General features: G+C 36.5%; 1 protein-coding gene across 5 annotated transcripts; it reads right to left on the bottom strand.

The window, feature by feature from the left end:
* Positions 1-152,560: 152,560 nt before the first annotated feature.
* MACROH2A1 (macroH2A.1 histone) lies at positions 152,561-255,890 on the bottom strand. 5 transcript variants are annotated; one of them, XM_074213517.1, is made up of 9 exons: positions 255,758-255,890; positions 237,792-237,993; positions 194,199-194,302; positions 192,468-192,665; positions 185,293-185,403; positions 176,284-176,383; positions 168,630-168,719; positions 165,673-165,847; positions 152,561-153,344 (listed from the first exon to the last, which is right to left on the bottom strand). In XM_074213517.1, exons 2-9 carry the CDS (start codon positions 237,961-237,963, stop codon positions 153,179-153,181), a joined length of 1,116 nt encoding a protein of 371 aa, XP_074069618.1. In that variant the 5' UTR covers positions 237,964-237,993; positions 255,758-255,890; the 3' UTR covers positions 152,561-153,178. The 5 variants fall into 5 exon arrangements, with proteins under 5 accessions (XP_074069618.1, XP_074069619.1, XP_074069617.1 ...); XM_074213518.1 differs by lacking the exon at positions 176,284-176,383 and adding an exon at positions 174,190-174,280 and having other exon boundaries at positions 194,199-194,305; positions 255,758-255,887; XM_074213516.1 differs by having other exon boundaries at positions 185,293-185,400; positions 194,199-194,305; positions 255,758-255,887.
* Between the last annotated feature and the right edge of the window lie 32,468 nt (positions 255,891-288,358).

The raw sequence follows: 288,358 nt of genomic DNA, 5'->3' as shown, positions 1-288,358 counted from the left end.
TTATTTCATTTTATTTTGTGTTTTTTTTTCTTTTTTTTCGGTTTTTGCAGGGCAGTGGGGTTTGGGTGGCTTGCATGTCACACAGCTGGGTGATTGCTGGGTGTACGGGGCTGGATGTGGGCTTGCATGCTCATGCCTCCAGGGCTGGTGCTGCCACCTGGCCATACCTACAATTATTACTATTATTTTTTTTAATTTTAATTTTTTTTCTCTCCCCTTTACTTTATCGCTCAAGTGAGTCTATATATTTTGGGGGGAGGGGGTATTTTGTTTACTCTTAAACAAGAATATTTTATTAATGTATAAAAAATTGTACAAAATGAGAATAAGTAAATATTAAATGTTAAAAAATAAAAATAAAAAATAAATGAAGATATACCTCATGATGGTTTTCACAAGTGTGAGATACAATCCATCTTCCTACTCTTTGATTGGTTGATCACATACCTTTTAGGGTCAGTCCTAGGGTACGGTCAGTGTCCTAGTAGCTGTAGCATCCACGTTGGAGACCAGTGATTTAGAATTTATTGTCCTAACACCTGTGTAGTATTTCTATGCTGTGGACTATTCACCACTATGGAAGAGTGCTAAATTAACATGCTTATTTTCCCAAGATTTGAGGTTGAACTTGAGTCATAGTTTCAGGATTAAAAAAATCAAGAGAACTCATATTACTCCATGTTTTATTCACATTTTGTATGCTATTAGATTTTTCATACCCTTAAATTTCTAGTTCAAAAGGACCATTCTAATATCATTGCCTCAACCTAGAGCCCTGAGCATAGGCTGTCCAAGGAACCAATCTCATCTCTTGCTTATAAAAATCTATGCACTAACAAAACCAATGTAGCTAAATGTAAATGTTTCCATTTACCTCCAGGTAACTGGAGGAAAGTCTCATTTTCAAAATATATAAAGAAGTGGTTTTAATTGGTAGGAATAAGATTGATTCTATTAATATTTCATCAGAAGATATGAACTGTCACTTTTTTACCGAAGAAATCCAAGCTATGCTGTCCATGTGGAAAAAAATAAAGAAATACAAATTAAGAAATTAGTTCTATCTCATATCCACCAGTGGCAAAGATGACAAAGGAAACTTCTTCAGCTTTCCTTTTGCTAACTCGACATTTCTTAGCATGAGTTCCACTCTTTACTCATCTCTTCCATTCTGATGGAAAGTATCCCTGTTCTTTCTCAAGATTAATCCCTCTCCTCTCCTTGAGCCATTGCTACCATCCTCTCATATCTCCCTGAGACCTTATTCTAGTAGCCCTCATGTATTTCATTTTTTAAAAAAAAATTATTATTTCTGTTGTTATTTCAATCATGTCTGACTCTTCATGACTCCATATGGAATTTTCTTGGCAAAGTTATAGGAGTGGTTTGCCATTTTCTTCTCTTGGTCTTTTACAAATGAGTAAATTGAGGCAAGCAGAGTTAAATGACTTATCCAGGGTTAGTAAATGTCTGGGGCCACATTTGAACTCAGGAAGTATGTCTATTGAATTATGAATCAAACTTCCCAAAAATCCATGCTTGAAATGCATTCATACTCAGTTCTTTATCTGGAGGTGGACTTCCTTTAAGAAGTACATTGGAATTGCCTTGGATTGTTGTATTGATCAGAATAACTAAGTTATTTCCCAGCCGATCATTGAACAATATTGCTGTTACTATATACAATGTTCTCTTGATTCTACCCACTTCACTTTGGGTAGGTTCATATACGCTCTCCCTCATTTCTGCTTTCCCTCCCCCTCCCCCCCATTCAATCAGTGCCAGTTCTTGAATTTATTTCCACGTGATCTTTTCACCATTTCTTCTTACAAACTATCCCCCAGTTCAGGTCCTGATCACCTTTATTTCAATGATCTCTTTATTGATCTCCCTGTGTCCAAACTGTCTTTTCTCTAATCCATCCTCCATATTGCTACCAAAATGATCTTCCTAAGGCAAAGATCCAAATATGTGACTTTCCTGCTTACCCATATGATAAAATAGACATTTCTTGACTTGACATTTTAGACCCTACACAATCTGGGGCTTCCCTCCATTTTCAGCATTATTTCATACTACTCTTCTTCAGGTGTACTCTCTTCATGGCTCTGCTTCTCAGAACCCTCATCTTTCCTCAAGGCTCAAATGCCATTTCCTTTATGAAGACTCCCCAGTTCAGACTCCCTCACAGTTGCTAATGCCCCTTTCCTTCTCATTTTTCTTTATATTATACCTTTTTGTGTACATATTATATCTCTCCATGAGAATGCAAATTTCTTGAGGGCAAGGATCATTTCATTCTTGTCTTTGTGTTCCCAGTGATTAACACTGTGCCTTACACATAGTAGTACATGATGATAAATATCTGTTGAATTGAATCCAGACTTCCCGCCAAGATGGTGGAGAGAAGCGGCACTGTGCTAAGGTCTCCTGGTTTTCCGTCAGAACTAATAGGAAATGAGCCTCTTAACAGAAGTAAAATCCACAAAATCCAGAAAGAGCAAAGGAGAAGAACATCTACCAACAAGGTCTATCTCAAGGAAACATGGGTGAACTAGGGGCAGAGAGTCAGTGCATTGGTGGTGGAGTGAGATCCAGACTAACCTCAGAGCAGCCGTGGAAGCTATTGGCTTTGTGATTGGGCAGGAGAACTCCAGCAAGGTTGGAGGGAGAGTTCCAGCACAGTGGACAAGAGAGCTCCAATGTGGCTAGTCATCAATCTGGTCAGCTCTGCTGGTCTAGAACTCGTATTTTAAGTGGAGACCCCTGTGTTACCAGCTGAGCACCCCCATCCTTGTGAGAGAAAGGGACTCTTCTTCCAGCCAAGATGGCAGAGAGAAGATATGCTCCTTGTTCCTCTCAAAAATAATATGAAAGAAACCTCTTATAAACTCAATCGACAAAACCCAGAAAGAGAAGCTAGGAAAAGAACACTTATCAACGAGGTCTGTCTCAGGGGACCATGGATGTACCTGGAACAGAGACCAGAGGGCAACTGTAGGGACAGCAACAGGGCGGGGTGGGGGGAGCCAGAGGACCAGCCTCAGACACAAAGGCTTTGGTGAGTAGCAGATCCAAGAACCAACTTTAGCTGTGGAATCTTTGGCTGGGGAGAGAGGAGTTCTGGTGAACCCCAGTCATTTGGAGGGTGAATTCCAATACAGAGAACTGCAGAACACACCTGTAAAATGACCAGCTAGGCAAGGGACCTGAGTTCCATACTTTCAGCAGAGCCCTCTTCCCAGAATGAAAGTCTGCCCCTCCAGCCTCCCCCGGCCCCAGGCTCAGGTGTGGGCAACAGAGTTCACTCAAATGAAAGGGACTTTTCTGTGACTCAGATAGAATGATTTAAAAACAATACCTCATTTCAAAGGGGGACAGTGGGAGAATGGAGGAGATTGAATGGGGTAAATCTCGTGACATTAAGAGGTACAAAAGACCTATTGTAATAGAGAGGAAGAAGGGAGGAGGTGAGAACTACCTGAATCTTCTTCTCATCAGACTTGGCTTAAAGGTAACTTATACACACTCAGTTAAGAAACTTATCTTACCTTTCAAGTATTAAAAAGGGAAAAGAGGAGGGGGGATGGGGAGGGAGATAAAAGGAGGAACTAACAAAAGGAAGGGAAGAAGGGGAAAAGGGAAAGGGGAAGGAACTCATTGAAGGTGGTGGTATTCAGAAACAAAATATTGGGGAAAATAGATAAAGGGAAAAAAGGGGAAAATTCAAACAGAGGGAAGATAGCATGGAGGGCAATAAAGAGTTAGTAATTATAACTTTGAATGTGAATGGGATGAACTCTCCCTTAAAACATAAGCAAATAGGGGTGGCTAGGTGGTGCAGTGGATAAAGCACTGGCCCAGGAGTCAGGAGTACCTGGATTCAAATCCAGTCTCAAACACTTAATAATTACCTAGCTATATGGCCTTGGGCAAGCCACTTAACCCCATTTGCCTTGCAAAAACCTAAAAACAAAAACAAAAACAAAAAAACAAGCAAATAGAAGAGTAGATTAAAAAACAGAATCCTACAATATCCTGCCTACAAGAAACTCATTTGAAACAGAGAGATACATATAGAGTAAAGGTAAAAATTTGGAGCAAAATATATTTTGCTTTAGCTGAAGTGAAAAAAGCAGGGGTAGCAATCCTTATCTCAGACAAAGCAGATGCAAAAATAGTGTTAAAAGAGATAAGGAAGGAAATTATATCTTCCTAAAAGGTACTATAGACAATAAAGTAATTTCAATACTAAATATGTATGCACCCAATCATATAGCAACCAAACTCTTAGAGGAGAAATTGAAAGAGCTACAGGAAGACATAGGCCACAAAACTCTACTAGTGACAGACCTCAACCTCCCACTCTCAGATTTGAATAATTCTAATCATAAAATAAATAAGAAGGAAGTTGAGGAGGCAAATAAATTGTTAGAAAACCTAGGGGTGACTAGGTGGCACAGTATAGGGTGGCTAGGTAGTGCAGTGGATAGAGAGCACTGGTCCTAAAGTCAGTAATACCTGAGTTCAAATCTGATCTCAGACACTTAATAATTACCTAGCTGTGTGACTCTGGGCAAGCCACTTAACCCCACTGCCTTGCAAAAAAGAAAAAAAAAGAAAAGAAAAACCTAGACATGATAGACTTATGGAAGAAATTGAATGAGGATAGAAAGGAAAGAATTAATTATTTCATCATTGATAATGACAATAATGAAACAACATACCAAAACCTATGGGATACACTCAAGGATGCTGTCAGGGGATATATTACATCTTTAAATGCTTACATGAATAAATTAGAGAAAGGTGGAAATTGATGAACTGAATATGCAACTAAAAAATTAGAGAAAAAACAAATTAAAAGCCCTGAATTAAATACCAAATTATAAATTCTAAAAATTAAAGGAGAAATTAATAAAATCAAAAGAATGAAAACTATTGAACTAATAAATAAAACCAAGAGCTGGTTTTATGAAAAAAAACAATAAAACTGATAAACCTCTGGTCAATTTGATTTAAAAAAGAAAGAGGAAAACCAAATTGTTAGTATCATAAATGAAAAAGGTGAACTCACCACCAATGAGGAGGAAATTACAGTTTTGCCCAACTCTATGCCAATAAATTTGACAATCTAAGTGACAATCTAAGTGAAATGGACATATATTAACAAAGATATAAATTGTCCAGATTGAATGAAGAGGAAATTAAAGACCTAAATAACCCTATCTCAGAAAATTTAATTCAACAAGCCTTTATTGAACTCCCTAAAAAAAAAAATCTCCAGGGCCAGATGAATTCACAAGTGAATCAAACATTTAAGGAACAATTAGTTCCAATTCTATATAAGCTCTTTGGAAAAAATAGGTGAAGATGGAACTCTGCCTAACTCTTTCTATGACACCAATATGGTGCTGATACCTAAACCAGGAAGAGTTAAAATAGAGAAAGAAAATTATAGACCTATCTCCCTGATGAATATAGATGCAAAACTCTTAAAATAAAATCTTAGCAAACTGATTACAACAAGTTATCACTAGGATAATACACTATGACCCAGTAGGATTTATCCTAGGAATGCAGGGTTGGTTCAATATTAGGAAAACTGTTAGTTTAAATAATTGTATCAATAACAAACCTCTCAGAAATCATATGATTATATCAATAGATGCTGAAAATCCTTTTGACAAAATACAGCACCCATTCTGACTAAAAACACTAGAGAGTGTAGGAATAAATGGATTGCTCCTTAGACTAATAAGTAGTATCTATCTGAAAGCATCAAAAACATTATATGCAATGGGGATAGGCTAGAGGTATTCCCAACAAGATCAGGGGTGAAACAAGGATGCCCATTATCACCACTACTATTCAATATTGTATTAGAAATGTTAGCTTCAGGGGTGGCTAGGTGGTGTAGTGGATAAAGCACTGGCCCTGGAGTCAGGAGTATATGGGTTCAAATCCAGTCTCAGTCACTTAATAATTACCTAGCTGTGTGGCCTTGGGCAAGCCACTTAACCCCGTTTGCCTTGAAAAAAAACCTATATAAAAAAAGAAATGTTAGCTTCAGCAATAAGAGAAGAAAAAGAAATTGAAGGAATTAGAATTGAAAAGGAAGAGAAGAAACTCTCACTCTTTGCAGATTACATGAGAATCTCAAACATCATCTAAAAATCTACTAGAAATAATTAGCAACTTTAGTAAAGTCACAGGATATAAAATAAACCCCCATAAATCCTCAACATTTCTATATATGACTAGCAAGATACAGCAGAAAGAGCTAGAAAGAAAAACCCCAATCAAAGTAACCTCAGAGAATATAAAATACCTGGGAGTCTATACCTGTGAAGGCAGACTCAAAAACCTTTTGAAAACAATTACAAAACACTTCTCACACAAATAAAATCAGATTGAAATAACTGGGCAAGCATCAACTGCTCATGGATATGTTGAAATAATATAATAAAAAGAACAATTCTACCAAAACTAAGTTACTTGTTTAGTGCCCTACCAATCAAAATTCCAAAACATTACTTTAATGGGTTAGAAAAAAATGTAAGTAAATTCATATGGAGAAATAAAAAGTCAAAAATTCCCTGGGATTCAATGAAAAAGTGAAAAAGATGGAGGCTTAGCCTTACCAGATCTAAAATTATATTATAAAACATCAGTCATAAAAACTGTCTGGTATTGACTAAAAAAATAAAGTGGTGGATCAGTGGAATAGACTAGGAGGAATAGCAGGAAATAATTACAGTAATGTGCTGTTTGATAAACTCAAAGAGTCCAGGCTATTGGGATAAAAACTCTCTTTGATAAAAACTGTTGGTAAAATTCAAAGGTAGTATGGAAGCAACTTGGATTAGATCAACACCTCACACTCTACACCAAGATAAGATCAAAATGGACACAGGATTTAGACATAAAAAACAATATTATAAGCAAACTAGAAGATGAAGGAGTAGTATACCTGTCAGATCTGTGGAAAGGGAAGCAGTTTATGACCAACGAAGAGATGGAGAACATCATTAAAAACAAGCTAGATAATTTGGATTACATTAAATTAAAAAGCTTTTGCTTTTTAGTAAATGTAATAAATTGAAAAATAATTTTTACAACTAGTATTTCTGACAAAAAGACTCATTTCTAAAATATACAAAGAACTCAGTCAAATTTTCAAAAACAACAAGCCATTCCCTAATTGACAAATGGTCAGATGATATGCAAAGGCAATTTATAGACAAGGAAATCAAAGCAATCCATATTCATGTGAAAAATTGTTCTAAATCACTACTTATTAGAGAAATGCAAGTTAAAGCATCTCTGAGATACCACCTCATACCATTCATACTGGCCAATATGACCAGAAAGGACAATGATCAATGTTGGAAGGGATGTGGGAAATCTGGGATACTAATGCATTGTTGGTGGAGCTGTGAACTCATCCAACCTTTCTGGAGAGCAATTTGGAATAATGCCCAAAGGGCAACAAAACTGTGCATACCCTTTGATCCAGCAATACCACTACTGGGTCTATACCCTGAAGAGATTATGAAAAAGGGTAAAAATATTACTTGTACAAAAATATTAATAGCAACCCTGCTTGTGGTGGCAAAGAAATGGAAATTAAGTGAATGTCCTTCAGCTGGGGAATGGCTTAACAAACTGTGGTATATGTATGTCATGGAACACTATTGTTCTATTAGAAACCAGGAGGGATGGGAATTCAGGGGACCCTGGAGGGATTTGCATGAACTGATGCTGAGTGAGATGAGCAGAATCAGAAAAACAATGTACACTCTAACAGCAACATGGAGGTGATGATCAACCTTGATGGACTTGCTCATTCCATCAGTGCAACAATCAGGGACAATTTTGGTCTGTCTGCATTGGAGAATACTATCTGTGTCCAGAGAAAGAATTGTGGAGTTTGAACAAAGAACAAAGACCTTCAATTTAGGGGAAAAATCCATTATCTCATTATGTAATTTTGCTGTCTCTTATGCTTTATTTTTCTTTATTAAGGATATGATTTCTCTCTCACACATTCACCTTGGATCAGTGTATACCATGGAAACATTGTAAAGACTAACAGACTACCTTCTGTGGGGTGAGGGGGGAAGGAAGGAAGAATAGGGGGAAAATTGTAAAACTTAAAATAAATAAGGTCTTTCTTAAAAAAAAAAAAAGGGACTCTTCCCAGAACAAACACAATAACAACTTCCCCACACTACCACCCCCCCACCCCCACCCCCCCAGGCTTAGGTGTGTGCAGCAGATCTTTCTCAGTACTGAGTGAATAAGAAGATATAGCCTGAGGACAGCCCACATTGTTCAAGGATAATTCAGACCCTGCTGGTCCCCACCACCACCACTACCAGGCCTGGGGAGTGAACCACAAATCAAGGTCACAGACACTTCAGAGAAAGCCTCTAGCATCCCCTATTGGCTGGCCCATTTGGAATTACTAAGCCTGGTTTCCAAAACCAAAGGTACCCAGAGAGAGCTAGAACTTCTGAGGCGAATATGAATTGGTCTCCAGCTCAGGAAGACTTCATAGAACAGAGCAGGAAGGAGTTTAAAAATCAATTGGAAAAATTGTGAAAGAAACCCAAGAGAAAATTAACACCTTAAAAGAGAAAATTAACATCTTGCAACAAGGAAAAGAATAAGTGCAAAAAGAATTGAATTCAGTTATCATCCTATTTATTAAACTTCTGAAAAGTTGTCTATGTCTGATACCTCCACTTCCTCATCACCTAATCACTTCATAATCTTTCATAACTTTAATTTCCTTTTCCTTTATTTTACTACAAGTATTCTTAATCTGGTGCCAATACCCTTGTTTTTTTAGAGAACTATTTCAACATAATTAGTTTTCTTTGTGATCGTTTGTATTTCATTTAATGCATTTAAAACACTATTCTGTAAAGGGATCTATAGGCTTCCCCTGACTAGGTGTCTCTGACACAAAAATCTTTTAGAAATCCTTACAGTACAGTAACTATTTTCTCAAAGACTACCAATGACTTCCCAAATACTAGTTTACCATTTTTCACTCCTCATTTCTATTCTGTATCATTTGACTCATGCTGGCTATTCTTTCTTCCTTTGGCTTAAGGGATGCCACACTTTTCTAATTCTCTTTATATCTCCCTAGAAGATATTTGAAGACAATGTATTATAACATCTGACCTCTGGGGGCATGATTCATTATCACAATTAAATTAAATATGCTTTCAAGATTTATACTTTTGAGGGCTTTGGGGACAGAGCCAAGATAATGGTGTGAAGCTAACATGCTCTCGGAGCTTTTCCCTACCAAAGATAAATGAAGCTTCTATTCTGACATTCAAGCTACATATCTCACCAAGAAAAAGAGAAGATTCAAAGAAGTTTTCAATGGTAGACATCGCATAGGATCTTCAGTGGGGGTCTTTCTCTTTGGGGGAAAGGAGGCAGTGAAGTCCAGGAGGCAGGAGAGCAGGAAAGCTAGTAGGAGGCTTTTGGTCACAGTGTAATCCAAGTCCTGACAACTTGATAATGGCAGAGGTCCCAGCAAGCTAGATAGCAAGCCATCAGGGAGGATTCCAACCCCAAACAGTGTCTGGGAACACTGGGGCAAAAGACAGGGCTTGGATCAGGAACAAACCACTGCTAAGTCAGAACCTGGACATAAAGGAGGAAACAAACCTCTGCAAAGGCAAGACCTGGACTGCATAGGCAACATCTTGGTCAACAATAAATCAGAGATCAGACACCAGTCCCTGCAAAAAAACAAACAAACAAACAAAAAAAACTTGGATCTATGCAATCTATTCTTCAGGAGCAGAGCTATAACAACAAAGATGAGCAAAAAAAAGTTAAAAGAGCACTCAGTATGGAACACTACTTCATAGACAAAGATAATTACAATGCCATGTCTAAAGAAGAAATCAGTGAAAAATCACTCACAGGGAAGTATCAAAACAATCTATAAGTTGGACTCAAATGCAAAAGCTTGTTGAAGAGCTTTAAAAAGAATTTAAAAACCAAAGAAGAAAGGAAAAAGAAAAATGGAGAAAAAGAGAGTCATGCAGGAAAATTATGAAAAATTTACCTGAGAAGTCAACACCTTTAAAAAGGAAATACAAAAAGTAATTGAAGAAAATAAAACCCTAAAAATTAGAATTGAACAAATAGAAACCAATTAATCTACAAAACTACAAGATTCCATCAAACAAATTAAAAAGGCTGAAAATATTGAAGAAAATGATGTATGCCTTTTGTGGAAAACAAATGACCTGGAAAATAGAGCCAGAATAGACAATCTATGAATCTTTCAACTACCAGAAAGCCTAGATCAAAAACAGAATTTGGAAAACATCATGCAGGAAATTACAAGGGAAAACTGTCTGAACATACAAAACCCCTCTAGGAAGAGACCCCCAGGATAAAAAGTGCAAGGATTCTTATAGCCAATATCTAGAAATCTCAAATAAAGGAAAGAATATTGCAAACAGCAAAAAGAAAACAATTCAAATACAAAGGAAATACAATCAGACTCACACAGGTCCTATCAACCTCAACATTGAAGGATCAGAAGATCTGGAATACCATATATCAGAGAACAAAGGACCTGGCATTACAACCCAGAATATATTGCCCTGAAAAATTCAGCATATACTGTCAGGGAAAAAGATGGATATTCAATGAAATAGAGCACTTCCAGAATTTCCTAACATAAAGACCAGAACTGAACAGAGAATTTAATTGCCAAATACACAATTCAAGAGTTGCAACAAAAAGGTAAATGAAAAGGGAAAGGAAATATGTATACAACATCAAAATGTATACAGCCCTAAAGGGAAAGATATAATACTTCTAATTCTTGAGAACTTTATTTCTCAGGATAATTGAAAGGTCAAATATAATTGGTCAAAATATAAAATATTGGTCAAATATAATTGAAGAGATTGGACATAATGGATATGGGTATAGTTGGGTCTTGTTGAAGAGATCCAAGATGACATCAATATGTCTGAGACAAAAAGCCTTGATGAAAAGCAGGGATATTAACTTCAAATTTAAGTGTCTCATTATCATTTGAACTGTTTTAACTCTGTTGTGCTGGCAAAAGCTTAGCACTTTGTGTAATGAAAGCATCATAAGCTTAATGGTCCTGAGTCAGTATCTCTGTAACAACCATTTGTAAAGTTCTCAGGTGAGACCTCCAGAGCTTCCCAGTACTTAAATATCTTTAAGATTCTTGCAGTTAATTAGATCAGGTTTTGGCTTAATCTTACTGCACTTAACAAGGAGTTAAGTACCCTGGGTTGGGGATGGGGGTAAAGTATGAAAAAAAATAGAACTGGGGGGGAGGGGCACAAATAGTACAAGAAATAATTTGACTTTGGATGATACTTTGTCTCATGAGGAGGATTGTGTGTCCATGGAGGGTACTTGAAAAGAGCATAAAGTTAAAAAATGATTATAATTATAATTTGAGATAATTTGAGATAATGCTGCTTATCATGCAATTAAGCAATCAATCTATGATGATGCTTTGATAACAATATGAGCTTATCAAGCAATCAAACAATCAAACTGTGATACCTGATTAATAGTGACTGATAAATAATACCAAGTGAAGAAGCACAAAGATTTGTAATTTTAGAGGAAAAGAAGGAAGAGTGTGAACACAGAGTAAATTCTATTCAATAGATTTGGCCCTTAGAAGGAAGAAAATACATTCCATTTGGGTTTAAAAATCTGTCCTCATCTACAGTGAAGGGGAGGACAGGGAAAGGGAAAGATAAGGGAAGAAGGGAAAGAAAAAGTATAAGTGAAAATAAACTGAAAGTTAAATTTTAAAAGAAAAGTCAAAGGAAAATGAGAATAAAATTTTGGTGAAGAAGAATAAGAGGAAAAGAAAGAGAAAAACATAAATAGAGAAAGATAGCATGGAGGGAAATGCAGAATTAGTCAATCTTAACTATAAATATAAATGGTATGAACTGTCCTATAAAATGGAAATGAATAGCAGAATGGATTAAAAACCAGAATTTGTTGTTTACATGGAACACATTTGAAGCAGAGAGATACAAACAGGGTAAAGGTAAAAGTCTATAGCAGCTAAAATAAAAAAAATCAGGGGTAGTGATCCTAATCTCAGATAAAGTAAAAAGCAAAAATTGATCTCATTAAAAGGGTTAAGGAAGGAAACTACATCTTCTTAAAAAAACACCATAGGTAATGAAACTATATCATTACTAAACATGTATAGCATCCAAATTCCTAGAGGAAAAGCTGAGTAAATTATAAGGAGACATAGACAGCAAAACGTTAATAATTGGGGACCTCCCTTTCTCAGAACTAGTTAAATCTAACCATAAAATGAACAAGAAGGAAGTTAAAAAGGTGAAATCTTAGAAAACTTAGATGTGATAGACATCTGGAGAAAACTTAATGGAGATAGGAAAGTATACTTTTTTCTCAGCAGTACATGGCACCTATACCAAAATTGACCATGAATCAGGATACAAAAACCTTATAATCAAATGCAGAATGGCAGAAATAAATACATATTTTCAGACCATGATGCAATAAAAATTATATGCAATAAAGGGTCATGGAAAGATAAAGTAAAAACTAATTGGAAATTACCTAACTTTATGTTAAATAATGGTTGCATCAAACAGTAAATAATAGAAATAATCAATAATTATATCCAAGAAAATGATACTAATAACACATCAGTCAAGGCAATTTTGAAGGGAAACTTTATGTCTCTAAATGACTATATGAATAAAATAGAGAAAGAGATCAATGAATTGGGTATGCAACTAAAAAAACTAGAAAAAGAACAAATTAAAGATCCCCAATTAAATACCAAATTATAAATTCTGAAAATCAAGGAGGAGATTAATAAAATTGAAAGCAAGAAAACCAATGATCTCATAAATAAAACTGAGTTGGTTTTATGAAAAAAAAGTCAAAACTCTGGCTAATCTGATTTTTTAAAATAAGAAAGAAAACCCAATTACTAATATCAAAAATGAAAAGGATGAACTAACCAATGAGGAAGAAATTAAAGAGATAATTCAGAACTACTTTGCAGAATTGCATACCAATAAATTAGAGAACTTGAGTGAAATGGATGAATATCTACAAAAATACTAACTACCCAGATTAACAGAAGAGGAAACATATTACTTAAATAACCCCATTTCAGAAAAGGAAATTGAAGAAACCAACAATAAATTCCCTAAGAAAAACTCTCCAGGTCTAGTTGGATTTACAAGTGAATTCTACCAAACATTTAAGGAACAAGTCATTCCTATTCTACATAAACATTTTAAAAAAATAATAGAAGGAGTTCTGTCAAACTCCGTTTATGACCCCAACACGGTGCTGATACCTAAACCGGGAAGAACCAAGAAAGACATAGAAAATTATAGACCAATCTCTCTAGTGAGTATTGATGCAAAAATCTTAAATAAAATTTTAGCAATGCAACTACAGCAAGTTATTACTAGGATAATATACCATGATCAGGTAGGCAGGGACAGTTCAATATTAGGAAAACACTCAACATAACAATATTAGGAAAACACTTGAGACAAAACCAGAAACTGTATAAACACATTTATAAAGCACTTCTCACCCAAATAAAATCAGATCTTACTAATTGGGAAAATGTCAATTGTTCATGGTTACATTGAGCTAATATAATAAAAATGACAATTCTACCCAAATTAAATTACTTATTCAGTGCCATACCAATCAAATGACCAAATAACTCTTTTATCAGGCTAGAAAAAAAAATAGTAACAAAATTTATCTGGAACAACAAAAGGTCAAGAATAACAAGAGAACTGACGGGAAAAAATGTAAAGGAAGGTGACCTAGCTCTATCTAAAACTATAGTATAAAGCAGCAGTCATCAAAACTGTCTGGTACTGGTTAAGAAATAGAGTCATAGCTCAAGGGATTAGGATAGCTTCAAAAGAACCTGCAGTAAATGACTTCAGCAGTCCACTGTTTGACAAACCCAAAGACATCAACTTCTTGGAGAAGAACTCACTATTTGACAAATATTGTAGGGAAAACTGGAAAACATTATGGCAAAAACTAGGCAGAGACTCATATCTCACACCCTATATCAAAATAAGGTCAAAATGGGTTACAGGATTTAGACATAAAGGACGACCCCAGAAATAGACTGAAAAACACTCTATCAGATCTATGAAGAGGGGGCAAATTTAAGACCAAATAAGAAGCAGAGTACATTATAAACTGCAAAATGCATGATTTTGACTATATAAAGTTAAAAAGGTTTTGCACTAATAAAATTAATGCTGCCAAAATTAGAAGCTGGGAAACAATCTTCACAATTAGGAGTTCTGGTAAAGGTCTCATTTCTAAAATATATAGAGAATTGCATCAAATTTATATGGTTGCATGTCATTCCCCAATTGATAAATGTCAAAGGATATGAAGAGACAGTTTTCAAAATGAAGAAATTAAAGTTATATATATATATATATATATATATATATAAAATCATATGAAAAAATGCTCCAAATCATTATTGATTAAAGAAATGCAAATTAAAACAACAATGATCAGTTATCACCTCATACCTAACAGATTGACTAAGATGATTAAAAGGGAAAATGATCAATATTGGAGAGGTTCTGGGAGGACTGGGACATTGATGCATTTCTGACTAAGTTGTGAACTGATCCAACCATTCTGGAAGAGCAATATGGAACTGTACCCAAGAGCACTAAAAATGTTTGTTTCCTTTGACCCAACAATTCAAATTCCTATATCCAGAAGAAATCATAAAAAATGGGAAAAGTCCCACATGTTCCAAAATATTCATAGTAGCTTTTTTTTTTATAATGGCAAAGAATTGGAAATTAAGGAAATGCCCATCAATTGGGGAATGACTAAACAAGTTATGGTACATGAATGCTATGGAATATTATTGTTCTATAAGAAACCATAAATGACTGGATTCTAGAGTAGAATGACTTATAGGATCTGATAGAATCAAGACAATGTTGTACACATTAACAATACAGCACTGTGAGATGATCAGCCTTGATGGATGCAGCTCCTCTCAGCAGTTCAGAGAGCTAGGACAACTCTATTAGATTGGCTATGGACAATGTTATCCCCATCTAGAAGAAGAAAAACACAATAAAACAAAACAAAAAAAAACAACCAAAAAAACTCCATCAGAATCTGAGGAACACGTTATAAAAAATTATCTCTTTTCCTTAATCCTAATTTCTCATACGGAAAATGACTAATCTATCAAAAATATGTATATACAGTGCTAACTTGACTGCTGCTGAGGGGAGGGGAGTGGGAAGGGAGGGTGGAAGGAAATTTTATAGCTTAAAAATATATTTGTGCATATGGATAGAAAAAAGAAAAAGAAAAAAGATTTATGCTTTTTAGTCTTCTATAGTAGATCTTCATCTTTTCCCCATGTCCTTAATGTTGGTTTTCTCCTAGAACCTTTTTTCTCTCTTATTTTTCTTTCTTGGCACTCAAGTCCAAGGTAATGAGTTATGAAAATCGTGGTTCAAGTTTTCATTCAGTAACTCATCCTTTATTCAGAGACAGAAAAAAATTAAACAAGGTATCTAATTTAAAAAGAAAAGCAAGTTAATACAAAAAATAAAATCAACAGTCATTTTTAGCTCCATGCCTAATTCTCATATATAAAGGGAGTGCATGTGGCACTGAAAAATTGTCCTTGATATGTATGAGAAAATGGGGACAGGAAAGAATATTCATTCTGCCATATCTTTTCATCTTCATTTTGACAGTACATCTGTTGGAGTCAGTCACCTTCAGGTTTCAGAATCAGTAGGATTCTTCTAGGGTCCTTAATGATGACTTCAGACACATCTACATGGTCCCCTCTTTTTTCTCTGTTTTATGCCACATTTCTTTCATCTGCATCATGGTAAGATGTCATCTCTATCTAAGGCCCCCCAGTTATTCTTAACAGTTAGTATACAGGGTTCAGAGAAGGCTGGTGCCCCCTCTTCCATTTGATAATGGGGCTATGCATGTCTCTTTTCTTTAAATTCAATTCTCACTTCTGATGCTGTTCTCTTGTTCATGCAATACTCTAGAGAATTTTCTTTTACTTATTTTTGGTTTTTGGAAGGCAATGAGTTAAGTGACTTGCACAAGGTACACAGTGAAATAATTATTAAGCACCTGAGGCTGGATTTGAGTTTAAGTCCTCCTGACTCCAGGGCCAGTGCTCTATCCACTGTGCCCTAGCTGCCTCCATGCTAGGGGGGTTTATTGTCCTCGAGTTACATTGACTATTGATGCACTGAAGTCGAATATCTGTCATTGGGGCATCTTTGGCTAATTACCACCTTTCCATCCATGAAACCCAGATCTACATCTCTAGTGAACTTTAAATAGTTAAGCTCAAAGGTTTGAGCTTGGCTATTCATCTCCTCCTTTAGCCTTTTCTTCATTATGACTTCACCGTTTTGTCTAAAGTAACACCTATCTTATGTTCAGAAACCTGGGATTATCACTGACTCTTTTCTCTTCTTCATTTCTTATATCCAATTATTTTTTAAAATCCTACTGATTATCTCTACAATAACTATCCAATCTACCTTCTTCTAGAGCTCATTAATTCCTGCCTGATTTTTTTGTAATAATAAACTAATGACTCTTTAGCGAGTCTAATTCTTCTGCATCCAATACATCCTCAGTGTAGCTGTCAGACTAATCTTTCTTCTAGAGAGATCTAATTATGGCACACCTCTGTTTAAAAATATTCAGTGGCTTCCTATTGCCCATCAAAAATTCCTCATTGTGGTATATTCACAATCTGGTATAATTTAAGCTTTTAAAAATTTTATCACATAGCCCACACTGTGCCAGGTGGCACAATGAATAGAGCACTGGACTTGGAATCAGGAAGACTCATCATTCTTCAGACACTTATTAGCTATATGACCCTAGGCAAGTCACTTAACAGTCTTTTGTCTCAGTTCTTCATCTGTAAAATGATTTGGAGAAGGAAAAGACACCACATCAGTATCTTTGCCAAGAAAATTCCAAAAGAGTAGCAAAAGAAATCACTTAACAACAGCCATCACCACATTTCACCCTTTGTATGTCATAAATATTTAGTCGAATTAGTCTATTGCCCATTCCCAAATTAGCATACCTCTGTGTCCTTGATCACACTATTCCCTTTGTAGAACTCCTACTCATCCTTTAAAACCAGGTTCTTCCAACAAGATTCATATCTGAACCTTTACACTGTGAACCTTAAACAGCAATTTGTTTTGCAACCCTCTAATATATTTATAAAGTAACATTTTATATATTAATGAGCTAATTATGTGTCCTATTAATATAATCTCTCCCCAAGGAAAGGGATCTATTCCATACCTTGTATTTCCCCTGTTCCAAGCACAGCACTCTATATATAATCAACATAGCTACTGAATTATTTATTTATTTATTTAGCTTGCCTTTTAGGGACAATTCTAATCTCACTTCTCTAGGATAGCCCTTCACATATTTGAATTTAGCTATCTTTTCCATTTAAGTCTATTTCATTTCTTTAGGCTAAATAATCCTAGTTTCTTCCACTTGACCTCTGTGGCATGGTTTATTGACACTTCTCAATCTTTGTTGTCAGTTACTTAGGATCTACTGTATGTACAGCATTACTGGAGAGAAGGAAGGAATAGATATATCTTCCTTTAGGAAATTCATACTTAAAATGAAGAGACAAGGTGCACATGCCCTCACATATTGAATAGAACAAAGCAAAAATGGGAATTGAATTTATAAGCAGAAAAAGGATCATATGATAGCCAAAATAGAGACATCTAGGTAATTTAAGTGATTAGAGCCCTGAACTTGGAGTCAGTGATACCTGAGTATTAAGATAACAGAAGTCTTTCTTATAGGTAACATATAGGATCTGAGATATCAGGTTATGACCAAAGAGCCAAGAGCACATCTCATCTCTGTGTGTCTCATTCCCTCCCCACACCCCCCATCCAGAGAAGAAGAATAGTATGGCTCAAGTATGAGTTTTGTCAAGTTACCAGGGACCTGATCACTGGGTATTTACCAACCTGGACAAAGAAATCCCTGATGCCATGCCCTGTTCCCTGCAATTTGGAGACAAAACAAACTGCTCCTGCTTTCCATCATCACAGGAACCTGGAAAATGAACTAGTCACTAGTCATTTTCCCCCCAAGGCTAGTAGATTTTACTTTATGCCCATCAACAAGTATTTCTGAGTCTGCTAAGAGGGAAAGAAAACTCCCTGCCACCATCCATAGGGGCAGCCACAGGACACAGAGGAAAGAGTACAAGGCTTCAGTCAGAAAGACCTGAGTTCAAAGCCAGCCTCAAATGCTTTCTCATTGTTTGACCCTGGGTAAGTCACTTTACCTCTACTTACCTTAGTTTCCTTAATTATAAAATGTAGATAATAATAATATCTACCTCCCAGGATTATAATGAGAATCAAGTGGTAAAGTGTTATTTGTACAATGCCTGCTTAATAATTACTTTTCCCCCCTTCCTCCCTTATTCTAAAATAAGCATACATTCCATAGATGAAGATGTTCACTTAGGTTTAAGGGTATGAGCAAGATTCAAACTCAGAGACAACACTGAGAGCCTTAGAGGTCATCTAATCCAACCCACAATGTTTCATACTTAATAACTTGAGTTTTGTTTTTAGATGATTTGGCACAAAACCTGTCCTGCTCCACTACAGGGCTTCTAAATGATCAGAAATTTTACAGATAAAGTAGCTTTTAAGGGCTGCTTATAATTTATATATATATAAAATGAAGATTTTACAAGCAAGGTAATTGTGTTAGCAAAAATATAAATATGATGTAGAGGCAGAGGGATGGGGAAGGAAACTCTAGTCCTGTCCACACCTTCCCTCAGGGAAGGACAGTTACTTAGGAGTCCAAAACAAGATGAGATTTGAATTTTTTCACATACATGCTTGCATGAACACATATTACATATAAATATTTGAATCCAAAATAAGAAGAGTGTAGTTAATGAAAAGCACTCTCAATTCTCCAACAGTGCAAATCACAGCCTTTCTAGTGAATGATCTCCAAGAATTGTGGTTGAAAAACCTGACCCCCCCCAAAAAAAGAAAAACCTGACAACCTGACCCTGCCTTATTGCCAGCCCTCTGGTAAGGCATTTTTCCCAAGCTGGTCCTCAGGAAGCAGACACAGTTCTTCCCCAGGCCCACACTTGTAGCTTTGCTGCTTTGTAATGACTGACAGAGTTTTTGATTCATTGACATAGCCTTTGAACAGGTTGCTTCACATCTGGACTAAGTGCTATAGCTTCACAAATGTTCTCACCGATTCCAATCTCAGTCTTCTCAATCTGTCCTCCATGCAGTTGTCAAAGAAATATATTTTAGAAAAAAAGAAGAAAAAAAGCCCAGATCTTACCACATCACTCCCTAACTCAAAAATCTTTAGCAGCTTCCTAGAACTGAATATGAAATCCTCATCATGACATTTAAAGCATTACACAATCTGGCTTCAGACTAGTTTTTTAGTCTAAGTTCATATTACCATTCTTCATGCCCTCTGCATTCTAGACAAACTGGTCTGTTAACTATTCCCTGTCTATTACATCAATCTTTCATTTCCTTTCTTTGGTATATCCTGGTCTAACTTGCATTCCTTCATCTTAGGAGATCTGTTCCGATTTCCCCCAATTTTAGGGGCCCTCTACCTCTTGAAATGACCTTGTGTTTTGCATTGTGATGTTTGTCCTTCATTCTCAAAGAAGACCCTGACCTCAGGGAGATGATGCCATGACAAGAACATGAATTGGATTTGAGGGGGGGAGGTGTTCTATGTCACCAGCCTCACTTTCTCCTCCAGAGCCATCTGGTCTAGTGGCCAGATATGAACCAGGATGACTGGAGATAGCCCAGTATACAAAATAATCAGGGTTAAGTGACTTGCCCAAGGTCACACAGCTAAAAAGAGTCAAATGTCTGAGGCTAGATTCAAATGTCCATCCTCCTGACTCTTCTGTTGCTTTGCATACACTTTGCCTATATTTATACAAATACACGCTGTATCCCACCACTAGAATGTAAGTTCTATAAGGACATAGATGATTTCATTTCATCATTTCTTTTCTTTTTAATCTCCAAAACAGATCTGACCACATAAATATGAAACTGAAAGATTTAAATATGAAAAATGAACAGTATTTAGTACATTACAGGTAGTTAATAAATGTTTGTTGAAATAAAAATCTCAATTCACCTATTTACCTTGGTAAATCATGAAAGTAACATTTTAGTCCTATAATTCTATAATATTATTTTGTTATTGTATAATTTTGTATTCCCCATAAGAGCTAACATTATATTAGAGTACTGAATTTAGAGTGAGAAAGACTTGAAAATTAGCTTCTGACATTTAATTGTTGTATGATCATGGGCAAGTCATTTAACTGAAATATTTACCTATTCAATTGTATCTGTGGTTTCCAGATATTGTATTTGTCGGTGGAGGAATATCCTATGTTGACCCAATATAGATCTTTGATATGCCATGTATGCAGTGTCTTACATGTGTATAGTACTTTTAAGCTACAGGGCACATTCTTGGAGGTTTTTTCCCCCTATATCCTCTAAAAGAAGCTACCTTCTTTTAGATGGGCATTATTATCTCATTTCATATATGGGGATATTAAATCCAAGAAAGTTCAAGTGTCCTGTCCAAGATCATAGAACCAGTAAGTTAGAGAAGCCAGTTCTATTAATTCCCATTTGGGTTTTTCCTACTCTCTCAGAAGACTTCTCTCCTCTTTCCCTTCCCCCAATATATTAGTTCAATAGCTAATTTGGACATCTGATTTCCTTTTCTGATAAACAAATCAAATATTTGGGGATCTTTCTGAAGATACCTTGTAATTATTGGAAGAGGGGACTCAATATCTGAAAGCAGGGGAGGGGGTTGAGCTCTCTTTGAGACAACATCTGAGTGCCATTCATACCTTATTTCCTGCCCTTCAATGAGTCACAGATTCATGCATTACAATACCTGACAGTGGAGCAGAATATTAAGAGGAAACTGGCAGGAATCTGAAAGTTACTCATGTAATTAAAGGGAAATGTCATCTGGTGACCAGACTTAGGTATGAGTAGGGACTTGGAGTCCCCAGCACTGGATGTGTATTTGGTGGAAGGTGAGGGGGAGGATGGATAATGAAAGGGATTCCTAGAGAAATAAGCCTTGCTGACATTTAGTGCATGAATTGGTTACAGGTGAACAATCTACAGGCAATCAGTACCCTATGGACCAAACCTATATGATTCTCCCATCCTTTATTCAATATCCAACTGCAGTCATCCTTAGGCTCAAAAATGGTGCCAAGCAAGGTCAAAAGATACCTTGAAGATCTGTAGTATAATTCAATTTAACAATTTAAATTTTAAAAAATTATTAATTGACTCATGTGCAAAATACTGTGCTGAGAGCAGGAAATAGAGAGAAAAATAAAACAGTGCCCACCTTTAAAGAGTTTATATACAACTTTTAGATACAACACATAAAACAATAGGCAACTTGAGAAGAGAAATGAAAGATGCCTGTGTTGGAATTCAGAAGTTTTGACCTCTAACTCCAACTTTGTAACTGAGTACTGAGGGTTCCTGGTCTTGGACAAGAGGATATATCTAGACCCTTTTGAGGACTATCCAGAATGAGACTTTCAGTCTTGAGGTTAAGTGGCTCAGTGTATGAACCTCGAAATAGTCTGATACACCTTTCACAGGATCTTTTCTATTTTCATCTCCCATAACAAGGAACTTGTGCATGAGTTTTCTTTTTATCTCTAGAAGGGAAAAAAAGAATAATAATAATATATATTTCCCCTAAAATAATACCAAGTCTAATATTAATTTTTACTCCAAAAGATGCATTAGGGCTTATTTTCAGGAATGTCATATTTTCTGTTCATATAAAAAAACTACATTTATTCATGTACAAAATCTACATTTATTCAAATACAATTATGTCATCTTCTTCTGGAACATCATCATAACTCTCCAAACCCCAAATTCTGGCTTGAATTTCTTGCAACTCCATTTCCTGTAGAACTATTGGTCCCAATCTCTCATATCCAGCTACATAGTTCTCCTTAAATGAGCACTTCTTGTCTGTGTAACCTGCTCATAATGCATTGGCAACACAGCTGTCAGTGAGTTTATCCCATGAATTCTTTACCCAAGTCACAAACCCTTGCAGGCTGGGCTTCACAGCTTCCATGCTGATTTCTCTACATTCTGTTTTCAATGGTGTCATTGATTTTCTTGCACAAATGATCCTTGAATGGTTTATCTATCGCAATATTAAGAGTTTGGAGTTAGGCAGCCATTTCTATGGGGATCATTATTTGATCTATTCTTTTCTCTGTAAGGAAGCCCTTCATATCTTTAGTTTGGTGAGTGTTGGCTGAATCCCAGACTAGCAGACCTCTTTGGTCACCTTGAAATACACGTGGCAGGATTAAACTGACATCTTGCTGTTACACTTGTGTACACCAGGCCTTTTTTGATTTCAAGAACATAAATGTCTGAAACACATCCAATCTTATTTTTCTTGCTCTTAGTGTTGATTAGAGATGAGGCTTTCTTTCCATTCACATATTATCAAGTACATATGCTATTCATGCATTGTGTCTATACTCTGGCAATAAATTTTGAGTTCATCTGTTTATATAGAATTTTACCTCTAGTCCAAAGGCTCCTGCTTAGATATTTACAAATACTTAATTTTAAATTATATTATAATTTTTGAGTTATTGATGTCAATAATATTATGTTTATATTTAATTATATATTAATGTTATAATTTTATCATTCAGTGCATCCATTGTGTGTTGCAGTGGACACATTTAATGTGTCTGACAGTTTGATGATTTTTAACTGGGGTTTATTTGGAGGGTAGGGTTTATATTATGAGCATACTGAAAAAAAAAATCACACTTAGGGCTTATTTTCTGGTTCAGTCTTTTTTTTCCTCCAGGGAAATATGGTAGATGTAGAGCTAGAAGGGTCTATAGAAATTATCCAAGCTTACCCTCTTTTCACAAATGGAAAACTGAGACCCAGAGGGATTAAATGACTTGTCCAATAAATCAGCAATCATTTATTAAGTACCTATGTGCCAGATGATACATTAAGCACTTAGGCTTCAAAGACAAGAATGAAATAGTCCTTGCCCCCAAAGAGTTTGCATTTTGTTGGATGAAACAGCATCTATGTATACATACATCTATGCAAAAATATGCAAATTCAATAAAAATATTTTGATGGGGAAAGCATTAGCACTTGGGGAATTGGAAGAATTTTTTTTTGTAAATAGCAATTTTTAAGCTGTAGTCCATGAATTTGTTTTTAAGTAACTACATTTCAAAATACTGGTTTCTTCTGTAATCATATTCATTTTTCTTACTTATTTATTTTCCAGTTACAAGCAAAGATAGTTTTCAACACTCATGCTTTTGCAAGTTTTTGAGCTCCACATTTTTCCATCCTTCTCTTCCCAATCCCTTTCCCATGGCAGCAAACAATCTGATATAGGTTGTACATGTAAAATCACTTTTAATATATTAAACATATTAATGTTGGTTAAAGTATGAAAGAAGAACTAGAACTAAGACAGGGAAATAGAAAGAAAGAAAAATATTTAAAAATTTTTTTTAAAAAGTGAACATAGTATGCTTTGCCCTGTATTATATCCCTGGTTTTATGTTTGTTTTGCTTTGTTTTTCTCTCTGGATGTGGATGGCATTTTCCTTAACAGGTCACTCATCACTGAACTGCTGAGGGGAGTTGCATCAATCTCAGTCGACCATCTCACAATGTTGCTGTTAGAGTGTATGATGTTCTCCTGGTTCTACTCAATTCACTTAGCATCATTTCAAATCCTATGCATTTTAAAATATTATTCTAAGAAGGGCTCCACAGGCTTTATTAGAATGCTATAGGAGCACATAATGCAAAAGGTTAGAGGAGACACTTGAGCTAAACTTTGAAGGAAATTGGGATTCTAAGAGGTAGAGGTGAGAAGACAGCTTACAGAAAGACTTAGTGTTGGAGATGGAATGTCATGTGTGAGGCATTAAAAAGCAAGTCAAGATGGCATCCTTGCTTTCCTTTTTTTGTAAAGGAAAATTCTGGTCTTTGTGGGGTTTCAGATATGGTTCCTTCTGTGGGAGAGGGTCATAGGGGTTTCCAGAATGGTGTTTGATGCAGAGCAAGATATTATCTCTTACCTTCAATTCCTGTACTTGAGGATCTTTGAGCATTGGGTAGAGCCCTGTGACAACTGTTGAGAATGTAAAGACCCAAATCCATCACAAGGAGGGCATCCCTCTTATTTGGGAGAGGCTCAGCTTTGCAGGAGAGTAGTTGACAGATTGCTGCACCTTGTCTGACTACAACATCCACAAAGAATCCACTCTCGATATGGTCCTGCATTCTTAGGAGTGTCTGTTAATTATTATGTTACAGAAGCATAAATTGTCAGTGATAGCATTGTTGTACACTTAGTACTTCTTTAATGTCTTAATATTAAATTTTCAGATTCAGAAAGATTTGTGGTTCAGTAATAGCTAAGCCAGGTGTTAATAGAGGTTTTTGTTGCACATTGAATAAAAAATTGACTGAAGGAATTGAAAAGTTAGGACTAGAAAGTTTCCCCTCCTAGAGGTTGGCTAAAAAAAAGGGAAATATGAGGATCTATCTATGATTCCATAGGCTGTGGAATCTTTTGAACTCAAGGGGACTTAATATAAAGTTATAATGCAGGGAAGGGAATGGTTTTCTGAACTGATTTTAGAAGTAGAAGCAAGAGAGAGATGTGCATCCCCAGGTAATCCTGCCTCTAAACTACCTGGAGATTGATCTTGGGCTATTTGATCTCTTGAGTCAAAGGTCATTAGGTGATAGGGCATTTTTTTTTGTTTTTGAAGGCATTAGGGTTAAGTGACTTGCCCAAGGTCACACAGCTAGGTAATTATTAAGTGTCTGATTTGAATTCAGGTCCTCCTGACTCCAAGGCTAGTGCTCTATCCACTGCACCATCTAGCTGCCCCTGATAATGCATATTAATAGAACTTTTTCTTCTTGGAATTTTATATATTAAAGCTAACTCTGATTCCACGAGGGAGAGGGAATAAACTTCCATAACACAAAGATTCTAACAAAGGAGGAATCACCTTATTTATTACTATAGCTATGTATAAATATATATATATATATACATATATATATGTATATATATATATATACACTATATTTAACTCTTTGTTTTTGGGAGAAAGGTCAACACTGTCAATTGCATAATTGTAAGAAGCAAATGTCTCTTATACAAATCTTAAGAAAGGTCATAGAAACCACAAACCAGACACTATGAAATGAGCCTGGCAGTTATGGTTTCATGGACCCTACAACACGCCAGCAAGAGAGAAGAATGACTGATGCCTATCCCTTCTATTCCATTGAAATCCTGAGGACGACTTGCTGGGGCAAACTTATAGATGAATGCTGACAAGGATCATAAATGAATGGATTGTGATTGTGTCATTAGAAGTCATCCCCACAAAGATGTGGATCCACTCAGATCCACTTGATAGACATTTAATACAAATAAATTGTTGAGAGGATGTGTGATCTAGCAAATAAAGAGCTGATCTCTTAAGGCAGTAAGGATTGTGTCCAAGCCTAGATTTTGATATATATTATCAGAATTGCTTTAGACAAGTCACTTGTGTCAGTGTCTCTAAGGTGAAAAATTGTAGAGAAAATACTGACTTTCATTGTTAAAGGAAATTTCATTATGTAGTTTTCTGTGTCCATGAAATCACAGGTGCAGTACCTATCAGAATTTCTGTGTTGCTTGTAGAACTTTGTGTGTGCATGTGTGTGTGTGTGTGTGTGTGTCTGTATGTGTGTATGTATGTGTGTGTGTGTGTGTGTGTGTGTGTGTGTGTGTGTATGGGGGGGTGGGCACAGGAAGGAAGAAGGGACTAGAAAATTCTCCCAGGAGCTTTGGAAGAGGTCAGAAATTGGGATATCTTTGTCTTAAGTAATGCTGATGTCACATTCCCTTCAACTCAAGCTCCAAACACCATCCTAGAAATGTAAGGGTAGCTTTTCAAGAAGGGAGGGTAGCACTACTGTATATCAGTGAGCAATGCAGAGGGAAGTATCTGGATTAAGACGTTTGCATGGTGGAGGCGAGATGGGGGAGGGGGACACGTGCATTAACATGATCCATCTGTATTCTTGACTTCATCAGGAGTTGCATCCCCATGTGAACAACATTTTCGCAAGTATGGATTTTACAGCATGAGAGACAAGGTGAAAGAATGTGGTGACAGCCTGGGCTCCAATTTATAAATCTCAATCTGGTTTCATCCTCCTATGTTCATTGATTTCAAATAACAACTGTAGAGCCCTTATTGTGTACTGAAGAGATAAAAGAGTTGAAAGACAAATAGAACCTAGTTCCTGCCTTCATTCAATATTTTTCAGTCTAGGAGATCAAGTTTCTAAGATGGTCACCATTACCTAATGGTGGTAGGTAAAATCTCAGAGAAATAAAATTTCATGTCTGATCTTAAAAAAAAATATTTATTTACTCTATAATCATTAAGCACTTGTTCTAGTGGGCATTATGCTAGATCCTGGGGATGTAAGAAATAAGAGCAAAAAGTCTCTGCCCTCAAAGAGTTGCATACTCACTACTGAGCATGGTGGGGACATTGTGTACACAGATATGTCAATATAAAATATTTCCAATGGAGGTGAGACCCTAACAATTGTAAAATCAAGAAAGAACTCATGTAGAAGTAGCATTTGTGCTAAGCCTTAGATGATAATATATATGAGAAAGGAGCACATTCCAAGTACAAGATTGGCAGAGGCACAGTGAAAGGCACAATGTTTTGTTTCAGGAATAACAAATAGTCCAAACTGGCAGGAATCTAGAGTAGGCAAAGTGCAGTCATGACAACAACTGAGTTTACATAGCACTTTAAAGTGTACAAGTTGCTTTATATATCTTATCTTGAACATGGAGTATGCTTGAAATAAATGTCTGTTTAATTGGTAAAAGATAAGACATGTAAATATGATAGAAGGAAGTGACTACTCCATATGAATTATAGGAATGATAAATATGAAAAGTGTTCAAAGGAAGGAGAGACCACTTCTAGCTTGGGAGGATCAGAGAAAGCTTCATAGAAGAGGGGTCATCTGAGCTGGGCCTTGTAGGATAGGTGAGATCTCAGCAATATTCAGAGATTAGGTGGGGTGGGGGAATAGAACATTCTAGGAAGAAAAAAATAACATGAATAGTGGTTCCTTGGAAGATTTAATAGCAGACTAGTTTGTCTGGAATGCAGGATTTATGAAAGAGAGTAGCATGAAATAAGACTGGAAAGGTAATTCAGGGCCAGATGTAGCAGGCCTTGAATATAGGCCAAGAAGTCAGAACTTTAAACTGTGAGCAATGTGGAGCCAGTGAGATAATGCCTTAGATCACAGGCACCTTAGTTTCTTTTTTGACCATTAAAACTGAAAGTTTGAGATGACCACAAAGTTCTTTGGTCTAAAGCATCCTTAGATACCTAGCTCTTAGTATTTAAGAGAATAGGTACATGTGGCTTGTTTACCAGATGGTTTAGACATAGGAGTATAAACAGTTTGACTTTGGGGTCTCAATGTGCATCCAGGATTTTGAATGAGAGTTATTCAATGATAATCAGGGATTCCTTGTAGACAAACAGCTGTCCTAGAGGGCTTATGTGTTCTGTCACAGAATAGTGATTTCTTTGCAGGAGCAGCTACTACCCTGGTTTATTGCATTTTCTAAAAAGAAAATCACATACTAGTGATTTAAAGATGATTCAGCAGATAACAATTTAATACCTTCTATGTACTAATAAATAGTATTAATAGAGTACTAAGCATGAAAGGGAGATGATTAAGTCAGGCTCCCTGCCCTTATATGATTACATGTTATGAAGTCTAATAAAAAAGGATGAATGATTTATAAATTATAAAATGAATTGATGACTCTGATTTCCATTCCCTTTCCCTTTGCTCTTTCTCAAGAATCTCATGACCTTCTTTTAAAGTTTGTACTCTTTTCCCCAAACTTCCTCCAATATATGGTTTTATTGGGTTTTATTGCTCATAGTAATTGCTAATATAAAAACATAACTTTTAAGATGTAGAAAATGATATGTATATATCCATATCTATACACATTTATATGTATACACATATATGCATATATATTTATATATATGTAAATCCTGTGTGTTCTTCACATACATCCTAAGAGATGTATATTATTTTTAACTCCATATTAATGATAGGGAAACATGTTGAATGAGATTAAGTAACTTGCCCAGGGTCCCACAGCTGGCAAGTTTCTATTGTAGCATTTATATCCAGTTCTTCCCAGTACCAATCTCATGCTCTGTCTTCAACATCATGCTTCCTCTTCAAGGTGACTGTTATATACTGGTTAGATGGAAACAACTCACCTTTGACTTAATAGTAATTCCTGACAGGATAACACATTTAGGCAAATATGCTCAGGTGCCAGGTTTTTTCGATTCAAAGTTATCATTACTAGCAATAACCCAGATTCAAAATGTTTCTATTTGAATTCAAGGTTTCCATTAAGAAATTGTAAAATGCCCACAGAAACAGTATTATCCTTTTCTTCATGAGCAGCTGTACTACTAATTTGGAGCCTTGAGAAGTTATGAAGGAAGCTAGCTCTTGGAGCAGGCTAGCTGTGCAGGAGTACTGGAACAAAGCCATCTCAATGACTTCCCTTAGCCCGGGGTATCCTTCATGCTCTTTCACCAGAACTGTCAGTCAATCTCCACAGTGAGCACCATACATCACTGATGTGTGTATTATTTATTTGGCTAACAGGCTTCCTTAAAGAGGACGACATTTACATGATATAAAAAGTCCATTAACTAAATTTAAATGTCTCTAGAGATGGTGCCTCTAATCTCTCTACTTGGCATTTGACATTGAAGGGATTTGAAATGCAAAGGACATTCTTTGCTGGTTCCTTATAGTTTGGTTGGGGTTAGAAAGAAGGGGTTTTTTGGTGATACAGTCACCATCTAGAAGGGCAGGTCCTGGGTGAGTTTCTCTAGGCCAGGAGGCTGAAGTTTGTATCCTTTAAATCCAATATGCCAAAGCTAAACACTTTGCAAATAAGTCAGTTTTTTTCGGGGAACTGCCCAAGTGTAAAGATAATTTTAAGGGATGGAAAAATAATAAAGGTAATTTAAAAGGAAGGAAAAACAACCAAACACTGATTGAGTTCCAAAAAGGAGGATTCAAAATAACTTATTTAATAAAATAGTTTTACTATTTTGGAACTCAATGAAAGTAGTTTTTATTTTAAAACCAAGTTCATGGGTTTTAAACTATCATTTAAGTGTGAGTATTTTTAATTGATTTGCTTTTAAAACTCATCATTTAAAAATTTAATACAAGTTTTATTTTATATTAAGTTCCCTGTTTTTTATTCTTGGAACAATAACGTTAGAGCTTGAAGGGAATCCTTGGAAATGTTCTAGTCTAGTCCTGACATTTTATAGATTTAAAAAGGGTGGTTAATAGTGAAATAGTGGCATAATCCAGGGAAGCAGTCCCATTACTTCTTGTATACTCATCCTATGGCTCTCTTCATGCTTATGACTGGAACTCATAGTTCTATACTTTTTCCTGAAACAAACTTTTCTCTGTGGTTGGACTGTTTTTGTTAGTTCATTTGTAAGTGGACCAGTTGTCACATAGAAGCCTGAATGTATCCATCTTGGTGCTCATGATAGGTCTAGTCCAAAATAGTTTAAATGATCTAGTCAAAGTAGACCTGAGATGTGCTAGAGAGAAGTCTAAGAGAAATCAGAGACAGAGTATGTCTGCATTGTACTCTCTGAGTAAGAATACCATCCTTTGAGGTCCAGATCCAGAGCTATCTCCTCTGAGAAACCCTTTTGGATTACTAAACCCCATAATTCTCTCAACTCCTTCAGCACCTTAAAACTTGGACGTTAGCATACTCCATATCAATGTTCTAAACCCTATGTTGGCACTACAGTTGTCTATCCCATCCACAATTTAGATATGTTACCACACTTGACACATACACAGGTCAACAGATAACATGGAACATAAGACCAAATACTTAATCCAGATTTTACAATAAGCTATTGTAAATATATCATAAAAGAAAAAGAAAAAATTCAGACTTCTCTGATACAAGGGGAGGGTCAAAAATTTTTTAATGGATTTTTCAGATCATGAGGGCACTGTGACCCATAATCCTCACAAAGTGAAAAGATAACTGAACTTTAAAATGATATCTTGAGCAAGATTTTCTCTTCTGCTTTAGACCTCAGTTTCTCAGCTATAGAATGAGAGAGTTGGACTAGATGGATTCTTTCTATCTCAAAAAGTATATAATCAATATACTTATGTGTATATTTAAATATACTTATAAAGGAAGTATGTAGTAGTAAATAGAAACAAATTAAGGGAAAGGCCATCAATTGGGGAATGACTAAAAAAATTCTTGCATATTAATGTGATGGAATACTATTTTTCTGAGAGAAATCATGAGGGATGGGACTTCAAAAAAGTCTGGAAAAACTTACATGAACTCTGAATGAAGTAAGCAGACAACAATATTGTGTGATGATCAATCATGATGAACTTGCTTAACTAAGCAGTACAATTATCAAAGACAATTCTAAAGGTCTTGTGATAGAAATCACTATCCACATACAGAGAAGGAGCTATAGAATCTGAATATAGATCAAAGCTTACTATTTTTAATTTTTAAAATTTGTTTTATGTATTATGTTTTTCCTCTCATGATTTTTTCTCTTTTTGATTTAATTCTTTCACAACATGATTAATATGGATATATGTTTAATATAGTTTATATGCATAACCTATATTATATTATTTTCTATCAGGGGAAGGGAGGATGGAAAAGGGGAGAGAAAATAATGTGAAACCCAAAACCTTACCAACAAATAATTGTAGAAAACTATCTTTGCATATAGTTAAAAATAAATAAAATATAAAACCCACAAATTAACATAGATTAGCTTTTATAACAAGTTATGTTCTTTGAAGATATAGCAAGAACAGAAATACAAATATTTCCTTCTTCCCCAACAACCCTAACACTGGAAGCAGGGATGGGAGGGAAGACAAACTCTCTTCTATGTCACCTTAATCCTTGGAGGAAAAAGACTCAGACTTAATATATTTTCTACATTGCCTTGGTCTTACAAAATTCATTTTCAAATGAGGCTTAACATCTCAAAGTGTTCATGCTTCAGCCACTACTCTCTTTGTAGTCTCCAAAAGTCACTCTTTAGTTTTTTGAACCTCAATGCTGAACTGGCTAGCTACAAAAACAACTCCATTCCTGGGCCTCCTACTGGCTAATGCTTACAAGACTACAAGCTGACCTTACACAGAAAAGGCCCTAGATTTCTCTCCTTACAGCTTTGTTTCTCTTTGCTCACTGAAATGTAGCCAGGAAGGAATGAGTTGAGCCAAGAAGGACAGATCTAGGTTGACTTGTGCCTTTTGAATGCATTTCAGTTCCAGACCCATAGCTCCTTTTCCACAAACAGTTAGTGGACCAGAATTATAGAATGTCTGGGTGAGAATTGCATCAGATGTGAACTCTGCACATGCTCATAAAGACTGGGCTTGTTGACCAGTCATCTAACAGACCTCTGTTAGATATATTTTACTCCATCCACAATGAGGTTCATCTGGTTTGGAAGCATCTGACCATTGAAAATTCTCTTGACAGATGGAAATTGGGGTAGAATCATTTGAGGATCATCAAAGGATCCATCTTCTTTCCAAGATGGAAGAAACTGTGAGTCTCCCAAGCTCTTCCAAGCTCTTGATTCCTGATAGGCTGTGGGTGAGGAGAGGCCCCACTGGTGGGCTTCATACCAGCACTGACCTTTAAAGAAGCCCAGAATTTCTTCAGTGTTCTCTTTTCAGCTCTGAACTCATCAGTACAAACAATCTGTGCTGACTTGGAAAGTTGAGGGCGAGTCCCACGTTCCATAGGGCTGGGACTGAGAGCACAGAATTATGTAATGATCGCCAGCCAACTTTTATAAGTCATAACCAATTTCCCAGTCTTTCATTACACTGTACAGATGCTCTGCATTATAGCTCACTTTTGTCTCAAAGGCAGTAAGTAGGCAGATAGCAAAGTCTGGCTTACTATTATATGTTTTGCAAATCATCTGTGCAGAGCATGCCGCCAGCAGACAGTTCATTTACACTGCAAATGGTATGATTTGTAAAGTAATAAATTTGCCATCTCTCTGCCAGGAATAAAGCAGAGCAAAGAATCTGAGCCAAACCCCTCAAAAACATACAAGCTAGTAATAGACTGGATGTGGTAGAGACAGAAGAAGGAGAGGGCACACTCTTTCAGATTCTGCCTTTGGTGTCTCTCTGGCATCATTTAAATTCTGCAAATTAGGCCATGGGCCATAAATCCACTCTCACCATCTGGGTGAGTTCGCTCCATGGGCACGGATACATTATTAGCATGTATAATCTACCCCCACCATGAAATATTTGTCACTTCCTGGGCAGTTCTAGAAAGGTGCATTAAAGAGGTAGGTTTGAATGATGTTGCTTCATGGATTTCAGAACCAGAGCAAAGGAAAATAACCTCTCTCTCTCTCTCTCTCTCTCTCTCTCTCTCTCTCTCTCTCTCTCTCTCTCTTGCTCTCTGACTCTCTCGCTCTCTCGCTCTCTCTCTCGCTCTTGCTCTCATCCTTGTACTTGGTTGAGCTTAGGGATAAGATTGGAATAGGGTGGTTTTTTTTTTCCATTATGGGTGGAATGAAGAGAAGTGGTAGGTGCTTGAAAAGCAGCTTCATTCTTACATGTACTGTTGAAGGTCAAGGTCAAAATTAGACTGAATTAAAATGAATATTGACCAGCTAATTTATAGTAGCAGTCCTACTGAGGTTTCTAAAGTATCAAATTAGTCTTCTAACTATGTAATCTCACTTTGGTAATACACAGGGAATATGGAAATGTATAAAATGTATATTTGTTAGGTCACCATGTAATACACACCTGGGAGGGGTTTTCTTATATTGATTCACTGTATGCCTGGGGTAAGTACTCTCTGGGACTCTCAATTCCCTATCTTTAAAATCAGGGAGTTGGACTAGGAGACTTTCAAAATTTTTAAAGCTCTAGTTTTGGAGTTTTATGACCGAAATTCAAATTCCTTTATTACCCTGGGGGGGGGGTAGAAAGGAGATTGATATGATGCATCACATATCACATATGCTTTTAGGCTGTTACAGTTAAGAGTGTCTATGACTTAAAATTTCTAACTTCATAATATACTTCTTCAGCACAAACTGCAGTGCCTACACAGAACAGAGAGGATGTCTATGATGGTGCATGATATTCAGGTTCTTGTGAAGCACTACTTGCCCAGGATGACATTTTTCATTTTACTGTTTTAACTTCATGTTTGGAGGTGCTTCTGATTTATGAATTTCAATCTGTAGAAGTGAAGTTAAGCAATTTTTCAAATCATCATTATCATTGTCATTGTTATTAAATGTAAATATGAAAACAAACCTTATTTTGAAAGAGTCCTTTCCTGAGTGGAGACATTTGTATTAATTATAGGCTATTAGATTCTTTTTTGTTCTTAATATTCTTTTCATGATAAGGATTTTTGAAGTTGTTTTTGAAGCAGAGCATTTCATAACCTTAGTATATAACTTATTCTAAAATTTCAAGATTTTTTCCCTTTTCTTTTAAACATTTACAAAATACCCATGTCCTCTACCTCTCAAGACAAAGGTAGCTTCTTTCAAGGTCAATCTTAGTACACTTATAAGTTCTCAAATTAAACATTCTTCTATATCCTGAGGTACTTATCAGAAGGCAACTCATCATAGATGTTGCCTTTTCAATGGGTGACATTGGCACTTGAGGGTCTTGAAGCCAAGGATGAGTTGTCCTAAAAGGCCAATCACTGTGGCCAGCTAGCTTTCCCAAATCTTCAAGATAAAATTTTAAAATGGAGTCTTGCCTGGAAAGAAGCTATGTCATTACCGAGAATTTTTCTCCAAATAGATATGAACAATCTAGCCTCTTGTTGCCAAAGATCCATCCTCTGATCTTCACATAGATATAGGTACTTATGGACATACAGAAAGCCCAGAAAATTTATAGGATGAGAAGAGCATTTGGAAAAATTCAAGGGGAACCTTCTCAGCTGTCTTGCTTTCTGCCTTCACTAGTCTTCTGAGATCTGGTCAGAAATAACTTCACAATCAACCACTTAACAAACATTTAGTACCCACCTCCTATGAACCAGACTCTAATTTTGGCAGGAAGATACAAAGATGAAAATTTGATAGCTCCTGTCTTTGAGGACCTTGCATGCACATATATAGGTCGACATTAAACACATAGAAAACTGACATAAGGTAACCAGGGAGATGATAGCATCTGTAGAGAATAGAAAAGACTTCAAATTGAAGGTGATGCAAAGGGATTACAAAAGGTCAAGGAGAAGGGTGCATTCCAGGTATGAGATAGTCAGAAAAAAGGCAGAGACAGAAAATGGAGAGACATTGTGAGGAACAGCAAGAAAGGTCTCCTTTAAAGTCTTATGCCTTTTTTGTATCCCTGTTGTTTAACACAGTACTGAACTCCAGAAGGTGCTGAGCAGATATTTAATTATTGATTGATTGTGTGAAATAAACTGGTGGTTTGTATAAATAAACTAGGATAGTCAGGCAGTCAATAATGAACTCACATGGAGCTCATAGCTTAGCAACATAAAAACCACTATGTATAGACAAGCTATATTCATGATAAATTTTGAAAAAGATCATCAGAGGGAGTAAGATGGATTGGAAAAGTCTTCCTTATCAAAGATAGGATTTTTGCTTTGACTTGAATAATCTCGAGAAGATGAGGAAGCAGAGATGAGGAAGAAGATCATTTCAGGTTGGAGAGGACAGTTAGAGGAAATGCTTGAATTCAAACAGTGATTTCTCTTGATAAACAACCCGGAGGACAGGGTTACTGGATCACAGAATTCATAACAAAGGAAGTAGGACAGGTGGAATGTAAAATCTAAGAAGACAAGAAAGATTGGGGAGGGGAGGGGCAGACTATGAAGAGTTTTGAACACCAGAGATCCTGAAGGCAATAGGGAGCTACTAAGGATTATGGAGGAGGGGAAGATCTCACTTTAGGAAAGTTACTTGGGTAACTTTGTAGAGAAGGATGGGGAAGATGAGGTAATGAAGCCAAGTCAAAGGTTATTGTAATAGTCTAGATATTGAGGTCCTGACCCAAAGTGGTAGCCATGTGAGTAGAGCTAAGGAGACAGATACAAAACATGCTGTAAAGGTAGAAACTGATGAGATTTATAGAGTGAGAGAAACTCAAGATGACACTGGGGTTGTAAATGTGGGAAACTGGAAGTATAGTGATACCCTTAAAAGAAATAAGAAAGTTTGAAAGAGGGATGGCTTTAGGGGGAAATATATCTTGTATTCTTTATTAAAACTCACTCCTTGTTGTGAGCTCCGTATTGAGCTGATCTATTTTAGTGGTAGGGAGGTAACATTTACTGTATAGAAAGCATTACTATATTAGAATGCATTTAATGCCACATGTTGGGAATTGTTCAAAAGAGCCCAATCACCTCTCCAATCCTTGAAATTGTCTCCATAGAAGCTAGGACGCTATTTTATCTTTCCCTTAATATTAATTATGGGCTAGTCATTTCCTAGGGTCAGCTAAGTGTTTCTATGGAGAGAGAACTGGTCTTGGAGTCAGCAAGATTTGGATTCAAATCCAGACTCAGGTATTTACTTATATGACCTTGGGCAAGTTACTGAATCACTGTTAACTTTAGTTACCTCTGTAAAACAGGGATCATAACAATGTCTGTCTTCTCGAGTTGTTTGAATGTAAAGTCAGATCATATTTGTAAAATACTTTGCAAAATCTTAAAGTGTTTTATAAATCAATGTTGGCAATTATTAGTAGTACTCCTCTATAGATGTCCTTTCCCAATCCTCTATGGTCTCTTATTATCTATTGAATAAAGTTCAAGTTCCTTTCCCTGGCATTCAAGGCCCTTCACAATCTGGGGTCATTCTCTCTTTCCAGTCTGACTCCATACTCTAGCTTTTCACACAGTCTGCTCTCAGTATACTGGACTGCTTCCTCTCCTCAAACATGCCCTGTGCTTTCAATTCAATTCAATAAGCATGCATTAAATATTTATTATTTTGAGGCACATAGCAGGTACTCCTGTGCCTTTCTTCAAACTCTTTCCATGCTTGGAATATCCTCCATCCTCTTTCTATGTGTTAAAGTTAGAAAGACATTCTTTTTTTTTAGATTTTTGCAAGGCAAACTGGGTTAAGTGGCTTGCCCAAGGCCACACAGCTAGGTAATCATTAAGTGTCTGAGACCAGATTTGAACCCAGGTACTCCTGACTCCAGGGCCTGTGCTTTATCCACTACGGCACCTAGCCACCCCGAAAGACATTCTTTAAGAGCAACTAAATGCCACCTCCGCCATAAATATTTTCTGCTCCTGCAGTGAGAAATGAATTAGATTCAATGCAGTATTTTGTTTTAAGTCTACTTCATTTTTCTTATTATACTATACATCACAGTTAACTGTTTTCATAGCATATCCTCTAATGGACCATATACCCTCTCTCTTATGTAAGTTTTACATCTTTCCTGATAGTACATCCTTCTCTAGTAACAGTTGATATTTAATAAAGGCTCACTGAATTTTATCAGAATAATTTAAATTATTTAAAACTTTGGTTTGTAGCCCTAACCAACAGCTGAGAGATGGCCAGGCTGCTCTCCTCTAGGAACAGAAATTCAGTTCAATGAAATGAGGTAGCTCAAGATCTGCCTGCCATGAAGCCCCCTGAGAAAATGATTGACTCATGCTTCTTCCCTGGGTGTTGGGTAATCTGTGATTCATGCTTATAAGGAAGGCAAGAATAATGAATCATATTGATTTAATAAAGCCTGTGAGCATTCTCACTGAAATGGCCAATAAATTGCATGCCAGCAGCTCGAATTGCTTGTTTGGTTAGCTTCAAGCTCTGCCAACCTCAAATACTTAGAAGTCGCAAAACTAAACAACCTGGCTGAAAAGCGTTATTTTCCTTATTTTAGCTAATAGTACTAGGCGCCTTTTTCTGGCATCTGCCTTGTGGTGTACCAAGTGAGACAGCATTTCCTTCTCCTTTTGGCAAAGGAAAGCAAATATTTTGCATTCATAATGTTCCAGAATTCAGATGGTGATTAAAAAATGATAAGACCTCCTAGTATTCACCTTTTGCCCTTGAAATAAGAAAATTCAACTATTTAGGAAGTCAGAACCATAGGACCTCTGCCCCAGGACTCAAATTATTTATATAATGCCTGTGATAACACCTTGAGCAGAATTATAATGAGCAGTTAACCATGAACCATCTTCTTTTCTCTCTGTTTCAGGGATAAAGTTCTCCCAACAGGTTAGACCCATGTTTACAGAGATATAAACAAGGGAAGGTGATATTATCAGTTGAACCAAAGAATGAATGGAAATGGATTCTTTCAAATCACTCACTGATTATTGAAAGGATTCCCTTTAAAGTCAGTCCTCTTTCTTATGATTCTGTAATGATTTTGCCTGTTTTTAAGTTTCAGGCATATTGACTGTACAGAAGGGGAAAATGCGTTCACAAGAAGAAAAATGATGAGTCTATGAAAAATTTAATTATTGTTTTCAGTTCCCTGCTTTGGAGACCTATTATTCTTGTAGATAATTCAGCAACTAGAAGTGTAAGAGATAGAGAATGTCTCTTTAGGATCTTTTGTAATACTAGTCACTCTTTTCTACATTACAAACTGGTATCTATCATTCATTCATTCATTCATTCAGTAAGCCTACATGCACATGCTGGGCAGTAAGAATACAAAGTCAAAAACAAAATACCCTCTGTCCTAAAGGAATTTCTATTCTATTGTGTGGAAACAATGTGCACATAGATAACTATATAAAAAGCAAATACAAAGAAATATTTTGAATGGAGAGAAAGGCAAGGGCTAAAATTTTCATAGACCACTAATGGAAGCTATAAGTACCATCATCACAAAAACTGCAGCAAACATTTCCTCACTTTCTGCCATATGTAGGATATTACAAAGTTCACTAAGCACCAGGGGTATTCAAAAAGTTATTAGAGTTAAGATTAGCTCATACCAATGTGCTTGAGGAGATTTCACAGACCCAAAAGATAACTAACTACATTCCAGAGATGTTACAAGAATCTAGGTCAATCTTTCTCTTTTGATTCTCACTCTCATCCATGCTTTCCCATCATGACATTAGGATTTGGCAGAGTCCACAGAAAGGAGCAAGGCTCTAACTTCTCATGCAAACACTCAAGTTAACAAAATAATTAATAGAAAACAAGATGAAGTTTTTAACCTGACCAAAAAAAAAAATGTAAAGGTATTTACTGACTGAGCTTGCAGCTGTGTATAAGAGGTCAAGTTTATTGACACAATAGAATAGCTTCAAAGAAGCAACTGTATTTCCAACAGTCTTTCAGGCCATACTTTCTTGTTGGTGATATGAGAGATATTAACAGTCCAAATAGAAAACTAGTAAAAGGGTCTTTTGTCTTCTTCAAATGACTGAAATTTAATCATTGCAAAAGAAACTTAAATGGAAAATTTATATGAGAGTTTCATATCAGTGCTTTTTGTAAATAAGACAGAGTTAAAAATTAGAAGACCCTTGACTTGATCTCCTTAAAGACACCTACACTTGTCCTGCTAACCTAAATTTTGGGAAGGGATGGGAAAATATAGTGATCTTTTTTGGATTGAGTTTTTGTTTTAACATGATGCCATTATTCCACCACAATATTATAGCTGTTGTTCTGTACTGCACTCTTAAAACTCTGCAGTTTCACATTCATTGGTTTCTATTGTCTCCCTATGCACTAAATCTACCTGTCTTTTCACTGTGCTGAGATAGACAACATCAAACAACACATAGCTGCATATAAGAATTACAAGGTTTAGAACTCAAATAGATGTTCAAGATCACCTAAGCCAATGTCAGATTTTTAAAGATGGAGTAAATGAGACCTAGAAAGAGGAATCTACCTGTCCAAAGTTGTGCCACAATATCTTTAATCAATTTATATATTTAAATTTCTGAACTTGTCATGAAATTTCAGATGCTGAAAAACTAACCCCTGCATTCACATTCCCCCATATGGATACTGCACAGTGTTTTACTTTAGATATTTATTTTCCCAAACTGTTTAGACATTATCTTAAACAACACTTCATTTATTTACACATTTGCCTCTTTAAGGTTCTGATAGATTGAAAATCAAGTGTCTGCTGTGATAACAGAAAATCACAGAAAAGCCAATCAAATATGAAGCATATAGAACCATACTTCCAAGTTCTTCTGTTTCTTCCCTCCCTCTACTACAAGAGTTTTCTGCCTATGTAACTCTCATAAAATCCAAAACCATTGCCCTGGAAAGATTGCATAAAGTGTGAGCAAAGCGCAGTCTAATGTCTGTGCAAGTAATAAAAGTGTCCATATTTTCTTCCCCAAGTTTGTAAAAATGCACCAGAGATACAGTGTTGCATAGTACATAGATTTCTGACCTTGGGGGGAAGAAAATCTGAGTTCAAGCTTTACCTGGTATACATACTAACAGTAACACTATAGGCAAGTACTTTTCTGGCCTTGTCACTTGAAATTATATTGAAAAGATATTTTGATCATCACTTGGTAGAGATGTCCAAAGAAATCTTCCAGGAATATTATAACCAAATTTTAAAGCTCCCAAGTCAGAGAAGCGGCTTTAATTAACCAGAAAGTAGTCATATTTTGAGGCCACAGTCAGGATCACACAAGATTTCACAGCTACTCTGTTAAAGGAAATATTCCAAAAGTCAAAAGAGCTAGGTTTGTATCTAAGAATAACCTAACCAGCAAAACTACACATAATCCTTTAAGGGATATTTTAATGAAATATAGACTTTTTAAGAATCTCTGATAAAAAGACCAGAGCTGAAGGGAGAATTTGCTTTTGAAATACAAGGCTAAAGGGGGTTAAAGGGGGCAGCTAGGTGATGCAATGAATAGAGTTGAGAGGACCTGAGTTCAAATCTGTGACCTCAGACACTTAATAATTACCTAGCTGTGTGACCTTAGGCAAATCACTTAACCCCATTGCCTTAAATAAAAATAAATATTTAAAAAAAAATTACAATTAGAAAATAAACAAAAGAGATATAAGGCTAAAAAAGAAACATAAAAAAGGTAAACATGAAAGAGAATTCAATGATATTAAATTGCTTGCATTTCTACATGGGAAGATAATTCACATAACTTCTAAGAACTTTGTCATTATTAGGGCAATTAAAAGATTCAACATAAAGGACATGAAAGTAATTTAACTGTGTTGACATGATATAAAAAAACGGATGGGAAAAAAAGGATGCTTTGAAAGAAATGGAATGGGAAAGGAAGAATAAGGAAAATTTCCTCACATAAAAGGATGCAAGGAAAAGTTTTTTATAATAGAGAGAGGAATACACAGAACTTGAACCTCATTCTTATCTAAATTGCTTCAAAGAGATAAATACACACACACACACACACACACATTCAATTGGATATAAAAAACTATCTTACCCAATATGTGGGGAAGAGATAAGTGAAAGTGTGGTAGAGCTAAGATAAAAAAAGAGAGTAGATAAATAAAAGCAGTGATTAGAAGCAAAATAAACTTTGGAGGAGGTACAGAATAAAAAGAGCAAGGAAGGATAAACAGAAGAAAATTGATGGAGAGAGATGCAAAGTTAGTAATCATAACTATGAATGTGAATGGAATAAATTCACCGATAAAACAGAAGAGAAAAGCAGAATAAATTAGAATTCAATATTATATTGTTTATAGGAAACACGCTTGAAACAGAAAGACATACACAGAATAAAAAATAAGGGATTGGAGCAGAATCTATTATGTTTCAAAAAATATATAGCAATTATGATCTCCAACAAAGCAAATCCAAAAATAGAATTATGTGATAATCATTTTTATTGAAAGATAACAGACATTGAATTAATATCAATTTGGAACTTATATGTGTTAAATAACATAACATTCAAATTCTTGAAGAAAAAGTTAAATGAGTTAAAGAAATAATGAAAGTATAGTAGTGGGAAAACCTTAATTTATCTCCCTCAGATCTAGAAAAATCTAACTATAATTTAAAAAAGAAAGAAATTAAGGGGTTAAGTAGGGGGGGCTAGGTGGCATAGTGGATAAAGCACAGGCCCTGGAGTCAGGAGTGCCTGGGTTCAAAATCTGGTCTCAGACACTTAGTAATTACCTAGCTGTGTGGTCTTGGGCAAGCCACTTAACCCTGTTTGCCTTTCAAAAAAACCTAAAGAAATTAAGGGGTTGAATAGAATTTTAGAAAAGTTAGGGAAGATACTGAATACTGTGGAGAAGTAGAGCTCCTACTCAAGAAATGAAGATAGCAAAAAGACTTGTAAACTCCTCATAAACTAAATACATATATCATGAATACTTTCCTGAAAAGAGAATCAGAAGGAATTAGATATGACAAATATCAAGCATTACAAAAAAAATGAAATTGAGTATATCTTAACAGTCAGTCAACATTCAGGTAAAGATAGGAGTGATTTCAAAATCAGCAGTCTCTGAAAAATTAAGTAATTAAAATACTAGAATAAAGATTAAAGTGGGGGAAAGGATACAAATAAGAATACTACATGTCATCACAATAGCTCTAAAATAAACTATTCAAGAGTATTATCAAAGATAAAAATAAATTGGAACTGGGCAAAAGAAAAGTCTAACTGTTGATTATTAGAAAAGTTTTATGCATGTAAAAAGTCACCTTGAGGAGGTCAAGTGTGCTCAGAGACCACTTCAACCACAAAGAAATATGGCACTTAAATGCAAGGCTAGTTTTGAGTGCATACTATTCTACCAAACATTGTAGAGAATTAAAAATTATGAGTAGTATCACTTTGCAAAAGAGCAAAAGACAGTAGAGGGCAGATCAAGGGAAAATAAGACCATAGAGAACTTGGTGTGACAGTCAGCTAAGCCAAATCATGCAGAAAAACATTTGTATATAAACCCAGAAGGTGGGCTGCAAACAACATAGTTTTCTGGTAGAGATTTATTTTTAACCATTAAACTATTTAGCCATTAATCTATTTAAACCATAAAACCATTTAAACACTAATACTTCCAAACCCCCATTTTTCTCATTGAGGAAATGACATTGAAGAAAATGATGGCAGGGAAGGTAGCTGGCTGAATATGTACAGAAGAAATGGGTTCTAGAGGCAGCACAATTTTTAAGGCACTAATTGATCAATTTATCTTCATTTAAATCCTTGTTCTTGGGTTTTAAAACATCATTTTTGTCAATACAAAACAAGGAAGATGTAATGAAGCAATAATACTACTCTGCCCTCGTATCTGAAGGACTGTAATGAGTTTGGGTTATCAGATTTTAGAAGGTTTTTTTTTTTTGAAAATTTAGAGAGTGAACAGAGAAAATACACTAGTATGATAACAAGTCCATAATCCACTGTATTTGGCAAATCACTCCACTATCTTTGCCAAGAAAATCCTAATATGCTTAAAAAGTATAATTGGCCAAATGGAATAAGAGATACCAAAATCTAATGAGGGAAAACAACTCCTTAATGAAAACCCTATGAAGTAAGTCCTATTAACACCATTTTTTAGAGAAAAAACAGTAACCGGGGCAGCTAGGTGAAGTAGTAGGTAGAGTACTGGCCCTGGAGTCAGGAGGACCTGAGTTCAAATGTGACCTCAGACACTTAATGATTACCTAGCTGTGTGACCTTGGGCAAGTCACTTAACCCCGTTGCCTTAAATGAAATAAAATAAAATAAAATATTTTAAAAAAAAGAAAAAGAAAAAAGTCACTGAAGAAAGGTAAACAGATTCTACTTCTGGGTCAAGATAGCAATTCAAGGCAACCCTCTCCATATTTACCTCTAAAATAGCCATACAATCACAACCCAGAACAAATCCTGTCTAGCCCAAAAAACTTGGAGGAATTTCAGGAAAGATTCATTTAACTCTGGTGTGGGGAGATCAGGGGAATGTAGTCCAGGACAGGAAGGGTCCTAGCGAGCCAGCAGTAAGCCCTACTTCAGCAAATCAGTACAAGATCCTGAGCCCCAGTGTGTTGGTGCAGTCAAATACCAACATAAGTATCACCCACATGCTTTAGCATAGCCAGGGGAACATGTTTTGGTGTAACCCCAGGTAAACAGCCATCCTCCAATTCCTGTGTAGTCCCAGGGAAATGCAGAATCACTTCTTCAAGCCTCAGCACATACCAGACACCAACACTAGGAACCCAGCTCAGCACCAGATGAGCTGCCAGACCCTTACAAACCTCCAGAAGCTACAGCCATCCTGATCCCACCCACTTCATGCAGCATGAGACAAAAGGGTCCCCTAAGGAAACATCAATACACCAGGTAAACAACCAGGACCTGTAGCCATTGGCACAAGAAGCCTGAGATGGTACCCCTTTTACCCTGGAAGTAGAACTCAAACTTAAAAGAAAGGAAAAAATTCCTTCCCCCAAAAAAAGATGAGTAAAAAATTATAAAAAAAAAATCATAGGAAGCAAGATCGAAACACCAAAGGGGAAAACTTATTGATGGTCCAGAAAGAATTCATGGAAGAGCAAAAAAGTAAGAGTTCAAAAATCATATAAGAGAAGTAGTAGAAAAATTGCGGGGAGGGGAACAACTGCTTAAAAAGTAGAAGTAGGGGTGACTAGGTGGCGCAGTGGATAAAGCACGGGCCCTGGAGTCAGGAGTACCTGGATTCAAATCCGGTCTCAGACACTTAACAATTACCCAGCTGTGTGGCCTTGGGCAAGCCACTTAACCCCATTTGCCTTGCAAAAGCATAAAAAAAAAGTAGAAGTAGCAAAACAAAACAAAAACAAACAAAAAAGTAGAATTAGCCAAATGAAAAAAGCTACCATAATGCAATGAGGCAAACAATTCCTCCAAAACCAATTAGCCAAATGAAAAAGAAAGTGCAAAAGCTAATTGATGAAAACAACTCCTAAAAAAGTTAGAATTAGGAAAATGGAAGCTAATGACTCAGATATCAAGAATCCTTCAAATAAATTTAGATGAAAAAATGGAAGAAAATTTTAAATACCTCATGAAAGAAGCTTGTCTAGGGTCATGTTACTGCTGAGTGTCTGAGGATCAATTTGAACTCTAAGACCAGTGCTCTTCCCACTGTCACTTAGCTCTGAAGTTGCCTTCAACTTCAAGAATTTGTGGTTCTATAAATGAAAAGACCACACAATGTACTTTTTAAAAAGCCACAGAAAAGACTATATATATATATATATATATATATATATATACATATATATGTATATATATATGTTTGTATAAAGTATGAAACATTGTTAAGACTGAGTAATTTTCAGTTAAGACTGAATTCAAATCAGTTTAATTTAATTATACATAATTCAATATGATCCCTCTAGGACTATATCTAAAAAGAAGAAAAAAATCACACAGCTTTGCCTTCAAGGAGTTTATACTATAGTCAGTGAGATAAGCCATGTATAGAAATAACTGTTATACAAATTATAAAATGATTACATCCTAGGAAACTTTAGGATAATTGGAGAGATTACTTCTAGCCCAGGTCTCAGGGAATTCCAATAGGATGCCAGCTGGGTGGCTATAATGGACATAATGGACAGAGTGCTGGGCCTGCAGTCAGGAGTACCTAAGTTCAAATGCAGCCTTAGGTACTTCCTAGATGTGTGACTTTGGGTAAGTAAATTAACTTCTGTCTTCCTCAGTTTCCTCAACTGCAAAATGAGAATAATAACTGAACTTAATTCACAAAGTTGTATTAAATGAGATATTTGTAAAATGTTTGGAACACAGTAAATGCTTATTAAATTCTTATTCTGTTCCCTTTCCTATTTTGGAGCTTCTAGACTGTGCCCCTAGAAAACTAAAAGATCTCTAATGTCTATGCTTTTGTAACTCTTGTGTTCATTTTCTAAGTATTGTCTGTCTCCTTTACTATTTGGTATTAAGCTATCACTGCTTTCTTTTCACATCCATTCTCTAACACTTCTCAGTTTTCAACTTCAATCTGCCATGAGCTAGGAATCCAGAAAAACCAAATTTGTTAAAATAATGTTAAACATAAAAGTACGTAAGCTTTGATTAAAAGCCTGATCAGCTTTTTTAGGAAGTGAAATGCATAAATTTAGGCAATGGTTCTTAGTTTTGATTGGTCAATTGGGGGCAGGGGAAAGGGGGATTTTAAAAATTGTTTTAAATTGTATTCTGGATACCTGAGGTGTTACTGATATGACAAAGTCCCTGCTCTTGCAGATTGAAAGTCTAGTGAAACAAGTGAAATAAGATATAAAGAAGAAAAAATGTACAACCAAAACGCAGATTTTGATGTTCATGTTTTATATAGGTTCTGGTTCTAGGATCAGGGACAGGAGTGAAAAATTCAGATTGGAGATAAGGGAGGATTTCTCCCAGCTAGTGGGACTTGACTTGTTTTTTATTTTAAATACCAATAAAAAAGCATCAAACAAACAAATAAAAAAACAACAACACAAAGATTATTAGGGACTTAAAAATAACTATGAATGTGCTGTGACCATGAGCAGAGACAAGTAGGTTTGTTGGGCTGGAAGAAGTCAGAAGTAGGGAAGGGCACTGTCAGTTGCTGGGGAGCCTTGGAACCAACATGAGAACTTCACATCTTATATGGTGAGAGGATTAGCCTGCTATGCTGGAAACATTAATGCAATGGAGCATGAGAGCCTATGTATTAAAGCAATACAGCATGTCCTAATGGAAGATGAGGATGAATGTAATGTTCATGCCTAATTAATAAATGTATGTTTCCCTCTCAGGTTACAAAGCATCATTCCTAGATGCAGTATTTCTAGCTAACTTTAAACAGAATGACCACCGTTATTCCAGTTATGAATATTGAAATACCCTTCTACTGACACTGGGTCTTGGGAAATGACTGGACCATTATATTATCATTGATACATATCTCTTGGAGATTTTTAAACATATGACTTTATTTATTTTCAAGAGTGTATCAATACCTGTTATTTTACTCATGAGAATTAAAAACACTTCATTGTTGAATAACAACATATTTTTGTTAAGTCACTTGGTCATTCCTGGTGATTAGAGTTTGATCTCTCCTGTTTGGGAATTGTCCATTTCTTAAAAACAATAAAAGCAAGGTTGCCCTTGAACAACTAAGGAGTTGTTTCAGAATTCTCAACCCTTTCTCTGCACTGTCACAGTCATTTAATTTTGTAAATGTATTCAGCCATTAATTTTCTTTTACTCAGTTTTAATAGCAGGTTTGTATGTCCAGGCCCATTAAATGAAAGCACAGTGTGTGGGGAGGGGACTCAGTTTTGAGCACCTTTTGGCTCCTTCAGGGGTTTCTCAGATTGTTTGACTCAAGGTTTGTCATTTATCTTGCCTAAGAGCTCTTTAATAAAGAAGTTCCCAACCTTAGTTTGGTTCATTCTATTGTATTGCTTATTTATCTGCCTTCTAGGAGGCTGGTTTCACTCTGTTCTGTCATATGAGATGTAGAATTCCTCCCCAAGTCAGTGGGATGATGGAGAGAGACTCTTAAATGAGATTAAGCCCTTAAGAGTCAAGTCCTTAGGTCTGTGGAGAAAAGTGTCTGTGTGTGTGTATATGTGTGTGTGTGTGTGTGTGTGTGTGTGTGTGTGTGTGTGTGTGTGTGTGTGTGAAGCCTCAACTTTGAATTGGAGTGAAAGTCTAGAAATGATTCAAGGCTCAGATGTAAAAACAGAAGCTAATGAGCAACAAAGAAAAATAGTAAATAAATAACACATGACTTCTATTGAGATAGAAGAGCTAAATCCTGGGTGTGGGGGGGAGTTAAGAGTTCTAAAAATCTGAGTTCAGATTCCAATCCAATTATTTACTCTGTGTGTGAACTTGAACAAACCAATTTACATTGACCTCTTCATGGATAAAATGAGGTCTTGGGTTGGATGACCTCTCATATTCCTTTAGGCTCTATATTCATTACCCTATTTCATTTTGCAAACCTTCAAGCTCTACATAAAATATGATCTTAAGGGAAGCTATGCAGTCTAGCATTCAGTTTTTTTCTTTATTCAGGAAACATTTATGGAGACCCTTTTTGTGCTTAGGTCTCTCCTATGCATTGTAGAGGGTGTCAAAATTTAAAAACAAAAACGAACAAACACCTTAGTTTTTGCTATAGAAACTCACAGAAAAATAAGACTCAAACATGAACAAATTAATATTTGCAGAGACCCTCACAGGCTCATGTTAGAAGGGATGCCATCAAGGCTGTTTAAAGCTCAATATAAAGTAAGTGATATAGAGTAATAGTTCTCTGAGTTCAGCAGAGAGAAAGATCTCTTGGGGGGGGGTAGTCTTGAGCTGGTCCTTGCAGAATAGACAAGACTGTTTGAATGGAAAGGAGAAACCAACAGCTGCTTGTATATACATGTGTGTATATATATATATATATATATATATATATATATATATATATATATATATGGAGCAAGACAAATGGCCAGATCACAGAATGGCCTATCACATGTGGAGCACTCTGACTTGCACCTTGGGAATGTGGTGCTTGGTTCTGTAGATACAGTGGCATCTTCCATTGAATCCCTGCAGGTCTTCATTACTTTTAAATCTGTGGTTTATGAAATGTTGTTTATTAGACATCAAACACAGCAAGTGATCTCCCTGTTATCTCTGTGATGAATCTGGCTTATTCTACTCCCAAATACCCTCACATCAAAAGCTTTTGTAAAGTTGCATAATACTCTGTGTGAGGTGGTACTAGGGAACATCCCTTCTGACCCCAATTTGGGGTCTGAGTCTTGGAGAGGCAGATAAAAATGATTTGGAGCTTAGGGCTCCTCAGAAGAGCAGGGTCACACCTTTTAAAAGAATTTCTTCTATTGCAACAGAGCTTCCCTGTACATATTCCACAGAAATAGCCTCCTTCCCATTGAGGAAGGGAAGTATATCCCAAGTTTTTTTTTTTAATTGGATGTCTACCAGCTTTTAGAGCTGAACTCTCCCAATCTATTTGAGGAGGTGGTAGAAATTTTACCCTTCTATTAGTTATACAGCCTCCCATTTGCACATTGTTTAACTACTTCTGACTCAATGGAGTTGTAGGACATTGTAGTCATTTTTGGTAGCTTGATTTAATTCTATGCCAGAAAGAAAAGTAAAAAAAAAAACAACCTTTTTCCTTCCTTAAACTGATAACACAACTGGTAAGAACATATGATGGTTCTGTTAATTTTTTAAACTTTATATCTAAAAACAAATATATTGGCTAAAGAGTAGGTTAGAAAGATCTGTGTTCAAATCCTGATTTAGACACATCCTTGTGTCACCCATGACAAGTCACATAACCTCTTTGTGCCTTAGATATTTCTCTAATATTTATGTACTAAACTAAAATGGAAGATCTGGGTTCAAATGAACCTTACTCACTATGTAATCCTGAACAAATCACTTAGCCTGTATGGGTTGAAATTCCTAGAGACAGCACAGTGTAGAATAGGGCACTGAACCTGGAATCAGGAGGAATTGGGTTCAAATGGTACCTCAGACTCATTACATGACTCATTACATTACTCATTACATGACCTAGGAAATTCCCTTAAGTCCTCTATGTTTCACCTCTTTTGCAAAATGGATATGTTGGACTTAAATGGATGCTTAGGTCCCTCCCAGTTCTAAAACTGTCTCTAGAAAGGCACTTTACTCTGCTTCTAACATAATCAAGGGATCCTTGGGCAAATCACTTAATATCATATGCTTTATTTATTTTTATTTTTTTTGTGAGGTAAAGGAGTTAAGTGATTTGCCCAAGGTCACACAGTTAGTAAGTATCAAGTGTCTAAGGTCAAATTTGAACTCAGGTTCTCCTGACTCCAGGACTGGTGCTCTATCTACTGCAACACTTAGCTGCCCCCAGTATCTATTTTAGGGAAATTCACTAAGACCTAGTTTGGGGTATTTAAATTAGTGAAGGAAAAGAATGAAAGATTCAAGAATTTATGCCTACTATGTTCACAACCCTGAGAGGCTGATGTTTTTCATTAACCCTATTTTTACAGTTGAGGTAACTGAGGTAGACAGAAGTGAAGTGATTTGCCCAGGGTCACTCAACTAGTAATCATCTGAGCCTGGATTTGGACTTAGGTCTTCCTGACTCCAATTTTCTATCCATTGTACCTTCTAGATGCCTCTGGTAGAAAGAGTCTCCACCCCAGGAGGTGTCTAACTGCCAAAATTATCTTTCTATATTGTATATCTGAGCACAACTAAATTTTCCAATTTGAATTTAGCCCTGTTACAATGAGAAATGAAATGGTAGGGGATGTGAAAGGGAAATGGCTGGTGCATTGTACACTAGCAGATGGAATACCCTGTTAAATTCTCTTTGCAGAGCTGTGCTGACATTCTTGTCCAGTGATCTCAACCTTGCCAGAATGATATTTATACAGACTGGAAACTAAGTGCATTTAAGATTGTACTTATTTGTAAACAAAATATTTTAAGTAAGCATTAGGTCCCTAAAAGTTTATTTATTTCCTGATATTAGTTCTTGACATGTATTTGTTTAGTTGTTTCCAGCCCAGTCCAGTTACACTATCCCTAAACTGCTACAGATGCAACATTTCATTTTGGGGTCCAGTTTACAGCCGACAATGTAGCTGCCAACCCTGAGAATGTTTAAACTTAAAAATCAAGAGTTAAAAAGTCCACAGCCTTCCCAGAACCATTCAGAATCCAGGGATTATTTTACAAGGGAACTGAGGGACCCATCAAAAAAGGTTCATTGAATGTAGAGTCCTTATGAATGAACCAGGGAAAAAAAGGAAAGAAAGAAAGTGGGTGTCAAAATAGGGAGCCCAGAGAGCTCTCCCTTGAGTCCTCATGCATGACTGTGTTTGTGCTGAACCGTCTGGGGAGTGAAGCATAATTCATGTTGCTGCTAGCCCTTAAAACAGGAAATAATATACCCATTTAATTTAATCACAATTTATATTACATGTGCATATTTCTAAACAAATGTTGTAGATGGAGAGTTTGGTAGCAATAATATTTATGAATTACACTTTTAGTTAGTAAAGGGAATGTATGACCTTGTACATTTGGGTTGACATCTGAATTTGGTATTCTGCGCATTTGACATGGCTGATGGATTCTTATTAACTTTATGTATAAACAGGAAATGCTTCTATGCTGAACATTTATTGATGTGGGTTGTCTCTAATTTTGAATTTCTAAGGTATTAACTCTGACCAGGTTCAGGAAACTAGGCTGACTTCTCTTTTTTGAAGAAGAAAAAAAAGCAAAACCTGGATGATTAATATATTTTTTAAAAATCTGAAAATTCTTTATCAGATGGGAAAAATAGGAATGGAAATGGAAGAAATGAGTGTTTGCTTTCCTGACAAGGAAAGCATGGAAAACCTCTCCAAGGGGTCCTGAGCTAGACATGAGTCTGCAGGTGTCTGTCACTCTTTCCTGGGAAGATCCTCAGCAGGAGTCTGAGCATGAAATGCATAAGCCCCCACTTAGCTTTCACCAGTCCAAGGATTAAATGATTCATGCCTTGGTCATCTCAAGGCCAGTTTCCAACATAGCTTAAAGAGAGGAATTTAATTTTTATTTTTTAGTATTTATTTGGTCCCCTATGTCAGGTTCCTAGAAGCAAGACTAAGGCAGGGGTCTTCTGGAAGGGATTCTAGATCTATAGTTAGGGTTTGAATCCTAACTCTGTGATTTACTAACTATACGACCTTGGACAAATGACTTCATCTTCTTGAGCCTCAGTTCCCTCATCTGCAAATGGAGTTGGACTGGATGGTCTTGAAGGTCTCTCTCATCTATATGATTTGCTCTGGGAGCCAGGTGGATTCAGCCTAAAGAGGTTTGTGCCTGTTATCAGTACACACCTTCTGTTCAAAATCCAATTAGCAGCTGGAACTACAGCACTGAAAAACGAAGCTGGCAGACCTTTTCATCTGACTTTCAGTTTTCAGAGAGGAAAAAGTAACATTTTTATAGTTAAGGGTCAGAGTTCAAATTTAGTTTATATCAAATTACCAAAATATGCTTTTGTTAAGGTTAGATTCTCATGCTCAGAGCTAGTCAAACTATAAGGAAAGCAAACACAGGGAGAGATAATCCCATTAAAGATGAACTATTCACTTGAACCTCAAATATTTGGTAACCATAATAAAGTCACATCTATTAGGGAGATAAAGGCAGAGAAGGAGGGAGCTAAGAGTAGACCTCATTCCTCTGACAAAAGGCCTGGAGGCCTGAGCTAAAAAGCAAAGGCTTTTAAAAATGACTTAACTCATTTATGTCATCTAGTGAAATGAGGAGATAGCTGGGAAGTATTGGAGAATCTACAACTTTGGGAAAATTTGATAAAGGAGGTCATTACAGATTCTCAGAAAAAGGGGCAAGGATGATCTTGTATGGAGGGTGTGGGGCTATATTCTCATTATTGGGCTTATTATCTATAATAGCTCCTGCTACAAATGGAATAGAAAAGAGAAGAAAAAACAGATTTTTCTTGGGAGTTCACTTAAGCAGTGGAGGGCAGAACTAAACAGCTTATATACTCTGCTCAGACAACAAGCTAAAGACCTTGACATGGGAATCGGAATGAGAAGGTTAATGCCTTCTTACTATTCTCAAACAGCTGAGGAAATTGAGATGCAAAACAGATATTTCCCCTGATATGGTACAACCTCCTTGAGGGGAAGGACTTTCATTTTTTATTATTGTTGTCCCAACACCCAGCAAATAACTGGAAAATAGTAAACATTTAATAAATACTTGCTGAGCCATTGACATAAATAAGGAGATAAGGCACAACTAGGTAATACAGTGGCTAGAGAACCAGCCCTGGAGTTAGAAAGACCTGAGTTCAAATGTGACCTCAGATGCTTAATAATTACCTAGCTGTGTGACACTGGTTAAGTCACTTAATCCCATTGCCTTAAATAAAAATTTTTTAAAATAAATAAGATTATTAATCATGTATATTATTGTATTTAATAAATATTCATTGAATGGAATTTGAAAGTGTTTCTTGTTGCAGGCTTTCCATTGTAGTTACTGTTAAAAATGCTATCTATAAGCTGTAGTAGAAATGGTTAAGAAATGGGACTTTATATATTATAAAGAATATTATATTATATAATATATATTATAAGGAATGAGGTGAAAGGCTCTCTAGAGACCTAGAGACTTTTTTTTGGTTTAATCATTGTCTGATTTGTTGTCACCCCATTTGGGGTTTTCTTGGCAAAGATATTAGAGTGGTTTACCATGTCCTTTTCCAACTCTTTTTATAGATGAGAAATTGAAACAAACAGGATTAAAAGATTTGCCAGGGTCACACAGCTAGGTTAGATTTGAACTTAGGAATATAGGTCTTCTTGACTCCAGGCCCAGCACATTTTGCATGGTGCCACTGTGTTGAGACATTAATGCACTGAGAGAAAAGAACATTGAGAGAAAACAGTGAAAGAAAAAGAATGATCAATGCCTGACCTGAGTCTCTCTTCAAAAAGGAGATACTGTGAGGAACTCATCAATGGGAGCAAGGGGCCATAAAGGTACAGTGATCTTCCAGGTTAAAAAACCACGGGGAATAAGCAGATGCATCTTTTTAGAAGGAGAAGATAGTTGAGGATAGTCTGTTTGGAATAGAAATAAGAGTGAAGGCAGGGTCTTTTAATCTTTTTTTTCTTGACCTGGTACATAATATTAAGTTTTAAGATATGTGTTGATTAACTAATTAATTGATACTATTTGTTTTCCAAACAGACATTGTTTCTAAGCATAAATTTATTCAAAAGTCAAATAGGATAGGAAGCATTCCTATACAATGATCATTTCTTCTATTTCATCTGTTTGGGAAAAGAGTTTTTGATTACACTCCCCAGAACCCTAGACTATGTAATGCTTTCACCAGTGACAAATTTTCCCTCCTTTCACTCTAAAAAGGGTGAGCCATTTTTTGAATTACAGATATGCCAAAAGGCACTCTAAATTACCAGACTGCTTATATCTTGGTGACAATGTGGTTGAGTGGGAGTCTGTCATGAGAGTGTTTTTTTCCTCCACTGGGGGATTGGATGTGGAGGCTGAGATTTGAGGTAGTGTCAGGATTCCTTGTCTTCAATATCCAGTTGCAGGTTTTCTTATGCCAAGATTCAGCCTGGAGCACATTTTTGATGACTCTAAACTAATCCCTCTACAAACCCTGGTTTATTCAGAAATGCTGACACAATGATAACTCTGATGATTCAACTGGTGAGGCTCAGCTATTTATGGCTCCCCAATGCCAATAAAAGATCATTCTGATTAAGCAGGTTCAGTTTCTATTTAGAGGGGAGTGGTTGGAAGGTTAGAGGACGGGAGGGACTTGACCCCACCATGGCCTTAAGAGAACATATCACCCTGAGGCAGAAGAATGAGGAGGTTGGGTGCTACTGTGGGAAGGGCAGGCTTCTCAGGTATATTACATCCAGGAAGGCTTAGAAGTTCCTTAGAAACAAAGAAATATTTTCATCCTCCATTTTGTGTGAAGACTAGCAGAATCCCAAAAAGGGAAAGGATCATAGAAGCCATTTTTAGTTCATCCCTCAATTGGAATCTACATCCTCAACAAATGGTTTATCTTATAGTAGTATGCTGGTAAGTGTTTAATAATTTTCTTCTTCTCTGAAGAAGAAAAAAATGGGCCACATACTTTCAAGTTTAATCTGCATCATTAACATTTTCTCCATCGATTTATTAGTCTAGAAATCAATAAAACAATAATTCAAGCCCTAATTTGTATTGTTAACTGATTTCTAGGGTGTAAATGCTTGCACTAAAAATTTAATAATCAATTATCTGGTCCATTCAAGCTGACACTAGCTCAAAGACTTCCAGAGAAAGGGCAACACCACCTCTATGGGTAATCATTCCACTGTGGACAAATCTTTCATGCTTCAATTAGTTTGGCCTTCCAGGGTTACTCTCTCTTCTTTGCTATTCCCTTCAGTTATAATCAGCTTTCCTGTCCTCCCTAAACTTTCTTTCCCCTGGCTAAATATGGGTAATTAATTCAACAGCTATTGGCACAGCTATTGCATTTTGGGTTTATTTATTCTACTAGTTATGAAGTCACCTAAGTATATTATAACCTAACCCATATCTTTCCATCTTATCCACAAAGATAGCAAAAGGAGCTTTGTCAGATGCCTTGCCGAAATCTAGTTGTGCCTTATTTGTGTAATTCTGCTAATCAATGCTACTATAATAAAAAGAAATGAGATTAAGGTGGCAGGATCTATTATTTTATTTGGGTTTGGGGAGAGGAGAGGAACATGACTAGGAGGCAAAGAAAATAGAGAGCTGGACTTGGAGTTAGGAAGACCTGAGTTGAAACCAAGCCTCAGATTCTAGCTAGGTGAGACCCTTGGTAAATCACTTAACCTCTATCTGTCCCTGTTTCCCCAAAATGTAAAATGGGTATAATAATAGTCTACCTCTCAGGGTTGTTGTGAGGATCAATTGAGATAATATTTGTAAAGTGCATGGAACAATACCTGTTACCTCATTTCAGTCTCCCTCAGTGTAGTTAGATTGGGATTGTAGATCAGAGGAGAACTATGGGCATAGTAAACTCTCTCATGTTATGTTTAAGGATAAAATACAGAGATACACATGGACAATAGTATAATTAAATGCATTCAGAACTGATAGAATGACCAGATCTCAAAAATATAAATTAAATAACAACTGTCACTCTATCTCAAATTTTTGTCAGTAACTTGGATAAAGGCAATGATGAAACACATAAAATTTAAAGATGATAAAAAGTTTGGAGGGATAAGTAATGTTGAATGATAGATGTGGATCCAAAACAAAACCACCAGGCTAGAACAATGGACTACATTAAAATTTTAAAAAATGTAATTGGGCTAAATGTAAAATTCTATACTTGGGTTAAAAAAAAATCAATGTGGCAAATATAGGAAAGGAGAAGCATTGTTAAAATATTAATTGCTAATTCCTCAGAAAAAGATTTGAGAATTTTTAGTCTTTAAGCTCAATGTGAGTCAAATGCAATAAGAGAAGTATGATATCCAGAAAAGTGAAGGCAATGCTCTATCCTTTAGGGACCATATTTGGAATGCTGTTTTCAATTCTACATACTGTTCTTTTTTCTTTTTCTTTTTCTTTTTTGCAAGGCAATGGGGTTAAGTGGCTTGCCCAAGGCCACACAGCTAGGTAATTATTAAGTGTCTGAAGCCGGATTTGAGCCCAGGTACTCCTGACTCCAGGGCCTGTGCTTTATCCACTGTGCCACCTAGCTACCCTACATACTGCTTTTTAAGAAGAATGATATTCAGAAGAGGATAATCAGAGTGGTCTGAGTGGACACTGGGTCATATTAATATTAATTGAAACAATGGAAGAGATGATTCAAGTATGTATATTGATAAGAAGAATTTGGAAGAAGAATTAGAAATATTTTGCTTAGATCCTGAGGAGATAACTAAGAGCAACAGATAAAAATGATAGATGATTTTATTTTGCTGAAGGAAAATCTTCACAGTAATTAGAACTATGCAAAAGTAGGAAAATAAGAATCATATAGATTACTATTGAACAGTCCTGGGGTTTCTCAGCTTTTTTTTTTAACCCTCAAATCCTTCCAGTTTTCCATATACTTAAAGTAGGCAGGTTAAAGGCATAGAGATAAAACTGGGGGGTGGGACATAAAAGAGTATCTTTTTTTTCCCTATTTTCTCAGCCACATTCATAATCTTTGATATGCATATATTCTCAAAGAAAGTCTTTGTTTTGAGTTTCACAAATATCCCATTTGGTCCTTTAGTCAACTCAGACAAGGGAGTAGATGAAGCAGAGATAATTAATTTCTTAATTGACAGAAGGACAGACTGAGGCCCAGATTGGGTAAGTGACTTACTGAAAAGCACAGTAAATTAATAACAGATTCAAGGCAAGTGCTCAACTCTCTATAAACTCTATTATAAAGAATCTTAGAATTTCCTTCCCTTTTCAGTCAGCAGATAGATGTTCAATTAAAAATACAATTTTGCAAGCATTTGTGCCAGGTGTAAAGAAGAAAGATGACCTGAGGCAGTTCTTATCCTTAAGGAAATTACGTTCTTGTAAATGTAGTATAGTTAGTGTCAGTAAGACTTGAGTTTGAATCCTACTTCAGACACATATTAGCTGTTACAGCCCTTAGGCAAATCATATAATCATTCTCAACTTTTGTTTTCTCAAATGTTGAGTGGGAATAACATCTTTTAGCTCAGGATTGTTGTGAGGATCAAATGAGGTTTTTCAAAATTTAAAGTACTATGTGTTAATCTTTATTGATTTTATTGTAACAAAGGACACAATATGTACACATACAAATATATGTAGAATCTATACCAGAGAATAAAGAATAGTTGGGAGGGAAAGAACTAGGTTCTGGGAGGTATCAGAAAAGGGTTCATATAGAAGGTGGTACCTGAGCTTAATTTTTAAGGAATTAATAATAATAATAATAATAATATTAATAAACATTTATGTAGCTCTAAAAATGTGCTGGGCACAGTGCTAAGCACTTTACAATTATCTCATTTGATTCTTACAACAACTCTGAGAGGTAAATACCGTAATCACCCCCCTTTTTACAGATGAGGAAACTGAGGCAAACAAAAAAGTCTCACAGGTACTAAATACTTGAGGTTGAATTTGAACTTGTCTTTCAACTCCAGGACTGAAGTCACCTACGTTCAAAAAGATAGAGAAGAGAATGGGGAGTATTCTAGGGATAGAGGACAGTACAGTACAAAGATGCAGAGACAACAGATGTGATGTCTGCAAGAATTAAACCAGTAAGACTAGACTGTAGGAAAAAATGGAAGGTAGTAATATGAAAGAAGACTAGAAAGACAGAAGGAAATAAGTTACGGAGAACTTTAAATGCTAGGTAGAGGAATTTACATTTGATCCTAGAAGTAATAGAGAGTCACTGTAGTTTATTCAGTGTACCAGGGGGACTTTAATATGATCAGATCTGTAATTTAGGAAAATTATTTTAGCAGCTTCCTGGAATGGCAGTGATGGATTGGAGAAGGGAAAGACTTCTGGAAGACCATATAGGAGAAATGGAAGACATAACAATAGGTTAGGAGATGAAGGCTTAGTAGTAATTGAAGAGAAGGGGACAGTTGCAAGAAATACTGGAGATAAGAATGATATGTGAGGTAAATGAGAGTGAAGCATAGAAGACTGACAATGAGGTTGAGATTATAAGAATGTTAGTACTTCAACAAAAACACAGAAGTTTGAAAAGTTAGTGGATTTGAAGAGAGCAATAATGAGTTATATTTTGGACATACTGGATTAGATATACCAACAGAACAGTAAGCTTAACATAATTAATAGATGGTGAGAGAAAGAAAGAGAAAGAATCAAAGAGACAAAAAGACACAGAGACAGAAATAGGCAGATGGAAGCCATCTGCATAGCAATGATAAATGAATCCATGCAAGCTAATGAGATCTTCCAGTGCCAAGGTAGAGAAAGAAAAGAGAAGAATTCCCAGAGCAGATCCTTGGGTAACATCCAAAGTCAGTGTGTTATTAATACATGGATGAAGATTCAGGAAAAAGAGGCAGAGAAGAAACAATTGGACTGATAAGAGGACAACAAAGTCTCAGAACAGCAGAGAGGAAAGAGTATCCAGTAGAATAGGTTGGTCAACAGTATCCTAAGAAGGATGTTTGAGAAGTTATTTCTTTGGCAAGAACAGTTTTGACTGATGTAAGAAGCCAAATTTCAGAAAGTTTAGAAGAGAATAGAAGAGGACCCAGAAGAATTGTATATAGACAGCTTTTCCCAAATATTTTGACCAAATAAGAGAGTAGTGATATATTATCTAGTGGGAATGATAGATCTAATGCAAGTTTTTTTAAGGATTGATGGAGGAAACTTGAGTGTTTTTGTAAGAAGCAAGGAAGGATCCAGATAACAGTGATAATCTGAAGATTAAAGAAAGGGATAAGGATCATAAGGACAGTTTACTGGAGAAGATGAAGAAAAAGGAATCATGGTACATTTAAGAGGTGTAGGCCCTATGAAGAAGGGCCATCTCCTTGATTGAGGGAACAGAATAATAGAGGAAATAGTGTAGGATGATTTTTAAGGAAGTGTGATATAAAGGGAGGAGAATTGATTGCTCTTAGCAAATGACTTTAATTTTCTTGATAAAGTATGAAGTAAGCTCCTCAGTAAAGAGTGGGAGGTTTGAGAAAATGAAAATTTGTAACAGTCATTTTGGTAAATAGTAAAGAGAATCAATTAAGGAGTAAACAAATTTACCTTGCTGCAACAAGATCCCAATTTAAATTAGTTAACATAAATTTATTCTGGATCTAGTCAGCATAGTTTAACTATATTTAACAGCACATGAATAGGAGAATAAGTTTCCATTAGTAAGAGTAATTCAGGGTTAGAGTTTTCAAAACATGAGATTATGATAGGACAAGGGAATGTTGGATTTGAGCATAGTATAGAGTTGAAATAGTTTGCTAAAGGGGAAGGGGGGAGGGTGGCTAGGTGGCGTAGTGGATAAAGCACCGGCCTTGGAGTCAGGAGTACCTGGGTTCAAATTCGGTCTCAGACACTTAATAATTACCTAGCTGTGTGGCCTTGGGCAAGCCACTTAACCCCATTTGCCTTGCAAAAAACCTAAAAAACTAAAAATAAAAATAATAAAAATAAAGGGGAAGGGAGTAGAGTATAGACAGAGCATGAAAAACATTGAAAGTCGAAAGGATTGATGGTTTCAGTGATGAAAAGAAATAATCTTGGAAGATACATTTTAGAGTTCTTGATCATGGAAGTTGAAAATTGGGGGTGGTAGTATAATCAAAAGTGTGATCCCTGTGTGTAGCTAAGGTAGACTGGGAACTGAATAGATTGAGAAACTATTTGAGGAAATTTCAATATGTCTGTTGAAGTCTCTCTGTATGAAGGTGGGATTAGGAGTGAAGAGGGATACTTTAAATTAGACACTTGTCTCTTTGACAAAGGAAGGGAAACTTAAAGGAGATGAGTAATGTCAGTAAAGAGTATTTCAAATTTTTCCTCTGAGTCCAGCATATTGGGAGGCAAGAGAAAAGGTGCAACCAGTTCTGAAAAGGTTGACCAGGGATGCAGTGACTATGGAGGGCAGGGAAAGGTATTCAGATCTTAGTGAAGGCCAGAAAATGGAAGAATTATTAGAAGAGGTTTGGTATGAATAGAAATGTGTTCATTATAGAACAGGAATTCCAGAAGGCATAGTTTACTAGGTGGGCAAATAGGAACTATGACATTCTAGGAGTAGAATTCAAGAGGATGGGGATAAGAGACCCAGTAGGAAACATATTCTACTGAGGGAAAACAACATTTCCATACATATAAACATATATGCACAAATATATGCATATATACATATCTATACATAAAGACAACATATTTACAGAGTAACTATTTTGTATCGGATACTGAGAAAGCTACAAAGATGAATAAAGTACAGTCTCTACCTCCAATGCACAATTTAGATAGATAGATAGATAGATAGATAGATAGATAGATAGATAGATAGATAAAGAGAGAGATGATAGATAGATAATACAAATTAGAATAAGTATAGTATACTTCACTAATATTATCCTTTAAAAGACCTTCAAAGTGAGGAGGTGGCCTGAAGATTCTACCAGAAGTTCAAAAAGTCCTATCAAGCAAGAAGACCTTCACATAAGAGCTCATGACAAATTATACAGGTTTTTAAGACCATCTCCTTTCTTTAGACTGAAGCAACATAGGTCATCATGGAGCAAGGTGTGGGGTGGAAAACTCATACTATAGAAAATGAAAGCTCTTACAAAGATAATTTTAATATACCTTAGTTAAAGCTTATCATGCTTTCTGATCTTCTATAGATAGATCTCTCTGACTTGAAATTGCTACTATTGTTCCCTGAAGCTTCTGTCCCAGTTTTCCCACAAAACACTGTTTCCTAACTTGGATTGGCCTTGAATAATTTGTAAATGTATACCCCACTTCTATTGTCCCAGGAAGAAACAACCCCTGATACCCTTTGACTACTCTAATGGCTAGCACTTCCTTCCCTCCTCTTTTATAGGAAAGGTGACTGATTATTAGTCTAGAATCAGCTTGGTTACCAAGAGACTAAGTTTTTCAATCCCAATAATTCATGGGGAGATGCATCAATGGAATCATGGTTCCTCTAAATGGTGAAACAAGTATGAGAAAGTAATATTGAACTTGTGGGAAGATAGTGGGGTGCCTCATTGAAAAGACCAGATCCTCTTCCCCAAAAATTCCCCAATGGGGCTTAGAAAAGGAACACTATTTTTAAAAGTCATATTTTTACTTCCTCTTCTAGCCCAGGAATCCATGGAGAAACTCAAAGAATTTCTCTCACAGAGATAATAGAATAGACAAAGTGAAAGAGATAGAAAGTGGGGCTCAGATTGTCTCAGTATTAGCTTAAGGTCTTTATCTTTAGTAGCTCATAAAGACAATCTCAGTGGTGAATCAGATTAAGAACAAAAGAAACAATAGTAAATGACTATAGTAATCTACTGTTTGATAAACCCAAAGACTCCAACTTCTGGGATTAAAAACTCACTATCTGATAAAAGTTGCTAGGAAAGCTGGAAAATAGGCATAGCCAAGAAACTAAGCATGGACCAATATCTCACATCCTATACCAAGATAAGATCAAAATGGGCATGTGATTTAGATAAAAAGATGACATTTTAAGTCAATTAGGAGATCAAAGAAGAGTTGATCTGTAAGATCTATGGAGAGGGAAAGAATTTATAACCCAACAAGTAATAGAAAACACTATAAAAAGCAAAATGAATAATTTTGATTAAATTTAAAATGTTTTGCAAAAACAAAACCAACACAACCAAAATTAGAAGGAAAGCAGAAAACTGGGAAACAATTGTTACAGTCAGTATTTCTGATTAAGGCAGATTTTAGAAAAAACTGGAGAGAGATGAATTGATGATGAGTGAAGGAAACAGAAACTGTAGAACAGAGCAGCAGCAATATTGTGTGATGATCAACTATGATAGAATTGGCTCTTTTCAACAATACAGTGATCAAAGACGATTCCAAAAGACTTGTAATGGAAAATACTATCTGTAGCCAGAGAAAGAACTATGGAGTCTGAATACAGCCCAAAGAATATATTTTGACTTTTTAAATATTTTTAGAAATTTTTTCTTTCTCTTGCTTTTTCCCTTTTGTTATGTTTTTTCTTTCACAACATGACTAATGTGAAAATATTTTTATTATAATTGTATATATATAAAACCCATATCATGTCTCTTTCTGTCTTATGGAGGGGGGAGGGAAAGGAGAGAGAAATAAAAATGTGCAACTCAAAATCTCACAAAACATGAATACAGAAAATTATCTTTACATATAATTTGAAAAAATAAAAAATGCAGTTCAAAAAATAAAGAGAATAATCTCAAGGTATTTTAGAAGGGAAGGGCCCTCATGAATGAGAGTGGTCCAGCAAAATGTTGTCAGAGCAATACCTGAAGCTTGATGCTCATGGGTGGTAGAATTCTAGATATACCTTATAGTAAGGGAAGGTACTGTGGCAAAAATGAGCCCTCCTCCTTGCAGCTCATCCTTGCTCCTCCACCCCTGCCCAGACAAAACCAAAAAATGAAGCAATTTCTAAGTCACTTGAAGGAACACCCTAGTTGAGGGTGGGAAGCAAACCCTAACCATACCATTAAGTTGTAGATATTGAACCAAGAGAAAGTTATTCAATCTAGATGTTGAGGTGACTGAGATGAACAAAACATAAAAGACTCTCAATACCATAAGAAAATATCTTGCCTTGAAAAATGGCCTGGGGGGTGGCTAGGTGGCACAGTGGATAGAGCACTGGCCCTGGAGTCAGGAGTACCTGAGTTCAAATTTGGCCTCAGACACCTCACTGCCTTGCAAAAACCTAAAAAATTGCCCTAGGGAATAAACATCAAAGAGGATAGTGACCCCCAAAAATTCTAGGTATAGTCACAGAGAAAAAAAAACTTTGCTGGTCATAGGCATCATAAAAGAATGAAATAAGAAATGCAGTATGGAAACTTACAGAACAATGAATGGCAAGATAAATTGACATCTTAAAACATATGGTGGAAAATCTTACTCAAGAACAAAATGAAAATTAGTATTGGCTAAGCAGAAAACAAAAACTCATTAAGACATTAAGAATATTTCAAAATATTGGAAAAAAACAGAAGAAAATCTAAGAAATATTATATGAGAAACAATTGACCTAGAAAATAGGTGAAGGAAAGTAATATTAAAATTATTGGAATATCTGAAAATCATGACAAAAATCAGCTATCATATTCAAGAAATTATGAAAGAATAAATCATAAAAAAAATTTCCCATATCTCTTAGAATGTTTTTAAAATGAAAACTCAGGGGGATCATATCCAAAATTCACAGTTTCCATGGAAAAAAAAATTCTACAACTGACCAAGAAGAAATTCAAATATCAAGGAGTCACAATAAGGATCACATAAGATTTAATAGTTGTTATAAAGTGGAAGAGAGTTTAGAATGAGATAGAGCAATTCCAAAAGATAAGTGATAAAGGTTTACAACTAAGAATTACCTATTAACCTATCCAGTAAAACTAAGGATAATCCATCAGGGTATGGGGGCTGTATGAAGAGAACTTGAAGAAGACCAGAAGAGCTCTCCTATCCCCAGCTGTAGCCAACTTCACCATGCCCCTCAAGAAAGACAGGGCATTTACCTCCAATAAAGGAGTGAGTCAATACTAATGGTCTTTGTGATTGGGGTTACAATATTAATTTTAAAAATCTCACAAGTAATAATAGAAAAATATTATTCAAAATAATTACAAAATTAATAAAATATTAGAGAGATCAATCTACAAAACCACACAAAATATATAGTTTCAATCACAAGGTGTTTCCTTAAAGAAATAAAGAAAAATTTAAATATCTAGAAGAATATTCAGCACTCATGGCTGAACCATGATAACATCTCAAATTTAGTATTAGTAATGAAAATGATAATACTGCCAAAATTAATTTACAGTTTCAATATTATACCAATGAAATGATTAAAGAATTTGATTATAGAACTTATTAAAATAATTATATTCATTTGGAAAAACAAGATTTAGAGCAGCAAGAGAAATAATGAAGATGTAAGGTATAAAGGACGGATGTTCTTTCAGAACCTCAAACTATTTTATAAAACATTAATCATCAAATCTATCTAATATTATTTTAAAAAATAGAGAAGCTATTCATTGGAAGAGATCAGATAAAGGAAAATCAGTAATAATAGAATTCAATAATTTAATTCTTGATAGGCTAGAAAATATAAATTACTTAGTGCCGTAGGCATGGTTATAAAGCCAGTACCCTCTAGTTCAGGTTCAACGTTGAGAGCAAAAGAGGCATTCATGGGTCACTTAATTTTTAATTACTTAGCCCAAACAATACAAAGATATTGGCACTTCTCTGATGTGGCCCCTTGTTTCCAAATGAGTCTGATCAAAATCTAGCACTCATGGTCTCTGGCACCCACCAAGTCCCAGAGGCATGGATCCCATGTGCTTCTACTTCTTTTGGTTCCAGGTGAGCAAGCTGTCAGAAAAGTTAGGGTCAATCAGCTTTGGTGAGGAGAGGAAACTTATCAGGGAAACTGTTAAGGATACTGGAGTCAAAAGAAGTTGTATATGGGGGTTGTGAGTGTAGGGAGAAAGCTGTGTCACGGTAAGGGGAGTTGCAACATAAAGCAATTGAACTGACATACCCAGGAAAGAAAAACTATTTTCTAAAAAAATGCAAACAAGCAAAAAATTTCTGGGAAAATTGGAAAGGATTCTAGAAGAAATTTTGCTTAGACCAACAACTTGTAGCATATTCTACAATGTTCTCTATTTGAATACATAAGTACAGTATTAAAGATAAAGGATTAATATGAAAGATAGGTCTAACTATTCATCACCTCTAGGTGATGAATTCTTAACCAAATAAGAAAGAGGCAATTATAAAATAATATATAACTTACAAAAAAAATTGCACACACACATAACTTTGGTTCAAAGATACTAAAAGTCTACACAAGCAAAATTAATTCTCTTAAGTAGGATAATGACATACATATATATATACATACATACATATATATATATATATAATTTCCCTTATAAAGGCTTCTTTTTCAAAGTATATGGTGTGTTTGTGTACACAAACACACACACAATCAAAAGTCAATTCTCAGTGATAAGTCATCAAAAGATATGATATAAGACATAAGTAGTTCTCAAAAGCAGAAACACAAACCAATATAATCATATTAAAATTTTTGTTTATTATTCATAATTTTATTAAATGTTTATAATTTATATTAAAATTATTTACAAATTTTATTTTATTATTTATTAAAAATACAACAAATCATTAATAATGGGAAACAAAACTAAAAATAACTCTTGGGTTTCTACTCTAAGCCTGAAAATTGTCATAGGTGACAAGATGGAAATAATCAATATTTGAGGGGTTGTAGGAAAGTATAGCCATTTTGGAAATCAATTTCTAATGGTGAAAATAAAGTGACTAAAATATCCATAACTTTTAACCAGAGGTTCTACTACTAGGTTTAATACCCCAAGAATACCAATGATAAGAAGAAAGTCTGAGATTACAACAAAATATAGCAACATTTTTAGGAAAGCACAAAATTGAAAACAGCATTACTTTGATGAAAAAACAACAAATATGAATACCAAAAGCAGGGAAAGACATGTGAATTGTAGTATAGAGAAATAAGAACAAAAGAATACACACACACACACACACACACACACACACACACACACTCACTCACACAAACACCCCACCACCACCACCACCAACAACAACAACAATACCACCACCAACAACAATAACAACAATGTAAATGGAAAAACCAATTCAGAACAATAAAAAAGTGAATATGGAAAAATTACAAAGTAATAAGCATTAATCCAAAAAAGAGATATGAAAACACTTGAGGTCCATGGGTTTGGTTAATTTCATGGATTTTCAGAATCTTTAAAAATAATTATCTGTTTTGCTAATTCTCTTTTTTCTTCAAAATTTTATTCATTCTATATGAAGGCTCTCAGAAAGGGACAGAGGGACATTGGGGAAATGTTTATGATATAAAAAAGATAGCAATTAAAATTTTTTCTAAAGCAAAATTTATTGATTTAATTGAAAGGAAATATTTTGGGATAAATTCTTTACATAATAATGGAGAATAATAAATATCTTCTCAGGATTCTAAAACTTTAAAATAACATAGACAATGGTAAAAATGACAGGATATCTATCCTCTCATCCAATGACCCTGTCCTCTGTATTTTCAATACCCTCCCTCCGACCTAACCAACTATTGATCACCTCTAGGAAATGAATTCTTAACCAAATAAGAAAGAGGCAATTACAAAACAATATATAACTTACAAATATAAATACAAATAATTATAAAATAATACATATTACAATACAATAATACAAATAATTACAAAATAATACATATCACTATACAATAATACAAATTACAAAATAATATATAACTTACAAATACAAATACAAAATAATATATAACTTACAAAATATTACATACACACATAACTTTGGTTCCAAGATACTAAAAGTCTACACAAATAAAATTAATTTGTTACAAAACCACACAAAATATATAGTTTCAATCACAAGGTGCTCCTTTAAAGAAATGAAGAAAAATTTAAATATCTAAAAGAATATTCAGCACTCATGGCTGAACTATGATAACATCTCAAATTTAGTATTAGTAACGAAAATGATATGTGGTTCCCATCCCCAACCAATTACAAGATATGTTAGGAGCAAATCTGATATCAGCACCCTATTAGTTCAGATTCTATTTGAGAATGAAATGAAACACTAACAAGTTATTGAACAGTTAACAAAAGGAAATTAATTTAGTTTTAACATAAGGATAAACAACAAGAATACAGAGGCATTTCATTTCAAAAGATAATATACTTATCAGGACAGGGTATGATGATTCTCATAGTTTTCAGAGGGTCAAAGGGACCATGACTCCATGGAAGGACATTTTATGTCCTTAGGTGACCAGGAAACAGTATTAAAGGGATGCAGGGACCAGTTAGGTCTCAAGACAGCTTGGTCTCCTTTTAAGCAAAACTAATGCCTGTTGTGGGAAAGAGGGAGGTGGAGAACCCTTGGTCCTATAAACACTTTTTACAAAAATAAAGATGGACTTAAATGACAGGAGAACCAAGAAGTACTCGATGAGTTTAAGCCAATATAATAAAAAGGATACTACCTAAATTAATTTATTTACACAGTGCTGTACCAAACTACCAAAATAATATTTTATAGAACTGGAAAACATAACAACTAAAATCATATGGAAGAACAAAAGGTTTTGATTGTTTGTTTTTTGCAAGGCAAATAGGGTTAAGTGACTTGCCCAAGGTCACACAGCAGCTAGGTAATTATTAAGTGTATAAGGTTGGATTTGAACTCAGGTCCTCCTGAATCCAGGGCCAGTGCTCTAAAGAAACTCAAGGATAATTTTTAAAAAGGTAGGAATAAAGGATATATCAGTACAAGATCTCAAATGATATTGTAAATCATTATTAAATGATTATTATTAAATCATCATTAAATGATTTGGTACTTTTTTAAAAAGTCATCAGTGGAACGATAATGTATACAACATACAGAAGCAAATGTTTGATATTTGATAAACAAAAATATCTTAGTTACTGAAGGGAAAAAACTCAATTTGACAAAAACTTCTGGGAAAATTGGACAACAATGTGGCAGAAAATGGGTTTAAAGAAACACCTCAAACCTTGAAGTGCCTTAAACACCTTAAAAACCTTAAACCTTAAAATAGGATATGTGACCTATATGAATAGCTGGGTCTTAGATCCAACAATTCCACTATTAGATCCATTACTCAAGGAAATCAGAGAGAGAGAAAGGAAAGGGTTGATAAAAATTAGAAACTGAAGGACTGTGAGATGACTAAACAAATTGAGATATTTAGATGTAATAGAATTATAGTGGCATAAGAAATGACAAAATGAATATTTAAATATTTGATAGCAATAGAAGTGAACAGAAATAAGAGAACCATCTCTGCAATGACAAGAAGATTATAGCAAAAAAAACAATTTTAAAAGACTTTAGAAGTCTAGTCAGTGCAATAATAAATCGTAAGTTCAAAAGAATGAAAATAAAACATATTACTTCTTGCCAGAAAAGTCATGAAATTAAAATTAAGAAAAAAAGACTTACATTTTTGGACTTTGGCAAGATTAGAATATGTTTTGCCAGACTATATGCTCTCTAATGACTAGAAAATGCAAATTAAAGAAACTTTGAGGTTTGAGGTTTTACATATAGACTGAGGACTCTATTTTTTCAGTAGTTTTTGATATCATATTGTTCTTGGTTCAATGGGGAGGGGAGATGGCAATGAGATTTAAAGTTGTTTTTTTTAAGTTGTTTAAAAAAATTATTAATAGCATTAAGATGCTATCTGTTTGCTCTAGAGGAATGAGTGAGTGCCTGACCTGGGATCAGAAGACCTGATTCAAATCCTAGTTCTTTCAACTATGAACTTTCAACATGAACTTTGGTAAATCAATTTTGGTCTCTAGATTACAGTCTCTCATTTGCAAAATGGTGAAAAAAGAGAAAGCAGTAGTTAAGACTCAATGATCTCTAAAGACTGTCTACTTCTAAATTACATGAAATTACTGTTGAGCTTTTTAAAGAGATTTTTTATGTCTCAGTGCTGAGCCCCTGAGGTATATGGTAGGACCCTGAAGGCAAATTTTGTCTACTTCTAGTAATGATTGCATTAGTGGAGTGAGGGAGAAAAAAGTAATCACAGAAATAGAGTGCACTAATAATAAGATTGGTTGAGTCTGATTTCACCCAGACTTTTGAAGTTGTCTAAATATGAGGACAGCCTTGTCTTTTATAAGGTTTCCAGGGACCTTTCAGGGGAATGCACTTAAAGATGACAGGCTGATAAAGGGCATCCTTGCCACTGATGTATATTTGAGTTTCCCTTGATAAGATGCCTCAGAGAAGTGAAGAAAAAAATAAAACAAGGTGGAGAGGAGGAGGGTGGGAGAAGGATGAATGTTTCTTTTGGAAAAAGTACTAAAGACAATTGAGCAGTCTGGGAAAAGTTGTAAAGACAGGTCTGCAGCTAAGTGATACAGCAGTTTCATTTGATGAACTTTCTACCATCAAGGTTGTACCCTTGTCACTGAGTTTTAAACTAGTCTGAGTGGACAGAAATGTTTAGGAAGAAAACTATGGCAGAAGGGGAAAAGGACATAAAACATGAGAAAGACAGTGTAAAAATGCAGTTGGCCCAGCTTCCTCTTCAGCACATCCTCCCTCCCCAAGAGGAGTCTGAGCAGTGCAAAAGGAACTCTGCTTAGAACTAGGAAAGGGTGGCAAATATGAATGCTGGTACAGATGGTATTACTTACCTACAGGCAGGAGGCAAATCAGCTTCTGCTGTTTCCCAACTGCCCTGTCATCTGACTTCAGAGAAGAAAATTCTTCCAGGATCCAACTGTCCCCATAAATGTGAAGATGCAGTTTAAATCCTACTGCTCCCATTAAACTTCCTCTGTGACCTACCCCAAACCATGCAGCTTTCTCCATTCTTAATATTTTTTTGGTAGCATTATCATTTGATGATATATCATCTTGTATGGTTAGTCATGAAAAGGGGCAGGCCTATATTTGGATCCTTTAGAAGACTTTGTATGATTCAGCAGCCCTCAGTCTCAGTTTAAAAAAAGATGACAGAAATCTCAATTAGGGAGGATGAGCATGAAATATGGGATAGCAATCATCTGGAAAAGATCATGCAGGGTTCAAGCCATTGGAGTACCAGAAAAGAAAGAAGAAAGAGAAAGCAACTGGCAGCCTGAACAATCCAATTGGAGATTAGATCTGAACAAGATACTAGGGTCAAGAGTAGAAGAAGAAGAAAGAAGAAGAAGGAAGAAGGAAGAAGAAGAAAGAAGAGAAGAAGGAATAGAAAAAGGAAGAAGAAAAAGACAAGAGTAGAAGAAAGAAGGAAAAAGAAGAAAAAAGGAGAGAGAGAGAGAGAGAGAGAGAGAGAGAGAGAGAGAGAGATTGAGATTTAAGCATCTGGCATTAGTCTAATGGAACATGATCCAGCATAGTAAAACAGTTAAGACAACTGATGATGGCTCTAGATGCAGTGGATGACCTTGGAATCTTCGATATCTAACCACAGTAAATGCTTCAGCTGGGTTCATGGCCATTGGAATAAATTGTTCTCCACCCATTCCACCAGTGGAAGACTTCACATGCTTGGGGTGGATACACCCCCACACACACATACACACTCATCTATGAGTTTGAGATTCCCTTGGTTACCCTCAACTTGGTTTAGCCCACTTGCTGAAACAGTTTACCAGGGTGTGGCTGCTCTGCATACTACAGCTTCTTGGAGCCACAGGTGAGAGTTAAGTGGCTCAGGTAGACATCAAAGGTGGAAAGCAGTCCTCATATCAAGGTACTAGACTTCCTTGAACACACCCTACACTGCCAGCCATAATGCTTTTATGATGTCCTGAAAGCTATTTATGGGGTATCTCAACTACTTAGTACTGGTGGATCCACATTGATTTATGATAGGTACATGATCCTAGAGGATTGGGCTGAACACTTCCATTGTGTTCTTAACAGACTATCATCAATCAATGCAGAAGCCAGTGACCGCTTACCTAAAGTTGAAGTCAATCAGTCCCTAGTTGAAGTTCCAAGTGAAGAAGAGGTTTTGAATGCCATTAGGCTCCTTTCAAGTGGCAAAGCACCTGGTACTGATTCTATTCCAGCTGAGATCTTCAATGTCAAGGATCCATTACTCATCCAAAAACTGAAATTTTCCAGGTTATATGGCAAGAAGAGGTTCTTCCCCCTAAGAATTTAAAGATGTCTCCATTGCCCATCTCTATAAAAGTTAAGGGAATGGATTGTCCTGTTAAAATCGCAAGGATATTTCTCTTTTAGTCATTGCTAATAAGATTCTATCCAGAGTCCTTTTCAATAGATTGATCCTTCATCTGAAAGTTGATCAACTTCCAGAGAGCCAGTGTGGCTTCAGAAAAAGTAGAGGTGTTTGCTGCCCGAGAACTCCAGGAAAAATGCCAAGAACAGAACAGAGGTCTGTATACAATATTTACAGATCTGACCAAGGCCTTTGATACCATCAGTCATGAGGGTTTATGGAAAGTTATGTCAAAATTTGGTTGCCTGGAGAAGTTCATCAGTAATATACATCAGGTCAATGATGGTGTGCATGCCCAGATTTTGGATAGTGGACAATGCTCTTGAGATTTCCCAGTCACCAATGGAGTAAAACAAGCACATGTTCTTGCTCTCATACCTTTTAGCATGATGTTATCCATGTTAGCCATGTTATCAAATGCCTTCACTGAGAATGAACATGGCCTCAAGGTCAGCTACAAGGTCAGCCACAATGATGGCAAATTTTTCAAATTGAAAGGGCTACACGCCAAGACCAAAGTGGAGGAAGTATTGGTGCATGATCTTCTGTTTGCAGATGATTGTGCATTCACTGCAGCCTCTAAAGCTGAGATGAAACAATGTATGGATCTATTCTCTGCTGCCTAATTTTGATCTAATTTTGGTCTAACAATTAACACCAAGAAAACACAGGTGCTCCATCAGCCACATCATCCATATGTGGAACCATCGATTACAACAAATGAAGAAGTTTTGAGGACTGTGGACAAGTTCTCTTACTTTGGCAGTGTTCTTTCCAGGGAGGTACACATTGACAGTGAGGTTGACACATGCATTGACAGAGCTAATTCAGTATTTGAGAGCCTCTGAAAGAAAGTATGGGAGAGAAGAGGTATGGAACTGACCACCGAACTGAAGATCTACAGAGCTGTTGTGTTGACCTCATTGCTATATGCCTGTGAAACCTGGACAGTCTACCAGCACCATGTCAGGAAATTGGATTGCTTCCATTTAAATTGTCTTAAGAAGATTCTGAAGATCACCTAGCAGGAGAAGATACCAGACACTGAGGTCCTTTCTTGAACTAAACTGCCTAGCATTCCAACATTACTACAAAGAGGGCAATTATGATGGGCTGGACATGTTGTTAGGATGCCAGACTTATACTTGCCAGAAAGACTCTTTTATGAAGAACTCATCCAGGGCAAGTGCTCACAAGGGGGTCAGAAGAAGCAATACCAGGACCCCCTGAAGGTCTCATTGAAGAACTTTAGAAATGATTGTACAGCATGGGAGATACTGGCACAGGACCAACCAGCATAGCATGCCCTCATCAGTAAGGGTGCTGTGCTCGATGAGGAAGGCAGAATGGAAATAGCTCAAAGGAAACATGACATATGTAAGTTTAGAGTATCCACCCCAGGTATTCACATGGACTATTTGTGCTCAATCTGTGGTACAGAATTCTGAGCTTGTATTGCTCTGATCAGTCACAGTTGGACACACTGGAATTTGTCTCAAACACAGTGATGTCATTTTGGTCTTCTTCAATAATGAAAGACAAGAACCAACCAGCCAGTGGAACCTGGAACCTCAGAAGTCTACCACCTGTAATAGATGACTTAAATATCCACCTTGTGCTAGGTTTGGGGAAATCAAGACATAATTGGTGGAAAGAGTTCATTTGAAATCACTTGTTGGAGAATAGATGATAATCACCAGGAATGAATAGAATTAATTAATTTCATTGTTTTTACTTATTCTATTTTTCACTATCATTTGATCTTCAGTGTTATTATATAAATAATTGTTCCAACTAATTTAGGGACCTTGAGGGCAACTAAAGAGTCTTATTGGGAAGGGAGGGGAGAAATTTAATCTTTTTGCTTAAATTTATCAATTATTTTTATTTTTTAAAAGTAATTAATAAGCATTATATGTCAAGTTAAGTTCTGGATATAAATAGGCACAGAAATTCCTTGTTCTTAATGCTCTCACACTTTGATTGAGGGTATCAAAAATAATAAGGTAATTCAATTTTAAGCATATGAAAAGACTTGAAGTCTTAGGGATTCTATGTCAGGCAGATAACAAGATTCAGAAATATTTAGGGACCATCAGTAGGTCACATGGTAGTGTCCAGGAGCCTGGAAGTCATAGCAATGGAGCAAAGGATAGCTTTTGGAGGACTTTAAGACAAAATGGCAGAGTAAGGTGGGCCCTTTATCCTACTAGAAAGGTTGTGGTTAGTGATTCCCAGTTCATCCAAGAGTTATGAGTAAATGGGTTGCTCTTCCTATCTATCCAATACTATGAGATCTTTGTGGCCTAGAGAGTTGAGGGAGACTGGAAAGGGAAGAACACAGTCTTGTCTCTCACCTAGAGACTTCAAACTCCCTGAGGATAGGGTCTGTGCATGTTCCCCTTTATGTGTTTTCTTCCCCCTTCAGAAGGTAAAATTCTGAAAATAATTTGGCTTTATTTTGTTTGATTTTGTTTGTATCTTCAGTGTTTAATATTGCTTCTGACTCACTTTAGGCACATAAATATTCTTCTCCCTGTCTCTTTATTCTCTCTCTCTCTTTCTCTCTTTCTCTGACTCTCTTTTCTCTTCCTCTCTTCTCTATGTGTAGGAAATATTTAGGGGAAAAATGAATTCAAATATCTAATAGGAAAATGAGGAAAATTAGGGGAAAAAACACCCAAGACAATTATGAACAGAAAATTACTCAGTTAGAAAAGGAGATACAAAATATTTTTAATTTTTTTAACATTTTTTATTTAAAGTTTTGAATTCCAATTTCTATCCTTTCCTTCCTCCCCCCCCTCCACCAGATGATAAGCAATCAGATTTGGGTTATACATGTACAGTTATTAAGCATATGCAATTATGGAAAACATTCATAGTAGTCATTTTCTGAAATCATCCTGCTTGTAGTTTCTAATAGCACCATAATATTCAATTGCAATCATACACCACAATTTGTTTAGCCTTCCTTAATTGATGGGCATTCCTCTGATTTCCAATTCTTAGGCACAAAAAACTTACTTAAGATATTTTTGTACAAATACATATAGATTCTTTTTGCTTTTTTTTGGCTGTCTTTAGGATAGACCTAGCAGTGGTATTGTTGGATTAAAGAGTTTGCACAGTTTTATGGTCCTTTGAGCATAGTTTCAAATTATTCTCCAGAATGCTTGGATCAGTTCACAGTTCCACCAACAATGCATTAGTATCCAAGTTTTCCCAAATTCCCTCCAACATTCAACATTTTCCTTTTTGGTCATTTCAGTTATTTTCAGAGTTTTTTAAAATTTGCATTTCTCTGATCAAAACTGATTAAAGGCATTTTTATATGACTGAAGGAAGTTTTAATTTCTTCCTCTGAAAACTATTTATATCCTTTGACCATTTATTAAATGGGGAATGACATGTATTTTTATAAGTATGATTTAGTTCTCTACATAGTTGAGAAATGAGGGCTTTATCAGAGATATTTATTGCAAAATTTTCCTCCAGTTTTCTGCATTCCTTCTTATTTTGATTATATTGGTATTCTTTCTGCAAAAATTTTTTCATTTTATGTAATCAAAATTATCTATTTTGTAATGCTTCCTCTATCTTTTGTTTCTAAATTCTTCCCTTATCCATAAAGCTGACAGATTAAATTAGTCCATGCTATCTTAAATTGCTTATTGTATCACCCTTTATGTGTAAATCATGGACCCATTTTAACTTTATCTTGGCATATGGTGTGTAAAATGTTGGCCTATACCTAGTTCCTCCCATATTACAGGAGTTTTTTTCCATATAATGAGTTTTTAAAAGATTAGTTCTTTAGTTTTATCACATACTAGACTTCTATGGTCATTTTCTATAATGTAATCTGTACTTAATTTATTCCACTGATTCACTCTATTTTTTAGCCAGTACCAAATTGTTTTTGATAATTACTGCTTTATAATACAGTTTAAGATCTGGTTTGGATAGACTACCTTCTTTCATATTTGTTTTCATTGATTCCCTTGATATTATTGAGCTTTCATTTTTCTAGATAAACCTTATTATTAATTTTTCTAGTTCTATAAAATAATTTTTGATAGTTTGATTAGTATGGCTCTGAATAACAGATTGAATGAGGTAGAATCGTCATTTTTATTCTATTGGCTCAGCCAACCAATGAGCAATTAATATTTACTCAATTGTTTGGACCTGACTATGTAAAAAGTATTTTATAATTGTATTCATATAGTTCCTAAGTGGGTCTTGATGGGTAGAAAGGCTCCCAAGTATTTTATATTGTGTACAATTATTTTAAATGACATTTCTCTTTATATCTCCCACCATTGGACTTTGTTGGTAATATATAGAAGTGCTGATGATGTATCTGAGTTTATTTTATAATCTGCAACATTGCTAAAGTTGATAATTCTTTCAAGTAATATTTTGATTCTCTAGGATTTTCTAGATATAATATCAAATTATGTGACAAGGGCATTATTTTTGTTTCCTCATTGCCTATTCTAATTTCTTTGATTTCTTTTTCTTCTCTTATCACTAAAAAGAGTAATTCTAGTACAGTATTAAACAATAAAGGTGATAATGGGCATCCTTGCTTCACCCCTGATTATAGGAAAGTTTCCAGCTTATCCTCATTACAGATAATCCTTTATGATGGGTTTGGATAAATAATTATCATTTTTAAGTTAAATTTCATTTATTCCTAAGCTTTCTGGTTTTTTAAATAGGAATTGATACTGTCAGAGGCTTTTTTTCTGCATCTATTGAGATAATTGTGTGATTTTTTTTCACTTATATTGTTAGTAATTTGGTCAATTATGCTGATAGTTTTCCTAATATTTAACCAGTCCTGCTTTCCTGTTATAATATATGATCCCATAAAGCTGTAATCTCTTTTCTAGTATTTTGTTGAAATTTTTGCTTTAATATTCATTAGGGAAATTGGTCTATTATTTTCTCTCTGTTTTAGTTCTTCCTGATTTGGCCATTAATATTATATTTGTGTCATAAAAATAAATTTGGTAGGACTCCTTCCTTCTTTGTCTATTTTTCCAAATTATTTATATAGTATTGAGTTTGTTTTTATGTTTGGCAGAATTTGCTTGTGAATTCATCTGATCCTGGAGATTTTTCCTTAGGAAGTTTATTAATAGCTTGCTCAATTTCTTTTTTCTAAAATTGGGTTTTTAAAATATTTCATTTCTTCTCTTGCTAATGTGTAATTCATATTTTTGTAAATATTCATCCATTCATTTAGATTGTTAAATCTGTCAGCATATAACTGAGCAAAATAGGTCCTAATTAATTGCCTTAATTTCCTCTTCACTGGTGGTGAATTTGCCTCTTTCAGGAACAGTTTATGACTAAGGAAGAGTTGGAGAACATCACCAAAAACCAATTAGATTATTTCGATTACATTAAATTAAAAAGCTTTTGCACAGATAAAACCAATGTAATCAAGATGAAAAGAAATGTAGTAAATTGGGAAACAATCTTTACAACTAATGATTCTGACAAAGGAATCATTTCTAAAATATACGGAGAACTGAGTCATATTTTTAAAACAAAAAGCCATTCCTCAATTGACAAATGGTCAAAGGATATGCAAAGGCAATTTACAGATGAGGAGATCAAAGCAATCCATAGCCATATGAAAAAATGCTCTAAATCATTAATTATTAGAGAAATGCAAATTAAAGCTTCTCTGAGGTACCATCTCACACCTCTCAGATTGGCCAGTATGACCAGGAAGGATAATGATCATTGTTGGAAGGGATATGGGAAATCTGGGACACTATTACACTGTTGGTGGAGCTGTGAACTCATCCAACCCTTCTGGAAAGCTATTTGGAACTATGCCCAAAGGGCAACAAAAATGTGCATACCCTTTGACCCAGCAATACCACTACTGGGTCTATACCCTGAAGAGATGAGGAAAAAGGGTAAAAACATTACTTGTACAAAAATATTTATAGCAGCCCTGTTTGTGGTGGCAAAGAATTGGAAATCCAGTCAATGTCCTTCAATTGGGGAATGGCTTAGCAAACTGTGGTATATGTATGGCATGGAACACTATTGTTCTATTAGAAACCAGGAGGGATGGGATTTCAGGGAAACCTGGAGGGATGTGCATGAACTGATGCTGAGTGAGATGAGCAGAACCAGAAAACCATTGTACACCCTAACAGCAACATGGGAGTGATGTTCAACCTTGAAGGACTTGCTCATTCCATCAGTGCAACAACTGGGAACAATTTTGGGCTGTCTGCAAAGGAGAGTACCATCTGTATCCAGATAAGGAGCTGTGGAGTTTGAACAAAGTGCAAGGACTATTCCCTTTAATTTAGGGGCAAAACAGATATCTTATTGTCTGATCTTGTTACCTCTGAGAATTCCCTTCTCTTTAAGGATATTTGGATCAAGGTACAACATGGAAACAAAGTAAAGACTGACAGAATGCTATCTGTGTGTGGGGGGGAAGCAAGATTGGCGGAAAATTGTAAAACTCAAATAATATCTTTAATAAAAATAAAATAAAATAAAATAAATTTAAAAAAATAAAAAAAATTGCCACTTTAATTTTTTTTGGTAAGGCAATGGGGTCAAGTGGCTTGCCCAATGCCACACAGCTAGGTAATTATTAAGTGTCTGAGGCCAGATTTGAACTCAGGTACTCCTAACTCCAGGGCCAGTGCTCTATCCAGTGAGCTACCTAGGCACCCCTGTCCCTTTCATTTTTGATACTAGTAATTTTGTTTTTCTGATTTCCTTTTTTTAAAAAAAATCAAATTAAACAATTTATTTATCTATTTTATTAGGGTTTTTCCTCATAAAACTAGCTTCTAGTTTTATTTATTAGTTCAATGATATTCTTACTTTCAATTTTATTTATCTCTCCTTTGATTTTCAGAATTTCCAATTTAGTGTTCAGTTGGTTTTTATAGTTGCATGCCTAATTCATTAATTTACCTTTTCTCTATTTTTTTGATGTGAACATTTAGAAATATAAGTTTCCCCCTAAGTATGGCATAAAAGTGCCATAAATTTTGGTACATGGTCTCATTATTGTCATTTTCTTTAATAAAATTTTGATTGTTTCTATGATTTGTTTTTTGACTACTTGTTTTAGATTAGATTATTTAAATCCCCAATAAAACTTAATCTCTCCTTTGTCTATTATTGAACATAATTTTATGGTGTTATAATCTGAAAAGACTACATCTACTGTTTCTGCTTTTCTATATTTGGTGATAAGGTTTTTATGTCCTAATACATGTTCAGTTCTTGTGTAGGTGCCATGTATTACTGAATAAAAGGCATATTCCTTTCTATTTCCATTCAATTTTCTCCAGAAATCTATTATATCTTTTACAGAATTTTATTCACTTCCTCAACTTCTTTCTTATTTATGTTCTATTTTTAGTTATCTAGTTCTGAGAGAGTTTTATTATCTGAGTTTTATTATCTATTTCCTCCTTTAAGTAACTCAACTACTTTTTCAGAAATTTAGATGCTAAACCATTTGGTGCATTTTTGTGTAGTATTAATATGACTTCATTGTCTATGGTATCTTTCAGCAAGATATAGTTTCCTTCTTTCTCTCTTTCAATTAGCTCTATCTTTGCATTTGCTTTGTCTGAAATTGTGATTACTATTTCTACTTTCTTTGCTTCAGCTGAAGCATAATAGATTCTGCTTTAGTCTCTCTCTGCTTCAAATGTGTTTCTTGTGAACAACATATTTTAAGACTGGTTTTGAATCTATTTTGCTATCCCCTTCCATTTTATGAGTGAGTTCATACCAGTCACATTTATAGTTATAATAACTATGGATTTCCCTTTAGACTATTTTTCTTGTTTTCCCCTCCTTCCTCTCTTACCCCTTCCCCTTTCCCTCCTCATAAATGTTTTACTTCTGATCACTGCCTTTCTCAGTACACTCTCCTGTTAATCTCCCTCTCTCTTATATTATTCTTATGCCTTTTTACTTCTCCTTACTCTTATTTTTTCAATGAGAGATTTCACATTTCCTTATATTTTTAAAATTTTTTTGATTATATATTATCATATCTTGATGCCTCATAGAATCATTAGTTTCTACTTGTTCAATTTTAATTTTTAAGGAATTATTTTCTTCATTGATCTTTTGTACTTTTTTCCATTTGGCTTTTCTACTTTTTAGGGAATTATTTTTCTCAATAAATTTTAGTATATCTTTTTCTATATTATTGCCTCTTTTTTCATACCTCCCTTGCATTATTCTCATTTCTTTTCCTAATTCTTCTTTTAGCTTTCTAATTTGCTTTTTTAAATGCTTGGAATTCTTTTTGGATCTGAGACCAAATCACATTTTTATTTGAGGCCATTTTAAAACTATTAACCTCTTCCAAGTTTATGCCTTGATCTTCCCTATCATCAAGCTCTTTTTTTATTTGTTTTGGTTTTTGATCATTTTTCTGCCCTTTTTGTGACTTGATGTTTTTATGTGAGATTTGGACTCTGGTTCCATATTATCCCAAGCTTTTTGTTCTGGGGCTCTGGGTCTTACTATTGGCTTTCACTGGACTTTGTAGTTTAGTTGCTTTCTCTGGAGGCTAGATTTATGTTCTGGGTGGGGGAGAAGGGGGTGGGGCCTCTCTGTTGGCTTCCTCTGGACACCTAGGGTGCCCTGCTTCGTGGGTAGGGCTTTGCTACTGGGTTGCTATGATGACACAAACTTTAAAATAGTTGACCCCAAGGGAAGGGTCTCTCTGTTGACCAACACTGGGGAGAGGCTTCACTAATGGTTCAACTGTAGGGTCAAGACCTTGCTGTTGGCTTTCCTGGGGGGAAGGGTCACTGATCTGGGGCTGCTGTGGCTCCTCTGGACCTCATTCCCCTCCTATCCCAGTGAGAAAGACATTTCCTGACACACTAAAAATCTGCTTCCCTGCTCTTAAATAAATTCTGATGTACTTTTTCTGCTTGTTTGTAGGAAAATTAGGAAGGGTTCCTTCTTCACTCTGCTACCTTAGCACCAGAAATTCCTATTTTCCCCCTCCATGCATTCACATATATTTTTCTCTCATGCCTGGAATTTACCCTCTCCTTGTATCTACTTCTCAGAATCCTCATCTCCTTTCCAGGTTAAGTCCTGATGCCATTGACCCAGTTAAGTTTTTCATTCCCAACACTGTCTCCCTGAAGTTATATATTCTCTTCTTACTCAAATGACCTCCACATATTGAATCTCACTGCAAATTCCTTGGGAACAGAAACTATTTTCTTTATGTCTTTGCAACTACAAAGCATTTTATTTGGAGGGAGGGAAGGAGGGTGACAAGAACTGTGATTTTATTGAGTGTGGAAACTCCTAATGAGGAAATTCCTCTAGCAATGTAGATCTGAACTTGATTTGTCACTTAGAGTACTAGAGTGGTGTAAATAATAGACAATTCATACTTATTATTTCAGTTGAGCAAATTATTTGATTTCTCTAGTCTTTAGTTTTTGCATTTGTGAAATGAGGCAACTTAACCACATGATTGTTAAAGTCCTGTCCCACCCTGACTCTCTTTTACTCTACAGATAATGTAAACATAACCATGCAGAAATATATTCTCTATGGGCAACAGGTGGACAACAGTTTCTTTACAGAAAATATGATCACCCTCAGATAAGCCTCTATTAATTTTGCCCAAATGCCATAGAAACTGAAAAAAAAAACCTTGAAAACTACCTGAAACCTCAAACATACTTTGAAGACAACTATTTGGGATGCAGATCTGAGGTTACCTGGTCAAGTGATAAGCATAGTAAACAAAGTAAATGAAACCCAGGAGAAAGTTCTGCTCAGTTTATAGCTCACTATGTAACTTTGGGAAAATAGTCTAATGTGCCTGGGTCTAGCCCCCTCTGAAAATCTAGAGGGTTTAATGGAATGATTTTTGTGGTCCCTTACACCATTAGCAGTTTTGTTACACAAGTATCATGAACTTGTTACACATTTATAACTTGGTCATAGATTCAGAACTGGAAGGGGCTTTAAAGATTTTCTGGTTAAGCAAATAAGGAAACTGTGTCCTAGAAAGGTCACAGGAATTACAGAGGCAAAGCTTGATCTTAGGTTCTTTCTGTTGTATCACATTACTATCTTTTGAGAGTGTCATTTTTTTAAACTTAATTAATCAAAGGGAGTCTTAATAGACCCTAGTGGAAATAAAACTTTTTAAATCTTGATAGGGAAGATTGAGTCATTAAAAGAAATTACTGTAAACTTGATTCCCAGCAAATCTGAACATATACAAAACATAAACAAATCTGAACATATACAAAGAAGAATAGAATTGAAGGTTGTGAATGAAATTTTGGATATTACATAGAATTTGGTTTTAAAACAGTTAAGCTTAGGGAAAAAACTGATAACTTATTGTCTAATCTTGCTATCTCTTATACTTTATGTTTCTTCCTTAAAGATATGATTTCTCTCTCATCACATTCAATTTGGATCAGTGTAAAGACTGGGAAATTGCTTTCTGTTGGGGGAGGGGAGTAAGATTAGGGGGAAAATTGCAAAACTCAAAATAAATAAAATCTTTAAAAAAAACAGTTAAGCAAAGTAGTAACAATTCCCTGCTTATTTATGTCTCCTGAACTTTTTTTGGTATCATTATACTGCTTTCCCCACCCCTTCCCAAAATAAAATGTAGGCTCTCTCTTATAGTAAATAAGTATAACCACACAAAACTAATTTGTATAATGATCATTAATTAAAAATGTATGCTTCATTCATGAAGTGGGAAGTATTTCATTAGTGTTTGGTTGTTGCAATTGTCATTGTTTTGATTAGAGTTATTAAGTTCTCAGAGTTGTTTTACTTTAGCCTTTTGTGGTTATTGTATGAATTGTTAGCCTGATCATGCTTACTTTGATCCTTATCAGTTTTTATAAATCTCTTTCATCACTTTCATCATTTTTGTAGCAACAACATTCTTTTACATTCCCATACCACATGTTCACATATCCTTCAAATGCTGGGCACTCACTTTGTGAGAATGTCTTTTCAAAATCTTTCCAGCAATTGTTATTTTCTGTTTTTGTCATGTTTGCAATCTGGTGCATGTAATGGTGGAGCTGTTGACTTGTTTTAGCTTGCATTTCTCTTAAATTAAAAAAATTATCAGAGTGTGCACTGAAAGCTTTTATTTCTCTTTAGAAAACTTCATCTCTTTGTTTATTGAGAGGGAAATTCTTTTTATTATATATTTGTTTCAATTCTTAGGCATTAGAACATTATCAGAGAAATTTGCTACAAAAATGTTTTCCTACTTAATAGGTTGCCTTCTAATTCTAACTGCATTGATTTTATTTGTCCAAAATCTTCAGTTTTATTTAATCAAAATTATCCATTTCATCTTTTATGTTTCTACCTTTTATTTGCTTAAGAACTATCCCAGGATTATAAAAGGTATTCTGTCCCTTCTTTTGTTGATGTGATGTTTATGCCTAGATCATATATCCGTTTGGAGTATATTGTGGCTTCTGGTGTGAAATGTTGATATAAATCTATTTACTTACAGATTGATTTATAATTTATGACTTTTGAAGTGTTTTTGTTTGTGTCTATTGGTGAATCTTTCCCCAGTATCTGATGTACTTGAATTTACCCTCTGCTATTATATTCCATTCCTTCTGGATGTTGTATAAATGATTTGTTCCACTGTTAAACCTTTTAAATTTTTAACCAGTACCAAATAGTTTTGACAATTCCTGCTTGGTTATCTAATGTGACATCTTGTACTACCAAGCCTTCTTCTTTCCTACTTTTTCTTAATTGCTTTTCTTGAAATTCTTGACCTTTTGTTTCTTCAGATGAATTTGGTTATAATTTTTGTCTTCTATAAAGTAATCCTTTGATAGCTTGCTTGTAATGGCCCTGGATCTGTAAATTAATTTAGGTAGTGTGATTATTTGTATTCATAGCAAATCACGCTATTATTTGGCTCTGACTATGATTTTGAATTGTCTAATATGTCCAGGAAGGTTGATATTTTAAAAAACATTAATAGGTATCATGTTTTGTCCAGTTTATTTCTGTTCATATATATTTCTATTGTTTTAATCATATGACATAATTTTATGCTAATACAGTCCATTATCTTTGTAGTTTTAATAATGTTAAACTAATCTTGCATTGCTGACATAAATCCAATAAAGCCCTATTGAATAATATTTTAATATACTACTGTAGAAACATTGACATTTTATTCAATATTTTGTGTTGAAATTCATTACTAATATTGACTTAAGGTTTTATATCTCTTATATTTATGTATCAAGATCATATTTATCTCATAGAACGAACTTACTAAAATGCTTTCTTTACAAATTTTTTGCAAACAATTTATGTAAAGTACTTATCTAGGATGAACAGTTTAGGTTCAGATCTCAACTACTACTTTTCCCCTCAGGGAATCTAAGGTAATCCTGAGTATCTTGGAGAAGAGGGGTTCATAATATTATAATTGCTTATGAGCCTACATCATTGGTCTTCTCCCATTATCATTTTGACCTATTAATATAAATTAACAAAAGCTCATCGAGATATTTATTGACCAACTATACAAAGAACAGAAATATAACAGCTTTCCTAACTGAGCATACACTCTCTACTACTACCTCAGTCCCTGGGAAGAGTGGAATTAAACTTAAGGAGATAAATATTAATAATTCCCCCCAAGTTTACTAATGGTAAGTCACTCTCTTGCTTGTAGGACATTGTATATCAGCTTCCTGATTGGGTCACTGCTAGATATGGGCAAGTAAGTTGCTCATCAAGGATAGTTCCTCATCAAGGATGGTTCCTCACAGACTCAGTTATTATAACTGTAAATAGAACTATAGGCTCTAGTTCTTGGACTTCTAGGTGGATGTGATTATCTTTTGAAGTTCTGTTCCATCTCAGATATTCATCCACCTAAGATTACTAAAGACTATATCACTAAAGACAGAAACAGAGATAACACTATACATTTATAATCACATAGTAGTCCATGTGAGATGATAAGGAACCTGTAACAGTGCTTTTTACTGTTGCTGCTGTTTCTCCTCCCCTCTACACCAGCAGGTCACATTTCTTTTTCCTCTTCACTCTAAATTTGCCAGGTGAAGGGTACAGAGGGTGAAGGAAAGAAAAGAGGGAGAGAGAGAGAGAGAGAGAGAGAGAGAGAGAGAGAGAGAGAGAGAGAGAGAGAAAGGTTTCATCTATTTGAGCATTTTGTATGCACATTCAATTTTGGTTTAGCAGTCAGTTAAGATTTCTGCCATACACATCTGAGAATATATAACAAACAATAGTTTGAAGAAGCTCTCCCACTGAGACTGGAGTAACTCAGTTCAGCCAAGAAAAAGTCTAAGGTCTTAGTCAAAAGAGAAATTTTCCCAAAGTCTCTGGGATAGCAAACTAGTTTAGTAACATGATGTACACTGCCAGATACTTGCATGTTGGCTTCTTTCTAGAGTCCTTTTCTTCCTCCTAAAGTAAACAGCAACCTGAAGTGAAGTTGGGATCCTAATTGTTATTCCTTAATACTAAAAATCATCTTATGTTAGCTGATTTCAATACTTTTCTTTAACCTAGAATATCTGGATTTTGGCTATGACTTTCAATTTGAGATATTTGAGATATTTTTTTAGGATATGACTATTGAATCCTTTCTATTTTTATGTTGCTCTGTTATTCTAATAGAGTTGAATAGTTTTTTTAAGGATTTCTTGAAAAGTGGTATTCAGGTTTTTTATTTGGTCAGAGTTTTCAGGAAGTCTGATGATTCTCCAATTAGAAGATCCTAAACTATTTCACTTTTCAGTTAATATTCCTAGTGTTTAGCAAAATGCTTAGTCCAGAGAAAGTATATAATAAAAGCTTTTTTTCATTAGTTCATTCTTTCTTGAAACTGAATTTTCTTGACATGAAGAGAAAAAAATTTTAATAATTCAAGGGTCTATGATTTCACCAATGTGAATACCCTTTTAACCAATACAGATTATAATCCTTGACATCTTAGTGGATAGTTATTCAGAATTATTTTGACTAAGAAATTCATAACCATGCAGACAAAATGATGATTATCCTCTTTGGATTAGCCTATTTTCAAAATGGTCAATTAACTTCTTAACTAGTTAATTAACCTTATCCTCTAAAAACAAAATTTCTACCTACATAAAGACAATTTAAGAGCAAAAATGAATTTTTTTACTACAAGTCATCAGACAATAAAATATTTTTCAAAGTTTCTCTCAGTCTTCTTCTCCACTCAAAGGAATTTGTTTTCCCTAAATAAAGGGTGTAAAGGTCCAGATATGTGACCTCCTGTTGTCTGAAATAAGTTTAAGAGATTGTCAGTTCTACCATTTGGCCACCCGACTCAAAAGGGATACAGGTTTATGTGAATTGCAAAAACTTATATATGCAACATGGGAACTGAAAGGTATCACTTTGGGCGGCTAGGTGGCACAGCGTATAGAACACCGGCCCTGGAGTCAGGAGCACCTGAGTTCAAATCCAGCCTCAAATACTTAATAATTGCCTAGCTGTGTAGCCTTGGGCAAGCCATTTAACCCCATTGCCTTTGCAAAAACTAAAAAACAAACAAAAAAACCCACCAACTGTATTTCAGTATATTTGCCTACTCCAATCTCAGTTGATTTCAACATGCTTCCTGCAATTTGCACATAGAATGTATAAATGCAATCAAATATGCAACTTAAAGAAAGGTATCACTTCACAGTAACTATGAAGGGTTTATTTTTCACTTCTGAACTATTGAAGATTAAAAGAAGGGAAGGAATCTAGCATTCTTCACCTTTTATATTGATTTTTTGAGAATTCTGTAATTTATCTCTTAGAGAATAAGATTGAAAATTATGGTTTAAAATGTGTTTGTGGGGTGGAGACAAGATGGCAACAAGAAAAGATCGAGTCTTAGGCGCTCTCTGATAAAACTTCGAAACTAAGGACTCTAACTAAACTTTCTAGAGACAGAACCCACAAAGGGACCCAGAGAGGCAGTTATCCTACTCAAGGTAACCTGGAAAAGAGCAGAAAGGCTCTGCTCCCTGGGGTTGGTGGGGCGGCCAGCCAGAGGGGTGGCCCGCCAGAGTGAAAGAACTTCAGCCTCCTGGAGGCAACCCCAGGGCACTGGGAGCTCCAGCTCCCAGCAGTGGGGGGAATCTCCTGATCTACACCCTGGGGAGCACTGGGCACAAAGTGGGGGAACAGCGGGGGACCTCTGCCAGAGTGAGCACTTGGAGGCTAACCCTCAGGGCACACAGCCAGCAGCTTGGTCTTTAGGCAGCCCAGATCTGGAAACAGAAGCAGGCGGAGCCTGTAAGCAGGAGCCTCCAGGGCATCAGCCCATTGAGCTGAGGGAGGGGAGTGAAGAGAGACTGCAGAGCTCTGTCCTCTGCCTCTGGGGTTCTGACCACATTCAGATCCTGATCCCACTCTAGGCCCCCCCCAATAGAACAGCAGGGGGCCCCCCACCTCAGCCCCCTGGCAGAAGGGGGCGCATATGGTCATTCACAGACCAGGAGGGAGGACAGAGCCTCACACACTGAGACCCTTGTGGGAGTGTCCCAAAAGCTCAGGAAGCACCCCAAAACCAGGCCCAGGCTGGGAAAATGAGCAAGCAGAGAAATAAGAGGAACACCATTGAGAAATATTTTGCAAATGAGCCCAAGAAGGATCAAAATACTCAGTCTGAAGATGAGGAAGCACAAGCTCCTGCATCTAAAGACTCCAAGAAAAACAGAAATTGGGCTCAGGCTATGACAGAGCTCAAAAAAGACTTTGAAAATCAAATGAGGGAGTTAGAAGAAAAACTGGGAAAAGAAATGAGAGAGATGCAGGAAAAACATGAATATGAAGTCAGCAGCTTAGTCAAGAAATCCAAAAAAATGCTGAAGAAAATAGCATGTTAAAAACCATCTTAGGTCAAATGGATAAAAACAGTTCAAAAAGTTATTGAGGAGAAGAATGCTTTAAAAAGCAAAATTGGCCAGATGGAAAAAGAGATAAGAAAACTCTCTGAGGAGAACAAATCCTTCAGACAAAGAATAGAATTCAGGGAGATTGATGAATTTACTAGAAATCAGGAATCAATACTTCAAAACCAAAAAAATGAAAAATTAGAAGAAAATGTGAAATATCTCATTGAAAAAACAACTGATATGGAAAACAGACTTAGGAAAGATAATTTAAAAATTATTGGAATACCTGAAAGTCATGATCAGGAAAAGAGCCTTGACATCATTTTCAAAGAATTACTACAGGAAAATTGCTCTGATATTCTAGAAGCAGAGGGCAAAACAGAAATGGAGAGAATCCACCAATCCTCCCTGAGAAAGAGATCCCAAAAAACCAACCCCTAGGAATATTATAGCCAAGTTCCAGAACTCCCAAGCCAAAGAGAAAATATTACAAGCAGCCAGAAGGACACAGTTCAAATATTGTGGAGCTGCAGTCAGGATCACACAGGACTTAGCAGCAGCTACATTGGAAGCTCGTAGGGCTTGAAATATAATATACAAGAAGGCAAAAGAGCTTAGAATGCAGCCAAGAATGAACTACCAAGCAAGGCTGAACATCCTCTTCCAGGGAAAAAGATGGACTTTCAATGAACCAGGGGAATTTCAAATGTTCCCTTTGGAATGGCCAGAGCTGAGCAGAAGGTTTGATCTTCAGATACAGGACTCAGGTGAAGCATAGAGATTGGAGGAGAGGGGGAAAATATGAGGGACTTAATGATAATGAACTGCATGTATTCCTACATAGAAAAATGACACTGATAATACTCATATAAACCTTCTCAGTTAATAGAGCAGGCAGAAGGAGCTTTTATAGTTGAAGCACAGGAGAAAGCTGAATTTGAAGATAAAATATGGTGTAAAAATGGAGTCAATAGAAAAAAAAGAGAAATGTAATGGGAGAAAGAAAAAGGAGAGGGGGAATAGGCCAAGATATTTCATATAATAAGATTTTTCTTTATTACAATGAGCTATTGCAATGATGAAGGGGAGAAGCAAGGGGGGGTGAGGGAACCTTTGCTCTCATCAGAGGTGGCTAGGAGAGGAAACAGCATATATACTCAATGGGGTATAGACATCTGGAGTAAGAAGGAGGGGAGAGCAGGGGGAAGGGGTGGGGATGTGAATAAAGGAGGAAAGGATGGACCATGGGGGGCGAGTGGTCAGATATAACACATTTTCTTTTTTACTTCTTGCAAGGGGCTGGGATTGGAAGGCCTGTCCAGGACCATAGAGCCAGGTGGATTCTGGGCCTAAGGTGTGCTATGGGGGCTCAGGGCCTCTTGGCCCCAGGACCAGGGATCTGTCTGCTGTGCCACTCAGCTACCCAACAGCAGAGTCAGAGTGAAAGGAGAGAGAAAATATAGTACATGGTAGTGGAGAAATAAGAAAGGAGGGAGTTGTGATCAGCAATGGCAACGGTGGAAAAATATGGAAGTAACTTTTGTGATGGACTTACCATAAAGAATGTGATCCACCCATGACAGAGTTGTTGGTGTTGGTACAAAGACTTAAGCACCTTTTTCACTATTATTATTTGGGGGAGGGTACAGGGCAAATGGGGCTGGGTGGCCTGCCTGGGGCCACATAGCAGGGTGATCTTTGGGTGTCTGAGGCCAGATTTGGACCCGGGTGCTCCTGGCTCAAGGGCCAATGCTCTGTCCACCACCCAGCCACCCCTACTATTATTACTATTTCATTTTATTTGGGGTTTTTTTCCCTTCTTTTTGTTTTTTGCAGGGCAGTGGGGATCAGGTGGCTTGCATGTCACACGGCTGGGTGATTGTTGGGTCTACGGGGCTGGATGTGGGCTCGGGTGCTCGTGGCTCCAGGGCTGGTGCTTCGTCCATTGCGCCACCTAGCCATACCTGCAATTATTACTATTTTTTTAATTTAATTTTTTTTCTCTCCCCTTTACTTTATCGCTCAAGCAAGTCTATATTCATGGGGGAGGGGTATTTTATTTACTCTTAAACAAGAATATTTTATTAATGCAAAAAAATTTGTACAAAATGAGAATAAAAACTAAAATAAAAAATGTGTTTGTAATATATATGTATATACATATCACTAGCTATATATGTAAAAATATCTATATAGATTTTCAACTTATTTCTGTATGTAATACAACTTGTATTCATATATTACTACCAAGAACTGGTAAAAAAAATGGTGGGAGTGGAATCAGGATGGCAGAATAAAAGCTGGGACTCATTTGAACTCTTCCAAATTCCCCTTCAAACAACTCTAAAACAACATTTCAAAATAAATCCTGGAGTGTCAAAACAACAAAAGGATGAGGTGAGATTATTTTTTTTACCCTAAGACAACTTAGAAGGTTGGCCAGAAAGGTCTGTCTCATTGGCTCTAACTCAGCAAGCTAGCACCAGGCCTTGGAAGGCTCCAGAATCAGCAGAGGCACCTTACAAACTCTAAGTCTACAGATGGTAAGGGAATCACAAAAAATTGTCAAAAGATTATAGAGAAACTTTGCAAGCACTGGTGGTAGGATTCTGTTGAATAATCCATATGTGTTTCTGGGTTGCAGGATGAGGAGGAGTACTAGCACATTATAGTTTGCAGCCAAGGGGAGTAGAAACCTTTTTCACAGTTCTAGGGAAGAAAATAATAATTATTGTCACCCACAGACCAAAACATAGAGCAGGAGATCAGTGATTACACCTGTCCTTGGATTACACTACCCTGGAAGAACTAAAAATTTACAGACGACAAATCTAGCTCTGAAAGCAACAGAAAGAATAAACTGAAGATTTGGACAATGTCCCCAGCACTCTGGGAGCAGAGTCCAACTTTAATATTAAGTTAAAATTTTTAAAAAAAGACTGGAAAAATAAGCATCAAGCAAAAAAGAACTTAAACATAGAAAGTCACATGACAAGGAAGATCGAAACACAAAGTAAGAAGAAAACAAAGTCAAAACTTCAAAGAAAAGTGTGAATTGGTAGAATTCCCATTCCACCCCCACCCCCCCAGAATTTCTGGAAGAGCTCAAAAAGAATTGTAAAAAATAAATTAAGAGACGTGGAGAGGGGCGGCTAGGTGGCACAGTGGATAAAGCACCAGCCCTGGAGTCAGGAGTACCTGGGTTCAAATCCGACCTCAGACACTTAATAATTACCTAGCTGTGTGGCCTTGGGCAAGCCACTTAACTCCATTGCCTAGCAAAAAAAAAAAACTAAAAAAAAAGAGAAGTGGAGAAAAAATTAGGAAGATAAATGAAAGTGATGCAAGAAAGGCGTGAAAAATGATCAGATTGGTAAAGGAGGCACAAAAGTCCACTAAAAGAATTCCTTAAAAAGGGGCCAAATGGAAAAAAGACATACAAAAGTTCAATAAAGAAAAGTATTCCTTAAAAAGCAGTATTGACTAAGTCAGAAAGGAGGCACAAAAGCTCTCTAAAGAAAATAATTTCTTAAAAGTTAGAATTGGGCAAGAAGAAGCTAATCATTCCAGGAGACATAAAGAAATAATAAAACAAATAAAAAGAATGAAAAAATTATAAGAAAAATAAAATTATAAGAAGTATTTCATTGGAAAAACAACTGACCTGGAAAATAGATTGAGGAGCAACAATTTAAGAATTATTGAATTACCTGAAAGAGATCAAAAAAAGAGCTTAGACATTTCAAGAAATTATGGAAGAAAACTGCCCCGAAATCCTGGATGATAAAATAGAAATGCAAAGAATCCACTAATCACATCCAAAAAGAGGTGCCAATTTGAAAACTCTCAGGAACCTTACAGTATATTCCAAAGCTTTCAGGTCAATGAGAAAATAGTATAAGTAACCAAGAAGCAACTCAAATAACATGGAGCCACAGTCAGGATAAGATAAGATTTAGCAATTTCTGCATTAAAGGATTGAAGGGTTTACTCTCTGGAGATAAAGAAGCTAAGATTACAACCAAGAATCACCTACTCAGCAAAATTTAGTATAATCCTTGAAGGTGGGGGGATGGACATTTTATGAAGTGGAAAACTTTCAAGCATTCCTGATGAAAAGAACCAGAACTGAATAGTAAATTTGAACTTCAAATACAAGACTGAAGAGATGTACAGAAAGATAAATAAGAAAGTGAAATCATAAGTTTTGATCAAGTTAAACTACTCCTATATGGTCAGATGATACTTGTAATTCCTAAGAACTTTATCATTATTAGGGCAGTTAGAAGGACTATAGATAAACAAAGGGCATGGGGAGGGGGTTAATTATGAAGGGATGATATCTAAAAAAATAAAAATAAAGATCAAGAGGGAGAAAAGGAAGGCACTGGAAGAAGGGGAAGAGAGGTAGAATGGGACAAATTATCCCACTGTTGATTAGATAAATGCAAATTAAAACAACTCTGAAATACCACCTCATACCATCAGACTGGCAAAATTGGCAGAAAAAAATGACAAATGTTAGGAGGGGATGTGGGAAAATTGGGATATTAAAACACTGTTGGTAGGTTTGTGAATTCATCCACCATTCTGAAAAACATTTTGAAACTATGCTCAGAGATATATATATATATATATATATATATATATATATATATATATATATATATATATGTGGGAGGGGTGGGGAGGGGAGGGAAGGGAAGAAGGGAAGGAAGGGAAGAAAGAGAAAGGGAAGGAAAGGGGGAAAGGATCTATATAAAAATAATTATAGCAGCGCCTTTTGTAGTGGCAAAGAATTGGAAAATGATGGAATGTCTATCAATTAGGGAATGACTAAATAAGTTGTTTAGGGTGGTATATGATTATTGTGGAAAACTACTGTTCTTTAAGATATGATGAACAAGATGCAATCAGAAAAACTTGTAAAGACTACTTACATGAACTAATGCTAAGGAAATGAACAGAACCTAAACAGTATACATAGTAACAACAGCATTATATGATGATCAACTATGAATGAGTTAGCTATTCTTAGCAATGCAAAGATCCAAATTCCAAAAGACTTATGATGAACAATGCTATCTACCTTTGCAGAAAGAACTAATGGAATGCATATTTAAGCATACTTTTTAAAAAGATATGTATAGCTAATGCATATCTAAGCATACTTTTTTTAAACTTTATTTTTCTTGGGGTTTTGGGGTCTGTGTTTTCTTTCACAATACAACTAATATAGAAATATGTTTTGCATGATTGCCCATATATAACTTATATAGAATTTTTTGCCTTCTCATTTAGTGGGGAAGAAGAGAGTTTGGAAACCAAATTTCTAAATAACAAATGTTGAAGGGGCAGCTAAGTGGTGCAGTGGATAGAGAACCACCCCTGGAGTCAGGAGGACTTGAGTTCAAATTCAGCCTCAGACACTTAATAATTGCCTAGCTATGTGACCTTGGGCAAGTCACTTAACCTCACTGTGTCAAATGAATAAAAAATTTTTTAAAATAAATGTTAAAAATATTTTACATGTAATTAGGAAAAATCAAGTATTTCATTTTTTTAAAAAAAGAAATTATGTCCTTTGGTATTATATTATCCATCCTATCATATTATCAAGATGAGATAAAGCCCTACTTTAATAGCAGTTCTGGGGAGTAAGACTCACATCTATGTGATAGTTAATCAGATGTATACACAATGAATGATATTCCACCACACAATTAGGGTTTTCTGATCAAAGGTTCTGCTTAGTTGAGAGGCAGAGAAGAATGGTAGAAAGAATCTTGGATTCAGAATTAGTAGATTTGTGTTATAATCCTTGCTCTCATACTCTTTTGTACTAATGAACAGGAAAAAAAACTTCAGTTTTTGAGCCAATGATTCTTCATCTATAAAATGAGGTAATACAAATATTGATCCCAAGAATGTTAAGATAATATATTGTTAAACATAAAATACTGTAGTACCAGGTTTGTTGCTTTTTTTTAATGATCACTTTATGGTTACTCTCTGATACATTTTCTCTGAACTATTTCCTTAACTTGATCTTGTACTTTAAGATTGGGTTCATGAAGGATAGTTGCTATTCTCAGGTCTTGAGGATAACCCTTTAGATGAACACTTCTGACTCTGTATCTCACAGTACTCCAACTAACATGAGTCATTAGTTACAATTAGTTCTTAGTACTAAGTACTAAGGTTATATAATAAAAAAAAAAATAGTAGCTACAAAACATCCCCCCAGTAAACCCAGGGAGAACTCTTTCACAAATACAATGTATCTACAGAAAGAATGGATTGAAACTTTAGTACAATGGTATTGTAGTAACATGAGTAACAAACTCCTGGTACTGAAGGACCTAGAAGACCTTCCTTGTCAAACATGATCCATTGGGTGTAGTGTCTCTGCTGAGTAGATTGCTGGCTTGATTCCCAGAGTATGTTCCTTTTCATAGACAATTCTCTTCCCTGCTGCCTGGGAAGTGATGCTCTTTTCTGAAGTCATCGCAATGATTTGGTTCCTGGGTGGGAAATCCTCCTTCTAGGAGAATGACATCATGGAGCAATTAGAGAGAGAGTGTTGAATTTAAAGTAAAAGATTGTTGTTGTTGTTAAGTTATTTTACAGTCATGTCCAATTCTTCATTACTCTTCTGGGGGTTTCTTTGCAAAGAAACTAGAATGGTTTATTTCTTTCTCCATCTCATTTCACAGGTGAGGAACTGAGGCAAACAGGGTTAAGTGACTTACTCAGGATCACAGCTAATGTCTGGGGCTGGATTTGAACTCAGGAAGGAGAGTTCCACTTCACCACCTAGCTACCAAATCCTAGTTTAGTCACTTACCTGTTTGATCTTAAACAATTCATTTAACTGAGCCTCAATTTTCTTATCTGTAAGATAAAAAATATTAGACTAGATTATCTCTGAGATCCCTTTCATCTCTAAGTCAATGATTTTATAATTCTTGCCAATATTCTTTTATATTTTAAAAAGATTATCTATTGCTAACATTCTTTTTAAAAACTTTTGAATTCCAAATTATCTTCCTCCCTTGAGTCCTTCCTCCACCCATTGAGAAGACAAGCAATATTATAGTCAATTATATATGTGAAATCATATAAAACATTTCTGTTTTAACCATATCACAAAAAAATGAAGGAAAGTAAAGTGAAAAATTATACTTATTTGTACTCAGAGTTCATCAGTTCTCTCCCTGGATATGAATGGCATTTTTCATCTTGAGTCGTTCAAAATTGTCTGGATCATTATATTGATCAGGATAGCTAAGTCTTTCACAACTGAGCATCATTATAATATTGCTATTACTGTGTACAAATTGTTTTTGCTCATTTAATTTTGCCTCAGTTCACATGGGTCTTCCTGGGGCTTTTGGAACCCATCACCCTTGTCATTTCTTAAAACACAATAGTATTTCATCACAATCATATACCACAACTTGGTCAACCAGGCCCTAACTGATGGGTATCTCCTCAATTTCCAATTCTTTGCCACCACAAAAGATTTGTTCTAAACATTTTTGTATATAGAAGTTCTTTTCCTTTTCCTTTGATCTTTTGGGTATATGGACTAATAGTGATATTGTTGTGTCAAAGTGATGTTTTATTTTATAGCCCTTTGGGTTAGTTACAAAGTGTTCTCCAGAACTGCTGGTTCAGTGTGCACACAATTCCACCAATAGTGCATTAGTGTATCTGTTTTTCCACATTCCCTTGAGCATTTGTCACTTTCAATCTTGTCTTAAAAGGCTGGGGATGGAGAGGAGAAAGAGTTAAGGGGAAATGGGTTAAACTTCCATTGGAATCACAAATTTGAGGACTGGAAGGTGTGATAGAGAAAACCCCTAGAGCCCTGCACAGTTCCCATAGCATCATTGGAATTGGAACTTCTTCCCATACAGTTCTCATTTCACTGTACCACATTGCTTTTTCTGTTTCACTCTTAGGATGGGGCCCAAATTGCTAGGAAGAATTTCTTCAAATTTCCTTAGAATGCCTGAAGAATTTAAAATACAGTTAGTGATCCCTTGGAGACCTAATTCTTCCAATAACCATAATAATAGTAGTTCCCATTTCTATAGTTCATTTATAAAGTACTTACCTTGTAATAACCTTATAAAATATTTATTACAACTATTATACTCCCCATTGGAGAGATAAGGATACTGAGACTCAAAGAAATTAAGTGCATTACCCATGGTCATACAGCTAATTAAGGCAAATGAATCTCAGTCTCTCTTTCCCATAAAGCAATGGAAAGATTATGGCTTATCAAAGTAGTACTAGATGTATCCTGAGATTCCAGCTATGAGATTCTATGATTCTATGATGTGTCAAGAGAATAAACCTTCAAGTTGGCTTCTGTCCTTATCAACCAGAAGCATTCATGTAATTTCTCTTGTCCTTGGATAATTTTATTTATTGATTTATATTTGAGTTTGGGGTCTTTCTGTCCAAAGCAAAAGTAACAATGAAGTCACCAAATGTTCCTGAGTTTCTAATTTGTTCATTCATCCAACACCTGTTTGTCTTTTTTTCAGCCCCCAGATCTAGAGTTATTTTTCCAGTTCTAAATTCCCATCATAAGTATTTATAACAAAGATAGGGCATCATCTCCAGAAGGCTCATTAAATGCACTTGTTCTTCGGAAGCTGCTTTCTAACCCTTACTCTTTAAATGCACAGTCACATATTTTGATAATTGGAAGAAGGTACCTTAGCCACCCATTCTCTCTAGTTCATGCTGAAAAACAATTTCCATTTTAACATAATTGACAAGTATTTATCTAAGCACTACTTGAAGACTTCCAAAGAGGAGCTTCTTGAGATAGCCCATTCCACATTTTGCCAGCTCTAATTGTTGGGAAGATTTTCCCAATATGGATCCTAGCTGTGTCTCTTTACCATTTTCACTCATTGCTCCTGGTACTCTCCTCTGGAACTAAAAAGAACAAATGTAATTCTTCTTCATGATATCTTTAAGACCTGAATACACAGGTATCATGCTCTCTGATTCTCCTCTTCTCTGGGCTAAATATCCCCAGTTCCTCCAACAAGTCCTCATATAAACATTCACTTAAAGCTCTTCACCATCCTAGTTACCCTCCTCCTGTGGACATTTACCAGTTGAATAGTGTCTTTCATAAATTGTGGCATTTCAAACTGAAGACAATATTACAGATGTGGTCTGAACAGGTCAAGACATGAGAGACAATCATCTCCTTGTTAGTAGAAACTAAGCTTCTCCAGGCATGTCAAGGAACATAGCTAATGCCACAAAACATGTTGTCTTGTGACTGAAAAGTCAATAAATCAATGAATATTTATTAAATGTAACTATGTGCCAAGGACTGTATTAAAATGTTGGAAATACAAAAAGAGGCAAAAGACAATCTCTGCCTTCCAGGAGATCACAATCTGATGTAGGAGATAACATGCAAACAAATATATATACAAAACAGCTATATGCAGGATAAATAGGAAATCATTAGCAGAAAGAAGGCACTAAAATTACGAGGGGTTGTTAAAGGTCTTCTGTAAAAGTTGAGACTTTACATCTCTGAGCTACCACTTCACACCTTTCAGACTGGCCAATATGACCAGAAAGGGCAATGATCAATATTGGAAGGGATATGGGAAATCTGGAATACTAATGCATTGGTGGTGGAGCTGTGAACTCATCCAACCTTTCTGGAGAGTAATTTGGAATTATGCCCAAAGGGCAACAAAAATGTGCATACCCTTTGATTCAGCAATACAACTACTCGGTCTTCACCCTGAAGAGATAATGAAATGGATGAAAATCCCATATATACAAAAAATTCATAGCACCTCTATTTGTAGTGGCAAAGAATTGAAAAATGAAGGGATGCCCAATATTTGGGGATTGGCTGAACAAATTGTAGTATATGAATGTGATGGAATATTACTGTTCTATAAGTAATTAGGAGGGATGGGATTTCAGAAAAGTCTGGAAGGATTTGCATGAATTGATGCCGAACCAAAAAAAACCCCCACTATATACCTTAACCACAACATGGGGTGATAATCAACCATGATGGACATGCTCACTCCATCAATACAATGATCAGGGACAATTTTAGAAGAACTGTGATTGAGAATACCATCTGTACACAGGAGAAGGAATTGTAACAATTGTAACAAAGTCCAAATATTATTATCTTCAATTAAAAAATTGTCTTATGTATTACATAATTTTGCTCTCTCTAGTATTTTCTTTCTTCCTTATTGATATATTTTTTCTCTCATTACATTCAATTTTGATCTATGCATATCATGGAAACAAATGTAAACACTATATCAGATTGTCTTCTGTTGAGGGGAGGTGGGAGGGAAGGGACAGAGGGAGAAAATAACTTAAAAAATTCTAATATTGATGACTAATCTTTGAATCTAGCCATTCAGTCAGTTCTCAATCCATCTAATTGTCAAATCCACATTTTTCAAGTTTCTGCACAAGAATGAATCAATGAAAAAGTATTTATTAAACAATTATTATGGGGGTGGCCAGGTGGTGCAGTGGATAGAGCACCAGCCCTGGAGTCAGGAGTACCTGAGTTCAATTCCAGCCTCAGACACTTAATAATTACCTAGCTGTGTGGCCTTGGGCAAGCCACTTAACCCCATTGCCTTGTAAAAACTAAAAAGAAAATTATTTTGAGTAAAGCACTAGGCTAAGCATTGATGATACAAACAGAAAAATGGAGATGTCTCTGTTTTGCAGAAGATTACCTTCAAATGGGGGAAACCACACATGTGGGAGTTAGACTGCAAGTTAGATGGAAATTTGCCATGATCCTTAGGGTGTAGTAGCAAAACAGATGGTGGTGCACTATCCTGAATATTGCTTCCACTAATAAAATCTAACCTGAGTTTGAACCATTTGATAATGCTAAAGGACTTTGATGATAAAACCTTTTGGGGGGGGGCATCTTCAGTAGCTATAGTAGATGTGGAAACAGGTTATATACATCACTCACAGAAAGAGATTCCAGGTTGAATATCAAAAAGGGTTACTTCCCAGGTTGATGCTATAGGGCTGGGCTCAAAACAAGACTGATGGGAGAGTGGCAATTGCCATTCCCTGGAACTCTTGAACATGAATGGCAATGGGATAGAGTCTGATGGTGGGAGCTCAGATGATGACTTTCTCATCAGTTATGGCAGTTATGACTGTTACAGATTGAGTAATATGAAATATTTTCATAAGAGGTTTGCAAAAAGCTCTAACGGAAGCTTTCCACAGTTTCTAAAGAAATGAGGAATGGTTGTAGTGGATAGGGAAATAGGTTCAAGCACCGAATGCTAATATTTTAAAAAATATTATCTCACTTGATCATCACAACAACCTGAAAGGTAGATACTACCATTATTATCCTCATTTTACAATTGACGAAACAGAGGTTAAATGACTTGCCAGGAGTCATACAGCTTAGTGGGTGTCTGAACTCACTCTAAACCCAGGACTCTAGCTACTGTGCCACCAGCTGAGCAAGTACAATTATCCCCATCTTACAGAAGGAAAAACTAAAACTCAGAAAGATAACATAACTTACCGAAGATCACACCACTAATCAATGTCAGGGTTAGATCACGAACCCAGATATTTTGACTATAGTTACTGTATTCTTTCCACTGTTATTTACTTCCTCCTCTGGGAAGTAATTCTGTGCAAATAGCATTCTTCCCAAAAGGAAGTCAAGCCAAGATAACAACCGCTTATGTTTACTTGTCCAGGTTTTCAATAGTTCTGGTTGTTCATCCTTAGATCTTCCCATTTAGAACTTTTATTCTTTAATTGTGGAGTTCTACATCCCCATATAGCTAACATTAAATATTATAACAATAAAATTATATGAATAGTAATAACTCAAATTTATATAGGGGTTTAAGATTTACAAAACACTTTCTTGAGAGCAAGGCTCAGTTCAGGTGCCTCCTCCCCTATGAAGCCTCTATTATTCATTCTCAATTGTTTCTGGATCTCTCCCTTACTCAAATCAGTTAGAATTTACTAATTTTTGTATATATTATTTTCCCTAAAAGAATATAAACACTTTTTTGTTACTTATCTCAGTATCACCAATGCCTAATACTTTGCTTCATATCTGATGGCAACTTAACAAATATTTGTGGAATTGAATAATGCCAAATATAATAGGAACTTAATAAATGCTTGTTGGATTGAATATCCCCATGGTATAGACAGTGAAAATATTATCATCCCTTTTGATAATGATGAAACTGAAACTTGGAAAGATTAGATGACTTACCCAAGGTCACATGTATAGTCAGAGGGCAGGCAGAGCAGGGATTAGAACTCAGTTTCTCTGATATTCAATACCATACTGTTTTAGTCATATAGCCTAATTTCTACAAAGATAAAAGTAGGTGGACTCTTGTCTGCTAAAATAATAATAAGAACTGACATTATATCCATGCCTTAGTTTTTTCAAGATACTATATTCACCGTGCTTGTGAGGTAGGTGATAATCTTTCCAGTTTACTCTATCATCTCCATTTTATAGATTAGGAAACTAAATCTGAAAGATTTTAAGTAATTTTCCTAGGGTCACACAACTAGTATCAGACCTGAATAGGAACTCAGTCCACATTCTGCACTGATCATATTTCCCTTTCTAAATGATTATAGGTTAGGTTTGCCTCTAATTCAGTTCAATTCAACATTTATAGAACAGTTATTGTGTATAAGGTTTTGCTTTAGATAATATGGGTACAATAACAAACTTTTTAAAGTGACTTACAAAACCCCACCCTGTTCCTGCCCTCAATGAACTTATATTTCAATAGAGGTTAAGAAGTCTATCTTAGGGGTGGCTAGGTGGTGTAGTAGATAAAGCACTGACCTTGGAGTCAGGAGTGTCTGGGTTCAAATCTGACCTCAGACACTTAATTGCCTAGCTGTGTGGCCTTGGGCAAGCCACTTAACCCCATTTGCCTTGCAAAAACCTTAAAAAAAAAAAAGAAGTCTATCTTGATTAGAACTAATTTTCAGGCACCAGGCACCTGAAATAATTATTTGGAGAATTTTTCATGTCAAATCACTGGTGTCTCTGTTATCTACGAGACAGAAAGTATAAGTGTTCTGTGTAATACAACTGCCCAGATATTCACTCTTCATGGGTATAGACATAATTTTGCTTGCTATGTTCTAATCCACACCATCTGATACCATACTTTCAGGAATTAATGTTTACATGCTATGTGAGAAATACAAACAAATGAAGCCTCAGAAAATGTTCCCATTTTTCTTGTCTGAAACTCTAACTTTTATCTTAATGGCCTCAGTTAAAGCTCCTGCCATCCTATATGACACCCTGGTCTAAAACCCTTCAAGGGGCTTAGAAAATTGAAAAAATCCAGCCTGTCTTTGCATCACCACTTCAGAAACTAGGCCAACTCTGTGCATGGCTTGTAAAGTCTTAGTTTTCAAATCCAAGTGAGTTTGAGTTGTATTTAAAGAAAAACAATTTCTAGGGTGTGCAGATTCCAAACTACTCCATCCACCTGGACGGGTCTGCTATTTTCTTATAAAAAGACAAACAAAAAGTTCTCAGGATCTGGAGAGCTTGGGTTACCCATTTCTTCCATCAAAAACCCTTTTACACCAGATTAAATTTCGAGGGGTTTTTATCCCCCTGCAGGAACTCTGCACAGCTTGATGAATATTAATGACCAATTTTCTTTTCATATTTTTTATACCTCTCCTGCAGTAGGAACAAGTGGAGGGCATTTACTTCCCTTGAAGATGAGAAGTCCATATTTCTGAGTATAAATGACCCCATTCCAACAGGCTCACTCTGAGGGTAGCAGGCAGCCCTTGACCCCCACCCCCCACCTAAGGCAGGCACAGGGGGAGAATGCTTTTGTGTGCTTGGGTAGGCTGAGAGGAAGAGTTCATTGACAGGTCATCCTGAAAGAATTTTTTTTAACCACAAACAGGGATAGAAAACTCACCAATAAGAGAAAGAGCCAGGCAGCAATCAGCTCTTAGGACATAGGTCAGCAGCTTCTGTGTTTGGTTTTCCTTCAGTCTCAGGGATTCAGATAAAAGAGTTATGATCCCAGGAGTTTTGTAGAGTCATAGAAGAGATGTAGGTTGTTTCTGCTACTTATGAGAGCCAGCATGATAGAGTGAAAAGAGCTCCAGACAAGGAGGCAAATAGACTGGGTTCTCATACTGCTCTGCCTAGACCTTGGATAAGTCCCCATTCTTCTACTATGTCCATCATGTAAATGCTCCCACTACCCACTTCCCACTATCAGGAAGCCATGAAGACCAGATAAGATAATGAATGACAAATTAATATTAATGAGGTATCAGAGTAGTCACATGGAAAGAGGACTGGATTCAAGTCCAACCATTGACATTCACAAGTTGTCAGGCAAATCATTTAATCTCTCTGAGTTTTATGTTTGCTAGTGGTCTAATACAGATCAATTGCTAGTGGTCTAATACAGATCAATTAATAATTATTCTCGACTTCTTATTTATTCACTAATCAGTTAGTGATGAGTCTGTACAACAATGTGTCAACATTTGGAACTACACTAGTGAATATAGAACCTGCCTGAGAATCTTGGGAGATGTGGATTCAAGGCTGTCCTCAGATGAATACCAGTGAAGTGACTCCCAGGAAAATCACAACCTCTCTGTGCTCCAGCTAACTTTAAATTATGAGATCATTATATTGATACTTGTTAAATAATAAATTTACTATTATAAATTAAAATGCAGTTGGAGATCTACATTAGAAGAGATAATTTCTTCACTTGGGGCTCCTATTTTAATGAAATCACAGGTCTTTCTTCCATCTCTCACAAAAGAATTTAGAACACAGTTGATATTAATATTTATATATACATACTTGTATTTAATAGTAACCATCTCTAGGGCCAGGGAGAAAAGAAGATAAAAAAAAAAGAAGAAATGTGCATATTGTCCTTAATAGAATTGAAACTTCACATGCAATTTTACATCTTTTTAATACACTATGTTATGGAAATGATTGCTTTATTCTATAAATTAAAAGTTAAATAAATATAAAAAATGTTTTGCATCTAACTGTTGATTATGTTAGGAAGATAGCTTTAATTCTATGGATTGAAAGTTTAGGAGCACAGAGTGGGCTTCTCTTGGGGCTAACAATATTTCACTAGAGCATACCAGTAAAAACAATACAGCTTCAATTTTGAAGTCTGTCTGAGCCTTTTAGGGGACTCTTGGTTGGCACTAAGCCACAGAGGAATGATTAGAAGAGGTAGATATCATGAAGTCATTTAGGGTCTCCCCCTATGCTAATGGTGTGAGTAGAAAATGGATGACATGGACCACAGGGTAAGCTTTATGTAGGAGAGGACTCTTGGCCAGGTTGAGTCTTTCTAGATACCCATATATCCAGCATAATCAATGACATCATCTTTTATAGGTTCAGTGAACTAATTAGTTGGGACAAATTTACCTCCCTATCCTTGATAAATATAGATAACTATGTATGAGTGGATAGGACACACTTCTATATAATTATGGAGTATCCATCAGTGATTAATAAATTAGTTGATTGTGCCTCTATAGACAGTTCTGTGCTAAACATAATGATTTGTTTACTTAACTGATGGCTTCTGTCTTTATTGGGGCCATTAAAAATAGACTTTCTGGGCCTGGCAAGGTGATGAATTGGGCTTGTGTTCCCTTGTTAGTTTCTGAGCCCAAAAGTTCAGTTTTTTGGAAACACTCTTTTGAGCTACCCCTAATGAGGAGAAGAAAAATAAGGAAGCCATTATGTTGAGAACACAGCTTTAATCACTGAGGGACAACAATTCAAATCCAAGAACATTTATTTAAATGCCCAATGTGTGGAGGGCACTGTACCCTGATGATATTTGTCTTAGCAACTCATATTTTTGTAATCCAACCATCAATTAACAAGCATTTAAGTGCTTCCTTTGTGCCAGAAATTGTGCTGAGGCTAGGACTATAAAGAAAAAGCAACAACAGTCCCTGCCTTCAAGGAGCTTTTGCAAAGAAAGCCTTAAAGAGTTCTATATTATCTGACTGTAGAGCAGGCAACCTAAGTGTTGTCCCTCTCTTAGAAATGAGGAAGTTGAAGAGATGACTTTCTCAAGATCATCATGTAATTGGTCCATAACACAGATGACATTGAATAGATGAGCCCCAGTTGCTTTGTCTACCATGACAGCATCTTGTCTCATCGACATTATGTGAATAATGAACACAGGGAAAATACTGGGAAGGAGAGCACTCTAGGCTTGGAGTCAGGAAGACCTTGACTCTTTTCCATATTAGCTTCATGTCCTTGATCAAACCCATCCCTGAAGTGTGCTCCAGGCAACTGTCCATGGCTATAAGTTAAGAAGTTTCTGATTGAAGGGTGGGGAGAGAGCTCCCACTGAGGAAGAGTTCCCTACACTGAAGAAATCAGAGTTTGATTAAAGGGAAAAACATCTCATCACTCCATACCCATAGGTACACATAATGCCTGAGATGACAAGATAAATGATTTACCAATTCCATTAGTTTGATTAGGAACCAACTTGTTAGATTAAAGGACATTTCAGTTAGAATCTTGGCTAGTATTCTTAGAGATGTGGCTACTTTCCTTTCTCCAACCAGGCTGTTCCCCACTGCAAATAGGTTGACCCACTATCTACATACTTAGTCACACTTTAAGGAACCACATAAGATAGTCTTTTGGTATGTTTGTATTAGAGACACATACAGTTCATGGTAAAAAACCAGAAGTCCATTGTTCAATCAGTCAACCTAATCTTTCTGCTTCTTGATAACTATATATATAGCTATCGCATTTCAGAGTGATTGTACTGGATATTACTGGGATTACTTGTAGTAGCCACTCAGTCTAGACAGGAGTCTCAGTTACAGTGAATACAGACAAAGGAGTAAGAAATATTAATGCCTGGGTTCATTCACCAACCATGCACCAATTTCATGTCAGAAGGTAGATCTTCCTTATCCCCTAGGCACAAGAAAGGAGTGGTCAATTCCTGACTACTTCATTGATCATGGTGCACTAGAGTATATATGATTAGAGCTTCCCCAGCCCCCTTCCACATACAACTCGACAGTGTTCTGAAATGGTATGCCCACCTAAGAAGCTATCTCTGAACCAAAGACCTCCACTGATCTCTACCAAGGAGGCTTATGTCTTCATCTGTAGACATAACCCCTGCCCCCTACCATCAGCTCCACCTCTTACCCCAAGGAAGCTGAAGCAGTGGGATTATTGTGTATTAGAGGTAAATGCCATCCCTTAAAAGGCTGCTTGGGAAGGATATTCTGGGAATCACTGAGATTGAGTGCTTAGAATAAAGGTTTGTAGGGCTCTACCAGAATGAGAAAGAGGGGGAAACAATAGAAATGGGGAAGGAGGAGATAATTAGGGTTGATTGGGGTAGGGGTGGGGTGACAGTCCAAGGGAATGAATCACAAAAATGCTTCAGTGCTAAATTGAGGTGTGATAATAACCAAGTGATAATAACCCTTTGCAAAGGGACTAGAGGAGATAAGGAGCTTGTATTTCAATCTGTTCAATCTCCCCCATACGCCTCCTGTAGAAGAAAAGAACAATTTGATTCAGGGGAAAAAATCCATTAAACAGATTCTGTAAAGTCTTTGGCTAGACATTGGTGGACAGTCCCTGCTTTCCTGGAGCTTATAAACTAATAAGAGAAGAAGAAAGTAGAAATGATGCAAGATAGCATTCAGTGAGAACAAAAGAGAGAGCATGGCAGAGAAACATAAATTTTGAAGAGGGGAACTTTTCTCTTTCTGGACTTTGTTAGTCATAAAGGGGCAGCTTGGTAGTGAAGTAGATAGAATGCAGGGCCTGGAGCCAGGAAGATTCATCTTCCTAAATTCAAATGTGACCTCAGTCATTATTAAGCTGTGTGAACCTGGGCCTTGTTTACCTCAGTTTCCTCACCTGTAAAATGAGTTGAAGGAAATGGCAAACCTTTCCAGTATCTTTGCCAAGAAAATTCCAAAAGGGATCACAAAGAGTTGACCAGAATTGAAAAACAACTGAAAAAAATCATAAAATCATAAATCTCAGAATGCTTCATATAAAAAGATATCATAGCAGCAAAGCACATCTAGAGATGGAAGAGACTTCAAGAGACCACAACCCCTTCCCTTTACAGATGAGGAAACTGGGTCCCAGGAAACTGGAAAGTGACTTGCCCGAGGTAATACATGAGAATGACCTTAGATAAGATTTCAAATTGAAACCTGATTAAATCCCATGCCCCCTCCACTGCTCTATACCTATCAAAATAAAATAGGCAATCCCTGCTCTTAGGAAGAACTCACTTGAAAAGACCGTTCAGAATATAAGGCAGTGTATGAAAAATGGGGCTTGTGTCTTCATTTACAGACATAACTCTTGCCCCACCCCCCCAAAAAAATAAGCACTGTAATAGGAAGAAGGGAATTTCAGTGGAGAGAGTGCCAAGGAAGATGTTAGGAATTAAATTGGTAAGCAAACATTTATTCAGCTCCCAATATGCACCAAGGCATGGTGCTAATGGTTGAGGATACAATAAAAGAGAAGAGATAGTCCCTACCCACAAGGAGCTTACTGTCTAGTAGGGAACTGACAATGATGTACAAACAGGTCATAAACAGTATCAAGTGGAGATAATCAATAGAGTGACAGGACTGAAATGAAGTGGGATCAGGAAGGTCTTCTTGCATAAGGTGAGGTATAGGCTGAGGAGGTATAGAGGAGGTATGGATGAGAAAGGTATAGATGAGTTATGATGAGGAAGAGTTTTCCAGGCATGGAAGATACCCAGAGAAAATGACTGAATTTCCAAGAGTGAGTCAACATCCAAGGTGAAATAAAATCTACTTTCAAAAATATTCTGTTTCAAAACCTGAAATTCATTTGTCACCTTTTAAATGTGAAACCAATTACTCTGTTTTAATTTGTATTTTGCAGATTTATTCAAGAAAAGGTCTTAATGATTTGTTATCCTTATTTTACTGATGAGGAAACTGAGAGTCAGAGAAATTAGTAATTTATCCAAGATCACACTGAGATTTGAACTCAAATGCTCTGAGTACAAACTCTGCAATTCTCTACTTTGACCCATTGCTTTTTTTTGAGCTTGCACAAATTCTAGGAAGATACTGTGTATGAAAAATGGAAATTCTCCTTCAATAATTGAGTTTCCCTTATAGGAAAAGAAAGGCTGCTAAGCAGACAGAATAATATGAGGAAGGAAAGGTAGGAATGCATTTAGGAACTTTGTTATTGTTCAATCATTTTAGTCATGTCTGATTCTTTGTGGCCCTATTTGGGGTTTTCTTGGCAAAGATCCTGGAATGGCCTGCCATTTCCTTTTCCAGTTCATTTTGCAGCTGAGAAAACTGAGATCAACACGGTTAAGTGACTTGCCCAGGTCACACAGCTAGTCAATGACTGAGGTCAGGTTTGAACTCAGGAAGATTCATCTTCCTGACTGCAAGCCCAGCATTCTATCCACCATGCAGCCTAGCTAGCTGCCTCCATTTTAGGTACAGAAGATAAATTGATTTGTCTAGGAACTTGTATCATGGATCAGTCCAGGAAAGGGCTGAGGAGATTAGATGGGAGCCAGTTGTGGATGACCTAGAGTAAAACTCAGAATGTGCTCCATTTCTATCAGAGCATCTCTCTCTCAAATGCCTAATATAGCAGGGAGATAGTATGATGCAATGGTTAGAACACAGAGAGAGTCAGAAGACCTGGGTTCAAATCTTTACCTCTGGTCTCAGGCAAATCACTCTTCTTCCTTGGTCTCAGCTTCCTCATTTGTAAAATAGGAGGCTTAGACTAGATTGTTTTTGAGTTCCTTTCCAACTCTACATCTATGTTCCTATCATGCATCTCCCTGTGTAACAAGCATTAACTATGTACTATCACTGACTTTATCAAATTAAATCTCTACTATCTTGAGAAATTCCAAGTCAGAATAAAAATTGTTAGCTTCTACAAAACACATTATGCATCAGAGAATCTGGAGATGAATTCAAAAAATTTCTTAAGCAATATTGACCTTCCAAAGTATTTATTAAGCACCTTATCACATGTCTGATGTGATGCTGAGTGCTAGGGATATAAAGGCAAAAATGTTTATGTCCTTGCCCCCAAAGAGCTTACATTCCATCAGGGGAGACAATGCCTGTCTGTGTGTGTGTGTGTGTGTGTGTGTGTAGATTTTGTGTGTGTTTATATCTGGATATACATATTTTGGACACATTTATTTTAATATATATTAAAATATATACAAACAAAACATACAATAATTGAGATTAAGGAGGTACTAGCAGCTGGTAGGCATCCCAAAAAAGTATCATGTAATGAATTCTTAGTTTGAGACACCTAAAGAAAATCAGTTGGAAATATCCCCAAAGTATATCTTTCCTTAAATATTCCAGAGGAAGGTCCTCCACTTGTGAGTTCTTCCTTATTTCCAGCCTAAATCTATCATTACTACTTAAGAATGTCTCTTATCACCACCTCCTCATCATGTGTGTGTGTGTGTGTGTGTGTGTGTGTGTGTGACTGATTCCTATCTTACATCCATAGACCTTTAAAGATAGATATGCCCTTGGAGATCACATGGTCCAACCCCCTTATTTTACAGAGTTAAAAAATGAGGTCCAAGGATGGGAAGTGCCTTGCTTCACAGCACATAGACACACTTAGAAATCAGGTGGTCTAGTTCATGATCTTAAACTCTTCCCAGTCCTTCTGGGCCTGTTTATCAGTATCATGAAAATATTCTTCAGACTTTCTTCCTATAATTTGCCTTCTACCTTATTTTTTTGAGTAAATCAGAATAAATCTAACATCCTTATCAAATGACACTTCTTCAAACATTTATCTAGTAGTAAGCAGAGATGATGAAGACAACTAGTCCTTCCCCCTCAATGGTCCCCAGCTTCTTAGGTAACATGGGTATGGCTTTTTTTAGTCACTTTATCAGTTTCACTCCTCTGAAGGAATAATTTTCCTTTCAAATTTGCCCCCAGTGGGGGAAAAATTGTCTTGGTGTCTCCTTTCATACAAGTTCCAGAGTATATTACAGACAGCCTTAGCCAAAAGCCCATCAACTCATAGCCTAGGAAGATGGGGGCTTAATTTTCTTTCCCTAGATGAGAAAATTACAAACAAAATGAATCAATAATTTTCTATTGTTCAGCTTGAGTTCCCAGACAAAAAAAAACTACTGAACAAACAAAATATGTTGGGTAAACAACTCTGATGGATAGTTGTGAAATTTAGATTACTCTTTCCTATACATTCTCCTCTCTGCAGCATTTTCTCTGTTGCATTTAAATAATGAATTCATAGATCAATAATGAAATGGTTAAGTACATTTATATTAGAAAAATCACTTTTAAAGCAAAAGGGAAAGAGAATGAAAATTACCTTAAGAAATAGAGAATTGAGGAATTGTTGCACTTTTCCCAGGAAGAGGAGGAAAGAAGGAAGAGAAATATAAAGAATCACCAGCCTTGGTCTCATCAATTTGAAGAATTTCAATAAAACTGACCATCTTCTCTGTGAACTAGTCCTTTCCTGGTCCTTACAGATAGTGTGCTCCTTCAATGGTTTCCAGAAATATACTTGGTCCCCAGCAGAGCTGCTGGTTATGGCAGTAGCCCCTTGATTCACTGGCAGGGGTGAGGGGGCACACCTGTCTCTTTCATACCTGCCTCTTATGCTAGTCTACATGTTTCACCCCATCTCTCCAAGTGTTTCTTTCTGTGGCAATTGTCCTTCCTTTTCCTTCAGAAAGAAAGGCTAGCTTGTCATCCAAAGTCTGACTATATCAGTTATAAGTCCAAGGCAGCTCCCAGAAGAATGAGGAGGGGTATTCTGAGTACATTCAGTCTGCCAGTGGACACTGGCTTTCCATATCCTTTACACTTAAATACACATCATGTAACCAGAGTCTTTTCTTCTAGAAACTCAACCTCCTTAAATTATACCCAAGGAACAATAAAACTGTGAATACCCTTTGATCTAGTAATACCACTGTTGAGTCTATATCTGGAAGAGATAGTGAAAAAGGGTTAAAATTCTACATGTACAAAAATATTCATAGCAACTCTGTAGTGGCAAAGAATTGGAAATTGAGGGGATGCCCAGCAATTGGGGAATGGCTGAACAAATTGTGGTATGATGGAACATTATTGTTTTATAAGAAATCATGAGGGATGGGATTTCAGAGAAGCCTGGAAAAACTTGCATGAATTGATACTAAGTGAGATGAGCAGAATCAAAACATTATACACACTAACAACATGGAGTGATGATCAACCATGATGGACTTGTTCATTTCAGTAGTACAATAATCAAATAATTTTAAAAGACTTGTAATGGAAAAGGAACTATGGAGTTTAAAAGAAGACCAAAATGTATTATATTCAATTTTTAAAAGTTGTCTTGTGTATTAAGTCACTTTTTTCTTTCTAATGTTTTCTATCTTCCTTTTTGATTTGATTTTTCTCTCACATGATCAATATGGACCTATTGTTTAGCATGGTTATAAGTGTGAAACTCATATCAGATTGCTATCAGAAGGAAGGGAAAGAGAAGGGAGGGAGGGAGAAAAATGTAAAATTCAAAATCCTGGCAAAAAAAATGATTATTTAAAAACTACCATTGTATATAATTGGAAAAACAATAAAAGAAAATATTTTTAAAAAGAAAAGAGGCTCAATCTCCCTAGTTCATTTAACCTCTTGAATTTGAAGACTATATTATCTCCATTTTTTGGTTCAGACCCCTGATATTATTTTTTAGAATAGGGAGCTGCCAGTGTAGGATGTCCCACTCCCAAGGCAACTATGCAACTACTCTGCTATTAAAAGTTTTAAAGAAACGCCTTAGGCATTGACAAGTTAAGTGACTTGCCCAGAGTTACCTAGGTAGTATGTGTCAGACGCAAGGCTTGCTCCCACCCAGGTCAGTGTGACTACCAGGCCAGCCTTCTGTCCACTAAACCATGCTACTCTAATTCTTACCAGACCATCAAATTGTTGTGCATTACCTTCACAAAGTATTTCAAACAAATATTTGTGTCTTGTGGATTCTCAGAAAAAAACTTATTTTAGGGGAGGGGAAATTCATTCATCCATTGGTTGAGCTTTCTGAGTAGTACCAAAAAAACCTAAAAATATTCAACAAGATGATAAATATGGCTAACAGTTTTGATCTCTTGGGCTTGCTGAACATCAATTTGGAAATTTTAGAATGTAAAAAAAAATATGATTGCAATTTTCTAGAATTTCAATGATCTACAAATTCATTAGTGTGCCCATTCCTTCCACTGATACCATTCACGTCCTCACCAGACTGTAGGAGAGCTTTAAGAGTTTCTCTATGCTTAGCTTTGGTCAGACACACAGTCCACCCACCCACTTCTTTGGCTTCCTAAAGTCTGCTAGTGCTTGCACTCCACTGGTATAACCAGGGTCATTTCCATAATTCAATAAGGTATCACAGGAAAGTTAATGAAGCATGACTAAGATAGTAGTGCAGGCATGAAAGGGGAACCTGCATTGAAATCTTATATGGGCAACAGAGACGGTGTTAAATTGGGTTATGAGTAGTTTGTGCTATATCTATTTTCACTTTGCCTCTCTGGGCCTCAGTTTCCCCATCTGTAAAATAGAGAAAATAATAATGTCTTACTCTTTCACAGGGCTATTGTGGGGATCAAAATATATGAGAAATCTCTTTATAAGCAATACAGTCTTATGAAAATATACAGCAGTAGCATCATGATTCCGTATTCCAGGTTACTAAAATGTGATCTCTTCAAGGTCAACAAATACTTTTAAAAATTAATAGGTTTTTATTGATACCTTATTTTTTACATCACTAGAGTTTTTCTTCCATGGATCCCTGCTTCTCCTTGCTTGGAGAACCATCTATATATAACAAATACTTTTTTTCAAGAAAAGAGGAAGTGACCATAAAAAAAAAATCAGGAAAACTAATCAATACACAGAAAATGTCCAAAAATATATGCAATGCATGATACTTAAGAATTTCCCTTATCTTTAAAGGATTAAGATGTGGGGTCTTGGGGTGGCTAGGTGTCATAGTGGATAGAGCACCAGCCCTAGAGTCAGGAGGACCTGAGTTCAAATCCAGCCTCAAACACTTAATAATTACCTAGCTGTGTGGCCTTGGGCAAGCCACTTAACCCCATTGCCTTGAAAAAAAACCCAAAAAAGATGTGGGGTCTTATCATTGGAGTTTTGCTTATAATTTTGCCACAATCACTTTTTTGATTTTATGGTTTATGGTCCATTTACATTGTGGCAGTTGTGTATATTGTTTTCTGGGCTCTGCTTACTTTACTCTTCATTAGATTATAAAAATCTTCTCATATTTCTTTTTATTCTTCCTATTCATTATTCATTGTTTCTTACAGCACAGAAATATTTCAAGGAATATGTTTTACTCTTCTCTGTATCCCCTCTAATTCCTAGGCTACATTCTCCTCAGGCAACCTTGCATGCTCCATCATCCTTCAAATTAGTCATTTATGAGAAGTGTAGCCTTATAGCCTTACCTTGCAACCTTATGAAGTAGGTTGGTTCAAATACTATTAGTCCCACTTTATAGATGAGGAAACTGTGGCTAGAGAGGGGAAATCCCTTGCTAATTCCCAAATTAAAATTCAAAGCTAACAAATAAGAAAAAATAATCCTCTGTGATGACAATTATAAAGCAATGCCATACTAGAAGGAAAGTAGATATCATGCTAAGCTGAAAGGTATTTTCATAACCAGAATCTAGATAATAAGAGCATCACTGGAAGACAAGGATGTCCATCATGAATTGTGAGGATACCAAGAGGATCTTTGCCTTGGGTCACATAGCCCGGAAGTGTCAGAGATAGGATTAGAACTTGGATCTTCCTGACAGAGCTTCTATATTCTATCCATTTTATTACAGCATCCATTATGTGGTTAGATTTTTCTTTTTCATCCACATGTGATTTCTTTGGTATAGAAAACTTCTTGTACTTTTCCCCCAGTGGAGATCAGCAACTGCTTTGCCAGTTTATCATCTTAGAGAATTTCTTAGGGCATTCAGAGATTTGTGACTTGCCTGTGGTCACATAGACAGTTTGAGTCAGATGCAGCATTTGAACCTGGGGATTTCAGCTCACCTTGCACTCAACCACAGTTGCCTCTCATTGTTTTAACTTAAGAAATGTACATTTGTTTTCGCTTACTGGATCATACTTCCCATCAGCTGCAAATGCATGGAGACCTTTGACTCTCCCTGTATAATTGGGCCCTCATCCCTAGGCTCATTTCCATTCTGACAAATACATTAATAAAGCCCTTGGGTTCTCCACAAATGCCAATTTAACTCCGGCACATTATTGTGCTGGAGAACAGTGTCCTTTGGATCCCTGGAAAGCTCTGCCTTTTTTGCTATAAATGAGATCAGCAGAGTTAGAAGTGTGAATGAAATCAGCATGCACTCATGAACTGTATTATTAACATTTCAGGAGTTGAGCAAACAAAATCTCCTTTTTTCACTGAGAGCACAACATCACTTACTGATTGGGGGTGTAGAGGATTTCAAAGAAAAAATCAATGATTTTTGGGGGGTGGGGGTGGAGAATGTTCTTAACCAAAGCAGAAAAGTCATCTAAATGTGTGGGACAGTGTAAAACACAGGAAAAAGCATTGGTTTGGGAGTCAGGAACCCTGTCTCTTCCTTCTGATCTTAGAACAAACTACTTTATCTTTCTGGGTATGTTTCCTCCCTTTTACATGGAAATTCATCCCTTATGAGGGATGCAGCAAAGATCAAATGAAAATGAAAATACTTTGAAAGTAAAAAATGTGATATGAATGTGAGGGACAGTTATTTTATAAAAGAGGAAGGGGGAGGGAAGGAGTCAGGCCAGATAATCCTTAATAGCAGATCATCAAAAACAAAAACAAAAACAAAACCTACAGTCCTCTCAGTTCTTTAGAAAACCTCAGGTCCTCCCAGATAAGCCACATTTTCAAGGAAGCTAAGAGATAAAGTAGCAAAACTTGTTTTACCATAATCACTTAGAGTGAAAATTCTTTTCTAATGTATCACACACTTTCCTTCTCCTAAATTGCAATGAAACCTAACTTGATGACTCAGAGCTAACAGCATGAGCATCAGCTATTGTTCTGGGCATTAATACAATTGTACCCCAAACAGCATTCCTGTGTCTGCTTTTTAGAGCTGTTCTTCCTCTTCCATCCCTGCTCTCTGTGAGAGTCCTCTGAGAGAACCTCCCAAGCCTTTTAATTTGATGCCTGTAATCTGCAGTGTGCTCCAAAGCTGATCATCCAACTATTTGGAATTGTGTATGTCAAGTGAGAAAAAGGATAAAAGGTCAAAGATTGAGAGCTAGAACAACCTTTAGAAATCATTTTGTCCAACCCCCTTATTTTACAGAGGAGCAAATTGAGGTCCTGATAAATTAAATGATTTGCTCAAAATGGAGGAATGAGTACCTAAATCAAAATCCGCTGATTCTAAATCCTCCTTTTGAACTTAAATCAGAATAGGAATTTTTAATTTGAGGTCCAAGAAATTAGTTTTAAAAAATATTTTGAAAACTATAGTTCATTCCAATTTTCATTTCATAATTTGAAAATATTGATCTGAGAAGGCTTCACTATAAAAGGGACCTATGATATTAAAAGAAAAGGTTAACAATGTAAAGACTAACAGAATGCCTTCTGTGGGGGGTGGGGGGAGGAAGCAAGAATGGGGGAGGATTGTAAAACTCAAAATAAATAAAATCTTTCTTAAAAAAAATTAAAGAAAAGAACCTATGTTTTAGAATGTTAGAGGACAATTAGATAGCACAGTGGATAGGGTATCAGACTTGGAATCAGGAAACCATAGTTCTAGACACTTGCTAAATTGGTAAATCACTTAACCTCTTAGGCTAATCGTTTTACCTCTGCTTGCCTTAGCTTCTTGTTCTATAGAATAAAGATAATAATAGTATCCACCTCCCAGAGTTGTTGTGATCAAATGAGATAAGACTTGTTAAGAATTTAGCACAATCCCTGGCACATAGTAAGTACCATTTAAATGGTGGTGATAGTAGTAGTATTTACTAATAGTAGTTGTAGTAGTAGTAGTAGTGGTGGTGGTAGTGGTAGTGTAATGGTGGTGGTAGTGGTGGTAGTGGTGGTAGTGGCAGTAGTGTAGTGGTGATGGTAGAGGTAATAGTGGTGGTAATGTTTGTGGTGGTGGTGGTGGTGGAGGAGGAACAGTGAGGGGAGGAATTTCAAAGTTTTGTCTTTGTATTCCACTCTGCCTGACACAGTGGCTTGTACATAGAAAGCACTTCATAAATGCCTTTCCTTAGAGCATTTGGCTATTGATTACGTCATTAGTAGTTTCTTTGAGTTCAACTTACCTATTTAGATTTGAAATTTGTTCAGATTATAGGTCAGGCAGTCTGTTTATTGCTGGCATGAAATCATTCCATGTATATCTTTGCATTATTGGTTGTTCAGGAAGGTGAATGTATAGAGAGCAGGTTCTTCAGTGTCTACCAGAGCCAACAGAGAAAGCATCCATAGACTTTTGGACTCAAGAAATGGGACATTAATTAGAAATGAGGTCTTAAAAGAGTCTTTTGCCCTGGGAATTCATCCCAAAGAGTGTGGTCAACCACCCACAAAACAAATATCTTGTCCTTCAGGAACTGGAAACTTGGTTTCTGGATACATTTTTTATGAACTGTTGATGTTGGCTGGGCTCCCCAAAATGTCTCTGGGCCAGCCAGGGAATTATAGGAAGATTATCTCTTGTCCACTTTGAGAGGCCCATTCCAAGAGAAATGAGGTGGATGATTGGAGACCACATAGTGTGCATGGCCAAGTGCATTGGGTGAAACCCTTTTCACACAGGCTTGTATTATAGATTCCTAGGATTTGGAGCTGGAAAGGACTTTAGAGGTTAAATGATCCATCCACTTCATTTACAGAAGAGGAAACTGAGTCCCAAAGAGGAGAAGCTACTTGCCCACAATCATAAGGCTTTGTAGCAAACCCAGGATTTAAAGCCAAGTCTTTTGATTTCAGATTCAGTGCTTGTGGTTTTACATCTGAATGAATTTCCTTTTAGGAAGAGAAGCTATAGATCTTGAGGAGCAAGACCAGATTTGAAGAGTGACCTTAAAACATTTACACCTTGCCTCCCAGGATACATTGCTGGGCAGATAATTTGCCTCACAGGAAACCTTTTCCCTAGGGCCATAGGACTTTACCAATTAACCACTATCTCCACCCCAGTTTTTTCAGGCACTGATATACCATTTAACTTCTGACCCATTCTTATTATTTCAACCACACCTAGACACATCACATTCAATCAATCAATTAATAAGATTCATTAAGTAATTACTGTTTGTCAGCCAATATGCTGGGTATTTGGGAAACAAAAACAAAAATGAAACACAGTGTAGTACATTGGAAAGAACATGCATGGGCTTGAGAATCAGCAGACCTGGGTTCAAATCTGTCATTTACTCCCTAGGTGACTTTGGGCAAATTGTTCTGAACTTTTGTTTCTTCCTTTGTAAAGTGATAGGGTTGAACTAGATGTTTTCTAAATGCCATCCTATGGCCTTATTTGAATCTTAAAACAATTCTGTGATGCAGATATTATAGGTATTAATTATGATTCCCATTTTATAGATTAGATGTTAATGTCTTCCCCACAGTAAGAGGAAATATAATACAGACTTCTAGGTGGTCCAGTAGATAGAGGACTGGACTGAGTTAGGAAGACCTGAGTCCTAATCCAGTCTTAGTCATTTACTCACTGTGTGACCCTAGATAAGTCACTTAACCCTGTTTGCCTCAGGTTCCTCATCTGCAAAATGAGTCAGAGAAGGAAATGGCACCATTCCAGTAATTTTGACAGGAAAAAACGCCAAATGAGATCACGAACATTTGTACATGACTAAACAACTTCTTTAATCTGAATCCAGATGTCTATTCATTGTGCCACTTTGGGTAAACCAGAACATATCATCATCACTATCAACAATAAATATTGAACATCCTCCAAAAAAACGTTATGGATCCCTTTTCCCATTAGAAATTGTATCTCTCACTTTGCCTCTTTCTAATGCACTTATCATTTGAAATCTATCTATTGGAGTTTTATCCTGCTATCCCTCATGGAGATGAGGGACCATGAATATTAAGTAAACTTTGTATTCTTCCCAGTGTCCATCAGATTTTCCTGAGCCCAACAGGGTCGTAGAGTCACAGCTTTAGAGCTTGAAGAACCTTAGTCCATCTAATCCAACCCCAACTTTGTCCAGATAGGGAAGCCAAAGATCAGAAGATTTCCCCAAAGTTCCACAGTTAATCAATGTCAGAGATAGAAATCAAACCTAGATCTTCCTAACACTAAGGTGAGCAATCTGTCTAATATACCTTAGAAGTACCAATTGTAACAACTGCTCTGATTCTTAATATTTTTGGTGGTCTTGGGCAAGTTCATAATCTCCTTCTGGTTCTTTCTTCATCCTATTTCCTTTCTTCGACTGGGAGACCCAGAGGGGTTAAGCAACTTGTCCAAGGTCACATGGGTCATAAGTATTCTCCAAGTCAAATCTGACTTTCCACTGCTCTCCTGGTCATCCCTGGAGCCCTTTGTCTCTGTCTGCTCTCAGGTAACTTACTATCCAGGCAGAGGAATAGATATATGCCCACACAAAATGACTTCTCAAAATAATACAAATATATAAATCTTGGGAGATTGTTTTAGTGAAAAAATAGGGAGTATTGATAATAAATAGAGCTAATCAGGGCCAAAAGAGGCCAAGGAAGGAAGGTTTCTTCCTTGTAGCCAGCATTTCTGCCCAAGGTGACTCAGAGTACTTAGAATCAAGAAGGGAGGGTTTTAAATCTTTACTGTTGGCTCTTTTTGGAGGGGTTGGTCAGCATGATTCCCAGAAATGAGTTCTGGCCTGGACTTCTGAGGTAGTTTCTGGTCTTAATTCATACTAAGGAAAGCCTTGGAGTGGAGAAGCTTCCTGAATTTGCCTTGTCCCCTTCCTACCTCACTCCCCCCTCCCCACCCCAAAGTTGAACATAATCTCTAAATATCCTTTCTCTTACTTTTTGTTGTTGTTATGCTCAATTGTTCAGTCATGTCTGACTTTTCATGACTGTAGCATGCCAATGAGATCCATGGTTTTCTTGGCAAAGACATTGGAGTGGTTAGTTATTTCCTTCTTCAACTCATTTTACAGCAGAAGAAACCAAGACAAATAGAAATTAAATGAGACTGGATTTGAACTCAGGTCTTCCTGATTTCAGTCCTGGCACTCTATCTGCTGTGCCACCTAACTTTCCCAATTTCTAGGGTAGCCAACCCTAAAAAGAAGGAACAAAAAGTCAATCAATGAAATCAGAACTTGGGCAGTTATTTATTTACTTTACAGAAAATAAATGTTAAACAAAAGTCTCACAAACATATACTTTCAAGATATAAAGACTTCTGAGCTCTTGACAAAAATAGTCATTTTTGGCAGCCTGAATGAGAAATAGACCACCTAGTTTCTATATACCTACTTCAGTAAAATCCTGAAATTCACTCCGGACTGAATAATGACCAAGAAATCCAATGAGAAGCTACAGGAAGTTCTTCCACCCCAGCACTGCACAAAAGGTTAGTCAAAAGCACAGGGACATTAAGAGAGGAGGCTGCCAGCAAAACCAGTACAGGCAAATAATTCCAGCATCTCTGTAGGACAGGCTAGAGACAAGTGTAGCCTGAAAGATTCTGAGCCCAGAGGTCAAAAAAGTAGAGAGCTTCCCAGAGAAAGTTCCAGTAAGATAAGAAAGTCCCAGAGTAGAAACCTTGGAAATCCTAGGAACAACAATGAAAGTGGTGCCTCAGACTAAAGGCACCTCAAGAGCTCTGAAGTTCCTAGAACCCTGTCCTGAGATGATATAGAAGGCAACCTCTTTGAACCTCAAAGATGCAAGTGGCCTAATCCTAGGAGGTAAATAAAGGTCAGGGAAGGAGCCTGGGAACCCAGGACAAGATCAAGCATGGCCAACCACCCCACCCAAAAGCACAGAGAAAGGAACAGCCAGGTCCTGGCACAAAATATTAATTCAAGAACTAATGCTGGAGAGATGAGTAAAACTAAATACCAAATAGTATAAAAAAATTATTGTAGATCTAGAAATCCTCCAAAAGAATTGAGCAATTCTATATTAACTGCCAGTAATGAGTCAAAGGGAAAAGTGGTTTTTTTTCCACAAGAATTACCTAAATTACCTAGAAGAAATGAAGTAAAAGATTAAAAAAAAGAAATAAAAGCTCTAGAAAAAAAGAATTGGAGAGAGGATAGTTTCAAAGAGAAAGTAGTAAACCATATCTAAGAAATAGAGAAGCTCCCTAAAAGCTAGAATAAGTCCAGAAAAAAATCAATGATCCCTAGAAATAGAAGTACAGAATCAAAAAAATTGAAAAGTGGAACAAATATAATGTATTTGATACTAAAAAAAAAACAACTGACCTGGGATAACAAATCAAGGAAAGATTTAAGAATCATTGGATTCCCAGAAAGCCATGTTTGTTTGTTTGGTTTTTTAAGGCCTGGACACTGTATTTCAAGAAATCAAAAATGAAAACTGATCACATTTATTAGAACCAGATCCTGAAAGGATCCCCATTTACAGACAAAGTCCACCAAAGAAAAATTATTGCAAACAAAGAAACATTCTCTGGCTTACATACTCCTATATGTGTGATCACTCCTTTTTTAGACTTTATAGTTCTTGAGGGCAAGGATTGTCTCCTATTTTGGGGGTTGCATCCCCAATGTTTGACATAGTACCTGAGACACAATAATTACTTTAATAAGTTATTTTATATTATTTCTTCCTTTCTCTTTCCCTCCTCTCTCTTTTCCTTGACCTCAGTCCTTTTTACATTGATTAGTTCTATTAACTCTTGTAATACAGTTGGATTCACACACACACACACACACACACACACACACACACACACACAGAACTTGTTAATTTAGAGTAATGATCAACTTGTACGGGAGTTCATTATCTTTTTCCCAAATCCAACCCATTTTCCAAATTTCCCTATTTCTGTGAAGGGGGCCACTATTCTTCTGGTCACCCAAGTTCCCTACCTCGGTGTCATACTAGACTCTTCATTCTCTCTTATCCCACACATCCATTCAGTTGTCAAATAGTCTGGTCCTGCCATTTCATCCAAATTACTGTCATCTTTGTGCAGATCATTGCCCCTCATCTGAACTACTAAAATAGATACCTAATTGCTTCAAGTCCCTTCCTTGCTCAAATCCATCTTCTACATATCAATTAAAGGGATTTTTCCTAAATTACAGGTCCATCTATGCCACTTTCTGCTCAATAAACTTCAGTGGCTCCCTTTTTAGCTGTGAGATCAAATATAAACTCCTCTGTTTAACAATTTAAGTCCTTTACAATTTGATCCCTTTTTATTTCTCTATAATTATTATATATTATTCATTAATTCACTCAATAGTATTCAATTATTAAGCAACTCCAAAATGCTTCCAAACCAAACCTTATATTTTGTACATAGTTTAGATAAAGCTGCATTGAGAGGTGTATAGCAATGACTTTAGTTTATCTCTTAATAATCACAGGATAAAATGAAGTCTATTATGCCTTCTTTTCCATTGTCCAGAATCATTGAGGCAAAATTAATTGAGTGACATTATTCTTCTAAGAAAAGAATATAATGGATTTTCAGTCAAGGTTTATTTTTTTTTGAAGCAATCAGGGTTAAGTGACTTGCCTAGGTTCATGAAACTAGTAAGTAATTGAGGTCAAATTTGAATTCAGATCTTCCTGACTCTAGAGCCAGTAGTCTATCCACTATACCATCTCACTGTCCCCAAGGCTATATGTTAAACAATCTCTCTGAGAGGGGAAAAGTATACAACACACTTTAATTTATATTATTTTAAAATTTAATTTGCATTATTAACATTTTCTCCATCACTTTCTTAAGTCTAGATTATCAACAAAGCAATAAATCAAAACCCTGATTTTGAGTATTTTCTGATTTCCAAGATATTAAACACTCACATTGAAATTTTAACAATAGGCTTTTGAAAAAGTGTTTGACCTGGCTCTAGAATGCCCTTGTCTTTAATCCCTTGGACTAAAGTGCACAATTTAGTCCACAATATGGCACTCAGTAAGCTTCAATGAAGATACTTCCACTTATTTGCAGAAACTATCTCTGGAAGTCTCATTCTATTTGATATCTCCTGTGTTTTGGCTACATGTATGTTCAACAGACATTTCTTTAATATCTCCAATGTTTAAAGTACTCATTCTTAAAAAATAGGTGGGTTTGTCCTGTCATTTCCCTACTGAAGAAGTTCAGTGGTTCCCTCTAGGTACTAGGAAGACATACAAACAAACTCTTTTATTCAGCATTTAAATTTTTTCACAATATAGATTCAACCTACTTTTCCAGAATGACTTCACTGTATGTTCTAATCAAACATTCATTGTACAGGACATTCTATTTTCTATCTATGAGTTTGGACAGGTCTCTCACTATGCCTGAAACTATATTCTTCTTTACTTCTGCCTCTAAGGATCCTGGCTTCCTTGAAGGCCCAGCATCAGCATCATTGTCTATGAGACCTTTCTTGACTTCCTTTCATAATTAGTCCATATTGCTTTATTTTTCTGTATATAGATTTTACATGCACTTAGATATGTTTTCTTCTTGCATTTTTGTATTTGTATTATTTTATATTTGTATTTGTATTTTTTGTATTTGTATATTTGCATATTTATGCTTTATTGTCTATCTCTGTCTCTGTCTCCCCGCCCCCTTCTGTATAATTGCCTATCCCCAGCAGAAGTTTTCCCTTTAAAGAAATGAGTATAATCCAACAAAACAAATCAATTTCAGGTCATGCCTAGAACTGGATGTTTTCTGCCAAGAAATTGAAGTTGTATTTTGTTTCATCTGTCCTCTTGAAGTTGGAATTGGTCATTTCATTGATTAGCATTCTGAAGACCTTTATAGTTGTTTACCTTTATCTTATTTTGGTTATCATGCAAATCATTTTCCTGATTTTGCTCACTTCATTCTGCAACAGTTCAGACAAGTTTTCAGAGGTTTCTGATAAATCGATTATATTTGTCTTAGGGCAAATGTAATTCTAATGGTAAGATTTCATTACATAAATACATCACATGATTTTTTAGGCATTCTCCAAAATATAGGCAACCACTTTGTTTCTGGTTCTTTTTTCAGAATAAGTCCTGTTATAAATATTTTGTGCATAAGGAGTCTTTCCCCTGTGTTTGACCTCTTTAGGGTACTTTCCCAGTTGTAATATCACTGTGCTAAGATTTACACAGTTTAATGACTTTTTGCAAACCTCTCATTCACACTTGAAAAAATTAAAGCCCAGAGAGGCTAAGTGATTTGCCCAAGGTCACACAAGTAACTTTAGCATCAGTTATAAACCAAACCCAAGTCAAGCCTCATTAAATTAAGGCTTAAATTATAAATTTACATGAAACCATAGTGATTGCAAATAATAGTAAAAATGATAATAAAACTCTAAACTCCAATAGCACTTACAGGTTTACAAAATACTTTCTTCAACACAAACTTCTGAAGTAGATAATGCTTCCCAATTTACAGATGAGGATATTGAAGTATGCTAGTAAGCAGGCACAACAAAGAAGTAAACCCAGGTCCTATAATTCCAATTCAAGTATATCAATATGACACCTTGAAGAACAATATAGAATAATATCTATCAAGATAAAACTTCACATAGAAGATATATGGAAGAACAGACAGGATATTTAAGTACAAGTTACCAGCTTGCTACTATGTGACCTTAAAGAAGTCATTTCCCCCGCCTCTAGGTTTCAGTTCTACCCTTTGTAGAACCAAAAAAAAAAAAATCTTCAAATTCTATTAGGAAGGTCAAAGCAAGAGGATGTTGGGGAGTTTGCCTGACCCACCATCTAGTAGCTTTGTATCTTAGCTAATTATTCCTTCTAATTAGAGGCTAAACTTGCTTGTTTCTAAATTGCTAAAGAAAGTTTTATAAGCTCTCTCTAAATCTTGGCAAGGCTCTACTTATACTGCCCTAGTTGTGACTCTGAAACTTCTTTGTTTTAGATTTTTTTTACAAGGCAGTGGGGTTAAGTGACTTGCCCAAAGTCACATAGTTAGGCAATTATTATGTGTCTGAGATCAGTTTTGAATTCAGATCCTCCTGACTCCAGGGCCAGTGCTCTATTCACCTAGTTGCCCCTGAAACTTCTTTAAAATGCTGTAACTAGGTGGTGCAGTGTGGATAAAGCACCAAACTCATCTTCCTCAGTGAAAAGCTGACCTCAGACATTTACCAGCTACCTGTTTCTAGGGAAATCATGTTATTCTGTTTGCCTCAGTTTTCCATCTGTAAAATGAGCTAGAAAGGAAATGGAAAATCACTCCAGTATCTTTTGCCAAGAAAACCCCAAGATGGGGTCATGGGAGAATTGGACATGACTGAAATGACTGAACACAATGGTCCCTGCTAGCTTTAATATTCTGTAGCTCTAGAGGGATCAAGTCCTGTATTCTTTTCCATCACTGAGATTCAGAAAAGTTATGGAATTTGTTCATGGTATTATACTGGAGCAAACCCTCTGGAGTCACTCCCCCCAGTCAGCACTTGTGCTCATAGTTAGCATATCTAGAAGGCAGCTCCTGTTACTCTCAGAGTTCTAAGGGTAATGCTGAGAGCCTGGGTTTTACTGCTGTCCTTCATAAGCCCCAACTTATATGTTCTCTTGAAGATCAACTAGTTCACTCAATTATTCTTTAGCAAAGGCACTTATAATCTCAGATGGTATAACAAGTGATGGCTGATACACAATATTTATTCCCCCAAGTCCTAAGGCACCCTATCCCACAAATAAAACATACTATAACAGAAGAGTGATTTCAAATTGAAAGTGCAATGGTAATATGACAAAAGAGTAATTCACCACTCTTTCCAATGCTTTATGACCTAGAAATCTCTTTGTGGAGCCATAACTGGAATTTTTCTCTGGTGCTAGGGTTTACATTCCACATTTCTTGAAGCTGCTTTCTCCTTTGGTGGCTTTATTATCTATATCCATTTTTTTTCCAGTTTGTCTTTGTTTGCCTTTGTTTGTATCTATTTGCACTGACTTGTGTATTGTCTCCTAGAGGTACAGTCTATCCATGTGAGGAAAGGGGGAAAAAAAGACAAATAAAGAGCAAAAAGGAGGGGTGGGACACTAGTAGATCTTGTTTATACAATTAGAATGTTATCTTATACCGGTTAAAGGGGAGATGGAGCCCCCTCCCTTAAAAATAGTATCAAATTTAAGACCTGAACACAAGTCTCCCTGATTTCAAGTGTACCATAATGTCCTTTTGCTGCCCTCTATAAATAGGAAGGATAAGGAATAGTATTGTAGGGAAGCAATGACATATTTCCCTCTTAAATATGTCTGCAGGAAGAGTTCACCCTACCCTTCATTTGAACTTCATAGTAACCTAGTATGTCCCAGGAACTAAGAGAACTCTCCCACTAGTCAGCAGCTAGCAGGATAGCATCTCCTTCACTGGCCAGCTGAAATAATGAGAAAATAGAGAAACCTGGTGTTTTGAAAAGAATGAGTTTATCTTCTAGGGATTTCAGCCTGCATTGTCTGTCTATAATTACAGTCAAGTTGTGACCTGTTTACTTAACTAGGGAGTAAAGCTCCATGATAGACACTTTGGGAAACTGAATGGAGGTGCATTAAGCCAATATCCAAGGCATTTCCTCTAGCAAATGACTTGGAATTTCTTCAGTGTTGTTCATTCAAGGGAGATCTTTTGTTTTCCAAGAATGGCATTCACAGACATAGCCCTGAATTGACCAAACTGCCTCAGAGATATGTATCATCTGGTAAAAGAGAGACCAGCAAGAGAAACAATTATCTATAGCAAAGAGTGGCAAGGCTGCTAGATGGTCTCTTTGGATATCTGTTCCCTTAAGGCTAAGATTACAAGAGCATCAAGAAACTTGGAATGAGTATTAGGAATTTGATGAGCCATAGACATCTTGAGATCTGAGAAAAGGGATAAAAGAAATTTGAAGTATTTCTCCATATTGTAGGAGATTGTGATATATGGACAGCCTATTGAACCTGAATGCAACAGATCTGAGTTTTGAGTATTAACTCTGGTAATTATTTACCAAGTATCATTTGATTTCCCTGAACCTCATTTGTAAAAATGTGATCATCTTTGTACTACTTTTCTTTTAGGATTGTTTTAAGGAGAGAAAGATGGAAGGGAAGAAAGAGAGAGAAAGGGGAAGATAGAATAGACTTTGCAGACTAAAAAGTGCTATGCCCATTAAGAAAAAAATTTGCCATCAGTGTTAGTAAAAGCTTTGTATTATCCACAATTACCTTGCCATGGCAAATCTGGCCCCTGTCCTTTTTTTCCCTCTTTCCCAGCATTGCTGCTCAGCTAGCATATCTGACTGAATGTGTGCCTGATCAAATTCCAGAGTTCAATATAAATGATTGGAGGGGATTATCTCTTTTTTTTTCCATTATCCATATCCAGCTCCCAACCAGGAGTTCAGATAAATATTTAAGTGTTAACTCAAGGAAACAAAAGAAGTCATTCCAAGGATTAAAGGCTTAAAGATCAAGGAAAAAACCTTATATGTCATTCAGCCAAACCTCATTGTACAAGAGGAAACTGAAGCCTGGAGAGGTGAGAGAACTTGCCTAGGTCCCAGAGGTAGAAAATTGCAGAACTGGGGTTCAAATCCAGGCCCTTTGATTCCAGATCCAATGTTCTGTTCACCTTAACCATGATGATTTGTATTTGGCCATTTCCCTGATTTGAACAAGATTCAAATAACCACCTCTGAAGGAAAAAAGAAAAGAATGTCTGAGTATTTTTTTTTAATATTTACATTTATACTAAGCTTGGACAAATGTCTGAGACTACATGCTCTCTGAAGGTTTATGATGAATAGGGATCTCAAAATAGATCTTTGCTGCTTCTAATGAGTTGTATGTTATAACTTAGAAAGAACTGGAGATTGTCGAGAGAAATCAGATAATTACATTTCTAACATGCTTAACCTTATTTTACATATGACCCTAAGCTTTGAGTGAAATCAAGATAGTCATATTTCTCCTGAAGAAAATGCGTGGGCTTTGGATTGCTCTTCTCAGATACACAGTTTTCTCTACTTCCCCTACCCACATTGAGATACCTGTTTTCAAAGCTGTGTTATGATGGCTGATCTGACTTGTTGTGTGGTATTTATAATTTTTTCATTTGCAATATATTGTAATCATTGTGTGTATTTTTTTGACTCTCCATTAGTTTTTTGCAAACCTTCCCACGTTCTTTTGTGGTGCTTCATCTTCATGTTTCATTCTTTTTTAATGGTTTCTTTATAAAACAGTTTTGGACTGTTCTGGATTGTCCAGAGGTGTCCAGCTGAAGAACAATTTGAACTTGGATCTTTTTGCCTCTAGACTCAGTTGTCTATCCACTGTGCCATCTAGATATCTCATCATTGTTTTTTTAATCGTATTTGATCAATTTCTTTCTTTTAAAAAACATTTTATTTTTTCTCTGTGCTGCCACTCTGATGCTCTTGTCTGTTGTTTGGGGTCTTTGAGAAGCAAATAATCTCTTTAGTTCTGATTTTCTTTCAAAATAGATTTATTATCTTTATTATTGAATATTCATAGTTTTTCAAGTATGATTAAGTTCTGGTTTTCAAAGTAGGTCACCCTAGGTTGAATCTTGAACTCCACAGCTTTTTAAAACATATTATTCTATTCCTTCTTATATTTGCTGGTGGATGAAGAATTGTCTTGTGTTATTAAAAATTTCCTTTCCTTTGTATTTGAAGGTTTTTCTCCTGATCACTTGCAGAACTTGAATTAAATTTAACCACTACATGTCTTAGAGTTTTCAACCTTTTTTTCTATAAAAGTGATCTGTGAATTCTTTCTATTAGAATTTCATTTTCCCATGTTCAAAAGTTCTGGAAAGTTTATTATTTCTTTCATTTTTGGAGTGTTAATTTTTTTGTACTGTCAAGTCCTTCTGGGAGATCGATAATTCTTAGGTTGTCCTATTCATCCTGTGTTTCAGATATTTTTCTTAGTGAGAATATTTTCTTTTGATGTTATTATTTTTTGCTTCTTTTCTTCTAGATTATCCTTCACTTCTGTGTATTTGCATCCTCAATCTATTGTTCTTCCTTTTGTTTCTTTGATGAAACTTGCCATTGCAGATTCTAGTTTCTTTTATTTTTCCATTCTATCACTATAACATACCAGTTTGTTCAGCAGTTCCCCAATTGATGGACATCCCTATATTTTCCAATTCTTTGTCACCACAAACCAGATCTATAATATAAATTCTTTTCCTTTTTTTTCACCCTAATCATCTTGGGAAACAGAGTTCATCTGTCAAAGGGTAGTGTCAGTTTACTAACTTTTGGGGTGTAATTCCTGATTGCTCTCTAAAAATGATTGGATTAGTTCACAATTCCACCAGTGAATTAATGTCCCAGTTTTCTCTTTCAACATTTTTTGCTTTCTCTTTCAATCATTTTAGCCAATCTGAAAGGCATAAAATATCTCAAAATTGTTTTAACCTGCATTTCTCCAATCCATAATGATTTAGAGCATTTTTTCTATAACTATAATTTTTTATTACTTCATCAGAAAACTGCCTGTTCATATACTTTCAAATTTATCAATTGGGTATTGTCTTACATTATAGATTTGACAAAGTTCTTTATACACATGAGATGAGACTTATCTGATAAACTGTCTACAAAATTTTCCCACCAGTTTTCTGCTTTCCTTCTAATGATGGCTACATTTGTTTTATTTGAATAAAACTTTTACATATAAGTCATGCTGGTCTTATCATATATATAAAGTAAGATATTGTTCTATACCCAATTTTTCCTTATTGTTTTCCAGTTTTCCCATAATTTTTGCAAAACAATAAATTCTTATCTCAAAACCTTAAGTCTTCACATTTGTCAAGTATAAGGTTATTATAATGTATCATTTATTGTTGTAAATTATTTGTTTACTCTGTTCCACTAATGTACCTTTCTCTTTCTTAGCCAATGCCAGAAAATTTGGATAATTATTCCCATATAAGAAAGTTCAAGATCTGGTACTGCTAGACCTCCTTTCTTTACATTTTTTATTAGTTCCTTTGATATTCTTTTTTTCTTCCATATGAATTTTGTTATTACTTTTTTCTAACTTAGTAAGATGATTTTTTGGTAATTTGATTGGGTTGGCATTAATATATAAGTTAGGTTAAGTTGTTATTACATTGGCCAACCCAAGAACAAATAATATTTCTCCAATTATATAAATATGATTCTATTTGTATAAATTTTTTTCATATATTTGTTTCATATAGTTCTTTGGTTTCTCTTGGCAGGTATACTCCCAGGTATTTTTACTTTCTATGGTTATTTTTAATGGGATATCACTTACTATCTCTTTTTAATCATTTTGTTTAGAATATATATATATATATATATTTGCTGGTGATTTAATGTGGATTTATTTTATATTCTGCTACTTTACTAAAATTATTGCTTATCTAACTTTTTAGTTGTTTTGAAGTTTTCCAAGTATAACATTATATCATTTGCAAAAAGAGATAGCTTTATTATCTCATTTACTATTGTGATTCTATTTATTTCATTTTCTTCTCTTATTGGTACCATATTTTTCCCCAAATAAGACTGAGTTATATTACATTTTGCTTCAAAAGATGCATTAGGACTTATAATCAGGGGGTGTCTGGAGATTGGCAGTCATTCTTGTGAGAATCATTATTTGATCTATTCTTTTCTCTGCAAAGAAGTTTTTCATGTCTTTAGCACAGTGAGTGTTGGCTAAATCACAGACTAGGAGACCTCTTTTAGCCACCTCACAAAACAAGTGACACTATTCTATTGACCCACTTTCTTATAACTGTGTAAACCAAGCATTTTCAGTTTCAAGCACATAAATGCCTGAAACATGTCAATCTTATCTTTCTAGACCTTAGCGATTATTAGAGCTGGGGCTTTCTTTCGATCCAGATTTTATCAAGTGTGCACATTATTCATGCTTTGTGTTTGTACTCCAGTTGCTCATTCAGCAATGTTTTGAGTACATCTGTTTACATAGGCATTTACCTCTTGTCCAAAGACACATGCTTGGGTATTTATAAATAATTATCATTTATATTATCATTTATTTTAAATAATTTTAAATTATTGATGTCAATATTATTTATTTTCATTTAATTATATATAAATATTATTTTATATTTCAATACATCCATCTGTGTTGCAACAAACAAACTAAATGTGTCCACCTGACTGATGATCTTCACTGGGGCTTATTTTTGGGGTAGGGTTTATATTACAAGCATCCTGAAAAAAAATCATGCTTAGTTTCATTTTCTAATGAATTTTTACTATATGTTTCCTTTTTAAAGAATACCTTCCTTATTTCCTCCCTTTACTATCCTATTCCTTATTCTATCATGCCTCCATGAATCCCTCCTTCATCCTCTCTCTTTCCACCCTCTTAAATCTTAATCTGTTATTATTGGCTTATAATTGCTTAAAATAACTCCTTATAATTATGTTAATTTTATCTTTGTTAGTGATATATTAATCATTTTCATTTTAAAACCAGTGACTGGATTTTATTCTCTCTCTCTTTTTAGTTCCTATTAGCCAATGGCTTATCTATTTTATTTGGTTTTTTCCCCACAAAACCAACTTCTAATTTTATTTATTAATTCAATGTTTTTTCATTCAATTTTTATTAATCTTATTCATTGGTCTGTTCTTTCTTAATGTTGTTCCTATGTTGTCCTCTTGTCCCATTTAGAAGAGCAAAAGAGCTGGGATTGTGACCAAGAATAACTTATCCAGCAAAATTGAGTGTAATCCTGAATGGAAAAAAAAGGTCATTTAATGAACTGAAAGACTTTTAGGTATTTTTGACAAAAAGACCAGAACTTAATGGAAAATTCCATATATAAGATCCAGGAGAAATATAAGGAAAGCATTAAAGATCAATTAAAGGAACTCATTAAAGTCAAAGTATTTACTTCTTATATGAAAATGTTATCTATATTTATTTATAAAAATTTATTTGGTATTTTATTTTTCCCCAATTACATGTCAAAATAATTTTTAAAACTTTGAGTTTCAACTTCACTCCCTTCCTCCCTTCCCACTCCCTTCATCGAGAAGACAAGCAATTCAATATAGGTTTACATGTGAATTCATAAAAAAACATACTTCCATACTAATCATACTATGAAAGAAAACCTAGAGCCCCACCCAAAAAATTCTCAAGAAAAAAAAGAATATTTAAAAAATAGTATGCTTCAATTTGTATTCAGATACCATCTGTTCTTTGCTGGGATGGATAGCATTTTTTATCTTTAAGTCCTTCAGAATTTTCTTGGATCATTGTATTGCTGAGAATAGCTAAGTCAGTCATCTTACAATATTGCTGCTACTTTATATACGGTACATTTCACTTTGTATCAGTTCAGGTCAGTCTTTCCAGGTTTTGCTGAGAGCATTCTGCTCATGTTTTCTACAACAGCATTCAATTACAATCACAGAGCACAATTTCTTTGACCATTTCCTAATTTATGGGCATCCTCCCAATTTCTAACTCCCTGTCACTAGAAAAGAGCTGCTATAAATATTTCCATACGTATAGGTCCTTTTATGTTTTTTTTAAATCTCTTTTTGGATTCAGGTGGTGGCTCCATTAGGTGAAAGGTTATGCACAGCTTTATTGTCCTTTGGGCATGTTTTAAATTGATCTAAAAAATGGTTGAATTAGTTCACAATTCTACCAACAATGCATTAAAGTCTCATTTTTCCCCACATCCCCTCTAGCATTTGTCATTCTCCCTTTTTGTTCCATTAGCCATTCTAATTGGTATGAGGTAATACCCCAGAATTGTTTCAATTTGCATTCCTCCAATCAAAGGCAATTTAGAGCACTTTCCTCATACAGTTATAGATAGTTTTTATTACTTTATCTGAAAACTTTATATTTCTTGATCATCTTTAAAATGGGGTTGTTCAGCATGGGAGACATTGGCACAGAACCACCCAATATAGTGTGCCCTCATCAGAGAAGGTACTGAACTCTTTGAGCAAGATAGAATTGAAGCATCTCAAAGGAAATGTAAAACACAAGTTTAGAGAAAACAGCTCAGATGTTCACATGGACTATTTATTTGTATTCGATCTGTGGTAAAGCATTCAGAGCTTCTACTGGTCTGACCAGTCACATTCAGACACACTGTCTCTATAGTGATATGATTTTGGTCTCCTTGGATAACAAAAGACAAGAACTAACCATCAATAAATTTGATTCTCCTTGCAAAAAAAAAAATCTAAAAACAAATAAATTTGATTCAGTTCTTTATATATTTGAGAAAAGAGGTCTTTTTTCAGAGAAACTAATTTCAAAAATTTTTTCAGATTTCTGATATAAACTTTATTCTTAAGACTATCATCATAACTTGGGCTGTTTGAAAAGGGGGGGGGGGGCAGCTAGGTGGTGCAGTGGATAGAGCACTGGCCCTGGAGTCAGGAGATGGGAATGGAGGACTAGCGGTGCTGAAACCTCACTCTCATCAGATCTGAGTTAAAAAGGGAACAACATATACATCTAAAAGATACAGGGTTTTTTTTCTATTTTGTCCATTATTTTTAAAATCCAGCCAATATATTTTGCTCTCATAATTCTCATTAATCTTCTAAAATCCTCAGGAACAGTGTTTTGCGCTTTTTTTGTTTTGTTCATTTTTATTCAATAGGATTCTATGTCTTATCAAGCATTGGATTGTTTTTCTTTGATGATCAGTATTTAAATATCTGTTCATAGATGCCTGAACTAATTGACTAGAACTAAAGAACATGTTTTCCTCTGTTCTTACTGTTCTCCTTTTGATCTGTCAGGTTATATACTAAATATACACTATGCAAGTGTATGTGCTCAACCCTTCATAATCAAAGGTGAGGTCCAACTCTGCCTCATCTGCTATATCCTCACCACACACCCCTGCTATTTTCTTATCTTTTTCATTGATTTATTCGCTTTTGCTCAAAGTTTTTAATTAAATTTTCTTCCTCCTGATCTCCTTCATAATTTCGATCTTTTTCCATTCTGACTCCTTCACTTTCTGTAGGTCTGGACCTTACTGCCTCAACCTTCTCCTATGCTGGGGAAATGGTCCCAGTTCCTGCCCCCAAATGACTTCTGGGAGGACAGAATTTGGGTCCAGTCAGCTTCTAGTCCTCTTTGCTTCAGATTTATGTAGTCCAACACACATGCTGGTTTTCTGACCCAATTTCTTCTATTCTTTAATTCTTTGAGTGCCACATAATACTGTATTGCTTCACCATGCAGAATATGCTCCCACATTTCTATATTTCTTTCCACTCACAATGGGAGGAGAGGTGAGTAGTATTGAGAACCTGTTGTGTGGTGAGGACGAGAATAGGGTGCATTGACAAGGATTGCAAAAGCACCAGGGCAGATACTGAATGTATTCCTGAGTACAGGATTATGAGTTAGGTTATGTTGCTCTTCCAGAGTGTGAGGGCCAAGTGAGCACATTAGGGATTAGTGATTCTGTGTTGACAATTCATTAAATTGTTGTTTTGATCAACTTCTTGGTGTCTTAGCCTGCTTGAAACAGCTGCAATTACTTTACCTATTTCACATTATTCTTATTTTGAGGAGTTTTGAGGGTTCAAGAGGCTTGAAGAAAATATCTAGTTCTCCTTGTTAGTCATATGACCTGGACTCTCTAGCTTAGTTTCTTACATGGAATATGCACTTAGTAAATGATGGTGAATTGAAAGAATTAAAATTTGGCTAAATTTTCATTCAGGATACATTACCTTACAGTGAACTCTAAAATACTGCCCTAATTCAATATTATGTTGAATGTTATTCTAAGTAAGTGGTCCATCAACTGGGGTTTGGAAATGTTTTACTTCTGCCATAATTGCTTTGCTGATATTGGAGCTGATAGGTATATTGTTTCAAATAGATTTTTAGGGCAGTTTCCTCCTTGTAAAGGGGGGGAGGGAGTTGGAGATTGGCAACCTTTGCATGTAAATGATTGGCTTAGAGTGGAGTCAAGGTGGTGACTGTCAGACTGATTGTTCCAAAATAGGCTGACTTCTTGTTCAGTTTGATTTACAAATATTCATGGTTGTTAGAAGGGATTGTAGGAGCTCAGGACACTACTATTTCCTAGAGTTGCTGGACAAATAGGGAAAAACACAGGTGATCCACAAATGCACATACAAAAATGATCAATTGTTAACTGACTCTGGTGGGTGCATACTTGGAATGTTTGAGTCAAGAATCTTGGTCCTCTCTAGGCACCTCAATGCTTCTGGGTTTTATTCTGACCTCCTTCCATAAAAGTTATCTGGTTCACTGGAAAAGGATACAATTCCACTGGAGATATAGTTTTGTATCCAAAAAGGTAAAGGGTTTTGCAATTTACTAGCTTGTGACCTTGACTAAGTCCTTTCACTTTTTTTAACCCATTGTATAGATCCCTCTTAGTGATGAATTTGCAGATGAATATGGATAAGGGTCACTCAGGAATGGAAGAGTCGCAATTGATATCCATATCTAGAAAAGCTATGTACATCCAATGGAATATAGCCTCCACCTAGAGAAATGCTGACAAATATTTTAAAAGTAGCTCTCCAGGAAAGAAATAACAAACAACAAAACAATATACTTTAATGTTTATTCTGCATTCTTAATATTTTCTCCATCACTTTCTTAAGTCTAGATTAATAATTATACAAGAATTTAAGTCCTGATTTGTAGCATTGACCAATTTCTGAGCTGTAAATGCTTGCATTGAAAATTGAACAATTTGAGCTGACTCCAATACACTCCCAACCAGGGGGCTCACCTGGGGATCAGTCATGCACTGGGGCTGCCTCCTGAACCAGGTTATGCTAGTTTCTGTCTTTGTTTAGGGATGTTTTTATGTACTGGTCAAATCAATCAGTTCCTGCTTCTATCACTTAGCTCTTTCCTTACCTTATGGCTCTTAGATATGCTTTAGTACTCCAACTCTATCCATCTCATTTTAGAAAACATTTCATAAAACTAGTATTATAATATACAAACATATCAATATCCATTCCCCTAGGTTTCTCAATGCAATTCAAGTTTGAGGGTGGTGTGACATCATCAGTTGTCCCTGAGCTTGGCTCTTCAAATGATGTTTAGCCACATATACTCTACTACATATAAAGGGTTGTAGATGATCTTGGAGGTCCTTTTCAGCTCTGTACTCCTAGATCTATGACTTACTGATCCTGGATATGATCAATTTTAGTTTTTCTTCCACCTAGCTATGAATATATCATTTCAAGAACAAGGAAGAAATGTCACATGGAGGATCCAAAAAAATTACTGAAAAGGAAAAATTCTAGGTAATAATATTAATAGTTAGCATTTATATGTTTTGATGTATGCAAAGTACTTCACATACTATATAATTTCCTCTTTATGACAATTATCTTCATTTTACAGGTAAAATACTGAAACTGAGTTGCCAATAATCACTTAGGTAGCAAGTGTCAAAGAGGAGATTTGAACAAATTATTATATTTTATGTAATTTTTAGTGGTGCTAATTTGGGAAGAATTTTCTGATTATATTTAATGACGAAGGATTGCCATATGTACTCACTGGTCAAGAGAAGCCATTCCCAGGGAAACCTCTCCTCAGTCCAACAAAATTCAGAATGAAAATATGTCCTAATCAACCCTAATCATAAAGTTCATACTCTTTGAAATTATCTTATAGTGATTCTCCTGAGATGGGGGGACCTCTGATCAACCAGGGTTCTGCCATGTCCTTGTGTGAAAAACATGAGGGAGGAGTTAGAGCCAGGATTAACTTTTTTTTAACCTTCATGACAGGTGCTTCAGGTTTTAGTTGCTTTTCCATTCACTATTGAGAATGTAATTAGGACTCACATGCTCCTATCTGTATGTCTGGAAAACACAAAGTCTCTGGAGATATAAAATGCTTCAAAACCCTCTGTGGGGTTGCCTAAGGGAAAGGAGAATTGCTATTGGACTCAGTGAAAGTGGAATGCAGATGTTTCCAATCAAGTGTAGTTTCACAAGGGCCTAGATTTAGAGCTAGAAGAGACTTGAGAGAACAGTCAGTCTCTCCATTTTACAGATGAGGGAACCAAGGTTAAGAGAACTTCAGCAACTTTCCCAAGGTGGTACAGGTTTGTATATTAGGCATAAGATTTGAACCTAGTTCTCTGAATGTCAAATTGTGCATTCTGTCACAAAATTGCCTTCCCTTTCTTATAACCTGCTGATGGTGCTGTAATATTTTCTTTCCCTCTTATCCCAGCTCTTTGCTCCCCACTGCAACTTCCAGTCCTAAAGCAGTGGTAGGGTCTTAACTGATTTAAAAACAAGATTTGAAGCAGGTGGAAGAACTATTAAGAATGAAGGGTAAAGCAAGCATTGGGGGCCAGGAGAAGGATGGTTGAGAATTTCTAGTAAAACTTTACAATTTCCTTATTTCCTTCTCTTCTCCATCTCTCTATGAAGCCCATATATCTGTTAGATTTCCCCAGTGGGAAGGCTGCTCCTGCCTGCAGAAGGACCTTTCCATCCTCATTAGAGTCTGGTCCCAGTTTCTGCACTCCCCTGCCCCAGTTTACTAATTGGAGCACAGGGGAATCCAAGGGATTGTTTAGCAATACTGGGGAAGATTCAAGAGCTGGCCTGACTATCCTATCGGATGCCAAGAATCTTCGATAAATGACTTGGTTGGAGAGAGGAGAAACCAGTTCGTTTAAAGACAGGCTAACTCTAGTTACCTTCAGTTACTAGTTACTGGCTTTGTTGGGCCATATATGTCTATAGAATCCCCAGTCATTGGGCTTTTCATGTGTATTGACTTAGCAGAGTGCAAACATGTTAAAAGTTCACTCTCTCCTTTATAGGAGTCTATAAAAAAGCTCTTAAACTGGAGTCATAGAGTTTCAATGAGACAAATGAATGATCTGCTCCTTGGAGCTGCCCTTTCGGAAGACTTAGCCCAGTAGGTGTGAGTAGTTTTAAGATGTTGCTTCAGCTTGAACACTTGGTTTGGCTGTGGGGCCTTTGGCAGTAGGCTCTGGCCACCAGGAGGCAGGATGGGAGGTCCAGGGAGGTGGAAAGGAGCTGCCCTTGTGAAATGGCAGCGCCTGGTGAGCTCATTGGGACAGCCCAGCTGGCCAGAAGCATGGGTGGACTAGGTACATAGCCTTCAGGCTTTGATGGGAGGATGCTAGGAAGGCTTCTTGACCCTCAGAATTGCTCCTTTGCTTAAGGTTTTATTCATTGTATCATAGATAGATAGAGAGTAGGTTTTAGAGCTAGAAAGACTGAGATTCAAATTTGCACCTGATACAAATTTGATCCTTATGCATCTCAGGCAAGTTACTGAAACTTGTCATGCTCTGGACAACCTTCTAAGGCAAAAAAAGGTGCCAGCCTGCATTGAGAGAGGAAGTTCTTTATCAGGAAATCACAGGTTCAGTTCCTATGCCTATCCTGTGTTTAATAAATGTCATGGTTTTAAAAATTTGAAAGAAATTGCTTGTCAGCAATAAGTCAATAAGCACTTACTCTGTACTAAATGTTTTGACGACATAAAAAGGATTTCAGAGAGCTGGGTGTCTAGGAGAGGGGGCAATATGTAAGTAACCATCTGAATAGATGATAAATATATAGTGTCAATGGAAAGTAATATCCAAATGAAGGCACTAGAAACTGGCGATAGTACTTCCTGTAGAGGATGGGTCTTGAGCTGAAAATTGATGGAAGCCGGGATCAGGCTATGATCAGGGGATAGAGCATTTCAGGCTTGGGGAAGAACCAGCATAAAGAGGCAAAGATGGGCAGTCAAGAAGGAGCCAGATTGTGAAAGACCAAATAGAGGAGTTTCTATTTAAGCATGGTGGTGATAGAGAACCACTGGGGTTCTCTTAGTGGTGTGGTAACATGGTCAGACTTAAAGTTTAGGAAAATCACTTTGGGGATCTGAGTGAAGGCTAGGTTGGAAAAGAGAAATTTGGTCAGGGAAACCAGTTTAAAAGTTAATTCAATAAAGAAGACAAGAGGTAATAAAGGCCTGAAATAGGTCTGGATGTAGTGGCACTGAGTCACTTTTCCTATAAAAAACAACCACCTCTGGGATGAGACATCTGCTCATTTGCCTACTAGGACAAACAAAACAGCATCAGGGTATTAGAATCTTTTTTTAGGTTCATTCTTAAAGGATGGGAAGGTGGGGAGGAAAGATGTTAGAAAGGAGGATCAAAGATACATTTGGTCCTCATCACCATTTCACCTGGCTGTCCCGGTGGTCTCCAAAGTCTTGAGCTTTGAAATAGAAAGCATTTCCTCAAACTGTGAGCCAGCATTTTCCAGGATGAAAGTTAAAGAAGACAGTTCCTGGAATCATGGATCTAATTTAAGGAATCTGGTTGATATTTCAATCAATATGGTAGATGCAGAAGTCAAAGTGAAATAATGGAAAGAATATTTAAATTGGAAACACAGAGATTTAGAACTGAGAGGGACTTTAGAGGTTCTCAATTTTATTCTCATTTTATATATGAAGAAATTGGGGTCCAGAGAGACTTGCTTTTGGTCACCCATGTAGTTAAGTGGCAGATGGGGAATTTGAACTCAGGTTCTTTGATCCCAATACTCTTTTCACCATGCCACGCTTCTAAGTGCCCATTCCAACTTTGCTTAATTGATGACTTGTTATAGTGCCAGGGATCACTGTTCTAAATAATGTGAATTAATTTAATCTTATACTAGGAAATAACAATAATAAAAGCATTTATATAACTCTTTAAGGTTTGCAAAGCACTTAGAGATGTAATTTCACTTGAGCCTCACACAGCCTTGGAAAGTTGGTTCTATTATTATCCCCATTTTACCGATGAAGAATCTGAAGCTTAAGTAATTTACATTTTGTGTCTGAGGCAAGATTCAAACTAAGGTCTTCCTGACCCCATATCTTATACTTCTATATACTCTACAACTTAGATGCCAAATGTATTCAAGAGAGGAAAAAAATAAAACATAAACTCTTTAGGATATAATATTATTTTCAGTGTTTGGGAGATAACACAACAATTTTTGTAGAAAGGAAATCTATTTCAACAACTATTGACTCTTATGTTACTTTTCAATGGAAAGAAATGTGAGTATGGTGCCAGAGGTTTTGAATCCTAGCTCTGTCACTTACTGCCTATGTCACTCTGGGCATGTCCTTTAGCCTCTCTGTGCCTCAGTTTCCTCCTCTGTAAATAAGGTAAGAGGGAGTTAAGAAATAAGCATTTATTTAGCACTTACTTTATGCTAGGCACTATGCTAGTTATATTTTTTTGTTTCTTTTTTTACAAATATTATCTCATTTGATAATGACAGTTAGACTGAGGTGGCTTCTAATGTCCCGCCCTGTCCAGTTTATACATATAATCCTATTATCTTTAGTCAGATTAGATAGGAGATGCTTTCTCATCTTTGTACTGAGTCCCAGACATCAAATAGTACATTTATTTCCAGGAGATTGACCTTTAATGTTTCAAAGTATGACTTGCAATCTTGATTAGGGTTAAGGGAATCAAAAGAAAAACCATATGGTCCTTAGTAGAAAGGTGCAAAGAAGAAATGGATGTTGTCAGGCCCACTTCATTGAATGATAGGGGAATGACTGAAGTCCCCCTAATAAAAAGAACTGACTGTTCTTGATGTGCACTTTTCATTAAGAAAACATTTTTTTAGGGATCTCTGTGTTCACCATGGGGAGGACAGAAAAACTAAGATACAATCTCTGCTTTCATGTCACTCAGTTTGATTGAGGAGGGAGGTGAGAGAAGGTCATGAAATACAAGCCCAGAGAATTATAATAAACAATATTACAGGATAAACATAGGAAGATTTATAGAAATTAATGCAAAGTATCATAAGTAGAGCCAAAAATACCACGTACCCAAGCAGTTCAGCAATGTGGAAAGAACAACCTTAAAATGACTCAAAAAGATAAAAACCAAACATAGCCTCAAAGAGATTTGACATGTGAATTCTACTAATACCTTTAACTTCCTCACTCACACCTCAGCTTTGCATCTATAAATGTATTCAATGTGTTGAATGATTTTGCTGATTATTTTCTTTTCTTTCTTCTTTTGTTATTCAAGGAATGACTCTCTGGGATGGGGAGGGATAAAGGATAAAATTTTAGTGTAAAAGAAAAATATATCAACAAAATCTTTTTTTAAGATAGACAGTATTATATGATGAAGGTGCAAAACACTTTTGAATTTCCAGGAGCCAAGTGGGACTGCGTCTGTTTTGTTGAATTTGCTGGTGAACTTGGGTCTGTGATTTCAGGAAGCAATGGTACCAGTCAGCTCTGGGTCAGTACCATGTGCCTGGCTTTTACACTAGTGACACATGAGGGACAAAAGTCAGCATAAGCTATTGGAAAATGGCCTTAGTTTAGTTTATCAAGAACATACTATCACCATAGAGACCAAGTTTGGGTGCTTTTGTTGTTCAGTCATTTCAGTTGTGTCTGCCTCTCTTTGACCCATTTTTGGGGTTTTCTTGGCAAAGTCAGAGGAGAAAGTGAGGCTGGTGATTTTGTACAGCCCTTCTTTACTTAAATCCAATTCACTTATATGTCATGGCATCACCTTCCTGATATCAGGATCCAATTGAGAACAAAGGACAAACAACTACAGTCATTTGCCATTTCCTTTTCCAGCTCATTTTACAAATGAGAAAACTGAGGCAAACAGGGTTAAGCGACTTGTCCAGGGTCACACAACTACTAAGTTTTTGAGGTCAGAGTTGAACTCAGGAAGATGAATTTTTCTGACTCCAGATGCGGCATTCCATCCACTATGTCATGATGTTGTGCCTTAAATGTCCCTTTTGATAAGGGAACTTTCCAGTTCTACCTAGAAATTAGTTCCTCCAGAATTGGGGTAGGAGTTGTATCTGTCTTTAAGAATGGGTCTTCAGCGACAGCTAGGTGGTACAGTGGATAGAGTACCAACCCTGGAAACAAAAGGACCTGAGTTTGAATTTGTCACTTAGTACTGACTTAGTTGTTTGACCTTGGGTGAGTCACTTAACTCCACTGCCTTGCAAAAACCAAAAATCAAAAAAAAAAGTACTGGGAATTCAGATTCTCTGGTGTTGCTGTAACAAAAAAATGTTGACTTCCCTGAAGACAGGATTTTACTGCACATAAGAAAAAACGAACACATACAATCTGTGGACAGTACTTCCTAGGTAATGTTAGTATTTAGAAGGGCTTTAAGGACTTAGCTGTTTTCCTTCTCAAAGTGTCTCTTTCCACCCCTCTACAACCATTAGGAAAATCAAGCATTTTTTAGGAGAAATGCTAAGAAAGGAACTAAGAATTATCTTTCTGGTTTCATATCAGGAAGGTGAACTGAATGCTTAGAGGAAGGATGACTTCTGCTACAGTCTACTTAGACAATCCTCAGAAGAAGGTAATATGCCAGGAGATCCTGGGAAATGATTCAGCTAATGGGAACCCACCTGGAGTACTGAACCTCCTACATTCTTCATTAGCTGCCCTGTTAAAATCAGAATTTCATGGACAATGGTGAGTTCACAGCCATTCTGCCAACATGTGACTTCTTTCCACAGATATCTCACCTATGTGATTCAGTGTTGGATTCAGGGAGGTCCAGTGTGCTAAGGACTCAGACACATATTCCTTAAGCTTTTATTAAAGACCTAACATGTACCATGCCTTCTCAGCGCTGGGAGAGATGTAAAATTTAGATAAGACAAATTCCTCACAATCATAGGGCCTATTGTCTAACAAGGGGATAAAACATAAACACAAACAACTATAATTACAATTTGGCATACTATAAACTATAAAGAGGGTAAAGGGAATCTTTTAAAGAGGGTTTTCAACTACTCTTGGAGGCTATAGTGCTGGCCCTGGAGTAAGGAAAACCTGAGTTTAAATACAGTATCTGGATAAGTCACTTAACCCTTTGCTTCAGCTTTCTCATATCTAAGATGATATGTGTATTATTATTATATGGTATAATTATAATGAAATGTGACTAAGCTTTACCCAGGAGAAGAGAATGAAATGGCAAACCATTCCAGCATCTCTCCCAAAAGCCCAAAGGAATTGGACACAACTAAACAACAATAGCAAACTACTCTCCACTTTCTTTTAATGAAGGTGTGTGTCTGTTTGTGTTTGTGTGTGTGTGTGTGTGTGTGTATGTGCATGTGTGTGCGCACACACCTGCATGCATGCATGCGGTGACCTTATTTCATCAGCTAAGATGATTAAACAAAGGACAGATTTGGAGCCATGTTAAGTGTTCAGTAAACATCACCAAAGAGAATGGGATTGAATTCTATTCCATCCTGTGCTTCCAACACCAAAGTAGAATAGGTTTCATGATGGAACAAGCTCTGATTTTTATCTACTCAAAAATCTTCCATGGATTCCTATTGTCCTTTGAATAGTGTCAACTTCTGCCACAGCTGTTTACTTGTTCTTGTTAGTTGTTTTCAGTTATGTCAGACTTTTTGAGACCCCATTTGGAGTTTTTGTGGCAAAAACATTGGAGTGGTTTGTTATTTGCTTCTCCAGCACATTTTGCAGATTAGGAAACAGTACAACAGAGTTAAGTGATTTGCCCGGGGTCATGCAGCTAGTAATGGTCTGAGGCCAGGCCTAGCACTCTAGCTACTACACCCCCCCGAAACTATCCCATCATTCAAGGTACTCCAGTTTGACTTGAACCTACTTGTCTAGCATTCTCATCCTTTTTCTTTTGATGTATGCCACAATATTCAAAAATTGTACTACCCTTCAGGTCTATCCTCATCTTTCATTCTATTTTGATATCAGTCTTTGTGAGTATCATCCCTCACATTTAGAGCAGATTCTACTGCCATCTTTATTTGTTGAGGACCTTGCCTTTCTTCTAGGCCTAACTCAGATGACAGCTCCTCCATGAAATCTTACCCTCTTCATCAGCTATGTGATATTTCATGGCTCAATTTAGCACTTTTCCTGGAACTCTCCTTTGTATTTATCTCATTGTCCCTATTTTCATAGGGACATAGTTACTTGTATAAATGCTTTTCTTCCTAGTATATTATAAGCTCATTTGAGAGCAGGACTTCCATCAAGTGTATTTTTAGGGGGGATTGGGTAAACAAATTCTGGTAACTGAATCTAATAGAATATTCTTGTGCCATAAAACATAACAAAAATGAGGAACACAGAGAAACATGAAAGCTATATAAATTAAGGCAGAATGGATTAAGTAGCATGAGAAAAATAAAGTAGTATAATTATAATAATGAAGTTTTGCTCTGGAGAAGGGATGATATATATATATATATATATAATGAACCTCTCTTTTTGTGGAGGATGTGGGGGTCTATGGGTTTAGGATACTATACATACTATCAGACAAGATCCATGTGGTGATTTCTCAACTGCGTTTATAGGGGTTTTTTTTTGTTTTTTTGTTTGTTTTTTGCTAGGCAGTGGGGTTAAGTGGCTTGCCCAAGGCTGTAGCTAGGTAATTATTAAGTGTCTGAGGTAGGATTTGAACTCCTGACTCCAGGGCCGGTGCACTATCTACTGCACCACCTAGCCGCCCCAGTTTAAAAAAGTTTTTTAAAAGTTTTTGTTACTTCCTGGGAAGGAAAAAGGGAGAGGGAGGAGTATATTCAGAAATGTATATGTATAAATGAAAAATCCATTTTTTTTTATCTGAAAATATCTACAGAACAATCATGACAATTTAAAGAAAGAAATACTACTACTACTTAGTTGTCCCTGCAGAGATTGCTTAGCACAGTGGATAGAGTGCTGGGTCTGCAGACGGGAAGATTTGTCTTCATCAGTTCAAATCTGGACTCATACTTACTAGCTCTGTGAATCTGGGCAAGATACTTAACCCTCTTTGTCTCAGTTTCCTTATCTTTAAAATGAGCTGGAGAAGGAAATGGCAAACTACTAAGTATCTTTGCTAAGAAAACCCCAAATGAATAATAATAGCAGGGGTCACTTAATTTCTCTGAGACTCAGTTTACTCACCTTTGGGAATAATATTTGTATTACCTACTCCAAGTAGTGTTAAGAAAAGAAACTCTTGTGTAAAGAAAACTCTTTGTAAAGAGCTTTATAAATGTCAAACAGAGTATGGGATGGGAATAAAAGTTGCAACTGGACTTGTGAATTCATAAGTGTGAGAAACTATGTTGATCAATCTAAGACTATAGGTCTATAACCTATATCATCTTAGAGAATTGCCTGGGACATTGAAATAATATTACTCATGATTAATGACATAACTAATTGTCATAAATTTCTAGTTAGCTTAGGGAAAGGGGTAGTATTGTGGAATACCATTAGATAGTTAAAAGAAATTATAAGTTGAAAAAATCAAGTATTCAAAGTCAATTAGATAAAGTTATAAACATAAACCTAGATTATAAGGAAATAAAATGATATTTAAGTTATATTTACAATGGTATTGTTATGTATTCTGATTATGTAGTTAATATAAAAAATCCTGTGTATTTTATCCTACATGAGCTTATAAATGAAAGCACTGAATGAATACAAATAGTCATTCTATGGTAACTCCAAATAATAAAATCTATCTCTGCATCCTTGATGACTAGCATAGCGTAAACTGTTTTGCTAAATTACTTATGTTCAATGTTGGTCTTGTATATAGAGAAGAAGTAAGGATGATTTAAGGAAGAAGGATGTCAACTCCGCCTAAAAATATTTCTACCTTTTTCTTTTTTGGTGGCCCCAGAATTTTTATCTCTAGATAGATTTATACCTAGGCACCAGAGGGCAGATCTAGAACAAAGAGCAGACATTCCATCAAAGAAATTTTTATTGTACTCACTATAAGGAAGAACTTTGTGACAGTTGGTGCCTTTCAATAAAGGAAAATGTCAAATAGTGAGCTTCCTGGTCCTGGAAATGTTTAAGCAGAACCTGTATAACCCTATGTCAAGATTTCCCACCTGATATGAGTTCAGACTTTTTTCCAGTTCTGAGATTCTATAATTTTATGATTATAAGAATCTTATTTATAAGTACAGCTGCTAGGTAAGGCTATGCATTCAGTATCAATTGTTATTGTCTCAATTCAATAACTCTTTCTGGCTTGCTAAGTTTGAAATATGAGAAGGGAGGGATGGACCTAGAACATTAAGTTCTGATATGAGGGCTTCCTAAATGAGATAATTTTCTCTACCAATGCAAACTGACATCTTTTCTATAATTTATACTCTTGAGTTGCCAAGAATGCTGAGTACTGAGACTGGTCCATGGTCACACAGGCAGGTTAGATCAAGAGCAGGATTGATCTCTCTTCACACTGTCACTTTGCTTTTCAGGGTAGAAAGTATGGGGTTGGTGGAGAATAGGACAGGGTCCAAGACCAACTTCATATTTTTTAACATATTGGTGTGACTGACAAAACTTCTGTCCTTTCTTGGGGCAGTCCAGAGCTAGAGTGTAGAAAAATCCATGTTCATCAACTCTCTCTAATTCAGAACTCACTGCAACCTAAATTTAGTCTGGCAGAGGGAAATTAGCCTTCCTGGCTTCAGCTGGTCTACTCAGAGGAAGTGCATGTCTGGGGTAGACTGTTTTCCAGGACTGCCAGTTAAGCTGGAGAGAGAGAGAGAGAGAGAGAGAGAGAGAGAGAGAGAGAGAGAGAGAGAGAGAGAGAGAGAGAGGTGGGAGGTGGGGGGTGGAATATGGGGATTTGGATGAGGAGGCAACTGGGGTGAAATGTATCTCAGACATGGGGCACTCGTTCCTTCCAGTTGTTTGGATTTGCCCATAATTAAATCCTGGTGGAGCTGTCAGTGACTGTTGACAAATATATTACAAGCACATTGAGTTAAGTGAAAGTTACTTAAAATTAATCCCACCCTTGCACAATATTTCTATTTTCCCTTCAGAAGAATGCATTGTGCAGCCCGAGTACAATTTCTGTCAAGGTTCTGAGAGACAGAACCACCTAAAGGTGGAAATTTGCAAATCAACCTCCTGTAGAACCTAATGAGAAGCTGCAAAGGTTTCAATTATCCTCCCCAGCCTCTCTCTTTGCAGTCTGACTGACAGCTAATTATGCTGGTGCCATTTTTTGGCAGTGGAATTTAATCTCCCAGATGGTAAAGCAAATCAATTTGCCCATCCACTGCAGCTGAGCCTACTTGGGCTCAGTTTTAATTTATTCTCCTAAGCCTAAGAAGACCAGTCATTTTGAGTACAAAAATATCACATTTCTCCCACTTAGCCTGGGCAATGGGAACATGGGGCTAGGATGACTGGGGGTGGGCAGTAAAGGCCAAAGGAGGTTTGGTAGGCTGGCCACAGTGAGAGTTAGTGGTGGTGTCCTTGGTGAGCCTTTGGGAAGGCTCCAGGGAAGGCCAATGTCACTGAGGAGCAGGCTGCTGGGATAATGGTTACACATGAGTCAGAGAGCCATTAAGTTGGATTCTAAGGAAGGAAGAGCAAAGTAAATCTCTAAAGGACGTAAGACAGAAAAGAATCGGTGGCAATTTCCAAGTCTTTGAGCTAGTGGCTGCCTTCCATTTCCCAGCAGGGATGTAAATTCAATCCTCTCCCTACCTGCATTCTTAGGGCCCAGCAATTATGCTACCACTGCTACCTTACAACTTATGTTATGGGAATGTTACAGAAGAATAGGGTATTTTTACTCTGAGATTTGAACACTCTCAATACTGTTCTTCTTCTTAAGTCTTGGAGCCACTAGCTGCAAATCATATATAACATATATGATATCCTATGATATCATGCAAGGCTGCTGATATGAACAGTCTTCTCTTCCTTTCTGGTGTAAGTCCAGTCATTATGAATTTATTAAATGTACTACATTACAGGTGCTATGCCAAGTCCCGGGGATACAAAGAAAGGCAAAAACAGCTCCTGGTATAACAGGGAGACTCTCTGATGTTGTTAATATAAGAATATTAATCTGAAAGCTTATCCACCCTTAGCTGGCCAAACCAGTTCATTTCCAAATGAGCCAAAGCAGTATTCATGGAGTTTGTGCTGTGGTTCCACAAAAATCACAGAACCTCACACTTGGAGGGAACCTCCAGGGTCTTTGAGGCTAACCTGTATCTGTTCAAGAATTGGTTCTATGACATCCTAAATAAATGGTCTTCCATCTTTCACCTGAAGATGTTCTAGTAAGAATCCACAACTTTCTGATCAATTCCTTCTACTTTGGGTGAATTCTAACAGTTAGGAAGTTGTTTTTTTTTCTTTCTTCTTTATCTTGAGGTATACCTCTATGGAACTTCCAATCTTTATTTTAGAACCAAACAGAATAAAGCTAATCTCTCTTCCATATGAAAATTCTTCTAAAACTATGGCATCCCACCCAAGTTTTCATTTCCCAACTTGATATGTTCAGTTCCTTAAACTAATTCTCTCTGGTATTTCCCGTCTCCTCACCATCTTGGTCAACCTTCTTGATAAACTATAAGTGACCAGTTTATCAGTGATTTTTTTTCAAAATGTGGCACTCAGAACTAAATAAAATTCTTCAGATGCGGTCTTATCAGGGAAACCTTTTAGTCTTAATGAGTTATTTAGAGCACTGATGCTAAAAGATCTAAGCAGAATTACACAGGGTACAAGAGGTGATACTTCAGGTCTTCATGATTTCAAGTCCAGTCTAACCATTACATCAAGAAGTATAAATAGGTAGAGTTGGAAATATTTCAGGTATTAGTATTGTTACTTGGATATGCATATTCATGTTCATGCATCTTCACCATCCTTGTCATCTTATCATGCTTGTCAAGAAAGATAAAAATAGAGGCAGCTAGGTGGATAGAGCACCAGCACTGGAGTCAGGAGTACCTGAGTTCAAATCTGGCCTCAGACACTTAATTACCTAGCTGTGTGGCTTTGGGCAAGCCACTTAACCCCACTGCCTTGCAAAAAAAAAAAAGAAAGATAAAAATACCGTGGAGGGAAGAAAACAAAAAGAAAAAGAAGGAAGGAAAGAGAAAGGAAAAAGGGAGGAAAGAAAGATGGAGGAAAAGAAAAAGAGAAGGAAAACAAAGGAAGAGATAGGAAGGAAACAGAAAGTGAGAAATAAAAGGAAAGATAAAAAAAGTGAAAGAGAAAAATGTAAAAGGAAAACAGATGAGGAACGAAAAACAGAAAAGTTAGCTAACTAGAGTTATCCTGAAGGTGTTTCCAGTGTCTGCAGAGTGCTTTATATACGTGATTAGGGACAATCCTAGTCTGTTCCAGGTTAGAATTTGGGGGATCCAAAAGAAAAGGGGTCTTCAATATGTTGCCATGACTTGGATGTAAAAGTGTTCCTAAGAATCTTCTTAACAAAACCCCGCAGGCCCGAGGTCAGAGAAAAGCTAAGATATTACACACCTTTGCTGAGCAGTAGAGAGGTGTGTGAGAAAAGGATTACTCAGAACTTTTGCTGTGGGGCTTATTAGTAGGTTCCTGTGATATCATTTTGATGTAAATGGATACAGATTATAAAGAGGAAAAAACCCCCAAGAAAATGACCTCAACAATCTACTTAGGGCTAGATTTTCCATTTCCTTCTTTTTATAGTGGTCTTTCTCTTTCACTCTTCTTTCTTCTTTTCTTTTCTCTCTTTACTTTTTGTTTATTTTTCCTTCCCTTTCTTTTTTCCATCTTTCTTTTCTCCTCTCTTCCCTACATGGCATCTTTCTTGAGGTAACTAAAGAGATAGTTGTATATAGCTCAGAAAAAAGCTAGCTCACATCCAATACAAGAATGTTTTCTCTTCGTTTATTTTTTTTGGGGGGGGCAAGTGGATTAAGTGACTTAACCCACTTGCCCCACTCAAAAAAAATTGGATTTGAACTCAGGTTCTCTTGATTCCAGGGTTAATAATGCTCTATTCACTGTATCACCCAGTTGCCCCTCCTTTCACTCAAGTCTGAATGCTAAAAATACCAAGTTGGCAAACTGGAAACCAAAAGTTTGATATTTATTTTTATTATTCTAGAGAAAATTAGAATTTAATTCCCTTTTTTCCTTCCTTTCCTCTCCATCCCTCTCTCCTTCCATCTCCTTTCTTTTTTTACTTCTTTCCTATAAAATTATATTTGTCAGTGATTAAATGTAGCTCTAATCTAACACACTGTTGGGACCATGAATATGATGGAGTAATTTCATAAGATAAATCACATGGATGGACAACCCACAAGATGAGAGAATTCTGATAGGAGTTGGACTGGAAAACAAGGCAGATTTAAAGTTGCACATTGAACTCATCCAGCCTTTCTGGAGAACAATTTGGAACTATGCCCAAAGGGCAACAAAAATGTGCATACCCTTTGATCCAGCAATAACGACTACTGGGTCTACTGAAGAGATGATGAAAAAGGGTAAAACATCACTTGTACAAAAATATTTATAGCAGCCCTGTTTGTGGTGGCAAAGAATTGGAAATTAAGTAAATGTCCTTCAATTGGGGAATGGCTTAGCAAACTGTGGTATATGTATGTCATGTAACACTATTGTTCTATTAGAAACCAGGAGGAACAGGAATTCAGGGAAGCCTGGAGGGATTTGTGTGAACCGATGCTGAGTGAGATGAGCAGGACCAGAAAAATATTGTACACCCTAACAGAAACATGGGATTGATGATCAATCTTAATGGACTTGCTTATTCCATCAGTGCAACAATCAGGGACAATTTGGGGTTGTCTGCAATGGAGAATACCATCTGTATCCAGAGAAAGAACTGTGGAGTTTGAACAAAGACCAAGGACTATTAACTTTAATTTAGAGAAAACAAACTGATATCTTATTGTCTGATCTTGCTATTGCTTATACTTTATATTTCTTCCTTAAGGATATGATTTCTCTGTCATCACATTCAATTTGGATCAATGTATACCACAGAAACAATGCAAAAACTGGCCTTCTGTGGGGGTGGGGTGGAGGGAGGTAAGATTAGGGGGAAATTGTAGAATTCAAAATAAATAAAATCTTTTAAGTACAAAAAAAAATAAAGTTGCACATCTCAGGATGCATAAGAATACCCTGCTGCTCATGACTCTCATTTATGTCCAATCAGAAATACAAATGGGAAATTTGGTCACTTATTGCTCATCTGACTAAAGATGTCTTTTTGTCTGGGCTTTTTGGACTCTTCTCTTGGCACCTTTGCTCACACTATTTCTTCTACCTGGAATGCCCTCTTCTCTCCTCTGTCAGTTTAACTTCATTGGTCCTTAAGGTCCAAATCAGGTTTCAAATACTGTTAGCTTTCCCCTGACTAAACCCAGCCCCCCCCCCCAGATTTATCTTTCCACTGAGTTCAAAGAATTTATCTATGCCACTTATTTAGCACATTCCCCTAATTGCTTTAGATTATCTAACTTCCTAGCTATGTGACAGAACAAGTCACTTAATTTCTGAATGTCAGTTTCTTTAGCTGTAAAATATTTGTGGTATTTCCCTGTTGTTGCTTTGAGGAAATTTTTATGAACTTTAAAATGCTCTATAAGTGTAAATTAATTAAGAATATTAATAATCAGGGGTGGCAAGGTGGCACAGTGGATAGACCACTGGCCTGGAGTCAGGAGTACCTGAATTCAAATTTGGCTTCAGACACTTAATTATTTAGCTGTATGGTCTTGGGCAAGCCACTTAACCCTATTGCCTTGTAAAAAAAAAACTAAAAAGAAAAAGAATATTAATAATCATTTTGTGTATGGGTAAGGATCCTTATTTTCATTATGAGAGAAGATACTCCCTGAGGGCAGGGATCTTATCACATATAAGGTTCTCCATATATGCTTGTGTATTTATGACAATAGAGAAAGAGAAACTCATCTTTAAAAGATAGATGCCATTTTTCTTCTTTCTGGGTTCAGTAATTCTCTGAGTTGCAGAATCTGAATTGGCAATATTCTTGGAAGGTAAGTGAGTCCAGGGGTTTCTCTGGACAACAGAGAAGAAAATGCTGTTTCTCTGTTTAAATCTTAAACAGAACCTAAAAATTAAGAAAAATTACAAGAGATACTTGAAGCAATGAACTTTTACCCAGCTTGGGACAAGAAAAAAAAGGTTTGCAAAATACTTAGCATAAATCATTTTACCCTCACCACAAAGCTAGGGTCAAATACAATAGGCATAATATATTCTCCTCGGTTTTTAAAATGGATAAACCAAGAAGTTTGGGAAGTTAAGAGGATTATCAGTATTCACATATGAGGTGGTCTTCAAACCTAGGTCTCTCCTGACTCCAGGTTTATCCTTGGATTCTTTTTCTCACAACTATCCAAATGAACTGATTACCTTATTAATTCTACTCTTCAGAATGACTAATAACCTTTAGGGCTTTCATTTAGGACGCAAACTTTCTAAGGAGTTCTAAAGCATTGGAACATGATTTATGAAGCAAACACAGGAAAATCCCATGTACTGCATGTCTATTTCTAATTGTTCATTTGGACAGGCATACTCACCTGCCAAACGTACACTGACACATTCTTTTTTTGGGGGGGGGTGTAATTTTTATATGTAATATATATATATATATATATATCTTCCTGAAAATCCAAATTTTAACATTTAGCACAAATTATTCTGAATGCACAGGATTTTTTCCCTCCCATCTGAGGCAAATTACTTTTGTGGTGCATTTTCCTTTGTTATGAGCTAGTCTTCTGGCTAGAAAAAAAAAAGGGTTTAATGAGAATTTCTTTGCAGTGGTGTGGGTTTTATTTTTTTTTTAAGGAAGAAACATTTCTCTCAAACCCTTAGCCCTAAGGTAACTATTGTTTAACTCCTTTTGTTAAATAATTTTAATTATGGTATAGAGATCAGCACTGGGTAATGCCAAGACTACTGGATTTAGATTTATAGGATCTGGATTTTAACCCTTACCCTATCACTCCTGTAACCCTGGGCAAGCCAATTAGTCTCCCTGGGCCTCAGTTTTCTCATCTGTAAAGTGTTGGGATTCCTTCCAACTTTCAATACTTCAGTCTCAAGTCCTTGGTACAGACTCTAACAAATGGCAATATTTACCCCATAAGATCATACATTTGAAACTAGAAGGAATCTTAAAGGCCATTTACTGAGTCCTACATTTTATAGATAAAGAAACTGAAGTCCAAGAGGCAAAATGTTGTCCATGGTCACAAAGGTAGCAGAGGCAAGATTCAAATCCATGTCTTCTTGCTCAAAACCCAGCACTAAGTTCTGGCCACCATTTTCTTTTAAAATTATTGCTACAGATTGAAGTGCGTTTAATTTTTCTGATATTTCAGATATTCTCTGGTGATTATGCTAATAATTACTGCCAACTCCAAGGAACCACACAATTTTACATCTTTGTGTGAACACATGGATAAAATGTTTACTTTTCAATCCTTTTAGCGACATCTAGTGGAGTCTTTACAAAATACAGGGTTTGGTTTACCCAGAAAAGAAAGCTAAGGCCAGGATGGCAGACTGAACTTTCATCAAACCTCAGGCCTAAAGGGCCATCTTCAGTTCATGTCTTAGAAATCTGGTTATATCTAATCTCTTCACCAGCTGACAAGATTCTATGGATAAAATTCCTACCAAATTAGTTCATCTGTTCATTGATCAGCAGCTTAGTTACAAAAAAACCCATTCCACTAAGTGAAGCTTTTGTCATTTTAAAACCTCATCTTCTTAAGAAATAGAGAAAAATCATCTACTTTGAGCAAAAAAAAAAAATCTGATGCTTTGGTGCTAGGATTACAAAGCTAGTACACACACACACACACACAGATACCCCAGGAGAGACCATGGAAAACAATGCTAGTATCTGATAATAATAAATCAGTGATTTAAAGAATAGCTCAGCAAGTCACATCTCTAGCTTGAAGATGAAGTCACAAAATGCTAAGTACCTTGGCCGTTTTAGGGATGAATCACCTTAGGATAGCCCCCAAATAAAATATATCATATTGAATTTAATACATATATTACATGTATTAATATATATTTTAATATACATACAAATATATAATTAATATATATATTAATTCACATATATTCATATATGTATATGGTTTAAAGGTTAAGAATCATAGAGAGAATCATAAGTTTGGTTGTGTTTCTTTTTCATAATCCCTAGAGATAGTCCAAACCTGTCATAAAATAAAGTTTGACTTCTAAGAATCCTTGATGATGGTGAACTTTTAGCTCTCTCAGGGTGTAATTGTTTGTAGTGTGAAAGAATAAAAAAAAGACTACGGCTGTAGAGATGGAGAGAACCACAGTCGAACTCCTTCATTTTGTCCAAGAATACAAAGGTAGTAAGGTGCAGAGATGGAACAATGTGTTTGTCAGACTGGATTAGTGCAGGACAAACTGGTCTGTGTTTAAAACAAATAATCGTTGTTCAGTCATGTGACTCTTCATGTCCCCATTGGACCCTACAACACACCAAGGCCCTTCTGTCTCCCATAGTCTCCCAGTCTGTTCCTTTGTTGCTTCCAAGACACTATTTTCTGCTATCCCCTTCTTTTTCCTTCAATCTTTCCCAATAACAGGGTTTTTTCAATGAGAAAATGATAGAAGCAACAAAATTATTCTTGGAGGGTTTATCTTTCAAATTCCATCATTCATTATTATATTTACCAAAAACCCTAATGAGCCTTAAAAATAGCATTTTGGGAGGGGAGAAGGTGGGGTAATGAGGTTACAGACCTCAGATTTTATTGAGATAGAACCTCTTGATGAATAGATAGGCAATGAAAATTAGCTGTTATTTTTCCCCCCTCAATTTACAGCTTTGGAGAGTTCACTAGGGACTTGAGAAGTTCAAATCATCCAGAATTACAAAGTTTGTATGTGTCAAGTCCTACTTTATGGATATGGAAGATAGCTTTACATCAGAGGTGTCAAAAAGGCAGCCCAGTGCTACCCTGGATAAATTAAAATCAATTTGGAAATATTTAACAAAATAAATAAAAATTAATATAACATCTGTTTTTCTAAGTCAATATACAGCAGGAATCTTTATGTACTAGTGGCCCCTCTTTGTATTTGAGTGTGACTGCCTCTCATCAAAAAATCACATCCATAAGGTCACATTGAACAGTTGTTTTTTTAGAGACCTTGATCTGTATCTATAGATGGGTGGCTGCAGGGACAAGTCCATGCCAAAGGACCTTCCTTTGGGCCTTGACCTACTTGGTTACTATGCAAGATTGAGTTAGGACATTCAACTTAAGACAAAGGGTCCACCATATAACCCTGCAGGTAGAATTGAGCTTCATTGCCTGAAGACATGAATGAGAATAGATGGACTATGCATTCTGATTCCTCAGAAAGAGCTAAGGAATGGGACTTTAACCCTGGCTTATCATCTTCTCTAAACAAGATCTGAGTTGATTCTATAGCAGGATATCCTTCCCCAGCCACTGGGAGAAGCCCAACATGGGTCTCTCTGTTATAGTTATCCAAAAACACACCATGGCACAGAAACAGTTTAACATTTTACTAAATCAATTCACACAAATTCCAAATTGCAAATATAATTAAAGACAACAGACTTCTCTCTTTTTTTTCCCCCATTTCCAGATCCATTATTAAAGACAATAAGTAAACAGAAATTAGATGTGAATTGTGTTTTTTCTCTTTTTTGTTGTTTTAGGAAAAAATGAGAACAATGTGATGAGAGGGAAACATCACGCAATGTAGGATTACGTACCACAACACAGTTACAAAGTAGGGCTTCCTGGTTTCTTCCACATGTAAAAGACAATGTACTTCCCACTACTGTCTGCATCAATCCGGTTTTCATTAAAATAAAACTATAAAATCTCCTAGATTACACTAAATTCATACAAGGGTTGAAACAGTGCATTAACAGCAGTAACGCCAACTATCAGTGCTAACATAAAAACATTTTAGAAGGTCAAAAAAAAATTAACCTGAAAAACAAAAACAAAAAAACAAACCTTATTTCCCTAGATGAGCAAAATTGAAAATAAAGGGTGTTGCCTCACAATTAGGAGTTAAGGACTTTTTTTTTTCTTTTTAATTTTAAATTGGAGAATGGGACCAAGTGAGTTTAGGCTGCTTCTGTGGTTCTTTCAACTCAGTTAGCATCTAGTTTTGCCATTTCCTGCACATATATCCCTATACTCTCACTATCAAAGAGCACGAAATAAACCGTTTTGATTGACGAAGACATCGTGGACACAAAGTAGCTGGAGATGGCTCTCAGGATCAGCTGGGCTGCCGTCTGTTTGGGGAAGCCATTTCTGTGAAGAGAGAAAGTACACCAGTTAGCTTATGATTATCCCAAAATGAGGAGGGGGTGGAAGGAGGGTTGTGGTAAAAAATAACAGCTGTTGCACCCCTATGAGTTGTCCTTTCAGGTCTGGCCCTTGGAATTACTGGCCTCAACAGTAGACCTTCAGTGGTTGCTTGAAGGAATGTGATAGAAAACGAAGAGTAATGAGCCAAGTGATGCTTCTTCAACAGAGGCTAGATTTTATCCTATTGTTTCTCTAAGTGTTTGAGTCATAGGTACAGAGTGGGAAGGGCCACTTAATTCAACCTTCTTGTTTTATAAATGAATAACACAGGCCTAGAGTGCAAGTGATTTGTCCCAGGTCACATAGTTGTAAGGAAGGAGCCAGGATCCTAACTTAAGACACTTCCACTATACTACCCTCATCTCTTCTGGGACTAGCAGAAATGGAAGCATTTTAGACCTGAGATTCCAATGACCTGGGGATTGATGGTACCAATGGCCCCCAAGTCACACTCAGTTTAAGTGACCTGCTTAGAATCACAGAGCTTCTTCATGGTCAGAGGCAGGCTATGCTCACAGATCTAACTTCAAGCCCTGAACTCTATTCAATAAGTCATAGTGCTTTCACTATACCTCTGACACACTCATGTAGAATAATATTATTCATATGCATATATTATTCAATATTATACATAGTTATACAAAGCCAGCTTGGGCCTTGAAGCATCTATGGGCATGTTAAACAACCTAAATATCTAATCTCAGGGTATATCACTTAATTCTCAACACAGAAGTTCTTTTAATTCAATTTAATTTTTAGCAAAATAAACATAGAGCATGTTGAGGAGTGGTACAGCAGAACCACAGGACAGGAAAGCCTGGAAACCACAAGCCTACACCCTGGTGGGTAGGTCAGTTTCTGAGCATTTCTCCAAAGCCATCCACAAACACAAGGGCCTGAAACAAAACTTGTGGACAATTTGCCTCCTAATTCTCCAACACTTGAATTTTTTCTCACTGGGGACCTTCTTGGAGTGGCATCTTTGAATTGCTCCAGCTGGTATGTGCCAAGATGAATGGAAATTTAACATGTTAGTTTCCTTTATGGTTTGTTCTTCTAAATGTATGACTCCCCTAAATCAAAATTTTAAAATCATTGTTGGGCAAGAAAACCCATTCTAGGAGACCAAGGACAAAGACTGCTAAGAAATAATCCTGTTGGGGTCAAACTGACTATTAGGTGAAAAAGCATGTCCATTTAAGACATGCCAGATGACAACAGGGAGGATAATTTTAGGCAAACCTTAGTAACTATCCTACAGTCTGTAAAGAGGGATAACTTTACTTCTTCATCAGGGCCCATTTCCTATACCCTTTTTGGTCTTCCTGAATAGCTAGCTTTTTTTTTTTTTAGAACAATGCCAAATAGTAATGGTGATGGTAGATATTCTTCTTCATTCCAGATTTTATTCATAAACATTTAGTTTACATTTATTTATTCATTCAGCAAGCACTGTTAAACATCTACTATTACTATACCTGGAAAGGCACTAGATCCATAACTTCATTCATATTGGGAATTTATAGGTGAGGAAATTTCTTCTATCAATGCCTCCTCTTCAACTTAGAAATTGAGTGTTTAAAGGAACTTACTCAGGTCCATGTGGTTAGCATTCATTAGAGGCAGCACTAGAATCCAGGGCATCTTGGTTTCAAAGCCAGATCTCTATTTATACTATTTCTTATACAATCCCTAGGCTCAAGAAGTCTATATTCTACTGCAATACAAATAATGCTAGATGTTGCTTTTAAAATGTATTTTTTTCATCCTATTAAAGCAAGGTCTTTTCACTCCTATGCTTTTTATTTTTTTCAAAAAGCATCCTGATTTTTACAAATAGCTGTTCCTCCCTTCTTTCACTTCATCTCCCCCAACCCATGCACATTTACTAGGGATATGTTTTCTATTTACTTATGGGTATATATGTTGCTTCCCCCAATTAAGTTCCCAAGAGCAGGGAATATTTTCATTTGTATCTTTGCATACTCATTGTTCAAGAGTACTTGACATATCTAATTACTTAATAAATGTCTGCTGAATTACCCTCAAAGCTAAGTGTGCAATCTGTGTTTGGTTTTCATATGTAAGGAGTCAGTCAGTAGGTTTAACTTACATTAGGCTTGGCACACATACTTTAAATTTTTTCTTTTTTTTATCTTTTTTTGGTTTTTGTAAGGCAATGAGGTTAAGTGATTGCCCAAGATCACCCAGCTAAGTATGTATTGTGTCTGAGTCCATATCTGAAGTCAAGTCCTCCTGACTCCGGGGATGGTGCTCTATCCACTGTGCCACCTAGCTGCCCCTTATACATTCAATTTTCATTACACCTCCCTGGAGTCAGGAGACAGCCCAAGTTCAACTCTAGTCTCAGATACCTACTAGCTGTATGACTCTGGTCTGCTTCAGTTTCCTCAGCTGTAAAATGGGGGTAATAGTACCAACCTCCCAAGAGGTAATCTGTAAAAAAGTGCTTAACAGATAAAAGACTCTAAATAAATGTTTATTGCCTTCTCCCCTTTTCCTCTTTACATGACCATTCTGGGTAATGATCTTTCTGTAAAACTTTGCAGGAGAGTACATGTTTAGTATAATCCTTCCCAAATAAGTTGAGTGGGACTAAAGATGTGATCATCACTTAGCATACTGAAGTTTGTAAACTTTTTGTAAACAGTTTGTAAACTGTTTGAGGGCAGGTCCTTTTTTTTCACTGAATCCCCAATATTTAGGAAAGTGCTCAATACAGAGGGAGAGGTAAGATGGGTGATTTCATTGTTTTTACAAGGCAACAGTTTCTTTTCTCTTCTGCTCCCAGAGTACCATGGAGCTCTCTCTCACCTGCCCAGTATTACAATGCCAGCAAGTTTCAGAAGACAGATTTCGACCCAGGTCATCTTGGTTCTAGGGCCTCCTCTCAAACTGATGTGCTATGATGCCTCACCTGTGCCTGGTATACAGTAGACCCTTAATAAATGCTTTTTGAATCAAACTATCTTACCTTTGGAAGATTGCACACTTAGTCCAACAATGCTGCTACTGCTTAAAACATTTTTGGACTTCCCTTTGGGAAATCATCCATTCATTCATATCATAACCAGTTCATAAGCCATTGCATTAATTGCTTGTCATACTTCTGTTTTGAACAAAACACATTATTACAAGCTTGATCACATACTGGACTTGGCAGACTCCAGAGGGTTTCTGATTATTTCCAGAAATCAAATCCAGCCTCAAAGGAGGAATATTTGCTACCATGGAAGATTCAAAAGCCTGTGCCCTGGGCCCTGATGGCCATTCCCAAAGGGAAATTTGGAAATGTTGTGGGAAAAGGAGCCTCACTGGAGTAAGTCAACAGCATGTTGTCTCCCAAGAGAACTCTTCATTTGGATGGAAAGTCTCTGTGGTAGTAGGTTTTACAAAGGAACATCTCTCTTTATTGGCACAATGCTTCCACAGTGGTGGCAGCATGGAGCAGTACAAAGTATGCTATGAGACTTGGAATCACTGGACTCATGTTTGAATCCTGACTCTGTTTCTTACTACCTGTGGGTCTGTTTTTCTTATGTGTAAAATAAGAGATTTGGACAAGGTGACTTCCTAGCTCTTACTCTACAATTGTCATACAGTCCTGGAAAGCACAGTGGGAAAATTCACTGGCACATATCAACAGTGAGTACGCCAGAGAGGGAAAAGACACACCCAGAAATAGAATAGAATTTTTTTTTCCCCTTTCAACTCTAATTTTTTTTCCAGCCTAATTTTAACAGAAGATGGAAAATGGTGAGATGTTCTATTCTTTTTTTTTAAAGGGTTTTGTAAGGCAAATGGGGTTAAGTGGCTTGCCCAAGGCCACACAGCTAGGTAATTATTAAGTGTCTGAGGCCAGATTTAAACTCAGGTACTCCTGACTACAGGGCTGGCACTCTATCCACTGTGCCACCTAGCTGCCCTGAGACATTCTATTCTTGCTTCATTTTAACATGAAGCAATGCACGTCATTTTAAATTCAAAAAAGGAAAGGAAAGTTTGTGGTGTATATGAAAGAAGCTGGTCCAACTATCTACTTTCCCCAAGCTTTCTTTTCCTCATCTTGTCATCTAAACAGGTTCAGAGATCCCTCAAATGTTTTATCTTTAAAAATATTACCACATGTAATGGGGGAGACCTGATTACTCTAAAAGTGTGGATTTCTGAACTAGGCAGTGGCAGAGGACTGTATGTAGCTAAGCTCCTCGTCATGAAATCATCACTTAGAACTAGAGGGGACCTTAAGAGTTATCCAATCCAACCCTCTCATTTTGCAGGAGCAAAATTGAGGCCTAAAGAGATGGAATGATTTGTCAAGGTCACAAAGGTAATGAATAAGCTGGGTTGGAAACCAACTCCAGGGACTTTAACCCAAACTGGACATTCTTTCCCTTGTACCAAACTGCCTCCTCTCTTTCCCATGAATCCCTGATGGCTAAGGACTTGGCAATATCACACTGGTTCTACACAGACCCATTCCTGAGTTCAACTAAAGGAGGCATGGGGGGTGGGGAGGGGAAAAAGTAAGTGGTGCTGAGGGTCATGTAGAGACCATTTGAATAAGAGATCATTTAAGTGTCCCACAAAGAATGAAAGATTATTTTCATGCTCTAAGTACAGCTGCCTCTTAGAGTACCTGATCAGGTTACAATGATTCCATTAATTTCACCAGCTGTGAGAACAACCCAAGGAGGCTGGACTGGTAGGGAGTGGGAAGCCTTCCCAGGCCTGCAGACATAAATGGACCCACTAGCAGCCAAGGATGTGGGAAGGAGCTCTAGAAACACATGCCTGAAGAGAAAACCCTGTTCACTGTGGGGATCAGTCTGGGTTCCTGTTGAGTCTCAAAATGCCTCCCTGATTAAGGGGGAAACTGTTGGCTGTGATTGCAGTGCCCAGCAGGGGCCTTGGCTGGGGAGGGGGAACAGGCTTTCACCCCATTATTCTCTGGTTTATTTGGTTTGCCCCGATACACTCTGCTTTTACAGCAGTGTGTGGTTCTCACTGAAGCCAGAGGAGGGTCTTCTCCACTCCTGTCTATTTTGACTTCAACTCATACATACCATGGCCCTGGACGAAAAGGAATTCCAAGTAATACAGGCATTCATGAAGTAGATGCCAGATGCTGTGGACAAAAACTTCATCGATCCTTCCACCCTCAGAGAGCTTCCATTCCACTAGAGGATGTCTGTGTCTTGTGATCAACATTTATATTATGTATTGTTCTTTAATTGCATAGTTCTCTACATTGCATAATGACTGTTTATTGACATAATAAATGATCTTATGTCTTATCTGCCATACAATGGAAAGGATGATGGATTTGCAATCATAGAACTTAGGTTCAAATCTCAAACTTGCTACTATCTATATGACCTTGGGCAAATCATTTAACCTCCAATAGGAATTGTGGCTCCTCATTTGTAATGGACAAGATGGTCTTATAGGCCTAAATCTATGATCTTGTAAACCAGAGCATGTTTATATAAGTAGGGGCTGTTTTATATTACTTTGACTTGACAGATTGGCAGGCTTAGAGCAAGTACTCAAAGGTTCTCTGATAACTGAATGACTTACAGGCCTATAGTTATATAACTTGACTCTAGATCTCTCTGCAACTCGATCATTTGAGCCAACTAAATTAAGAATTTGGAAACTGAATGTCTGAGAACATTTTGACTGTGTAGACCTGATCTTTTAACAAAAACTCAAGGGATGATGTTTGGATACTCACATAAAATAGGAACATACTTCCTATACATAAGGCTAATCTTTAATATAGACTCTTACCCAGTGTTTCTAATGGTGTCTGCCTCAAATTGTTGGAAAAGATTCAGAGCAGAGAGGTGGGGGTGGGAAAGATAGTATTTTAAATCTACTCCTGGACCATCACTGTTTATTTTGCAATCTAAACCCTTGAAATGCATCTGTTTCTGCAATGTGACAAGACCAGGAAAGTAAAGAATGGAGAAACTCTTGCTCAAGTAAGAAGCTGTCTAAGACTTACTATGCCTAAGAACTTAAATTCTAGAATATTTTCTGAGCACCATATCTGTAAACATATGCATACATGGATGTCACTGTAACCAAACACTGCCTGTCATAGTCACCCATAAGGAAAGATAAGACCTCATTCACATATTACTGGTGAAAAATGTTAATGAGGATTTATTAACAGAAAATTCTCATGTTGGTTTTCCTGAAATTTGTCCCAAGGTGTATACCACTTTGATAGAAAACATTTCCCTCTTACTGTCTAACATGGATCTTTATGATAAAAACAAGTTCTTTTAGGTCAGGGGGGCAGTCCGAGGGAACCCAGAAGAATATAACTTCCATTAAGTGTTTTCAGTCTATAAGGCCTGTCTTGCAAGTCATAAATTGTCTATATGTGACCATTTATACAAGAACATTTTGTTTTCTCAAAATCTAAATTCAATTTAATTCCACAAGCATTTCATAACTACTTATATGCCAGGAATTGTGCTGAGGTGTCAAAGACAAAAACAAAAATGGTTTTTAAAGAATTCTACCTACTTAAAAGGAAGGCTCTTGAAGAGATTATACTTGATCTAGGTTCTGAAGAGAGGTAAGTTTGAAGAGGATGAGAAATGAGAGGAGTGATTTGTTCATCATAAAATGGAGATGAATAAAGACTAACTAACGTACTTTACCTAAAACTGATATGATAAACAGAGGAGATCCTGCAGTCCTACATACTGGCTGTGGTTTTTCTGTCAAATGATGATAATAAGAGCTGTGGTTCCTACATCATAGGGTTGTTGTGAGGCTCCAATCACATATATCTAAAGCAATTTTTTAATCTATGAATTTGCAACTTTTAGAACAAGGGTTTTTAATCTGGAACTCATCAATTTGTTCTCTGAGTATTTTGATAACAATTTGAACAGAACTAGTTTGTTTTGTAATTCCACATTTTATTTATTATGCGCTTTTAAAATATTACTTTGAGAAAGATCCCATAGCCTTTTTCAAACTGTCAAAGAAACCCAGGACACAAAAAGAGTCAAGAAATCCTGCTGTAAAACAATAAAGTTAGTTATATCATTTAGCTATTTATATTGGATGCTGAGCTTCAGTACTTTAGTGCATTATTAAGTAGTGAGATCTTTGAAATCCTGAAAGTTAAATTTTCGTCCTTGGCTTCTCTATGTATTTGGGGTCCAAGCTGCTCTGTTCTTGGCTATGTAATTAAGAAAGAGCTACATGAATACTCTGGTTCACTTCTCAACCTACAGGGAAGCCTCCACTAATGTTCCAGAAGCATGACAAAGGAATAAAACTCATATGTATAATCATGTAAAAAGAAAAGCATTCCAAAAATCAGACTCCTGCTTGTGCTAGGGTGGGTTTAAACTGACTATTTTATACCAGCTGTACTAGAAGAGCAGGAAGAAGCACCAATTTCTTTTGGTGGCCCTAGGAGTAGAGTAGGAAATGCTGGATATGTGATTCTTCTCAATACACAGGAGCATCTACACTCTGCAACTCATAGTCTTAGAGAGATGCACTCTGAGAGGTGCAGTGTCTATCTCATCCTGATTCCAAAGTCAGCTCTCTACCTACTATATGTCACACTGCCTAACTTTTTCTCATTCTTCTTTGCAGTCAGGATCTGTGATTACATTGGCACATCTTCATTTTATACCATGTAAATAAAATGGCTCCTATCCACAGTTCCAGATTTAAGCCCCCTCTGCTCTAGACAGTCTGGGCTCTCTGTCATCCTTCCAGCTTTCCTAGCCATTCCTGATTAGAATGATCTTCCCCATCCCCTCAGTCTCTTCAAATCTCATCAACCAAGTCTGGTTTCCAAAACAATCACCTTTATGATAGACTGTAGAGCTTGAGATCATATAATCAAATCCTCTCATTTTACAGATGAGGAAGCTGGAGCTCAAATGATTAAAGTCCTTCTCCAAGTCACACAGAAAGGCTTTTTTTGACAATGATCTCACCATTCCCTGAATTTTCACTTACTATTTCATTAAGTAATTGATACACACTATCTGGTACTGGTGGGTCCTTCTCTTTAACATCTATATATCAATGTCTCCAACTAGATTTTTCATGAGAGTTGGAAATATATAGAACATGTTCAGTTGCTAAATCTGTTAAATGGATATAGTGCAAATTAGAAAAATCTTGTTCTTTTTGATCATTATTATTATTTTGGCCAAGGAAATCAAAAGATTGCTTCTATCTTGAGTATTCTGGACTCTTGCTTTGTGAGTTAGACACCTATTAGTCTCCTATTTCCATGAGTGCTCAGTACTTGTGAATAATGAAATTGTCACGACATTGGGAAGAAAATGAAGAACACCAACTGAGGAGAAGTACCCTAGAAAAAGCCTGAGACTCAGGACAAAGCTTCTAATTGAAGCTTTGAAACTTGGGAAATATTTCCCTCTGAACCTCAGATTTCTTCTCTCCAAAGGAACAGGTTTAGATTAGATGATTTCCAAATCCCTAAGCAACTGACCCTTCTCTGGGACAATAACTGCTACTCAAGTTATCATTCTTAGTCCACAAACCCCCTTTTATCTATGCCTGCACCTTATCAGTGCGTCTTAGATGGCTTTGTCTCTCTAAGTATAGACTTTTGCTGTGCTTACTTCCCTGGAGAAGCTAGATGGCCTAGTGGATAGCAGGCCAGCTTGGGAGTCAGGATATCATGGGTTCAAGTTTGGCCTCTGATACCTACAAGCTTTGCGAAAATGAGCAAGTTACAACCTTTCAGCATACCAGACAACTCTCTAAGACTATAGGTTGCTATAATAACAATAGTAATTGTTATTGTTATATATTGGCTATCTTTTAAGGCTTGCAAAATGTTACTTGTTATCTCAATGGATCTTTGCAATAACCCTGTAACCCTGTAAAGGTAGGTATCATTATTATTATTATTATTATTATTATTATTATTATTATTATTATTATTACCATTTTACAGATAAGAAAATATCTAACAGGTTGCTCAGACTCATAGCTAGCTGTTGAAGCTAGATTTGAACTCAGTTCTTTTTGACTCTCATATGTTGCAATGGAAGTTTCCATACCAAAAATTCCTTATCTTGATGAAGTCACAAATCCACATTAACAACAAAAAAATTTCTCTGACTTTTATTGTTCTAGTTCTGGATCTATCAAAAATAAGTCATTTAGTGTGATCTTACCTGATTTGACCTTTCCCTTCTGTCTGAACTATCAAGATCTGGGATTCTGTATAAAGATTATATGGAGGTCATTTCCTTGGAAATGCATACCATAACCTATCCTGCCCCCTTGCCCTGCCCCCCCGCCCTCAAGTTTAGCTAGGTGGAGGCAATCAGAAACATTTCCCATATTTTTAACTGTTTAAAAGATAGGTAAGACTATGATGTCTAAGGAAAGAAATAAGTAACTTGGTTGCATCTGCTGCTTTTCCAAAGGGACCATGATCCTGCCACCATTCCTATACTTGGACATACCTCTAGCAGTGTTCTGGCCTGACTGACATTTGGGGGGAATTTGAAGTAATTTTCAGTATATTTACTTTTCATGAAAAGGTTCCTTATTTAGCAATAAAACAAAAAGCCTGTTCTGCAAGAATGGAAGTTTGAGAGAGCCACATATTAAATGCTCTCCTGCCCAGTGAGGTCCTGAAAAGTCAGTGATGCTGGGTGGAGGCTCATTCATCATCTCCCATTTTATGTCATGATTTTGAATTGGTGATTTCCTTTTGCCTTTTCTCTAATCTGCTTTTCTTCTAGACCCAAACTCCAAAGGCTAAGGGAGGGGCCTCCTAGCTCTAAGCCTGAGTTTACAGGGGACCAACTTTCCAAGCATTTCCTCCTGCCCTCCAGTCTCTGCCTACTCCTGAGGTCTGGAGAGTCTACACTGCAATGATTCTGGGGCCTGCACTTGCCAAATGGGAAGGAGCAGAGAGCCCCAAACTGGCTCTGACTCAGAACTCATAAATTTAAGAAAAGTTCATGCAGAATTCCCTAAGTAGAAGAGCAAATTGTTTCTGTGTTTTTCTCTTAGGAGACTGTGCACCTTCCTGATGTCAACAAGAGCCCAGTGGGGCTGTAGTTGGGGTTCCATAAATATTATAGCCTCACAGGCTAGAAACAAAGGTAGTTTCCTGCATCCCACATTACAACACTGGGCTTTACTTAACCCAAGCCCGTTTTAAAAGGAACTGTCTGAAGCAGATGCTCAGGGTGGCCTAGGCAGTGTTGCACACATGCAGCATTGGGATTATTATGGCCGCTGGAGGCTGCAGACATCAGAACGGTGTCCGAGAGAACGCCATCACCAGGCCTTTCCTTTAGCAGGCTGCACTTAATTTTTCCTAAATCCCAACATGACTTTTTTGCAGGAGACACTAAATGCCACAAACAAGCGTTTTTATTTCCCCTCCTAAAATGCAACATGATTTATTTGAACAGCTTTGGTGTAATCCCATTCTTGAGTCATGAAAGGGAATGAAGCTGTTTACGTGGCTTTATAAGGTGATGTCTGCCTGACAGATGTCCATAACAGAACAGCTGTGCATATATAGGGCCTTTGGCACTCATGGATCTTAAAAGTTTTTCAATTTATTATTTTTTAAATGTTTTATTCTATGAAAAATGAAAATGTGCCCAAAATAACAATGTACTTTTATGGGAATTAATATTCATAATTCAATTAAAAATCTCAATAACTAAAGGAAAAAATACTACTACCAATAAAGAACAGCTTTTATCAGCATATATCAAAGTGCATGATAAACACTAATTAATGGAACCTCATAATACTTCCCTGAGGAAGGTAAATCATATTTATCTCAGTTACTGATAAATAAACCAAGACACAGAGAGGTTGACTCATTTATCAAAGGTAACCCAGGGATTCAGTGATAAAGAACAGACCTCAGGGGCATGGTTATCTTAGACTCCTACCAGACTGCTTTGTGGAACACGGTTCCAAATCTACTCTGGATCTGGGTCTACATAAGGGCAATATATTTCCTTAACTGCAAATAAAATGTATTCTACTAAAGGCTGTTTACAACCTATCTTATAAAAGACAGTCACTTTTCTTCCTAATTGTAAGGATTCCTAAATGTAATACTATCTACAGCTGTATTTTCTTTTAAATCATGCTCATTTAGATAATACTGAGAATTTTCAATCTATGCAGAGCAAAATAGTCCACTGAAAAATATCATAGGACACTGCCAGTATAAAACAGGAAATGTAACACATGGGGAAAAATATTAGCTCTTAAGTGAGAGGGGGTCTCAACCTGAATCTCAGCTATGCTAATATATTGTGTGATCCTGGGTACGTCACTGAACTTTTCAAGGATCCAGTGATCCTTGGGTTAGATTAGGTGACCTAAACAGTTCCTAAGTCCAACAAATGATGCTTCTATCCAGAAAACCTTAAATAGATGGAGTTAATAGAGTTAGTTTTCAATTTTGCCCTTAATGGGGAATCCTTGCACAACTGGACCATGTTCCAAGATGATAACTCTAAAGTCACTGAGAGGGACATCAAGGCAAAGAAGTGAGATGTCTACAAATCAGAGGCTTTCCAATGATACACTCTAATCCAAATTCCTCAGATAGGCATTTAAAGTCCTTTACAATTCATTTCCAAACTACATTTCTAAATTTGTCTTTCACTTTGCATAGTTTATCATCTGGCCAGACTTGACTACTCAGTTTTATCCTTTCCTTTCCCACCTCTGGGCCTTTGATGATATTATCTCTGAGGCCTGGAGAAAACTCCCCATGTATGTTCATCTACCTGTATCCTTCTCAATTTCAAGGTCCAGCTCAGGTATCAATTCCATCCCTTCCTTAAATCTTCCAGGCTTCTATTTAATCTCTATTTTATGTTTATCAAAACCTAATTTGCAATATAGTTATGTGCATATGTCTCAAACTTCTTCTAGCTTGGAAGTTCCTGGAAGACCAGAACTATGTCTTATATAAATCTGTATTCTTAGTACCCAACTGTGATCCAGTTATAAGGACTAAGTAATTATTTACTGGATGAAATTAAATTGAATTATTTAACTTATCTCTGCAATTAGATTATGAACCACATGAAGATTAAGACTTAGCTTGACTCATGTTTGTGTCTGATCACCCAAATGAGCTGAACATTAGTTCCTCAATAACAAGATAAATGAATACATTAAATGAAAATTATCCTCTGGCACAAATGGTTGGATTAGTGGAATCTCTTACCGGCCACTGCCAATTGATGGAAATGCAATTGATTTCAGCTTCTTGTCATCTGCCAAAGCCAAACAGTTCTTCACTGTCTTTTCCAGAAGCTCTTCACACTTGTCGGAGCCCCATATTGGACTGTTACAATGGATCACAAACTTGGCAGGCAAGCCATGGCCTGCACTGACAGCCGCTGGTGGGAAGAAGAACCCAAAATTTTAGCTCCCATCCTTTGCATACAAAAAAGCAATTTACATGTGTGCAATGGAGTTAAAAACGACAATATGTTCTAATCCTGGCTCCTGAACTTAATAGAAATATTCTTGGATTCATTCTCTCTCTCTCATCCTGTTTCTTATTTCCTGCCCTGCCCAGGATCCCTCATAACTCTGAGACAATCAAGTGAGATTTGCATGTGAAGGGGCTTTATAAATGGCAGTGTTGTACACCTATTTAAAAAGTGTGCCAGTTCTTTGAAGTCAGGAACAAGAACACTTCTAACTTACTTGCATTTGTAACCTAAGTTCCCATGGTGGTAAAACATGTATTTGGCTATAGTCATTTACAACTGCAACTCCCCAGTCAAGGCAAGGCCTTGGAAATTTGGCATTCAGTATCTACTAAGTGACTGCCAGGAATGGGTTCTGTGTAGGGCAATCCCCTTGCTATAAAGAATAGTTACTCAGGGTCAACCACAGTGAACTAAATATGCCAGACTAATAACCTATTTTAGTCTTCAAAATGTTTGTACCCACTGGTTCTTTTGGCTGCCAATGGTTCGTTGAAAAATCATTAGGTGTGATCTATAAATTTCCCTGATATGTTGAAGCAGACACAATCGGAAAACCACCTTTGTTTATTTATAGAATCTAACCAAAAACTCCAATATCCTCCTTTAATGGTTTTGTTAAGGAAGGTCTTGAGAGTCCATACAACTAAATGATATGATTTAGTTTTGATAGAATTAATCACTTTGCTTTAGGTAATTTTTTTTTCATTTTAATGGAAGAAAGATCATGTTTAATGATATGTCTCACTTAATCCTTCCTTTCTTTCTTATCTTACTCAACATGCAGAATTCTCTCCCAAAGATATACATTTAGAGTCCTTCTATGTACCAAGAAATGAGATCTGGATGACTATAAACAGATGTAAATATACAGATGCTTAATGATATTATTAAAGTGCAATGTCAGTAAACAATTCCTTAATTATCCTGGCAGTCACCGACTTATGAACAGAATCCTCTGCTTCCCAAAAAGTCACTGATAAAGGCCCTGTCCCAGAAGTCCTGCCCCAGCTTGACTAGGAGATGGGGAAGATTTTCATTCTCATGTGTGGATTTTGGTGCTTAACACTGGCTGTCAGAATGTCTTTCCTCTTGAGGGTCTGTGTAATTGAAGCTAAAAATGTGTATGATGATGGTTAAACTTAATGATATGCTTAGTGCTTCTGTTCATCTATCTTATTGATTCAAATTGCATTCAAAGGTAGTCTAGGAAGCAAACTGGCACATCAACATCATTTCTATTGGAAAATGTGTTCTGAGGTCCAAAATAAATGACCAGTTACCATACTCATTCTCAAACCATTTCATAAAATGTGGGCATTCTCTTCCCAACTTGTTTGCAAGCTCCAAGGGCTGGGATTATGTCTTCTACCGTTTTGTTGGTCGTAGTTATGAGTTATCATTTTTCTTCTTTAGAACTTAGCTTTCTGTGTAAGATAAATCAGGTTAAATCTGACAATCTCTAGAATTCTATCTAATTGACATTCTGTGGTCCACTTTGAAACTTTGTGTCTTTGCAGAAGAATTTATAACATGAGGCCCAAGATAATGTCTCATTTCCTCAGGCAATTAAAAAAAAGGATGGAACTGGTTCTATCATCACAAATTCATGAACAAAGTATTAACTAATACTTCATGCATTAAGACCATCTGAAGGAACCTCATCCTGATAAGCTTTGGTTCTATATAATCACAGAAGAAGGATTTGACACTGTCAGAAATAGTAAGACCACAGGATTCCTGAACAAGAAAAAAGAACGGCCTAGTTGCACAGATTTGCTATACCAAAGCTATCATTTCATATACATTCACATCCAGCAACTTGGATGACATTGAATTTTCGTAGCACCCATATGGATTAAAGCTTGCATTGTATATGCTCAACTAAATTCTCCTCCAAATTCAGATTTTAAACTCACCTGAATAGAGGATTTTGTAAGAATCAAGGGGGAAAAAAAGAACTTAAAGAATTTAATGAAAAATTTTGTTTGTAATTCAATGTCATATTCAAAGATAAACTTTCCCCTTTTCCTTATTTTCAGGAGGAATTTAACTGGCAAATAATAATTGATTTTACTTGTTTTTGCAATTATATAGATGGCTGAATGAGTATTATTGATTTAGAACATTTATCAGCAACTTCAACAGATGGTTTAAATATTGCCATTTGTAATTTATCAGAACTTATGTTTGCAAAGTTCTTTGTTTTAATCTAAGATCAACAAAGATTATTTTGATTCATCACATATTTAAAAAAATTTTTTAGGTTTTTGCAAGGCAATGGGGTTACGTGGCTTGCCCAAGGCCACACAGCCAATTATTAAGTATCTGAGGTCGAATTTGAACTCAGGTACTCCTGACTCCAGGGTCGGTGCTCAATTCACTGTATGCTACCTAGCCCCTCCCCAAGTCATCACATTTTTAAAGATTGTTTGATGGATTTGGAGTTTGATTCTATACCTACAATAAAATTCTGCTTTTGTAAAGATAACAGCCCTTCACTTAACTCCATTGCATGGATGGGATGGATGTCATATTTTAATTTTCATATTGAAACTCTAAAGTAAGTATGCAGGATGGCTTCTGTCAAAGTGTTTTGTGAGGATTAAAAGACAGTATGTTCAGGAATGTGTCCAGGTTAAAGAAGAACCAAATCTGGAAATTGGCAATGTTGCTTTAGTCTTACCTCCAGCAATATCCAACGGACCATTTTTTTTCCGAAGTTCTAACACTGCTTCCACAAATTCCTTGCCACCTTTCTTCTCCAGGGTATTCCCTAAATGAGGACAATCCTAGGTTAGAGTCTAAGCCTTGCCACTTGGGCCCACACAAGAGTGGCAGCATGTCAAGCTGCCATGCCACTTATAATATGATCTGACCCCCTCAATTTTGGAAGGACTGCAAAATAGGAACTAAATGTTAGTGTTTTAAACATAAAACTTCAAAGTCAGTCCTATATGGCCAATGGGCACCTTTCACATTGCCTTATACTTTTCCGGTCTCTGTTGGAATTTGATTCCAATTTCAGTGAGTAATTTTGACTCATTTCAGAGGTGCCTGAGTCATCAGTAGCTCAAAAGAATTGAGTTCTGTTTGTGCAGACCTGCTCCTATTTGGTTTTTTTTTGGGGGGGGGGGCTGTCAGAAAAGAAGCTAGACAGGACTAGAAATTAAAACTGAAGTCCTGCTCCCACCTGAGCTTCTCTGGGAAAGAGCAAATTCTCCCCACTGCCCCTCCTTCCTTATATCCAATTTCTTCTGCTACTGAACCTAGAACAAAAGGAGAATATCCCATTTGGTGGGCATTATTATCAAGAGTTTTTGTCAACTTATGGCCACCAATTATTAAATGACTTAATTCTTATTTTGCAGTTCTGTCATCATAGGCAAATACAAAAATGGCCCCAGACAAGATTTCTTTAATTATACTAATGACCCCCAATTGTCATATGTAAAGATGAGCAAAGAAAGAAACAGAGCTTAAAGATGTTCTATTATATAAAGACTTTTTGCATTCTCAGCACTTAGCACAGCCCCATAACACAAGTTTGTAGTGATACACTTTTGAAGCACTGGAATGAATTATTTCAAAATTGGTTTGGGTATATGCTACAAAAACAAGGATTGAATGTTTTAAAGAAATCTGCCTTATTCACATGGAGTTCACATTCCAAAAATGGGTGGACTGCATGGGTGAAAACACCCAGCATGGATGAAAAAAATAAAAAGACAAATGACTTCTATAATAATAGTAGTTACTTGAAAAATGCTTGGTGATGAATTGGAATGATTACTGAGTTTCAAACAATTCAGGCTCAAAACATAAAAATTGTATATCTGTCCACTTATTTAGTAAAAAAAAAAATCAATTGAGAAAACAATGTGGTGCAAGGAGTACAGAATTTGAACCCAGAGATCCTGGGTTCAAATTATGCCTCTTCCACTCAATTACCATATCTACAAAGAGAGGAAAATTAAAATAGGATGTTGCTTCCAACTTTAATCTATGATTTTATGTTCTAATACCACCTACTGAGGGATATTTTTCCTAAGTGGAAATACAAGCTTACAGCATAATCTAATGTCATATATTTAGAACAAGACCATGGCATTGTTCTGATGAATAACTAGTGATAACAATAAACTTTTGTCATTGAAACCAAAGAAGGCAATAAGACTGAACATTTCTAAATGGAGTTTGGCTTTTTTTTAAAAAAGCTCTGATTCCTGTTTTGCACATCTTAAAGTTACTTTCCTAAAGTGAGGCTGAAGTGCGCCCTATTAAACTACTTACTTTTACTTTTATTTGGGTTAAAAAAAACATGATATACATAACACAAGTTTGTGCTGATTCACTTTTGAGGCACTGAAATGAATTATTCCAAATTTTGTTTGGGTATATACTACAAAAACAAGGATTGAATGTTTTAAAGAAATCTGCCTTATTCACATGGAGTTCACATCCCAAAAAGGGTGGACTGCATGGGTGAAAAACTCCCAGCATGGATGAAAAAATAAAAAGACAAATGGCTTCTGTATGAATAGAATTTGGAGTTAGAGCTATAATTATAACTGCAGAGTCCTGCCCTAGAAGTCTGAAAGCACTGCTATGAGTATTGAAAGGGCAATAATCAAACTCCAGTCAACTCCCCATAAGGCAGAGATATTAAAGTATTAAACTTGGTTCTGGGCTGGCATTCAGACAGAGAGGTGTTCCCTTAAAGATTCTCTATGCAGAATCCAGCCTTTTCTTCTACACACTAAAGTTCAGAAGGAAACAATAGGGTGTTTTGATACTAGAGGTCATAAGGCAAAAGACACTCGGCAAAACAGATTTCTGAGCTCCATTGATATTAAGCTCAAGTGATGGGAACTCTAATTTGCATGCAACATCTGCCTAAGGTATCAATGAACAGTGGAGAATAAGGGAAAAATACTTACATAGTACAGGCTTGAAATGGCCAGAGAACTGAGGCAAGGCCACTATGGAACTGAAAGATGCAAACCAAAGCCTGGATTCTCCATTCACTATCATCCAGAATGATTATACCACTGCTTTCCTAGCAACTTATACATGCAAAATATATTGCTAGGTTTAAAACTCCATATAAATGTGAGCCATTATTATTGTTACTATTGTAGAATAGTACTACTTTTGTTTTAAATTTTAACCTGATTCGAGGGGAGAAGAAACATTCTAGAGTAAATAAATAAAAAAATCAAATTTCTAAACTTATAGCTCTTAACCAAAATGAAAATTCAGACTAGAAAATGTTACAATAGCATTACAATGAACCTCTTCCTTTCTACAACTATATTAGGCAAATATGGCTTATTATCAATAGTCTATTCAATCAGTTTTTAAATTACTTAACAAATTGCCCTATTTTCTTTTAAAATGTAGAGGAAACTAAAATCAAACTCCTCAGATTAAGAATTAGTTATGTCTGAATTCTATTCTAAACTGAGGCCCATTTGATCCTATACATAGCTATGTATGCATGAATACATATGCATTTTTATTTTTAAAGGCATTTTTCCTCTATATAGTTAAAATTCTTAACAAAGAACATTTACTTCTTTTGTCTAATATCAGGGTTAAGGATAAAGCAATTGGCTTATTTTCTCCCAAGCATAACTATGTGTTACTCTCATGAGAATAAGAGCATTATCTCATGCTTACAAAGCAGGCATAATAAGTATTATAGTGCTTAGAACAGCCTAAGCAAGAATTTTGGCCTAGATGACTTGAGGCTTTATGCCTGTGGTAAATTTCACTGTTAGAAAGAACTTTAGGTGACCAAAGTTAATCATCAGAAGCTAAGCATTCGTGCAGGTTCATTTCTTCTTCCAGCAGTCATGGGACCTGGGAATTTATTATCAATGGTGAAAAATTAGATTATCAGGCAGATATTTCTTTGAATCTTATGCAGGCTCACTTCAAAGCAGACTAGACTCAAATTGGGCATGAATTTAGGTCAGGTTTGGTTGAGTTAAAGTATGGATCTGGTTTGGTTCTGGTTTTAACTAGTCCACCAGGCATCACTCCTAAAAAAAACTGTTCCATGCTGGCATATTCTAACCCTGGCTCTATTATCAACCAACTGTATGACCTTTAGCAAATCTTCCAATTTCTCTGGGTCTACTTCCTCATTTGTCCAATTGTGATACAGAATTATTATACATGAAGGTACATATATCTTGAAAAAGTAAAAAAACTATTGAATGTAAGATATCATTGCCACCATTGTTTTGACAATATTCCAATTAATCATTCAAGAAAACTGGTCTCAATAAGGGTTAATGTGGTTCCCTTTGACTTGTGTCATCTGAATGCAGAGGTATCACATCATACTGTGAGATGGTGTCAGGAAAGAATATAAGGAATTCTTGTGTTTCCTAGGATTGCTTGGAATTGTCTTTACCTGGAGAAAATTTGAACAATCTCCTTCTCAAGGGATCCTTTCTTGAACCAAGGGACTATAGTTCAACGGAGATCTCAGAATTAACTGGTAATTCAAAAGGTGGCCTTCTAAGTGCAAAGCATATTTAGTAGGTGTCATGTGTCTAGTGATCCTGAATTTGGGGTACAGGTTAAAAGAGACAGGATGATCTCTATGGATTGAATACACAGCTATCAATTTTGTAAAATTTATTATTAAATTGTTTTGGTATTCATGAAATGATCTTTTCTTGCTTATTACATTTCCATTTGGTTAAGTAAGGTGTAAAGTTCCTGTCTCTTAGGCTCTCTGCCTCAGGAAGATTGAATCTCCCTTTTTATACTCAGATTTCAGTTTATTTTAGATGTCTACATTAGTATTTAATTTTGGCATAACACACTCAGATAATCTAGACTCTGCTTAATATTTTATTCCTAGATACTGCATTAGAAACCAGAATCTTTGTGAGTAATTAACTTGAATTACCCAATGGAACAATGATCAATGGAGATGTTGCAAATACTATGTTTTCTTTAGTAACAGAAAACAAAACAGGACAGCCATAGACTATTGGATTATAGTCATTTTAGGAATAGTTATTAAATATCTCTGAAGGTCTCATCATCTTTAGCCACCTTTAAGCTGAGATTCAATAAAGTTCATTTTTTTACTTTTTGAGGGTTATCTTTGAGCCTACAACCTAGTATTTCTGCTATATTAACATTTCTATACTATCCTCCAGTATAAGGCAATTTAATACACTAATAAAACTATAAGATAGAATTTAGAATTGTAAAGGATCCTAAAGACCATTTATTCCAACCCCTTAAAACTAATTAATCCAAAGTAAACATCTCCTTCAGCACGTACCTGCAAACAGAAGGTGCTCAATAAACACTTGCTGAATGATTAAATTAGCAAGTGATCAGAAAGTCCCTTTCAGAATTTAGGGTTCTGGAAAGTCTTTGGAGAGGTTAAATATATAATAATGTTAACAAACCAACCAACAAGTATTTATTTATTAAGCACCTACTATGATATATCAAGTACTATGCTAGGCACTAGGGATATAAATACAAAGAACTTTGAATATTTTTAGAGACATGCCTGTCCTGTATCTATTGCATATACTGAGAGATACCTGTTTATAACACAGATCTATGGATTCACTTTTGATTCTTTCAGTTCTTGTGAAGTCTAAGGCTGTAGTGTCTCTAGGATGTTAAATAAATAACCTATAAATAGATGGTTAACCCAGTAAAAGGTTGATGGAAGATAAAAATGAGTCAAAGTTGTGTTTAGAACTGTTTCATTAAAAACTGTATTAATAATCAGATGATTTAGCTTTTTTCTTCCAATTCACTATATTGATATTGTGAAGTCTGTCCGAAAGCTTTAATCAGCTTGAAAAAAGGTGACTAACTTGATGACATCCCTCTGCTAGAGAGGGTCCATGTAACAGGATCCCAGGGGGTCATAATTATGAGTGAGGATCACCTGCAAAAGTGTAAGGGGGAGCTTGTTGCAAAAGCCAGATTCCTCAACCAGAAACATCCATTTGATGGCTGCATGGCCCACCACAACTGGTCTTTTTGCCTTTAACATTGAGCCTAGGGAAATGCAGTTTAGAGCTATGATCAGGGGGACATTGCAGAAAAGGTATTTTGTTTTTAAGACCCCATGAGTCAGGACTGCTGGAAGTACAAGATGAATGCAGCCCTGCATAGCTATCAGAACGATCAAGCTTTTGTGGCTGATGGCCCATGCACACACACAAACTCCGCAGCACTGGGCTTTCCATTACCTACTTCACCACCGATGTAGAAGTCAGAGTTTGTCGGGTGAACGACAGCATCACTGTCGATCGTGGCAATATCAGCCTGTACAACTTGCAACTATAACAGGTAAACAAATGTAGATCAACTGGGTTGGACTGAGACCCATGCATAGGCTGTACATTCACTAACGCACCAATGGAAGTGTGGACCTACCTGGTGGATTCCAAAGTATGAGCCAAAACGATAATCCAAGATGTGTGTACACATGTGGATGGGGGTGAGAGGAGGAGGGATATCAAATGTGACATGTTTCAATTAAATGTTTGAATGACAGGTCTGAAAAAATCACATGAGATCATTTCCAAAGTTTTTTTAAAAAATAGCTAACACCCCTTTCACTTTGCAGAAACCTATAAAACTGGCACCCCACTGAGAAGGATACTAAAATATGGCATGTTTTTTTTTAATTGCGGATCATCAGGCCAACCAAAATAACAAGTTTCTCCATTTTGTAAGCAGTAATAAACTCACAGGCCTTAATTTTTAACCTTATGACATTTATCATCTTGTCTACCTTCAAGACACCTCTCTTTTAAACTGAAAAAACAGCATATTTATGTGTAGAGAACTGGTAATTTTCCCCCTTCTCCATTGAAATGGAATGTATTTTTCAAGTCTACCAATTATTTAAGCCAAATCTGTTTTAATGTATCTTGCATTTTTAAGATATACTCTACTGGTACCACTTTCTCCCTCTTTGGTTGTCTTTTCATTGAAAATAATAATTCGGTCAGTTATGTGAAATACAAATATTTAAAATGGAGTTATGCTTAAAAATATAGAGAGATTTGTCTACTCCTATACTTTGCAAAAATGTTTATTCACAACGCTTAAAACAGTAGGATGAATTACTCTTCCATTAAGGAAAGTTGGTGCTTCATAAAAGTAGAGGTAAAAAGCTAATAGGTACTTAGCACTGTTATTAAACAATGAATTCCTAACTTAGTATTTACTAGAAAAGAGATTCTATGAGGCATTCTGACATATTGGAAATACCACAAAATTAGAGGGAGGACACATTTTCTTCACCTCCCCAGGTTGTTGTTGGGGAGAAGCAAAGGTGTTGCTAATAACCATGAAAGTGAAGCTTGTTAAGGTGTGTTTCTAAGCCTGGAGATGTGTCCAGACTCAACTTTCCCTCACAGATGTCTTGTCTGGTCTATGGTGTTATGTGGAGCTCTGGAACAAAGGTTCTGGAAGAGAATCTTCTCTTAACAAAGTAACTTATGTATTCAGAGACTGAATTCATATTTTTGGACTTCAGTCAACTTTCTCTAAAGCATAGATTAGAGGTAGCCCTCCTCTGTTCCCCCACCTTGAAGTTATTTTTTATTACACATATGTATGTTTATCCTCAGGAATCTTTCAGCTCCCAACCTGCAAGATGGGTTGAGTTGAGGGACACTCACTGTTGTTTTTTTTCTCTATACCCTCAACACTAAAGTGAGGACTTGCATATAATTTGTTGAATCAAATTCACTCTTTGATACCAGTATGCTCTAAGTAGATGACACATTATTATAATACTGTTTCTACAATGTAAAAGACAATGCAATGAAGACAGATAATTAATGTTGAAAAATCAATTTGTTTACTAATTAAAGCCACTATGACAATTTGTAGTCATAGTATATCATTCTCTTCTCCTCTTCAATTATTTTCAGACTTAGTTTGAATATCATCTGTATTGAAGGTAAGAATGGAGAAACTCCCATTTTAGTGTTACCTGAGTATTTCAGTCAGTTAAAAAAAAATCCCCCCTCCCCCACCCCAAAAAGCCAACAGTCAGTTTGATCATTATGGAAAAGAATTTAGACATAAATGTATTTGCAATCAGGTGAGAAGGTGCCAATCAGAATCAATAAAATGTACTGAGTCCCTCATTCCTGGGCTAAGGTTGGTGTAATCTGGACACAGCTATGCAGGCTCAAACATCAGCCTAGGTTTGGGAATTTGGGTTTAAACTATTTTACAGAAAAAGTTGTTCAAGAAGCTAAATTCTGGGTTCCATAGTTTTCCATCTGACAGCTGGTTGTGCCAAACCCATTTCCCCCAATTACCTAGGTCATCTTTAAGGTCAATGTCAGCATTGGTAGGATTGATAATGGCCTCCACCTCAAAGCCGGCTAAATTACTGATTTCACTGTGAATAAGGTTCAGCTGAAAAGAAAAGCATGAGGTGGGAAATAACAGGACAGCTGGGAAGTCACAGAAAAGCTGCAGAGAAGTGAGCCTTGCAACACAGATGGAAGTAACAAATACTTAAAACAAAGTACAGGCCACAAACGAGGTTGGTGATGGGTGCAGGGATGGAGTGGGTAGGGTCAGTGCTCAAAATGAATCCATTTCAAACACAAGACTCAAATGCTACTCTGGATGCTGAAAGGATGGGTTTTTTTGGTTCGATTTTTTAAGGTGCTAGCTTTAGGGGGAATGGGCAAATGTACATGACTGGGAGAATTACTATCACAAGACTCAAAATCTCTCTTTAGGAGAGCAGAATGTTACTGAATTCCTGTTCCCTCCAGGAATTCACAGAATCAGGTTGGCTTTGTCCAGGATGGGGTGGGTGCTGCCACATCAAACAAAGCTATCATATAACTTTAGTGCTATTCTTATCTACCCAAGAGGCAGTCTATTCTGATTCAGTCAAGAGACTTTAGGAGTTCTATTGATCTGTTGCTTAGAAACATCTAATTTCACCTGCTCATTCATCACTATTCTCTGGATTTCTCCAAGAAGAACCAAGAGGAAAGTAAAAACAGTACCTCCTTGAGAAGGAGTGATCTTAAAATTTGCTAAACTCTTTGGGCACCACTATCCTGATGCCCAATAGACTTCTCCTCTAGGGTATTTCCCTCTGGCAAATTTATTTCCACCCAATAAATCACTTATGACCATTCTTTTATCATATTTCCATGGCACACCTAAGTATTTAAGTATGAGAGGAAATTTTACACTATAAATTCAGCAACCAATGGGGTGCCGAGAATTAAAGTAGAGGCCAATGGATGTTAGTCTCACATCCCCTATGTATTATTTTTTAGATAGTAATGATTAAGTAGAACTTTTTTTAAAAAAAAATGAAGATATTAACTCTGGCTAGGTATTTTGGATACAAAATTTGTGCCGAAGAAAAAATAACAATGCCAGAGAAGACTGCTGAGATAGATTTTTAAGGCAAGGTGAGAACAATTTACTTAAAAGAAATTTTGGGGCCCCCAGAGGAGAGGATGATCCGTTGTTGGGAAGGAGTATGTCCATTCCAACACAACGAGAACCTACTCTTGCCAGAGTTCTCTTATACTGATTTTCTGAGAAAATAAATGAAAATCATATCAGAGGAGATGAAAGCTGGCAATAGGGTCAAATGCTGCTTAGGCTTCAATCTTCTGAATTTAGGGAGCCAAATATTTTATTGAAAACAAAACAAAAGCCCAACACACTACAAGCATCAGAAACATAAACTCAGGTTTATGATTCCCAGAAGTAGTCAGCACATTCTCAAAATCAAGACCCTGTTTAGACTAAGGGTGATCCTTTCTTAGGAAGACAGTAGTGGAAACAAACTTCAAGTAACTATGCCAGACCCAGACTCAGTGCAGGTCTAGCCATCTGACAGTGGAAATCACTTTTAATTACTAACCAGAGAGGTAGTGGACTAGCTTTCAGTTTAAACATTTAGTGGTTTAAGACACTTTTCCAAATGGCCTTGAATTGAGATCCTCAGATGTGTTTCTTGGAACTCATTCGTGGTGACAGTGGGGAGGGAGGAGTGGCCCTCAAATAAAGAATTGCAACATGGGACTTCAGCTGCCCATAGTCCTGTCTTTTGAAATAATCTAGTTTTGAGATGATTCTCATTCATTCATTCACTCATTCATTCATTCATCAGAAGGATTCTTCCTGTGCATAGAAATAAATGGCATTAAAGAAAATCAATATTAACACTTGTAAAATATGGGTCTACCAATTGAGTAAGAAATGTGAAAGCAATTTAATAGTTACTGTGCCTTAACATATGCACAATTGCAAACAAAGAATGGTTGTTTCCAAATGATATCATTTGAGTCTTGCAATCTGACAACATGCAAATGCTGTTATTAAAAAAAAAAAATCCAAAAAACTCAAATTAAGCCAATACCAAAGAAACACTGTTTCAAGGTTGGGAAAGGGGAAGGAAAGAGGGGAGAAAGGAAAAGGGAAAGAAATACTTCATTTGGCATGGTATGGATGAGTGCACTTTTTACTATATCTATCACATTACTGCATTTTTGTATGTGTTTAAAACCATACATGCTTAAATCCTTAGAAATTCACACTTTTTTCCAGTTATATAAACTGTTCTGGTTTTGTGTTCAGAAATGCCTCATAGGAAAGCTTGTTATTTATGTAGGATCCAATTCAACCAAGCCATAAAATACCCTCCAGCCTTGAGCTGGCTTTGTCCTAGGGAGACTGACTCTGCCTACATTTAGTGGAATTGGATTCTCTGCTGAGAATATGGAGTTATAATGCGGGTAGAATCTTATATCCTGGCCTGGTAAAGGGACAGAAATTGCATACTGAGGCCATGAGGCTCCACAGACAAGTTACAGCTGTGGTGTGGAGATGTTTGCCTTTAAATCTAGCCAATATGGGTGTCATATATAGACATGGGACACCAGAGAACAGTCATTATTCACTACTAGGGATTATAACCAAGCAAGGTTTATCTAATGTACTTGGATGATCGACCAAAGAGCCTATACCTTAAAATAAAGCTTTTTTTTTCCTTTGTTCTTTTTTTGAGGGATAGGAGGGAGGAAAGAAGTAGATGAAAAGAGGTGCAGGTACCTTGGTTAACTGGAACATTGTGTAGAAAAAATAAAATTCAGCAGAGACAAGTGATACACCCAGGAAGAACAAACAGTGCACAGAAACAGAAAGGCAGTGGGCTGGGCATGAGCAGATATGGTCAATGCCATAGCACATAACAGACCAGCCATGAGTCAGTCAGCCCTTCATAAAAAATGCAAATGTAGGAGGCAAAAAAAAAGAGAACTAAAGACAGAAAATGTAAGGCCATCTCCTGATCACCCTAGTAAAAACCTGAATGGACAACAATGGACTCCCCCAGAAAGATGTGAAGAAAATAGGACTAGAAGGCAGTTTAAAACCACAATATGGGGAAATTTAGGGTAGACACAAAGCATAATTTCCTGCCAATAAGAACTGTGAGGCAGTGGAAAGGGTCATTGAAATGGTGATGTTTATAAAAAAAATTATTTCTCCTAGGTCAATCAGGGCTTAAGTAAAGTCATGTCTTAAGGACACCATGGATGACTTCTCAAAGGTGCTGCCTGCATAAGGGAGTCCATGGTTTTAATTTTGATTAGTTCTAAATGACATTGACCTTGTTCCTGACCACCTCATAGCATCTGTCTTTACTCTGCATTTTTGATGCTATATTCAACTGAGTACTAGATTTATATTCTTTTATATTGGTCTCTAATTGATAAAGTGTGTTTGCGCATGGGGCAGGGAGAGAGAGAGAGAGAGAGAGAGAGAGAGAGAACCAGCCCCAGCTAGACTGTAAGCTCCTCGAGGGGGAGGGATCATTTTGCTTCAGCTGTACTTTCCATCTAGCAGGGTGGAAGACAGTGAAATAAACATTAGTTGATATGATTACTAAAATATTTGCAGACATAATGGTGAAATGGAATGATACTTATTAGTCTCTCTTCCTTTAATGTAGAAAAAACAATGAGTCATTTTAAATATTCTAGATCTAGTATAGTGACAGAAATATGCCTTAACAAATTTTGTCCATTATCACATGGCTTTATTTAGAAGCAATGACCATGCCTATTTTGAACAGATTTTGAATTAGCTTGTTAAATGAACTGAGATGGTATCAGTGACATATCAGTATTGAAACTTGAAACTGTCGTATGCAGATATGTAATATATATATATATAGCATTTTTGTTTTTGTCAATATACTTTGATATAAATGTAGATTTTATGAAAGTAAAGGCAATGATCAATAAAAAAGATTGGGAAGATACTTATAATCCCCTTTTGTAATGCTGGTTGGTTGCTAGTTTATATTAATTCCCTAAAAAAAAGAGGAATTTAGGTGAAATTGGCATGCTTTATCTTCCTACATTATGGACAAGAGTAGAACATTTTACAACATCCCCAAAGGAAAAATCTTATCCTGTGGAAACTTTGTTTTTTCAATCTATTATGGGAAATAGAACTTAACTGTAGTGTTCATCTTGGTAAAGAAGTGGCTTCATGAATGTATGTCCAGAGAAAAGTTAGTTATTCTTACTTTTCTGAGCTTCTTATAAATAATCTACTGGGATATCATGAAGCATCCATTGACCACTAGATCTTCATAATGTTGATAATGGAAACGCTAAGGCAATTCTGTGGATTTCAAACCGGTATCTCTCTTGTAAGAAACTTTTATTTTGTTATGTATGAACATAACAACCAAAATTCTCTGAAATGGAGTCACTGCAAATTGCCTTGTCCTTTATCTGAATTGGTTCAGAGAAATTTTCAAGTACAACAGATGAAATTGCCACAGTTTCAGGAAGGGAACATGAAACTTTTCATAATCTGGAATGAAAAGAGTCTAGAACTGTAAGAGAAAGTTGAACAATTGAGGATCCTGAGGCTGCTCCATGAACATCAGGAAGATTTGTAAGAAATGATTCATCACTTCTGATGTTTTGAAGAAATATTAACTTTAGAAAATTATTTAATTAAATTTGCTATAATTTGATACTAATTAATGGAAATTTATATGTTGGATACTCTTTGGAGATTAAGTGTCAAGTTTTAAAAACTGCAAAGGGACTCTGTCAGCAATTGCATCAAAACCCACAAAACAAAGGCATAAAATTGGTTCAATATCACAGTAGTTTTACAATGTAATATTTATAGGCAATTCTTAAAAAAGTTAAAAACTTATAGTATAATTCAATTATTTCAGTGATTTAAATATATCAAGTTCAATATCATTAACAAGAACAGTTAACTTCTAGTCTCCAAAACTCATGTTTTTTCATGTAAGTAGCTTAGCAACCAACAAAGAGAACTAACTATTGCAACCAAACAGCATCTTCCTGCCCAACCCTCTAGCCATGTGCCAGAGGCATCAGCTTTTTTCTTCACAGATGGGAATCACGATACATATTTGAAAAATAGGACAAGCATTATAGAGGATTACTGTGTGATACATCTGAAATCTTTTCTAAAATCAAGATTGGTCTGTAAATTAAAATGGCTAAATTAAATCACCCTAATTAAAAGGCAAACTGAATCTGAAAGTTGGATATTCTTAATGGTGTTTTAAGGTACAATGAAAATTATCTGTTTTATGGTTCAGAATATATGGTACAGCTTATTTGTATTACTATATTGGACAAAATTCCATATCAAAATAAAACTTTATTAAATGTAAAATTTTTTCTCTGCAAAATTCCTCAAGGGGTGAGAATAAAGGTCTTTTTGACTTCAGGAACAATAGCAACCTTTTATAATACTAGCATCAGAGCAGAAAACAGTCATACTAACAACAAACTATGTTTTATATATAGTTTTACATTATGGGCAGTGGGTAAGGGAGGCATGATGTGAACCACAAAGGCAATGTAGTTTAGGGAAACAAGAAATAGATGTAGAGTCAGAAATTCTAAGATTCAAAACTGGCTCTGACATTTGCTGGTTATGTGAGCATAAGTTATTTAACTGCTCAAAGTATTAGCGTCTTCATCTTAAAATGGGAATAATAATACTTACAGGGTTGCGAACTTTGTAAAGTTTACAGTGTCATATAAATATGTTATTATTCACACAAATGTAACAGTGAACTGCTTTATAAGAAGATTATGTTTAATCTGGGAGATCTCTTTTGTTGACTTTTATGTTTATTTAGATCCTATGTTTAATACACTTAGAAACATTTTTCCCTGTGTTGATCAGTATTTTGAAATTATTATTTAAAGATAATCTAAATACAAGTCATTCTATGAAAGCTATGGGAGTAGAATTCAATCATTGCTCCCAACTTTAAAATGCCAGAGGATAAGCTTTTCACTTACTCATCAGTTAAGGCCATTAACTATTAAGGCTCAAATTAAGTTGCAAATATTCAGTCTTATTATTTGTTTGTGTGAAACTGATTTCAGCACCATACTGAATTCCTAATGTGCCTTAAAAAGTTGCCTAGAGCACCAGGAAATTAACCAGGATCACACAGTCAGGATGTACCAAAGACAGAGTTGAACTCAGGTCTATTCATTACTTTGGAATCAGTCCTAGAGCTCTACAATTTAATGTCTCTTGTGGTTTATAGATTCCACATTTGGACAGAGGAAGAGCTCTGCTCTATGGAGTGCTTGCACTTATCTTCATCTGCATGTCTCCTAAAGTGTCCAATATTCTTAGCTGAAATACAAATTCAAAAGACACGTTTGTTTCAGGGACTTTCTTTCTAAGGATTAAATAGCCAAACAGATTTATTATTTCATTGCTGTACTCTTAACATGGCTCTTCATATCTTCCCCAGTTCCTAAGTGACATTGGATTAAATATCTATAGACAGTTTAAATGGTGACAGCACCAGTTATAGGCTTGTACACTTTTGAATGCTCTGAGCCTCTGAATACTGACTATTTTCGCCTGTTTAAAGAATCATCTTCTCATAGCAAAGACATTTCTATGGAATCTGGTAATGAAATATAAATGAGAAGGAAGAATAAATTTAAATGACTCATGTAGAAGTCCCACCTCTTTCCATCCTAATCTTCAGCAGACTTCTGAATGGATGAATAATAAACTCATTTATGGGAAAAGAAACTCCTGACTCTTTAACATACACTAAAAAAAGTAGATTGGATCAAGTTTGCTCTTAAGTGTAAAGCTTACTTAACTTAAATAAATTTGAAGACCTAGTCCCTTCTTCCAAGGAGCTTACAGATGACTGGAAGGAGATAGATAAACAAGCCAGTTTATATGAAATATAAAAGAATTGAGGAAAGGGGAAGGATTTCTCCTTACCATTCACACACATAAAGAATTTCTATTTAGCTATGTGGGAAGCATTTTTCCCCCTATTCATCAAGGCAGGATGAGGAATTCTGACACAAAGCAGGAATGGGGGTTAGCTATAAGTAAGTAGCAGAGTTGGGAACAAGCAGTAGAGGCTGCATGGACAAAGCTGCCAGAGAGCAGGGAAAGGGGATGGGGTGGTGAGGGGTGGGGGTGGAACACTAAAGACTCTATGTCTTCATGTACTTAACAGGTTACCGGGTCTTGGAAATTCCATCTGGGCCAAAGAACTTAATACAAATCGGGGAGGGGGGGGAGGGAGGGCTCAAATTGCAGCACTTTTCACCCGTCATTCCAATCAAGGTAATTTGTATGAAGTCACATTAATCTGGGATCTAGTGCCCAAAGAACAGATAAAAGGATATAAAACTATACCAAATCAGTTGACTTTATTTGTGCAATTAAAAACATAAAGTGAATAAAACATGTTAAGTAAAATTTTTAAACTCCCACATCTTAAAATAATAAATTTGTGCTGGTTTTACCAAAAAAAGTGTATTAAAAACAAAGAGAGAGAGAGAGAGAGCACTTGCAAAACAGAAACTATTCTAATTATGTTTTACAACACTAAATTAGCATAAAACTACTAAGTTCAACCTGGTTTGGGGAAAAACAAAGGATTCAAAGGAGACATCTCAGTGGCATGATCAAGCAGACTATATCACTTTTGATGCAAATACAACAACTTCACATTGAGAGTTAACAAATGATGCCATATCAAACTAAAATTCACATTAAAAAAGAGGTCAAATTCAACCCTTAAATTGTATCATTTAAATTTTCAAGAAAGGAAATGATCTGAATATAACATTGAATTCTTTTTTATTCACTGTATTTTCTTAAAGCAGTGTTCATAACCATTACAAAGGCTTAAAAGTTCTTGGTATCATTTTTATTTGCAATAAAAATAAATTATCTCTTATAAACTATGGCATCTTTTGCAAAGTTGCATAACCAGAACAACCAAAAATATATTGCACAAGGTTAAAAAACAAATAGCATTTTTATAAAATGATATGTAAGTGAATACTACCCTAATATACATATTCTGTAAGAATCATCCCACCCTCAAGGTCAGAAAGATGACTTATATAGGAAAATGAAAGTGATATTTTTCCAGATGTGGTTAAGTAACCCACTAGCTGTTCTTCACTTTCTGTTAGGAATTATTTTTGCTTCTGGCTAATTTTGGGGTAGCTAGGTGGCACAGTGGATAGAGCACTGGCTTTGGAGTCTGGAAGATGGGAATTCAAATATGACCTCAGACACTTGACACTTACTAGTTCTCTGACCTTGGCCAAGTAACTTAACTCTGACTTCCTCGCATCCAGAGCCATTTTCAATCATCCTGATTCTTATCTGGCCACTGGACCCAGACAGTTCTAGAGGAGAAAGTGAGGCTGGTGACTTAGCACAGCACCCCGTCACTCAAATCTAATTCATGTGCTTGTTACAGCATTATCTCCCTGAGGTCAGGGCCTTCTTTGAAAATGAAGGATAAACAATATGGTTAATATTAAAAATCTATCTTTTGCATAGAGTTGCATTTGTAGGAGGAAGCTTATTTGATCTACTGACTATGTTCACACACACACACACACACACACACATGAGTATGTGTGTATACATATGTAAATCAGCTTCCATACTTTCCTTATCAACACATCCCAGTTTCCTGAACATTCTTTTTTACATTCCCACTAATATTTCCATGTTTTCCTGCTTCCCTCAATATCTTCCCAACAGATCTGACACTTGGGACCCAACCTAGTCCTGTCCTCAATCATGGTGGTATCTTTGGGCTCCAAAGTTTCCCAGATAGGACCAGATCACACTGTGTATGTGTGTGTGTGTGTGTGTATGTGTGTGTGTGTGTGTGTGTGTGTGTGTGTGTGTGTGTGCATATGTGTATCTTGAGAGTCTCTCCAACAGCTTATTTGTTTTGAAAATTGCTAGCATACCTTCTGGCCGAGGAAGAGGCTTTTGGTGGAGAGGACGGTGAATCCATCAGCAGGAGTGCCTTCTGTCGTGCTATCTGCACTGGCCGCTTTGCTGACTTCTCCCTGCTTCTTCTTGCATAAATAGAGTTGATTAGTTTAAATCTGCATATGAGGAGGTTCTCATTTAACTGAACATTTGTCTGCTGAGGCTGGTATGTAGCACTTCACTGCAAAATCAAGAGAACAATGTAAAACATCCAATCACAGGGTTTAAATTTAGAGCTGAACAGAACCTTCAGTTGAACACCTCTCATTTTGCAAAGGAAAAAACTGTGGCTAGGTATCACAAAGGATAAAAGGGGAAGAACCTTTCTGATTTTTAAATCCAATTTTACTACCACTAAGCCCAAGACACTCTACCAATGATTCTCAAAGGATGGACCAAGGACCTCCTTTTATCAGATTCTTCATGCCCTTCATCCTAGCCTTATCTTCATCCTCCTTATCCCTTCATTCTAGTCTCATCTTCATCCTTCTTATCCTTATCAGGAAAGTTTGTGATAAATTTATTCACATAGAGAGGTTAGTGACTAATAACTTAAATAATACCTCTTCCTGGGATTTTGCATCATCATCAAATCCTGAACTAGAGTATTGAATCAGGTATCAATAGGCTTGGTAAAGGAAGTTTTTTTTGTGTGTCCATAGGTCTTCCTAGCAACCCAGAAATAATTCTAGCCTTATTTTATGCAATGTCTATACTTCTGTTCTGGGCCAAAATCAATGATTTTCCTGTGATCTACCTCATCCATGTCTCACCTAAAGCAATGCTACTGTTTCATGAATTCTAGTTGGAACGTTTTAACAGTGCTCAGCAAAAATAGCAGGGTAATGTGAGGGCTTTCTGTCTCAACAGAATGGTTCCTGAACTCCTAAATATCTGAAAGCCAACAATTTAGATATGAACTACCCACTTCATACATAATTTCTCTGCTCCTTTAAGGGTTCAAATGGGACACAATTCTCTACAACAGGACTACTGCATGAGGGGTTTGAGAACACACATCTACAACAGGACTACTGCATGAGGGGTTTGAGAACACACACAAGATGGTTTTTAATATGAACAAAGTGGATCTTATGTGTCTCCTGTGAATTTTAATGAAACAGAAATGGCTTCAGGTTATTTTTTTGCCTCTTTTACATTCTGCTTAGCATTTAACTGAGGACTGAGTGAACAAATTGGTGGCATTTGAACCCAAAAATGGAGAGTGAATATTATTATCAGAAAATATGCCTCTAGAACTTAAGGCTAGAAAGAAAATCAGAAATAACCTAGTCTAATCCCCCTGAGGCAACTGAGGTCTAGTCCTTAAATACTTAGGATACTACATCTTAGTGCTGGAAGGGATCTCAGAGATCACTCAGCTAGTATAATATACACAGTAAGCAGTAGAGTCAAGACTAAAACCCAGGTCTCCAAACTCCAAATCAATTTTTCTGTCCACTATGCAAAATAGGGGAGAACACCTTAGTCTAAAAGGGTCAGCTCCTTCAGTCATGGTCCTTGGAGTCAAGGAAATAAATCTGAATCCAAACCCTGCCATTCACTCTTCATGTGACCTTGAACATTTAAATTTTCAGGACCTTGGAATAAAGAGGCTGCACTATGTGATCTCTTAGGTCGCTTAGTGCACTGGACCTTCAAATTTGACTTCAGACCCTTACTACTTACTGACTTCAGACCTTGACCATAGTCTGCCTTGGTTTCCTCAACTGTAAAATGTGGATGATAATAGAAGCTACCTCATCTGGATTATTGTGAGGATAAAATGATTAAAAAATTAAAACCAATTTAAATATTTATAAAGTGCTTAGCATGTAGTAGGTGCTTGAAATTTGTTTCTCTATTTTCCTCCAACTCTAGTTCTGTTATCCTATAAAGAAGTCTAAGTGATTCTGAAACCCATTCAAGCTTTTGTTTCAACTCCTCAAATATCTAGCTGACCTATAGTCCAGATTTGCATGCTAGGAAGCAGCAGTATCCCTCTTCTTCATTCCTTTTGGATAGTACTACCTCAGTTGTCTCTCATGTCTGAGAATCTGATTTCCGAGTAAAGCTTTACCAAAGGGACAGCAAAAATACTGAAACAGAGGCAGTTTTTCCCAAAGAGCCATTTCACTTTCTTGTCATCCTCATCTAAACATTAATCCCTTAAATTTGTGACTAGAAAATTTATATTGCCATCAGAGAGTGATAGATACCAAGATCATCTAGGGTCTTGATAAGTCTGTGAGAAGGAAGAATTGATACATATTTCTGATTTTTATAATGGGTAAAGGAAAGATTCTGAATGAAAATAATCTTTAATTTCTGACTAAAAATACCAATTCACATTAGTAGATTATCAATTCCCCAATTGTCCTTAAATTGAACATTAAGTGATTTATCTGTAAGTTTCTTTCCTTAATTTTATATGCATATAAAGTTTAAGTCCTCTTTTAGATAGGGATTAGAAATGTTATTTCACTGGGATGGAGAATTCCTGGATGAAAAGAACTCCTTTCAATGCAGGCAGCACCTTCTCTACAACTTAAAATACTAGAGAATTACCCAGATGACTACTGAGATTAAGTGACTTAGTGGTTGGTCACTCAACTGTAGGTTGCAGAGGCAGCATGAACGCAGAACTTTCCAGAGCTATTTGTTATTATACAGACACAAATACACAGACATACAATGATGCTTAAATTCAAAGACAAAGTTAAAAATGAACTGTGTTAAAATGAACTGCATTAAAATGCAGATGAAAAATTTTGGTATCTAAGGAGTCCATTTTAAGGACCTCAGTTGTTAGACTTGGAAAGTTTTTTTTTAATTTAAATGACATGAAATTGAAAAAGAATATGGTGCATTGAAATTTAAGGTTTGACATTAGATAAGGAGCAGTAACCTCTCCTTTCAAGTGTTTGGGAATGTTAGGAGGCATTCCAAGTATCCTTTGACAAGGTATTTTAGGAACAGGAAGAGTGGAGAAGCAAGGCTTTCCACTGATTTCTAGGAGCTGACACCACAATTCACATTAAACAAATGTTTGGAAAATTAGCTGTTCACAGGTCCAATTTCAATTCCCCTTAGGGTTTAACATTAGCCAAATAGTGGTACAGTAAGCAGACAATGTGCTTTATTGTGTGGAAGAAAAACAGACCACCATTACAGACTTCCTGCTTTTGTAATCAAGGAAAAAGTAGAGTTTTGGAGTGATCATTTGTGTGTGCGGTTATTAGAAATTCTGAGCTCTAAATATAGCTTCATCAAGAAATGTTCCCCACTACCTTCCTCTTTCCCCTGTCCCTGTCAGAAAAAGAAAACATGCCTGGATTTAGAAGGTCTGGAAGTTGAGAAAGGCATTGGAAAAAAAATAAATAAATTTTTAAAAACACCTGGGGGTCAAGGAAGAGGGAGTAGAAATGACCAAGGACTGGATTCTGAAATCACAGGAGGAGCCAGAGAGTTTGTTTAGCCCATAGGCAGACTTTTTCCAGGATTCAAGAATCTGAGTTTATTCTGGAGTAAACATGCAGCCGTGAAGCTACAAATACAAAAAATGAAATTGTTCTGAAGCACTCAGACCAATCACTCATCCACAGCCCCCACTGCTGATGGGATGCTGTTAAGTGGGTGGTCAGAGCTAGGAAATCTCTCAAAGAATGGATCTGGATCCTTCTCAGAAGCTTCAGAATGTAGCCACTTGACTTTTTAAAAAATCATCAATTGCATATATGAGAGGGGAAGATGAAGAAACTGTTCAATGTGCTAATTTTATGCTTTGCAAGAACAAGTATGGAACGTTCCATGGAATCCCTGAGTAGCCCTGAACCACCTACGGGACTTCAGAGGGAAGTGGAATTCAAGTCTGGAAATAGCTGCTAGTGAGTTATTCAATACTGTGTTTCCTTTTCAGAAGACTTGGGGCAATTCTCAGGTGGTCTGGGAAAGGTTTTTTGGAATTGTTATTTTATGGGAAGTACCTCATTGCCCTGAAAGAAATGAGGTTTGCATGGAAGAAATTTCTCCAAATTTGCTTTGACTCCACTCAAAGAGACATTAGCAAATTCTAAAGGAAAGAGACTCTATGGCAGACAAAAGAGACAAGCTGGTGCAGTGGCTGTTAGCAAGCTGGATTTGCAGTTAGAAAGGGTCTTAAGGAGTTCAAGATCTAACCAGAGAAGAGAGCAAATAAGGAAGATTTGTGTCATAGAAGCTAGAAAAGTCAGAAGTATCAGGGCAGATGGTTCCCTAACATGAGAATGGGCCAAGGGTTAGAATGGAGTGGGGGCTCTGGCATACCTCTAACAGATGCAGGGAGATGTTCACACAACACACACACACACACACACACACACACACACACACACACACAAACACACAGACTACAGTTTGTCTGATGTTCATCACTTAACCTCAGTGACCTCAGCAACTCTAAAACTGTTAAGTTAAAGATGAATTGTTAATCTCCTGTTTCAACACAGACCCAACCCCACCTCAACCTCCCACCCAAAACAACAACAAAACAGGCAGCAGGAGGTAGTTCGTTCCAAGATGAGTTACAAAAAAATGAATTCAAATCCTGCTGTTAACACACTCCCATTGGGCAAGTTATTTAACAAACTCCCAGGGCCATACTTCCTCATTTGTAAAATGAGAAAGGCTGGAGCAAATGATCTCCAAGTACCCTTTCCTGCCCTAGCTCTATAATCCTATGGTTAAATAGGGAGACAAAGACTCTAGGATTTATCACACTCCAAAGAAAACTTGGCTATACTAATTAGAGACATCCAGGAGGTGGTAAAATTTTTTTTCTAAGAAAAAGTCTAATTGTTACGCTGTAGGAATGGGATGGCAACTCATTTAACTTGAACATTTCCCTTCTATCATTGCTCATGCTTCTACAGGATCCATTCTAGATGGAATTCCTCATTGGTAGAAACTAAAATAGGTTAGCAATCTGTATGCCAGAAAGCAAATGATTTTTCCTAGGAAGCAGTTATCCTCCTAATTCTGCCATTCCTCCTCTGTGATTCTAAGATCCCCTCGAGATCCAAACTCCATTCTGAGTTTGAATGGAGAATCACATATGTCCCCATTAAACAGAATAGAGAATCACATGTCTCCATGAAACAGAAATTAATATTTGTTTAAATAGGGAATTTTGAAATAGTATTGCTTCTATAATTTTTTTATACTTATAGTAGAAGCAAGGATACTGTAGTAAATAAGAGAAACAGTCTCTAAGTTAGGAATACCAATGTTCAAATCCCACCTCTGACACATATTGGCTGAGTAACCTTGTACAAGTCATTTACTCTCAACATTCCAGGCAATTTTCCAAGGCTATAAAACACAGGAGGTTCTAAGCTGAATCAGAAGATGCAACACCTCCCCCCACCCAGGAGTTCCTCTATCAATGAAATTCCAGAATCAGGTCCACTAGATATATTCATTTACTTGGTGGGAATGTGGTACACAAGGCAAGAGGACCTGGATTTGGGCTCAGGTTCTGCAACTTACTGTGTAACTATAGGTATGGCATTTAACTTTTCTGGACCTTATTCCACATCTGTAAAATGAGGGAGGTGGGACAAAATGATCCGCAAGATCCTCTCCAGCTCTAAATCTATGAAGGATGATGAAGGATGAATAATCAGTCTACGAACACAGTTCTCTCTCATCAAAAAGAGAGCTGGAGGTACTAGAAGCAGAATTATGGCAAGCATGGTCATACTGCCTTGTATTAAGTTTTGTTTAAAAAGTGCTAGATTACACCAAGAAGTTGGGAGAACAAAACAGAGCAGTATGTCTGAGGCTGTTTTCATTGGCCAGAGAAGACATAAGAGACTAGAATAAAAGCCTCTTAAACACTCTTTCAGATCATTATTATTATATTTATATTATTATATTATATATTTTATTTTATTAGATTTGTATATTTATAAATATATTTATTATATTATATTTACTATATTATTATAAATATATCTGATGAGGCAAAGGGAAGTTTTGCTCTTACCCATGAGGCCTCTTGATTTAAAATGGAAGTCTTTTTAGTCACAGTTCACAAATCTGTAGAAAACCAGACAACTGCTTATAGTTCATGTTCAGCTGTTTCTCTTTGGGCAGGTCAAAAACAAGCATATCATTGTTTGATGCTGGATCCATTTCCCCATAGAAAATACAATGTTACAAGTAGTCTGATAATCAAAATTAAGATCTGTAGGAACCTTTTATTACTCACCTACTACTCTCCCACTAAGAAAAAAGGCAAATCATTTGAATATGCTTGTTTTATTTCAAATTAAAAATAAAATTAAAAAAAGAAATTTAATCTATATTTATATGATAAAACAGAATAGTTTGCTCATAAAAGCAAAGAATCACTCATCTATCCCACTCCCCAGTAAATCATTAGGCTCCTCTGAGCAGGAATACATGGCACTAAATGTCTGGGTAGCACTTGTGTTTTTCTCATTGATGTTGGAGTAATAACATGCCAATGAAGAAAACATCTAGGACATTTGAGAGTAGTGACAACTGGGTAAAAGTTATTTTTCAAGGGGCCAACATATTCCTTTGAAAGCAAATTTTTCCCCATGAGTAATCAACCAACTTTTATATCTTGGACATTTAATTTTTGAGGAATGTAGATTGCTTGAAGGAAAGTTCATTAACAGTTACAGCCATAGGCAGAAAAATACATGTGAACTATTCCACTTAGCTGCCCCATGGGCTGACTGACCCATTATTCTGTTTCTAGCATGACACCAAGAGACAGGATATGAAAGGTTTGGCCATCCACAACAGATCCCATGAAGGTTAGATAGATGATGTGTTTTTGGAAGGCATATACAGTTTTCTCCAACCCCTTAAATCCATTTTTACTTCCAGCCTGTAAGGTCTTGGGGATAATGACTTCCCTAAGTACAAAGGAAGATGTCCTTTCATTTGCTCCAGATTTACTTTATCCAAAGTTCAGAAGAGACTCCCTCATCCTAGAGGATATTTACAGAGTTTAAGAGGCACTTTGCTATTGTCTTCCCAGTGTCTTGCACACAGGAAAAGGCTTAGAAAATGTGTATTGGCTAGAATAGGGTTATAAGCCTCAGGTCTCCCATGGTGGTTTGACAGGAGAGCGTACCTTAGATTTCCTGGGTCCTTTCTTGCCCCCTGTTTTCTTTGACACAGGTTTCTTCTGAGATGGAGATTTGGCCTTTTTGGCTGGAGGTGGAGTAATGATGGCTTCCAGTTTGCCTTTGGATCCTCTCTTCTTTGCTAGCAATTCTGGGTGGATATTTGGTAAAACACCCCCACTGGCGATGGTGACCCCCTTTAACAGCTGCCGGCAAATCAGAGTGGCACATTATAAATCAACGTTCCCAGACCTGCAGAATGATAACTTTTTTATACTGTATCTGATCACCTAGAATCATGAAAGGTCAAAACTGCAGCAAACTTGAAGATCACTTGAAACTGTGGCCCAGAAAAGGGAAATGCTCCATGACTGAGCTGGGACAAGAAAACAAGTTTTTGAATTTAAAAAAAAAGAAAAAAATATGATCTTTCCTCAGTGGACAATCAAGGAAGCTACATCACATATTCCTAAATGAATAGAATGCATTACATGAGTTCTAAGAGTCCTTCTAATTCTGAGATTTTAAGGACTCATTTTTAACAAATGCCATACTTCCCCTACTGTCATTCACAAAGTTTCAAGCACTGAAAAAAAAAAGTGAATTCTTCATCTTCTTCTTCAGCATTTTTGCATTTATATAGCATTTTTCCTCCCTCAAAAATGTATATACCTCATTTCACTCCATATCAGAGGTGTGCTGGTAAACTTTTAATAATCAGTTCTTAAAAAAAGGAACACATTAATTTTTTAATATTTTAATAATATTTTAATATTAATTTAATATTAATCATTAACACTTTTTACATTACCTTCTTTCAGAACAACAACAAAATAAGCCCTGATTTTGTAGTATCGGTCAATTTCTGAAGTATAAATGACCACATTGAAAACTTAACAATGGACTCTCATGAGGTCACACTATAGGCCCTATCATGAGCCCCCACCATACAACACACCAAGACTCCAGAGCCTCTCCCATGCCCTTTTGTATAGAAAATACCTAGCTAAAATTAGCCTAACAGTACAGAATTGCCCAGTATAGCACACAACTTTTGCCTTATGTTTCACTAGGAGAGATAATCATTCATCCTAAGTAGATTGTTCCTTCAAAAATTTTACACCTAAATCTAATTTTATTATCTAATTGTAGAGCAGTGGTGATATGGAATTCTCTAAGCCTGTGCCAGAGTATCACAAGCTTCAGTCAGATAGGAAAGGATTTGAGTTAGAACCACCTGACAAACCGTATACTTCTGGTACCTAAGAACCAGACCAGTTAAGTCCAGAGAGGCTCATTACTAACAAGGTACAAAGTCCTGCTCCCTCCCAAGTGCACAAAACCAGATTAAAATGTCACTGACAAACATTTAAAAAAATTAAAATACAACATAGAGGTTAATTTGTGGTTTTAGAAGTTAAAATGAAGCCCACACCACTCGGACTATAAGTGGTAATTTTTTCACCAAGCATCTCTTTAATACAATCTACTAAAACTATGAGTTTAATAATTGAAGATTAGCTGTGGTCTGTGGACCACAAGGCGCGGGTAAATGACAGAGACACCAAAGAGATGACTCTTGATTCTGATCCCATCCCTCAGAACTGGCAGACATGGGGGAAAGACTGATAAAAACTGGACTGTTTGATAGAACATTTGATTGAATGAAAGAACTTCCTCAAAAAGTGGTCAACTACCTGAAATCTACCTGGGACATACCCATGGCTTGTTTTTCCTACCTGGTTTAATTCCTCATCATTGGCTACAGCCAAAAGGATGTGTCGAGGAGTGACTCTTCCCTTCTTGTTGTCTCTTGCTGCATTCCCAGCCAATTCCAGAATTTCTGCTGTGGATGGGGAGAGGCAGAAGAATACAGCTCTTGGTTAGTATCATAGAAAGGAGAAATCTCCCTCTGTGACATATATAGAGTAACTTCTCTGACAGGCACTGCAACTTGGCCACCTCATGAAACTTTACAATCCCGAGCAAATGTCTCATTCTTTCAAGTATCATTCAATATGGTAATTATCTTCCAGACCATTCAGATGCTGGTTTCTTTCCCTTTCTGAGCCCCAGTTTTCTGATGAAATGAAAAAAAGACCTTAGATTACATGAGGCCAAGGACTCCTTCCCACTCTGACAGGGGCAGTACAGTGTAGTAGAAATAGAACAGGCTCATTTATAGTCAGAAAACATGGGAGTTCACAACACCATTTTATGACCCTCAATTTTATCATCTGTTCATGGGGAATTATAATATTTATAATATCTCAGAGTAAAATAAAGACCAATAAGATATGTACATAAAGCCCTTTTTAAACTGTAAAGCATCATAAGTAAATGTCAGTTAATATTATAAAGTGTCATCATGGTATTATGAAAAGAATATCAGGCTGGATGGAATCAGATGGAGACCTGGGCCCAAAACAAAGATAGCATATTGCCTAGAGGATGTGGATTCCGATTCTGCTACATATTTACTAGCTGTGTGACCAAAAGCTAGTCATTTAATCTTTTTGAGCCTCAGCTTCTTTGTGCCCTTCATACCTATAAGTCCCTAAACCATGAAGTTTTAATGAGGCTACAAGAAGATAATTATGTAATGTTATGTCTCCTATAGCTGGGTGACTATGGGAACTCCTTCAGTTTTATGTGAAACATGCCCCACCCACTTACATCACAAGAGCAAGTACTTTACAGATTCAAATATGCCACTAAAGCAAGTTATTGGCAGAAGTGCTATCATTCTATGATTCTACCAAAATCAGTAACAAGTTTCTTGAAGACCAGAATTACTAATTCCTTCTCATTTCAAAGGACACGATGTTACTGAAGCCAAACACCAATCTTAATACTATGGTGCAAAGGACATATAACCTACACCAGTGAGGATGGCATAATCATTATCGCTAACATTTACTGTGTACAGTGCATCAAGGTTTCCATAAAACATTGTACATATATTACCTCATTTATTACTTACAACAACCCCTGGGTAAGAACTACAATTATTATTCTTCCCATTTTACAGATGAGAAAACTGAAGCTGAGGAAGATGAAATGATTTGCCTGGGGGTTACCCAGCTATACTGAGGCAGGGGATCACATATGATGTTGAAAGACCCTTCTTTTGCTCACTTTCTATATTTCAGTTGGTAGCATGAATTAAGTAAATATGACTAAGAAAAATCACACTGAGTTTTAACATGTCCTTATCCTCAAATCCCTTAAAGCTTGCACGATTTCCTTATTTTACTGTGAATATGAGTGATTTAAAAAATTGTGAGTTTTGGGATCTACTCCACTTTCATATTAACTGATATCTGGCTGAAAATTAAAGCACTGGGTTTCAATGGCAAATGTTTCAATTGCTCCAGCCAAAATAAAACAACTGTTACAAGAAGAAAAGATTTTGTAGTGAATCACTGAGGCAGTATAGATGCTATTTATTTTGTTGCACAAATGTGGACAGGGAATGGACCAATCAATAAGTCAACATTTAGCAGGTGCCTGCTATGTGCTAGGCACAGTTCTAAGCACTTTACATGTTTTAATCTCACCTGATCAGATAAGATACATACCTGAGCAAGAGATTTCTTCTTTTAACATCAATAGAATTACAGATCATTAGAGTTGAAAGGTACCTTAAGAGTTCATCCAGTTTAATCCCCATATTTTACAATGAGGAAACAAACTTCAACAAAGTAAATGACTTGTCCTTGGTCACAAAAGAACTGAGACTCGAAGCCAAGTCTCCTCAGTCTCTCCATCCAAAGCCCTGGCCCCTGACTACCATCTGGTCCCCTCATCCTCTGGGCTCCAGCTATCCCTCACCCTCTCCTCTGCACCCACCCTATCCCCCATAATGACCCCCCATCACTGCCAAGCTTCTCTAGCACTTACTTCCTGGACACCTTTTTTTTGACTCTTAATCATGTTCTGTTTTGTTAAGTTTGGGGCTGGGTCTCATTTCCCTAACTTATGTATAAGCTCTCTGAAGACAAGGGCTTCAGTAGTTCTTTCTTGCTTATCTCAGTGTCAATATGATCAATGCCCCATACACAATAAGTAAAATGCTCCATAAAGCTCTGTTAATTCAAATGAATTCAACCAATATTTACTCAGCACCTACTTATTAGGCACAAGCCAGCATGATGCATCCTGGCGATAACTAAAAGGAAAATGACATAGTCTCTGCTCTCAAAGAACATTTATTCCATGTGAGAATAGAACATATACATAGACAAGAAAATATAAGGTAATCTAAACAGCAAGAGAGTATTTTACAAAGCCATTCATCGATTATAAATAACATTACTGACTGGGACGCTGAAGGGAACTCAGAGGCCATCCAGTTCAACCCATTCATTTTAACACTAAAGAAACTGAGGATCAGAGAGAGGTTGTGACTGAATGCAGCCTAAGTGCACAACATAGAATTTACTTTTGTGCTGTTTTTTTGGTCTAAATTTTATACATAAATCATTGAATATCATAATAACAATAATAACAGAAATCACCATTACAAGCATAGTATAATTACAATTACAATTATTTATTAAATACGTATCCATTGATTTATAGATATGTCACTTACTGCTTTTAAAAAGCCATGTTAGCTATGCTGATTGGTCTTTTTTCCTATGTCCTTGATTTAAGACCTGTCTTCAGAGAGATAAAGAGAGCCCTATTTACAAGGTAATTGAAGCAAGTTTATGATGAGTCCTAGAATAAGTTAGCTTTCTGAGGAGATTCTCAGTCATGTCAAGGTTTTCACTAAGTTTATAATGGTTTCTGGCTGGAAAAGAACTGTGTCTACTGAAGGAAGATCAATAAAAATTGCATAAAATTCTCAGGTTTTTTAGTTCAAAAGACAGGAAAAAAGAGGAGTGAAAGAGACTGAGATAAAGTTTAGAATTTGAAAATAAAAATGTACCAATAAATTTTTTTGAAAAAGATAATTTATCTGCAACATTATGCCCTTGATCATGTTTTGCCTTATACTATTATTATATTTAGATATTATAGTACTAAATGTTCAAGCATTTGTATCTTTTTTCTCTTACTACATTGTAAACTTCTTGAAGGTAAAAGAACTTTGTATGTATATTCATTTCATTCAATGTACCCCATTATCTTAAGTCCATGGTGATCATATTTTAAAAACATTAGGATTCTCAATTAAAATTGGAGACATTAGTACAGACATTTAAAAAAAAGCGTATCTTCTCCCCACTGCCTATGAAATAAAATTTATACTCCTTCACTTGGTCTCCAAGGTGCTTTCCAAGTTGTGGTTGCCTCACCCTTTTGAAGGCAGCCTGGTGATAAATTGACAGAATGCTATTCTGACAGTCAGGACAGTACTGAGTACGAATCCTGACTTAGTCATGTACAAATTGGGTGAACCTTGACCTCAGCTTCCTCAATCTGAAAAATGGGGATATAAAACATCATGTAACCCAGCATTACCTACTTCAAAGATTTGTTGTGAGGATCAAATGAAATAATTGATGTAAAAATGCTTTGCAAACCTTCAAATGGAACATTGATGCATTGCTGGGGGAGTTGTGAACAGATCCAACCATTCTGGAGAGCAATATGGAAATATGCCCAAAGAACAATAAAACTATTCATACCCCTTGACTCAGCAATTCCAATTCTAGGTCTATATTCAGAAGAAATCATAAAAAATGGGAAAAGTCCCACATGTTCCAAAATATTCATAGCAGCTCTTTTTTTATAGTGGAAAAAAATTGTAAATTGAGGGGATGCCCATCAATTGGGGAATGGTGAAACTAGTTATGGTATATGAAAACTATGGAATACTATTATTCTATAAGAAACCATAAATGATCGGACTCTAAAGAAGCATGGAATAAGTTACAGGAACTGATGATGAGTGAAGGGAGCAGAACCAAGAAAACAATGTACAAATTAACAACAACATTGTGAGATGATCAACCTTGATGGAAGCAGCTCCTCTCAGCAGTTCAGAGAGCTTAGACAACCCTATTAGACCAGTTATGAACAATGTTATCCCCATCCAGAGGAAAAAACAAAACAAAATTAAAAAACCCTTCAGAATCTGATGAACATTTTATAAAAAATATCTCATGTATTTCTTTCCCTTAACCCTTATTTCTCATACTGAAAATTACTAATCTAGTAAACATGTTTACCAAAAAAATGTATGTATGTACAACGTTAACCTATTTGCTGCTGAGGGGAGGGGGTGGGAAGGAAAGCCGAAAAGAAATTTTGTAACTTAAAAATATACATATGCACATGGATGAATGTTGAAAAATAAAATAAAACAAAATTTTAAAAAAGATATGTTGGGTTACCTGTTTACAAATATTTTTCTTCTTGTATAAAAACAGGTAAAAAAGAAATTGGTCTCAGCCAAAAGAATACAATTTCTAAAAGATGGAATGGAAGCAATGTTGAATCTACAGTTGGAGGACTTGGATTCCAAAATTAGATTTTTTTCCTTAGAACCTGCTGACCTTGGGCAAGTCATTTAATTTGGACCTCATCTATTCCTAAATGAACTGTGAATGTTACTGCCATAGGCAGCATGGTATATAACAGAAAACACCAGATTTGAAGTCAAAGGAATTCAAATTCTACTTTTGAAATCTATATTATAACCTTGGGCAAGTCACATCGTCACTTCCCATTTTGAAAGCTCAGTTTCTTTACCCATAAAATGAAGAAGTTAGACTAGATAAGAGATTTTTCACCTAAGGTACACAAAGTTAAAATTATGTATTTTGACTATTGCAAATCAATGATTTGCTATAATCTTATGCATGTACACTCCTTAAGTGTAATTCCTGCCTCATGAGGATAAAATAAAACCAATCAGGAATCCCACACAGAACTTGTACTTAACAGGCAAGAATTTCCAAAGGAGCATCACAGAAATGAAATGAGATGGAAGTGAGAATGGACATCATGATTCCACTTTTCTGGAACAGGAAATAAAAACCTTTGAAAATCCCTCAGTACAAAGCTTTACATTAGAGTAATTGGAAGGTGTTCTTTCCTCTAGACCTTATCAAGAGAAGTCAATCAAAAAAGAGATCCATATATTTGTTTTCTTTATTTTTTATAGTTCATATTTCTGAACTGCTTTAGCATTTATTTACAGAGTGCTTTTCTCATAAAAGCCCTATAAGCTATTAGAAACCAGAATGGATGGGAATTCAGAGAAGCCTGGAAGGATCTGCATTATCTGATGCTGAGCAAGATGAGCAGAACCAGAAGAACATTGTATACCCTAATAGCAACATGGGGGTGATGAAAAATTTTAGTGGATTTTTTCATCCCATCAGTGCAACAATCAGGGGCAATTTTAGGATATCTGCCATGGAGAATACTATCTGTATCCAGAGAAAGAACTATGGAGTTTGAACAAAGACCAAAGACCTGTAATTAAAAAAAAAGTTACCTTATTATGTATTATTATTTCTATCTCTTATACTTTATTTTTTTCTATTAAGGATATGATTTCTCTCTCAACATATTCAACTTAGATCAATGTATAGCATGGAAACAATGTAAAGACTAACAGACTGCCTTCTGGGGGTGAGGGGTAGGGGAAGGAAAGCGAAATTAGGGGGAAAATTGTAAAATTAAAAAATAAATATTTTTTAAAAGCCCTAAAAGGTAGGGAATCTAAGGATCATCATCATCATTTCATGTATGAGGAAATGAGGTTCCAAAATATTCAGTAATTTGCCTGTGTTTATACAGTTTATAAAGTCAAGCTTAGGTCTCCTAACTCTAAGACTTTGCCATTTCTATTAGGCCACACCAGGTCCATTAATCATTTTAAGTATTTCCCTTTGTGTTAGTAAAGAATCAACTCCATTGGGGTGGCTAGGTGGCGTAGTGGATAAAGCACCGTAGTGGATAAAGCACGGGCCTTGGAGTCAGGAGTACCTGGGTTCAAATCCAGTCTCAGACACTTAATAATTACCTAGCTGTGTGGCCTTGGGCAAGCCACTTAACCCCATTTGCCTTGCAAAAAAAACCTAAAAAAAACAAATCAACTCTATTGATTAGATCCTTTTAAGAATTTCCCCTTCAGTTTAGTAGAGAAACAGGAATGGTTCTGCTCACTTAACTAATTTCAGGCAACGAGTAATTTATCAAATATACTGAAACTTCAGCTTGTCAAAGTTTGTTGGCTAGATCAATTTTTGACTCTATTCCCCTTCCCTTCATAAGTGAAGCAACAGTTACACAAACTGACTCACTCCCCAACAAGGGTGGTCCCACTCAGCTCATGCACAATTTGCCAGGCACTGAAACAAAATACTACAATAGTTTTGATGCTCAGGTCATGGCAGGCAAGAATTGGGTACCTGTGGAGTGGGCTCCTGCCATCATTAGGATCTGAAGATCCACCCTGGCTGAAAAATTGGGAGAGATACTTTATTGGGTTTCTTTTGTTTTCCTCTCTCTTTCCCTGAGTGACTGACCTTTGCACAGGTAATTGGGAGGAGTTGAATACCAATATTGTTAGGACTTCATTAGCACAGGTAGCTTAGATAGTGGATGTGGTAGGCAGAGTGCTAGACATGGAATCAAGAAAATGTGAATAGAAATCCTACCTCACATACTTATTAGCTCTGTGACCCTGGACAAGTCATTTAACCTCTTCCAGTCCCAGTTTTCTAACTCTGTAAAATGAAATAATTGGACTCAATGATCTCAAAGATCCCTTCTCACTCTAAATCTGTTATCCTGTGATTTAGTGCATAATTAGGCCAGCAAGTTTATTTCCCAGTTAAAAAATTAAATAAAGAATGAACAGGGATATGGGGGAGGAGAAGGGAACAGGGGAGCATTTTACCACTGAAGATTACTGTATTTATCATAGAAAAGAAAATTTTGCTCTCAAAGAGGTGTGTGATTCTGCTAAATTCTGTTTCTTGAGCAGGAAATTCAGTTTGAAGTTACGGTTTTCTAATGGCTGTTTAGAGAAGTTGAGGCATTCTACTTTCTTTCCTGTCTGGTAAACTGAATAAGGGAGTTCCCTGTTAGAGGACCCAGAGAGGTGGAGCTGAGGCTGTTGAAAGGGTCAGGGTCAGGAAGGGACAATGAAAGAAGAAAGGAATTTAAAGGGGAAGTTAGAGAAGAAAAGGTTTTAAAATTTTTTTCTCTTCCCCCTTTATAATATGCAAGAAAGAGAGAAACAAATTCCAACACTTTAGAGGGCCAACATAACCATGACAAATGGAAGTTGAGTCTGGAGTTGAAAAGAAAAGGAATGAGCAGTTTGGTGTTCACAAAAATAGTTTTTCATGAGCATGAGGCTAGCAAGGGGTTGGGGGAGGTGAAAAGGTAAAAAAAGCTAGCTCAGTGGCTTCAAGAGGGACAACATGGCATCTGGGGATCATCCTTATTTGTTGGTTATTTATTTCCTGTCTACTCAACAGGTTACTGAAACTTCAGCAGTCTTAATTATTTTACTAGGTAAATATTTATGGTGGTTTTATTTAATGATAATGAAGTTTGAAACACCTGACCACAGAAGTGGATTCAGATATTTTAAGAAAAGAGAGGGAAAGTAGTTGGTTACCAAAGCAGAAAACTGCACTTTGGCTATTTGAATTCTGGTCCCCTTTCCTATAATTCATGGAATAGCCAGGTTTCATTACAAGTCTCCTAAGTATGAGACTCCTTTCTCACACAAGCTATGCAGATAGTTTATATAGTGAATCTACATGGTGTTGGGTCTCAGTTTTGTAGAAAGATTTAGAATGAGAGGAGGGCCCAGTTCCACCAATGATGACTGGTTGAATGGCTTTGACAAGTAAGACTTTACCCTCTGGACTTCTCCTACACCTTCTCCCCTAAACATATTTCTATCACTTCATATACCCATTTTTTTATGACTTCCCTCCAATTTCAAAATAAATTATAGACAGCTTCCTATCCTAAGCTTCTTAGCCTAAGTCCTTATAGCTTAGAAGTCATTTCTTCCTGACTCCTGATGGATACCAAATCCATGTTTATGACCTCTCTTCCAGTTGCTTCTATATACTCCTTCCAACAACTCCTTTCAGCCTTTTATAATAAAGCAGCACTGGCCTTGCAGTTGCAAACACTGGGGATCAAGTATTGCCTCTGTCATTTATTATCTGTGTGACTTTCAGTAAGTCCTTGAGGGACTCTTAGCTATTTAGCTAGAAAATAAATGACTTACTAGAAATGTAGTACACAGATTTAGAAATGGAAGGAACCTTTGAGGCCAATGGGTCCAACTTGCATATTTTACAGATCAGGAAACTAAGCTAAGAGAAAGTAAATTATTTGCCCAGCATGACTTCCCGTTCTACTATGCTATGGATCTATAAGTTATGACTTGCAACATGGTAAAACAGAAAAAGAGTATGGTGCTAGGTTTGAAATCACAAGTTTTATATTCTAATTCCAGCTCTGTCATTTATTATTGTAATCTTGGGAAAATTCCTTAAATCTTCTCCATCTGTCTGTTAGCTCACATACAAAATGTATAATCTTTTAGATTGCTTCCAGTTCCATTCTTCTTCCTTTCACCAACAAACTTCTTGAATGATAGGTTACATCATTTTATTCTATCATCGTCATCTAGCGTCTCTCTAACTCCTAAAAATCTCAGAAACAGAAGAACAGCAAAAATTTTGAGACTCCAAAATAAATGGAGCCACTGCCATACATAGAATGATGTAAACCTTAGCCAGTATTACTCCCTTCATGGAATATTTCCGTACTGTATACAGTCTGTGATACAATCCAAAATGGAATGCAAAATTCAAACAATACAAAATGAAGTCCAAAGAGAGGTAACAGGGCCTATCAGAGTGGTAAGCAGGCACACACTCTATTCACATGATGCTCCCTTTCCACATGAATTTGGCAACTCCTTTGTGATTGAGGACTACACAAAGGGAGTGCTCACAGTTACCCTCTGGATAGCTGTGCAATGGCGTTTCTAACTGTTTACTCAAGCACTTTTTTTTCCAGATGGACAGTTACTATAGCAACCCCTTCATCAAGGGACACACAAGGCACAGCACCCCAAGACATACCTTTTCAAAAACATACTCCATTCCCATCCCCCACCTCCCCCTCTATGGATGGCTGCATGTTTCACAATAACAAAGGAAAAATGAACACAAAGACCCCAAACAAAACAAACTCCTAAACATCTGCTGTCCTTTTCCAAGTTTCTAACACACTGTCTTCTTCCACACTCTTTAAAAAAAAAAGAGAGACCTAAAAGTGTTTTCCTAGTAAGAGAGAAGGCAGCAAATGGTCTATAACTGAGTGGGGGAAAAAAAAAAAAAAGATGCCAAATGCTGGCAGCTTGAGCATGATATGACAGTCCCCTTCTCACTCCCAGAGGGCACTGTAAAGTCCAAGAGGGAGAAGGGGGAGAGTAGGGAGAAGATAAAAGTGGGGGAGGAGGGCTTGAGGGAGGGAAATAGAGGAATGAGACAATAGAGCATAAAGATAGGAAAGGGAAAGGGGAGTAAGAAGAGGGAGTGGGAAGAAGACGATAAAGGAGAGAAAGGGAGAGGAGAAACAGAAAAAAGAGAAATTATGGGAGAAAGAAAAAAAGAATAAGGAAGAGGAGGAGTTAGAAGAGAAAAGGAAGAAAGGATTAAAAAGGGAAGCTGCAAAATGCAAACAAGGTTGTTTCTAGGCTTTGTCTTCCTGCAAATGGACTGAGTCCCTCTTTTTTATGCTCTAACAAGACACAAGGTCATGGAGACTTCAGGCACTGAGTCCTACACTAAATTATTAACAGCCAAATTCTGCTCCCCAAAATGATTCTCCATACCATTTGCATCAACTCTACCAAAACCTTGGTGATTTTCAGCAGGAGGTACACTGTTTCGCATTAAATCAGAACCAACTTTAGTTATTGCCTAAAACTTGAACTGAGCCCAAACTCTTTTAGGGGAAGGTTTTCCTAAGTTCAGTTAATTTGTTTTGGGGAAGGTTTTGTGCATATTTGAATTTCCTGACTATAGTTGGATTAGGGGGAAAGAGAATCTCAGGAGCCAAGAATGCCCTAGGATTCACAGACTAAATGCCACATCTTTGCAAATACTGACAGAATAAGTTTTGAATAGTGTGAGAAGGAATTCTCAGGTACAAGTGACTCTTCTTGGGACAAAAGAAATCTGAATTTAAGAACAAAGGAAACTAAGAAGAAAGTAATTAAGGAGGAGGGGAAAAAACAACAGGGCACCTCATGTGGCTTACATCAAATTCATTGCTGCCTTAGTTGAGTCATTTTTGGTCCACATTTCAGTTAAAGGGAAAAACCCCACCATTTTCTATGAAGAATGCCCACCATAGATCTGTTACATACATATTAGAATCTGGGGTGAAGGCTAGAGGAAACAGGGCAAATTTACCAATTAGAAAAGTTATAGCTCAAAAAAGAAAACAAGTTAAAAAGATGAGAAATTCTCTACAATCTAATATATTCTTATTTTGCAAAGCATCCTAAATTTAGGCAGCTCTCATTTCAGCTCCTCTAGCTTTAAAAATCTATACTAGCCCAAGCTCACCCACACTTCATGACCTACCAGCTGCATCATTTGCAGTGACCCCAGGCCTAAGAGACACAGCATACTTTTCTCTCCCCAGAGCAGCAATCTTGACAGATTCCTCACTGGTCTAAATGTCCCTTGGCCTCATTGAACATGATATTTTAAAGACCATTCTGACAAAATTCCTGCAGCCTTGAATAACTGTGATTTGGCAGCCTTTTCAGCCCCTAACCAGCTGTCAGAATATGAGTACCTTTGACAGGTCTACTTTCCGAGTTCATCCAGAGACCAAAGGCTTAGGTTTGGTTTTTTTTTTTTAAGTTTAGTGTTTTTTTTTTTAATTTCTTGAACTAAACCATATCTGTTGTATTGGAGCCTTTTGTCTATCTTCCCTTCAGGGAGATGAAGTCATGGCTTGCAGAATTAGGCTCATAACAACTAACAGGTGATGTGTTGAGGTCAAGCCAAATTTTTAAATACAGACCTTCCAATAGGAAAAAGTCAGGGGCCTTTTCAGAGCTGCTTGAAGAGACTCATGTAATAAAAGAGAAATTGAAAATAACATCTTGAAATCAAAGGAAAGTAAAGGCTGTTGTAATCCCAAGGAGAAAACAGGCATTTGCTACAAAGCCAACAACATGACAAGGTATCTGTTTATTGTATTTCTTTAAGTTAATCATACCTTCCATCAGCAGTTTATTGAGTTCAGAATTGTTTCACACAATTCCGGAAGGTTTTACCCCAATCAACCGCAATCTGAGGGTGACTGGAGAGTTTCCAGCATGCTTCCCCCCACTACAGTTTCCTCCAATCCCCTTGGACTCCCCTCAAATCTTAGTAGTTGAAGATGGATCCACATGCATTCCCTGTGAGACCTCTCCAGACCTGGTGTCCTAAGAGCTTGCATGTACAAAACACATGACAGTTTATAAAGTTCTGCATAGATAACATGTATATATGAGGGTTTATAAAGTTCTACACATCTATACAAACATAAAGAACTGCATTTGATCCCACTATAACACCATGAGAGTTGTATTGTAATATTATTATTATTGCTCCCACTTTTAGAGGAAGTTCAAACTCAAAGTCCTCCAATCCTAAGGGGCACACATAGCATATTCAATGTTCTTAGTCATATCCTGGACTTGGGTGTTCTTTGCAGGAAGATATGATGTGTATTGTAGAAGAACACTAACCATACAAAGAGCAAGTTCCCCAACTTCTTTGTATTCCCTAACAATGCACATGCTGGCTGACTAAAGGACTGAACTTGGATGTCAGTCAGAAACTAAGAAAATGACTCCTGTTAGCTCCTTTATGTGCTGTCTTCCCTTCCTAGAATGTAAGCTCTTCCAGGGAGGAACTGTCTTCTCCTTTATTTGAACATGTATTGTCAAGACAACAGAGTACCGTGAACAGAGTTGCCACTTAATACATATTTTATCTATTTGATTGGCACAGAAAAAGTTCTAGAATAACCTGATAATCCCCTTTTGTCCCTAAAAACAGAATGTATGCTCATTCATTGGTGAAGATTAGGGGTAAAGAAGATAAGGGAAGAGATTCTATCAATGGTGTCAAACATTTAGCAAGTGCAGCTGGAACCAGATTGAAATGTAGTTGGAAAATATTTAATAAAAAAACACAATAAAAACAGAGATAAAGTCATTATGTAGTTTTTAAGTCAATATGTGGCCTGTACGGATCCTTACATACAATTTAGAGTTTGATATCACTGGGCTCCTCTCACTCTGTCTGATCCACAGAACCAAAGAATTCTAGGCAGCTGAGAGAATTTGCAAACTTTCAAAGATCAAATTGAATTGTCCCCAATTTACAAATGAGGTCCTAATCACATCTATGTCTCTTCTTGTCTTCATGTCTTGTATTTTGCACAAGATTGCCAGGTCACTTCTCTTATTATCAGGAGCCTATTCCTGTATTCTGATACTTTGAGGTGAGGAAAGTATCAGGGGTTTTTTTTCTTTGTCTTTTAACTACCTAATCAAAATTCCCCATGCTTCAATTGAATGATAATTTTCTCTTAGCCCATCCTTGGGGCAGCCAGTGAGCAACTATCCCCCATGCCTCCTGTGGAAGTCTCATCAGTATCTTGAAAAGGTTAAATATGTCAATTATTACTAACAAAAACAACAATAATAACTGGCATATGAAGGGCAAGCAAAGTCAAATCACCCACCCACTTTTAAATTCCCCTGTCACAAAGGTAGAGGATCTCAGAGATGAGCTCAGACATATGGAGTTCAATGGTTCTCAAACTTTTCCAGTCCTAGAACTGGTCAGTTTAAATAAGCCTTTGGCAAAACTCTTGTAATAAAATCCTCTAAAATTATAATTTTAATGCCTGTTCTAACAAACAACAAAAGGCTCATAAAAAAAAAGAGAAAGTGTTCAGGAATTCCTTGAAGCACAGTTTGAGGAACACTGATCTAATCCAACCTCCTCATTTTACAAATGAGGAATTTTATAACCCAGAAAGATTAAGAGGCTTGGCTAAAGTCACTGAAGTATCAAATAGCAGAATCAGAATTCAAACTCAGATGTTGGGACTTTCTACTCTACAAGACAGGTTACACAATGAATGACTAGCATAATCAGGATGAGAATCTGTACCTAACCACTTGCCTTGTGGATCCTGGGTCAAATCTATTTGTTTTAATTTAGAAACTTTCCCAGTTTCTCTCATTTACACATTCATTTGACATAAATCAATAAGGACTCTGCAGACAGCATAAAATGTAGCCACAAAAATGCCCCCAAACCACACACTTTACTGAAAAGTTTGCAAAGGTTGGCATTCTTCATTTTCTAGCATACACACATACACACACAAAACAAACATTGCACATACACACACACACACACACACACAAAGGAGGGAGGAAGGGGGAGAAAAGAGGAGAGGGGAGGAGTCAGTCTCATTGTGGGGGAAGAAGGAAGGGTGAGCAATAGAGAACCTAGTATTTCCTCCCCCTGATAGTTTACACTTTGCTGTTACTCTTAACAGTTTACATATGTTTGAAAAAATGCACTTGAACCTGATTAACCTAAGTGCTGCCAGACGTGACTTGATTGAACACAGAGTGTATGTCTTGGCCCAACAGGCTCGTTATTCCTTAGAGCTGGGGTCTTGGTTTTTAGTCCCTGACCTTCTTCTGCATTTGCCAAACTTGTATTTGTGAGGGGAGAGTCAGCAGACAGGTGTCAGCTGCCAGTCACTGACTAGTGCCCACCCCATATTTGCTGAGGCAGCAAATGCCAGCACCATTAGTGAAAAAAAGGAATGGAGAAGGTGACCTCATCATCACCAGCTGGTCTGAAGAAAGTATCTTTGAGCTCAAGTCATTTGGGAGGTCTCTGGTGTCCATAAGAATCAACTTCTTTTAAAGGCTCTAAACTCATTTGAGAGGAAATAGTTAATTTGTATATTTGTCTATTGAAATACCAAACTGCAATGCTTTGCCATTAATTCATCTCCAAAGAGAGGGGTGGGTACAACACAAAGAGATATGCTAAAAACTGAGAACAATCAGAGATAATTCATAAAAGGTTATTGAAAAAGAAGCAACCCTCCCCACTACCATTTCAGCAGGACCTTAGAGACAGAGATCATGTCTTTACTTCCTTCATTAAAAACTTCTGGTATATCCTTATCATACAACTTGTTCCTTGGAGTGGAAACTCAAACCACATGGTATGTCTCAGTCTCTATTTCTAAACAATGTGAATCTTATTTCTTTCTTGATTTGCTGAGCTTCATTCTGAATTGGTGATTAAGAATCTAAAACTTTTTAATACAAAGATGTGCCTACCCTCCAATGTCTAAATCAGGAGAACCTGTAAGCTATATAGTTAGCACCTCTATCCCAGTCTCTACCCCTCTCAATAATCAGAGGAAGAAGAGATGAAATTCTTAACATCTGTTTAGTCTACAACTCATCTATACTGTTAGATTAATCTTTCATCACAAGATAGAATTAATTTAGTCCAAACACCTCATTTTACAGGTAAGGAAACTGAGGTCCTTATAAATTGAATCACCTGTCCAAGATCACATGGATACATAATTCAAACTTAGGTTTTGAACAAATTTGTTCTCAGAAACAACAATAGTTTCCTATTGCCTAGAGGATAAAGTACAAGTCCTTCAGCTGAGCTTTCAAGCCCCACCCCAGTGCCACCCCCCTACTTTTTCTATCTTATTCCATACTACTCCCATATATGAACCCTTTATAACACCCAAATTGATCTTTTCATTGACACCCCCCATACCTTTCACACTTATGTTTTCATCTCTTTGTTGACATCATTTTTCTTTAAGTAGAATGCTTTCTCCTCTCTCTCCCTAAATTTCTGTCCATCTCTCAAGGATCACATCTTTTTTTGGAGGGGGGTATTTTGTGGAGCAATGGGGTTAAGTGACTTGCTCAAGGTCACACAGCTAGTAAGCATCAAGTGTCTCAGACTGGATTTCAATTCAGGATCTCCTGACTTTATCAGCTGTACCACCTAATTGCCCCAAGGATCCCACATTCATGAAACCTTTTCACAATTCAACAATCCTCTGCAATTTATGCACCCTTGGGCCTCACTGCCTATATCCCTTCTCTGAAACCTGCCACAAGCTATTCTTTATTAGGAATACAGATCTAGAAAGGACTTTGGTAATCTAGGTCCAACTCCCTCATTTTAAAGATGAGGAAATAGGCCAAGGAAGGTCCAGTGACTGGCATAGGATCACACAAACAGAAACTAGCAGAGGCAACATTTGAAGCCAGCCTTGAGCCAGGGCTTTTTTCCATTGTACCATACTAGTTATCTCTTTACATCTACATATTTCTTCTCCCCAACAGACCATGAGCTCTTTAAGGAATATGTGATATACCTCTATTTCATCCATATAACTTGGAACACTCACCCATAGTACATGTTGAGTAAACATTAATGAAAAAATGACAATGTAAACTGATTAAGGACACAACATCATTTTAAGAGCCACCACCCAAACCCTGGGCTTTGACTGTTACGTTTCCCATCACAGTGAAGAGAAGTAAGCATGGAGGAAACTATTTTGAGGGACAGTTACTTTGCAACAGATGGAAACTTTGCCGGAGCCTCCATGTGTGCTTGCTGACTGGCTCACTGTGCTGAGCCTCTCATCTTGCACCAGCTGCTACCTCGGGCAACTCTGGGGTCTCATCTCTGACTCTCATAACTCAGAGTTGAAAGGAAACTTATAAATGATACAGTCCAAAGTTCCAATTTTACAGATGAAGTCCACTGAGGCCCACAGATGGGAAAAATCTTGTTTTAAAGTCACACAATTAGTAACTAGAGAGTCAGGGTCTAAATCCAAAATGTAGGACTCTAAATTCAGTGTTTTCCTAATAGGAAATCCTGGCATGATCCTTAGCATAAGATTTATGGAAATAGAGGGAAAGAAGGAAAAGAGAGATAGGATAAACAATTCTCTGGTCCACGTTTATTATTACACCATACCTTTAAGGTTTTTCAAAATACTTTCCTTACAATTATTGCTGATACAGGTATTGCAAGCATTATCTCCATTTTGTAAATGAGGAAAATGTAATTCTGAGAAGTGGCTTGCCTATTTGAATCTAGTTCTTCTGATTCCAAGTCTAGTGTTTTATCCCATGAGGAAAAATTCAAACTCTCCCCTTGCTCAGAAACCAGGAAGGTGTCAGGGAAGTAAACATCTCTGGAAAAGGGCCCTGATTTGGAGAAATCCTGGTTTTGAGTCCCAGTCCTTTTCATGTGCTATCTGGGGGAAAAAGGGCAGATTATTTTGTTGAATAACTGGACTTCAGTTGATTTCATCTATTAAAGGATATGGTTATATCTAAGGTTTCTCACAACCTAAATTTTATAATTTGTGTATTATAAAATCTTGAGTCATCTAAAAGTACTGGCTGTACCATCTCCCTGGCTATCACAAAAATTCCAGAAGTAATTTGTCCCCCCACCTCCTAGCATCTTATTTTCAAAATTCTAAAATCATTCTAAATTATAATTTTCTATATTGCATATTTCTAGATTCTAAATTTCCTCATCTAAAATCTAAATTCTGTAAGATCCAGTACAATTCCCTCATTTTATAGAAAAGGAAATTGAGGTCAGCAAAGGAAAGTGACTTGCCTAATATACAGCTAGTTAGTGGCAGAACTAGTTCTCTAAATGCTGTCCTCGTGTTCTCTCCTCCATACCATGCTGCTTCTCTAAAGCACTTCCCAGGTACTTCACGAATACTGATCTCTTCCTTCTCTGAGTTCCTGGAACATATGATGTCATGGTATCTTTACAGCACCACCTGCCTTGCATGTGTGAGAGTCTAGTACCTGTGAGCTCCCTGGTCAGGATGGTAACAGAAGTGAAGAAGAAGCTGAAACAAATAGCAGCACCAGCCCATCGCATACAAAAAGTGGGCTGGGTTATGAATACATGAAGGAAATGGGCTTTGAGGACCAAAATGGTTACAGGCTTACTTACAGAACAGTGAGGATTAACAGGGTGTCTGGTAATGTCTGGGAGTAGCTTCCCTGAAGCTTGCTATATTACCACCATCTGGAAGGCCCTGGGCAATCACCCATTTTCTTTACTCAGATCACAACCTGCTCCATGCCTTCCTGAAGTTTGCACATGTGGATGCCTTTTCAGGGCCCTGAGTTTTATACCTCAGTTGACTGCCTTCAGAAAAGGAACCCCAGAATTAGAGCCTATCACACTAATTTTCTTAACCACTATATTTTAGAAAGAGATTATGATGGAGACAGCTAGATGGAATAGTGGATAGAGACTGGTCCTGTAGTCAAGAGGACCTGAGTTCAAAAACTGCCTCAGACACCGGACACTCCTGGCTGTGTGACCCTGGGCAAGTCACTTAACCCTGAATAGTATACCCTGTTCGCCCAGAAAAGATTATGGTGCAGGAGGAAAAACTACTAGCTGTGGAAAGAAGTAGTCTTTAAATCCTGAATCTACCATATGTGTGACCTACTTTCTCCAAATCTCAGTGTGCCTCATCTATAAAATGAAGAATCTGGGTAACCTAAGGTCTCTCCAACCTCTAAATCCTATGATCCAAGCTAAACCAAAAGTTCCCTGCTCCCTTCTTTAATATCTGACTATTACACATAGGACTGTAGATCTAGAGCTCAAAGACACTTGGCTCAGAGGCCTTATATAGTTCAATCCCTTCACTTTACAGGTGAGGATACTGAGATTCAGGAAGGTTCAACAGAGGTAGGATTTGAAACCTGATCCTCTGTCTCCAGGGCCAGTGCACTCTCGCTCTTGCGCTCTCTCTCTCTCTCTCTCTCTCTCTATTATCCATCATTATAAGACACTTCAAATAAGGGAGGTATCAAAAAGAGATAAAATATGAAGCCAGTCTTCATTTGGCACTGTAGCTTGAAAGGGTCTTAGAAATCATTTAGCCCAGGCACCTTGTGTTTTACATAAGGAAACTAAGACCAGAGAAACTAAGCATCTTGCTGAAAATCACACAGATAATGAATGGCAGAATTAGGATTAGAATCCAGGTCCTCTTCAAATTCAGAGTGCTTTCCTCTAATTCAGAATTGTCAGAGACACCAAGAAGATAGTGACTTGCACATGATGGCAAAGCTATTTTGTGTCAGAGGCAAGTCTTGAACCCAGATCTTTAGGACTCCAAAGTCAGCTTCCAACCACTATGTCCAGCTGTCTGGAGGTAGGTATTAGAGGGAGATTCTATCCAAGTTGAGACTTGTTTTCTAATAAATGACTGATACTGACTTTGGGTAGTCAATATCTAGATTTATGGACTACAGATAAATTGTTAAACAAAGACTAATCTTGGCTAATAATTGCCCCAGGGAAATAATTCAGAATTTCAACCAGGACATGAAGCCAATATTTCTAGGATCAAGTTGGTGAAGCTGTGAATTTTCCTGGCCTTTCTAAGTAATGAGTGCAGCTTTGTAGACAAGGCATTTTGTATCAGAGTTGTTATTATCCAGGCATTTGACTGAGATACTAAAATAAAAAGTGGTTCCTAGGGAGGAGTAGTAAAGGAGGGTGGAGGGAAAAACCTATAAAGGTTATTTCCCCTGACTTCTCTTCTCCACTAAAACTTTTCAAAACCCAAGGAAAAGTTATACACCTGTGTAGCTGGTGGCCATCTGTTAGATATGTAAATGGTAATATTACACATATATGAAGAAAACAGCACCATGGAAACAAAACAGACACTGTCTGTTAGTTCCCGTCTCTCCTTGCTTCTGGAATGATGGAAAAAATCATTTAAGTGATTGGAGACACAAGAAATAGAGAAAGGGAAGGAAAAGAGAGGGAGAAGAAAAATTTATATCTCACTGATATATTTACCATGTAATACTATGTTATCTGTGTTTTCATTTTACCCTTCTATTAGATGGTAGACTCTAAGAGGACAGGGATCCTGTCTTTGATTCCCCAAATTCTGAGAATCATGCTTTATACACTAATGGAAGCTTATTTGATGTTTGCTGAAATGGATAAATGGATGGATAGAGAGGAGAAAAGAAGGGAGAGAAAAGAAGGGAGAAAAGGGGGGGAAGGGAGGAAGAAAAAGAACAGAATCAAGGAAGGGAGAGAGAAAGGGAAGGGGAAAAAAGGAAGAAAAAGGAGGAGAGAGATGAGAAGAAATGGAGAAAGGAGTTACTTCATATAGCTTGGCAGATCTAAAGAAAGTTGAGTATTAAGTTACTGACAAACAAGAGACCATGTAAGAAAAAGACTATCTTTCTTGAGAACAATGAATAATATTCCCCTTAGGGTTGGTCCCCTCAACTGTATTTATTTACAATTCTGAACTTTAGATTCTGCTTTTCTGACATGTTATTATAGCTTAAATAGCTAGGGAGAGAAAATAATAAATATATTTTTATTAGTTGTTGATATTTTGATGGAACAATTGCTGGAAAGACTACTCACCAAACTTTCATTGGTTTCTTTTCTCCAGGGATCTGGTATCTCAAAAAGAAATTCTAATAATCATCTTCAAAGGTTCAAGGCACTGAGGAGATTTTTAAGCATGCAGAATCCTCCTCAAACCTCATACCCTAGTGATTCCCACACACCCACCTGGGATGATAATATAACCTAACTCAGCCCTTGGCCACTTTTTTGCCTTAACAAATATTGCTCCTTTTAGGCTATCCCAGCAGAAAGGAAAGACCATTTCTTGAAACTTTTAAGATAACTGGTTGCTTTTCCAGTAGCTGCCACCTATCTTATCACTGACTTAGCCTTGATGAATTTAAACACTTGATTTCTACTTATTTTTGGACTGCTAATATCATGAGTAATAATGTCACAATTGGGTCCAAGATCAGAAGTTCTTTTCTAAAATATCATCTCTTTCTAGGAAAAATATATATGATGACATAATCATAGTGTATGGAATTTTCATATTATTTATCACCTAAAGACCTCCCCCTCCTCAGTTATTCATTCTTTAATTGCTTCTGAATATTCTCAGGAAGAGAGGATGAGCACAGACAAGACAGTGGAGTAGCTGGTTCTTCTAATATAACGCTTCCATTAAAATCTAAAAATACTCCAACACTTGATATGCTAAGAAAGCAGCAGATCAACCTAACAGAATATAAGTCCAGCCCAGATAATCCCTCTAGAAGTGTGTAGAGTCCAAGCTTAATATAAAGACCAAATTCTAAAAGAAGTATACTTGCAGAATCAGCAAACCAAAAAAACAAAAGAATCTTACCACAAAGAGGTATTAGACAGGGTCACTCAAGATACAAACCTAAAAAAAAAAAAAAAAGACTCCAAAACATCTCCAAGGGAAGCCCTAAGAAGAAAAACAATGTCTGAATACAAGTTAAACTAAATTCTCAGAAAAGATGATGCAAAATTTTTTTAAAGTTAAAATTATTTTTAAAATGAAATGAGAGTACTAAAGAAAAAAATGAGAACTATGGAAGGAAAAATTGGAAAGGGAATTAACAACTTGGAACTGACAATACCTACCCAAGGAAACAATCTCCCTGAAAATCAGAATGGATAAAATAGAAGCTACTGATTCCATAAGTCAATAGGAGATATTAAGCCAAAATCAAAAGATTCTAAAAATTGAATATATTTCATTACAAAAACAAATTGTTTTCTCTTCTATCAGTTTTCCAGATCAGTGAAGATTATGAGAGAGAGAGAGAGAGAGAGAGAGAGAGAGAATGAACCTAGACAAATTTCAAAAAATCATAACACTGTCCAGATTCCTTAGAACTAAGGGCAAAAAAGAAAAAAAAAAAGAATCCACTAGTTATTTCTTGAAAGAATCCCCAAACAAAATATTTTCCAAGAATATTACAATCTAAATCCAAAGCAAAGGTATGGAGAGCTTGGAATATGACATTCCAGAAGGCAAAAGATAATAGGAATACAACCAAGAATAGCTTACCCAGAAATAGATTTCATATAAGAGGAGGAGAAAGTAGACCTTTAAAAAAAGAGAGGACTTTCCAGTATTCTTGACAAAATGATCAAATCTGAACTGAAACTTCAAAATTAAACTGGGGAATCAAGAGAGGCATCAAAAAGGTAAACATGAGCAAAACAATCATGAACAATCAATGGTCCTAAATATGGTTCTGGATTGAACAAAGATAATCTATTTACCTTCTAACACAAGGAGATGATACATGTATCCCTTCAGAATTCTAAAATGATAGGGGATTATAAATATTACTTACAGTGCCCAGGAGTTGCTCCAAATATTGATGATCTTAAAAGAACAGAAATGGAGGGTGAGAGAAAGGGTGGGGAAAATCATCTCACATAATTGGTCAAGCAAGAAGAACTCTATATATTAAAAAAAAGAAGAAAGGGAGGGGAGTGAGTGATGAACTTTTATCATAACTAATCAAAGGCGGGAAGAAAATATACACAAAGTGTTGAACCCAAAAATACATTTTACTCCACAGGAAAACACAAAGAATATGAGAGAACAGAAAGGAGAAAATAACACAAGGTAAATTGAGGGACAGATAAGTCTTAAGAAAAATAAACTCTAATTATGGAAAATGGTCTTCAGAGAGAGATTTAAAAGAAAAGAATGGATAACAACCAGTTACTGGGATCTAGATAAGGAAAAAAGTATAGAAGCAGGGAAACAAAAGTAAATTATACCAAGCCTTGAAAAATGGTGCTGAGCATACTCCTTTTCTCTCATCACCCTATTCTTCTTTATAAAGAGGAGGCAGGAAACAAAGAGAAGAATAAATATAAGAAAATAGAATGGAGGGAAATATATAATCAACAATAACTGTGAAGGTCAGTGGATCCATGCTTCTATCAAATGGAGAACAGAATGGATTCGAAAAGAAAATCTAGTAGTATGTTGTCTACAAGAAATATTTAAAACAGAAAGATGTATGGAGAGTTAAAGAATTGAAAGAAAATCTACTATGTTTATGCTGCAGTAAAAGAGGCAGGGATAATAATCAGGTTCTTGGACAAATCAACAGCAAAATTAGATTTAATTTAAAAGATAAAAGGTATTGTAGACAATGAAATTAAATCAATGCAAAACATACATGGACCAAATGGCAGAAAATCCAAATACTTAAAAGTTAAATTAGAGGCAGCTAGGTGGCACAGTGGATAGAGCACTGGCCCTGGAGTCAGGAGTACCTGAGTTCAAATCCAGCCTCAGACACTTAATAATTACTTAGCTGTGTGGCCTTGGGCAAGCCACTTAACCCCACTGCCTTGCAAAAACTAAAAAAAAAAAAGTTTAAGTTGCAGGGAGAGTTGTAAAACAATAACAGCTAGAGACCTCAATTCCTTCTCCATTTTAGATAAATCTAACTAAAAAAATGAACAAGAAAAGTGAAGGACCTTTAAAGAATACTGGAAAAGTTAGACATATTTCTGAGTTATATATGGCAACTTCACAATAACTGACCAGTGTAGGTGTTAGGACATGCATTAGAGTATAAAAATCTCACAAATAAATGTGAAGCAGAAATAATTAACACATCTTTTCATGGATCAAAATGAAATAAAAATTATAAAAGGGCTACTGAAGAAACAGGTACTTAAATGTACTGTCGGTAGAGTTGTGAACCAGTCCAGCCATTCTGGAAAGCCATTTGGAAGTATGCCTCCGAAGTTATTAAACGGCATCTACTCTAGTTACTTCTATTAGGTCTATACCCCCCCTCCAAAAAGGAGCTTAAATATATTGTTTTACAATTGGAATTGGAAATTAGAATTGGAAATTGAGGGGTTATGTACCAATTGGGGAATGGCTAAATAAGTTATAAGTAAATGTAATATGTTTGTTCTGCTCCACATAGAGGGAACTTCATATTTAAAAAAAAAATTTTAAAGAAATATTAAGGAGGAAGCATTACTACCCATCTGCTTTGTTGCTGTATTCTATGAGCCAAGGAACCTTTATATATTACTTTCAGTGGAAACAGCATATATGGTGTCTTTCTCATTAGAATGAGAACCCCTAGAAAGTAAGGACTGTCTTACTTTTGTATTCCCAATGCTTAGCAAAATGTTTAGTACAATGCAAGTCAGTAATAAATGTTTTTTTAAAATCATCATCATCCATCCATCCATCCATCCATCCATCCATCCATCCATGTGGGGGAGCTAAGGTACCATGCTACTTCTGAGCAAGTCTCAAAAGTTTGACTTGGTTTTGACAATTAAAAAAAAGAAAAGAGTATAAACAAGAAGCAGCTGTGAATTCAGGAGTAACATTTCATCAAAGGGAAGAAGAGGAGCATGAACTAGGTTGAAAAAGCAATGATGGCCTTAGTATTTCTAAGTACTACCATTTATATGGGGATAGATGGAGGAGGAGGAGCAGGAATAACCAAATTGGGAATGACTGGTATAAATATACTTCTTTATTATAAGGGAGAATTCAGAGTGCACAGTAAGGAACATTTGGGAAATAGGGATTATAATAAAAACAGAGTATCATTAATACATTTTAAAAAATAATTACTGGAAGTAGCAATTTTCTTCTAACAACCAAAGAAGAAATATAAATCAATTCCTATCCCCACATATACCCTATAATTCTGTTAACCTGCATTTACCTAATTTCTGTTCCATTTTAATTCCTCTTAACTGTCTTGAATCTAAACCAGGATGGCTCTAGGAAAAATATAACTGGGAGGAAATATCACTTCCACATGCCAATTATAGTCAAGGAAAGACTGCTGGATCACCAAGCCATTTTACGTGAAACATTCAAAGATATTACAACCTAGTTAGGGAGAAAATTATGCCAATTTCAGAATTCTCTCAAAGTGTTCCAGTTTGCCAATAGCCTTTCTAAAATATGGGACCTATAACTGAACAAAATATTCCAGTGGTATTTTACCTAGGCCAACAAAAAGCTATACTACCAGCTCCCTCATTCTGGACATCATATCTCTCAATGCAATCTAATTTCATACTACTTTTTTAGGGTATTATGTAATATAATTGACACATACTGAGCTCAAAGTCTACTAAGACTTCTAGATAATTTACATATGACTTGTTATGCCACAATTTCCATCCTTGAGAAGTCAAATCATTGTATTCAACTGCAGAAATTAAAATTTTTCCCTATTAACACTTCATCTTCTTAGATGCAACCCTAAATTTTAGACAGCTGTGATTGTTCTGGATCTTGATTCCACTATCCATTTTGATATCTTTCCCAGATGCATATAATCTGTAAATCTGATAAGCATGTGATTCGATGGCTTTTTTGCAATCATGTATATAAGCATCAAGTAACCAAGGTTACTACACTAAAAGATCTCCCTCCAAATTGGTATCGCCCCATTAATAACTACTATTTGGGTCTGGTAGAGCAATAAATTCTGAAATCATCTAGTTGTCCTATCATCTAGTTCACATTTCCATCTTGTCCACAAAGAGAGAATGAAAAATGCCTTGCTGAAATCTCAAGATCATCATCCTTAGCAAGGAAACAATTACCAGCAATGATCATCTGTCCTTCCTGCCCCCCCTCAAAGTTTGAGTGTCTTGCCCAAAATTACATAAGCCTGTACACATTTGTATGGTGCTTTGCTGTTTGCAATGTGCTTTTTACATAAATAACCTCATCTGAGCTTAATACTACCCTTTGAGAGAAGTAAGGAAGGATATTTTTCCCATTTAAAAAAAATAAATGGAGGCTCAGATCAATTAAGTGACTATTCTAATTTCACAAAGCAAGTTAATGGTCAATCCAGGAAGTGAACCAGAAAATATATTGGCCTGCAAGCTCAATTTAAGTCAACAGTGTGATATGGCATCCAAAAATACAAATTCAATTTTAAGCTTATCTAATCTCATAATATTAAGAATTAAGGAGGTGATAATCACACAACATTTGCAGTACTGTGGTCAGTTTTTTTAGGGAGGATACTGAAAAATTGGAGAATGTCCAGAGAAAGACAACCAGGATGACTGAAGAAGAGCCTTGAGATCAAGACAGACAAGGACTAATTGAAGAAACTGGAGGCATTTCACTGGAAAAGATAAGACTTAGGAAGGCTTCTTTAAAGCATTTGATGAGCTATTATATTAAATGGGAAAGTGATTTGTTTTTCTTAGTCATAGATGACAATTTAGGAGCAATGAGAAGAAGTTTAGAGAGGGAGATTTAAGTCAGATTTAAAGAAAAACTTCCTAACAAATGGGAGCAATCCCAAAGTGGAATTATTGTCTCATGAAACAAACTATCTACCCTTCACTGGACTTCATACAAGGGCTAGATAATTACTAGTTAAGTATGTGGCAGGGAGGATTCTTACTCAGGAGACCTGGGTGTAAGCAAAAGGCAGCTTCACTATTCATAAGTACCTCAGTTTCCTCCTGTGTTAAACAAGAAGAATGGATTAGATGCTAATTAAGGTCCTACCATATCTATGAGGTTGACTGCCAAGTGATGAATTTTTTGGCCAAAGCAACTCATTTACTACAATCTGGAGGAGTTTAAAGTTACAAAGATGGAGTAATTATCCCAGTGAAAGGTAAAAACATGCCAACATAAACATAAGACACACTGAGAAAATGTTAATAGACATGGTCCTGGAGTTAAAAGACCTGGGTTCAAGCCCTACCTCTAAGATATACTGGCTGTGATTGGGCAAATTCATTTAACCACTAAGTTCACTAAGAAGCTCTCTAAAACTATAAATTTCAAAATAAGAGCCAATCTGAATAGTTAGAGGGAGTTCCCTCTATCAAGAGAATTATAAATCTGATTGAAAATATACATGGAGGTATGTGTATACATATATATTTGTATGTATATATTTGTATACAAACATATATGTATATATTTGTATACAAACATATATATGTATATATACACACATATACAGAGACATATATACCGTCTTAAAAAACTTATGAAGCATTCATAGAGCCAAAGAATTTTAGAGCTAGAACAGATCATAAAGATCCTTTAATCTAATCCTTCATTTTACAGAAGAAAAAATTCAGAGATTTGTCCAAGGCTAAATAATAAGTAGCAGAGCTGGGATTTGAACTTAAGTCCTCTGATTTCAAATTCGGCACTCTTTCTACCATATATGTCTCTCCTCATCCCTCCTGACCCATTTCCTCTTCTCTCTGAAGTCACAATGAGTTTGTGGCAGTCAGGATTAGGTTCCAGATGTTTTGACTTCTGATCCAATGTTCTTTAAACCATGGCAGTCCAATGATGTTCCCATTCTATTTCTCTGCTTCTAGTTAAGTGGTACTCAACGAGCATATTCAGAAAAGACTAGAGGCTAGAGGTAGTAAATTTAACCATGACCTCTGGTTTTAGAGCTAATGTCAGGGCCAAATACACATACCTTCCTCCCCTAAGCTCTCTGAGCCTGGGGGGATTTACTTCCTTTCCCAAGGCCAGAAGTTTCAGAAATGATGTATGTTCATTGAAACAAGTATCCATATAAGCAGGATGTGCTGACAAGAGCATTCTCTCACGCCCCTGATTTGAGAAGAGCAGCATAGCTGAAAAACTGATGGCAGAAGGATAGAGAACATCTGACCCAAGTTAAAGATCAGAAGTCAAGCAAGCTAAAATGTGGAATAAAGAAGATCATTTTATTAGCTCAGAGCAGGCTTCAAGGTGTATTTTTAATGACTATCCTTTCCTCTGTGTTTTACTGCAAAATGAAATCAGGCTCCAAAAGACACCTCATCCAGTCTGTCAAGTGGTTGGAAGATCACCCAAGGGACACCTATTGTTCCCTGGGTCAAGAATAAGCTATGTAAAAAATACACATTACTCAGGTCAATTAACTACAGACAGCTGCAGAAGAGACTTCTGTTATCCAAGGACACTAGGCACCTATTAAGGAAGACTTATGTTCAGTAGTTAATATGAGAGAAGACAAAGAGGGTGCAGAGTGCTGAAAGGAAGTAAAGTGAGTTGGGATTTGGGAAAAATCATAGAACAGAAAGAATTGGAAGGAAGGAGCTAAATGAAATATATAAGATGAGTTCAATATGTTTAAAGAGAAGACAAACAAAAAAACAAAAATGAGAATTAAATTCTAATCACTAATACTTGGTATGGGAAATATGTAAAAGATTAATACTTCAAAATATTGGTCCTTCTAAAATAAAAAGTAGTTCATTTAAGTGATTATACCCTTACTCTAATTCTGCTATCTGCCCTAGTTTATTTCTAGATTTAACTTTTGGAAATGTCTACCAAGCATGTCATAGATCATTAGAATTGCAAGTTACCTGGGAGATCCTTCATTCCATACTTGACTAAAGTGATTTGCTCAAGGTCATAAGAACAGGAAATGTCAGAGTCAAATTCCAACTATGATCCTTTGGTTCCAAGTTCAACAGTCAAGCTACTATGATTCACTCACTGATCCCAAAATCCTTCAATCTTGCCCAGCTGTACTTCTACCTCCTCCTAGAACATAACTGCTTTTTCTTTCCCCACAACCCCCAACTTTTGCTTTTATAGGTTTCTGCTCCTTTCTGCCTATCCAAACTCTACCTATTGTTTAAGCTCTTCTATGAAACCTTCCCTAATTTTCACAAAGCACTTTGTGTGCCTGCCCAATAAGGCAGTTATCAAAATTTTTGTTGGGAATAATGTAGGAAATTACACAATTTAATTCATTGGCATGAGTATATGCATTATCCCCCACTAAAGTGCAAACTCTTGAGAGGGCAGGAATTGTGATTTAATTACATTTGCCTGTGTTTAAAACAATTCTCTGCTGATAATAGTTGATTACTAAATATTTGGTGAATGAATTTATGGGATGACAGAAGTCTCTTTGACTTTGCTCTTCATCCCTAAATTCAGCGCAGCCTAGCTGTCCTAGTAGAATCTTGGACACAGCTGTCAGTTTTCTCCCATTCTCAACCTCTACTGACCTGGATTCTGTTTTGAGTATACAGCAACAGCTGCACCATTGCTAGTGGTGGCCTCAAGTCTCTTCAGGCACTTGACCAATACTGAGACCTAAATATTGGTGGTGCATAGGATGGAATCTCTACAATATTTTCAAATCCTCTATAGAAGTGAATTTGATTTGTGGAAACAGCTAAAAAGTCACTCAAAACCAAGATGGTGAATGATGTGATAGGACTAGTAATAGAATGTTTGATTAAAAAATGAATCCAGATGTAGTCTAAGCAATGTCAGAAGCACAGAAAGGAGTCTGCAGTCTCCCAAGAGAGTGGCATTCATTTGGATACACAAGTTTTGGTCTGTTTATTTTAAAAATAAGACATATGGCTACAGTCAGACCTCATCTGGTCCATCTGCTAAAAAGCCTCTTACTGACTTACAGTCGGTTACACCTTGAATGATAGTGTGCATGCAAACAGAAAAACCACATGGAATTTTGGTTTTCTCTAACAATTTCCCAAACCATCCCCTTTCTCACACAGGTTTGCCCATAGTCCCAGATTAAGCAAATGAATCAGAGAATCATAGAATATTAGAATTGGAATTAGAATATTTAATATTAGAATTGGTCCTTAGAAATCATCAATCCCCAACCCTCCTTACCCCAAATTTTACAAATGAAATAACAAGCCCAAGGAACTTAAAGTTTACATATGAAGTAAGGGAGAGAGCTGGGATTTGATCCCTGGTCTTCTGACCCTAAAACTACACTACCTCCAATACTATATCCCTTTCAGTTTCACTCTTATATCCTAGTAACATAAACTAAAATTTAGAACTGGAAGGGCCATCAGAAGTCATCTGGTCAATCCCCTCAGAATGAGAAACTGAGATCTATGAATAGAGAGACTTGCCCAAGATCACAATGCGGAAGGCAAACTGAACTGCAATTCAGAACCTTTGACTACATATCCAGTGTGATCTTTTCTATATTTTCTTTCTTATTTTCCTGACTCTGTCCATTCTTTGACCTACAAAGGTTCTTGCTGACTGAATCACACACTTTGACTTTAGTTAGATGCAATTTAGCATTTAATTCTAGATTAAAAGTTACTCAAGGGCTGAGACCATGTATTCTTCAATTTCCCCTGCAACTCTTAACACAGTGGTGGGCACATAGTAGACAACTTACTGAACACTTAAAGCTAACTTCATGATTTTATTAGTGTGGGTTCTACCTCAATTGGGAAAATCAAAACCCTTCTAATGTATTTTTATCACCTGTGATTTTTTTCTATGCTTTCCTGTAAATCTTCTACCAAGGATCCATCCAATAGAATCTTTCAAGGGTAGCCCAATAGCATTCAGGCTGTCTGTCCATCAATTCTCTCTCATTCTGGCTCTCTGATAGCAGCTTCTCTTTTCAAGTTATATGCGTTCTTTATATCTTTAGGGTTTAGTGGGTACACACTCATACTGACTGAAACTCTGAATAAGTCATTTAACCTCTAATCATCTAAGACTAGAAGTTTCAGATAAGATTCCAATTTGAATTGGAAGACGGTATTCCCTCCCCTTGAAGTGTCCCATACTAATGAAATCCCAAATCCTCTCCTTATTCCTACACCACTTCTTATATACCACTGGTAAGACACATTAACGTGCTTAAACCCAGCTTGCATATTTTCATTGCCCTTTAGGATAATTATGATGTAAATTATTCTAAGACCATGGTGTTTTATGAGTCATGACATCACTATTAAAGAGTGCTGGGCTTTCTTTTGAAGCAACAAATTCAAATCATTAAGAAGGTTCATACAGTTTCCTATAGAACTCATAAAGTTCTCCTTGAGAAGCACAGTCAATAATACAAGATGACAGCAAAAAAAAGTGAATGAGATCTCGGGCTACACTGAAAAGCACATTGTGCAGACAAAGGAAATGATGAACAAAGTGATAGCACCAATGTGATGATGTGAGGACAGATTTGGAACCCAAGGCTCTGAGTTTTGATCCTGACGCTAGTACAACATTGGACTCTGAATTCCTTCCAGCTCTGAATCTATATGTTCTGCCTTGGTCAGGCTATATCTGACTTCTGAAGAAAAATCTAGAGCGTCCAGAGAACTACCTAGTTGAGGAAAGAAGACACCAGAGACATTTAACCTTAAAAAGAAGAAACTTAGGTGGGGGAACAAGAGCACTTCAAGGGCCATCATGTGGAAGAGGGATTGCTTTATTCAGTCCTAAAGGACAAAAGGTGGCAGCTTCCCAACAATTAACACTACATCCAAGTACAATAGATTGCATCTGGAGATGCTGTGCTCTCCTTTGTGAGAGGTTTTTAAGTAATGTCTGATCATTCCTTAAACATCCCAGAGGGGATTTTTGTTCAGGTACAGACTAGATGTTCTCTAAAGTCCCTTCCAATGCTAAGTCTTATGATTGATTCTCTTTCTGCTAAACCAACTTTGGGACTTCCTCATTATCAATCCTAAACACCTGTTTAAGAACAATGGATACTGAAAAACCAACTCAAACTGCTTGAATTTGGGCTGCTTGTCACAAACTGGTACTCCCCAAGTTTTCTATTAAGTGCTTACTGAATAATAGCAATAAACATAATTAAAGCATACTGTTCAGCAGTTCTAAAGGGCTTTATACACCTTATCTCATTTGAGCTTCACAACAATCCTGAGAGGGAAGTAGAACTGGAATTATTAGCCCTATTTCACAAATGATAAGCTACCTTTTACATTATTAATTTAAAAAAAGCACAGCTGGGGCTTAATTCCTGATTCCAATTCCTGATCTTTCAACTACAAGTCTATTCTCCTTTTCTCTTAAAAGAGAAACATATCCCCACCCCACCCCCACTGTTTCCCCCTTTTTTTTGGAAACATTTTGCAAAAAAAGATTCTGATAGTTCAAATTCAGCCTCAGACACCTACTAGCTGTGTGACCCAGGGCAATTCACTTAACCCCTGTTTGCCTTAATCCACTGGAGAAGGAAAAGACAAACCACTGCATTATCTTTGTCAGAAAAACTCCAAGGGCAGTCTTAGCATACTATTGTCCATGTGGTCATGAAAACTGAACACAAATTAATGACCAAATAACAACAAAGTTATTTTCTAGGGAAATATGAAGCAGAGATGGTAAAGAGAGACCTAGGAAAAGTCACCACCAGGAGCTAGACCACAGCCCTGAAAAATCATCTCAAACCCCTGGTAACTTTGAACCTCATTGTTCTGGAAGAAAAAAACACATGGAAAAGTGATAAAAGCCTGTAAATTATGTGAGAAGGGTGCACATGCCACTGAGGCACCAAGAGAATAGCAAGATACCATAATGTGACTGAGAGAAATGAGCAACAGTGAATGGTATATGAAGTGATCATATTCCATGGGGAAAGGTCTGGGAAAAATCTGCAAGGTTAGGGCTTGGCAGGACTAGAGAGCCATCTGTAACAAGGATTTCTGGAAGGCTGCAGTCTAGTCACCAGGCACAGGTTCATTCCAGATGCTGCATTCTCCTTTCAAGTAAGACAGATGATTCGCCTAGTCATACCAGAGGAGAAACAGATGCCTAGCCTCAAATTACAGAACACAGCCTACATCACTGCCCCTCCCAAAAGAACTGAACAGAACCCCCACTCCCAGGAGAGAGACTTTTAACTATGTCACCCAACGTCCCCAGCTCTTAAAGAAATATCCTTTAAGAAGTCTCTAATGGTTATGATTACATCTATTTTGCTAGCTCATACTACATAGATTTACAGGGTCCTATAGAGCTAGAACGGGCATTAGAGATGTGTAGTTCAACTTGCTCTTAAAAATGGAGAAACCAAGCCAAGAGGTTATGTGATCACCCAGGGATTCACCTATACACATCCCAAGGACAGTTTGCACAGCAAACACTTGGAACTCATAAAGTTGCCTCCAACTTGTCCTCAGGTGAGTGAGAGAATGAATTCACTTGTGGGAGGCAAACATATATCGGGAGAAGAGTGAAGATGATGTGGCAAGAAAAGTTATCATTGTAATAACTTCCACATGTGAGGGCTAGGGGTGCAGTGCCCCCACAATCTGGAAAATCTATGGAAAATTTTGTGGCCCTCCCTCTGTGCCAGAAAAGAAGTTTGATTTTTTTTCCTTTTCCTTTTATGGGAAGTACACAGTACCTTCTTATAAAATCTGGGTTAAGTATCTGTCAGAGGCTTCGTGTCATCTGGTGGCCTTTGAATGTTTTCTGTGGTTTCTGAAAAACTCTCCCAAAATTTAATTTCTTATGCTGATGTGCAATATATAAAAACCATAAGGAAAATAGCAATGTGGAAGGGATAACTCTATTAAAAGACTTTTGTTTGAGTCCTAGATCTGCCAATGTCTGAACAGGTATGTGGTATTATTAAACAAGCCACTTCCTCTTTCCAGGTCTGTTCCCCTTTTCTTAAAAAGCAGAAGTTGGACTAGCTTGTCTTTAAGCTCCCTCAAAGCTCCAACATTTTGTGTCTAGAGTCCCTTCTAGCTGTGATAATCTATAACCTTCAACAGCCAGAGCATCATTGCTTAGCAACAATTCTCGAATACTTTAACTAGGGATATTCCTATTCCTGACAGTTTATTTGTAAAGTGGGATTTTAAATCTTTGCCTCTGATACTGATTACTTGTGTCACCTTGGAAAAGTTATCTAACTCCCAACTCAGTTTCCTCATCAAATAAAATAAGGTAGTTTGGATAAATATCCTCCAAGGTTCCTTCAAACTCTACATATCTGATCATATGTTTGTGGCATGATTTATGCATCTTTGACAGGCTCAGACAGATCAGAAACAAACTCTGTATTACTGCTTTATTGGGCAAAAAGGGTAAGAAAAGTCATTCGTTATCTGTGTCTTATTTATTCAAATTTTCTAATTGCTTTCTTTCCCCAATATAGCCTTGAAAAGTCTACAAAAATTATTTAATGATTGAAATTCAGAACTTCACCAAAGCTACCTTCAAATTTATTACATTGGGGAATAGGAGTGAAGAAGAAGAGGATGCAAAGTTTAATTTCCTTTACAAGTGAATCTGAAGTCTAGCTGTGGAAAAGTATTGGTGGGGGAATGGCTTGGGGGGGGGGGAGATGGGGAAGGGGGAAGGGAGAAGATCTGTAGTGGGGGAATGTTATTCACCTAAAAGTCAAGAAGTAGCTCATTGAGCAATTTTTAAATATCAGAAACCTCTATTTTAGAATTCTACAATGTCAAGACTGAAAGGGATGAGGCCCAGATAGGGGGAAGGGCTTGACTACTTATACATCAACTTCGTAAATTAAAATTTTATAGAGTAGCAGAGTGACTTTTTTCTCAGAACTCTTTGAGGTATGTATTTCAAGTGTCTTTATCCTCTTTTTACAAATGAAGAAACTGAAGTTCAGCAAAATAATCTGCCCAAGGAATCAGAATCCAAAACTAAGTACTTCTTGATTCTAAGGTCACTGTTGTTTCTACTATACTCTTTTGTTTGAAAGAAACTATGCATAGGAAATATATACATTAAGGATCTGTATCTTCTTCAATGTGGAAATTTCTTCTACAGATGCAGATCCCAACTTATTTGTAACTTAGTAGATGAAGCCTAAGAATTGCCTAAGGCTTAGGGAGGTTACATATAACAATAATAATAGCTCTAGCATTTATAGATGTGCCAGATACTAGATTCAGCATTTTTAAATTATGTGGGAAGTAGGTGCTATTATCCTCATTTTACAGTTGAGGAAATTGAAGCAAAGAGAGGTTAAGTGACTTGCCTAAGGTCACACAGCTAGTATATGAGGCTAAATTTCAACACAAGTATTCCTGAATCTAGGCCCAACACTATCCACTGTGCCAGTAAGCTGCCCATGTGGTAATATTTTTTTGGGGGGGGATAGGTCCACACCTCTAAATTCATTAGCATAGGGCAGAGGTTCTTAACTTTTTTGGAGAATTGGAGGGAACCTCAAAGACCTTTTAGTGAAACCCTGTTATTCTAAAAGTGAGGAAATACAGAGGGAAAGAGACTTACCTAGGGTCACCCAGTATATTGAGGCAGGACTTGAATCCAATTCATCCTGACCTCTATAGAGCAAGCTCAAGTTTTCCCAATATCTTCAATCAATGATAAAACTTCCAGCAGTAACACAGGTCTATAGACAATTCACCTGACTTGTCTGAGCCTCAGGAAACTGAGGCTGAACTCAAGGACCACTAAGGCCCCTTTTAGACCGGAATCTGATCCTATATTGTCATATTTTAACATTTCTTCTTGAAGAAGATAATTCAGTTAAAGCTCAAGACTCATCAAAACACTGGCATAAATTCGGAAAATGGAGTCTTTTTTTTCCATGACTGTTCTCACTCTCAGGTTTGCTCTCATTTTGAACCATGATTTCTCATTTCCCATCTTCTTATCAGACAAGTTAAAATCCTGCCTGCCATGCTCAACTCCTCAGACAGGAGCAGAAGAGTCCAGTGGCCACTTTAATTCTCCAGATTACCCTCTCCTAGCCTTGATTTTTCCTACTACCACCCATACCTTCTGATCTGTCACCAACACTGCCTGACTCTGAGGAATAATCAATAAGTGCTAATATTTAAAGTTTGTCTAGAACTTGATGTACATTATCTCATTTGAGTCTTGTGGTAACAGTGAAGCAGTTGCTTTGGGAATTATTTTTCTCATTTTACAGATCAGGAAACTGAGGCTCAGTGAGTTTAAGTAACAAATTACAAAGCTAATAAGTAACATGAACTCAGTCTTGCCTGATTTCAAAGCCAACTTTCAATCCACTTTAGACAGAGGCTCCAGTGCTAGGAGGATTATCATTTAACCTCTCTGGACATTTTTTTTCATATCCGTAAAATTGGACTATATATAAGTATCATACATAATATATACATAAAAGTATTACTATATAAGTACGTATGCGTAATGGACTAGATGGCCTCTAAGAAGCCTACCCTGATCAATCCCCCACTGGGCAGCTAGTGGTCCAGGCCTTGAGTCAGGAAAACTGAGTTTAAATCCAGTCTCAGATATTTCCTAGCTAGGTGATTCCTTCCAGGCAAGTCACTTAACCTTTGTTGCCTCAATTTCCTCAACTATAAAAAAAAAAGCTATAATAAATAAAACACATTAACACACACCTGGCACATTATAGTTGCAAAATACTACCTCTTATTATTATTGTATGTATTGAAGAAATTGTGTTCTAATGGAGAACACACTACAAATACCAGATCTGCCACCAGCTAACTAGGCAGACTGCTACATGAATCTAAATAACTGACATTTTTGTTCAGCAGGAATCAGAATGATCCTTAAAGGGCCCTTTCAATGTTCTTGTCAAAGAATCTTGCAGACAGGGAAAAGTGGACAACATGGTAGAGTTAGGTTTCAAAAGTGTTCTTTGTATGCATAAAGTCTTTAGTCAGTGTCTGTCTAAGCTATCCTGTGGGCTCTCTCTCCCTCCTTTTCTTTGTCTGTTTCTTCCTCCCCTTCTTCCTTTTTCTTTTTCTTTGTCTGTCTGTTTCTCCCTGTACACAAAAGTCAGAAAGTACATGCACACCTATCACTTCTTTGTGCAAAGACCTGCAAAGGTTCCCTCCTGCCTTCAAAGTACTGGCTTCATAATCAACCTAACTCTTGAGCCTTATCTTTCTCTAGCCTCATCTTTAATCCTTCTCTATCTTCTTCTCTCACATCCAGTTAATAAGTCCTATCAAAGTTATCTCTGCACTTTCATCCCTCTATACCCTCTGTTCCTGGACCCATACTCACTCTCATCGTTAGCACTCCTATGAACTATTAATAATTTCTATGATCTTCTTGATCTTTGATTCTATAATTTTTATTTCCCTAATCTATCTCTCATACTGAAGCCAAAATAATCTTCCATAGGATCAAAGGATTATAAAATAGATTAGAAAGAGTCTTAGGGACATATGCATCCCTTGTCACTTGTCAGCTTAAAAATCTTCAATGGCTCCTACTGCCTGCTAACTCAAGTTCAAATGCCTTTCAAACATTAATATACCATCACATTAGGTGACACCTAAGCCTTCCAGACATAATATTGTCCTCTCACATGCTCTGAGCCAGTCAGAGGGATTAAAAACTCCCACCTCTAAATGTACTTCCCTACCTTACACTGCTTTCTATACCTGAAATGTCTACCTTTCCCTTTTTGCTGAACACCAAAAATTCATTAGAGTTGAGTGATAAGGCAAAGACATTTCATGGAGGAGGTGGCCTGAGCTTTAAAGGAAACAACCCTTAAAATCTTAAGAGCCAATGCTTCCATGAAGCTTCAATCATCCCCTCAGCATGGTAGTTCAGTATAGGAACAATTGAATAAATTCCATACCCCATCCAAATTGCTGTAATCACTTTTCACCATGAGAATCATATCTTCCTTTATATATCTTGCTTATATTGTTCTCACTGTTGGGAATGCCTCATTTCTCCCTCTGTTTCCACCCTCATTTATTTAAATGCTTCCCTTCCTACAAGATGCCACCTCTTCCAAGAAACCTTCTCCAATCATACCAATAGTTAGTGACCACTCCCATATATATATATATATATGCATATATATATATATATATATATGTATGTATATATATCTGTATATATATGTTCCCAAATCTCTTTTTACCTTTATCATTTATATGGAATAAGCCACATGTTGCCTTACTGCATGTTTCTCTGAGTTCTTGACTTAAGCCCTCCCTACTACCTCCACCACCAAACCAAGAGCTCTGTGAGGACAATGCCTGAGTCTCATTCATCAGTGTCTTCCTACAGGCCTTTGCAAATAGTAGACACTTTAATATTTAGTGTTCTCACTGAAGCAAAAATGAAATGACACTACAATGATGGAGCAGAGAGACTCAAACCACCAATCCCTTTGAGCCTCTTTCTTCATCTGCAAAATGGTTTAGATGACCTGAAAACTACTTTACAATTTCAAGTTTATGATTCTCCTCTCATTCTGGTAAGTGAATTTAAAGTGTAAGCTTGAAGGTGAATCATCACCCTCCTTATCCCAAGATTCCAACAATCCACTAAAAGAGATCAAAGTGTAAGAAGCATATGAATACATTAGAGAAAGAAGAAATCAATGAACTAAATATACAACTAAAAAAATAGAGAAAGAACAAATTAAAAAACCCCAGTTAAATACTAAATTAGAAATTCTAAAAATTAAAGGAGAAATTAATATTGAATGCAAGAAAACTATTGAACTAATAAATAAAACCAAGAGCTGGTTTTATGAACAATAAAATTGATAAACCTCTGGTCAATTTGATTAAAAAAAGAAAGAAGAAAATTAAATTGCTAGTATCATAAATGAAAAAGGTCAACACACCACCAATGAGGAGGAAATTAAAGTAATAATTCAGCATTATTTTGTCCAACTCTATGCCAATAAATTTGATAATCTAAATGAAATGGATGAATATTTACAAAAATATAAGTTACCCAGGTTAAATGAAGAGGAAATTAAATACCTAAATAACCCTTTCTCAGAAAAAGAAATTCAACAAGCCATTATTGAACTCACTAAGAAAAAATCCCCAGGGCCAGATGGATTCACAAGTGAATTCTATCAAACATTTAAGGAACAATTGGTTCCAATTCTATAGGTGAAGACGGAACTCTGACTAACTCTTTCAATGACACCAATATGGGGCTGATACCTAAACCAGGAAGAGTTAAAACAGAGAAAGAAAATTATAGACCTATCTCCCTGATGAATATAGATGCAAAAATCTTAAATAAAATCTTAGCAAAATGACTACAACAAGTTATCACTAGGATAATACATTATTGATCAAATATGATTTATCCCAGGAATGCAGGGTTGGTTCAATATTAAGAAAACTGTTAGTATAATTAATTATATCAATAACAAGCCTATCAGAAATCATATAATTATATCAATAGATGTTGAAAAAGCTTTTGACAAAATACAGCACCCATTCCTACTACAAACACTAGAGAGCGTAGGAATAAATGGATTGTTCCTTAGAATAATAAGCAGTATCTTTCTGAAATCATCAACAAGCATTATATGCAATGGGGAGAGGTTACAGGCATTCCCAATAAGATCAGGGATGAAACAAGGATGCCCACTATCACCACTACTATTCAATATTGTATTAGAAATGTTAGCTTCAGCAATAAGAGAAGAAAAAGAAATCAAAGGAATTAGAAAAGGGAATAGAGACAAAACTCTCACTCTTTGCGGATGACATGATGGTATACCAAGAGAATCCCAAATAATCATCTAAAAAACTACTAGAAATACTAGAATTATCAACTTTAGCAAAGTCACGGGATATAAAATAAACTCTCGTAAATCCTATATAGATAGGTAGATAGATAGATAGATATAGATATAGATAGATATAGATATAGATATATATCACTACCAAGATTAATCAGAAAGAGCTAGAAAGAGAAATCCCATTCAAAGTAACTTCAGACAATATAAAATACCTGGGAATCTACCTGTCAAGGCAGACTCAGAAATTTTTTGAAAACAATTACAAAACACTTCTCACACAAATAAAATCAGACTTAAATAACTGTGCACATATCAACTACTAATGATAAGCTGAGCAAAAATAATAAAAATGACAATTCTACCAAAATTAAACTACTTCTTTAGTGCCCTACCAATCAAAATTCCAAAAAATTACTTTAATGAGTTAGAAAAAATTTTAAATAAATTCATATGGAGAAATAAAAAATTGAGAATCTCCAGAGATTTAATGGAAAAAGTGCAAAAGAAAGTGGCTTAGCCCTACCATATCTAACAAAACTGTCTGGTACTGGCTAAGAAATAGAGTGGTGGACCAATGGAATAGACTGGTGCAATAGCTGGAATTGATTATAATAATCTGCTGTTTGATATACCCAAAGAATCCAGCCATTAGGATAAAAACTTTCTCTTCGATAAAAACTGTTGGGAAAATTAGAAGTTAGTATGGAAGAAACTTAGATTAGACCAACACCTAATACTCTATACCAAGATAAGATCAAAATGGATACAGGATCTAGATATAAAAAAAAATATAAGTAAACTAGGAGAACAAGGAATAGTTTACCTGTCAGACCTATGGAAAGGGAAGCAGTTTATGACCAAGGAAGAGATGGAGAATACCACTGAAAATAAACTAGACAATTTTGATTACATTAAAATTAAAAAGCTTTTGTACAGACAAAACTACTGTAACCAAGATCAAAAGAAATGTAGTAAATTGGGAAACAATATTTATGACCAGTGTTTCTGACAAAGGATTCATCACTAAACTATACAGAGAACTGAAGTCATATTTTTTTAAAAAAAAAAGGACAAGCCATTTCCCCAATTGACAAATGGTCAAAGGCTATACAAAGGCAATTTACAGATGAGGAAATCAAAGCAATCCATGGTCATATGAAAAAATCACTGTAAAACACTAATTATTAGAGAAATGCAAATTAAAGCATTTCTGAGGTACCACCTCACACCTCTAAGACTGGCCAATATGACCAGAAAGGACAATGATCAATGTTGGAAGGAAAGTGGGAAATCTGTGGCACTAATACATTCATTGTTGGTGGAGCTGTGAACTCATCCAACCTTTCTAGGGAGCAATTTGGAATTATGCCCAAAAGGCAACAAAAATGTGCATACCCTTTGATCCAGCAATACCACTACATGGTCTATACCCTGAAGAGACTATGAAAAAGGGTAAAAACATCACCTATACAAAAATGTTCATAGCAGCTCCGTGGTGGCAAAGAAATGGAAACTGAGGGAATGTCCTTCAGTTGGGGAATGGCTTAACAAACTGGTATATACATGTGATGGAATACTATCATTCTATTAGAAACAAGGAGGGATGGGAATTCAGGAAAGCCTGGAAGGATTTGCATCAATTGATGCTGAGTGAGATGAGCAGAACCAGAAGAACATTGTACACCCTAACAGCAACATGGGAGTGATGATCAACCTTAATGGATTTACTCATACCAAGAGGACAACAATCAGGCACAATTTTGGGATATTTGTGATGGAGAAATGCCATCTGTAATCCAGAGAAAGAATTGTGGAGTTTGAACAAAGACCAAAGACTATAACATTTAATTTTTTTAAAAAATGTTATCTTATTATGTAATTCTGCTATCTCATACTATATGTTTCTTCCTTAAGGATATGATTTTTCTCTCATCACATTCAACTTAGATCAATGCATACTATGGGAACGATGTAAAGACTAACAAAGTGCCTTCTGTGGGGGGGTGGGGGGAGAAAAGCAAGATTGGGGGAAAATTGTAAAACCCAAAATAAATTAAACCTTTCTAAAATTTAAAAAAAAATAGATATAAGAAGATCCCTAAATGTCAGAAACTTATTATTAAACACCCACCCTACCCCCCCCCGACAACCACAAGGTCATTACTCCTCTGTCACAGTTAGCCCCCACCACCACCACCACCATGCAGGAAAGAAAAGTATAGAATATTAAATGAGCAGGAAGATCTGACTCTATGGTCCTGGTCCTTCACATTTTTTAATGTTCCTCAGCTGCCCAAATTTACTTTATAATTACTCTGTATATGTATATTCTGCATAGAGCCCTATAAAGTTTGCAAAGTGTGTGACATAGTATCTTATGTGATCTTCAAAAATAAACCTTTAAGGCATACATTATTGTCCCCATCTTATAAAAGGAACAGTGAACTAAAGTAGTTGAGTATTATTATATATACTGCAGATAAATTTGATGCATTGGTTGGTTTGGCAGAACTAGGCTTTTTCTTCTTTCAAACTGTTGGAATGGATGGCTCTGAGTGGGGGAAGAATATGTTAAGAAATAAAGATAACATAAAGATAAAAGATATCACTTGAAATAAAATTTAAAATGCTTTTAAAATTGAAGTGAATTAAAAGTATCATGACATAAGATAAGCTTTTCTGCTATGTGTAGTGCTTAGAGTCTTCTGGGAGTTAGAAACCCTAGGTTTTCATTCTAGACCTCTTTGTAATCCTGAGCTGGGTCCCCTGCCCTCACTGAGTCTCAATTTCTCCAGTGTAAAGTGAGATAATCATGTAATCCAGGCTGTCCAAAGTGTAGCCACGGGCCACATGCAACTGCAGTGCAATTTTATGTAGCTGCCTGTGGGTTTACTAAATGCTTTAGTAAATGAAGCTGAACTACCACAGAGCTCTCACTAAAATGGCAAATCAAAATATATTATCTACTGCTTCAATAAAAACTTGTAAAAGTAAAGTTGAAGAGCTCTGATGTAAATGATATAATTACATGATCTTCAAGGTCCTAAGACCAATCTAATAATCTTCTTTATTTAAAACTTGACAGGTTTTCTTTTTTGGTAAGGAAATTGGGGTTCAGTGACTTGCCCAGTCACACAGCTAGGAAGCTGTCAAGTGTCTGAGGCTGGATTTGAATTCAGTTCTCCTGACTCTAGGGTCAGTGCTCTATCCACTGTGCCAACTAGCTGCCCCAGTACTTGACTGTTTTCAAAGCACTTAAAAAAAGGGAACATGGGCCCTTCACAACAGCCCTGTGACAAAAGAATTGCAGGGTTTATTTTTTTTATCCTAGTCTGTGATTTCATTAGGTTAATGAATTGTCATTTATCAATGTAGATCAGTATCTGATATGGAACTCATCATCTTAAGAGTCCATTCAGAGTATTTGTCAGAGGTGAGACTGGAACTTAGGTCTTCTTAAACCCAAAACCAGTTCTTGATCCACTATGTTAGTTTGCTTCTACACCAAGCAAAAATAAGTATTACTATTTCATGATGAGAAGATGAAGTTCCAAGTATAGGCAGCCTTGAAAAACAGTGAATTCCTCATCCCTAGAAGTAAAGTGGATAGGATAACCCTTTTTAAAGAAAATTAAAAGGGATCCCTCTTCAGATAAGGGATCGCTCTGAGTAGTTCCTGACTCCCAATCCACTGTTCTTTCCCTTAGATGATCTATCTCTAGAAAACCTCATCTACTCCTCATTGAGCACTTTAGGTTTCTTTTTTTTTTTGGGGGGGGGGTTGTTTTTGCAAGGGTTTAGTGACTTGTCCCAAGGTCACACAGCTAGGTGATTAAGTGTCCGATTTGAACTCAGGTCCTCCTTACTCCAGGGTCATTGTCTATCCATAGTGCCACAGAGCTGCCCCTGTTGAGCACTTTATATAGGAGTCGGTTTGCAATATTATCCTTCTTATTTCCCAAGTGCCAAAAAGCGGTAGTAGTGGAACAACAAAAACATGGCTCCATGAGAACTGGTGTTTGGATCAGAGGAACCTAAACCCAATCTTGTTGAATCTAAATATTTTAATAAATATTCAATCAGCATTTATTAAAAGTTCCTACTCTGCACAAAATATGATCAACAACCTTGGAATCTAAAAAACCTGGATCGAAGTTCTGCCTCTGACATGCTGGTTGAGACAAATGACAAATGGGAATCTGCTTCCATGGACAAACTCTGAGACATTAAGTTGTACAACAGTTGCTCATCTGCATTAGCAGATAAAGGTTTCCTTCTCTAATGAAATCACAGGTCCAGACAAAAAATATATATATAAAATACAAAAAAAGACAGAAATGACCTCGAGAAGTTTAACTTTTACCAGTGGGATTCCATGGGAAGCTTCTTCCTTAAAGAGACTCCTTCTACGTCCCCCAGTCTCAACTGTTCCCTTCCTCCTCAAATTTTCTTAATCACTTTTTCTAGCACTCTCCTTTGTAAAATTCTTGTTTTGTACATGCCACTTCACAAGCTCCCTGAGAACAGAGACTGCATTCATCATTTGAATTCCCAGACTGGAGTAGAGGGTCTCATCCATAGAAGGTGTTTCATAAATGTTCATTAAATTATATTCTTTCCAACTATCCCAACACACCCCTCCCTGCTCCTCTGTAGATGATCTGTTCCCCAAACACCGTTTTGTTCAGGCTGTCTCAGCCTGAAATGCTGCCTTCCCCCCGCCCCTTTCTCCCATTCATCAAGGTTCTGCTCAAAGTCCACCTCCTCCTGTAAGCCTTCTCTATGTTCTCCAACCCACACTAATTTTCCCCCTTCCCTGAACCTTAGTCTGAATCATATTTTAGCATTTAAACATATATGTCTTACTCATTATTTCTTTATGCATAAAGTCCTGTCTCCCCTATTAGACTGAAACCTGTTTCCCCCCACCTCCCACCTCCCCCCAGTGAAGTTCCAGTTGGATACACAGCAGTGTGAATGCTTGTCGGATGGTCACTTCACTCACCAGTCAGGTATTCCAGCACAGCAGCCATGTATACTGGAGCACCCACCCCAATTCTATACTTGGGATGTCCTTTCTTAATGTAGCGCAACATCCGCCCCACAGGAAAGATGACTCCAGCCTTTGCTGACCGGGAGGTTTTGGTGGACTTCTTCTTCCCACCCCGGCTTGACATCTTGTTTTTTCCTGGATGTGAAACAGCACGCTACAAAGGCAAAAGGAAAAGAAATCAGATTATCCACTCCAATTCTGGAATCAACTGGAATTGGATATGCTTGCAAAGACTAATAGTCCCCTTCATATCTATACAACTGAGGGTAAATGAAAAACAGTGGATTTGGTTCTTCCAAATAGATTTGGAAACACAGAAGTCCTCTTTATTCTCTTGAAGTGAATTTGCTCTCTCCTCCTTTAAATAAATGATTCCACTTTCCATGTCTAACATTGTGACATTCCATTTAAATATTACCATGAAAATGACTGTCCTTAAATGCCTTTATACTGTATACTTAAAAAAGAAAATTGGATTTCTTTGCTAGGTCTTCTAATGCTTTATATTTACTCATTATATTTACACAGAACTAAAACTAGGGCTTAGCTATTTGCTGACCATACATATTTTGAAGCTAATTAACTGGCATGGAGAATGACTGAATCTTAAAATCCACGACTAACTTAATGCTTATTATGGTTCTAAGTGGCATGAAAAACTAACTTCCAAGGTCTTACTGGAATTTAATTTAAGGTATCTGGACTTGAAGGTTCTACCAAATACTAGCTGAATCTAGTCTTGGCCTGACTCCGAAAGACATAGTAGTCAGGTCCTCTAACTCCTCTAACCCCTTAAAGGTGAAAATGAAGAATCAGGTAGGCAGTGAGAAAAAACAAAGTAGGGGGGAGCAGCAAGACTGACAGTTAAGACAGCTGTATATAGCATACCTTACAGATACAGTGTAGTACAGAGCAAAGTGCTCAGGGGTCCAAAGCACTAAGTTCAAATCCAGATTAGATTTACTATTTAAGTGATACCTTGGGGATAAGAGAATAAGCTATTATGAATGTAACAATCATTTCATTTTTGTTTCTATATCCCCAAGGTCTAGTCTAGTTCCTATATCACAACTGGTTCTCAATAAGTGCTTATTAAAATAATAATATAATTTAAATTCTCTAGAGCCTAACAGACAGCATGGTAAAGTATATGGGATGCTAGACGTGAAGTCAAGATCTGGCTTCAAGATTTGTATGAACTGATGCTGAACGAGATGAGCAGAACCAGAAAAACATTGTACACCCTAAAAACAACATGACAGTGATGATCAACCTTGATGGGCTTGCTCATTCCTTCAGTGCAACAACCAGGGACAATTTTGGGCTATATACAATGGAGATTACCATCTGTATCCAGAGAAAGAATTGTGGAGTTTGAAGAAAGACCAAAGACTATTCCCTTCAATTTAGAAAAAAAAAACCCATTATCTTATGTAATTTTGCTATCTCTCATACTTTATTTCTCTTCCTTAAGGACATGATTTCTCTCTTATCACATTCAACTGAGATCAATGTTATAATATGGAAACAATGTAAAGACTAACAGGCTGCCTTCTGTGGGGGGTAGGGGAGGGAAGCAAGAATGGGGAAAAATTATAAAACTAAAAATTAATAAATTCTTTCTAAAGAAAAAAATTGAAAATAAAAAGACCTAGCTTCAAATCCCACTTCTGAAATTTATTGGCTATGTGAATCTGGACAAGTGTATAATCTCTGTGAGCCTCAATCTCCTTATCTGTTAAAGGAGGAAGTTGAACTAGATGACCTCTAAGGGTCCTTCCAATCTAAATCTCTGATTCTATGCTCAAAAAAGGCTCATATTTTTTGAACAATAAGGTTTTTTTTGTAATAATCAGTTTTCTTAAAGCAAAAACATCTTGAACTAATATGAGGGAAATTATTTTTTCTATTATATTAATAACCATTACTAAATAAGGACTAAGACTTTTGTTTTCTATTTCCTCATTCACGCACCAGCCCCATTAAGTCAGCCAGTCTCTGAAGGACAAGAATGATAGATGAGGCTGGGAGATGAGATTGCCCAAATCCTTTGGGAACATGCTCCACTATCCTGAGCAGGATTCCACCTAACTAGGAGACCTGACCTCTGTTTAGAATGTAAACAGAATTGAATCTAGGTGAATTTCACTTTCAACTATTGAGCCCATGTCCTTATATCAATGCCCTCCCAACATTGGAGTTTAGGGTAACCTAGCCCAAAATAGAAAACCAACCAGAGTCATCTTGGTAGAGAGGAATTCCTTTGTCCTGATTGCTAGTCAGTGGAGTCTTATGATCATGTCTCATTCTCAGCAAGGGGAGTTGGAGACTTTTAGCCCACTTTTTCATTAAGTGTTCACCAATCAGTTGATTTTCATTTGTCAGGGACATCCCCTTCTCCAAAAGTATATTAAGGCTTTCAGTCTCTTCATGTTTTTTGTCTTTTGTTACCAAGTGAACACTAACCACCACTTTATTATTAGCTAGCCTAATTAACAAATTATTACTCAGAAACTCTCTTGGATTTTTCACTTGTATCATGTATGATGGAACAATGAAGTGGGTATCAAAAGAAGTAGTTCACTTTAGTTATTTTCCTCGATATAACCCTTTGAGAAAGTAAGTAATATAACAACTTTTCCATTTAACAAATAAGAAAATTGAGACTTAGACATTAAGTGAATCTTCTATACAATAGTTAACCTAATAAGACTAGAACCTACGTCTTCTAGTTTGAAATCCAACATTCTTTCCACTGTACCTTGCTGCCATAGAATCTGAATTCTTTACAGAATCACTGACTGGTTATTATTAGTAGCTCACATGACCCCTTTATCTGTTCAGTTTCTTAATCTATGAAAGAGTATCAACATCATTAAATAAGGCCTTAGTCCAGAGGGTCAGCTCTCTATGAAATCAGTTCAGCTTATTGAAGGTCCTAGAAAAATATAATGTTATAAAAATACTAAGTATAGTTTCATCAACAGCTCCTCCAGGTACAATCTGTTCAATGCATCAAGCATTTTCCAATGATGCAATATATTTTATATCTGTCTTACTGTTTCATTCTTTCCTCTTGGGATTCCAATGCCCCTTGAGAGACCTGGTTGAAATTCAGTAAATTTAAATCTTAGAAAAAGCAGAGCACTATGACAGGAGCTAAGAAAGTTCAAGCCTTGGTTCAGAATCAATTCTAGAGGCTGGGGGAGAGACCTTATTCCTTGGAATACATCTATCCACCATCTACCAAATAATGGCAAAGAGTCAACTGTCCCCTAAAGGATAGATAAAGCAGAAACAGATTATTATTAGATAGTCCTTTAAACTGTAAGTCTTGCTCACTTCAATGAGAATGCTTCTATGATGCCTATTAATGCAATGCATCTCATTCCTTTACAATCATTTGAAGTCTAGGAGAATTAAGTCTTATAATAACTTTGTATATTCACCACAATACTCTCAGTGATAGGTCACAGGATTTAGAACTTCTGGAAACTGTTTAACTTCCTCATTTTAGAAATGAGGAAACTGAAGTTCAGAGAAGTTAAATGTAACATAATACACTGCAGGGCTGCAACTTGGGCCACCAAACTCACAAGGCTACTATAAAAAATGCTTAACAAAATATTTGTTGAATGAAGGAATATGACTTAAAATATTTCTTACTTACAAGTGCCTCTACACACTAAAAGTAAGAAATGTGTAGTTCTTATGTCTTAAAGGTTCTAATTTTGTTTTCATTAAACATTTTGCTACATTCTTAGAACAATAAGCCCAACCAGAAATTTCCAATGAGTCTATGGATATCTCTAGTAACTCTTCAAATGGGTGTTTTTGTATTTTAAATAGAAACATGGAAAAGTGATAAATATTTCCTAAAATCAGTTCAGCTCTTTACTTGAACATGTGACTTCAGCTTCAACAATCCCTGGGGACAGAGCCCACCTTAAGCAGTCAGTCATAGCTGCCTTCAGTGGCTTTTGTCTAATTACAACTAGAGGAGAATATGACCTCTGCTCAGGAGAAGAACAATAAGACTCCTGTGTCTGACATGCTATGAAGTACAGCTTGTTCCCTAGAATTAAAGTTCTTTGTCCCATTCTGTACTCAGGCAGTCACAGGATCTGTTTCTAGCAGCTTGCTTTGAAAAACTGAATAGTCCCAACTTTATACTTACACCTGGCCTAGGGAAGGGCCAAATTGCCTGTCAAGTCTAATATATGGCAAAGTAGAGGTATGTGGGCCAGAACAAAGGCTGGTCTGTTATAGATTATAGATTTATAGATAGATAAGACAGATAGATACAGATATATAGATATACAGAGATAGATCAGAAATTAATTTTTTTAATGTCATAAAGGTTTTTTATCTTTGTGTAATTTTTGCCAACAGCCATGTGATATAGAGTTAAGATGCTCAAAGCTTAGGTCCCAATTCAGTAAAGCATGATAGTGAAGTAAAGCATGATAGTGACATTTAAAAGGAAATGTATTTCAAATAAAGCTTTACAAATGAAATAGCCTTTTTCAGACATGTCTCAATTTTGAGTTCAGAAACTATGACCCCCACAATTATAGATGAACAAAGGCATTAGATATTTTTGTTTTTGTATTCCACACCTGAGTTTCAGAGAAATTGACCACTCTTCACCAGGTAATGCCTGATTGTATAGGTTAAAGGATTGGTTTATGTTAACATTTTATTCTAAAGAAGCATGCCCTCATCATGAATCATGCTGCCTCCTCTCCCTCTTGGATGTAGAGATGTCATCTTTCTGATTTGCTTGCTACCTCTTCAGCCAACATCCTTCCTTGAAGTCAAGCTTCTGGGACACCAAACCAGCAATCAATCCAAGGAGGAAAGATCTTCTGATTTAGTATCAAAATGAAGTATTTAAGCTGAGGTCTGTGAATTTTTTTTAATTTTTCTAATCTTATTCCACTATGTAACTGGTTTCCTTTGTGACCCTGTGTATTTTAATTTATCCAATTAAGAACATTCTGATTTGGGGTTCATAGATTTTTTTCAAACTTTCAAAGTGACCATATTTAGCATGGAACAAACAACTGATTAATCTTTTAAATTCCTTTCAATTTTGCACAACATAGACAAAAACAGAATTTTAAAGTTGTTGGGGTTTTTTATTGGGGGGGGGGGGTTAGTCTACTTTCTGTTCATTTCATTCCAAGATTTTTTTAACCAAATAGGAGAAGGCATCCTTCTAACCAATATGCTGTGTTAACTTACCTTAATCAAGCACCCTTATACTCTATGGTCATGTTTCACAGCAAAGCAACTCTAGAATAAATTTCTAGATAAGATTTTTAAATATTTCCTTTTAAACTGACACACAGATAAAAGTGGTGTTTTTAATCTTCCTTTATTTATTTAATACTTTTCTTTTATACATATTTTCTATTTTTCCTCCAAAGCCTCTCTGGATTCTTATTACCTTCAGTAAAATCAGAAGGTTGACTGGTCTCTAGGGTTCCTTCTAACTCTAAGATGATCCAACTCTACATTTAAATCACTTTACTACCAACTAGTAATCACTCTGCCAGAAATTACCTTGTATTTATTTGATATGGATTTGGTATATACTTATGAACATACATATTATTTCCCTCCAATAGACCATAAGCTCTTGGAGGAAAAGAACTGTTCTGCTTTTGTCTGTGTATATTCAGTATCTAGCAAAGTTCCTGACACAGATTATATTTAATATAGAATTATTGATTAGTCACTGTAGAAAAGTAACCAGAATATACATTCTGGCTATGCAGTTAATTTTCTCATCTCCATAAAATCTTTGAGAATGATCTAAACACATTCTGACAGTATCCTTGTTGAAAGTATCTAACAGCTACAGGAAGGCTTCCCTAAAAAGCTCAGTAGAAGCATAAAAGCTATCAGGTTGAGTAATATGATTTCAGTATAGCTATGATTGTTAAGAGTTAAGTGCCTATGAAGAATAACTGCATACAGAGAAGTATTCAAGATATTAGACTCAAATAATAAAGAAATCAAAATCATGAATTGCCTTCAAGCTCCTCTCACTCCTATCTTCTTAATTACAAGTCTAGCATTCTAAATATTGAGTCAATATCTGAGTTCTGAATATTAACTCTGCTCCTTATGACATCTTGAAGGACTCATTTCCTCTCTACCACTTTCTTCATATTTTAAAAGAGGAAAATTGAATGGGAGCAGGGATTCTTAGCCTTTTTTGTGCCATGGACCACATTCTTACATAATGTTTTTAAATGACTAACAAAAAGTAATTAGGCTGACAAAGGAAACAAATTAATTTCAAGTACAACTATTAAAATATATTTAAAAGTAGTTCAAGGGCCCCAGGTTAAGAAGCCCTGCCTTGGATAGGTCCTTTTATTTTTTAAGGTTTTTGCAAGGCAAATGGGGTTAAGTGGCTTGCCCAAGGCCACACCGCTAGGTAATTATTGAGTGTCTGAGGCCCAGATTTGAACTCAGGTACTCCTGACTCCAAGGCTGGTGCTCTATCCACTGCGCCACCTAGCTGCCCCTTAGATAGGTTCTTATAGGACTAGCTGATCCTTTCACCTCTAAAATCTAATGATTCTAGTTTACCTCTCTTCTCAAAACTAAAAATGTTTTTCTTGGACTTATTTTTATGCAATGTACCTACAATCTAAATCCTCAAACTCTGTCCCTTCCCACTTGAATCACACTACAGCCATCAATTGTTGTATGTTTAGCAAAGTATATTAGATCCACCTATTATTTTGTCTGTTACCCAGTCAGATGGAGGAACTGAAGAAGTTTCTAACAAAGTGACGATCATTTACAAAAAAAAAAAACCATTTCTGGGAATTTATTTCACAAGGATTTTTTTTTCTTTTCCTACTCATGAATCAATTACAGAAACCACCCCAATGTTTTAGAACATCACAAATTTGACCCCTTCCAGCTTAAGCACCAAATTAGCTATGTGACTAGAATAAAAGTCATCTAACTTCTCTGATCCTTCATTTCCTAATTTGTAAAGTAACAAAAGTAATACCTGCACAAGCTATCTTACAGAAAAATACTTTGAAAACTTAACATGCTCTAAAATACACTTATTATCACTCACCTTGACTGAGCACAGAACAACTGTAACTGAGAAGTGTATCTCATACAGAAAAGTAGGATAACCCTTTCAACCCGTCCAAGTCACTAGGGAGGAAGACACACTGGAACAGGAGTTTGAGGACCCAAGTATCAGACCCAGCTCTACCACTTTCTAGTCATACAGACTTGGACATGTGACTTCCTCACCCATCTTCTCTGATTCTTGTCAAATCTGTCATTTTAAAGATGAAGCCCAGGAAAGTGAGGTCACGCTGCTAAGAGGATGGCAGAGCAGGATGGTCAGATAGGGAAAATAAGCTATGCTCTGTCACCCACACTAGACTGTCTTCAGAAGAGAAGAGTGAGCCCTGGTCAGCCTTCAAGGCCATCCATAAACTTGTCCTCAGCCTACCTCTCCAGCCAAACAGCACAACTGTTCCCCAACTCTGCCCCTTACTTCTCCACTTGTCAGTCTCACTCCTAACTTTGGTGTGCTATTACTTCTTTAATATCTTCCTTTCCCCACGTTCTCTCTAAATCCCACCCATCTTTGAAGTCCAGCTCCAACCCTCTTGTCCATAGGAAGTCTTCCCTGACCACTTCATGTTCCAGTTCCTACTGGAATGGCAGTGGAATAGCCAGTCCAGCACTGGCTTCTGCAGTCTTGTATCATTCTCTTATTTTTTCATGTTACCTTTGTCCCATCTCCCTACTTACATAGCCACCATCCAAGTGAAGGCACACCTCAACTCTCATCTGGACTACTGTAATGGACTTAATTGTTCTTCATGCCTCCAGTATCTCCTTCTTCCTTCCTATCCTCCACACAAGATAAAAGTGATTTTCATAAAACTCAGGTCTGATTATGCTACTCCTTTGATCAATAAACTCCAGAAAAGGGCCAATAGAATTCCTTATTGCTTCTAGAATCAAGTGATAACTCTTTAGTTTGTCATGTAAAGTTTTTCACAGCCTAGATCCATCCATCCTGTCTAGTCTTATATTACTCCCCTTCATGCATTCTAGGGTCTGGCCAAATTGTCTTCTTACTGTTCCTCATACATGGTATTCCATCTCCACTCTCCATGTTTTTCCTCTGGCTGTCTCCCCTATGCCTGGAATACAATCCTTCTTATCTTTTTCTCTTAGAATCTCTAGGTTTCTTTTCCAAAGCTCAGCTAAACCACTTAAGCTCTTCCCAGTTTCTCCAACTACAAATGCCTCCCCTGTCTCACATTACCCTCCCTCTATCTGTGTGTATGTATAAAATCTCCCCTCATATAATGTAAACTCCTCAAAGGCAAGGACTATTTTATTTTTGTCTTCATACTATCCCTAGTGGCTAGAATATAGTACATGCTTAATAAATACTTGTCAACTGATTGTAATTTCAACTGAAAGATTAAATCTTAGCGGTAAAGTCTTCTTTTGTCCCCTGAATCACTGACTTGATTCTGACACACAGTAGGAACTCTATAAATGCCTTTTATTTCAATACTTCAGAAGATCCATGATCTCACTCCCTCCATGGATTCTGATCACAGTCTAATATATACAGAAGGATCATAGACTTTAAGCTGGAAGGGAACTTAGATATAGAATTTAATTCAAACCCTTCATTTTATAGATGAGGAAATCGAGCCCCAGAGATGTGAAATGAGTTGCCCAAAATTATACAAAGAGAAAGTGGCAGAGCTGAGATCTGAACCCAGATCCTCAGACAACAAATCCAGTGCTCTTTCCACTGTGCCACAATATACCACTAGTTAAACATGTCTTCATGAGGTCTTAGGGAGTTATTTCCAAAAAAATGCATCACCTTGTGGCCATCCCTGTGATGATGAGAAGTGGACAAGAGTTCCAGATTTAAAATCAGGAAGACTGGGGGCAGCTAGGTGGCACAGTGAATAGAGCACTGGCCCTGGAGTCAGAAGTACCTGAGTTCAAATCTGGCCTCAGACACTTAATAATTACCTGTGTGGCCTTGGGCAAGCCACTTAGCCCCACTGCCTTGCAAAAAAAAAAAAACCTTAAAAAAAATCAGGAAGACCTTAGACTGAATCCTACCTCACACACTAGATATATGACCCTAAAGAAGTCATTTAACCTCAGCCTCAATTTCATTTGTAAAATGGGGTTAACAATAGCCCTATTTCACAGTTTTTGTGAAAATCAAATGGTTTAATAAAGCTCTCTGGAAATCTTCAAGGGTAATAGGAAGTCCAGGGAAACTTAACAAAACATTACCTTGCAAGTTACTAAAACTTCTCATATTTCAAAGAGACAGAAAAATAAGTCTAGGATTTCCTGCTTCTGGACATCTGGAAGGCACAGCCTGTTTGGAAGAGTTCTCCAAGCCTAGAACGTTCAGCCTCTTAGAACTCTTTGGCTCTTAGACTCCTTGGCTCCAAGGTCAATCTAAGGGTCACCCCCTTAAAGAAGTCTGTCTTCAGTCCCTCTGTCATGAGAGCATTTATCACTCTGAATTTATTTCATACATATCTGTGAACCCACTGCATTCCCCTAGTGGGTTGAAAGTTCGCTGATGGATAGGGACTGGTCCCCTTTTCTATTTGTTTCCCCTAAGTTCGACACACAGTAGGGATTAATAAATATATACTAAGAGATTGATTAATCATAAAATGTATAGACGGAAAGGCTCAGACATTATTTTCTAGTCCTATCTCATTTTATGTATGAGGCTTAGAAGTTAAATAATTTGCCTAAAGTCACAAAGGCAGGCAATCTAACATTTCTATAGTTCTTAGTACTTAATTATTATCATCCATGTTCCTCTACGATCTGATTTCCTTTCCTAATTTGGGGAAATCATATGAGTTCTAAGCAATACTATGTGGAGGACTTTTTCAGGATGCCATTAGGAGAAGTGCTTGTTATGCCCATACCAGAATTCATTAATAGGAATTCCACTTCAAAAGTACATAGCAACTTTCTTCCAAGGAGCTCAAAGAACCTCATTCAAATACCATTCTCACATATTTGTAAGAGATGAGCAGGCCAAGGATTATTCTTTTCTCATCTGTTACAATTCTTAAAACTGGGCCCACAGAAGCTAAGAAGCTAATCTAAGTTTAAAAAATGAATAGCTCAATCAGAATGGAATCCAGAAATCCTGATTCCCCACAACTAGGAAACAAAAAGATGCCCTAAAGTTATCTCCAAATAATCACCTTTATACATCTTTAACAAGTTTCCTCTCTTACAGAAAATCAAATAAAGGAATTTTTTTCAGACTAATTCACCTCCATTATTAGACAGACCTAAAAACCAAGTAAAAAGGAGCAAATAATCAAGACAATTACAAAATGGCTTAAAGATATATTAGAAAGTTTATTAGCTAAATAATTAATGCTTGTATATTTGGCACAAATAAAAGTATTGATTAGGGTCTGATTGGTGACAGCTATTTAAAAGTAATTACCTTCTACTATAAAGATGACAGATTCTCTAAGATTAGTGCTCAGATCAAAGCCATGTTGTCATAGGATAATGATCTCATGGAGTTGGATAAATGCCCACTTTCTACACAAGCATTTGTCACCCTCCCATCAACTTCAATCACGAAGGCCAATCTGAGACACTTAATTCTGGAGCATGAGACACTAATCCTGTTACAACATTCCCTTCCATTTATTCCCATCATACAGAATGATTAACCATGTCACTGTTGTCACTCCCAAGAGGCATAGGATACAGTACAATAACCATCACTCACTGGGCTAGGGTTAAAAAGTGTCACTCTGATTGGTTTAGAATAGAAGGCTGCTCTAGTTTTCTAGTCAATCAAGAATGTCATCTGTCCCCAATCAACTACAGGAAGGCTCTCTCTCGCACTCTCTCTCTCTCTCTCTGACACACACACACACACACACACACACACACACGCACATCTTTGAAAGCCAATACTGTACTAGATAAGTCTCCACAATCCTAGAGAACCAAGCCATGAAATGCTACAGGTGAGTCCAATGCCCAGTTATTCTGTACTTGGGAATACTGTATGCATCTTTACCTGCCATCATCCATTTGTCTAATTTTGTTAGTGTGCCTCTGAAACAACAGCCAAATGACAGTCTGGCTTGGAAACTAGTCCAGAAGATAATATCAACATAGACCACCCAAGTTATATTTACTTACTTAAAGGAATTTTCATCAAATGTTAACACCCAGCAAAGAAAACGAAAATCTTCTGATCTTCATTTTTCATTACACTCCCCCCAATTCAGGAACCCCTTAGATTCCTGAATAGCCTCACAGTCATAACCTCTTGAATCTAGCCTATGCTTTCTTCAATTCATCATCCATACTGTCACTCAAGCTATTTTCCCTTTAAATTATTTTTCTCATGACATTTCCCCACCCAAAAAAGCTTCAAGGATTCCCCATTGCCTACTAATTGAAGTATTTAAGTTCTAAACCTGACATTTTAGTCTTAATACAAAATACCTTTCCCACCTGACCTGACGCCCCTTCAATCTATAAACTGGATGAACAAGGCTACTTTTACCCAAGCTATTTCTGCTCTTCCCCATCTTTACACACATCATTTCTAATGGTTAGAATAGAATCTCCACCACCCCCCTTCCCTAGATCCATCTTTTTAAAGTTTCCATTTTATTTCAAGTCCCAAGTTGAAGTTAGATGTCACCTGCCCTATTCTCCCTGGGGTCATAGCTGTGTATTATCTTCCCCATTCCCTCCCTGTTAGATGTAAAGTCTAATATGAGGTACTTGTTGCACTGAATTATCCCCAATCCACAGGCTCCTTCCATTTGAGAAGAGTGTGACATGAAACAAAATGGAAAATATCCACTCTGATGGAAATCCATCAAATAAAAGTTCCCAGAGAAAAGTTCTCATTCTCAAACAATAATACATTTCCAAGGTTCTTGACAGCTAAATAATTCTTATAAGCCATGCACATTAAAAGAGCTGAACTTTCTTCTAATTATCAGCTGAGAGACTAAGACTGTAAACTTACATAGCGGAAGCACTAACTTTCAGATATTCTTGGAGCCACAAGCTGGAAGACACCCCAAAGCTTGGGTTGTTCTACCCTTTCATTTTGCTTCTTTGGAAACTTGAGGCACAGAGTGATGTGAAGTGATTTGCCCAAAAGCATATAAATACTTAGTGGCAAAGCTGGGATTTGAATCCCAGTCCTCCAAATCTAGAGCTGTTGCCAATTCACTATACCAAACAGCCCCAGTGAAATTGGGACGATATAGGAAAACAAAAGCAGAATATGCTTTTTTCTTTCAAGGTTTCAGAGAATCCTTCTAAACATAGACAGAAGGTCTACTCTACAGCTCCATGGCTGCCTGCTATGGCCACCAGCCCTAGATCAGTAAAACAGAAAAACAATCTCTTGAACAGCTGAAATGATGTCAGAAGTGGTCAGGTTGTTGGAAAGCTATTTGGGGATTTTCTTTTGGCTTTTGCAAGTAAAGCAACTTCTATTACTACTACACTGCTTGGTGACAGTGATAGAGGTTTAAAAAGAAATGAACTTGCCTTATGTTCTGACTTGTCGAAAGTATATTTTTGTAGACCATCTTGGAATGATATTTCAAAATTTCCTATTTTGGGTCTCCTTAGATATGATAAAGTAGGTAGCCTATCAGTTTTCTGTTAAAATAGGAGCTTTCAGGAAGTTCCAGCATATGTGTGCTGAAACCTGATTTGTGCATTATTCAGATTTGCAGAGGTGGGAGGAACCTTAGAAACCATCTAGTCTAATTCATAGGTGTACAAGAATCCCTTCATCAACATCTCCAAAAATTGGCATCCAACCTTTGGGGAAGGGGAAATTCAATAAAAACACAAGAACCCAGCTCTAATTTTTACGAAGTTTTTATTCTCGTAGTGTCAAAATCTGCCTCTCTATAACGTCTCCCAAATATCAAGTGTTCTGCTTATTCAGGCCAAATTTCAACAAGACAGCCCTATCAATAATAGAAGACAACTATGATGTCTACCGTGAAGTCTTCTCTTCTCCAGGCCAGACGTCCCCGTTATCTTCAACTTGTTTATATAGCATGATCTCAGAACTGTTGACATTCCTCCGGGCCTTCTCTAAATCATTCCTAAAACTAAGTGCCCAGAACTGAAGAAAACACTCAACATGTGAGCTAAACACGAATAACACAGTAGGATTCTCACATTCCTAGTCCTCTCTTTAAATGAAAGCTAAGATTTCAATTTCATTTGCTTCCAGCTCCATCACAGCTGATATGTTGAGCTTGAAGTCCACTAAATCCCCTAGATTTTTTTAAAAGAATGAATACTATCTTGAAATCATTACCTATTAGTAATAACTTATTTTTAAAGCAGCTGGATGGTATAGCAGGCAAAGCACTGGACCTGGAGAAAGGAAGAACTTCCTTCAAATCCTATCCCAATATTGATTTTGTTAATGATAGACTAGTCATAACCTCTCTCAGGCCCTCCCAGGATGCACATCTATAAATTGAGAGGGGTTTTGAATCCAAGGTCCTTTCAAGTTCTAAATCTATACTAGCCAATATTGCTTTAAAGTTTATAAAACACTCCTCACCCCACAACCCTGTGACAAATTCTGCCTATACATCACAGAGAAGTTGCAAAGATACATACATGAAAACACTATAAAAACTATATAGGCCAAAGGACTGTACTTATATAAGCAGTTATTTCTGGTCACTTCAATTATTATTTGTATAAAGAAATGCTTTTCCATTCCCCAATTGACAAATGGTCAAAGTATATACAAAGGCAATTTACAGATGAGGAGATCAAAGCAATCCATAGCCATATGAAAAAATGCTCTAAATCATTAATTATTAGAGAAATGCAAATTAAAGCTTCTCTGAGGTACCACCTCACACCTCTCAGATTAGCCAGTATGACCAGGAAGGATAATGATCATTGTTGGAAGGGATATGGGAAATCTGGGACACTATTACACTGTTGGTGGAGCTGTGAACTCATCCAACCCTTCTGGAGAGCTATTTGGAACTATGCCCAACGGGCAACAAAAATGTGCATACCCTTTGACCCAGCAATACCACGACTGGGTCTATACCCTGAAGAGATGAGGAAAAAGGGTAAAAACATTACTTGTACAAAAATATTTATAGCAGCCCTGTTTGTGGTGGCAAAGAATTGGAAATCCAGTCAATGTCCTTCAATTGGGGAATGGCTTAGCAAACTGTGGTATATGTATGTCATGGAACACTATTGTTCTATTAGAAACCAGGAGGGACGGGATTTCAGGGAAACCTGGAGGGATGTGCATGAACTGATGCTGAGTGAGATGAGCAGAACCAGAAAACCATTGTACACCCTAACAGCAACATGGGAGTGATGTTCAACCTTGAAGGACTTGCTCATTCCATCAGTGCAACAATTGGGAACAATTTTGGGCTGTCTGCAAAGGAGAGTACCATCTGTATCCAGATAAGGAGCTGTGGAGTTTGAATAAAATGCAAGGACTATTCCCTTTAATTTAGAAAAAAACAGATTTCTTATTGTCTGATCTTGTTACCTCTCCCTTCTCTTTAAGAATATGATTTCTCTCTCATCATACCCAATTTGGATCAAGGTACAACATGGAAACAAAGTAAAGACTGACAGAGTGCTGCTATCTGTGGGGGGGGGAGCAAGATTGGGGGAAAATTGTAAAACTCAAATAATATCTTTAATAAAAATAAATTAATTAATAAATAAATAAATGAATGAATGAATGAATGAATGAGACATCATGCTTTGTTACATTGCATCACTTATCCAGGGCAAGGCTATAAGACTGTGCAGAGAAAGTTATGGTTGAGGTAAAGTTCTAAGCTTATAGTCCCTTTGTCCCACTGACCACCGCTATGTGACCTTGGACATGCACAGTGCCTGAAACATTATGTGCTTAACAAATGCTTGGTGGGTGATTGATTCATAATTCCTTATCTCCCCTTCCTTCATCATTCTAATCACTCTTTTTTGGATACTTTCCTGCTTATCAACATCTTTCCTGAAATGTAGAACTTAGAACTAAAAATAATATTAAAAGAGAGTATAAGTTCCCTGAGGACAAGGAATTTTGTTTTCGTATCCATTGCTTGATGACTAGAACACAGTAGGCATTAACAAATTCCAATTAAATGAATAAAAGAACTATATTGTCTGAACAAAGCAAGATATTTAGGAGTATTGTAGAATCATAAATTTAGAGCTAAGGAGGGAAAAAACTGAAGTTCAGAGAGAATCAATTATCAGTGACTGATCCAAAATCTAGCACTCTTCCCACCATACTCGTGTGCCATCTTCTAAGCTCTCTTAAAAAGAAAACAGCTTTTTTCACTGCCATGTATGTTGTATTGAGCTGAGCTTGCTATTCATTAAAAATCTTCAGTTTTATTTGTTTTAGGGAACTGGGTAATTTTGGAGGTCTGAAAATAAAATGCCTCCAATGTTCAACCACTTCCTGGAACAGATTTTTGCTTCCTTTCCCATTAATTTCCAGTACTATGTGTGTCATCTTTCAATTCCAGTACTGATTATGTCAGTAAGGTGTGCAAAGGATAATGGTAAATTTGGAATCAGAGAGATCTCAGTTCAAATATTGCCTTAAACACAACTTTTCAAGCTCAGTTTCCCCATCTGTAAAATGAATATAATCTTGACACTTGCGTTATAGTTGTGAGGATTAAATGAAAGAATATTAGTGAAATGCTGTTATAAACCTTAATGTACTTTATTAATGTGCTAGATACTATTACTAAATTGATTAAGAATACAAACCCAGACTTTTGGAGATTGTGGAATGTCACTATGAAAAGCTGAGAGGGGAAAAATATAATTTTAAAATTGGAGTGCTTTCTTTTTAAGTAAAAATTTATTTTTATAAAGAGGACTTTTTTTGTTTTTTTAATATATAAAGAGGACTTGTAACATTCCCATGAAATTTAGAGAGCACAACACACTGAATTTGGTTTAGATTTATACAGAGGAGTTGGTGCCAAGTCTGGGGAATCAAGAAGTTTAGTCTCTAGTTTAATTATACCATGGATGGTAAATTAGTATGTGCTTCCATAATCAAATGGGTAAAGGTGGGCCCCAGCTGGCAAAACAGAACTCCAAAGCTGTTGAATGAGCGCTACTAGTTCAACAAAAGCAAATGGTCTTTAAAGAAAGCCTAATCTTAAAAGGGAAGGAAGCACCTGGAACTGTGAAACCTCAAACTAGGAAGGTAAAGGGAGGAAAACTGGCAAGACCCTATAATTTTCTATTCTTATAGGCGTTTATGACATCATTAAATTCTTACAAGTTTTTCACAATAAGTGCAAGTGTTTGACTTAAGATTTACTTGCACTTCATAATCTACTTGGTCTCTTTTGAAATAAAGCATTTTCTTAAAATGTATATAAGAGAAGAATTACAAATGCTGTTGTAATCTGAATTTCCTTTAGGTAATTGAAGTACTCCAGTAAAAGGAAAAGGGGATGAACTCACCCACTTGGTGATCTGGTGAAATGACAGACAACATTCAAACATCCCTCCTTATTTCCAATCCCTTCTCAGTCCTACAAAGGATCAAAGATGTAGAACTAGGAGAGACCTTAGAGGCCGCCTACTCCAGTTCCCTTCATTTTACAGGTGAGGAAAGGAGACCCAAAGGGCAGTGACATGCCCCAGATTACAGAGGGGACTCTGACAGAATCAGGTTTCAAATTCAGTTCTTCAGGCTCCAAATCCAGCACTTGACCAAGCTGCTACTGAAGGAAAATATATGCCCATCTGGGAATTACCTTCGAGAAAAAAAATTAAAACTGTGAACAGAAGAGCTACCCAGAAGCTAAAGAACTAGGTGTGCCAGCCGGGCCCCTACGGTTCCCAAATGACAAGAGGCTTGTCCAAACATCATCTTCAGGTACCTCGGGGTCAACTCGGGCCTAAGCTCCCCCCCACACCCGGAGGGGTCCCGGTGCCAGGATAGCTCTTCGGCGTCTTCCCCGGGGAGCCTGAGGGGAAAGAATGACAGGGCCTGGCAAGGTCAAGGCTGAGATCCCGCACGTGCACAGCCATGTCGTTCCTTCCAGGGCCTGCTTCTCTGCCCCGGCTCCCTCTGCCAGTATTGTTCTGGGGGCCTCGGCGCCCGGCTCCTTCCCGAGCACCCTCTTCTCTCTGCCATGCACTCCGTCACAGCGGGCGCCACGTTGCCGCCGGCGCCGCCTCGTCTCCCAAGTGCAACTTTGGGCACCTTCACCGCCACGGGACTCCGCACAGCGCCCGGTGCGGGCCTGGGGGGGGATGGGAGGAGCCCTTTCTTCACCTCTTCCAGGTTCTGCACCCAGCCTCCAGGGGCCGGGGGCTCTGGCCGCCATCCCTCCCCTCCCCGGCACCGCGGCTCAGCCGGGGCCCGGGCGGCCCGAAGGGCGGGAACAGCCCCGGGGGGCTCGGGAGGGCAGCGGCGGCGGCGTCAGGGATAGGATGCTTTGCTTTTTATTTTCTTCCAAAGGAAGTTGGTTTCCGGGTTTATTTTTAAAAATTCAGAAGCTGTCGGCCTCGCAAGAAAAGAGAGAAAGCAAGGCGATCTCGGAAGAAAGCGGGGGGGGGGGGCGTCCTTCTTTCCTTTCTCTCAGCCTCCCCGCGGCCGGGCCGGGTTCCCCACCCCCACCCGGGGCCGGAGCCGCCCCCCCAGCCGAGCGGCCCCGCGTGCGCGGAGCCAGAATTCTCCCGGGAAGCCGGGGGGGGGGGGGGGGGGCCGCGGCCGCGAGCGCTGGGCCCCGAGGAGCGGGAAAGATCGCACCCTCCCCCACCCCCCGCCGATCACTTACGGAGCGGCTCTCGGGCAGCACAGTCAGCAGCAATATGTCTCCTGCCGCGGCCGCTCTCGCTCTTTCTCTCCGCGATCGCTCGTCCGGTCTCTTCCCCGCACCTCCCTCCCGCTCGCTCCCGCGCGCTCGCTCGCTCGCGCTCGCTCTCCCCTCTCCCTGGGCTCAGCCGCCGTGTGAACTGGAACCAGTCGGCAGCGCCTGTGTGCATTCCCACAATGCAGCGCGAGCCGCTCGTCACATCCCCATCCTCGGCCCGGGTCCGGCGGGCCGCGGGCCTTCCCTCCCCTCCCCCTCCCCGCCCCGAGGCCGCGCGCCCGTGCGCGCGCCCCACCGCGGCCTCCTCCGGTGCGCGTCCTCCCGAGTGGCCGAGCGAGCACGGCCGGGGCCGCGGCCCGAGGCTCGGCCACTGGCGCCGGGCCTGCCCCGCCGCCGCCCGCTCGCCCCATGGCCCCGGGCCTCAGAGCCCTCCGCGGGACGGCCGGGCCCCGGCTGTGTGCGGGCTGGAGCGCCGGCCCCGCGGCCGCAGGACCCTCCTCCTCCCGCCGGTCGGTGCTGCCGCCCAGCGCAGTTCGGGGACCAAAGCGGATGAAATGCCCGCTGTTTGCCAGGCGCCGGCGTAGTAGGAAGGCTCCCGGGAAACAAAAGACGCCCCGGGAAAGCAGCCCCTCCCCGCAGGGCGCTTGCGGTCTGCGGGTGGGGTCGGCCCGACCCCAGGGTTTGCTGAGGAGAATCACCAGGTCTAGCAGGCCCTGGCCTTCCTTCTGCTCCTTCCCCCGAACCTGTAGGCTAGGTCCTCGCCTCCATTCGGGCCTTGCTCTGGACTTGTGGATGACCTTTGTGGCATGGCTGTTATGCTAGGGAAGGCCCTTTGAGAAAAGTGGGAGCACCTTGGAGAGTTCCTGGGGCAAAGGCCAAAACGCCCCTGACCCTTCTTGAAAACAAAGACCCGTGCCCCTCTCCCTAGGGATGAGCACCAGAGGAACAAGACTCAGAAATAACTGCAGACTCCCAATCATCAGCGAGCCCGACGGACCATTTGGTTCAAGCCCTTCCTTTCGCAGATGAGGAAACTCCTTCAAACCCAAGGAGAGAAAGGGGTGACTAAAGGACAAACCACTAGCCTAGCAGACCGGTAGTCTCATTCCAAATGCACTCCTCCGGCTACGAAGGATTCACTGAGGATGATTCCTGGGCAGGCGTGCTTTAGAAATGGGAAAGAAAGAATTGGGGGGAACCCTTCCTTGTGAATTTCAGATTTATAATGTACAGAAAGGCCACTGAGGAATAAATTCTCAAGAAGTATGAAAGGAAAGAGTCTGTGTATGTGTCTGTGAGTCCTCAGACCAATGACTTCCTTAATTAAGGAATTCTGGGTGAAGATTCTATGAATTGCTTCAGAGTACACTGACACTTTTTAAGTGTAAGAAATTTGACCATGTAGCTAGCCAATGTTAGATACAGGATTTATCCCATGTCTCCTTGACTGGAAGGCCACCCCTTTATCATCTAGTCTTCTTTACTTCTCTGTATTACCCCAAAAGAGCAATCCTGAAAATGTCAAGAACTATTTACCCAAATGCCTTTCTCATCTCTACAAAATCTTTAATTGATTAATGAACAGTCAAATTACAAAACATAAAGATATGAGGAAAAACAGACTTTTACAAATTATATTCCACAACAGAACACATCTGGACAGGCACATAGTTGCTTGGAGGGCACAAAGAATACAAGATCCTAATGTGTTTATTTTTTATTGACTATAAAAAGTATTTGATTTAGTACACCAACACATCACCTTAAAGGTACTAATCCAATAAAGTCTTTCCCTTTCACATGTTAAAATCATATAAGACTGCTTGAAAGATATAGAAACAGATAACTTTGTTTTCCACTCTATTATTATGAAGACAAGCATAAAACAGGGAGATATATCTTTGATATGACTCAGCACAGTCTCTGAAGAATTAAAGTTTCAGGTCACCTCAAGGACAATGGAAAGGTACTTGGTAGAAATGAATAGGTTGTAATAGCAACAGTGCCAAATTGCTTGGTAAAAATTGCAGAAATAATATCAGATATAAATGTGACTGCAAAAGGAGGTGGGCTAAAAATGAGAAAGGAATCAGGTATTTACTCAATGTAAAAAATCCTTGGCACATTAATTGGTCTCTTGGACTGAGAACTTTTGAGAGAGAATCTATGAGGCACGGAAAAATGTGGCAGAAGTTTCTTTTCTCTGGAGATCTCCAAAGGAAGGATAGCCATTTGTCAGAGATGTTGTAGGGGGGAAAAAAAGGCATAAATGGAAATAAGTTGAACGAAGTGATAACCTCTAACTCATTCTGTGAAAATGCTATTTTATCTACCATCTTAATTGATTCTCACAAGAACCCTAGGAGGTCAATAGAATAATTGTTATTTCTTTTCCCATCTCTAAATGTTGAAATCCTATCCATTCTTCAAGGTTCAGTCTAGTCCAGAAGGATTTACCTGTTTTTCTATAACCAGAATAATCTCTCCCTCCTCTGCATTTAATGATCTTTTGTTTGAGTCTCTCCTATGAACTAACCATATTTTATCTTATATTACAGCTATATGGTTATTTCTGTCCATATCTTATCTCCTCTACTAGATTTTAAGCTTTTTTTAGAGTAGAAACTGTTCTTTAATTACCTTTTTTGAAAAAAATCTTCTCCAGCACCTAGAAGATACTTAATGTTTGTTAAATGAAGGAATGAATGCATGAATTGACTGATGAACTCCCATGTTGTTTCCTATTACTTGGGAATGTAGCATCCTAACATTTTATTTTGGCAATTGTATTTTTCTCTGTTTCTGTCTTTTTCTCTTTTTGATATATTAAGCATTTAGCATGTTATTACTTAGTTTTCCTTTATGACTATATCTTTTGTTCACATTTCCTTTATTGATTACTTGTTTTTATTGAGCCATTTAATGTTTTTGCATAGAACACTATCATTTTTTGCAAATAATGTGATGCTGAGAATCAAGCATATCTTTAATTCCATATTCCAAAACCACCAGAAGCTTTTCTAATTGAATTTTTTCAATGATCTCTTCATCTCTATATTTTCCATCTAGTTTTTCTTTCTGTTAGATTTTTCCAGTTCTAAAGAAGAATATTAGAGTGTCCTATACTTATCATTACTATTAATATCTTTCTGACTTAGATGTTTTGTTATTTAGTGCATATATATTCAATAATGTTATTTTAAAACATATCAATTTCCTGCTTATTTCTCTTGTAATTATCAATTTTTATTATTGCCTCATCTGAAATCATCAGTGAAATTCCTTTTTGTGTAATTTTATGAAGCAAAATAAATTTTGTCCAGTACTTCATTTTCATTTTGTATGTGTCTCCATGTTTTAAAATGTTGTTTACAGAAAATTTTTATTGAGTTTTGTTCTCTTATCAGTTCCATCATTCCATTTGTTTTAATTTTAAAAAATGCCCCAATAAGGCATTCAGTCCACTCATGTTTAAAGTTATAGTAGTTTGTATTTTACTCCACTAAATTCTATTATTTTAAATTCAGAATTATCATGGAAGCACTTCAATTTGATTCTTTTATAAATGTATCTAGTGATCAGTCTTACCTTGCTCCCGGTCCATATTTTTTGTCTTATCCTTTTCCACCCAGAAAAGAGTGTTACAGAATCTTCTCTTCCTTATAAGAAACTATCTTGCTTATCAGTTTGAATAATATTCATTTGTAATGCCCCTTTCCAAGAAGCATTCATTTAATTACTCTTCTTTATTCTCCTAGGATACTCTAAATTCTAATTTCTCATTCATAAGTTTTGTGCTCAAGTATTCATTCTTTTTTCTTTCTGTGACTCATACAAAGTGGGACTTCTAGTAAACAAAAGCCTTGCTTCTTACTCTATCTAACCCAGCTCAATGCAATTTCAGATCTCTCTCAAGACTTCCTTCTTTCTCCCATGCCTCCTTTCTGCATTTCCTCTCCTCTCCTCTTCCCTTCCCTCTGTCTCATACATTTTTTGAGGAGTGCTATTAATTAAGGATGAAAACTTGTGACATGATAGAAAGAGCTCTGCATCCTTAGTCAAAGGTTCTGGTCTGATTCCAAGCCCTTTCACTAATTGTTTAAGAATACTACTTCATCCCTCCCTCTGAATTTATATTTGCCTATCTTCCATTTTGGATGCATTCATCCTAGGTTTCCCCTTTCTTGGGATAGGAAGCAGTCCCAGGAAAGATTGCCCTTCCCTAGAGAAGTGCCTATTCCTGAACTTGTGGCAAGCCTAACTCATTCTTCCACCACATCCTAGGGTGCACATCATAATAAAATGTCTATCCAAGACCAGATGGAACTGCCTAGTTTCTCTCACCCACCACTGACCACTAGCTGGGGCAATGATATGAGTGCCTGGTTCTCTTCCTCTCCTTGGGCAGAATGAAAAGGAGTAAGGCCTTGGACAGGTAAGAGATGAGGTTCAACTGACCACCTGGACTGGGACCTCTCCAATCATCCAGTCACACCCTAAGGGAGGAAATGGTGCAATGGTAAAGGGAGGTAAATCTGCCCCTGTCTCTGTGGGTCCATGGGCTTGTCACTTCACTTTATCTCTGGGAAGTGCCATCACATGCCTCTTAAAGGCAACTTGAAGATGATGAAGATGAACTATATAACCTTTCATGCTTTTCCTAAGTGGCAGTATCCCTAAGAGGATGGAGTGCTAAAGGTGGAATCAGGAGACCTGGGTATCAATCCAACTTCAGACCCTCATTAGCTATGTGATCTCGGGCAAATCTTTTAACCTTTCTGGGTCTATTTTTTTTAAATCTATGAAAGGAGGGTAATAATACTATCTACCTCATAGTTAGATGCAGCAACTTTAAAATAAGCTATTGGAGTTGAAATAATATGACTGCTGACACAAGACTTGGGAAAAAAGTCTTCAATGGATCTTCATTAAAGGATTTAAAGTGTATTTATTCCAATTATAGGATCTCAAAAGAATTGTTTGAAGATGTGTAGATGCCATTGAAGTTTTGACCATAAATGATGCCAACTATCAATTCAGTAGCATTATTCCCAAGACCTCTGGGCAGCTTCTGGGAAACCAGATTCTTGGGGTTCCAGGGGAATATGGTTGCGGAGTTGAGAACAATTCAATCACTTTACTGACAATTAGACCTTTGAGAGACAGGTTAGCTATACTATGTTGGCAAAAATTTCTATAAGGTGTTGTTGTCAAGAGGTTGATGCAAAAAAAAAAAAATCACCCCATTGGGTTAATGCCTAGTGTTGTTGAAATACCTTGATGGTGCCTTGATGATATTGGGGGGGGGGAACCACATCTTTTTTTTTTTGGATTCCCATCTTAAAAGGTTCTCATACCATCCAGTCTACCATAGAAGTCCTGATCAGGCCATGGAATAATAACTATTCTGGAAAAGGCTGTGAGGAGGATGTCCTTCACTATAATCAACAATGTGCTTGTCATGTCATCATTCACTTGATGTCATGGTCTTCTTCCATTACAAAAGATAACAACTAACTAATCCTCTTCAATCTTAGAGCAAAAAGCCTGGAGTAACTTGAATGTAGGGTTGATAAGGTTATCTCTCTTTCTCTGGGTCACTGATTTTCTTCCTTCTCCTATGTCCTGAAAATCATCTCAGTCGCTTTTCCTCATATAAATTAAAGAATGATATTGTATTACTTATAACAGTGGTTCCTAAAATATCTTGTTCTATGAACCCCTCTTAACCATCACATCAAAAAATGTTGTGAACTCTTGGGCAGTTTAATATACCATTTATATTATTCTTTTAGATTTATTCATTAAATGCTTATAACTTTTGCCCCAAAAGCTCCAAATTAAAATGTGAAACACATTTTATTTATGAAATATAAAATTTTATTCTATGTAAAATTATGAAAACTCTAAATGTAAAATTAAAAAACCTCAATTATAATTACAATATTTTATGTGGTAAATTATGTAAGAATTAAAAGAAGTAATCAACAGTATGCTTAAATTATCTTTAAAATTTTATATTGAATTTCTTTTGTAAATTTTGTTTAATACAAATAATATTTTACTTTTAAAATTATTTTACATTTTTCAAAAATATTAATTTATTTTTTAAATGAATTCATAGTCTGTTATTTCCACTATCTTCCCCAATTAAAGCAAAAAAGGGGGAAAATTATCATGAAAATGTAAAATCTATCAAAACAAATTCCCACATTGGTCATGCCTGAAATTGTAATCTTTCATTTTTTTAAATTTTTTGACACATACTCTTTAATTCTTCATCATGAAACCACATAACTCATTGCAGATTAGATGTTTCTTTGACAAACTCATTTTGGTGATTTTAGTCTTTATGATAACCCATAGATATTTTTCTTTTCTTTTTTTTTAAATACTTAAATAACACTTTAAATGAAATAAGTTAAAACTCGGGAAATGTTTAACATTTTAGAATAATCATATACAATTAACTTTGATTTTGGACTTTTCTATTTGAGCAAAAGTTTACAATGTTTGACTCAACATCAGATAAATATGGTCTTGAATGTAATTCCATGTAGATTTTATTTTTATATTTTGATTTTTAGATAGAAGAAAGTGAAAGTGCTTCACAAATATAGGGTGGAAAATAGTAGGATAATTTTTTTTAAAGATTTTATTTATTTTGAGTTTTACAATTTTTCCCTTAATCTTACTTCCCTCCCCCCACCCCTCACAGGAGGCAATTTGCCAGTCTTTACATTGTTTACATGGTATGCATTGATTCAAATTGATGAGAGAGAAATCATATCCTTAAGGAAGAAAAATAAAGTATAACTCTTAGCAAGATTACATAATAAGATATCAGTTATTTTTCTAAATTAAAGGTAATAGTCCTTGGTCTTTGTTCAAACTCCACAATTCTTTCTCTGGATACAGATGGTATTCTCCATCACAGATAGCCCCAAATTATCCCTGATTGTTGTATTGATGGAATGAGCAAGTCCATCAAGGTTGATCATCACCCCCATGTTGCTGTTAGGGTGTACAGTGTTTTTCTGGTTCTGCTCATCTCACTCAGCATCAGTTCATGCAAATCCTTCCAGTCTTCCCTGAATTCCCATGCCTCCTGGTTTCTAATAGAACAATAGTGTTCCATGACATACATATACCACAGTTTGTTAAGCCATTCCCCAACTGAAGGACATTTACTTGATTTCCAATTCTTTGCCACCACAAACAAAGCTGCTATGAATATTTTTGTACAAGTGATGTTTTTTTACCCTTTTTTATCATCTCTTCAGGGTATAGACCCAGTAGTGGTATTGCTGGATCAAAGAGTATGCACATTTTTGTTGCCCTTTGGGCATAATTCCAAACTGCTCTCTAGAAAGTTTGGATGAGTTCACAGCTCCAACAATGTATTAGTGTCCCAGATTTCCCACATCCCTTCCAACATTGATCATTGTCCTTTCTGGTCATATTGGCCAGTCTGAGAGGTGTGAGGTAGTACCTCAGAGATGCTTTAATTTGTATTTCTCTAATAAGTAATGATTTAGAGCAATTTTTCATATGACTATAGATTGTTTTGATTTCCTCATCTGTAAATTGTTTTTGCATATCCTTTGACCATTTGTCAATTGGGGGATGGCTTACTTTTTTTTTTAAATTTAACTCAGTTCTCTATATATTTTAGAAATGAGTCCTTTGTCAGATATACTACTTGTAAAGATTGTTTCCCAGTTTACTATATTCCTTTTTATCCTGGTTACGGTGGTTTTTTCCTGTGCAAAAGCTTTTCGACTTAATGTAATCAAAATCATCTAGCTTGTATTTAGTGGTGTTCTCCATCTCTTCCTCGGTCATTAAACTGCTTCCCTTTCCATAGATCTGACAAATAAACTACTCCTTGATCTTCTAGTTTGCTTATAATGTTTTTTTTATGTCTAAATCCTGTATCCATTTGGATCTAAGTTTCTTCCATACTAACTTCCAATTTTCCCCAGCAGTTTTTATTGAAGAGAGAGTTTTTATGCTAATAGGATAATTTTTCAAGTTCTTTTGTTAAGAGATAGAAATTCATTTTTAAATTTCTACTCAAAAATTTTGCTTTTGAATGGTATTTTTACTTCCAAATCTGTTGGTATGTCAATTAAATTTTTACTTTCAGCAATTCATAGCTAGAGATATAAAATACATTACTAAACAGTCTATAAATCTGAAGTAATTTATTGGAAATTTCAGGAAAATATTCACTGAAAATAACTTCAAAAAATTTTAGATGATCATTGATGTCTTCCTTGACAGTCTGATCCAAAGATAACTCATTTTCTAATAAAAAATTATATGATATCACAAAGTACTAAATATGATTCTCAGTTGTGTGGGTCTAAAATTTTAGTTTCTTAGCTATACTTTTTACTTTGTCTTAAACATTGAATATGTTTAATTTTTAACTATATGCTGAGTTCATTTCTACATCGTTGTTAATTCTAAATATGCTAAACTTTGTAGCCATGTCATATCACCTGAAACTTACTCAGGTAAGAAAGGGCGGTGAAATCAAAGACAGAAAATTCATTTCTTAGTTCAAATAAGTAATAACTTATCTACTTGCCATGTAAAAGTCACACATCTTTCTGTGTTAGAAATATAATATGTGTACTGCCCATCTTTCTATATAAAATAGTAAATCAATAAATCAGTAGGTCTTGATGTTTTTAAAAAATTAATTTGCTAACATCCAATATACTCAAATTGTTCTGACATTCTTTTTGATGCAAAACGTTTATGGGTGTTGCAGTGTGTATATTCTATTCAATGTTTTAAGAGGAGAAGCAATATTCTACTGTCTCTTATTTCTCAGTCATTAATTTCGCTTCATCTATACAAATTCTACAAGAGGACCAATTGTTTCTCCAAACTATGAATTAATTAGATTTAAAATGTCTATAACCTGCTGACAACAGAAAAATCATTTTACCACCATGCAAATACATTTAAAATGCAATTAAAATTATATTTGCTAAGTTACAAGTATCATTTGTCTTACCTGATTGCAAAACTAAATATCCCTTTTTAAAAATGATTTCTATAATAATTGATTTAACATTTTGAATTTTATATATTACAGATCCTATAAGATACTGTATTGTTAGAATCAGGCATTAGTCTCTAAATAGACACATGACAATTACTCTCATATACAGCAAAATTAATTTTTCTGCAATGAGTGAGCTTCCCTAATTTTTCTTTTTGCAATATAAATCTTCTCAGAAAGAAATGAATCAACATTGTTTTCAAATCTTGTTCTTTACCCATAAAAAATTAAGGGAGCTTATCAAGTGAAGTCAACAAGTTAAACACTTAATATGTCAGGTATTGTTATTCATTGAGAATACACTAAGAGCAGAAAGACTGCCCTGCCCTCAGGAACTTACAGTCTAACCTTAGAAGAAAATGTATAAAAGGTAGTGGTAAAGGTAAGGGAAAGGGTAAATGGGAGGATACCTGACTCAAGATATTGTAGAGAAAGTCTGAAAGAGAAATGCAGCCTGGAGAGAAAAGAAGACATGACTGACCTGGGCTTCCTCTTTAAATGGAGCATCTGGGAAAAAATGGATCAATTAGAGGGAGAAGCTACAGGAACAGAGAGCAGTTTCAATGTGTGAAGACCAGGGTTATATTATAAACATTGTTTTCATGTTTTCATTTTGAGGTAAAAGAGAAAGTTTTAAGTCTTTATTGAAAAGAACTTAACAAATTACACATTGCTGTTAAGGATAGTCAATATCTCCATGAAATGAAAAACAAATTTAATGTATACATTATATTTCTTTTTATTTCATAACTATTAATAATATAAATATCTTGAATTTCTTTGTTTATTATTTCAGAATTATTACCTATTGAATAACTTTTACTAATTTCCTGAATAAAGTGTAGTGGATTGCAGTGAATATTTTGAGATTTCTGATAAACATATCTTTCAATATTCTTTTTAAAAATATATTTCTTGCCTATTCTAGCCAAATTTCTTGTATACTTCTAGTCTATTCTACCCAATAATCCATTGAGGCTGCTATAATTTTAAAAATGGGAGCCACTGGCTAACTGCATATAATAACTTAATGAAAATGGACCAGTTCACTATAGTTTACCTTTTTTATACATTGTTTTCTATGAATTTACCTGTCAAATGCCTTGTTCATCTGTAGTTTCTGGTGGAGAGATTCGAATTCTTCCTGTATGCTGAAAGTTCATCATTTTTTCATTAATGATAAAGGTTAGGAAGATACAGTATTTAAGGACTTCCTTTGAACTTCTTTGCTTTTTAAAATATCATATTCTAATTTTCCTTTGATTTCTCATAAATTCAAGTAGTTTTGAACTATTTGAACTGATTTTCCTTGGTTAAAGACTCAGTGACATTTCTTTGTGAGTTAAACTTGGAGCTACTCTTCATTGGCATCCTATAGGTTTGGGAAAAGATGCGTTTAGGGGCAGCTAGGTGGCGTAGTGGATAAAGCACCAGCTTTGGAGTCAGGAGTACCTGGGTTCAAATCTGGTCTCAAACACTTAATAATTGCCTAGCTGTGTGGCCTTGGGCAAGCCACTTAACCCCATTTGCCTTGCAAAAAAAAAAAAAAAAAAGATGTGTTTAATTCTATTTCTAGTACATTTTTTACTTTGGATTTCTGAGAAAATAAAATTGGCTATTTATTTTGTTGTGTTTTTCTGGAATAATCCTTAAACTATATCTTCCCATTCTATAATCAAGTTCACTTTTCTTGGCCTGTTTTCATTCAATCTTTATTTTTATTTCATGAATTTGTAATCTCTGCATTGTAGAGTTCTAAATTTGTTATTTTCTTTCTCAAAGACTGTATTGTTTAGTAGACATTTTCCATTATTTGCTTTAATTTCTCTACTCTTCAGTTCATCTTTTTTCAGTTCTTTTATTGCTTTTAATTGGATGGATGGAGATCTACCAGAATTTATTATGATACTTTCTATTTCATTGGGAAATGTTCAATTTCCTTATAGCCTTTACTCACTTTATTGAATGCTTTTGTTGATTATAGCCTCATTGTTTCTGCTTCACTATTCTCTAAGCCGTTTTTTTTTCTCATACTCTTTTTACAAGGAACTTTCTACTATTCCATTTCTGCTTAACTAGAAACAAGTTCGTCTCAAGTTTCCACCTGGTTGCCTGAGCTGAAACTAGGCAAGGAAAATTTGCCCTTGCTCCAAACACTGGCATGTATGTCAGCCCCATGTTACAGGAAAAAATATCCATTCCTCCAGGAATGAGAAATTAGGTGTTTTTTTTTTTTTAAAAAAAAAGGTCCTTCATTAAGAACTCTAATCTTAGTAATTAAATAAAATCTTTCTTAAATACTAGAAATAACAATGGCTACCTTAACCACAACTTTATGAAAGTGATTAGGAGAATCTATGGAAAACTTTAATATTTTTTCTTCTTTTCTTTTAGAACCTCTCTATTTCTTCACCCCAGGCAGCTAGATAGTACAGTAGATAAAGCACTGGACCTGGAGTCCAGAAGATTTTAATTCATGTCTGACCTCAGACACTAATTGACTTTGTGACCTCGGCAAGTCACTTAACTTTTGTCTCTGCATCCTGGACCATTACCAGCTTCTTGATCTTTATCTTGGCAGCTCCCTACCACCACCCCCATATCCAATTCATATGCAAGTCAAGACATCACCTTCATGATTTCATTGGTCCTCTTTAAGAACAATAGATAGACAAAATGAGATAATAACAGCATCTATTTTAAAGAGTTGTGAGTATCAAATGAGATAATACTTGTAAAATGCTTAGAATAATTTGCCTGTTACATACTATAGATGCTTATTCCCTCCCTCTCCAAATTTTTTTTCCTTTGTTCAAGTCTCAGAGAATAAGATAGGTTTTCCTCTTTGTCAAGGTAGATGCAGTTCTGCATAGATAAAAGATGTATCTGGAGTCATAAACATCCCCTTCCCCAGCCAGGACTCATCTCCTTACTCACTTTCTCTCCAGTCTCCAAGGGAACTTGTCTATCCTTATCCAGAGTGGTGTGGAGAGATTTTGTTTTTCAGAAAGTGATTGTCCTAGATGGTTGAGGGACCTTTCAGTCTTGAAATTCTATGATTCATGTTGCTTAGGTTTTGAAATGAAATTGGATATAGAGTTCAATTTAGTTGGTCCAATTATAAGGCCTAGAATTGAATTGGAAAAAGAGAATGAACTGAATTATATCTGGGAAATTGCTTAGTGCTTTGAATGTTTTCAAATGCTGGCAGATACCATAACAATGATGCCTACAATGTTATCTGCTAAAGAAATAAGATACCCCCAAGGCCAAGGTTGTAGTAAAACTATCATGCATTCCTGGGGCCAGTTATTCAAGGAACTGACAGTACTGGAGCAATAAGACTGGTAATACTATACCTCCTGCCAGGCTACTAGAAGGCAAGGAAGGTAATATGTGTAGAGTTTACCCCAAGTTGGATATATACATACAATCTTCTTAAAATATGAGGGGAACTATGGTAAGTGTCTTGAAATTATTCTTCTGATGCACTGAAACCAGATGTCAGGAAGAAATTCTGGAAAACTATTCGAAGGAAAGTGATTAACAATTTTATTTCTAGTTTCTGCTATATTTAATAAACCATATGATTAAAGAAAGTTGTTTGCCTATGAAATATCAATATAGGATACTAAGAAGGAATACTAGGACATTCTGTAGGGGAAGAATGAGACTCTAAAGCCATAGGTTATTATCTTTTTATACTCAAATAATAAAAGGGGGCTATGATATCACTGAATCTAACAATTCAGATTGCATGGGGAGAGAAAACTGTTAGGGGAAGGGGAGCTGCATCAGAAATTTGCTGTTCTACTACCTATCCCTTTTTGGTGGCAAGGTTCTAATGATCTTCTAAAGGATCAAAATTTAAATAACCAGACAGTCCTCTTCTCATGGCAATTCTGAGAAGAAAAAAAAAGGGTAAAGGGGGAAAAAAACCAAAAATGTATAGAAATTCAAAAGTCAAAAATCTTAAGATTTTGTTTCCTTTTTCTAGAATGACTAAGCCCAGACTTTCTTGTGATAGATGATGTCACATCTTTTAAATTTATAGAGTTCACCTAATGCAACATGGGAATGATGAACCAAAGCAACATTAGAGCCAAAGAGCAGATAATAACATGCCAGTAGTCATCAATTTCTTCTCCTGATGTAAGGTGGTAATGATGAACAAGAGCAGTTCCAAGACTATCAGGGCCTTTGCACAGTCACTTTTGACATAGTCAGTGATTCTTCTTTCTGTATCAGGGTCATAAGCCTCTTGCATGTAAAATATCTTGGGATCTAAGTTGAAGGTTCTTGCTGTAGCACAATCCATTCAGTATTCCCTGGACTACCTATCCAACCTCTCCCTCCCTGAAAGCTTTGCTCCCTAAGAGCCCTCTATAGGACTGTACCCTCCTTCCACAGTAGCAAAATAAAGATTCTCCCTTACTCTCATTCAGTGATTCAGATGTACCATTAATTCAGTTTCTTCCAGAAATACATACCCACCAGAATTATATAACAACAATTTCATCTTCATCGATGCTATTAGAAAATAAGTTGCCTCCAAATATCACTTCTTTTTTGGAAAGGAGTTTCCTAAAGGAAAGGAAGTCTGTCAATTAAAGGGATCACAAATCCATGTGAGAGGGAAAGAACTTTGAGACTGAGGAAAGGCCAGAATGGTTCAGGCAGAAATATGAACCAAAGCAAGTTTTATCAGGTAAGATTTTCTAGGGACTGGGTCCAAGAAACCACTGGACAAGGGAGTTCCTTTCCCTTTCCAAGGAAGTATGATTTGTTACAGACATGGTTTGTGGGAGGTTGGAAACCTGTCATGGAAATTCAGATACATGATGAAACTGTTTGTCATTAGGGGCAGCCTTCCCACCCTGACATAGGAGAGTTCCATGTTGTCATCTGGGACAGATTCAGGGACATGTCCTTGGATGAATGAATGGATGGATGTTCGTCCTTCATATTCAAAGAGGACCATGACAACATCATGGTGACATGAGTTGCACATTATTTTTATTATAGTGAGGGGAGTACTGTGCAAAGTCATCTTTCTCACTTGCCTTTTCCAGAATTTTCACCTCTTAACTGGATTGATAGGAGACAGGACTTTTGGTGATATCTTGATGCTATGGGAGTCCTTGGCCTTGTGAATATGATTTCCTTCCTGTGTCAGCAAGGCTCCAGCTGAGCAAAAGCACCAGTATATGAATTCCATTGATGATCTTTCCACACTAGGACAAAGCCAACCAGGTCACTTGGCTCTGCTAGAATACTCCCTGGAGCTCCAGCTCACTAGATGCCTCTGGGATGTGACATGGTCCCAGAAACAACTCCTGTCTCTGGGCAAACCCATTCCAGGGAGCACTGACCACAAAAAAAGAGAGAGGACTTTTTAGCTCCACCCCATCCCCAGGTCACTTGGAAATCCAGCACCTTCCTCCAGCTCACATTCAACATGGATCTGTTCCTATTCCACTTGCCTGTTGCCAAGGTAGCAGGTATGGGCCTGATGCTCCAGCACCAACTATTTTCAGTGCTACTTGATTCAGTCAGACTCACAGATTCCTTCTTCCAAGACCACCATCCTGTTGTCTATCCACCAGACCTTTCTGGGGTCTGATGGGTGATGGCATCAGGCTCCTTAACCAGTGTTCGATTCATCCCGTAGCACCAGGTCTGCTTACCAAAAGTGACCACAGACACCTGCTCCAAGTCAGCATCCCCAGATTTCTTATCCATTTAAAGTTTTGAGAATAGATTAAGATCATTTGGGCCCCAAGACTTTTTTTTTTTTTTTTAGTTTTTGCAAGGCCATGGGGTTGAGTGGCTTGCCCAAGGCCACACAGCCAGGTAATTCTCTGAGGCCAGATTTGAACTCAGGTGCTTTTTTTTTTAAGTTTTTGCAAGGCAAACAGGGTTAAGTGGCTTGCCCAAGGCCACACAACTAGGTAATTATTAAGTGTCTGAGACCGGATTTGAACCCAGGTACTCCTGACTCCAAGGCCAGTGCTTTATGCACTGCACCACCTAGCCACCCTGAACTCAGGTACTTCTGACTCCAGGGTCGGTGCTCTATCCACTGTACCACCTGGCTGCCCCAGGCCCCAAGACTTCTAATCATTCACTTGATCACAGAAAATAGAAGAGTGATCATGCAGAATCCCCCCTATTGGAGAGCACCAGCCATCCTGAGGGAAACTTCAGAAGGAACCAGCAGCTAGATGGTTTGATTAGTCTTTCACCTCTATCCCCAGGTTGCCCATGTCAGGGCCCTTTTTTCCTCTCTGTGTCTTTGTCCAACCTCCAGTGTCTGTCCTCCCCTTCTTCCTCTGGTTTCTAACCCCCTTTCTGCATGCCTCCTTCTATTCCCCACATCTACAGGCAAATTCACATTAAGTAAAAATCATTTATATAGAGAGATCTTCTTAATGGTCCACTTATGTAGAGTGAGAACTGTCAATATATAGAATTTAGACAAGATGCCTACACAGAAACCTCATGTATGCAGTTAAACGTAATCAATTTCTTATTCTTTGCATCACAAAAAAGTAATTATAAACATTTTTTTATATCTGGATCCTTTTCCTTTGATCTCTTTGGGATATAGGCCTTATAATGATATTGCCAGGTCAAAGGGTATGCATAGTTTCATAGTCTTTGGGGTCTCTGAGGTCCCTTCTTCCTCTGAAATTTCTGTGATTTTGAATCTGAATAAGGATACTTTCCATAATATTTTTGAATATTTGTCATAATTTAACCTCCAGCTGAGTACAATGAGTGATAAGGATAAGTGATAAGGCAATCCATTCCATTTTTTGATAACTTTAATAATAAGGATAGCTTTATTTATATTGAGCTGACACTAGATAAATTATTTAACTTCTTTATCTGTAAAGTGGAGGGGTTGAGCTAAATAACATATGAGATGCTTTGAACATCCAAATTTTATGATATCATGACTTCATATATCTTATGAACTATGGTCCTGTGAAATTTGCCTCTCTGACAATTCTATCCACTGTTCTAGTATTGCTCACAGGGGGCCAAGTAGACTAAGTCTAATCACTCTTTCCACAAATATGCTTCAAGGTGGCATTGTAAATGTCTAGGGTGTGCTCTAACAGTAAATTAATAGCTGTGAGGCTCTGACTCTTAGAGCAGAGGTCTCTGTTCCAGGTCCCAGTTAAATCTGAAGCCTGCAGGAATTCCAAACCCAAGTATCCAGTTCTGAACCAGTAGAGGTTTCCAGCTGGTATACAGCAGCTGAGTGGAGAAGCAATCTTCTGGAGCTTCAACCATGAGAAAGTCTATAGGTGTGCTATGCACAGATCCAGGTCAGAAACTTATTGTGCTCAAATTGGATGATAAGACTTTACTTTGGGGAGCACTGAAAACTTAAGTTATTCTTGAGAACTTGGAATAATGTAATACTCAATAGCCCAAAAAGAAAGCACCAGAAAGACCCAAAAAGCAAGTAAGTTCCATCCAGACATAACCCCCAGAGGTAATTTTTAAATTGCAAGGTTCATTGGTCTGCTCTTTCTCTTTTGATATAAGCTTTTATACATATATGCATATATATGTATAAATATAGATGTATAAATATATGTATATATATTTTCCTCATATTACTATTTTTGCTGCCTTCCATAGATTTTGGTACATTGTCTCATTTAATTCTCTTTAATAAAAGTCATTTATTGTTTCTATTTCTATGATTTCTTTGTTAATCCACTCATTTGCTGAGTTTCCAATTAATTTTAATATGTTTTCCCAAGGTCCCTTGTTAAATATTGTGATCTAAAAGAATGCTCTTAACATTTCTTCTTTCCTGCATTTAAATATAAAGTTTTTATACCCTAATATAAGGTCAGTTTTTGTAAAGGGATCATATACTAGAGCAGCTAGAACAGTAGATAGAGCACTAGCTCTGGAGTAAGGAGGACCTGAGTTCAAATCCAGATTCAGATAATTCACACTTACTAGTTGTGTGGGCAACTCACTTAATCCCAATTGCTTCCCCTCAAAAAAATTTTTTTTAAAAAGGAACCATATATCACTGAGAAAAATTTATATTGCTTTCTATTCCCCTTCAGTTCTTTCTGGATATGTTAATCATATCTACCTAAGATTCTATTGTTGACTTGTTATTTATTTTTTTGGTTATATGTATTCTGACAGGGAGAATCAAAGACCCTCACTATTATAGTTTTGCTATCTATTTACATCTGTAATTCCTTTAGTGTTTCCTTTAAAAATGTGACAGGGAGAACATTTAGTGCATATAAGTTTAGTATTGATATAATTTCATTATCTATAGTACATTTCACCATAATGTAGTTTCCCTGTTTATCTCTTTTAATTAAATTCATTTTAACTTTAACTTTGTCTGAGATCATGATTCTTGCCCCTATTTTTTTATTTCACAATAGCTGAAGCATATATTCAACTCCATTTCTTTTACTCTATATCTATCTCTTATTTTAAAATGTGTTTCTTGAAAATAATGTATTGGGGCGGCTAGGTGGCGTAGTAGATAAAGCACTAGCCCTGGAGTCAGGAGTACCTGGGTTCAAATCCGGTCTCAGACACTTAATAATTACCTAGCTGTATGGCCTTGGGCAAGCCACTTAACTCCATTTGCCTTGCCAAAAACCTAAAAAAAAAATAATGTATTATCAGATTCTGATTTTTTGTCAATTCTGATGTTTTTGTTTTATGAATGAGTTCATCCCATTCATATTCAAAGTTATAGTTACTAGTTTTGTTTCTCTCTGTCCTATTTTTCCTCACTATTTATTTCTTTCCTTCTCTTCCTCCTCAAATGTCTAATTTAGATTTAAGGACTACCTCCCTAATCTGCACCTCTTCTAAAAACCCCTCCTTTATCTTCTCCCTTATCTTCTTATTCTTTGAATTGTACTCCTTTCTTTTTTTTAAATTTAAAAACAGTTTTTATTTATTTAAGGCAATGGGGTTAAATGACTTGTCCAAGGCCACACAGCTAGGTAATTATTAAGTGTCTGAGTCCACATTTGAACTCAGATCTGCCTGACTCCAGGGCTGGTGCTCTATCCACTGTGCCACCTAGCTGCCCCAACTTGTACTCCTTTCTAAGAGTCCCTCCCTTAAGTTATTCACTCACCCTCCTATTTCTCTATAAGACTTTTATACCCTTCTAGATGTATATATTATTATCTCTTTAACCCAGTTCTGATGAGAAATAAGGTTCTAGCACTACTGGTCCTTCAGTCACTTCTGCCTTCACTATAATAGTTCTTCTATGCATGCCTTATATTAGATAATAGCTCCATTTTATCTCTCTTTACCCAATTTTAGTTTTTAGGATCATCCCATTATGATCAATACAACCCCAAGCTTTCTATTTATCCTCTTTCAAACTACCCAAATAATGATAACATTCTTAAAAGTTATAGATGTTTTCTCATATAAGAAGTAAACTGTTTAATCTTGTTAAATCCTTTATAATTGGTATTTATTGTTTACCTTCAAAAAGATAGAGCTAAGGAGTGAGAGAGGAAAGCTTACATATTTTTCCTAAATCTTTTGACTCAAACTTTCTGTTCAGTTCTGGTCTTTTTGTCACAAATACCTGAAATTCTGGGGTAGAGCCAAGATGGAGAGTAAAGGCAGGGACTTAGCTCAGCTCTCCCTCAAACCACTCTAGACAAATTAGATAGTAGCAGAACTAAAAAATGACGAAGTGAAACAGTTCTTCAGCTCAATACTACTTGGAAGATGGGTGGGAAAGGCCTGTTGTACCAGAGGGAGAGAGGAGTACACTGCAGTGCAGCCCAGCCAGCAAAGGACTGGTACCAGCAATCCAGAGTAGGAAGCAAGGCAGCTGGGTCAATGACAGATCTCTCAGCCCAGAGATTTCCAAGGACAACTTGGAAATTCAACAGAAAAAGTCTGTCACACCAGGGTGATAGTGGAGCATAGTCCAGCTCAAGCCTCTGAGGCACAGAGACCAGGAACAGTCTTTGGGAGCTCCTGAATCAGCAGTGGCAGCTGTTTCTGGAACTCAGCCCACAGTGGGTAAGGGGACTGAAAGGAAATTACAGAGGTTTCTTTGCTATCTATGAGGCAGTACTCTTGCTTTGTTCATACTCTGATCTGGGTAGCTGTCCTGGGATGTAGTCCTGGGATATATTCCCAAGAAGAAGGATCCTCCTCTTATTGTCCATAGACCAGGAAAGCAGTAAAAACCTTTCGCTAGTTCATTCCGCCTTAGAAGAACTGAAAACTTTCAGATACCTAGAAATATCACTGAAAACAACTGCAAGAAAAGTCCAAAAAGTTGGGACAGTGTGCCTCCCCCCAAAAGCAGAACCCTATCTAAACAAAGAGTTAAAAGCAAGTCATAGTTGGGGAAATGAGCAAACAAAAGAGAAAAAAATCTGACCATAGAAAGTTACTATAGGGGTGGCTAAGTGGTGCACTGGCCCTGGAGTCAGGAGTACCTGAGTTCAAATCCAGCCTTAGACACTTAATAGTTACCTAACTGTGTGGCCTTGGGCAAGCCACTTAAACATATTGCCTTGCAAAAACAAACAAACAAAAAAAAGCTACTATGATGATGGGGTGGATCAAAACATACACTCAAAGGAAGATAACAAAGTCAAAGCTTCTATATCTAAAGCCTCCAAGAAAAATATGAATTGTCCTCAGGCCATGGAAGAGCTCAAAAGGGATTTGAAAGTCAATTAAAAGAGGTAGAGGAAAAATTGGTAAGAGAAATAAAGAGTAATGCAGGAAAATCTTGAAAAAACAATTCAGCAGCTTGGTGAAGAAGGCACACACAAAAAAAAACCAAACAAACCCTGAAGAAAATATCTTAAAAACCAAACTGGGTCAAATGGGGAAAAAAAGGTACAAAAAAGCCAATGAGGAGAAGAAGGCCTTAAAAGGCAGAACTGACCAAAAGGAAAAGAACGTACAAAAAGTTCAATGAAGAAAATAAGTACTTAGAATACAGAACAGGAAGTTGATGACTTTGTGAGAAGTCAAGAAATATTAAAACAAAAGGAAGGGGCGGCTAGGTGGTGCAGTGGATAAAGCACTGGCCCTGGAGTCAGGAGTACCTGGGTTCAAATCTGGTCTCAGACACTTAATAATTACCTAGCTGTGTGGCCTTGGGCCAGACACTTAGCCCCATTTGCCTTGCAAAAACCTAAAAACAAAAACAAAAACAACAACAAAAAAAAAACAAAAACAAAAACAAAAGCAAAAGAATAAAAAACTAGAAGACAACATGAAATATCTATATTGGAAAGACAACTGATCTGGAAAATAGATCCAGGAGAGAGTATTTAAAAGTTATTAGATTGGGGTGGCTAGGTGGTGTAGTGGATAAAGCACCGACCTTGGAGTCAGGAGTACCTGGGTTCAAATCTGGTCTCAGACACTTAATAATTACCTAGCTGTGTGGCCTTGGGCAGGCCACTTAACCCCATCTGCCTTGCAAAAAAAAAAAAAAACCTAAAAGTTATTAGATTATCTGAAAGTCATTATCAAAAGAAGAACTTTGAAATCATCTTTCAAAAAATTATCAAGGAAGACTACCCTGACATTTTAAAAGCAGAGGGCAAATTGAAATTGAAAGAATTCACTGGTCACTCTTGAAACAGTTTCCAAAATGAAAATTCCCAGGAATATTATAGCCAAATTTCACAGCTTCTAAGTCAAGGGAAAATATTGCAAGTAGTCAGAAAGAAACAATTCAATTATTATGGAGACACAGTCAGAACAACACAGGATTTAGCAGCTACTACATGAAAGGATTGTAGGACCTAGAATATGATAATCTAGAAGGTAAAAGATCTTAGATACAAATAAGAATCAACTATGCACATGCGTGCGTGCGCGCGTGCACACACACACACACACACACACACACACACACACACACACACTGAGCATTTAGTGAAAGAGAAGGATATTCAATGAAATAGGGGACTTTCAAACTTTCCTGATGAAAAGACCAGTGCTGAGCAAAAAAAAAATTGATCTTCAAATACAAGACTCAAGTGAAACATATAAAGATGAATAAGAAAGGAAAATCACACACACACGTATTTAGAGAGAGAGACAGAGACAGAGACAAAGTAAGAGAGACAGAGACAAAGTAAGAAAGAGAGAAAGAGAGAGAAAGAAAGAAAAAGAGACAAAAACAGACAGAGAAAGAGAGAGGGAGGGCACAGTTGGAAGTTGAATAGGAAGGGATAATGAATTTAAAAAGGTGAAGCAAAGGGGCAAGAGAGGAATGTACTGGGAGAAAGGGAAAGAGGGAGGTAGAATGGGGTAAGTTATGTCATATAAAAGAGGAAAGAAAAAAGCTTTATCAGTAGAGTAGAAGTGGGGGGGACTTATGGGTAGTGAGTCGGCCTTACTCTTATCGGTATCAACATAGAGAGGGAATAACATTCACATTCAATATGGAAATCTAGCTTACCCTACAGGAAAGTAGGAGGGCAAGGGGATGGGAGAAGGGTGGTGGGTGGTAAAAGACAGGGCAGATTGTAGGAGGGGGGTAATCAGAAGCCATGCACTTCTGAGGAAGGACAGGGGGAAAGGAAAGAAAGAACAGAATAAACATGGGTGGAGGGATGGAATGGAAGGAAATACAATTGACAATAGTAACTGTGAAGAAAAAAATGTTGAAACAAGTGTCACTGATAAAGAGAGACATCATTTCTCAAACATAGAGAACTGATCAAATTTGTAAAAAAAAAGAACCATTCCCCAACTGTAAAGTGATTAAGAGAATTGAACAGTTTTAAAATGAGGCCATATTTTTAATAATGTGTTAATTCACTACTGATTGGAGAAATGCAAATTAGAACAAATTCTGAGATACTACTGTATACCTATTTAATTCACTAATATGAAAGAAAAAGAAAATGACAAATTTTAGAGAGGATATAAAGAATAACCTAATGGAAAAGAACCTATATGCATATTGTTATTTATAGCAGCTCTTTTCTTATGGAAAAGAATTGGAAATTGAGAGTCTAACCCTAAGTTGGAGAAAGGCTGAACAAATTGTGGCATATGATTATGATGGAATGGTATTCTGGTATAAGAAAGGATGAGCAGGATGCTCTCAGTAAAAACTGGAAAGACTTACATGATCAGATGAAATGTTAAATGTATTTTATACAAAGTAACAGCAATATTGTAAGATGATCAGCTGTGAATGACTTAGCTTTTTTTTAATAGTACTGATCACCCAAGACAATTCTGAGAGACTTCTAATAAAGAATATTTTCCAAAGCCAGAGAAAGAGGTAATGTCTAAATACAGACTGAAGCATACTTTTTTTTAAAATTTAAAAACCCAGCAACACTGGGTGATGACCAACTATGATGCACTTGGCTCTTCTCAGCAGTTCAGTGATCAAGGATAATTCTAAGAAACTTGTGATGGAAATTCCATCCACATCAAGAGAAAAAAAAAACTATGGAATCTTAATGCAGACCAATGCATGTGTTTCTCACTTTTAAAAACTTGTTTTATGTTTTTTCTCATGTTTTTCCCCTTTTATTTCTGTTTTTTTGTATTGAAACAAGTGTCACTGATAGAGACATCATTTCTCAAACATAAAGAACTGATCAAATTTATAAAAAATAAGAACCATTCTCCAACTGTAAAATGATTAAAAGAATTCAACAATTTTAAGTCTACCAATCACCAACTGAAAGAGATTCTACAATGAAAATTCAAAGGAATATTAGAGCTAAGTATCAAAGTTCCCAGGTCAAGGAGAAAATACCACAAGACACTGTACATGTACGTTCAAGTTTACCATATTTCCCTATTAGCCACAGATCCCACCAAAAAAAGAAAAGAACAAAATAAGTTTTCGAATGTAGACATCATGGAGGATCTTCAGTGAAGGACTGTCTCTTCAGAGGGAAAAAAGGAAATAGAGCCCAACTCTGCAGGAGAGTGGGAGAGTCAAAAAGTAAGTTGGAGACTTTTAGCCAAAATGCAGACCAGGTCCAAGTGTGTAGACAGCAGCATAGGTTCTTTCAGCTAGATAGCAAACCAGCAGGTAGGATCTCAATCCCAAGCAAAGTCTGAACACTGGGAACACTGGGGAAAAAGATAGGACTTGGTTGGGAACAAATAACTGGATAGGCATAGTCTGGACATTAAGAAGGAAACAAATCTCTGTCTGGGCTGAGTAGGCAACATCTTGGTCAGTGATAAACCATGGATCAGACCCCAGCCCCTGCAGAAAAAACTTAGGACTATACTTCTTATACCCCAGTGCTCAACAATAAAAATGAACAAAGAAAACTAACCATATAAAATTACTATGCAGATAGAGATGCCATCTCAGAAGAAGAAAGCTGTGACATATTACCTACTTGGGAAGTCTCAAAAGAATCTATGAATTGGACTCAAATCAAAAACCTCACAGAAGAGCTTTAAAAATAATTTTAAAAACAAAGAAGAGAGAAAAAAGAAGAATGGAAAAGAGAAATGAGAGTCATGAAGAAAAATTATGAAAAATTGACCAAAAAATCCACTCCTTTAAAGTAAAAACAACCAACTGGAAAAAAGAATGCAACCCTTCAAAAAATAAAATTGAACAGTTGGAAAAAGATTCATCTAAAACTCAGATCAACCAAATGGAAAGGAAATGCAACTCAGCAAAATGTAAAATTAGCCAGCTGGAAAAGGAAACACAAAAGCTAACAGAAGAAAATTAAACCCTAATAATTAGAATTGAACAAATAGAAACTAAAGAATCTGAGACACTAAGATTCCATCAAATAAAGTCAAAAGGCTGAAAAAAAATTTAAGAAAATGTAAGGTACCTTTTAGGCAAAACAAATGACCTGGAAAATAGATCAGTAGAGATAATTTATGAATTATGAGTCTACCAAAAAATCTAGATCAAAAAAGAGCCTTGAAAATATCTTTCAGAAAATTATCAGGGAAAACTATCTAAATGTACTAAACCAAGAAGACAAAATAGCTATTGAAAGAATATATATATATGTATAGATATAGATAGATATAGATATAGATATAGATATAGATATAGATATAGATATAGATATAGATATAGATATAGATATAGATATAGATATAGATATAGATATAGATATAGATATAGATATAGATATAGATATAGATATAGATATAGATATAGATATAGATATAGATATAGATATAGATATAGATATAGATATAGATATAGATATAGATATAGATATAGATATAGATATAGATATAGATATAGATATATACAGAACACTTCCAGAAAGAGACCCCCCCAGGATAAAAACACTAAGGACCATTATAACCAAATTCAAGAATTCTCAAATAAAGGAGAAAATACTGCAAGCAGCCAAAAGAAGCAATTTAGATACAAAGGAATTACAATCAGAATTATATAGGTTATCAGCTTTAACATCAAAGGATCAGAGGGCCTGGAATATGATATTTCAGAGGGCAAAGGACTTTGGATTACAACCAAGAATTTACTACCCTGCTAATTTCAGCATATTCTGTTGGGGAAATTGAGGACTTCCAAAATTTCCTGATAAAAAGATTAGAATTTAACAGAGAATTCTATGAATACAAGATTCAGGCAATGCATAAAAAAAGTAAACAAAAAGGAAAAGGAAAAAACCCAAATGTTAGTCAAGAACATTACATTGTATACAATCTTAAAATGAAAGATAACACTTGTAACTCTTGATAATTTTATTTCTCTTAGGATAGTTAAAAGGTTGAACATAATTGAAGAGACTGTACTTAGAGAATATGGGTATGGTTGATTTTTGCCCTTTGTTATGGAAGAACACCAAAATGTCATCACTATGGGACAAATTACAGTGCATGCAACTGTGGCTGATCATTCCAATACAAGCTCAGAATGCTCTATTGCAGGCTGGACACAAATAGTCCAGGTGAATGCCTGGGGTGTTTACCCTAAACTTATATATTTCATGTTTCTTTTCAGCTACTTTAATTCTGCCTTGCTCTTAGAGCTCAGCACTTTCTCTGATGAGGGCACCTTATGCTGGGCAGTCCTGTGCCAGCATCTCCCATAGTTTACAATTAATGCTAAAGTTCTTTTTTTTTTTTAGTTTTTGCAAGGCAATGGGGTTAAGTGGCTAGCCCAAGGCCACACAGCTAGGTAATTATTAAGCATTTGAGACCGGATTTGAACCCAGGTACTCCTGACTCCAAGGCCAGTGCTTTATCCACTATACCACCTAGCTTCCCTTGCTAAAGTTCTTAATAAAGATTATCAGGGGTCCCAGTACTTAAAGTACCTAGAGACTCTATAAATAATTAAATTAGAAGTGACTTTATATTACTAGATACTTAGAGTTTTGTAGTCCAGTAGGGGCAGAAAGTGTTGCATGTAAAGAGATTAGGAAGTGATCTTATCTTAAGCCATACTTTAGTTAAAGAGAGTTTTAATACCATCATTGGGATGCTAAAGGGAAAGAGGGAGAGAGTTTAACTCAAACTTTGCTTGGGGCGGGTTATAGGGCTATTATTGGAGTGCAATAGAGATGGAGGGACTGAACATCATGAAGAAACATCATGAAGAAATATGTTTTACTTGAATCTTTGGCTACAATTGGAGGAAGTATGCTTGAGGTGGGGGGTACAAATGGTTCATGAAATGATTTTGCTTTAGATGGTGCTTTGACTCATGAGGACTGTGTATCCATATCCTGTGGAAGATACTTGAAAAGAGGGTAAGGTATAAAGTGATTATAATATGATGTGATTCATGACTCTTGAGAAATTTAATTATGATGAGACAGAAGAGGGGAGTGCACTTAGTGACTTTGAGTCAATCAGTCAATCAAGCAATCTATCAACCTTTGATTGATTATACTTTGATAGTACTTGAGTTTATCAATCAACCAACCAACCTTTGATTGATTTCGATTTGATAAAAGGATTATATTTTGACAAAGGGAATGTAATTACAAGATAGGATCAAAACAATAAAAACATAAAAAGGACTATACTAGGAGAAAACTAGGCATAGTGGATAAATAACACCAGGTGAAGAAGCACAAAGATCTATGATAGTAGAAGGAAAGAAGAGAGGGTATGGACACTGAGCAAAGCCTAATTAATACATTTGGCCCAGAGAGAGAATAACATACATTCCCAATTGGGTTTAAAAATCTATCCTATCCTACAGGGAAGTAGAAGATAAAAAGAAAAGAATAGAAAAGTAGGGACTGATAAAAGGGAAAGTGAAGGTATAAGAGAAAATAAACTGAAAGTAAAAATTTAAAAGAAAAGTTAAAGGGGAAAGGAACAAAATATAGGTGAGGGAGGAACAAAGGAAAGGAAAAGGTACAAATGGGAAAAAATAATATGGAGGGAAAAAATTAGTAATCTTAGCTGTAAATGTGAATGGGATGAACTCTTCCATAAAACAGAAGTGGATATCAGAGTCCTGCAATATGTTGTTTACAAGAAACAAATTTGAAGCAGAAAGATACACATAAGGTAAAGGTAAAAGGATGGAGGAAATATATTATGCTTCGATGGAAGTAAAAAAAATCAGGAATAGAGATCCTGATCTCAGAAAAAGCAAAAGGAAAAATAGATCTCATTAAAAAGGATAAGGAAGGAGACTGCATCTCCTTAAAAGGCCCCAGAGGCAATGAAATTATATCATTATTAAATATATATGCACCTAGTGATATAGCATCCAAATTCTTAGAGGAGAAGCTGAATGAATTACATGGAGACATAGACAAAAAAGAAAACTATAGTAATGGGGGACATCAACCTCCTCTTTCAGAACTAGATAAATCTAACCACAAAATAAACAAGAAGAAAGTTAAGAATGTGAATAAAATCTTAGAAAACCTAGATAAGATAGACCTTTGGAGAAACTGAATGGGGAACTTTTTCTCTGCAGTACACAACACCTATACCAAAATTTACCATGTACTAGGCAAAAAAAATCTTACAATCAAATGCAGCAAGGCAGAATTATTAAATGCATATTTTTCAGATCATGATGCAATAAAAATTACATGTAATAAAGGTCTATGGGAAGATAAATCAAAAATTAGTTAGAAACTAAATAACTTGATTTTAAAGAACAAGTGGATCAAACAATAAATTATAAAAATATTCAATCATTTCATTCAAGAAAATTATAATGATGAGCTATAAAATCAAAATTTATGGTCTGCATTCAAATCCCTTTTTAGGAAAATTTTATACTCTAAATGCTTATATGAATAAAACAGAGAAAGAGGAGAATTGGGTATGCCACTAGAAAAGTTAGAAAAAAACAAATTAAAGATGCCCAATTAAATACCAAATTAGAAATTCTGAAAAATCAAAGGAGAGATTAATCAAACTGAAAGCAAGAAAGCCATTAATCTAATAAATAAAAGGTTGATTTTATGAAAAAATAAATAAAACAGATAAGAAGAAAACCAAATTACCAGTATCAAAAATGAAAAGGCTAAACTCATCATCAATGAGGAGGAAATTAGAGATAATTTGGAGCTTTTTTGCCCAGCTATATGCTAATAAATTTGATAATGTGAGTAAAATGGATGAATATTTACACTAATATAAACTTCCCATAATAATAGAAGAAATAAAATACTTAACTCCATTTCAGAAAAAAGAAGTTGAAAAAACTATCAATAAGCTCCCTAGGAAAAAAGTCTCCTGTTCTAGATGAATTTACAAGTTAATTCTACCAAACATTTAAAAAACAATTAATTCCAATTCTACATAAACTATTTTAAAAAATAGGAGAAGAAGGTGTTCTGCCAAATTCCTTTTTAATGACACCTATATGGTGCTGATACTTAAAACAGGAGCAACCAAAACAGAAAAAAATTGTAGACTAATCTCCCTAATGAACATTAATGCATAGATCTTAAATAAAATTTTAGCAGTGATTACAGCAAGTTATTAATAGGATCAGCAGGATCCTACTACTATCGGTAGGATCATCATGATCAGATAGGATTTACACCAGGTAGCTAAGAATGGTTCGATATTAGGACAATACTCAACATAATTGAACATATCAAAAACAGAAATAATTTGATTATCTCAATAGATGCTGAAAAAACTTTAATAAAATACAACATCCATTCCTATTAAAAAACACTATAAATTGTTATTTAAAACCATCAAGAAATATTATATATAATGGGGATAAACTCAGAGCATTTCTAATAAGATCAGGGGTGAAACAAGGATGCCCATTATCACCATTACTATTCAATATGGTATTAGATATATTAGCTTTAACAATAAGAAAAGAAAAAGAAATTGAAGGAATTATAATTGGCAATGAGGAAATAAAACTTTCACTCTTTGCAGATAATATGATAGTATACTTAGAGAACCCAAGAAAATCATCTAAAAAATCTACTTGAAACAAAGTAGCAGGATATAAAATACACCCACATAAATCATCAACATTCCTATATATGAACAACAAAACCAAAGGGTAAGAGATAGAGAAATTCCACTGGCTGCAGACATTAAATACTTGGGAATCTACCTCCCAAGACAAACTCAGAAACAGTATGAACACTTTTCATACAAATAAAGTCAATTTATACAATTGAAAAATATCAATTGCTCACGGTTAAGATGAACTTGTATAGTAAAAATGATAATTCTACCCAAATTAAATTACTTATTCAGTGACATACCAATCAAACTATCAAATAACTATTTTACTGAGGTATAATATAGTAACAAAATTCATTTGGAACAACAAATGGTCAAGAATATCAAGGAAACTGATGAAAAAAAGGTAAAGGAAGGTGCTCTAGTTTTACCAGATCTAAAACTATACTATAAAGTGGCAGTCTAAAAGAAAAAGTAATAAATGACTATAATAATCTACTGTTTGACAAATCCAAAGACATTATTAGCCTCTGAGGTAAGAATACACTATTTGTCAAAAATTGTTGGGAAAACTGGAAAATAGTATGGCAAAAATTAGGCTAAGAACCATATCTCACACCCTAAAGCAAAATAACATTAAAATGGGTACAGAATTTAGACATAAAGGGCAATACCATAGACCAATGAACAGATCAAGAAATACTCTATCTGTCAGATCTTTGGAAAAGGGAGAAATTTATGACCAAACAAGAAATAGAATACATTATAAAATGCAAAATGATTGATTTGTATTATATTAAATTAAAAAGATTTTGCACTGCTGTTAAAATTAGAAGGAAAACAGAAAGCTGTCATTCTGATAACAGTGTGATTTCTAAAATATATAGAGAATTGGATCAAATTTATAAGGTTACATGTCATTCTCCAACTGATAAATGGTTGAAGTATATAAACAGGCAGTTATTAAACAAAGAAGTTAAAGTTATATACATATATGAATATCAAAGATGAATATCAAAGAAGAGTTTAAAAGAAAATAAAAGATGAGAACCACTGATTGTGTGCTGGGTGAGGAAAAGAGAAGAATGGAATAAAAGCAATTTGCAGGAAACCTGTAGCATATATATATATATATGTATATGCTTCATATATTTTATATATATATGAATATATGTGAAAAATGCTCCAAATCATTACTCATTAGAGAATTGCAAATTAAAATAGCCATAAGACATTGCCTCACACCTATCAGATTGATTAAGATGGCAAAAAGGGAAAATGATCAATATTAGAGAGGTTGTGAGAGGACTGGGACACTGATGGAGTTGTGAACTGATCCAACCATTCTAGAGAGCAATATGGAACTATGTGAGGAATAAAATTGCTCATACCCTTTGACCCAGGAATACCAATTACTAGGCTTATATCCAGAAGAAATCATTAAAAATAAGAAAAGTTCCACATATTCCAAAATATTCATGGCAGCCCTTTTTGTAGTAACAAAGAATTGGAAATTGAAGGGATGCCCATCAATTGGGAAATGACTGAACAAGTTATGGTATATGAATGTTATGGAGTACTATTGTTCTATCAGAAACCATGAATGGTCAGACTAGAGAAGCTTGGACAGAAACTGATGCTGAGTGAAATGAGCAGACCCAAGAGAACATTGTACATATTAACAAAAACATTGTGAGTTGATCATCTTTGATAGGTGCAGCTTCTCTCAGAAGCTCAGAAAACTAGGACAACCTTGGGAGACCTGTTAGGCACGATGCTATCCATATTCAGAGGAAGAAAAACAAAATAAAAAAAAAAACAAAAACAAACTATAGAATCTGAATGAAGACTATATTCACCTTTTAAAAATTTCTCTTATGTTTTTCCTTCTAATCTCATGGTTTTCTTTCTTTTTTCTTTAGTCCTAAATCCTCATATAGAAAATGACTGATCTACAAATAATGTTAAATACAAATGTATATGTATAATGATCATCAGACTGTTCGCTACTGAGGGGAGGGTGGAAATAAATTATTTAACTTATAAATACGCATATGCATGTGAATGAATGTTGAAAAACCATCATAACATGTAATTGGAAAAAATAAAGTAAAATATCAATTGGAAAAAATTTAAAAAGAGAAAAGGGGGAAAGGAGGTATGGATTAAATTATTTCACATAAAGAGTGTGCACAAGTGTAGAATAGTAAACAAAGAAGGAAGAATTACTAGAAGAAGCATTCTCATCTGAAGAGGTCAAAGGAGGAAAGAAAAATAAACACATATATACATTATATACATATATACAAACGCACATACCCATATATGTGTACATATACTATTGGTACAGAAATGCAAATTATCAACAGGAATACAGGAGAGAAAAGGCAGAAGAGAAGGTAGAAATAAGAGGAAGGGGAAGATTAAGGGATGGATAAGTCCTCAGCAAAATAAACTCTTAGGAGGATGAATATCAAAGAAGAGTTCAAAAGAAAATAAAGAAAGGATGAGAACCACTGATTGTGTGCTGGGTGAGGAAAAGAGAAGAATGGAATAAAAACAATTTGCAGCAAACCTGTAGCATATGTGCTGGGCACACTCCTCTCTCACTATCCTCTTTTTTTTTATAGAGAGGGATAGAAAACAAATAGAAGAAAAATGCATAAGAGGAGAGGATTAAGTGAAAGACACAATTAGTAATAATTATCATAAGTGTCAATGGGATAAAGACATCTCTAAAACAGAAGTAGACAAAAAGAAAAGATTAGAAAAGAATTCATCAAAATTACAAGAAACACAATCAAAATAAAGATTCACACAATTAAAATAAGACATGAGCAAAATGTATTATGCTTCAGCTGAAATATAAAAAACAGGAATTAACAGTAAGGATCTCAAATAAGGAAAGAGTAAAATCAACTTAATTAAACAAGATAAACAGGAAAATTATATTTAGCTCAAAGATATAATAGTGAATTATTATCAATACTATACATATGTGCACCAAATGGTGCACCTTTCATATTTCTAATTTCTTAAAAGAAAAGTTAAACAAATTATGGAGAAAAATAAATAATTGACTATAGTATTTGGAGACTTAAATTTATCCTTTTCAGATCTAGATAAATATATTTTTTAAATCTTACTTATTTTTCTCTCAATTTCATGCAAAAATAATTTTAATATTCTTTTTGTTTTCAAATTTTGAGTTCTGAATTCTCTCCTTCCCTGTCTAGGAAGGCAAGCAATTTGACGTAGGTTATATATGTGTAGTCTATGCAAAACACATTTCCATTCAATACAAGAAAATACCAACAGAAAAAAATGAGAAAAATAAAGTTCTATCATGAGTTCTACCCATGGGTTCTACCATGGTTCTACCCATTCATTCTCCAACAAATGACCAGCATTTTTCATAAGTTCTTCAGGACTGTCTTGCATTATTGTATTGCTGAGAATAGCTAAGTTATTCAAAATAGATCACATACAATATTTCTGTTCCTGTGCAAAAAGTTCTCCTGGTTCTGCTCATTTCGTATTTCAATAGTTCATGTATATTTTCCATATTTTTCCTGAAAGCATCCTGCTCTTCATTTTTTAAAGCACAATAGTATTACATCACTATTATACACAACTTGTTCAGTCATTCTAAAACTGATGGACACTCCCTCAATTTCCAATTCTTTGCCACTACTAAAAGAACTGATATGCTTTTGTACACATATGTCCTTTAGCTTTTAAAAAAAATCTTTGGGGTGGCTAGGCGGTGCAGTGGATAGAGCATTGACCCTGGTGTCAGGAGTACCTGAGTTCAAATCCAGACTCAGACACTTAAAAATTACCTAGCTATGTGGCCTTGGGCAAGCCACTTAACCCCATTGCCTTGTTAAAAAAGCTAAAAAATATATCTTTGGAATAGAAATTTAGTAATGGTATTACTTGCTCAAAGTATATGCATCATTTTCTAGCCCTTTAGGCACAGTTTCACATTGCTTAACAGAATGACTGAATCAACCTACAACTCTCCCAATAGTACATTAATGTTTTAATTTTCCCACATTTCCTGC

This window comes from Macrotis lagotis, chromosome 1 (genome assembly GCF_037893015.1).
Source record: "Macrotis lagotis isolate mMagLag1 chromosome 1, bilby.v1.9.chrom.fasta, whole genome shotgun sequence".
Lineage (NCBI taxonomy): Eukaryota > Metazoa > Chordata > Mammalia > Peramelemorphia > Peramelidae > Macrotis > Macrotis lagotis.
Note: the sequence above shows the minus strand (reverse complement) of the source record. Positions and strands in the feature narration are given on the sequence as shown.

Excerpts from the sequence above, each read along its gene's own strand:
- MACROH2A1 (XM_074213520.1), bottom strand. The coding sequence starts at position 237,963 with ATGTCAAGCCGGGGTGGGAAGAAGAAGTCCACCAAAACCTCCCGGTCA. Across the intron at positions 168,720-176,283 it reads TGACCTTAAAGATGACCTAG|GGAATACCCTGGAGAAGAAA; the intron begins GTAATTGGGGGA and ends GTCCTCATTTAG. Across the intron at positions 153,345-165,672 it reads CCATCAATTGGCAGTGGCCG|AAATGGCTTCCCCAAACAGA; the intron begins GTAAGAGATTCC and ends CTCTCTTCACAG.